This window comes from Rutilus rutilus, assembly GCF_951802725.1.
Source record: "Rutilus rutilus genome assembly, chromosome: 13".
Lineage (NCBI taxonomy): Eukaryota > Metazoa > Chordata > Actinopteri > Cypriniformes > Leuciscidae > Rutilus > Rutilus rutilus.
Window position 1 is genome coordinate 12,572,826 of NC_140218.1, and position 262,973 is coordinate 12,835,798.

A 262,973-nucleotide genomic window follows, 5' to 3' on the forward strand; every position below is an offset into this window, starting at 1 on the left:
TGTTCCCAGCTTTGCTGACCACTGTGTGGTGTTGCGTTAAACGGTGTGGTAAACTTGTCCGTCTTGTCCTGCCTGATCAGAACCCGATCTCCAACAGCTACATTTGAGAAATCTGCTTTGCGATGTTCATCTGCATACAGTTTATATTTTCCTTTTTTCTCAGCGTCATGGTCGTGAACTTCGAGATCTTTGTCTACTGATGTGAGTTCAGGTAACTTGCCTCTCATTTTTCTTTTAAACAGAAGTTCAGCGGGGCTTTTGCCTGTGGTGTTATGTACAATTCCTCTGTACACTGTAACATACTTCCTGAGTTCCTTTTGCCAGTCAAGTCCTTCCGACTGTGCAATGCGGATTCGTTTCATGATGGAGGCATTCTGGCGCTCGACTTCACCATTCGCTTGAGCCCATTTAGGCGTTGTTTTCAGGTGTCTGATCCCGTTTTCTTCACAGAAACTCCTGAATTCATCTGATTTGAATTGAGGTCCATTATCTGATTTTAGTGTGGCAGGAAGTCCATGTCGGCTGAATATGTCCTCAAGGCTGTCAATCACTTTTGTTGCTGTGGTTGAGGTCAGTATGTCATACTCATAATACCTACTGTAGTAATCCACCACAACTAGGATTGAGTGTTTTGATGGCAGAGGACCCAATAAATCTACTGCTAGATCTTGCCATGGTCCATCTGGCAACGGTAAGGGTCGCAATGGTTCTGGCGCATCGGGACGAGAGACAATTTGACAGCCATGGCATGATTTGCAATATCTCTCGGCAGCTCTGTCCATGCCAGGCCACCATACTTTGCTCCTCAGGTGCTGTTTGGTCCCAACAATACCTATGTGTCCCTCGTGGGCAAGTGCTATTGCTCGTGGTTGTAATGTTTTTGGAAGAACAATGCGTGTTCCACGTAGTATTAAAAAACCTACCACGCATAGCTCCCTAGCAACAGCTGCATATGTCATACACTTTTCAAAGTGTCCACTTTCAATAGCTTTTCTCACCTCTATTAGTTCGGGATCTTTTTCTGACGCCTCCTCCACTTCCCTTGTGGTTAGGGCTCTCGGGGTGGCATTAATGGCTACAAATCTCACATACTCATCCGAATCATGTAAGTGCTTCTCTCTCATTGCTGTGCTTCCTAGAAGTCTTGACAAGGGATCTGCAATGTTCTCTTTTCCAGAAACATAGACAACCTTAAAGTCGTATGGTTGAAGACGCAAAACCCACCGCTCAATACGGGCACAGGGCTTAGAACGTGGACTGTAGATTGTCTCTAATGGCTTATGGTCCGTGACCAGATCAAATTGTCTTCCATAGACATATGGGTGAAGCTTCTCACAGGCCCATACAAGGGCAAGGGCCTCCTTCTCAGTCTGGGAGTACCGTCTCTCACAATCTGATAGACTTCTACTGATGTAGCACACTGGCACCATTTGTCCTTTTTGACACTGTGTCAATACAGCCCCCAACCCTACAGGGCTGGCATCGGCTATAACTTGGGTTGGTGCATCTTTGTCAAAGTATGCTAAGGTCCCTGATTTTGCAAGTTCTCCTTTCAGAGCCTTAAATGCACTTTTTTGTTCAGGACCAAAGATGAATTTGGAGTCTTTTCTGGTAAGACGTCTCAAGGGCTCTGCCAAGGTTGCAAATTGTGGAATAAATCTGCTGCTGTAATTGACAAGTCCAAGAAAACTCCGAACCTCTGAGGCGTTCTGTGGCTCTCGAGCCTCCACCACAGCCCTGACTCTCTCATCAGTGGGCCCGATACCTTTTTGTGTGAGTAGAATCCCCATAAAATTTAAGCGATCCATACTGAACTGACATTTTGCAGGATTCAGAGTTAGCCCGCATTCTCTCAGACGTTTCATGACAGCATGTAGACGGTGATTGTGTGTTTTATGGTCAGGCGCATGCACAATGACGTCATCAGAGATGTTTTCAACTCCCTCTATTCCAGCAAGGGCAGACGCGATCTCATGTTGGTATTGTTCACTTGCGGAAGATACTCCAAAAATGAGCCGCTTGTATCTGTACACTCCATTGTGAACTGCAAACGTAGTGATCTGGCGGGACTCTGGCGTTAACTCTAACTGGTGATATCCCCATTTAAGATCTAATTTGCTGAAGACCATAGACCCATTCATACTTTGTAGCAGCTCATCTACAGTGGGAATGGGGTATCTTTCCCTAATGATTGCTCGATTGGCTTGTCGCATGTCAAGACAAAGCCTAATTTCAGCATTTGCTTTTGGAACAATCACAACCGGATTAACCCACGGAGTAGGCCCGTTCACTTCTTCAATAATGTCCATTTCTAAGAGTTCTTTTATCTTTTCTTCAACAGGAACCCTTAAATTAAATGGAATCCGCCTTAAAGGCTGGGCAACTGGCTGAATCTTCGGGTCTATGTATAAACTAATTTGCTTGGTTTTCAGCTTACCAACTCCTTGAAACACTTCTGGGTATTGTGAATGGAGCGACTGTTTGAGGTCTGTTACAGCTGCAACGTTTGTGCCGATCTTCAGTACTCCGAGTTTCATGGCAGTGTCTCTCCCCAACAGTGGCTCTCCTATCCCTTTAATTACAATGAATTCAGCATATACCGACCGGCTGCCTATTCTTGCTTCACACTTGAAAGCTCCCTTTAGTGGTAATGGCTGATTAGACGAATAAGAGAACAATTTCCTCTCTGTTTCCGGAATGTACGAATGGCATCTAATATTCTTTGCCTTCAGTTCCTCCCATGTTCTTTCATCAATGATATTGCTGGTCGCACCAGAGTCTACAAGCATTTTCAAATTGACATTTCCCAAGCAGATATTCATTCTATCAGCCATGTAGTCGTCTTGAATGACAAATGCATATTCAGCTTGCCCTTCTACATGGTTAACTGTTTGCTGCTTCACATTTTTAGTTTTGCACATTTTTGAGAAATGATCTCTTCCTTTACATTTGTGGCATGTCTGGCCTCTCGCAGGACATTTTAAATCTCGTCCCAAATGATCTGTATTTCCACATCTGTAGCATTGTTTGTTCAACTTACTGCATTCAGCTTGCTGTTTTCCCTTGAATTGTCCTTTCATCTTTCCCCCTTTTTTCCAGACGCGATTCACAGACTCAGTGTCAGGCTTTGATATGTCACTCACCGATGATGCAGCCATCTGTTCCTCTATCCGTTCACAGAGGGCAGCAACCTCCAACGCACGATCGAGCGTGAGATTAGGTCCTTCCTCCAAAAGTTTACGACGCACGTACATTGATAAACATTTGCCTACGATGGCATCCCGGATTTGATTAGTCATGTCATCCGCAAATGCACAGTCCTTTGCTGCCTGTCTGAGACCTGTTGTGAACTGTTGAATCGTCTCACTTGGGTTTTGGGAAAGTTTATAAAAAGACTGCCTTGCATACGCAGTATTCACTCGTGGCACAAAGTATGCATTCAAAGCTGCAACGGCCACGTCGTAATCGGCAGCACCTCCCGTATCCGCCAGAGTGGAGAATATATCTTGAACATCAGGTCCAGCGTGATGCAAAAGAAGTGCTCTGCGCCGCTGACGAACTGCAGCAGCGACATCTTCTTCAATTATAAGTCCTTTACCGTCCGCATAAAGTTCAAACGATGTCAGCCACCTCGTCCATCTCGAACCAAGAGTCGCAGGATCTTTGTAGCACTCAAACGTAGGAATACCAGACTTTTCCATCGCGTGCAATCAGTGCTCACACCCACTTAGCTGCATCCTCGTCGCCAATGTTATATATCTGCTTTCTTGTGTAATCAGATATCTCTTACACACTCTGCCGAATTAAATCAGTCACACGCTTGATAACTTTTCCAAATGGCGTCTTTACTTTTCTGCCTCTTAACGTGAACTTCCTTCTACATCCGGTCTTGCATACATATTAGTACACTCACATCTTAAAGATACAGACCATCATTCTAATACATGACAGTCATAATTGCATTTTTACTAGTAACATTCATTTTTAATTACGGAGCTCTACAATTGAATTGTTACTAGTAAGAATTACACTTAGAGAGCTCTCTAATTCAATTATTATTAGTAACAATTCCAATTACAGAGCTCTCTAATTGAATTTTTACTAGTAAAAAAACTAATTAAAGATATGTATAATTGCAGAGCTCTGTAATTGAATTAAAGAGCTCTGCAAGTGTATTCTTACTAGTAACAATTCAATTGTAGAGCTCAGTAACTAAAAATGAATTGAAGTCAATGGAGACATATGACTAGTAAAAATTCATTTGTAGTTAAATTGTAATTCTTACTAGTAACAATTCAATTGTAGAGCTCTCTAATTGTAATTTTTACTAGTAAGAATTGAATTGTAGAGCTCTCAAATTTAATTCTTACTATTAAAAATGCAATTACGACGAGTAACGCTGGGTAGCCTACAATTTAAGATAAAACGGCTTGCCATAGAAAGGTGTCGAGTCTACCTCACCAGCTCTGTCTTGAGTTAATCCATGCTTGGTGAGACAGGACTGGTGATTATCAGCGTGAAAGTTTCTCGCTGCTTTGTCTGGGGCTATTCCCTCTACTCTGTTTCAGCCATGGAAAGCGTTTCCCATTCATTCAAATCACCTTTAGTCAAGAGAGCTCTGCAGTGCCTGGATTCCGCCGCTAGAGGCGCCAAAGAGAGATTGTTCATTTCACCTCAATGGATTTGTCTTCCTGGCTCTTATTCGGTTTTTTTACTCACTTTTTAGTTTCTTACTGAAATATTTTATGTCCCTATGTAAACCTGGATATACTATTTTGGACATATTGCTTACAAAATGATGAATGACTTTCTGTGGATGTTGGAATCAAGGTTCGGTGTATGTTTATAAATTCATCTGCACTCTTGTCTGAATACTTGTGAATATTTGGCTCCACCTGCTGGTCATCATCAGAATCAGAATGAGCTTTATTTGCCAGGTGTGTTTACAAGGAATTGGTCTTTGTGACAAATTACACTTTGTGCTCCTTTGTGACAGGAGCTTCCATTGCAGAAGAAACTATAGACATAGTGCAGACATACATAGGAATTACACAGTAGAAATTAAATATAACAATAATATAAGAAACAAAAATTTTAATAATTTAATATGTACAGTAGTAGAAATATAGAGACATAGCTGTTTTAATGAATGTATATGTTATTTACAGGTCAACAGTTTATGATGTAATTTACAGATGTACAATTTTAGATGTTATGTACAAATTATACAGTAATGGTAGACCATGTAGAGTTATGAGAGTTCAGTTGGTCAGGCTGAATATAGCAAGGGGGAAAGAAATGTTCTTGTGGCTGGCTGGTCTGAATGTAGCTTTCTTAGCCCTTTTCCTCACTCTGGAGGTGTAAAGATCTTGGAGAGTGGGGAGCCGATATCCATATATACATATCCAATAATCTCCTCCGCCGTCCTGTCTGTCTGTTGTAGTCTCCTGATGTCTGATTTGGTGGCTGAACCAAAAGCACAGGACAGACTCGATGATGGCCGAGTAGAATTGTTTCAGTATAGGTCCTGTGGCAGGTTGAACTTCTTCAGCTGGACTCACCATTTTGGATGAGGTGATGACTGTTGAGTCATCTGCATATTTCAGGAGCTTGACAGAAGGGTCTTTTGAAGTGCAGTCATTTGTTTCACAGGAGAAGATCAGTGGAGAGAGGACACAACCCTGAGGAGCGCCAGTGATGATCGTGAGAGTCCTGGATGTGAGTTTTCAGTCTCAAAGACCCTGTCTGTCAGGAAGCTGATGATCCACTGAGAGATTGGGATTGGCACGGAGAGCTGGGTCAGTTTGTCTGAGAAGATCAGGCATGATGGTATTGAAGGCTGAACTGAAGTCCACAAATAAGATTCTTTCGTAAGTCCCAGGTCTACTGAGATGTTGTAGGATATAATGCAGTCAGACCTGTTTGCTCTGTATGAAACTGCAGGGGTCCAGTTAGTGTCCAGTAAGGGTCCAGTTAGTGTCCAGTAAGGGTCCTGTAAGGGTCCAGCGATGTCCTTCAGGTAGCCCAGCCCAAACGACTTCATGACCACAGACGAGATAGCGACAGGTCTGTAGTCATTAAGTCCAGTGATTTGGTTTTAAGATATTTTTATTTTTATCATGAGCTGTTTAAATATGTTTTAAACCTATTGTTTTATAAATATTTTTTAAATATCCTATTTGTTTTCATACAGAGAAACACAAGTTTCATATGTTCAAGGCTTTGTATTTATTAATGAAAGTTTTTTTTTTTTTTTTTTTTTACATTAAATACGCCATGCACATACACTGAGTCTTAGTATTATTTGTAACAAAATGAACATTAAAGGGATACTCCACTTTAAAAAGAAAATTCTGTCATCATACTCACCCTCATGTTGTTTCAAACCTGTATGAATTTCTTTCTTCTGCTGAACAGAAAGGAAGATATTTAGAATAATGTCATAACCAGACAGTTTCTGGTCTCATTGACTTCCATAGTAGGAAAAATATATACTATGGAAGTCAATGAGACCAGAAACTGTCTGGTTACTGATATTATTCTAAATATCTTCCTTTCTGTTCAGCAGAAGAAAGAAATTCATACAGGTTTGAAACAACATGAGGGTGAGTATATGATGACAGAATTCTCATTTTAAAGTGGAGTATCCCTTTAAGGAAATAATACGATAAAATATACAGTCAAATGAAAAACACTTTACAACATGTTACACATTTATTAATATTTAAAACAAATAATAAAACAGATGTAGTTTTAGTATAGTTGAAGTAACAAACTACAGTGTTTGTATCCATTAACATTAATCTTTTCATACTCTGTGTCATTAAGTATTATTTGTAAGTAACAACATGTAGCCTACGTGAAAAAAAAAAAAATACTATCAGTCAGTGAAATGGGAAACACTTTACAACATTACACATTTTTAAATATTTTTTTTTTAAATAAAAACGGTGTAGTTGTACTAGCCTATATCCTTTGTATCCATTTATTACCATTAAGCTTGATCAATAGGCGATGTTTTAAAATGTTCCTCATTGTAGGCTACATCATGACATCTTAGGATATGCATATTGTAGGAACAGAAACGTGACTTAAAAAAAAAAAAATATATATATATATATATATTAGTTAAATATTTTAGACTTAGATCCGTGATGTGAAAACAGCTTATATTTAACAAAATAAAATTACGTGTTATGGGTAGCGCAACTCTGACTGTTTAAGCCCCGCCCCTCACTTCCGGTTCTGTGGCAGCGGTCCTGAAACTGCTGGTGCTGCGGGCCTGCAGCTGGATATATGAGATATAGCGCAGCTTTTGACCGAGTGCTCCACTGCGCCATCTGGTGGTCAATAACAATTCTAAAACCAACTGTGTCAATGAAATCCATCCATTTTCCAAAGTGCTTGTCCTATGTAGGGTCGCGGGGAGGCTGGAGTCTTTCCCAGCGTCTCGGGTCGAAAACACACTGGACAGATTGACGGGCCATGACAGGGATGACACACACACAGCAGTTTTCACAACCCATATCGTTTCAAAACAGCTTTTCAGAAAATACATGTCAACATTACAAATTACAACATGCATCAATTGCATGTAATGAATGCATCATGCGTGTAGTTACATTACAACATGAATGAAAAAAGTGTTCATGGATTTTGAAAAATGTGGTCATTGAATGCATTTTGTGTGAAAAATTGTTTCACTGAATGTGTGAAGAGTTTTGAACATGTTGCTTCAGTATTGACCGATGCTTGTTACCAATAATTTTTTTTTTTAAACCTGTAACACATTATTACCTAACTGCGTGATTTTTATATGTACATTTCTGAAATTCATTACAGTCACCTCTGATAACAGAGCACTCTAAATTGTAATCTAGACACATGCATTTTCTGTAAAGCTGCTTTGAAATATGTATTGTTTTAACAGGACGCCGAATGTTTGCTGAAGGAGTAGCCTATACAGTTTCACTTTTCGTCAGTTCCCCTCCGAGTTCATTTACAAAAATGAAACCAAGACTGAAAGACGCCTGAGTGATTCGCTTCCACAATGTTAGCGCAAAATCTTTTAATCGTTTTATTTTTGTTGTCTAATATAACATTAGCGTCAGGTTTCCTGGATGTGTTTGCGGCTGTCGGCTCTTACCTGGTTAACGTGTATTTGAAACGGGACGGTTTGCTGCCTTTTGACACTAAACGTGAGTAGGCTATTCCCGGAAAAGAATGTATGTAGGCCTATAGAAGAGTTAAGTTTACGCTTCAGATGTTTTGTTGTTTATTTCCAAAATATAGGCTACGGTGATTTCGAATGTCATAAACTTAATTTCGCAAACTTTAATAACTTTCCAGCAATGTGTAGGCTAAAGGGCATGTGTTAGGCTTTTTGGGGGTCTTGAAAGAGTAGTGAATATTTATTTTTTTATCCCGCGTAATAGCCTACATGTGGTCTTTTTTTTTTTTTCTTTTTTTTTTGTGCATGGTTAAAATGTTAGGCTATAGTCCAGTCATTTTATGAAAAAGGTTGAACAAATTGCAACAGAAGCAAACTCAACTGATTTTGTATCCTCAATATGTCCTGAGTAAGGAAAAAAAGCCCCGAAGAATCCCATTCCCAAGTTTCGAAAAAGACCCAAATAGCCAAGCCTATTCTTTTTCTCACGTGAATAGAGTAAAACATTTTAACCTTTAGATATCGCCATGGAAATTACTGAGTTGGTTACTTACATCAAGACAAACAAAAAATGTATTACAAGTTTTTTGAAATTGTTTGTTAACATGGACAAACGGAGCATAATCTAATTATGTATGTGTTAATTTGCATAAATACCACAACAGATCTAAACATTGGGTATAGCCAGGCGAAAATGTCTTGTTGAATCTTGTTGACACATAACAGTAAAATACTTAATGTTAAGGTCTGAATGGAACCCATTTAGGCTACCCATGAGCATGAATACATTGGCAGGAAGAAGTAGGCCTTTAGAAACCAGCCTTTATTAATTTTTAAGAGATTGGGTTTGGGGCTGGGTCCGTGGGACTGTTTCTGGGGGACGAGTCTGAGGGAAGAACAGGAGACAATGGTAAAGCGAATGCAGAAGACAAAAGGTAGGTAAAATAAAAAGTGAATCCCCAGAAACAGTCCCACAGACCCAGCCCCAAACCCCATCTCTGCAATAATAATTAATAAAGGCTGGTTTAAAGCACTTCTTCCTGCCTATTAAAGTTCATATAATTTTTACCCTATTCACGTAAGAAAAAGATTGAATAGGTGCATGAATAGGCTATATTTGGGGCTTTTTCTAAACTTTCCCCTAATGGGATTCCTCAGGGCTTTTTTTTTTTTTTTTGCTTCTGTTGCAATTTGTTCAAGGTTGACCCCCATTTTGGCTTAAAATGACTGGACTATTAGTAGAATGTTACCACGTCACCCTTGCCACATTTTAGGGACCTTATACGTTTACCTGGTAGCCTACGTCTTAAATTTGTATGATGTTTCAGTGCTTTTTGAACGAAAGGGAGAGATATGTAAATTAGTCTATTTGAGACTCAAGTGTTGTTTTTATATTTCTTAAGAATTCACTTTCTGAAATTCAGCATTTTTTATTCTAAATGTTATAATAACGTTACTCTCATTTACTAGTTTAGTTTTTCCATGAGAAATTTGCAACATTATTGCAGGTAATGCAATAATAATTGCATTAATTGCAGGTAATTGTTACTGTGTAACAAAATGCAACCTTGTTAAAATGTTTTGTGCTTGCTCGGTTATTTATAGTTGTAGGCCTATAAAAGCTAAATTATACACTTTTAGTATATAAATTATCATTGCAAACTACAAACAATATTTTTGACCACTTATCTTTACATCTTTCAGGTTTGAAGGCAGATTTAAATAAATCTCTCTTTGGGCAGCACATTGTGTCTGATGTTGTATTAAAAGCTGTATCGTCATTTATGACTGACAGCAAACCAAACAAACCGCTGGTTCTGTCTTTCCATGGGACTTCAGGAGTTGGGAAAAATCATGTTGCTAATATCATCGCAAGAAACATTTACAAAAAAGGGGAAAACAGCAAACATGTTCACACATTTACATCTGAGCTCGATTTCCCACACAGAGAACATTCACACATCTACAGTGTAAGTACAAAATACATATTTCATGTTACATAATCCATAGTTAGTTAGCGAATAGGTAGCATATAGCTGTTGCAAGTGTTTTGTCAATAGATTTCTGCCAGAGCAGGTCAATTTGGTGAGCAAGGCCACAATACTTCCCTGCGGAGTCACGCATAACCACACTAAAAAAAATTGGATTTGTCTACATTTGATCCAAACATGGGTGCATGGTTAGATCAAGCTAAAGTTGAAGCTGCGTGCACATCATGTCAATAACATCAAAGCTCAATAACATACCATAACTTTCACTGCAAAACATTGTTTTATTAATCAGTATTTTTGTCTTAAGTTCTAGCAAGATACATTAATGAGATTGTTCTTAGAAATTATATCTTGAATTAGGTTTATTTGTCCAATCCCAAATTGCTTTACCTTGTTTTAAACACAAATCTAATGTTTTACAGAACAAAGTACAACTTATGGGTGAACTATTCCTTTAAGCAGTTTTGTATCTAAATAAAACAAAAGACAAAAAATGTACTTTAACATATTTAGTTCTGTCCAGCCATGTTTGACATTTTGTCATTATGCCAAATTCATTTAGAAGAGTGAGCTCCTTTTACTGATCCTTTAATTATCCTCCTGGGACCCTATATGAAATAGTATATATTATTATTAAAATGTTGCTATAATTATATGTTTATATGAGATTATAGCTGAAATACGCGTTGCCTGAATTATAGTTGGCTATAATGTTTAAGATTTCTTTAAATGAAAACAAAAAGAGGCAGTAAGTGTTACTATACTAAAAACATAGTAAATCATATTCTTAAAAAATATACAAAAATTGCATGTTCTAAAGCATTTGCATTTGTATATTCTGTACTCTTATAACCCTCATCTGTATATTCAGGAAAAACTAAAGAAATTGATTCTTCATGAAGTATATTGGTTTCCTCGCTCCATGTTCATATTTGATGAAATGGACAAGATGGATCCTCGGCTGATCGACACCTTAAAACCTTTTCTGGACTACAATGCCCGTGTAGACGGAGTGTCATTCCGCAATGCAATCTTCATCTTTCTCAGGTAAAAAATGTAATTGTTTGATTCAAGCTGAGTTAAATACCTCTACTCTCCCAAAAGATCGACCCGACTAATGAGAAGCTGTGTTTGTAGTAATGCAGGTGGGAATGTGATTGTCGAGACGGCACTGGATTTCTGGAGAGAAGGCAAAACACGGGAAGAGATCAGGATGAACAGCAAAGAACTGGAGACTAAAATCTCTCTAAACATCTTAAATGATAAGAACAGTGTGTATTGAAAGAATATTGAAATATATTTTCCAATGTACATTTTAAAAAAATGGCAAAAGTATATTTTAAAGTATATTTATATAAATGTTTTTTATAAGTTTTATATGGAAATGGTAAATAAAAAAAGTTCATTAAATTCATTTTTTTTATTTTTTATTATTACATTTAATTTCCCTTAAACCTGCACATATATTGTTACATTTTTGTATTACATATATGAAATTTGTTTTACAGGTGAATTTCACTCCAGTCTCGTATATCATCATCTGGTTGATCACTATATTCCTTTCCTACCTCTGGAGCTGAAGCATGTGCGTCAGTGTGTCATGGCTGAGATGGTCGATCTGAACATGACTGAAGACTTTGATCTGGCAGATAAAGTGGCCAGAGACATGCCCTTCTTCCCTGAAAAAGAAAAAATCTTTTCAGTTAAAGGCTGCAAGTCTGTCAGACAGAAACTGTTTCTCTATTCTGATGAATAGATAAAAGACTTACTTGTTGTTCACTTTTTTTTAATTACTTTTGCAATTTCTTTAATGCACATAGTTGAACATCAAGGTTCATCAAGGTGAACATCGAGGTACTGACTTTAGGTTTTTCTCATTAATATCCCAGTGTTGGTGATGATGTGCCTTGCATAGTGTAAGAAAAAATTATGTGGACGCTGAAGATCTCAAAAATAAAGTTTATTACAGCATAGCAGTGGCAAAGTACACAAAGCACCTTGGGTTCACCGGCGTCAGAATGAACCCAGAACATCCAAATCTTAAACCTTTTATCCTGTTACAGTTTATCACTCCTAATGTAAATGAAGTTGCTCTTGTTGTAACAGCTGTGGTCTGTATGTTAATGAAGTTGAGAAACCCCATTGTCTGAGATGGTTCTCTGTGTCCCACACCAATTCCCATTCTACAATTGTTGATGACCATATGCTCAGGATGTGATCAACCCAAATGGTGAATAAACAATATAACTTCACTTCCTTCATCTCTGATAATTAAAGGGCACCTATTATGCAAAATTCATTTTTACATGGTGTTTGAACATAAATCTGTGTTGGCAGTGTGTGTACACAATCACCCTATAATGATAAAAATCTACCCAGTGCTTTTTTTTAAATCTCCATAAATCATAAGCACTGTCTCAGAACCAGCTGTTCTCAGATTCCGGGCAATGTGACATCACTTTGCACAGGCCCCTCCCACAACAGTTGATTGACACTGCAGTTTGAGCATAGACCCGCCCTGAGTGAGCTGGACACAGTCCATTATTGTTTGCCTTTACTTTATTAATAAAACATTTATTTTCCTTTGGTGGTACAGCCTGAGACATGCACAATAATAAAAATAGCCTTTTAAATTTTTGTTTTGCTTTTCCCTCCATTGTACCGAACTCGTACCGAACCGTGATGTCTGAACCCAGGTATGAACCGAACCGTGACCATTCCACCCCTAGTTGTGACATGTGACATGTATGGTGTCAGAGAAATTCACTAAAATATAATGTCCACTACAGTGGACAAAAGTCTATTCCTGGGTCCCAGGAGGATAATTAAAATATACTCATCAGTATATTTTGGTGATCATTCGGAGGGGGTCTGCTACAGCAGGCTTGTATTAATAGTGGATAAAAGCAGATGACAACCGTAATTAAACTAAACTATACCTGTTCTATCTCCATACAGCATATATTATCTGGCTCTGTGGGCATTATTGTCCGACTCCGAGTCGAAATGAACACCGCTATTCTGTTTTGATATTATCAGATGAGATTGTCCTGGCTCTGATCGTGAGCTCGTGAGGCTCCGCCCTTTGGGCCGACAGCAGCATCTCATTTGCATTTAAAGGGATACACACTAAAATGGTGCGTTTTTCTGAGCCCCAAATAAATGACAATTTAAACATGCTGTAAAAAATGATCTGTTTGGTATTTTGAGCTAAAACTTCACATACACACTCTGGGGACATCAGAGACTTATTTTGCATCTTGTGAAAAGGGGCATAATAGGTGCCCTTTAAGCCATTTTGGGGATGAGCTCATTCTAAAATATATTTTGGAGTGGAATCTGGGTTGAGGCAGACTACAGTAGTATTTACAGTTTTTTATATACAGTGGGTACGGAAAGTATTCATACCCCCGGTAAATATGATAAAAAATGGCTGTAAAAAATAAATCTTTCATTCAAAAAATGTGATCTTTCGTTCAAAAAATTGGCAAAAATCGAACCTTTCATTGAAGTAAAGAATTCAAATTGGGGGGGGGGAAATCACATTATGAAATAAATGTTTTTCTCCAAAACACGTTGGCACAATTATTCATACCCCTAGAATGTTTTATGAATTAAATATCTCTTAAGTATATTCCCATTCATATTTAACTTTTTTTAGCACACCAGGGGGACTAGGAACATGAAATTGTCCAGCCATGACTTCTTGTTTCACAGGATTTTAAATATGAGGAAACACAAAGGCCAAATTCCCTTAATCATCCATCACAATGTGTAAAACCAAATAATACAGTTCTGATTTGCAGCAAAAGATTGTTGAGCGTCACAAAATAGAAAGTGGCTGCAAGAAATAGCTAAATAATTGAAAATACCCATTTTGACCATCAGGGCAATAATTAAGAAGTTATAATCAAGTAAAAATGTTACAAATCTGCCAGGAAGAGGACGTGTGTCTATATTATCTTAATTTATGGTGAGGAGGAAAGTTTGAGTGGCCAAAGACTCTTCAAGGATCACAGATGGAGAATTGCAGAGATTACTTGAGTCTTGGGGGTCAGAAAGCCTATAAAAAAAAAAATCAAACAACTCCTCCATCACCACATGTTGTTTGGGGGGGTTTCAAGAAAAATGCTCCTCGCTCCTCCAAGAACAAACTCCAGCATATTCAGTGGTCAGACACGACTGGAACTTCAAACGACACAGGGTTCTGTGGTCAGATGAAACTAAAAAAAGAGCTTTTTGGCAGCAAACACGCTAGATGGGTTTGGTGCACAAAAGGATAAAAAGTACCCCATGTGTACAATTTAATATACCACTGGATCCTTAATGTTATCTAAAATAAACAAAAGATTTTTATCACCCTCAAATGAAAACCATTTTAATGGGCCTATTTTTCTGCTGGAGGTCCTGGACTTCTTACTCAGATACATGGCATCGTGGATTCTATCAAATATCAAAGGATAAAAAAATCCAAACCGGGCGGCCTCTGCTAGAAATCTTATAATGGGCCGTGGTTGGATCTTCCATCAGGACAACGATCCAAAACAAACATCAAAATCAACACAAAAATGTGTTTCGGAGCACAAAAAGCATCTGCCATGAACGTTCCAGTTCCCTGACCTGATGAGTGGGCTGAACTGAAGAGAAGAAGCACAAACATGGATCTGGGAATCTGAAGGATCTGGAGAGATTCTGTATGAAGGAATGATCGCTGATCTCTTGTCAGGTGTTCTCCAAACTCATCAGGCATTATAGGAGAAGACTCAGAGCTGTTATCTTGGCAAAAGGAGATTGCAAAAAGGTATTTACTAAAATGAATAATTGTGGCCAACGTGTTTTGGAGAAAAACATTTATTTCATAATGTGATTTCCCCCCCAATTTGAATTCTTTTACTTCAATGAAAGGTTAGAATTTTGCCAATTTTTAGAATGAAAGATAAATTTTTTACAGCCATTTTTGATCATATTTACCGGGGGTATGAATACTTTCCGTACCCACTGTATATATATATATATATATATATATATATATATATATATATACACATATATATACACATTTATATACACATATATATATTTGTCATGAAAATCTGAATTTTCTGGTGTTTAAGTGCTATAATAGGGTCCCCAGTGCATCTACCAACCCAGAAAACATGAAAAGTGACAACCCAGTAACTTTTGGTAAGCCTGTCTCTGCAATCATGTCAAAAAATAAGCTGATCAGATTTCGCTCCCCTTCTGACATAGGAAGGGGATCTTATTATAATATTACCGCCCCTTAAACTGCACGTTTCCACCCACAGCGCTGCTGTGGCATTTGGTTTTCACAAGCGACAACAGAGTAACCAGTTCTAATGGCAAAAGTTCGAGCAAAGCATGCAAACTGTTCTGTAGTTGGCTGCACAGACAAGAACACTATTTGACCAAAACATTTGAAACATGTTAAAAGTATGAAAAGTTAAATATGACGGTACATGCAAGTCGATTAAAATTAGATGGATCAATGTAACTCCACACAACTACATAAACGTATCAACTAACCATTCAGAAACGTCCAGCATGTGTTTCCCAAAAGCATCGTTAGCCAACTATGTTCGCAAGTTCCGTCGTAATCAGCATAGTTCAATGAGTTGGTGTTTCCCGAAACCATCGTTCCAACGAACATTCACAAACAGCATCGCAAAGTTGTGTGGTTGGCTCGACCTGTGGTCAGAAGCATAGTTTCTGGTTTGCATGGCATGTGGACGTAATAAATCCTTATCTTGAGCTAAATAAGCAAGCTGACATTCAGTACAACCTGTGTCTTTTATTTAGAATACATATAAATGTCATTTATGTCTTTTAGTTTGTCAACAGATTTAAAGCACCGCTTTTGAAGAGTGCGCATGTGCGAAAGTGCTCTACTATGTAAGAACGAGCCTAAGATTGAATCTGGAAATAAAGCAAAATAACAGAAAAATGTGAAATAGTCCTCAGATGCCATGTCTGTAATTTATATCAAAACATCTAGCGTTAGTTCGTTTTAGTTTCATTAAAAGAAGTTATGCACACAAAAACGGCGCGTTTTTGCTCACACCCAAAAAGGGGCAAATTTGACAAGCTATAATAAATTATCTGGGGGGGATTTTGAGCTGAAATTTCACAGACATATTCTGGGGACACCATAGATTTATATTACACCTTGTGAAAAGGGACATAATATGTCACCTTTAAACAGTGTTGCGACATCCAGTGAGAAACGTTTCAATTCGACACACCTCTCTGTTACAAACCACAAATCACTCAATGATTTAAAGGAGAACTCGGCAACGGTCAACGGAAATATACTCGGGTATATTTCACAACACGGTCGTAAAAAACTCACTTGCGGCGGCCTCCTCCCCTTCTCTACCGCTGCTCATGTGCGTTTGTTTTGATCGGAGCAAGCCAACTGTATCGTGTGGAGCTATGTCTACCGAGGTGGGTAATCTGGTAATACATCATACATGCGTGTGTGTTTATGTCGAATTGCCGTAAAGCAATTTGTGTTTCGCGCTCGTTCTCATTCTCGTTCTCGCTTCTCACGAGACTTCCAATTTCTATCTTGCCGGGACGGTAGTCCCCAAGTTGCAAGGTTGGTTTTCCGCCTGGGAACGCTGGGGGGAGCGGGGAAAGTCACCAATATCACCAGAACAGGTTGTTTAACCATCCAAATGATTTCTAGACAGTTTTTTTACGTTAAAAAAGTTACCAAGTTCTCCTTTAACTAGTTTTAAACAGGTTTTAAATCGGATGAAACAGCCTCAACATTCCCAACATGACTGATGAGGAAAACAGACGAAACATTGTGCCATGAACAGAAGTTAGAAGACTTTAAATCCCCTAATCGCCACCTTTACAAACATTTACCACACTGTAAAAAATTTGTAACACTCCCAAATCAAAAATTTCAATTGACCGATAACATCTAAATTTTTCAATTGGCCCAAGTGAAATTCTGTAAATTCTAAAATTAAATGTACAGATTTTCACTTGGGCCAATTGAAAAATGTAGATGTTATCGGTCAATTGAAATTTTTGATTTGGGAGTGTTACAAATTTTTTACAGTGCATGTGTACTGTAGTAATTTACCATGGTTTGGGCAGAAATGTGGAATATTTATATTTAATATGTTACAGTCATTTATATTGCATTAGATTTATTAGGTGGGTAGAGGAATATATAATTCATTTTGTTATGAAATTATGGCAGTTTCTATGTGAAGGTGTGTATAGTTTTTACCTGTGTTTAGGCATTTTTTATACAGTGGTAGTGAGTGAGTAGCCAAGGTTTTACCTGTGGTTACCAAGTCTCACTGTCAGAATATTTTCATTTAAGCCTGTAATAATTATAAATAAAATTCTTACCATAGCTATGAGCTTGTATAAATCATATATTTGTTCCAAAGAAAATTGTACACAACTGTAAATAAGTTATTTATTGTGGTCTTATAAATCTGCATACTGTAGGCCTACCACATGTCCAAGTAAAGTTGGAGCAATTTAGGTTTACTTTAGGTTATTTATTGATACTGTTATGTTTCAATAAACAATGTTTCAATAAATAAGCTTCACCCACCGGCCCCCCTCAACTTTTCGATTTAATCATCCAGCCCTCGAATGAAGCTAATTGAATAGCCCTGATTTATAGAATGTACAGTAGAGAAAAATATCATGTATATGTGTATGTATGTAACTAGTGTATGCTGACACTGTCAGTAAGCTGGAGGAACGATTGAGAGCAGTGTTTGAAAGATTCAAAGAAAGAAGACTTAAACTGAACAGAGATAAGTGCTCCTCTGGACTAAAACAAGTAGAGGTTCTGGGTCATTTAGTAACTTCTGAAGAAATTAAACCTGATCTCAGGAAAGTGGAAGCTGTGTGTGGAGCACCCAGGCCATAAAATAAGTCAATTGAGATCTTTTCTGGGTACATGTGGATATCCCCAAAAAAATGTGTTCCTAACTTTGCCGACATCTAAGAACCACTCAGACGACTAATTGTTGCCACTGCCAGTGGTGGAACGAGCTTATTTTGAGACGTAAAAGTGTTGTTTTTTTTGGTCTTAGTGAGTTTTGGAGGTGAGATTAACTGTTTGGCCAAGATTCATGTTGGTAATGCAGACTGTATGAAGAGTTTTAAAAATATGGCTTGAGTATTGAACAATGCTTGTTTGCAATTGAAAAAAAAAACTGTAATTTTATTGTAAATATTCTGCTAAGATTTTATATTTCAATATAATTCCTGCAGAAATGCACAGAGTTTACAATCGTTCTGATTTGAATGTGCTTTTATCAGTTTTGAAAGCAGTGTGTTAGCATTCAAAAGATGTGCTGCATATATAGTGTTTTGCAGATGATGTATGAATTCAGTTCAATTCAATTATTATTTATTTGTATATGCACCCTTTGAGTTACATAGCTCTTAAAAGTTTTTTCTTTATTTCTTCTGTAATTGTGATTGTTAAAAGTTCATGTCGTTATCGTTGTGTTCCTTTAATGTTAGGGGTATTTGAGATTTAACTAAACGAAAAGCTGTTTTTTGTATTGCAAGAGATTTAATGTAGATTTTTATTTCTTACAAGAGACTCATGCTTGTTCTTCAGATGTGAATCTTTGGAAGTCTCAATGGGGCAGCGAAATTGGGCATTCTTTTGGAAGTAATCACTCAGCAGGAGTTGCCATTTTAAAGGGTTCATTTAAAAGTAAAATTGTTAATAGCAAAGTTCACAGTGGGGGTAGGTGGATAATTCTAACGATATCCATTGATGGGAAAATGTTTTTGTTAGGTACTGTATATGCTTCAAATATTAAAAATTATAATGTTGATTTGTTCTCTGATATTGAAAATGAGATTAACAAAGTAAGAAATAGATTCCATGATTATTATTCAGTAATTATTATTATTACTCAGGACCCTATTATTATTTCAAAATACGTCTCAAATTTTTATGGTAAATTGTATTCCAGCAATGCATGCTCTGTAAACAAAATAGATGATTTTTTAAAGCCCCTAAAACATCAATCGATGGAGAATTTAAAGATCATTGTGATAAGGAAGCATCAATTTTAGAGATAAAAACAGCTATAAAAAAAACTTCCCCCAGTAATGATGGCTTAACTGCTGAATTTTTTTAAAACATTTCAAGACGATCTAGCTGAATTTCTATTTGTGGTCTTTAAAGAATCTATTGAGCAGGGGTTTTTTGCCACCCTCCATGACACAAGGTCTAATATCCTTAATGCCAAAGCCCGATAAAGACCTATTATCGCTAGATAATGTGGTACAGCTTTTTAAAGTGAACATCGAAGATATTTGTGCTTTTTGTAAAATAGTTTTGAGACTATTAGCCATCTATTTGGGGATTGTCCCAAGACCCAAATGTTTTGGAAAGAACTCAGTAATTACTTGCAAAGAAAAGTTATGACTCTTGTTAACTTTGAAGAAATTGATGTTATGTTAAAATGTTTTTCATTTGAGGGTGATACAAATCTTTTGTTTATTTTAGATGTAATTGTTATAATTGCCCATTACTATATTCATAAAGTCAAATGGAATGGAAAAATACCCAATTTTGAACATTTTAAAATTGATGTTAAAATATATCTAGAAACAATATCCAAAAGTAAAAACCTAAAAGCTAGGAAAAGTACACAGGTGTTTTCTGTAAAATGCCTTTCTTTTTCTTATTATTATTATTATGTTTATTTTTTTCTTCTTTACCCCTGACATGTATGGCTATATGTGCTCTTGTATGTAAATTATGTTTTGTTCTTGTTAAAATGCAATAAAAAAATAAAAAAAGCTTACATTTCCGCAGGTGTTATGTAAGCTCTGACCAGTAAGTGTGTTTCGGTCTTTATAAAGAGGACACTGAATGTTTGCTGGAGAGTAGGCTACTTGCAGTTTCATTATCTCAATTCGTCGTTTTTTTTTGTTTTTTGTTTTTTTTCAAAAACTAAACCAAGGCTGAGTGATTCGCTTCCACAATGAAAGTGCAGACATTTTTAACAATTTTAATTCTGGTGTCTAATATAACATTAGTGTCAGGTTTTCTGCATGTGTTGGTGCCGGTGGCTGTTGGTGTCGGGTCTTGCCTGTATTACGTGCTTTCTAATGACGACTCTTTGCTGCCTTTTGACCAGAAACGTGAGTAAACCGGAAAATAATTTATCATATGTATGCCTATAGAGAAGTTAAGTTAACGATTCAGATGTTTTGCTGTTTGTTTCCAAAAGACACGGTGACTTCGAATGTCACAAACTTCATTTCGCAAACTTTAATAACATTCCAAAAATGTGTAAAGTTTTTTTTTTTTTTTTTTATCTTGAAAGAGTAGCTATACATTTTATTCTGAGTAGGCTACTACAAGGTTTTTTTGTTTTTTTTTTGCATGGTTAACATTTTTTACAAAACGTTACCACGTCACCTTACCAAGTTTTAGGGACTTTGTACCCATACGTCGTAAATTTGTATTATGTTTCAATGCATTTTAAACGAGAGATATGGAAATTATTTGAGACTCATTTCTTAAGAATTCGCTTTCTGAAATTCAGCATTTTTTTTATTTTAAATGTTGTTATAATACTACTCTAATATAGCCTACTTGTCTAGTTTTCCGTGAGAAATCTGCAACATTATTGCAGGTGTGGTTTTAGGTGTGGTAGGCTACTGTGTTTGTAACAAAGTGCATGCACGTTGTTAAAATGTTTCACGAGTTCACATCTACATATAATTAGTACACTAGCGTATTTGGCGTGCTGTCCGGGGAGAGGGCTCCGAGCTCGGAGTTAGGCCTTGAGTACTCCCCCCAGTTGGTAAGTGTAGATGGAACTGGAAGTGAGGAGATGGGGTGGAGGAGGGATGCTGACAAACTTTCAATGAACAGAGATAGGTCTGCTGTGAATTTATACTCTGTCCTTGAGTTGATTACTGATTAATCTCCAGCTGTGCATAATTTGGTTAATTATCTGAACCTGCTCCTCCCGAACTTTGTTAATAAAACATCATTTTGTGCTTGCTCGGTTATTTATAGTATGCCTATAAATTATAAATTATAGTATTTTTTGTATAAATTATCATTGCAAACTACAAACAATATTTGACCACATATCTTTACATATTTCAGGTTTGGAGGCAGATTTAAATAAATTGGCTCAGGCAGATACGCTGCATTGCCATAGGTTCATGCAGTTCCCACTGTTTAGCCAATATGTGTGTGTTATTGCACTGCCTTATTGAATAAAAGGCTTCAGTAATCGGAGGAAAAGGAGTTTTCCCCATAGCATAATACAATAGGAGTAAACGTTTCGAAAGGGAACCTGCATGAGCTGGTTTGACTTTTCTTCATCCAGCTACAGTCTGCTTATTTTGCTATAGTACCCCCACCCCCCTTTCTTTTGAAATGCTTTTTGCTTTCTGTGTTATTTGTAGTTATTTGTTTATAGCACAAATGATCATTGCAAGCTACAAACAATATTTGACTTCACATATCTTCACATCTTTCAGGTTTGGAGAAAGATTTAAGAGACTCTCTCTTTGGGCAGCACATTGTGTCTGATGTTGCACTAAAATCTGTATCGTCATTTATGACTGACAGCAAACCAAACAAACCGCTGGTTCTGTCTTTCCATGGGACTTCAGGAGTTGGGAAAAATCATGTTGCTAAAATCATCGCAAGAAACATTTACAAAAAAGGGGAAAACAGCAAACATGTTCACACATTTGTATCTGAGCTCGATTTCCCACACAGAGAACATTCACACATCTACAGTGTAAGTACAAAATACATATTTCATGTTACATAATCCATAGTTAGTTAGCGAATAGGTAGCCTATAGCTGTTGCAAGTGTTTTGTCAATAGATTTCTGTGCCAGAGCAGGTCTATTTGGTGAGCAAGGCCACAATACTTCCCTGTGGAGTCACGCATAACCACACTCTAAAAAAAAAAAAATGCTGGGTGGTTTCAACTCATATTTGGGTCAAATATGGACAAACCTAACTGTTGGTTTTCAAATTTTATTAAAAAATCTCAACCACCGATTGGATTTGTCCACATTTGATCAAACATGGGTGCATATAGATCAAGCTATAGTTGAAGCTGCGTGCACATCATGTTATTACCATTAAAGCTCAATAACATACCATAACTTCCACTGCAAAACATTATTTTATTAATCAGTATTTTTGTCTTTAGTTCTAGCAAGATACAGAGATTGTTTTTAGAAATTATATCTTGAATTAGGTTTATTTGTCTAATCCCAAATTGCTTTACCTTGTTTTAAGCACAAATCTAATGTGTTACAGTTTTACAGAACAAAGTACAACTTATGGGTGAACTATTCCTTTAAGCAGTTTTGTATCTAAAATAAACAAAAGACAAAAAAATTTTACTTTTAACATATTTAATTCTGTCCAGACATGTTTCACATTTTGTCATTATGCCAAATTCATTTAGAAGAGTGAGCTCCTTTTACTGATCCTTTAATTATCCTCCTGGGACCCAGGAATAGACTTTTGTCCACTGTAGTGGACATTAGGCCTATATTTTAGTGAATTTCTCTGACACCATACATGTCACATGTCACAACCTGGGTGTCCTGTAAAGAGCACATTCAGGACTTTTCAGAGATACCAAATGTTTATAGATACCAACTTATCCTTGGTCTTTAAAAATGCCTGACATTAATTTTGTGATCAAATGTAGCACTCTTATGGAAATATGATCATATATTGTAATTATAATTTAAATCAGACTACTTTTCAAATTGTATTTCATAAACCAACATCTCAGGAAAACGTTATGGGGTTTCAAATAAAAAAATGAGTTTCTGTTACAGAACAGGGCATTGATTTCATACATGTCCACTGTAGAGGACATCAGGACTTAAATCATGTTTATCAGGCATTTTGGGAGACACAACAAGTGAATATGGAAATAAATTACACATCAATATTCCTATGAAATAGTATATTCTATTATTAAAATGTTGCTATAATTATATGTTTATATGAGATTATAGCTGAAATACACGTTGCCTGAATTATAGTTGGCTATAATGTTTAAGATTTCTTTAAATGAAAACAAAAAGAGGCAGTAAGTGTTACTATACTAAAAACATAGTAAATCATATTCTTAAAAAATATACAAAAATTGTATGTTCTAAAGCATTTGCATTTTCTGTATATTCAGGCAAAACTAAAGAAATTGTTTCTTCATGAAGTATATTGGTTTCCTCACTCCATGTTCATATTTGATGAAATGGACAAGATGAATCCTCGGCTGATTGACACCTTAAAACCTTTTCTGGACTACAATGCCCGTGTAGACGGAGTGTCATTCCGCAATGCAATCTTCATCTTTCTCAGGTAAAAAATTTAATTGTTTGATTCAAGCTGAGTGCTAATTAAAGGGACACTCCACCCATTTGCATTAAGCTTTGCATTGTTAGAAACCCAGTCATACTATTGAATGGTCGTGCAACACTCTCTCATTTTCCCCTGAGACGGGAGAAATACGTTATTTACCTTTTACACTTCCTCCTACAATGACGCAAAAATCATCATTTTGCGTCATTGTAGGAGGAAGTGTAAGAGGGGGGGATTTCTGTTGAGACTACAAGCACTAGTTCCTCATCTTTCCCAGGGGGCGGGACCCGCTCACGCTACAGACCTATTACAGATCAGTGGGTGGGACTTTACTCTCTGAAACTGAAAGCAATATCCTCCATCTTGTTTGAAGCTAAGCTAACAGGCGCTGTGGAGACAGATGTAAAGTTATGACAATAGCGGAGGAGAGAACTCAATATGATATAGAAGAAGAGGATTTCGGAAGTCTGATGCTTGAATCAGGTGTTTGTGGCTACCTTTACAAGCCGCATTATAGCGAAGAGCAGCCGAGGCAGAAGACCTGCCTGCCGCGAACGAGGAGCCCGGACTGGCTCGGGTTAGGGCGGACTGGTGGCGCCGGTGATCTCACTATGCAACTCATAGACTGTAAGATGCAACTACGAACACAGAGATAGAGTCCGTCTGCGGCAAAGAATTTCAACGATGACAATTTCTCCTGGACGAAATCTCTGAATCAGACGAGGACACGGACGTTTGTGTTGAGAACTATCCTAGTTTCGCACCGCATATGTTCTGACTGAACATCCAGGTACCATGCAATAATTCACCTTTTCGAAAGAAATACAAACGAGGAGTAATGAGTTCGCCAACTAACTAGACATTCTGTGTGAATGTGAAATGAATTTCAAGCTCTGGTGGTAGCTAGCCTTGTAGACGGAAGATTGATTTCTCTTATAGGCAGATATGCGCTTTCTGGATTAGTGGGAGTGGCTTGCGGAGCTGTGCAATGTGGTGCATTGTGGGAGTTGTTGTCTTTCCTACAAATGCGTCCTGAAGTTATTTTTTGTCTTTCCTCGGTCACGAAGGCACCAAATTCAAAATTTATTTTACATTTCGACTACATATATGACCCACTTTAAATAAAAAACAATGTTCAAATGGGTGAAATGCCCCTTTAAATACCTCTACTCTCCCAAAAGATCAACCCAACTAATGTGAAGCTGTGTTTGTAGTAATGCAGGTGGGAATGTGATTGTCGAGACGGCACTGGATTTCTGGAGAGAAGGCAAAACACGGGAAGAGATCAGGATGAACAGCAAAGAACTGGAGACTAAAATCTCTCTAAACATCTTAAATGATAAGAACAGTGTGTATTGAAAGAATATTTAAATATATTTTCCAATATATATATTTTTTTTAAATGGCAAAAGTATATTTTAAAGTATATTTACATCAATGTTGTTGATAAGTTTTATATGGAAATGGTAAATAAAAAAAAAGGGTAACACTTTATATTACGACCTGCAAACAACTGCGTAAGTAAACCGAAATTACGGTGTACGTTTCTGTAATTATAGTGTACTTCCGTGTAGGTATAAGGGAACAATATGTTAAGTTTTGGGTAATAAAGGGGTAACAAGCAAATATACAACCTGCAAAGAACTTCGTAAGTAAACCGAAATTACGGTGTATGTTTCTGTAATTATAGTGTACCTCCGTGTAGGTGTAAGGGAACAATATGTTAAGTTTTGGGTAATAAAGGGGTACAACTAGATATACAAGCAAATTATTTATAATGTAATTATTTTAAAACTAACACGTACCTATTCTGTTAATATATTCCAGGCAAAAATTGTATGTCTGTTGTATATAAAAGTTATCATCACATTTCTGGCAAAATATGTTCTTATGCAATATAGTTACAGGGTAATTTTGACATCTGTGGGTTGTAAATTAAACTTTTATATATATATATATATATATATATACTGTATATATATGGATGTATGTAAGCACAGTATGATAAAAATTGAATCTAAAACAATTTTATAAACAGCTGATTTCGAAAAACATTGGCAATGCTATTTATTGGCTTTTTTTAACTAAACTACTTAACGTTAAGCCAAGTAAGTATTGCAATGACACTTAAATGTCAGGGCAAATATACTAATTAAAAGGTTTTTTTTGTTTTTGTTTTTTTAATAAGAGTACCTTTCTCTGTAATTACTGTGCAAATAGTGTTGTTTCGTATTGTTACATAGTAAGTAGTGTTTGTTACCCGTTTCAACTGTGTATTTACAGGATAAGTGTAACTCCTGGGGGCTGTAAATTAAAGTGGAGCTTGTTACCCCCTTGTTCTGTGTAGTTACAGGGTAAGTGTAACTCCTGGGGGCTGTAAATTAAAGTGGTGCTTGTTACCCCCTTGTTCTGTGTAGTTACAGGGTAAGTGCAGTATATATACAGTAAAGGATCCCATTTAATTTCTGACTTTTATTTTACAAAAAAAAATTCAAAACACTTTTTCATCTTAATAAAGCTTTTTATATATAATAAAAACTTTTATATACAACAGACGTACAATTTTTTGCCTGGATTGGAATATATTAACAGAATATAGGTACCATTTTTTAAATAATTATATTATAAATAATTTTCTTGTATATCTGGTTGTACCCCTTTATCACCCAAAACTTAACATATTGTTCCCTTGTACCTACACGGAAGTACACAATAATTACAGAAACGTACACCGTAATTTCGGTTTACTTACGAAGTTGTTTGCGGGTCGTAATATAAAGTGTTACCAAAAAAAGCATTATTCATTATATTTTTTCAATTATTACATATATTGTTACATTCTTGTATTACATAAATTAAATTTGTTTCTCTACATTTTACAGGTGGATTTCACTCCAGTCTCATAGATCATCATCTGGTTGATCACTATATTCCTTTCCTACCTCTGGAGCTGAAGCATGTGCGTCAGTGCGTCCTGGCTGAGATGGTCGATCTGAAAAAAAAAAAAAACATTGATCTGGCAGATAAAGTGGCCAGAGACATGCCCTTCTTTCCTGAAAAAGAGAAAATCTTTTCAGTTAAAGGCTGCAAGTCTGTCAGACAGAAACTGTTTCTCTATTCTGATGAATAGATAAAAGACTTTAGCAGTACTTGTTGTTCACTTTTCTTAATTACATTTGCAATTTCTTTAATGCACATAGTTGACCATCAATGAGGTATTGACTTTAGGTTTTGCTCATTAATATCCCAGTGTTGGTGATGATGTACCTTGTAAGAAAAAATGATGTGCACCGTAAAAAATAATACACTATATCTATACTCAAAATTGTGGCAACACATTACAAGCAATACTATTAATTAAATTCAACAAGACTAAAGAATTGAGTTAGAATTAATCAAATGAGATCCTTACAAATTAACCATTCAAAATGAGTAACTGCAAATAGCACACAAAACAAATTTAAGTAAAATTTAAACAAAAATATTGGTGTCCTTGGACAAAACCCCCCACTATGCTAATAAATACTACTTAATAGAATTGTTTTGATTCAACACAAAAATGGTGTGGATTATATAGAATGGATTAATTAAAATAATTTAATTAAATCGGGTTAAAATTTCAAGTATGAATAACAGACGAATTGACGAAGATGAATTACAAACTCTTTTATTATTGCCAACAACAGTCACAGAAATGGCATCTGTTAGTACTCTGAGTCTGAGTGAATATTCACTACTCTAACTGCATAGGCATATTAATTCACACAGGTTGAAAACAGTTTCAAAACAGCTTGTGAAAAGTTGCACAAATTGTTCAAAATACACAATGGAGTGGTGTTGTTTAAAATAAAATAGATATAAAAAAAAACAAGGTTTCCACATTTTCTGAAAACAAAAGAAACTGATGTCTTAACAGATTACAGTATGTCTCATATTAAAACAGCAGTGTAAACTCTGTGCGACTGGAGACTGTGTTCACTCTGAATTCAGTGCATACGGTTGATCAAACCAAAGAGGACGAAGCAAGCCCTGGGAAGAACGGCAAGGCCTGTAAAAACTCTTAGGGCAAGGTGTCAATTCACACAGGATGTGTGAACAGTTCAACTTTTTTGGTGTTTCTGTTTTTCTAGGCACAAAATGTTCAAAATAATTGCTCAAAGGTAAGGTCTTTGTTAGGCAACATGGAACCACAGAACAGATTATACTAAAGACAATCTTATTTTAAGACACACAGCAAAATCCCCAGTGTTAAATTAACACTGCTCAGTGTTTATATGAGTCCACACTTAGTGTTATAAGTAACACTGAAGCAGTGTTAAAGTTAATGAGATAATTAAGTGATTAATTGAGTGATGATTGAGCATTATTGAAGACACCTGATGTTAACAAGCAGAATCACTGCTGTCCCCTTATCAGAGTGGATTCCGTAAGGGACGGAATACAATGGATTCTATATTATGTCTAGAATCAGACATTAGAAAAGCACAGACAAACAAAGAAGTAGTGGTAGCTATCTTTTTTGATGTGGAAAAGGCATATGATATGCTCTGGAAAGAAGGATTATTAATTAAGTTAAAGTCTTTAGGAATTGGTGGTAGAGCATATAACTGGGTTCAGAACTTTTTATTTGACCGAAAAATACAAGTTAAAGTAGGTGAAGAATATTCTAGAATGTATACAGTAGAGAATGGAACACCACAAGGTAGTGTATGCAGTCCGTTATTATTCAACATAATGATTAATGGCATCTTTTCACAAGTTGAACATAACATTGGAAAATCTTTATATGCAGATGATGGGGCTTTGTGGATTAGAGGTCGCAATATAACATATGTTCATAAACAAATGCAAAATGCGATAGAGGAAGTTGAAAAGTGGGCTAATAAATGGGGGTTTAAATTATCTGTATCAAAAACGCAGGTCATTTGTTTTTCAAGGCGGCTCAGAAGCATACCCCTCTCTTTGAAATTATATGGGAATCCTCTGGAGCAAGTCAAATTTATAAGGTTTCTTGGAGTTTGGTTCGATGAAAAACTTACATGGAAAATTCATCTGGATAAAATTAAGAATAAGTGCAAAAATATTATTAATATTCTTTGGTGTTTATCAGGACGGGAGTGGGGAGCTAGTAGGGCATCCCTACAAAGTATATACTGGGCACTCATGAGATCTGTGTTTGATTATGGATGCATTGCCTATATGTCAGCAGCAGAAACAAACCTCAAACAATTAGATGTATTGCAAGCACAAGCCCTAAGAATCTGTAGTGGATCATTTAAATCATCACCGGTATCAGCTATGCAGGTGGAGATGGGAGAAATACCGTTAGGTATAAGACGAATGAAGTTAATGTTGGCATATTGGGTCAATATCCAGGGACAAAGTGTTTCACATCCTGTAAAAAGTGTACTGACAGATTGTTGGGAACATAATGAAACCAATTTTATGAGTTTTGGGTGGATAGGTGATGCAAAGGCGAGGAATATAGGATTAAATCAATTACAGTATAGCAACACAGTTTCAATATCCTCCATCCCTCCTTAGTTATTCCCCTTGCCAACTGTTGACCTCAGTATACAACAGGAAATAAAGGATCAATCCAAACAACTTCCAGTGTGGTATATAGTGCGGAATTATTTTGAGAGGCATTTCCAAGATTCAGTGTTTTTGTTTACGGATGGATCAAAAGACCCGAAGACAGGATATGCAGGTGCAGCCGTGTATATTCCAATGAATGATTCTCATATTAAGAAAAGAGTTTCTGACCATTTATCAGTTTATGCTACAGAACTATTGGCAATTTTAATGGCCCTGCAGTGGACAGAAGAAAAGCAAATGAATAACATAGTTATTGCATCTGATAGCTACTCGGCACTGGAAAGCATAAAATCTGGCAGATCATCTTTTAGGATGGATATAATTAATGAAATATTCCATAAATTGTATAACATAAAGCTTATGGGTATATCAATTCAATTTATTTGGGTTCCTGCTCATGTTGGTGTAGTGGGTAATGAGAAGGTAGATATTTTGGCTAAACAATCTTTAAAGTTAAAGCAGATAGATTTACAAGTTCCATTAAGTAGAGCAGAAGCTAAAGTGTTCATTAGGAAATATGTACAATCAATATGGCAGGTACACTGGGATGGTATTGAAACAGGAAGACACTTATATAATATTCAACAACAAGTTTGTGCTGGGAGGAGAGAGAGCAGGAACAGAAGTGAAGAGAATATTATTACCCGTCTGAGAATAGGTCACACAGGATTGAATAGTACATTGTTTAAAATTGGCAAGCACCCAACAGGGGAATGTAATCACTGTAGTCAGCAAGAGACAGTTGAACATGTAATACTTTACTGCAGGAAATACAACAATGAAAGACGTAATTTCATTCAGTTACTAATTAAAGCTGAGCATAAAGATTTTTCTATAATAGGTATACTAAAGGAAAAAGCTATATATGATAGTATTATTAAGTTTATTAAAGAAACGAAATTAAGTAAAAGAATTTAGGCTGTTTTTTTTTTTTTTTTTTTTTTTTACGTTTTGTTTTGTTGTTGTTTCCTCATGAATTTTCATTCATATGTCGCATTATGTCAATCCTATAAGCATGTATCCTGTCCACACTCCAGTCCAGTCGGTGGCGGTAATGCACCTACAAGTTGGTTTGCCAACCGCCAATAAACTCCAAAGAAGAAGAAGAAGAAGCAGAATCACTGAAGGAGAAAATTTATGTAAAATGGTCACCATTATGGTGATCGGTGTTTAGTTTAGTTGGACTCTTGACCCCTACTTTTTTAACTTTAGATTTTGTTTGGCTGCTGTAATTCAGTTATAACAGCCAGATGAACAAAGAGAAAAGGTGATATGATGGTGTTGATTGAGTTTTAACAATCATTAGTTGGCCTGAATCACTGAACTCATTGACAGCATAATTTCTGAGTTACGTTTACCTTACGGATTATAGCAGCACTGTCCTTGTAGAGCATCAATTACAAAAAAGTATTTCAGGTAGGCACACACAGTCATCAAGAATTAGCGTATGAATCTCAACAATGGTGACAAACAGATCAACTCTGTCTTTAGATGTGAACATCTTTTACGAAATTATTTGCATTACATTGTAAAAGTGAAAAATATCATGCTTTTCAAGGACAGTGCTGCTATAATTAATAAAGTAAATCTAACTCAGAAATTAGGCTCTATATGAGTTCAGTGATTCAGGTAAACTGATTGTGAAATAATGATTATTTTAAAACACAACCAACACCATCAGATCACCTTTTTAATTTGTTCATCTGGCTGTTATATCTCAGGTACAGCAACCAAACATAATCTAAAGTTAATGACTTAAGGGTCAACAGCCCAACTAAAGCAAACACTGATCGCCATAATGGTAAAAAAACAATTATGGTTTTCTCCTTCAGTGATTCTGCTTGTTAATATCAGGTGTCTTCAATAATGCGCAATCATCACTCAATTAATCACTTAATTATCTCATTAACTTTAACACTGCTTCAGTGTTACTTATAACACTCCGAGTGTGGACTCATATAAACACTGAGAGTGTTAATTTAACACTGGGGATTTTGCTGTAGACCTGAGTGACTGGACTCTGTTTGACAGCGTTGAAGCATCCAGCTCCAAGAGAAGTTTCTGAAAAACCTCAAAGGTATACATCAGATGCCTGGGATAATGGAGATTCAGTGCATAGGTCAAACCAAGGAGGACATAGCAAGCCCTGGGAACACCTTCAAAGCCTGTAAGAACTTTCATGCCCTCGATAACGATTCCAGTGTCCTTTGGACTGTCACTTGAAGCTCCTGTCCTGGTCACAATTACTGCCATCACAAGCCGTTCAAGTCCTGTCTGTTCTTTATTGTCTTGCAATATTAAACAGCAGTGAGACTTAAATATTTAGATAAATTCGTTTGATCAGTGTTGTAAGATACAGATAAAATCCAATCAATGATATTATGGCCTCTTGGAGAAGTAACAAACAATAATTTTGATTTAAATTCACTCATTATATTGAAATTAAGATTGCATACGTTGAATTCTTTGAGATCTCTTGCATGTTCCCCAAGGAATTCCATCATGCAGCGGATGACCACCTCTCTCGTCATATCAACTGAACACTGCTCATCCTAAAATGAATGAATGGCAATAGGTGAGCAACATGACTAAGCCTGGTTTCTCCCAAGGTTTCTTTTTTTTGTCTCCTCAATGTTTTGTTCCTCACTACTGTCACCCTTTGGCTTGATCAGATGGGCTTAAAACCAGTTAATATTTAGCTAATTTTACCAACTAACCTGTGCTTGAAACTACCAACAGAGGTTGCTGAATAAAAACTTAATGGCACTGTATTATCTTCTTTACAGCTTACAGTTACAAGTTGTTACTATCATTTAAAACTGATTCATTGTTGGTTTATTACTGTAACTGTTTTGTATACAGTGCTATACAAATAAACATGACTTGACTTATTAAATGTTTTCTGTGAAAGTCTATGAAATTAATTCAAGGCAACACAACTCAGTTGTTCTCACACATATTGGTATTTGTCAGCTTTAGTGTTCAAGTACCTAAATGCCATCACATTTACAATTTAAAGGGGTCCTATTATGCTTTTCCACTTTAGTTAGTGTGTAATGTTGCTGTCAAGCATGAAAGCATATTCTAGTACACCCTAAAAACTAAATAAAGACTTAAAAAGAGCATAATAGGACCCGTTTAATTTACTGAAGAAGGGGAAGTGCTACCTGCTGATCATTTAACAAAAAATCAAACAAGAAAAACTGATTCCTCTCACCCTTACATAAAATAACTTGTAACCAAATGGATTGCATGCTTTACCTTCAGTAGTTCCATCTCAGTCCTCCTTTGGCACGAAACAGTGTCAGCAGCTTGGGAGTGTGAAGATTCAATGAGGACATAAATTTAGGTTCCAGCTGCACGGTGGTTATTCTCTGAAATTTTGCAGTCACCTGAAATATGGAATGACAGAAAAATGTATTTAAGAAAATGTTTACAGAAGGGACTTTAGATATATTATGTCCCTATGATTGGCAACTCACTTGAGATGGTTGAAAAAGGGCTGGCCATCGTTCTTTTATTTCTTGCACACTTGGAGATTGATTAATGATTTCATTTCGTCTATGTGCAAATGTTTTGTTCATCATTTCCTTTATCATCTTTTCATTGTTCTTTTTCTTTAATTCTGAGACCAGCTCTTCTCGTTCTTTTTCCAAAGTCGTCTCATCTTCACCCACTGGGTAAGATGGGAGGATTACTTCTGGCTTCCTAACTTCATCTTGTGTATGATACCTTGACAGATGTGTGTGGAGAGCAGTCCACGTTTTAAAAGAGCATGGACAATCCAAATGAAGACGCCACTGAGGTTCCAGATGTCCAATGTTGTAATCTGTGATGTTGTAAGAGATCACCCTCGTTGTTGCGTTATATCTGCAAACTTTACAGCTCCATTTCATTGCACCTATTAAATAAGAGACACATGAGTACATTTCACATTTTAACTGAAATGAAAAAAAAAAAATGATATATATATATATATACAGTATATATATATATATATATATATATATATATATATATATATATATATATATATATATTCAAAACTGATTCACATTCATTTAAACCGGAAGTGATAAGCATTAAAGTATTGAATCATTTTTAAAGTTATAAAACAAAATGCATTTATGTTCAGGAATTATTATTCGTATTACGTCAACGTAGGGATTGAAATGGAGAAGTACGTTACATGCGATTGCTGGACACGGCGTGCACACGGTTCAACGGCAGCACTAAATATTTTTACAGCTTTACAGTTATCAACTTCAGCCATTAATCGGTGAAAAACGCAATTTCCCATTCTTTATGAGCAACACTCAAGTTCAAAATGTGACACAATGGCCATCATTAAATATAATGTTGCTCGTTCCTCTAGCCTGGTTAAAACCAGACCATTCTCAGTAGTAACTGAGTTATGGTCTGGCAAAGCTTCATTAATAACTCATTTCCAAAGGGGCGTCACCAACGGACGTAGCTCAAATGCCTCTGGGCGCAATTGGATAGACCTAAAACCAATCAGAGTGATGTAGTAGCACGTTCATCTGCCAGTGGGTCTTTCATGGAGACTGTCCTCATGTGTTTGCAATTTGAATATAATAATGCATTCAAAAGTTGGTGCGCTTCACCAATGGACGTCGCTCAAATGCCAATTGGATAGACCTAAAACCAATCAGAGCGATCACTCATTGTGTAAAGCCCGCCTCAACGTTTCTGATTGGTGCCTCGATTTGGACGGATTAGAAATCGGCTTGAGTGGGCTCTTTGCCAGACTACTTGCAGAGCAAATCTAATGCTGCGTTCCAGGCAGGTTTTTGAGCACGTAAATCACGACTTCAAACCACGACTCACAACTTTGTAGCGTTCCAGGCCAGTCACGCCAAACTACCTGAGCGCAAGGAATTGTGGTAGCTAGATGTAAACAAACCAGCATGGCGGACCTTACGGGGCTTATGCGCATTTGTAATCATTTCTGTCGCCAAAGGTGCTTACTCCTTGTTTATTTATTATTATTATATTATTATTAATTTGACTGCAACGTTATATTGTCCTAAAGTGTATTCTCACCGTGTACCGCCTGCAGAAACACTGCATCCGTAGGGGCTGCCATTGTTGTTTTGTTATGGTTTCGTGGGCTATGTGACGTCAGAGCTCGTAACTGGGAGTACATCGATCTAGTACGAGTTCACGGGTGGGAAGTCACGGGTTTGACTGCCGTTCCAGTGCACTTTCACGGGTATAAGGTTGGAAAAACACGGGTTACAGGTTGCCTGGAACGCACCATAAATTTGCCGGAAGTTTGTCTGGGTTTTCCCAGGCTATCGTTCCCCATTACAATTAAAATAGTAACTTTAAACATATTGGTATGTTTAACTTTAAACATGTACTCCCCTTCTGGTTATTTCTGAATTTTTGAATGAGAGAGATTATTTGGGAGTTTTGTTATTGTATTCAAAGCTCGGCCCTCTTCTGAACCAAGACGGGAGCAACAGTTCATTTGCATTTAAAGGGACACACACAAAAACGGCGCGTTTTTGCTCACACCCAAAAGGGGCAAATTTGACAAGCTATAATTAATTATCTGGGGGGTATTTTGAGCTGAAATTTCACAGACATATTCTGGGGACACCATAGATTTATATTACACCTTGTGAAAAGGGGCATAATATGTCACCTTTAAACAGTATTGCGACATCCAGTGAGAAACGTTTCAATTCAACACACCTCTCTGTTACAAACCACAAATCACTCAATGATTTAACTAGTTTTAAATCGGATGAAACAGCCTCAACATTCCCAACACGACTGATGAGGAAAACAGAAGAAACATTGTGCCATGAACGAAGTTAGAAGACTTTAAATCCCCTAATCACCACTCTACAAACATTTACCATGAATGTACTGTAGTAATTTAACATGATTTGGGCAGAAATGCGGAATATTTATATTTAATACATATGTTATAGTCATTTATATTGCATCAGATTTATTAGGTGGGTAGAGGAATATATAATTAATATTATGAAATTATGGCAGTTTCTATGTGAAGGTGTGTATAGTTTTTACCTGTGTTTAGGCATTTTTTTATACAGTGGTAGTGAGTGAGTAGCCAAGGTTTTACCTGTGGTTACCATGTCTCACTGTCAGAATATTTTCATTTAAGCCTGTAATAATTATAAATAAAATTCTTACCATAGCTATGAGCTTGTATAAATCATATATTTGTTCCAAGGAAAATTGTACACAACTGTAAATAAGTTATTTATTGAGGTCTTATAAATCTGCATACTGTAGGCCTACCACATTGTATAATTCATTTTTTTGTAGCTTTCTTAGCCCTTTTTCTCACTCTGGAGGTGTAAAGATCTTGGAGAGTGGGGAGCCAATATCCATATATAGAACCAATAATCTCAGCCGTCCTGTCTGTCTGTTGTAATCTCCTGATGTCTGATTTAGTGGCTGAACTAAAACATACAGTTATAGATGAGCACAGGACAGACTCGATGATGGCCGAATAGAATTGTTTCAGTATAGGTCCTGTGGCAGGTTGAACTTCTTCAGCTGGACTCGCCATTTTGGATGAGGTGATGACTGTTGTGTCATCTGCATATTTCAGGAGCTTGACAGAGGGGTCTTTTGAAGTGCAGTCATTTGTTTCACAGGAGAAGAGCAGTGGGGAGAGGACACAACCCTGAGGAGCGCCAGTGATGATCGTGAGAGTCCTGGATGTGAGTTTTCAGTCTCAAAGACCCTGTCTGTCAGGAAGCTGATGATCCACTGAGAGATTGGGATTGGCACGGAGAGCTGGTCAGTTTGTCTGAGAAGATCAGGCATGATGGTATTGAAGGCCGAACTGAAGTCCACAAATAAGATTCTTTCCTAAGTCCCATGTCTTCTGAGATGTTGTAGGATATAATGCAGTCCCATGTTAACCGCATCATCCACAGACCTGTTTGCTCTGTATGAAACAGCAGGGATGCAGTTATGGTCCAGTGATGTCCTTCAGGTAGCCCAGTCTTTCAGATGACTTCATGACCACAGACGAGAGAGCGACAGGTCTGTAGTCATTAAGTCCAGTGATTATTTATTTTTTTGTGCGTTGTGTTTTAAGATGTTTTTATTTTTATTATGAGCTGTTTAAATATGTTTTAAACCTATTGTTTTATACATATTTTTATAAATATCCTATTTGTTTTCATACAGAGAAACACAAGTTTAATTTGTTCAAGGCTTTGTATTTATTAATGAAATGTTTTTTATTGACATTAAATACGCCACATACTAAGTGTCTTTGCATTATTTGTAACAACATGAACATTAAGGAAATAATACGATCAAATATACAGTCAAATGGGAAACACTTTACAACATGTTACACATTTATTAATATATTTTTAAAATAAAAAGTTGTAGTTGTAGTATCATTGAAGTAACAAACAGTGTCTGTATCCATTAACATTAATCTTTTCATACTGTGTCATTAAGTCATATTAGCCTATTTGTAAGTAACAACATGTACGTGAAAAAAAAGTTCTATCAGTCAGTCAAATGGGAAACACTTAATTACAACATTACACATTTTTAAATTTATTTTTTATTTTTTAAATAAAAACGGTGTAGTTGTACAAGCCTATATCCTTTGTATCCATTCATTACCATTTAGCTTGATCAATAGGCTTTTTTAAAATGTTGCTCATTGTAGGCTACATCATGACATCTTAGGATATGCATATTGTATGAACAGAAGTGTGACTTTAAAAAAAGTATTTTAGTTAAATATTTTTGACTTAGATCCGATCAAAATCCATGTGAAAACAGCTTATATTTTACTAAATAAAATTACGTGTTATGGGTAGCGCAACTCTGACTGTTTAAGCCCCGCCCCTCACTTCCGGTTCTGTGGCTGCGGTCCTGAAACTGCTGGTGCTGCGGGCCATAGATATCATATATAAACGCTAGATGTCTTATGGCGCAGTCACTTCCGGCATCATCGTTCGGCCATCTTGTGACAGTGCTCTGTGCATTAAGGTGAATGATCAGCACGCACACAAATCCTCTTATCTCGCTGAAATCTTGACGGATTTACAAACGGTTTGGTTTCTTACAAACGTTATTAACGTGGCTATAATTCTGAATGCTTGGAAATGTATGTTATAATTTTTCATATGTATGCAGTGTATGTATGCAGTGTCATAACTACATCTCTGACGTTTATAACAAACCAAACCGTTTGAAAATCGGTAGAAAAATGAGCAAGTTATGGTTATTTAAAAGTACATGCACCATTGAAGTAGTGAGCGAGTACACTGTCGCAAGATGGCCGCCACGTGCGGACGTCGACCTCCATTGGCCAGCAGTGCGCACGAGACATCTAGCCTTTATATATGATATCTATGCTGCGGGCCTGCAACTGGATATATCCATAGACAGTATATAAACTGGACACAGCGACCCCATTGGATTCAACGGAGGAAAGTGAAGTCAATTAGAAGCATTAAAGGGTTAGTTCACCCAAAAATGAAAATTCTGTCAGTAATTACTCACCCTCATGTTGTTCCAACCCCGTAAGACCTTCGTTCATCTTCGGAACACAAATTAAGATATTTTTGATGAAATCTGAGCCATGTCTCACTCCTCCGTAGGCTGCTATGTGACCGAAACTTGCTGGCCCAGAAAAGTTATTAAAGAGATCGTTAATATAGTCCAAGTAACTCCAGTGGCCCAATCTTAAGTATATCAAGTGACGAGAATACTTTTTGTGCGCAAAAACAAACAAAAATAACGACTTTATTCCACTTTTCATTTCCTTCTCTCTGGGCCTCGTAGTGTTTTTGCGCTGCGCGTCTGTGTTGCACGTCATCACGCATCACACACATGACCAGCGTCGGCCAATAGTGAGCCTACGTGGTGACGTGTAACACAGACGCGCAGCGCAAAAACACTACGCAAACCAACTAGAGGTCCAGAGAGAAGGAAATGAATAGTGGAAGTCGTTATTTTTGTTTGTTTTTGCGCACAAAAAGTATTCTCGTCGCTTGATAAACTTAAGATTGAGCCACTGGAGTCACTTGGACTATATTAACGATCTCTTTAATAACTTTTCTGGGCCAGCAAGTTTCGGTCACATAGCAGCCTACGGAGGAGTGAGACATGGCTCAGATTTCATCAAAAATATCTTAATTTGTGTTCCGAAGATGAACGAAGGTCTTACGCGGTTGGAACAACATGAGGGTGAGTAATTACTGACAGAATTTTCATTTTTGGGTGAACTAACCCTTTAACTTCCTGATGGTCGAGCGTACTGCACAGACTCAAGGCTTGTTCGACTTGAACCGGCGCTGCACAGACCGATCAGTTTATGACATCAAAGTACCGCGAGAGCAATTCAAAAGCATAAGTAGCCATCTACTTTCTATTCGCTCTCGCGGTACTTTGATGTCATTTACCGATCGGTCTGTGCAGCGCCGGTTCAAGTCGAACAAGCCTTCAAACTGAGCTTGACGACGTAGATGTGACGTGAGCAACCCGTCTGTCTTCTAGTAGCAGTGCCAAGCGAAATCTGAATCATTCCCTTCCGAATCTTGCAGAGACGGAGAGTGTGAGTAGGAGCTGTCCATGAGCTAGGAGCAGGAGAAACTTTTGCTAAGTATTCTGATTAATTATTTTGTCATTTTGCCTCCACGCCCCCCCCGATTGCCCGCGAGCTTCTCCTCCTGTCCATATGGTAATTCTCTACTGTGCGACAGAGAGTCGCGTGGTTATGACGCAATCGTTAGCCTATTTTTACACAAACTGCTTCTACGGGGCCATAATGTAAGATAGGTAATGGAGCCTTTTATACATTTTCGTGTTTCTTTAGAAATAAATAATGGACAAATGGAGTCTTTAAACGCCTCAGATGTAAAGTTATTCGCTGTCAAAGTGACGCCAAAATGAATGGGAGTCAATGGGATGCTAACAGCAGGTGAGGGTCTGCTAGCCACGCTGCCCCCCTGGATATATCGCAGCTTTTGACCGAGTGCTCCACTTCGCCATCTGGTGGTCAATAAAAATTCTTACACCAACTGTGTCAATGAATTCCATCCATTTTCCAAAGTGCTTGTCCTATGTAGGGTTGTGGGGAGGCTGGAGTCTTTCCCAGCGTCTCGGGTTGAAAACACACTGGACAGATGGACTGGCCATGACAGGGATGACACACACACACATTTACACTCACACCTACGGGCAAACTTCCATTCTCTAATTCACCTGTCCTGCTGTGTGTCTTTGGATTGTGAGGTAAACTGGAGCACAGAGTAAACCAACACTGAGAAAACATACAAACTGCACAGAAAGGCCTCCTGACACAGCTGGCACTTTCGTTGCCTTGTACCTGTACTTGTGTAATGACAATAAAGTTGAATCTAATCTAATCTAATCTAATACTACACACACTGGATTATACATGTTCTGATGTTTGTTTGTTTGTTTGCGTTATTATTGCTTCAGGAATGTGTTTTGTGTTTTTATTTAAAACTTTTATTTTTGCAGATAAATTACTATATAAAGATTTAGAAAAACAAAAAAAACAGATGCATTTCTTATTCATTCTTTGCGCTGTAATACAATCCGTAAAATGAAAATATGTTATTCTTCTCCTTATCCAATAATAAAATACTGATTTATGTTGAAAATCATTCAAACTTCAAAGATCAAAGTTCATCATTTATGAAATGCTCCCGGTTGTAGCCTATGTTTTTTTTTTTAGGTCAGTGTATTATGAATGACACGTGTTTTCTGAATGAGAATTGTTGCAATATACAATCTGAATAACAGTGTTATGGTGAAACAAGCTTGTTTTGAGGTATAAAGTGTTTTGTTGGTCTTAGTGAGTTTTGGAGGTGAGATGAACTGTTTGGCCAAGATTTACGTTGGTAATGCAGACTGAAGAGTTTTGAAAATGTGGCTTGAATAATGAACACTGATTGTTAGCAATAAAAAAAAAAACTGTAATTTCATTGTAAACATTCTGCTAAGATTTTATATTTCAATATAATTCCTCCAGAAATGCACAGAGTTTGCAATCGTTCTGATTTGAATGTGCTTTTATCAATTTTGAAAGCTGCAAATATAGTGAGGTATTAATTCAGTTCAATTTTCAGTTATTTGTATAGCGCTTTTCACAACACATATCGTTTCAAAACAGCTTTACAGAAAATACATGTCAACATTACAATTACAAAATGCATCAATTGCATGTAATGAATGAATGTAATTACATTACAACATGAATGACAAAACTAAAGTGTTCATGGATTTTGAAAAATGTGGTCATTGAATGCATTTTGTGTGAAAAATTGTTCAGACTTTTGTTTCACTGAATGTGTGAAGAGTTTGGAACACGTGGCTTCAGTATTGACCGATGCTTGTTACCAATTGAAGAAAAAAAAAGAAGAAAAAAAACTGTAACACATTATTAGCTAACTGCGTGATTTTTATGTAAATTTCTGATATTCATTACCACCTCTGATAACAGAGCACTCTAAATTCTACACACATGCATTTTCTGTAAAGCTGCTTTGAAATAGCCTATGTATTGTTTTAACAGGAAGTCGAATGTTTGCTGAAGGAGTAGCCTATACAGTTTCACTCTTCTTAATTCGTCAGTTCCCCTCCGAGTTCATTTACAAAAATGAAACCAAGACTGAAAGACGCCTGAGTGATTCGCTTCCACAATGTTAGCGCAAAATCTTTTAATCGTTTTATTTTTGTTGTCTAATATAACATTAGCGTCAGGTTTCCTGGATGTGCTTGCGGCTGTCGGCTCTTACCTGGTTAACTTGTTTGTGGAACGGGACGGTTTGCTGCCTTTTGACAATAAACGTGAGTATAGGCTACCCGGAAAATAATGTATCGTATGTAGTCCTATTAAAAGTTAAGTTTACGCTTCAGATGTTTTGTTGTTTATTTCGAATGTCACAAATAGCCTACCTGTGGTAAGTTTTTTTTTTTTTTTTTTTTTGCGCATGGTTAAAATGTTAGCACGTCCCCCTTGCCACATTTTAGGGACCTGCTACGTTTACCTGGGAAGCCTACGTCTTAAATTTGTATGATGTTTCAGTGCTTTTTGAACGAAAGGGAGAGATGTGTAAATTAGTCTATTTGAGACTCAAGTGTTGTGTTTTTATATTTCTTTAGAATTCACTTTCTGAAATTCAGCATTTATTATTCTAAATGTTATAATAACATTACTTTCATTTACTAGTCTAGTTTTTCCATGAGAAATTTGCAACATTATTGCAGATGTGGTACTGTGTAACAAAATGCAACCTTGTTAAAATGTTTTGTGCTTGCTCTGTTATTTATAGTTATATTTAGTATAAATTATCATTGCAAACTACAAACAATATTTTTGACCACATATCTTCACATCTTTCAGGTTTGGAGGCAGATTTAAATAAATCTCTCTTTGGGCAGCACATCGTGTCTGATGTTGTATTAAAAGCTGTATCGTCATTTATGGCTGACAGAAACCCAAACAAACCGCTGGTTCTGTCTTTCCATGGGACTACAGGAGTTGGAAAAAATCATGTTGCTAATATCATCGCAAGAAATGTGTATGAAAAAGGAGAAAACAGTAAACATGTTCACACATATATATCTGAGCATCATTTCCCACACAAAGAAAAGTCAGACTTGTACAGCGTAAGTAAAAATGGTGGTACTTTTAGCCTTGGCCTCTAGCAATCTAGATTGGCCTCTAGCTTTAAGATGTAAGATGGCCCACAAGACTCTTAGAAGACTTGGGTCATTTACAGAGCAATTATTTCGTTCAAGTAATGAAGTTGCATTTCATTTCTATTAAAGGAATAATCACCCAAAAATTTAAATTTGCTAAAAACGTACTCTCCCCCAGGCCATCCCAGATGTAGATGAGTTTGTTTTTTCATCAGAACAGATTTTGAGAAATTTATAATTACATCACTTGCTCACCAATGGATCCTCTGCAGTGAACGGGTGCTGTCAGAATGAGAGTTCAAACAGCTGATATAAACATTACAATAATCCACAAGTAATCAACATGATTACAGTCCATCAATTGACGCCTTGTGAAGCGAAAAGCTGCATGTTTGTAATAAACAAATCCATAATTAAGACGTTTTAACTTTAAACTGTTGCTTCTGACCAAAATACAAGTCCATTATCCATTATACTGCTTCCTGCAGTGACATAAGTACATCCCCTGTTGTCCTCACGGTACTTGGTCTGTGCATATTTTCTGATTCAGATGAGATTTCTTTTCACTTTTTCCCAGAAAGCTATATTATGGATAGAGGACTCAAAAAGTTTAGCTAGAAGCAATGGTTTGAAGTTAAAAACATCTTAATGATTAATTTGTTTATTATAAACACATAGATTTTAGCTTTATAAGACATTAATTGATGGACTGGAGTCGTGTGGGTTATTGTGATGTTTTTATCAGCTGTTAACTTTCATCTCTGCCATTCACTGCAGAGGATCCATTGGTAAAAAGTGATGTAATGTTAAATTTCTCCAAATCTGTTACGATGAAGAAACAAACTCATTGAATGGCCTAAAGGTACAGTATAGTCAATTGTAAGCTCAATTTCATTTTTGGGTGAACTATTCCTTTAAACTGACAGCATTTTAGCCCATTTTTTAAACATAGTGAAAACTATGAAATAATTAAAACTAGGCCTATAATATGAAAGTAAAAATAATGCACATTTTGTGTGAGTGTTACGCGTGTCAAAAGTAATTTCTCTAACTGGGATTTGCATGTTCTGTTTATTCAGGCACAGCTAAAGGAGTGGATTTCTAAAAGTGTATAAAGTTTTCCCTGCTCCATGTTCATATTTGATGAAATGGACAAAATGCAGCCAAAGCTGATTGACGTCATAAAACCTTTTCTGAACTCCAATGTCCGTGTAGACGGAGTTTCATTCCACAATGCAATCTTCATTTTCCTTAGGTAAAGCCCTCAAATCAGTGGGCTGTTTTTTAGGTTTCTACAAATGCAGTTGTAGGCAACATATTAGCTATATAAAATTCAAACAGAGTGGTAATTAAATACCCCTACCTTCTCAAAAGATTGACATAACTAATGAGAACGTCTCAGGTTACGACTGTAACCTATGTTCCCTGAGAACAGGGAACGAGACACTACGTCAGAATGACGCTATGGGGAACGCCTCAGGCGTGACAGGTGTCTGAAATAAATATCAACTCACGTCAATCATGTTGACCGGCGACAGCCTGTGCATCATCAGCTTGAATGATGAGCGCGCGACCTGGATGTATAAAGGGGAGCCTTGCACACATGACAACATCCTATCGTCTGAAGGGACTGTTGCAGGCAGGCCCCGAGGCATGGCAGGAAGACGTAGTGTCTCGTTCCCTGTTCTCAGGGAACATAGGTTACAGTCGTAACCTGAGACGTTCCCTTTCGAAAGGGAACTCTACACTACGTCAGAATGACGCTATGGGGAACGATATACCAACGCCACCATGCTGAGGGGAGTGCGTGCCCAAAGGCAGTGACAACTGTCCGAACCAGTAAATCAGAAACACTGGAACCACTCACCCTAAGGTCACATCGGGCTGTCAGTGACAGCACTCCCTACCGGTCATAGCCCAAGCTAATGAACCAAGAAACCGCCAGAACATAGTTAATGGGGGGTATATCTGGGCCAGCTCAAAGGCTTAGGACCACAACTTCCAATAGAAGGGGTCCCTTCTAGGGAGTGTGGCTAGGGGACCCAAGGGACTCCCAGCCAGTCACTATTCAGGGGAGCATGCCTCCTGAAATGCCACCAGGCTGGCCTGGTGATCTATACTAAGACTCACAGTCTGGCCATTGCCTGTCTGTCCAAGACAGAGCCTCTGGAAGTTGCCTTGGATAAGGCATCCAGAAACTGAAGGCCTGTAAAGCTGGCAGAAACCATTCAGTTCCGGATCACAGAGACGGGATCTCCCAGAGAGTGTGACTTAACCTCAAGAAACGACGGAAGTCGTCCACTCAATCCACGGGTCTACCCAGTGCTCGATCCGAACACTGGGGAAGTAAGAGAGGGTTCAAACCCAGGAAGGTCTACTGAGACCTAAGACCTGATGACCCCCTCATGTGGGGAGCTCCAGTACATGAGGGCTCATATCAGGAAGGCCGCTGAGGCCTGTAACCTGACAGCCACACAATGTGGGGCTACCTTCAGAAAGGCCTAATGAGGCCTGTAACCACAGAATGTGGGAGATAGCCTGAAAGGGAAGCGCCTGTCGTAAAACATTGCGACAGAGGACGCATCTAGAGTGGGACCCAAGGTGAAGAACCGGAGTCTGAGCCACGTAAAAAAGGGAATGAAGCGGACAGCGCATAACCCTTACCATAAATCTGGATTTTAGAAGGTACACGAAACGACAGTGCGTGTACTTAGCCATTCTGAATCCAGGAAGGCCTGGTGAGGCCTCTAACCTGGCGACCACAGTATGTGGGAGCTCATACTCAGGAAGGCCTGTGAGGCCTGAGACCTGGCGACCACAGTAAGTGGGAGCTCGTATTCAGAAAGGCCGGAGAGGCCTGTAACCTGACAGCCACACAATGTGGGGCTACCTTCAGAAAGGCCTAATGAGGCCTGTAACCACAGAATGTGGGAGATAGCCTGAAAGGGAAGCGCCTGTCGTAAAACATTGCGACAGAGACGCATCTAGAGTGGGACCCAAGGTGAAGAACCGGAGTCTGAGCCACGTAAAAAAGGGAATGAAGCGGACAGCGCATAACCCTTACCATAAATCTGGATTTTAGAAAGTACACGAAACGAAAGTGCGTGTACTTAGCCAGTCCAAATCCAGGAAGGCCTGGTAAGGCCTCTAACCTGGCGACCACAGTATGTGGGAGCTCATACTCAGGAAGGCCTGTGAGGCCTGAAACCTGGCGACCACAGTAAGTGGGAGCTCGTATTCAGGAAGGCCGGAGAGGCCTGTAACCTGACAGCCACACAATGTGGGGCTACCTTCAGAAAGGCCTAATGAGGCCTGTAACCACAGAATGTGGGAGATAGCCTGAAAGGGAAGCGCCTGTCGTAAAACATTGCGACAGAGGACGCATCTAGAGTGGGACCCAAGGTGAAGAACCGGAGTCTGAGCCACGTAAAAAAGGGAATGAAGCGGACAGCGCATAACCCTTACCATAAATCTGGATTTTAGAAAGTACACGAAACGAAAGTGCGTGTACTTAGCCATTCTGAATCCAGGAAGGCCTGGTGAGGCCTCTAACCTGGCGACCACAGTATGTGGGAGCTCATACTCAGGAAGGCCTGTGAGGCCTGAGACCTGGCGACCACAGTAAGTGGGAGCTCGTATTCAGGAAGGCCGGAGAGGCCTGTAACCTGACAGCCACACAATGTGGGGCTACCTTCAGAAAGGCCTAATGAGGCCTGAAACCACAGAATGTGGGAGATAGCCTGAAAGGAAAGCGCCTGTCGTAAAACATTGCGACAGAGGACGCATCTAGAGTGGGACCCAAGGTGAAGAACCGGAGTCTGAGCCACGTAAAAAAGGGAATGAAGCGGACAGCGCATAACCCTTACCATAAATATGGATTTTAGAAGGTACACGAAACGACAGTGCGTGTACTTAGCCATTCTGAATCCAGGAAGGCCTGGTGAGGCCTCTAACCTGGCGACCACAGTATGTGGGAGCTCATACTCAGGAAGGCCTGTGAGGCCTGAGACCTGGCGACCACAGTAAGTGGGAGCTCGTATTCAGGAAGGCCGGAGAGGCCTGTAACCTGACAGCCACACAATGTGGGGCTACCTTCAGAAAGGCCTAATGAGGCCTGTAACCACAGAATGTGGGAGATAGCTTGAAAGGGAAGCGCCTGTCGTAAAACATTGCGACAGAAGACGCATCTAGAGTGGGACCCAAGGTGAAAAACCGGAGTCTGAACCACACATAAAAAAGGGAACGAAGCGTACAGCGCATAACCCCTACCATAAATATGGATTTTAGAAAGTGCATGAAACGAAAGTGCATGCACTTATCCATTCTGAATCCAGGAAGGCCTGGTGAGGCCTCTAACCTGGCGACCACAGCATGTGGGAGCTCATACTCAGGAAGGCCTAGTAAGGCCTATAACCTGACGACCACAGTAAGTGGGAGCTCATCCTCAGGAAGGCCGCTGAGGCCTGTGACCTGACGACCACAGAATGTGGGAGCTTGTATCCAGGAGGCCGGTGAGGCCTGTAACCTGGGAACCACAGCATGTGGGAACCAATGATCAGGAGGCCAGACGAGGCCTGTAACCTGATAGTCACAATGCGTGGGAGCTCACATTCAGGAAGGCCTGATGAGGCCTGCATCCTGACATGTGGACGCTCACAACCAGTGAGGCCTATACCCTAGCGACCACAGTGCGTGGGAGTTCACATCCAGGAAGGCCTGGTGAGGCCTGTAACCTGACATGTGAAAACTCATAACCAGGAAGGCCTAGGAGGCCTGAAGCCTGGTGACCACTGAATGTGGGAGCTTAACACTCAGGAAGGCTGAGAGGCCTGAAACCTGGCGACCACAGCATGTGGGAGCTCATACTCAGGAAGGCCTATGAGGCCTGAAACCTGGTGACCACAGTATGTGGGAACTCACATTCAGGAAAGCCGGATGAGGCCTATAACCTGACATGAGGAAGCTCATAACTAGGAAGACCTGCGACCACGGTGTGTGGGAGCTCATACTCAGGAAGGCCGGGTGAGGCCTGTAACCTGGCGGCCACAGAATGTGGGAGCTCACATTCAGGAAGGCCGGATGGGCCTGTAACCTGACATGTAGAAGCCCATCACCAGGAAGGCCGGTGAGGCCTGTAATCTGGTGACCACAGTATGTGGGAGCTCATATTCAGGAAGGCCTAGTAAGGCCTGTAACCTGGCGACCACAGTATGTGGGAGCTCATAACCAGGAAGGCCGGATGAGGCCTGTAACCTGATTACCACAGTATGTGGGAGCTCACATTCAGGAAGGCCGGTGAGGCCTGTAACCTGACATGTGGAAGCTCATAACCAGGAAGGCCTGGTGAAGCCTATAACCTGGCGACTACAGTATGTGGGAGCTCATATTCAACCACAGTATGTGGGAGCTCATACTCAGGAAGGCCTAGTGAGGCCTATGACCTGATAACCACAGTATGTGGGAGCCCATATTCAAGAAGGCCTGGTGAGGCCTATAACTTGATAACCACAGAATGTGGGAGCTCATATTCAACCACAGTATGTGGGAGCTTATTTTCAGGAAGGCCTAGTGAGGCCTATGACCTGATAACCACATTACTCCTTGACAGTCAAATCCTGGGAGCTCACCTCAGGGAGGCCCAAGCGCTGTCCGGTTGCAAAATGGGGACTGTATGGTCAAGGAGGCCTGTTAAGACCTACTACCTGACCATCGAAAAAGTAAATCAAGATTTTCTTACCCAAAACATTTTGCCCCAGACTCTAAAACAGGAGACGTGGTCTGAAAAGAAACAGAAATATGTTAATTTCACATTTTACAAAAAGACCAGAATTACACCTGCTCTTTTTGTTCGCTGCTCATCATTTTAATTCCTCAATTAAAATGCAGCCAAAAACACTGGATAACGCGATCTGGATGATAGGCTGAATTACTAAATATCTAACTTCTTAAAAGTCAGATAATATTCCATCATTTTAATTCATAGAATTAAATGCAGCCATAATCACCAGACAATACTGTTTTAATATTTAATATACGTTCTCGTAATCTACACACTGCCTCGGCAAGCGCGAGAACGAGTCGTTAAAATATATTTGGCTTTCATCCCTCGAGAAGAAAGTCAACAGGCGCGAGGTTGAAACATCCGACAGCGCACGGACTTTTTCTTTCTCACGCGCGCCGAGATATTTCTTAATGAACACTGTCAGCACCCTCAGGAACTGCTGTGAACGGCTCGTACCCAAACAGTATTGTTTCACAAATCGCGTGCACCACGGGGCTCAGATGCTGAACCCTCCTCCCTCGAGAAAAGGGTCCGACGAGAGCGGAGCATCTTTAAATGAAAAACGCTCACAGTTTGCACAAGAGGCTCTCTCGAGAGCCTCCCGCGCGCTTCAGCGATATTCTCAAAACAGACAAACAGTCCCTGAAGACGAAAAGAATGTTGTCATGTGTGCAAGGCTCCCCTTTATACATCCAGGTCGCGCGCTCATCATTCAAGCTGATGATGCACAGGCTGTCGCCGGTCAACATGATTGACGTGAGTTGATATTTATTTCAGACACCTGTCACGCCTGAGGCGTTCCCCATAGCGTCATTCTGACGTAGTGTAGAGTTCCCTTTCGAAAGGGAAACTGTGTTTATTCTTAGTAATGCAGGTGGGAATGAGATTGCTGAAGTGGCTCTGGATTCCTGGAGAGAAGGCATATGTCGGGAAGAGCTATGGATGAACAGCAAGGAGATGGAGACTAAAATCTTTAGAAACATTTTCAATGATAAAAACTGTATGTATTGAAGGTTCATTGAAATATTCAATCAAAATATATATTTTTCCAATATATTTCAAAAGCTTATGTAGATTTTAAAATATATTCACATTTTCAATAAGTTTTAGTTACTTATATTTCCTAATATGTTATTTGGCGATGATATGTTATGCTAATATGTTTCCATGATTACATTTGCTTTTACCCAAACCTGAATATGTGGTTGCATTTACTCCCCACAATTAACTTTTTTACATTTTCAATGTCTACAGGTGGATTTCAGCACTCTATCATAAATAAGAATCTGGTTGATCACTATATTCCTTTCCTACCTCTAATGTTGAAGCATGTGCGTCAGTGTGTCCTGGCTGAGATGGCCCATCTGAACATGGCCCAAGACTTTGATCTGGCAGATAAAGTGGCCAGAGACATGCCCTTCTTCCCTGAAAGAGAGAAAATCTTTTCAGTTAAAGGCTGCAAGTCTATCAGACAGAAGTTGGTGCTGTATACATGAACAATTTTAGCAGCACTGGTTGTCCAATTTATTGTCTTAACTTTTAAACACCCAGTTGAACAGCAATGAAGTATGATCTCTCCTTTGTTTTAGTCTTGGTGAGTTACATTGCTAGAGTATTCAAATGTTTAATCTAGACCTTTGTGTCCAGTCTATTTATCTTTTGGGTACACATTCTTTAGTCCTACAAGATTTTGGAAGTAACTTGGACCTTTGCATGTGATATCATTGTACCATGTTTTTTTTACTGGCAAAAAGCCATGGTAATACCATAATTACTGTATTATAATGAAACACCATAGCTCAGAAAATGAGAGAGAGAGGATGTGTTTGTGAATCTCTGTAAATAATGTGTATGAATGCATCACTCAGATGGATGGATTAACTTCTGTCATCATCAGGGATTTTTTTCGGATAATTCCTTATGTGTCAATGTGATTGACGTATGCCGACCTGAAAATAATTTTTCCTGATAATATTTTTGCCAATCAAGTTATGTGTGTTTTCAAGACATTGCATCAAGACATAGCATCTTGTTCCTCATCTAAGGGAACCAGCTGCATACGAGACGTTGGCTTTCGAAGTGGAACAACACTGTGGAAATGAAGCTCTAGCATAAGTTCTGCCGGGAAGACTCAATTGTTACGTCACTTATTACCTTCTCATCTGTCCAATCATATTCCTATACTTGTGGTATAAAAGATTGGTACTTACACACGTCTGAGTTCGCAGATACTCCCGCTTCAATTCACCTCCATCCTCCCCACCACCACCAAGATGGGTCTTTCCCTCCATCCTCCCCACCACCCTTCCTATACCTCGCAGGGGGTCGGCTGCGCCCCTGCCTTCGTCTTCAGGCAGGATATGCAGATCCGGACCCTCAGATTGCAAGCTACGGACGGGGCCTATGCCAAAGAACTTGATTGCTTGTTGGGCTGTTAATAAATGTTTAATTTTTACAGTATTTGTTCTCCCGAGTCTTTCTGGTAGAACTACAGGAACCACAGCTCTCGACCTGTTGTTAGAAGCATAGTTACTTGTGAAATGACATGTGGACTTACGTAGATCATGCTCTTGAGCACAATAAGCGAGTTAACTTTCAGTACATTCTATATCTTTCATTGTATTCATATATATATATATATATATATAAATTGTATATTTTAGTGTCTCAACAATCAGCATTGTTTTTGAAGAGTGCGCATGTGCATAGAGTGCGCAAAGGGAACAAGGGTATGATGTAGGCCTATGAGAGATCCCGCAATGAATCAAACGTCAAATGAAGCAAAATAATAAAATAGCAAAAGCAAAGAAACAGTGAAGTAGTAATTAGGTGCCATGTTTGTTACAGCAGCATCTTGGAGATGTTGAATAGATTAATCAGCATCAGTTATTACTGTTCCACCTGCATATGACATCTTTTAAGAGCAGCTTTCTGAACCGATATGAAAGCAACAGAGCTAGCAGGAGAAGCCCAAAAGGTAAAAAACTCCCGTAAGACTCCTATACACGATTGATCCTGCCTTGCCGCCTCAGCAGCCGCAGGACCCTAACCGGTGAGGTGCAGACACTCGACTCTCATCTCTCTGCCCATATCCAGTTAAATACGTTTAGAAGAATGTAATATACAGTTCATGTCAAAAAATCTATTTAGATGACTTCTTTCACAAGTTTATGCTATTTATTTTGATTGAAGGAGTTTTCTCATTGATCTCCAGAACATCAAAATGTTCTTTCTTGCCACAAAAGTTAAAATACTGAAAAGTCTCTTATTACACAGTAGAAATGAAATATAACAATATTATAAGAAACAAAAATTTTAATAATTTAATATGTACAGTAGTAGAAATATAGAGACATATATATAGTTGCTTTAATGAACGTATATGTTATTTACAGGTAAAACAGTTTATGATGTAATTTACAGATGTACAATTTTAGATGTTATGTACAAATTATACAGTAATGATAGACCATGTAAAGTTATGAGAGTTTAATTGGTCAGGCTGAATATAGCAAGGGGGAAAGAAATGTTCTTGTGGCTGGCTGGTCGGAATGTAGCTTTCTTAGCCCTTTTTCTCACTCTGGAGGTGTAAAGATCTTGGAGGGTGGGGAGCCGATATCCATATATAGAACCAATAATCTTCTCAGCCGTCCTGTCTGTCTGTTGTAGTCTCCTGATGTCTGATTTAGTGGCTGAACCAAAAGCACAGGACAGACTCGATGATGGCCGAGTAGAATTGCTTCAGCAGCTTCAGTTCCTGAGAGATGGTGGTGCCCAGGAACCTGAATGACTCCACTGCTGCCACAGTGTGTCTGTGATGCTGAGTGGGAATAATGCTGGGTTTAGTCCACTATCATCTCCACTGTTTTGAGTGTGTTCAGCCCCAGGTTGTTATTACCACACTAGACAGTCAGCTTTTCAACCTCCAGTCTGTAGACTCACCATTTTGGATGAGGTGATGACTGTTGTGTCATCTGCATATTTCAGGAGCTTGACAGAAGGGTCTTTTGAAGTGCAGTCATTTGTTTCACAGGAGAAGATCAGTGGGGAGAGGACACAACCCTGAGGAGCGCCAGTGATGACTCTGAGAGTCCTGGATGTGAGTTTTCAGTCTCAAAGACCCTGTCTGTCAGGAAGCTGATGATCCACTGAGAGATTGGGATTGGCACGGAGAGCTGGGTCAGTTTGTCTGAGAAGATCAGGCATGATGGTATTGAAGGCCGAACTGAAGTCCACAAATAAGATTCTTTCGTAAGTCCCAGGTCTACTGAGATGTTGTAGGATATAATACAACATGAATGATGTCAAGTCATTCATAAAAGAGGTTCGTACAACGACGTGCTCGGAGCTTGCCTTTATTCAACCACTCAGTACAGCCCTCATCAGCCATTGAGCCTGAACATAATATCCGCTAAAACACCCCCCCCATCATACGTCATCTCTCTCTTACTTCAAAATAAAAGCATTCCTCACACTATTATTCCATAATACCACATCTCCCTTTCTTTGAGAACAAAGGGTGGACTACCTTTGTCTCAGCAGGTCTTAAGGGGTTTATTCTGCCCTTTTGCTGGAAGACCTGTCCCTGATCTGTCCCTGTTTCAAACATGCAAAACAGGAATAAATAACTTACACATTACCATACTCTGAACTATTACATTACTTAAACTCTCAGGTTTCAGGTAAATGTAAACAGTAAAGCAGAACAATTTCACAATCACATTCAACTCTTTTTTTTTTTTGAAACACCAATAAATCAATAAATCACAAATCAAGTCTCTGCGGCTTTCTAACCTCTCTCCCACACCTGGTCCGCACAGTCTCTGTAGTGGGGCCCTCTCTACTGAGTGATGTTGTCACTGGTGGAGCTGGCTCTGGTGATGTTATCACCGGTGCGTCTTCCCCCATCGGTGGCTCATCAGCGTCGACTACCCCACTATTGGTCTGCAGTGGCACCAAGTGATGTCGGTTCCTCCTCAGTGTGCCCTGAGGCACCTGGATGATATAAGAGCGAGGGGTATTGTGTGTAGATAGCACTGTGCCCTGGACTCGTGCATCGGTGATCCACACATCCTCCCCAGGTACGAGTGGCTCCAGATTTCTCGCGCCGTGTCTCTTGTTGAAGGATTTTGCGTCGTACCCCCTCTTCTCCCTTTCTTTAGCCTCTAGTGCGTAGTAGTCAGGCAAAACTGGACTCAGCAGGGTTGGAAGGGCAGGAACTGTAGTGCGGAGGCGGCGCCCCATCAACAGCTCTGCTGGGCTATAGCCGTTCTGTAGAGGGGATGCTCTGTAGGCCAGTAATGCAAGATATGGATCTGACGCCTTTGTTAGTAGGTTTTTCACAGTTTGTACAGCGCGTTCCGCCTCCCCATTGCTCTGGGGAAACTTGGGACTGCTCGTGATGTGCACAAAGCCATACTCTGCTGCAAAGGCTTTAAAGTGGCTACCAGAAAACTGGGGCCCATTGTCACTTTTAAGAACTTCACAAATTCCATGACGAGAAAACATGGATTTCAGGTGCACCACCACATCTGCGGACCTTGTGGGTAACAGCAGCGCAATTTCCACATACCGTGAGAAATAATCTACTACTAGTAGATAGGTCTTGCCTTTCAGCATAAATAGGTCAGCTCCCAACGTTTGCCAAGGCCTATCTGGCATCTCCGTTGGCATCAGCGGCTCTTTGACGTTCTTTCTCTCTTGAATGCAGGTTCTACATTTCAATATCATGTCATTCAACTGGCTGCTGAGCCCTGGCCACCACACCGTCTGTTTGGCCCGGCTCCTGCACTTTGTCACCCCCAGGTGTCCCTCATGTAGTCTCTGCAGCACATCACCTTGTAAGACGAATGGGATGACAAGCCTTGTGCCCCGCAGCAGCAGTCCATCATACACAGTCAACACTGCTCTATCAGGCCAGTAATGTCTCAACTCCCCCTGCAGTTGGCTTTTGTCAGGCCAGCCGCCTGTGCAGTACTCCATCAGTGCAGAGCATGTGCTGTCTGCCTTCAGATACTCGCGTAGGCTGCTCAGATAATCTCCACTGACAGGGATATTGCTAATGACAGAGTCTACATAGATGTTGGTGTCCTCTATTAGGCTTGTATCGGTGTATGCTCTTACGGTTCTTAGGGGGGCACGAGATAAGGTGTCGGCTGTCCACAGGCTTTTGCCAGGGACATGATTGACTGTATAGTTGTACCTCATGAGTCGCATCCTAAAACTTTGAATTCTTGGTGGGAGGTCATCCAGAGCCTTCCCGCCCAGCAGACTCACCAATGGCTTATGGTCAGTTTCCAGTTCGATTGGTCTTCCCAAGATGAAACAGCTGAACCTTTCACAAGCCCACGTTGCAGCTAATGCCTCCTTCTCTACTTGAGCATAGCGCTGCTCTGTTGGTGTCATTGACCTGGACGCATATGCCACCGGTAACCACCTGGCATCACTCTTCTGCAGCAGGACTGCCCCCAGGCCAAAGGAAGAAGCATCAGCAGAGATTTTTAGTGCACTGTTTGGGTTGTATAGTACGAGCACTGGTGTGGATGACAGCTCTGTTTTTAACTGATCAAAGGCGGCCTGCTGCTCTGTCCCCCAGTACCAGTGGTTCTTCTTGGACAGCAGGTCTCTTAGCACTTTATCTTTTTCAGCCAGGTTAGGCAAAAAGCGGCCCAGCTGATTGACCATGCCCAGAAAACTCCTGAGTTCGCTGACATTTTTAGGTGCTCTTGCACCTCATTTTTAGGTGCTCTTGCACCGCTCTCGTCTTCTCCGGATCCGGCTTCACTCCATCCGCCGAAATCACATGACCCAGGAATCTGACTGTATGGCATGTGAGCTCACATTTGTCCATGTTGAGCGTAATGCCGGCCTTTTGTGCCTTCTCTAGCACCGCATGTAGCCGTATATCATGCTCGTCCTGTGTCTGTCCCCAGACCAGGATGTCATCCATGTGACAAAGTACCCCCTCCAGGCCATCGGTCACTTCTGTCATCATCATCCTTTGAAAGTGCTCGGGGGCTGAAGCTATGCCAAAAGGTAGCCGGTTAAAATAATAGCGCCCAAAAGGCGTGATGAAGGTGGTGTATTTGGCAGACTCTTTTGTCAATGGTACTTGCCAGAAGCCCATATTGGCATCTAATTTGCTGAATACTGTTGCGCCAGCTAGCATGCCCAGAGTGTGCTCCACTGAAGGCAGGATAAACTTTTCTCTGCATACTGATTCATTCATCCTTGTGAAATCCACACAAATACGAACAGTACCTGCTTTTTTCGGCACCACCACCATCCCGGCGCACCAATCAGTCGGCTCCTCAATCTTGGTGATTACGCCCATCTTCTCCATACGGTCTATCTCCTCCTTCACTTTTCCCATAAGCGGCAGAGGGACTCTGCGCGGTGCGTGGAGAGAGAAGGGCACAGCTTCTGGCTTTAATTTAATTGAGTATGGCCTCCGAACAAGACCCAAGCCGCTACACAGCTTCGGATACTGTTGTTTCACAGATTCCATGGTGATGCTGTCAACCCTGCACACAAGCTGAAGCTGTTCTATGGCAGGCCTTCCCAGCAGTGCAGTGTGCAGGTCTTTTACAACATAAATGTCCTCTGTGGCTGTCTTTTTGCCTTTGCGCAGTGTTTCTCTGGCTACACCTAGGACAGAAAGTACATTGCCACCTGGCCCAAACAATGGGCGTGTCGACACCGCCAGGCGCTTCACATCAAGTCCTCCAGTAATGTCATAGTACACCTCAGCTGGCAGGGCAGTGACATCAGCACCAGTGTCAATTTTAAAGCACACTTTTTTCTGTCTCACCTGTAGCTGCACTGTCCACGGGTCTTTTCCAGCATCCACAGCTCCCAGGAATAAGCTCCCTTCTTCTTCTGTAGTGACAGCATTCAGAGATTTTGCACTATTTCTGCACACTTTGCCATAATGTCCCGTTTTGCCACAGTTGTAACACACAGTATCTGTAGCAGGGCATTCTGATTTTCCATGTGAGGGCATTTTCCCACATCTATAACAGGCCTTTGAACCTTGCTGTGGCCATGCATTAGGCTTATATTTGCCTGGTATTTGTACTTGTGGCTGAGGCTTTGAGGGAAATTTGGGCTTTCTATAACTTTTAACATGCACAGCATCAACATTGGAGCACTTGCTAGCACCGCCATTTTCTCCTCTTAAATCACACTGCTGTCGTCTAACTTCTTCAGACTGCCTTATCCTTATTATAGCAGTTTCAAGGGTTAGGTCTCTGTCTAGCTGTAGCTTTTCTGACAATGAGACGTTTCTCAGCCCAACCACTAACCTGTCGCGTATCAGCTCATTCTGTAATTGTCCATAGTTGCAATGTTCAGCTAATCCGTATAGAGCAGTGATAAAGGGATCCACCATTTCTCCCGGCAGTTGCACACGCTGATTGAACTTGGCTCTTTCGTATATGACATTCTTTTTAGGCACAAAAAATGCATCAAAGCCCGCCTTAACATCCGTGTACTTCTTTTTCTCATCTACAGTTAGGGTTAGCCCCTTAAGCACATCTTCGGCTTCATCGCCCATACAATACACTAATGTGTTTACCTGGTTTTCTTCTGACGTTGCGTTTAAATTGCTCGCAAGCCGAAAGCGGTCAAATCTCCTAATCCAACGCTCCCATTCTTGAGGCTTGGAAAAATCGAATGGCTCTGGAGGTTGTATTGTGAACGTAGCAGTTGGTGTAGGTTGCGCCATATCTGCCAGCTCGTCTCCTGTTCTCCGCCAAACGTTACGCTTTGTTTTTCTTTTCCCTTTTCCGCTTAAAAGTCAATCCGCTTCTGACACCATGTCAAGTCATTCATAAAAGAGGTTCGTACAACGACGTGCTCGGAGCTTGCCTTTATTCAACCACTCAGTACAGCCCTCATCAGCCATTGAGCCTGAACATAATATCCGCTAAAACACCCCCCCCATCATACGTCATCTCTCTCTTACTTCAAAATAAAAGCATTCCTCACACTATTATTCCATAATACCACAAATGACAAAAGTGTTCATGGATTTTGAAAAATTTGGTTATTGAATGCATTTTGTGTGAAAAATTGTTTCACTGAATGTGTGAAGAGTTTTGAACATGTGGCTTCAGTATTGACCGATGCTTGTTACCAATTCAAAAAAGAAAAGAAAACTGTAATAGGCTACATTGTTACCTAACTGCGTGATTTTTATATGTTAATTTCTGAAATTCATTACAGTCACCTCTGATAACAGAGCACTCTAAATTGTAATCTAGACACATGCATTTTCTGTAAAGCTGCTTTGAAATATGTATTGTTTTAACAGGAAGCCGAATGTCTGCTGGGGAGTAGCCTATACAGTTTCACTCTTCTTAATTCGTCAGTTCCCCTCCGAGTTCATTTACAAAAATGAAACCAAGACTGAAAGACGCCTGAGTGATTCGCTTCCACGATGTTAGCGCAAAATCTTTTAATCGTTTTATTTTTGCTGTCTAATATAACATTAGCGTCAGGTTTCCTGGATGTGCTTGCGTCTCTCGGCTCTTACTTGGTTAACGTGTTTGTGGAACGGGACAGTTTGTTGCCGTTTGACACTAAACGTGAGTATACCTGGAAAATAATGTGTCGACCAGAAGAGTTAAGTTCACGCTTCAGATGTTTTGTTGTTTATTTCCAAAAATACAGGGATCCAGGATGAGCTTGCGGCTCTGCTCTTACCTGGTTAACGTGTATTTGAAACGGGACGGTTTGCTGCCTTTTTTTCAGTAAACGTGAGTAGGCTATACCCGGAAAATAATGTGTCGACCTATAGAAGAGATAAGTTCACGCTTCAGATGTTTTGTCGTTTATTTTAAAAAATACACAGCGAACTTTAATTTCGCAAACTTTAATAACTTTCCAGCAATGTGTAAAGTTTTTTGGGTGAGTGATACAGGGAGATCGGGTACAGTTGCACCACTTTTTGCATTTCTCTCAGTTAGGGGAGAGTAAATCTGTAACATCTGTAAGGGAGTTTGTGTAAATCTACTTATGGTTCAGAGTATTTTTTTTCCCCCACATTAATTTCCCACATGTCTACTACAATTATGTGTTTTTGTTTTATTAATACAGTATATACTTTTTTCTTGACATACCTCGAAAGAATGGAAGTGAAATGTGACAACATGCCCCATAGGTGGGGTACATTGTAACGTGAGGGGCACATTGTAACATGACATATGACAGCTTAAAATGTTATCTGATCTAATAAAAAAAATATACAAAACAAACTAAAATATTTTCTAAATCAAATACAATTAAAAAACTTTTTCATATAAAATAATGGCAATTTTTAATAATTAAATATAAACTCATTTTTGAGTTTTGACTACGAACACAGGAAAACACAGCTATACAACATAGTTCAAAACAAATAAATAATTAGTAATTTCTGAACATTGACTCTCAGTCTTTATTCACCCTTTTCCTCAATAAAATTAATGAAAGTATAGCATATAATAGCATATTTCTAATAGGGGCACATTGTAACGCAGTGTTACAACATGCCCGCCTGCACAACTGGGCTAGTGTCTTCTGCTAGTTAGCGAAGCATTAAAGAACCATATCAACTGTTAAATAACATCTTGGAGATTAAAATAATATCAGATTTGTCTTATTTTAAATGAACACAAAAAATAGAGATGAAAAATTAACTTAAGTAAGAAATTTACTTTTGCTATGGTTTAATAAATGTCTATGGATATCTTCCAAAATAAAATAATATTTTTGCCGGATTTTTTTTTTTCTATATAGTGTTGATATGGCAACTAGTAAATACACAAAGTTTCGTCATCCAAGTATGTGCGGAAGTATTTAAAACAAGCGTGTTACAACTAGCCCCGCGTTAGGTTGTGCCCCGCGCTCCCCTACTCAGAGACTATTTGGACTAGACCAGCCAAATTTGTATATATTAAACTTGCATCCGTCTGCTAATTACCCCATTTTAAGATGATTACATATGACATATCATTCACAGTATTTATTTGAATGGAAGAAGCCAGATGTTGCAACTGACCCCAACCCAGGGGACAGTTGCAACACAACGCAGGGACGGTTGCAACCTGTTAAAAATACCTTAAATTTCACTAATTAACTTTAGCTTTTTGTCTCAATGAGCATAGAATTCTGAAAATATGAACTGTTTTAGGCCTACTATAATATTATAGTATTATTTATTTATACAATAATACTATTGTACCTATTATTTATTATTTATTTAGTGTGCAGGTGTTACAGATGCTATTCAATCTCTCCACATTTCAGTGTCAGACAGAAATAATTTAACAATTTGCAATGCAACAAACTTTTTGGGTATATTCAAACGATTTATTACTCGTCCCCAACCCTATCAGCCATGACAGAACATCATACACCTGCTGGACACACTGACTTTGACACATGCTAACCATGTCACTTAGAAGTCAACAAAACAATAATTCAAACTAAGTAAGGTTTGATTAATTCATACAAAATGTCAGGACAGTATGACAAAAATACATCTCATGAAAAAAATTACTTTCATACCTCCAAAACAAGTTTTGTTCAATAAATGCAGCAGCAGATGTTGAATGTGTCTACTGTCTTCTTGGTGGGGGGAGGGTCTAACTGCATGTGCAGTATGAGTGTCATCACTCTAGCTTGTTTCTGATTGGAGAAAAATGACATGTTGCAACCATCCCCTGTTGCAATTGTATCCGGTCTCCCCTAGTGATACATTTTTATCCCGTGTAAACCTACATGTGGGAAGTTTTTTTTTTTTTTGTGCATGGTTAAAATGTTAGTAGAATGTTACCACGTCACCCTTGCCACATTTTAGGGAGCTCATACGTTTATCTGGTAGCCTACGTCTTAAATTTGTATGATGTTTCAGTGCTTTTTGAACGAAAGGGAGAGATATGGAAATTAGTCTATTTGAGACTCAAGTGTTGTGTTTTTATATTTCTTAAGAATTGACTTTCTGATAATAATAACGTTACTCTCATTTACTAGTCTAGTTTTTCTGTGAGAAATGTTCAACATTATTGCAGGTGTGGTACTATGTTTGTAACAAAATGCAACCTTGTTCAAATGTTTTATGCTTGCTTGGTTATTTATAGTTATAGTAGGCCTATAAAAAAGTTACAGTGTACATTTTTAGTATAAATTATCATTGCAAACTACAAACAATATTTTTGACCACATATCTTTACATCTTTCAGGTTTGGAGGCAGATTTAAATAAATCTCTCTTTGGGCAGCACATTGTGTCTGATGTTGTATTAAAAGCTGTATCGTCATTTATGACTGACAAGAACCCAAACAAACCGCTGGTTCTGTCTTTCCATGGGACTTCAGAAGTTGGGAAAAATCATGTTGCTAAAATCATCGCAAGAAACATTTACAAAAAAGGGGAAAACAGCAAACATGTTCACACATTTGCATCTGAGCTCAATTTCCCGCACAGAGAACATTCACACATCTACAGTGTAAGTAAAAAATACATATTTCATGTTACATAATCCATAGTTAGTTAGCGAATAGGTAGCAAAGTGTTTTGTCAATAGATTTCTGTGCCAGAGCAGGTCTATTTGGTGAGCAAGGCCACAATACTTCCCTGCGGACTCAAAAAAAAAAAATGCTGGGTGGTTTCAACTCATATTTGGGTCAAATATGAACTGTTGGGTTTCAAATTTAATTTAATTTTAAAAATTTTAAATAAAAATTTCAACCAACGATTGGATTTGTCTACATTTGATCCAAACATGGGTGTGTTAGATCAAGCTGAAGCTGAAGCTGCGTGCACATCATGTCAATAACATTAAAGCTCAATAACATACCGCAGCATAATGAGCACTTTGATCAGTTGATTTAAAAAACAACACATTTCAGCGCTAGATCGCCTCTTATTAAAAAAAAACGAATGAAATGAATGCTCTGCTAGTTAACTGGAGATGTTTTGTTTATTTGTATTGGTAGGCTACATTCGTGCCGTGAGATTCAAAAGTGGTGGGGACAATATCGACCTTAGCAAAAAGTGGTGGGGACATGTCCCACCCACAAATTACGCCTATGGTTACTATACTAAAAACATAGTAAATCATCTGTATATTCAGGCATATCTAAAGAAATTGATTCTTCATGAAGTATATTGGTTTCCTAGCTCCATGTTCATATTTGATGAAATGGACAAGATGCATCCTCAGCTGATTGACACCTTAAAACCTTTTCTGGACTACAAAGACTGTGTAGACGGAGTGTCATTCCGCAATGCAATCTTCATCTTTCTCAGGTAAAAAATTTAATTGTTTGATTCAAGCTGAGTGCTAATTAAATACCTCTACTCTCCCAAAAGATCGACCCAACTAATGTGAAGCTGTGTTTGTAGTAATGCAGGTGGGAATGTGATTGTCGAGACGGCACTGGATTTCTGGAGAGAAGGAAAAAAACGGGAAGAGATCAGGATGAACAGCAAAGAACTGGAGACTAAAATCTCTCAAAACATCTTAAATGATAAAAACAGTGTGTATTGAAAGAATATTGAAATATATTTTCCAATATACTTTTTTTTTTTTAATGGCAAAAGTATATTTTAAAGTATATTTATATAAATGTTGTTGAAAAGTTTTATATGGAAATGGTAAATAAAAAAAGCATTATTCATTATATTTTTTTAAATTATTACATTTAATTTCCCTTAAACCTGCACATATATTGTTACATTCTTGTATAACACAAATTAAATTTGTTTCTCTACATTTTACAGGTGGATTTCAGCACTCCAGTCTCATAGATCATCATCTGGTTGATCACTATATTCCTTTCCTACCTCTGGAGCTGAAGCATGTGCGTCCTGGCTGAGATGGTCAATCTGAACATGACTGAAGACATTGATCTGGCAGAGAAAGTGGCCAGAGACATGCCCTTCTTCCCTGAAAAAGAGAAAATCTTTTCAGTTAAAGGCTGCAAGTCTGTCAGACAGAAACTGTTTCTCTATTCTGATGATAGATAAAATACTTTTTTTTTTTTATTACTTTTGCAATTTCTTTAATGCACATAGTTGAACATCAATGAGGTCTTGACTTTAGGTTTTGCTCATTAATATCCCAGTGTTGGTGATGATGTGCCTTGCATAGTGTAAGAAAAAATTATGTGGACGCCGAAGATCTCAAAAATGAAGTTTATTACAGCATAGCAGTGGCAAAGTACACAAAGCACCTTGGGTTCACCGGCGTCAGAATGAACCCAGAACATCCAAATCTTAAACCTTTTATCCTGTTACAGTTTATCACTCTTAATGTAAATGAAGTTGCTCTTGTTGTAACAGCTGTGGTCTATATGTTAATGAAGTTGAGACACCCCATTGTCTGAACCCCATTCCCATTCTACAATTGTTGATGACCATTTGCTCAGGATGTGATCAACCCAAATGGTGAATAAACAATATAACTTCACTTCCTTCATCTCTATGATAATTAAAGGGCACCTATTATGCAAAATTCATTTTTACATGGTGTTTGAACATAAATCTGTGTTGGCAGTGTGTGTACACAACCACCCTATAATGATAAAAATCTACCCAGTGCTTTTGTTTAATTCTCCATAAATCATAAGCACTATCTCAGAACCAGCTGTTCTCAGATTCGGGGCAATGTGACATCACTTTGCACAGGCCCCTCCCACAACAGTTGATTGACACTGCAGTTTGAGCATAGACCCGCCCTGAGTGAGCTGGACACAGTCCGCTATTGTTTCCACGCTGGAGCAGCTGTGGACAAGAATGTCTTCTAAAGCGTGTGAGGTGTTTTGTTGTTGGATGTAAGAATTAACATATCAGTCTTCATTTACTCTCGTTGTTACTCGAGGATGGATCTGTACCAACTGTTCGTGACCCCGCTTACAGTCTCCGGAGCGATAGGCCTAACATTACTGATCACAGCAGAAATTAAAGTGAGCGCGCAGTTTATGACAGCTCATTGAGTCCTTTTACAGATATACAGTTTACCAGTTTATTAAGCACCCACTGAAAAGGTGTGTTTATATTTGTTTACTGTTAGTTGTAACGACGGTTTTGTGTAGGCTACTGTGTATGTTGATGATAATGAAAAGGGAGAGAGAGAGAGAGTTTATGGATAAGACTTTGATGCGCACTTCTTATACTGTGTTTATTCAGCTCTTACAGTGATTTTCTGGAGTAAAACTAACGCTTCATCTTTTGTGTGATGTAGCCTACAAGGATGTACACAGGACACCCAGGTTGTGACATGTGACATGTATGGTGTCAGAGAAATTCACTAAAATATAATGTCAATAATGTAAAAAAAATATTTTGTCAAAAAATAATGACAAAAGTCTATTCCTGGGTCCCAGGAGGATAATTAAAATATACTCATCAGTATATTTTGGTGATCATTCGGACGGGGTCTGCTACAGCAGGCTTGTATTAATAGTGGATAAAAGCAGCTGAGCACAGACACGTCCAAGACACGTCATTCTAACGTCTTTGTCGAACGTTCAGAAGACGTCCACTGAGGAGCCAGAATGAAAGTTTTTGCAACGTCTTTTTTAGACGTCTTTTTAACGTTAAGTATTGACGTCCAAATGACATAAAAAGTGAACGTTCAGAAGACGTCCACTGAGGAGCCAGAATGAAAGTTTTTGCGACGTCTTTTTAGCGTTCACTATTGACGTACATAGTGAACGTTCATTAGACGTCTTTCTTAAACGTCTTTTAAATGTTCATTATTGACGTCCAGTTTTTCATGAAAAATTTGTCCAGTTAAGACCAACATATAGTCTTAACTGGACTATAAGTTAGTCCAGTTTTAGTCCCCCATTATAAGTTATAGTATACGTTATAGTATACATTTTTAGTAGGCCATAAATTATCATTGCAAACTACAAAAATATTTTTGACTTCACATATCTTCACATCTTTTAGGTTTGAAGGCAGATTTAAATAAATCTCTCTTTGGGCAGCACATCGTGTCTGATGTTGTATTAAAAGCTGTATCGTCATTTATGGCTGACAGGAACCCAAACAAACCGCTGGTTCTGTCTTTCCATGGGACTTCAGGAGTTGGGAAAAATCATGTTGCTAAAATCATTGGAAGAAACGTGTATGAAAAAGGGGAAAACAGCAAACATGTTCACACATTTATATCTGTTACAGAGGCGGTTCCCGTACCGCCTCCTCCGCACCACCAGAGGGATCCGTCTCCGGAATATTAACCACTCTCTCACGAACTCAAATTCCCATCATGCCTCTTACCTGGGACTGATTGCGCAACACACCTGTACCTCATTCACACACACACATATAAACCACTTCCACACACAGCAGCTGTGTCCCAATGTGAAGGCTGCATCCTCCGAAGGCCGTATTTGAAGGACGATTGGCCGCATTTGAAGGCCGATTGCGTCACAGCGGCGCGACGAAGGACGTCCCAATTCAAAGGCTGCATCCTTGGAAGGTCGCATTTGAAGGCCGATTGCGTCACGCGGCTCGATGAAGGCTGTCCCAATTCAGTTCTGCATCCTCCGAAGTCCGTATTTGAAGGCCGGTTGCGTCATTGCGACGCGACGAAGGCTACCCTGATTCAAAAGCGACGTCAAATGCGTCCTTCGTTTCCCCGTGAAAGGAAGGATACATAAATGAACACTTAGCGGCCTATCTTACCCTATTCTACCCCATAAGTCATTGCGCGCCGTTGACGACAGCATTTATTTATTTATTTTTAAAGGCGGTCGAGACTAGAGATCGGTGGTGGACAGCAAATTCACATTTAAATGTAAGTATTATGTTTTCATTTATTTAAATGGCTAGCGAAACCGAGTTAAAGTTTATTATAAACGTCATCTTAACTCCTTCGTCACTATTGCGTGGCTTCATTTGTCAGGTAGTTTGAGGCAAAACTTGTGCTAATATTAGTTTAACGACCTATTTGTAATATTTGCACTAGTCTATCTCACTTGTGTATTAGGCTAAAAGAAATATGCTAAAGAAGTAAGCCCACAACAATAAGAAAAGCAGTTGATAAGGCAATGGGGTTTCACTTTTATGTGTTTTTGTAGTGCTGTCATGCAAGCTATGTGGTTTTAACCAAATTTGAGTATATAGAAATATGATTTCTTAAGTATTTTGTATGCATGTCTTGATGTGTCATATTTTGCAGTGTTAACAATGCACTTAAGATTGCACCCCTGTGTTAAGCTTTTTTAGAGCAATTCAGGAGAAAAAAAAAACACGTCTTTGCTGAAATGTATTGTGCTGTTGTTGTTAACAAGCCATGGTTAATTTGCTCTGCCCTTAGGATTGCAAGTGTCCCGGGACAGGTGAGGGTGTGAGTGGGAAACCCACTGCTGAAACTCTGCCCTGGTTTGTCCTCATGGCCCAGTTCAGCAGTGGGAGCCAGCACCAGCAGCACCAGCACCAGCACCAGCACCAAGGCAGAGGCGAAGAGAGCAGGGAGAGGATGGACAGGCTGTTTTCTCTTCTTGAGAAAATGATTGAATTTTTTTTTTTTCTACATATTCTTTAACTTTTTTCATAATTTTTTAAAAGGAAAGAAAATCTGTACATTTTTTTATGCAACTTTAAATGTGTAAATAAAAGAGAATGAATTGTTCTGGACATAATTTCTACTTGAAACAAACTCTTGTAGGCCTATACCTTTTTTTTTTTCAAATAAAATTGGTAAATGAAAATCATTTGTTCCATGGGCTACATTAAAGTACTTTTTCCAACTATTAACAACATACGTTAAACATATCAAAATCAACAAACATTTACAGTACATAAAATAAGAAAAAAATGATGTCGACTTTTATTAGAATTTATTAGAATAATAATTAGACTTTCAAAGAGTAATTTCTGAAAAAAGTACTTTTAATAACAAGTTTTTAGTATCAAGAGTAAAACTAGAGGTATGTATTCTGCAGGGGAAAAAACTCCTTGTCAGGGTTTTTATTATAGTTTGTATTTATATTATGACATGCATTTTACTTCTGAATATTTTCAAGGTTGTTACATTATATACTTTTGTGTAGTTTAATGTAAAATCATATGTGAGGGGAAAAAAGGTACTTCAGTAGGTTACTTCACATTTGTACGTGAATATTTAATGAAATATGCAGTTCCGAAAATTAAAGTCCCATATCAGTTTGAAAATTAAAGTCTCATATAAGTTTGATATGTCCCATATCAAAGGGCTCATCTGAAGCGCTCGGACCGGTCTAGCCTACGGAGGATTGTTCTTGTCGCCTGGCAACCGTGACAGCTGCCGATCACGAGCGCGAGAAATACTGGACTTTTTTTTATATTCAATTGGGTTTTATTTTCAAACAGGGCTAAACCGAAAATACATGACCTGGCAGCGCCAGGGCTGAAACATCCTCACCATGTCCTCCAGTAAAATATAAAACATAAAAATGACAGTAGCCAATTCTGGCTCCATAGCTGTTTACTCAATTAGGCTATATCAAATGAATGATCAGGATCGCAGCTGTCCTCTCGCACCGTTGAGGAGCGGTGATCAGAAACACCTGGTTGCGCAATTAGGAAATCCTATGAAGGCTACATGGTGCGTCCTTCGAGGACGCATAGGCTGCATCCTTGAAGTCTTCAGTCCTTCGAAGGATGCAGCCTTCACATTGGGACACAGCTCCAATCTCTGCGAAGTCTTGATTTGCCTCGGCCATCACTACTGAGTGTTATTCCCCGTGTGTTGTTTTCTGGATTCTGACTTTGGACTGTTTACCCGTTTCCTGATTGTATCTCTGCCTGGCCTGACTCGGATTGTGTTTTGGACTCTGATTATTGCTGCCTGCCCTGACCTCTGCCTGTTTCCTGGATATTCTCTGTTTTCTCTCCATTGCTCTGTTTGCTGTTATTGACCCTGCCTGTACGACTATTCTTAATAAAAGCTGAAAATGGATCCCACTGAGTCCGGTGCTTCGTTACAGAAGACTTCACCAGAACCGATCCAGCAGCGGTCATGCAATTGTCTATGGAGCTGTCAGCCCAAGCCTCACAAATCGCGTTGCATCATCACCAGCTGAACCATCTGACAACGCTTACTGAGGAACTTGTCAAAGGACTACAAGATCTTCGGGCATTAGCAGCTAACGTCCCTCCTGTGCAATCTCAAGATGCTTCTCCACCTACCGTGAGTAACCCAGTTAACCCTCGACTAGCATTTCCTGAGAAATTTGATGGCACACCCACAAAAAGCAAAGGTTTTTTGCTTCAATGCACCCTTTTCATCAATCAATAGCCTTCTCTCTACCCCGATGATTCCAGCCGAATTGCATTTGTTTGTTCATTTCTCATGGAAAGAGCGCTAGAGTGGGCTACTGATGTCTGGAGATCAGACGGGTCTCCATTTACATCATTCAATGATTTCCTCCAACAGTTTCGTAATGTTTTTGAACACTCCACTGAGAAGGGAAGTGCTGGTGAACAATTGTTACATCTCTCCCAGGGAAGTAAAACAGCGGCTGAATATGCACTAACCTTCTGCACACTCGCCGCTCAAACTAACTGGGTGGAAGATACATTAAAAACCCTCTTCAGAAAGGGATTAACGGTGGAACTTCAATCTGAGTTAGCCTGCCGAGATGAAGGTAAAAGTCTGAACGAATATATCGATCTTGCCATTCAGGTTGACAATCTCATCCACTCTCGACGATTCACTCGCACTCAACCTCGCTACTTTCAAGAAACCACTGCTCATGAACCGATGCAAATAGGATTTACTCACCTCACGCCTAAAGAACGCGAACGCTGGATACAAAACCATCTATTTTTTTTACTGTGGTCAATCTGGACACATGAAGTCTTCCTGCCCAATTCGACCTTCATCCAGTTCTCAATCGGTGAGTCCAGATACCAGGTCTCACATAAGAATTTCCAGTTTCACTTTGCCTGTTTGTCTGCATGTTCAGGGTAATGATATCTCTATCACTGCCTTAATAGACTCTGGAGCTGCTGGAAATTTTATATCTCACAAATTTGCCGTACAGCATAAACTGAAACTGATTCCCTGTAATTCCTCCCTAACAGTGAGGATATGTCGACAAGCTAGACGGGCGACCCCTTGGAGAAGGAAGAATTCACTGGATCACTGAAGAAGTTAAAAATGTACATTGGATCCCTGTACTCTGAGTCTATCAAATTCTATGTCATCCATTCTTCTCATCACTCCATCATTCTCGGTTTTCCCTGGTTATCTACTCACAATCCTCACATCTCCTGGAGAGAAGGTCAGATTATTCAATGGGATACCAATTGTCAAAACCGCTGTCTGTCCAAAGTCACTCGTGTTCCCTGTCAAGTTACAGATGTCTCCACACCCGATCCATACATAGTAGATTTGCCACCTGAGTATGCCGATCTCTCCGAAGCCTTCAGCAAGAAAAAAGCATCTCAACTTCCTGAACATTGACCAACTGACTGTGCCATAGACCTCCTCCCCGGTACCACACCTCCAAAGGGTAGGATATTTCCTCTATCCCAACCTGAATCCGAAGCTATGAAACGCTATATTGAAGAAGAGCTAGCGAAGGGTTTCATCAGACCCTCCACATCACCAGCAGCCGCTGGTTTCTTCTTCGTGAAAAAGGACGGGGGATTACGACCCTGTATTGACTACCGGGGATTAAATGAAAACACCATCAAGTTCAGATATCCACTACCTCTTGTTCCAGCCGCACTAGAACAACTCCGTCAAGCCAAGTATTACACCAAACTGGATCTACGCAAAGCTTACAATTTGATTCGTATCCGCGAGGGTGACGAGTGGAAAACTGCATTTTCAACCGCTAGTGGGCACTACGAATACTTGGTTATGCCCTTCGGCCTAGCTAACAGTCCTTCAGTCTTCCAGTCATTCATGAACGACATCTTCCGGGACATGCTGGATAAATGGGTAATCGTGTACATTGACGACATTCTGATTTACTCAAACTCTATGGAGGAGCACATCCGTCAGGTCAGGTTGGTCTTACAACGCCTCTTGCAGTATCAACTGTACGCCAAAGTGGAAAAATGTGAGTTCCATCAAACAAGCATATCCTTCCTGGGATACATCATTAGTCAAGAGAGGGTAGCCATGGATGAAAAGAAGGTAAAGGGAGTTCTGGAGTGGCCACTACCCCAAACCATCAAAGAACTCCAACGGTTCCTAGGGTTTGCAAACTTCTACAGGCGATTCATAAGAAACTTCAGCCTCATAGGTAAGAGGCATGATGGGAATCATAATAACCCTTTAACTGCCATGACCAAACGACACACTACTCGGTTGAACTGGTCCACAGAAGCACATCAAGCATTCCATGAACTGAAAACCCGATTCACAACAGCTCCCATTCTACGTCACCCAGATCCCGATCATCAATTCATTGTTGAGGTGAATGCTTCCAACACAGGAGTTGGAGCCATACTATCACAACGACAAGGTAATCCAGCCAAGATGTTCCCCTGTGCATACTTTTCCCACAATCTCTGCTCTCCGACACTTCCTTCCGTCACTGAATGGTTACAGAAGAGCGAAGAGGTTTGGGATCAAGCTCATACCCACTTACTACATGCAGTCCGGCGACAAGCTCAACAGGCCAACCGTCTTCGCCGTCCAGCTCCAGAATACCACACTGGCCAATGGGTTTGGCTCTCCACCAGAGATCTGAGACTCCGACTTCCATGCCGCAAACTCAGTCCCAGGTATGTTGGTCCGTTCCAAATTATTAAACAAATATCTCCTGTATCATTTCGATTAGGTCTGCCCGCTAATTATCGCATTTCTCCCACTTTTCATGTTTCTCTACTGAAACCTGCTCGTGGTCCGAGAGGAGAGCCGGAGGAGGGAGCCGCCTCTCAGACTCCCCCACCTATCTTGGTCGACGGCGAGGAGGCGTATCGTGTGCACAAGTTGCTTGACTCCAGACGTCGGGGTAATATTCTCCAGTATCTGGTGGACTGGGAGGGGTTTGGTCCGGAGGAGCAATCCTGGGTCAATTCAGGGGATATCCTGGACCCCACACTCACTGAGGAGTTTCACCGGATGCACCCGGAGAAACCGGCCCCTCGACCTCGTGGAAGACCCCGGCGTCATTTGCCTCCTCGCGTCAGGAGCCGCTCGCAGGGGGAGGGCTCTGTTACAGAGGCAGTTCCCGTACCGCCTCCTCCGCACCACCAGAGGGATCCGCCTCCGGAATATTAACCACTCTCTCACGAACTCAAATTCCCATCATGCCTCTTACCTGGGACTGATTGCGCAACACACCTGCACCTCATTCACACACACACACACACACACACACACACACACACACACACATATAAACCACTTCCACACACAGCATCTCTGCGAAGTCTTGATTTGCCTCGGCCATCACTACTGAGCGTTATTCCCCGTGTGTTTTCTGGATTCTGACTTTGGACTGTTTACCCGTTTCCTGATTGTATCTCTGCCTGGCCTGACTCGGATTGTGTTTTGGACTCTGATTATTGCTGCCTGCCCTGACCTCTGCCTGTTTCCTGGATATTCTCTGTTTTCTCTCCATTGCTCTGTTTGCTGTTATTGACCCTGCCTGTATACTATTCTTAATAAAAGCTGCAAATGGATCCCACTGAGTCCGGTGCTTCGTTACAATATCTCAGCATCATTTCCCACACAAAGTAAAGTCAGACCTGTTACAGCGTAAGTAAATAATGTATATTCCAATAAGATCAGTTTAATTCAACAGGTACGCCTTGTGACTAAGATTAATCTTAACTGTGGTAGGACTATTTGTAGCCTTTAACTAATCATCTTAACTGGGATTTGTATGTTTTGTATATTCAGTCACAGCTAAAGCAGTGGATTAATGGAAATGTATCAAGTTTTCCCCACTCCATGTTCATATTTGATGAAATGGACAAGATGAATCCTCAGTTGATTAAAACCTTAAAACCTTTTCTGGACTACAATGCCTGTGTAGACGGAGTGTCATTTCACAATGCAATCTAAAAATTTAATTGTTTGATTCAAGGAGAGTAAAATACCTCTACTTTCCCAAAACTCTCCCAACTAATGAGAAACTGTGTTTATTTGTAGTAATGCAGGTGGGAGTTTGATTGCCGAAGTGGCGCTGGATTTCTGGAATGAAGGCAAAAAACAGGAAGAGATCAGGATGAACAGAAATGAACTGGAGATTAAAATCTCTCAAAGCATCTTCAATGAAGAGGGTATTGAAAGAGCATTGAAATATATTTTCTGATCTATATATTTATGTATAAATATAATTTATATATAAAGGATATATAGATATATATATGGGTTAGGGTTAGGCTGAGATTTCCCATCTAAAAATATGCAGATTTCATGATGGTGAGAGAAATGCCCTTCTTCCCCAAAGAAGAGAGAATCTTTGTTGTTAAAGGCTGCAAGTCTGTCAGACAGAAACTGGCCGTTTATACTGATGAATAGATGAAAGCAGCACTTTTTTTCCACAATTGTAGGGCTGAGCAAATATGGACAGAACTCTTTACTGCCCTAGTATACTACTTCAAAAAGCCTTTTAAATGTATACATGTGAATTAAATGTTGCACAATGGCCTTCATCATCACAGTATTCTAATGCCTATCTAGTGCAAGGGATTTCATCAATATGCTGATTGAAGACTGTTGGGACACTCCAGGCACAGGATGGTTCTGTCGGGAGTCATTTTTACCTCAATGACACGTCTGTACCATTTGCTTCACAGGACATATGCTTTCAACTACATACTGTTTATTTACTAGTGTGTTCTAATATGTAACTATATCATGTTTGGTCTCATCTGACAGCTTATAAACTGAAATTAATGGTGGTGAACTTAATAGAGATATTAAAGTATCCTAATGTACTATTGGTTAAACATGCATTGAGGAGAATATGTTCTTCTCCCCCTCTTGATCACTACCCTTTCGGTATTGGTGTTTCACTCATGTTTAACAATGCTTTGCTCAGGGTATAAGAAGGAAAGGTAACTGTTGATCTGGGAGAAAGGCTTTTACCCTGCCACTCTTGCACACCGGTGCGTAACCTCATACTATGAGAAAGGCTTTTACGGCCTTGTTTGCACAACAGTGCATTATTCGTTACAACTAAGTTTTCTATTCAGTTCCATCCTACTGTCTGTATATTTAAACATGTAACTTAATAAATAACTTTGCCTGCTTTAAAGGCTTTGTGTTGCCATTAAGGCAAAATGTTAGGGACTTTTAATTTGATAGAGACTTTTATTTTGAATTGATGTAGACCTGGAGTTTGGGGTTAGAGGTTATTTCCTGTACAGAAGTAAGCAAGGTGACAGAATGTGAGCACATGTAATCCATTTGTTGTTAGCACTAGAGGCAATGTCGTAAGTACAAAATTCATTTTTATGTTAATAAGTTAATGTTACAATACTGTTTAAAAAGAAAAGACTACACATAGTTACAATATTTATTTACATGTATATACAGGTATATTTCATTAGACAACATTTATGTTAAAACAGTCGAACTTTATTTCTTTGTTACAGTTTTCACTCTGTCATGTAAGATGATGTTGAAGCCACAGTAAACAGCAAGAAATCGCTCACTACGACTTGTTGTCATTTTGCATCAGAGTTAGCTGGTTGTATAGCTACAGTTGCTACACTGCAGTGAGGACAACACAGTGAAAAGACAGAGAAAAGTTAGTGTTGAACATCGTGGCAAGATGGATGGGAAACGTTCTAAGTCTTCCGTAGCAAGTGGAAGTTCTCATTCATCTGCATCATCAAGGAGTGCAGTAATCTGTGCACGGGCTAAAGCTGCAGCTGCTAAAGTACGTGCTGAATATGCAGAAAAAGAGGCTAAAGCTAAAATAGAAAAGGCAACTAAAGAAGCTGAATCACAGTTGGAGAAGGTAAAAAGAGAGACTGAGCTGGAAACACTCGCCATGTGTCGTGAAGCAGCGGCTGCTGAAGCTGAAGCAGCCGTTTGGGAATCGGCTGACTCAATTGCGAAGTGTATTGTTTTGGATGAAACAGGCTCATCAGGTGAAGATAAAATGGAGCGGACGAGCGAATACGTCCAAACTCATTTTGGCCCAACTAGCTCCCCAAAGCGAGAAGCTACAAACGTTTGCTCTCAGGCTTTTCAGCCTGCTACAGATGGCACTCTCATTTTCAGTCCGAACAATCCCTTCTCTTCATACCAGCAGGTTCCTGTTTCTTCACATGAGCCACGACAGGCTAATAACATAGGAAATGGGAATTTATCAGAGGATGGTCTAGGCGATGCTTATGTTCCACCGGCAGCCAAACTGTCATATGGCCAGACTTTATATGACAGAGAGGATGCACAAGTCGATTCAAAGAAGTTTCATACTGACTTGAATATTTCTGCTCCGTGCTATTACCCCCAGCTAAAAACTGATCAGAGCATGTCTGCAACTGAACATCTTGCGCAATATTTAGCGCGACGTGACCTGGTGAGTGCAAGCTTGTATGAGTTTGATGATAAACCAGAAAATTATCGTGCTTGGCAGTCCTCATATAAAAATGCTACACAAGGGCTGGGTCTCACTGCTACTGAGGAGCTAGACTTAATGACTCGATGGCTTGGCAAAGAATCCAGCAACCAAGTGAAACGCCTGCGTTCAGTGCATGTAGTAAGTCCAGACATAGCACTCAGAAAAGCCTGGGAACGTCTTCAGGAATGTTACGCAGCGCCAGAGGTAGTTGAAAAGGCCCTCTTCACTCGACTTGACAAGTTCCCCAAGGTTTTGGTGAAAGAAAATCTGAAGCTAAGGGAGTTAGCAGATCTGCTGATGGAAGTGCAGTGTGCTAAGGAAGACGGCTACTTACCAGGTTTGTCCTACCTGGATACTGCACGAGGCATTGAACCTATAGTAGCCAAGCTGCCTTATGGACTTCAGGAAAAATGGATTTCTGCGGGTTCAAAGTATAAAGAAGAAAATGGAGGACGGTTTCCACCATTTGAATTCTTTACCAGATTCATGTGCTATGAGGCAAAGAAAAGGAATGATCCCAGTTTTGCCCTTTTAAATGCTAGCGGATCTGCTGTAAAGGCTGAAAGTCTCCAATTTAAAAGCACCAAGAACCCCATTGCAGTTCATAAGACCAATGTCTCCCCAGCAGAGTCGAGCACTTCCAGTGATCCAAATAAGAGCTGCCCAATACATGCAAAGCCACATCCACTGAAGAAGTGCAAAGCCTTTAGAGCCAAAGATCTTCAAGACAGGAAATCCTTTCTGAAGGAGAGAGGATTCTGCTTTAAATGCTGTGGCTCAAATAGTCATGTGGCGAAGGACTGCACTGCAGTAGTGAAATGTTCTGAGTGTGACAGCACCAAGCATGTCTCAGCCATGCATCCGGGCCCTCCACCAAAGATCACTGCTCCTGTTATCTTGCCACAAAATGGCGGGGAGGAAGAAGAGGGTAACGACAGCAGGGAAGTCGTCAGCTCAAGCTGCACTGAAGTATGTGGTGCAGGACAAGTTGGGAGGTCATGTTCCAAGATATGCCTAGCAAAGGTGTATCACAAGGGCTGTCCAGATAAAGCCATCAAGGCATATATCGTTTTAGATGACCAAAGCAACCGGTCACTGGCGAGGTCCAGTTTCTTTGACCTTTTCAACATTCAGAGTAAGCCATATCCTTACTTACTGAGAACGTGCTCCGGCACAGAGGAAACATTTGGCAGAAGGGCTGAAGATTTTATGGTCAAAGCACTTGATGGGAAAGTGACAATCCCTCTTCCCCCGCTTATTGAATGTAACGACTTACCTGACAACCGGGCTGAAATTCCCACGCCGAACGCCGCTCTTCATCAACCTCACCTCGTCAAGGTAGCAGAATACATTCCTGAGTTGGACCCTACTGCGGAGATCCTCCTGCTGCTTGGTAGAGATATAATTAGAGTGCACAAGGTAAGGGAACAAGTAAATGGCCCTCCCAACGCCCCTTTTGCTCAACGTCTTGACCTGGGTTGGGTGGTGGTTGGAGAGGTCTGCCTAGGGAATGCGCACAAGCCAAATGTTAGCACTTACAGGACAACAGTGCTTGATTGTCAACGGCCCTCGCTCCTCCAACCGTGCACAAGTGTTATGCATGTCAGGGATAAGCTTCATGGCAAAGAGCCCAGGAAGAGCGTCTTAGGGCCCAGCAGGGCTAAAGAAGACAGGCTGGGTAAAAATGTATTTGATCGCACCGAACAGGACAATAAGCTGGCACCATCAATTGAGGATGAGACTTTCTTGAACATAATGGACAAAGAAGTCTACAGAAATGATTCACACAGTTGGGTCGCTCCACTACCGTTCAGACAGCCTAGAGAACGTTTGCCTAACAACCGCAGCCAAGCACTCAAACGTTTTGAATCACTTCGACGCAACTTGAGGAGAAAGCCGGAGATGGAACAGCAATATGTGGCATTCATGGGCAAACTGCTGGAAAATGATCATGCTGAGGTGGCACCAGAACTAAGGGAAGATGAAGAGTGTTGGTACTTACCAAGCTTTGCAGTGTTTCACCCACAAAAACCAGGTCAAATCAGGGTGGTGTTTGATTCGAGCGCCCAACACTCCGGAATCTCCTTAATTTGATTTGATTTGATTTGATTAACTTTATTAATCCCCAGAGGGAAATTTAGGTGTCGCAGCAGCACAACCATACAATGAATAGATTAAAACAACTTTAAAACAACATTCCCAAACAACACAGACTCATTCTCCAGTATCAAGTCGCAAAGCATTGTGATTATACAAAAACATAAATCATAAAAAGTATGTCATCTTGAATAACACTGATTATACAACTTAATTGCAGTAGGAAAAAAAGACTTCCTATAACGCTCCCTGTAACAGCGTGGATGGATTAATCTTAAACTGTGAGTACTCATAAAATCACGAACTATTTCATTTAGGGGATGGCAATCATACTTCATCATAGAAGAGAGTTTCCCGATCATTCTATCCTGTATTATCACCTCTAAGTTGGGTAACACACTCCCTACAACAGAACCTGCCTTCTTTATCAGTTTATTTAACTTATTCTTCTCCTTTTCTAGCAGTCCCCCTCCCCAACTTGTGACAGAGTACAAGATCACAGATGAGACCACAGAGTCATAGAAGGTCTTAAGTAGTACATGACTTACACCAAAGGACCTCAGTCGCCTTAACAAATGAATACGACTTTGACCTTTCTTATAGACTTGCATTGTGTTGTCAGACCAATTGAGCTTATTATTCAAATACACACCCAAATACTTGTAAGTTTTTACAATCTCAACTTCTGACTCTCTTATTTTTACTGGTACCACTTGCTGAGGAAATCTACTAAAATCAACTACAACTTCCTTTGTCTTACTAGCATTTAGCCTGAGACAATTTTTCTCACACCAGTCCACAAAACTCTTTAATAACTCCCTATATTCACTCTCATCATGGTCCGTTATACAGCCAACAATTGCGGAGTCGTCAGAAAATTTCTGAAGGTGACAGGATTTAGAATTATACTGGAAATCTGACGTATAAAAAGTGAACAAAAATGGAGCTAAAACCGTTCCCTGAGGGACTCCAGTGCTGCACTTCACTACTTGAGAGACACAGTCCTGCATCCTCACATACTGTGGTCTATTGGAAAGATAGTCAATTATCCAATTTACCATACCATGATGTACTCCGACATTTTCCATCTTACTTTGCAGTAGTGAGGGCTGAATAGTATTAAACGCACTAGAGAAGTCAAAGAAAGTGATTCTGACAGTACTGCCCGAGGTCTCTAAATGACTTAAAGATTTATGCAAGAGGTATATAAGTGCATCGTCAACCCCAACACCGGTTTTATAAGCAAACTGAAGTTTATCCACAGCACTACACAATACTGACTTTAAATAATCTAGTACTAGTCTCTCAAACACCTTCATTAACTGTGACGTTAAAGCTATTGGTCTATAATGTGAGAACTCCTTGGGATTTGTTAACTTGGGTATGGGTACTATGCATGATGTCTTCCATAAAACAGGTAATTTCTCCAAGCGCAGACTCAAATTAAAAATATAGTGAACCACCCTACAAATCTGATCAGCACAGGCCTTAAGGACTCTAGGATTAATGCCATCCGGACCTTGAGATTTATTTATCTTAATTCTCCTTAACCCATTTCTTACTTGTTCAACTGACATAGAAAAGCCAGGAATATATTCACAAATGGGAGAAATGGGAGAAAAGGATGAGCTAATAGCTGGGGGTAGATATAGTGGAGAGCTCTGTGGTAAACTACTTAGCGGGAGATGTTCAAGATCATCATTAGACCCAGCATCAAATCTATTAAAAAATAAATTTAATCCATCTACCCATGTCTGACCACCAGGGGCAATATACCTCCTTACTTTATTTTCATGTCCAGACATCATATTTAGATCTTTCCAAACACCTCTCACATTCTTTTGTTGTAGTTTCTGTTCCGTTTTTAACTTATAACTCTCTTTCCCCTCTCTAACTTTAACTTTTAGTAACCTCTGTACTCTCTTTTGCTCATCCTTATCACCCACTAGAAAGGCCCTCTTTTTCTTGTTTAATAGTACTTTTAACTCAGAGGTGACCCAAGGCTTGTTGTTTGAATAACATTTGATCTTTTTGGTAGGTACTGTGTTTTCAACACAGAAGTTAATATAATCTGTAATACATTCAGTTAAACTATCAATGTCCTCTTCATGTGATTTGCACAGAACCTCCCAATCGGTTGTTTCAAAACAGTCCATTAATGCTTCATATGCTGAATCAGACCATATCTGAACTGTTCTCTTTACTGGCGGTTGCTTCCTCACAACCGGCACATAAACAGACCTAATGTAAACAAGGTTATGATCCGATCGTCCCAATGGAGGAAGCGGTGAGGATCTATAGGCTTCTTTCACATTTGCATAAAACAAGTCTAATATTTTATTGTCTCTCGTATCACAGTCCACATACTGAGTAAACGTGGGGAGAGTATTTTGTAGAGATGCTTGGTTAAAATCACCAGAGATAATAATCAGTGATTGAGGATATTTTAGCTGCATCCTGGCTGTAACAGTATTAATATGTTCACAAGCATTAGTCGCATTGGCCGAAGGAGGGATGTACACCGTTATTGCTATCACGTAAGAAAATTCTCTTGGCAAGTAATACGGCCTCAGACCCACCACAAGTAATTCAATATCCTTATTGCACAGTTTTTCTTTAACCGTGATATGACCCGGATTGCACCAGCGTTCATTAACAAACAGTGCCAGCCCTCCTCCTTTCCTCTTACCCGTCTCCGAAGCACACCTGTCCGCTCGCACTAGATGAAAACAATCCAGTTTTGCAACAGAATCTGGCGTTCTCTCGTTCAACCAAGTCTCCGTAAAACACATAAAACTGCACTCACGATACTCCCGTTGCATCTTTGTTAGTGCCGTAAGCTCCTCCATTTTGTTCCCGAGCGACCGGACATTTCCCATAATAATCACAGGTAAAGATGGTTTATGTCTCCTTTTCTTCATTCGGTGCTTTACTCCAGCTCTACACCCTCTTCTCCTTCTTCTTAGTTCCGTAGGAATCTCCATTCTAGGTACAGATGACATCGTTGTATATTGAAGTGCCAATAGTTGTTCTTTAGAATAAATGATGGAGCTAAAGTTTGGTGCTCCTGAAACTGTCCCCAGAGTTCCAATTAAGAATGCCAAAATATAAATAATCACAATCCAATGCTTCTTGATACTCTCAAGCTTGGGTCCACACTTAAACACATTCCTCAGACATCGATAAAAAAAATTAAGAAGATAAAAAAAATAAAATAGGTTAAAAACATTCAGAGCTGCTGCAACAGGCTGCCACATGCACGGCGCCATCTTGGTAATGGATAATAATGTGCTATTGACTGGCCCTGATCTTAACAACTCTCTTCTGGGAGTACTCATGCGGTTCCGAAAGGAAAAGGTGGCTGTTATGGCAGACATACAGCAGATGTTTTACTGCTTCCTCGTAGAAGAAAAACATAGGAACTATTTGAGATTCCTATGGTTCAAGAACAATGATGTGGCAAGTGAAGTCGTAGACTACATGATGAAGGTCCATGTGTTTGGGAATAGCCCGTCTCCAGCAGTGGCAATATATGGGCTTAGAAGAGCTGTCAGAAAGGGTGCGCAAAGATATGGACAAGACACCGTCAACTTTGTCGAGCGCCACTTTTATGTTGATGACGGTCTTTGTTCTGTCCCTACTGATGCTGAAGCCATTGACTTGCTGCATAGGACTCAGGCTTCATTGGCTGAGTCCAACCTTAGGCTCCACAAGTTTGCATCGAACAGTCCGGCTGTCTTGGCAGCTTTCCCAAGTGAGGACTGTGTGGCAGCTGGAAAAGAGGTAGACCTCTGTGGGAAGGAGTCGCCCACCCAACGCAGCTTAGGCCTCTTGTGGGAGGTAGCTAGGGACACATTCACCTTCTCTGTGTCAACTGACGTAAAACCGTTTACCCGCCGTGGAGTTCTCTCCCTGGTGAACAGTGTTTTTGATCCCTTGGGTTTTTTGGCTCCGGTCGTAATCCAAGGAAGAGCCCTTCTCAGAGAGCTGAATTCTGAGGCTTCAGAGTGGGACACTCCATTACCTGACGATAAACTAGGCAAGTGGGAGGCTTGGCGAAACTCACTTCAAGAGTTGAAGCACTTCCATATATCAAGGACGTACACAGGCATCTCTCTAACCAAGGCCGAACAGATGGAACTCTGTGTGTTCTGTGATGCTTCTACAATGGCCATTGGGGCTGTAGCCTATTTGAAGACCATCCAAGAAGGCATTGTTGACATTGGATTTGTCATGGGGAAGTCTAAACTTGCTCCTCAATCTGAGCCAACCATACCGAGACTTGAGCTGTGTGCTGCGGTTTTGGCTGTGGAAATGGCCGAACTGATTCAGGAAGAACTGGACTTGAAGTTTAATTCCATTAAATTCTACACGGATAGCAGAGTGGTCCTTGGATACATTCATAACCAATCCAGGCGGTTTTATGTATATGTCCACAATCGAGTCCAGCGTATTCGCCAGACCACAAATCCTGAACAGTGGCACTACGTACGCACAGAGGACAATCCGGCTGATATTGCGTCAAGGTCTGTTCCAGCATCACGTCTCACACAAACAATGTGGTTCAGCGGACCTACCTTTTTGCGTAAGCCTTCCATTCAACCAGAGCCTATTCAGTCATTCAGCTTAGTCTCACCAGAATTGGATGCAGAGATTCGTCCAGATGTGAAGAGTTATGCCACCCAGCTTCACGAGAAAGGTCTCAGCATAGAGCGTTTTGAGAGGTTCTCCACCTTTGACACCCTCCAGTGAGCTGTGGCACTCTTAATTCACATTGCAAGATCTTTCAAGTCCCCTAACATCATGGACAAGTGCAGGGGATGGCATACATGTGAGCTGCCTCGCTCTCCGGATGAGCTTTCCCAAGCCAGAGAAGTCATCATTAGAGCCGTTCAGAGGAAAGCATTTGGAAAGGAATTTGAAGCTCTAGAAAGAGACCAGCCAATTCCTCTAAACAGCTGTCTACGTCGTCTCAACCCTATCTTGCAGAATGACCTCATCTGCATTGGTGGCCGTCTGAAAAACGCAGACGTAGAGATTGAGCAAAAGAACCCTGTGATTCTCCCAAAAGACAACCATGTTTCCTTACTGTTCATCAGACACCATCATACCCAAGTAAAACATCAGGGCCGCCATTTAACAGAAGGCGCTGTGAGAGCTGCAGGACTCTGGATCTTGGGAGGTAAAAGGCTCATTAACTCAACTCTTCACAAATGCGTGACCTGTCGTAGACTCAGAGGTCGGATGCAGGAGCAACTAATGGCGGATTTGCCACCTGAGCGTCTCAAGGCCTGCCCTCCCTTCACGTATGTAGGGCTAGATGTCTTCGGACCATGGCACATCACTACCAGACGTACAAGAGGAGTTCAGCCTGAGAGCAAACGGTGGGCCATATTATTCTGTTGTATGAGCTCCAGGGCGGTTCACATTGAGGTGATTGCCTCAATGGACACTTCAAGCTGTGTCAATGCCTTAAGGCGTTTCTTTGCCATAAGAGGACCAGCCAAACAACTGAGGTCAGATTGTGGCACGAATTTCATTGGGGCCTGCAGAGAACTTGGGATGAGCGCAGAACAACCAGACACCACTGTGCAGAGGTACCTACACCAACAAGGATGCTCCTGGGTGTTTAACCCACCTCATGCTTCGCACATGGGTGGTTCATGGGAACGCCTCATTGGAGTGGCTCGAAGGATCCTGGAGTCAATGCTTCTTGAACATGGCACTCGCCTGACTCATGAAGTCTTGTGCACTCTAATGGCAGAGGTGGCAGCAATTATGAATGCAAGGCCTTTGGTTCCAGTTTCAAATGATCCAGAGGATCCATTCATTCTCACACCATCTATGCTGTTAATTCAGAAAGTCGGCACCCCACCTCCTCCAGGAGACTTTACGGACAGAGACCTCCTAACCAAGCAGTGGAGACAAGTACAAGCCTTGTCCAACATGTTCTGGCGCCGTTGGAGACAAGTGTACTTGTCAACCTTACAAGGCCGGAAGAAATGGACCAAATCTCACCAAAATCTGCAAGAAGGAGATGTCGTCCTCCTCAAGGACAACCAAGTTGTCCGCAACAGCTGGCCTATGGCGATAGTCACAAAGGCTATTCCTGGAAAAGACGGGAAAGTCCGTAAGGTGGAATTGAAGACCACAGATCAAGGACATTCAAAAAAGTACCTTAGACCAGTGACAGAACTTGTTTTGCTTCTGAGTAGAGAGTGATGTTCGTCTGTTTAGTTAATTCATAACTTGTTTGTGTAGTGACCTCACAGATGTCAGGCGGGGAGTGTGTTGCCATTAAGGCAAAATGTTAGGGACTTTTAATTTGATAGAGACTTTTATTTTGAATTGATGTAGACCTGGAGTTTGGGGTTAGAGGTTATTTCCTGTACAGAAGTAAGCAAGGTGACAGAATGTGAGCACATGTAATCCATTTGTTGTTAGCACTAGAGGCAATGTCGTAAGTACAAAATTCATTTTTATGTTAATAAGTTAATGTTACAATACTGTTTAAAAAGAAAAGACTACACATAGTTACAATATTTATTTACATGTATATACAGGTATATTTCATTAGACAACATTTATGTTAAAACAGTCGAACTTTATTTCTTTGTTACAGTTTTCACTCTGTCATGTAAGATGATGTTGAAGCCACAGTAAACAGCAAGAAATCGCTCACTACGACTTGTTGTCATTTTGCATCAGAGTTAGCTGGTTGTATAGCTACAGTTGCTACACTGCAGTGAGGACAACACAGGCTTTGAGAATCTTTCCTTTTATCACTGATGATATTTAAAGCTAACGTGATTATTACTTTCATAAACGTTCAGGTTAAATCCTATGTTTTCCTATCAGTTCTAAGAAAGACCTTTAAAGAATAAGAGGTTAAAGAATAACAACAACTTTAATGGAGTCAGATTAATTATAGTGGAGTCAGACAAATATCTGAATTACACACGTCATCCTTCAACTGCCTTTTGTTTTCCGATTATTGGTTCAAAATAGCAGCCTTACACAATCATCAGCTTTGTAGAGACAAGAATAAAAGTCAACAGCATTACGACGCATTTCTATAATGTCATCTGTAATCTTCCCATCTGGAAGAATTAAACACGTCATCTGCTTATATTGTGCCACTGAACGTCTCGGTTACGTATGTAACCCTCATTCCCTGAGTAGGGAAGGGAAGTAGGGTTTTCGCTTAGAAAGCCTCTCACCTTCGAGTATACAAAACGAGGTAATGACAAGAAAATGCCATGGGTATGCGGAATTTGCATAGCGTAACACCGCCCCACCGCGTGGGTATATAAGGAAGTACGCTGGCAACATGCAGTTATGTTTTCTCGCTGAGGAGCCGAGACTGAACTCAGGTGTTCCAGTGTTCCAGCAGAAGTGGCAGGGAGACGTAACGTCTCCGTTCCATACTCAGGGAACGAGGGTTACATACGTAACTGAGACGTTCCCTTTCGTGGTCACTACGAGTTACGTTGTGACGACGAATGTGGTTCCCAGTCTAATCACGCCACCTCTGCTGTCTTCCAGTGCCCTGCGTAAGTCTGAGCTCCCTGTCGTGAGACTAGCATGGACAAAGGACTCCTACTTAACACAGGAATACCAAGGTACACTGGGAAGCATATCTCAGTGGAAATATGCAACACAATGCCTGCCCAAAGGGAGGACTTATAGAATACACAATTGACCCGCGAGCAGGCTGCATATGGAAGAACACTTGGGGTGTCCAGCCCGTAGGGTGGAATCTTTCAACCCCAGGGGTGGCAAGGTGGCTTGCCAAGGGAAAGACACACGCTCGAGAGAGGCTTACAGTGGAAATACACATGTGGGGGTCGCCCAAGGGGAGAACCATGCACATGGAGGCACCTGGTCAATGCGAAAGCTGCCGTAGGCATAACTTTGGCGTTGATGTCAACAGTGCTGGAGGAACTCAGGGCTTCTCGGGGAAGCTCACCTGAGGAGAATATCGCACGTATCCAGTCCAAAGAGTAGAATGGCGAGCAAGCAAAGACACCTGAGCAGATCCTAGTACCGGCTCCACTCAGAGATTGTAGAATCTCGCGAATGTGTTAGGTGTTGCCCAGCCTGCAGCTCTGCAAATGTCTGTTAGCGAGGCGCTATGTGCTAAAGCCCAAGAGGAAGCGACACTCCGGGTGGAGTGTGCCTTCACACCAAGGTCGACATGGTCGACCTTGCTACTGGTATGCCAAAGCAATGGCGTCCACTATCCAGTGAGAAAACATTAGCTTGGATGCCAGTCCTGAATGCCACAATGCACCTTTCTATCAGAAATGCAAAAAAATATCATAAAATGCATAAAAATATCGTCATTTACGAATTTTATAAAGAAGAGGCCACTTAACTTGTCTGATTCGCAGCCAATTAAATTAAAATAAAAATTCCATAATATGCAAATTATCTAAAATGACAATTATAATAAACTCAACTGGTAATTTAAATTATGTAAACAGATAAGGGATTTGCTGTAACTCATTTTTATAATTCCACCAGACGAATACATCATACACAAACATACGGGACCAATTGTAACACATGGGTAAGCATCTAATTGTCAATATGACGACCAGATTTGTGAAGTGAAGTTGAAATACCCCTGGCAGTATTTATCTCTTTAATCAAACTAGGTTAACCTGAAGATATATACAATACAATGAATGTTAATGAATACTTTGTATGGAAATTAACAACAGTTTGCAGTTCATGCTGTTGCATCTGGTCGCACAGCAAAGTAAAATATAAATATATATATATACTGTATACAAATATAAATATATAATGCTATTTTGGTTCTCATTGGATATATTCAATTATTCAGAAAGACATTAAATATATGAGCATACAATATTTTTTTGTCTGGTTTAAAGTTTAAAATGTTAACATGGTGTGACTGTCCAGAAATTGCAAAGAAGAAGAAAAAAAGTCAACAATTAAAAAAGGCTGAAATACTGACAAACACAAATGTTGTTTTATATTAAGTAAAGATTAAGTTGTCAATCATATTTTAAAAGGTGTTAAAAAGTAAGAGTACTTTTAACAACACTTTTAACACAAGTGTTACAACACTTGACATTTCAGTCATTAAATCTTTTGTAGAAAATTTTATAAAATAGTTTTAAAATGTTTGAAATTCACATTTACATTTAATTGAAACCAATAAATTATATTTCTAAAAACTTGAAAAATGTAAAAAAGTAGTTAAAAAGTAGTTTCTCTTTTACATAAATCCTTGAGACTGGTCCACAATATTTTTGCACCGCATGCACATAATAAATGCAGACCCAGGTTTGCATAACAGGCCAGATTTGGCTGCATCTCCTTTGATCTCCAGTATTATGTTGCATTGTAATTTCAATGGCTCGGTAAGCGTGCATGCTGTTTACTTATGCATCTCAGCGATTAATACATGGACTACAACATGACCAATTCACCAATAACATACAGTGATCGCATTCGATTCAGTGGATTATTGACTCACTCCTCACTAACCTGTTGCATTGTAAAGCTTCATGATCGACCCTCAGAGAGAAAATAAGCTCGTCTATTCAGCAGCAGCAGGACTTCAAATTCACTCTAATGTTGCTTTCTATGGCAAGCCGTTTTAGCTTAAATTGTACCCAGCGTTACTCGTCATAATTGCATTTTTACTAGTAACATTCATTTTTAATTACGGAGCTCTACAATTGAATTTTTACTAGTATGAATTACACTTAGCTAGTATTATTACAGAGCTCTCTAATTCAATTATTATTAGTAACAATTCCAATTACAGAGCTCTCTAATTGAATTTTTACTAGTAAAAAAACGAATTAAAGATATGTATAATTGCAGAGCTCTGTAATTGAATTAAAGAGCTCTGCAAGTGTATTCTTACTAGTAACAATTCAATTGTAGAGCTCAGTAACTAAAAATGAATGGAAGTCAATGGAGACATATGACTAGTAAAAATTCATTTGTAGTTTAATTGTAATTCTTACTAGTAAAAATTCAATTGTAGAGCTCTCTAATTGTAATTTTTACTAGTAAGAATTAAATTGTAGAGCTCTCAAATTTAAATCTTACTATTAAAAATGCAATTACGACGAGTAACGCTGGGTACAATTTAAGCGAAAACGGCTTGCCATAGAAAGGTGTTGAGTCTACCCTCACCAGCTCTGTCTTGAGTTAATCCATGCTTGGTGAGACAGGGCTGGTGATTATCAGCGTGAAAGTTTCTCGCTGCTTTGTCTGGGGCTGTTCCCTCTACTCTGTTTCAGCCATGGAAAGCGTTTCCCATTCATTCAAATCACCTTTAGTCAAGAGAGCTCTGCAGTGCCTGGATTCCGCCGCTAGAGGCGCCAAAGAGAGATTGTTCATTTCACCTCAATGGATTTGTCTTCCTGGCTCTTAATCGTTTTTTTTACTCACTTTTTAGTTTCTTACTGAAATATTGTATGTCCCTATGTGAACCTGGATATACTATTTTGACATATTGTTTACAAAATGATGACTTTTTATTTTGTGGATGTTGGAATCAAGGTTCGGTGTATGTTTATAAATTCATCTGCACTCTTGTCTGAATACTTGTGAATATTTGGCTCCACCTGCTGGGCATCATCAGAATCAGAATGATGTTCTTGTGGCTGGCTGGTCAGATTTTTTTGTAGCTTTCTTAGCCCTTTTTCTCACTCTGGAGGTAAAGATCTTGGAGGGTGGGGAGCCAATATCCATATATAGAACCAATAATATTCTCAGCCGTCCTGTCTGTCCGTTGTAGTCTCCTGATGTCTGATTTGGTGGCTGAACTAAAACATACAGTTATAGATGAGCACAGGACAGACTCGATGATGGCCGAGTAGAATTGTTTCAGTATAGGTCCTGTGGCAGGTTGAACTTCTTCAGCTGGACTCGCCATTTTGGATGAGGTGATGACTGTTGAGTCATCTGCATATTTCAGGAGCTTGACAGAAGGGTCTTTTGAAGTGCAGTCATTTGTTTCACAGGAGAAGATCAGTGGGGAGAGGACACAACCCTGAGGAGCGCCAGTGATGATCGTGAGAGTCCTGGATGTGAGTTTTCAGTCTCAAAGACCCTGTCTGTCAGGAAGCTGATGATCCACTGAGAGATTGGGATTGGCACGGAGAGCTGGGTCAGTTTGTCTGAGAAGATCAGGCATGATGGTATTGAAGGCCGAACTGAAGTCCACAAATAAGATTCTTTCCTAAGACCCATGTCTTCTGAGATGTTGTAGGATATAATGCAGTCCCATGTTGACCGCATCATCCACAGACCCGTTTGCTCTGCATGAAACAGCAGGGATGCAGTTATGGTCCAGTGATGTCCTTCAGGTAGCCCAGTCTTTCAGATGACTTCATGACTACAGACGAGAGAGCGACAGGTCTGTAGTCATTAAGTCCAGTGATTATTTATTTTTTTGTGCGTTGTGTTTTAAGATGTTTTTATTTTTATTATGAGCTGTTTAAATATGTTTTAAACCTATTGTTTTATACATATTTTTATAAATATCCTATTTGTTTTCATACAGAGAAACACAAGTTTAATTTGTTCAAGGCTTTGTATTTATTAATGAAATGTTTTTTTATTGACATTAAATACGCCACATACTAAGTGTCTTTGCATTATTTGTAACAACATGAACATTAAGGAAATAATACGATCAAATATACAGTCAAATGGGAAACACTTTACAACATGTAACACATTTATTAATATATTTTTAAAATAAAAAGTTGTAGTTGTAGTATCATTGAAGTAACAAACAGTGTTTGTATCCATTAACATTAATCTTTTCATACTGTGTCATTAAGTCATATTAGCCTATTTGTAAGTAACAACATGTACGTGAAAAAAAAGTTCTATCAGTCAGTCAAATGGGAAACACTTAATTACAACATTACACATTTTTAAATTTATTTTTTATTTTTTAAATAAAAACGGTGTAGTTGTACTAGCCTATATCCTTTGTATCCATTCATTACCATTTAGCTTGATCAATAGGCTTTTTTAAAATGTTGCTCATTGTAGGTAAGGTTGCCAACTGTCCCGAATTACGCGGGACGTCCCGTATTTTGGGCCTAATTTATTTGTCCCGTGCGTGACCTCCCGTGTCCCGTTTTTTGACAAGCTGATAAACCACTGACTGATACAACAGCAACAGCAGCAGTGCTGACCACGACACTTGAGAATGATCACTGACTGTTTTAAAGCTTTTAGAAAGTAGCCTACATAGAAAGCTTTTGTAACATTATCTTAACTGTCACTTTTGATTAATGTAATGCATCCTCGCTGAATAAAAGTAGGCAATTGGGTCATTCTTCAATTGGGGTGGCAAATGAGAGGCAGAAATTGTAAAAATGCTTGTTTGTTTTCTTTTAATAAAATGTATTGCTATGCATTTAAAAGTAGTTTAATATTCTATATTCATTCAAATTGAAGCTTAATAACATTTAGATTTTTAAATAATTTGAATCAAAAACTGGTGAAACAACCACTTATGTCTATGGTGTTACCAATATTTGAAGTAAAATTTTGTTCTAAAATGAGCAGGGATATGCAACTTTTGGTAATAATTATTAAATACATAAATTACTTTAAGGACTCAGTTTCATTGATCATTTAAATTTCATTTTTCAAAAAAAGTTTAATTGTTCATCTTGGCCCCAATTTTTGCCAAAGAAGAATTGTTTCTTTTGTTTTTTAAATGTGTACATACATAAAAAGGCATGAACATGGTCTGCGCTACCTTTATAGTCTTTATTCTAAAATATTGAAACCACTTTACAGTCTAAAAACATTAAATTATAAGATTAAATGGCTCTGAAGGAAAGAAATTTCAGATACGTTTTGAAGTAACACCACAGACGTAATATTGCATAATAGGTTTAACAATTAAGTTTATTGAGCAGAATAATGAAAATCATCATGAGTAGGATTACAAGAGAGATACAATTAGCCTATATGATTATGGATGTCCTATGTGTTTTATTAAAAATACAACATTGCTGGTTGTATATTGTCTGTGGAGTTACTATAGAGTCTGTGGTGTTACCCATAGGGTGTTACCAGGAAAGACAGTAACACCACAGACAGTAACAACACAGACAAATTAGCCTAAATCCAGACTTTTCTAAAATGGAGGCTGACATCATGATGATTTAAAGATCAGGGGACATTTTGGAAATATGAATAAGTATGTATGTATCAAAATTTTTATTAAAATATGTAAAATCTGCAAGTTATCAACATAACACCACAGACACTAATAAAGTGCGACACATGAAATTGTCAGGAATTTAGCTAATTTTAAGAAAATTAATAAGAAAGAATATACTTACCATGCACCCCTCAGATTAACCAGCACTTGCAATCACCTTTACATTCAGGAAGTAGTCCAAATAGATTTCTCCCTTTTCTTAAAGGGCCGACGTCCATTGATGTAACACCACAGACATGAATATGGGGGACACTACTTTTTTCTTAAATATTACAAAAAATGTATTTTTTAAAACAATTTAATAAAATTGTACATGTTAAATAAAATCTATATTCACAATATAACCACTTTATTTGTGTTAAAAATTTTATATTGTTGCAATTACATTCCATGATACCTCTCTGAGGTATGGCGGGAACATGCATATTTTGTTATACATGCAATCTCTCAAACTGAATTAAATATGTATTTTAAAACAAAAATGTAACTATTAATAGTGCACAAATTGTGTTTATCCTACAAAATACAAAAATGCTAACATTTTAAAATGTATTGGTATTTAAAGTTTATTTCAACTGTTGTAAAGTAGAGGGACACCACTTGCCACCACAAATGAAGAATGACCCAATTACTTTATTTTTTTTTCCCCAAAAATAATCTTACTAACCCCAAACTTTTGAACTGTAAGCCAGTGTATAATGTTAAAAAAGCTTTCTATTTTAGATGCTGTTATTTTGAATTATGGTTTGTTTGTAATGTGACTTTTTTCATGTATGACATTAAAATTATTTTTAGAATTAAATACATAAATTAAGCAATACAAATGTGTTTATGTCTGATAACCTTTTAAACACAAACTTCTGCAGACACTGAAATGACGTACAACTGTGTGATACAGTACAAATATTTTGAGTGTCCCTCATTTTCCTATAAATAACCACGATTGTACCGCATTTTCCTTTTCTGAAGTTGGCAACCCTAATTGTAGGCTACATCATGACATCTTAGGCATATTGTATGAACAGAAACGTGACTTTAAAAAGTATTTTAGTTAAATATTTTTGACTTCGATCCGATCAAAATCCATGTGAAAACAGCTTATATTTAACTAAATAAAATTACGTGTTATGGGTAGCGCAACTCTGACTGTTTAAGCCCCGCCCCTCACTTCCGGTTCTGTGGCAGCGGTCCTGAAACCGCTGGTGCTGCGGGCCTGCAACTGGATATATCCATAGACAGTATATAAACGGATATATCGCAGCTTTTGACAGAGTGCTCCACTTCGCCATCTGGTGGTCAATACAAATTCTTACACCAACTGTGTCAATGAATTCCATCCATTTTCCAAAGTGCTTGTCCTATGTAGGGTTGTGGGGAGGCTGGAGTCTTTCCCAGCGTCTCGGGTTGAAAACACACTGGACAGATGGACTGGCCATGACAGGGATGACACACACACACATTTACACTCACACCTACGGGCAAACTTCCATTCTCTAATTCACCTGTCCTGTGTGTCTTTGGATTGTGAGGTAAACTGGAGCACAGAGTAAACCAACACTGAGAAAACATACAAACTGCACACAGAAAGGCCTCCTGACACAGCTGACACTCCAATACTACACACACTGGATTATACATGTTATGATGTTTGTTTGTTTGTTTGTTTGTTTGTTTGTTTGTTTGTTTGTTTGTTTGCGTTATTATTGCTTCAGGAATGTGTTTTGTTTTTTATTTAAAACTTTTATTTTTGCAAATAAATTACTATATAAAGATTTAGAAAAAAAAAAAACAGATGCATTTCTTATTCTTTCTTTGCGCTGTAATACAGTCCGTAAAATGAAAATATGTTATTCTTCTCCTTCCAATAATAAAATACTGATTTATGTTGAAAATCATTCAAACTTCAAAGATCAAAGTTCATCATTTATGAAATGCTCCCGGTTGTAGCCTATGTTTTTTTTTTAGGTCAGTGTATTATGAATGACACGTGTTTTCTGAATGAGAGTTGTTGCCAGTGTTATGGTGAAACAAGCTTGTTTTGAGGTATAAAGTGTTTTGTTGGTCTTAGTGAGTTTTGGAGGTGAGATGAACTGTTTGGCCAAGATTTACGTTGGTAATGCAGACTGAAGAGTTTTGAAAATGTGGCTTGAATAACGAACACTGATTGTTAGCAATAAAAAATAAATAAAAAAAAAAAACTGTAATTTCATTGTAAACATTCTGCTAAGATTTTATATTTCAATATAATTCCTCCAGAAATGCACAGAGTTTGCAATCGTTCTGATTTGAATGTGCTTTTATCAATTTTGAAAGCTGCAAATATAGTGAGGTATGAATTCAGTTCAATTATCAGTTATTTGTATAGCGCTTTTCACAACACATATCGTTTCAAAACAGCTTTACAGAAAATACATGTCAACATTACAATTACAACATGCATCAATTGCATATAATGAATGAATGTAATTACAGTACATTACAACATGAATGACAAAAGTGTTCATGGATTTTGAAAAATGTGGTCATTGAATGCATTTTGTGTGAAAAATTGTTCAGACTTCTGTTTCACTGAATGTGTGAAGAGTTTTGAACACGTGGCTTCAGTATTGACCGATGCTTGTTACCAATTGAAGAAGAAAAAAAGAAGAAAAAAACCGGTAACACATTATTAGCTAACTGCGTGATTTTTATATGTAAATTTCTGATATTCATTACCACCTCTGATAACAGAGCACTCTAAATTGTAATCTACACACATGCATTTTCTGTAAAACTGCTTTGAAATATGTATTGTTTTAACAGGAAGCCGAATGTTTGCTGAAGGAGTAGCCTACAGTTTCACTCTTCTTAATTCGTCAGTTCCCCTCCGGGTTCCTTTTCAAAAATGAAACCAAGACTGAAAGACGCCTGAGTGATTCGCTTCCACGATGTTAGCGCAAAATCTTTTAATCGTTTTATTTTTGTTGTCTAATATAACATTAGCGTCAGGTTTCCTGGAAGTGCTTGCGGCTCTCGGCTCTTACCTGGTTAACTTGTTTTTGGAACGGGACGGTTTGCTGCCTTTTGACACTAAACGTGAGTATACCCGGAAAATAATGTATCGTATGTAGGCCTATTAAAAGTTAAGTTTACGCTTCAGATGGTTTGTTGTTTATTTCGAATGTCACAAACTTAATTTCGCAAACTTTAATAACTTTCAAGCAATGTGTAGGCTTAAGTTTTGTGGGGGTCTTTTTTTATCTTTTATCCCGCATAATAGCCTACATGTGGTAAGGGTTTTTTTTTTTGTTTGTTTTTTTTTGCGCATGGTTAAAATGTTAGTAGCTACGTCCCCCTTGCCACATTTTAGGGACCTGATACGTTTATAGCCTACGTCTTAAATTTGTATTATGTTTCAGTGCTTTTTGAACGAAAGGGAGAGATGTGTAAATTAGTCTATTTGAGACTCAAGTGTTGTGTTTTTATATTTCTTTAGAATTCACTTTCTGAAATTTAGCATTTATTATTCTAAATGTTATAATAACATTACTTTCATTTACTAGTCTAGTTTTTCCATGAGAAATTTGCAACATTATTGCAGATGTGGTACTGTGTAACAAAATGCAACCTTGTTAAAATGTTTTGTGCTCTCTCTGTTATTTATAGTTATATTTAGTATAGATTATCATTGCAAACTACAAACAATATTTTTGACCACATATCTTTACATCTTTCAGGTTTGGAGGCAGATTTAAATAAATCTCTCTTTGGGCAGCACATTGTGTCTGATGTTGTATTAAAAGCTGTATCGTCATTTATGACTGAAAAGAACCCAAACAAACCGCTGGTTCTGTCTTTCCATGGGACGTCAGGAGTTGGGAAAAATCATGTTGCTAAAATCATCGCAAGAAACATTTACAAAAAAGGGGAAAACAGCAAACATGTTCATGTGTTTGTATCTGAGCTCCATTTCCCACACAAAGAACATTCACACATCTACAGTGTAAGTACAAAATACATATTTCATGTTGCATAATCCATAGTTAGTTAGCGAATAGGTAGCCTATAGCTGTTGCAAGTGTTTTGACAACAGATTTCTGTGCCAGAGCAGGTCAATTTGGTGAGCAAGGCCACAATACTTCCCTGTGAAGTCACGCATAACCGGTCACCGTGATTTTGCCAAGTAAGACATAGCACATATTTTGTTGATCCTGGAATAACATTCCTGTCCTAAAATTTAGTCCTTACCCTATCCCTTACCCCTAAACCTAACCCTACCCATAACTTTTCCCTAAAATCAGAGGGAAATGATAGGTGAATAACACTGACTACGTTTACATGCAGCCAATATCCGGGTTATGGTCGGGTTAGGGTCACTATTTGGGTTTCTGAAACATTCGGAATAACCCGTTTACATGCGTGAGCAGAGAGAGTTACTCCTGTATACATGGAATTTGTAATCAGTTGGGAATATCCCGATGTAAACGGCGACGCACGGTTAGCGTCAGGACGTACGGACAACCTTAAGACGCAATATGCGTCATTTCCAATTCTTCTTCCTGTATCCAAAGACAACAACAGCAGCAGCACCCGGATAATGAATAGTTCGGGGCAGATAGCGATCGCCTTTGTTTGCGCTTTCCTTCTCGCTCCAAAAGTGTGTTGCTGTGCTGCGTCTCGCCATGTTAACCTCTACTTCTTGTTTACTTCCGGTATACTGCACGCGGGTTTCTGTATGCGCCGTCTCTACTCAAAAGACCAAGATTCCTTGCGAATAGAACATGCGCAGAACACAAATCAATGTTCCTTTTGATGGGGATATGCCGATACGCGTTTACATGACCAAATATTCGGGTTAGAAAAGGGGTACCCCAGGGGTAATATCCGGGTTTTTAAAAACCGGGATATGAGCATATCCGGGTTTTTGCCGGTGTTTACATGGCCGTGCGCGACCGGGTTATTGCTAATATCCCGGTTTTGAACGGGTTATTGGCTGCATGTAAACGTAGTCAGTGATGTTGAAGCACCTCACCCTGTTTCTAAGCCTAAACTTGACATAAACTGCAAACTTGTCCCTCAAATATGATTGGTTGATTGGAAAGTTGCCAAAGTTGCAAAAGTTGCAAAGAAAATTGGAAAGTTGCAAAGTCATGTGGTACTTGGTGAAATCACGTTCACCGCGCATAACCACACTCTAAAAAAATGCTGGGTGGTTTCAACTCATATATTTGGGTCAAATATGGACAAACCTAACTGTTGGGTTTCAAATTTAATTAAAAAATTTCCAATGATTGGATTAGTCCATATTTGATTCAAACATGGGTGCATGGTTAGATCAAGCTAAAGCTGAAGCTGAGTGCACATCATGTCATTAACATTAAAGCTCAATAACATACCATAACTTCCACTGCAAAACATTATTTTATTAATCAGTATTTTTGGCTTAAGTTCTAGCAAGATACATTAATGAGATTGATTTTAGAAATTATATCTTGAATTAGGTTTATTTGTCTTGTTTTATGGGTGGATTATTCCTTTAAGCAGTTTTGTATCTAAAATAAACAAAAGACAAATATTTAATATTTACATTTTGTCATTATGAGCACGGCCAAATTCATTTAGGAAAGTGAACTCCTTTTACTGACCCTTTAATTATATTTAATTAAATTTAATTAAACCAACAACAGTTTCACCCAAACCATAGCTAGCTACTGTACTACAGTAAGTGTTACTATACTAAAAACATAGTAAATCATATTCTTAAAAAATATACAAAAATCGCATGTTCTTAAAAGCATTTGCATTTGTATATTCTGTATATCCTTATAACCCTTATCTGTATATTCAGGCAAAACTAAAGAAATTGATTCCTGATGAAGTAGATTTGTTTCCTCGCTCCATGTTCATATTTGATGAAATGGACAAGATGCATCCTCAGCTGATTGACACTTTAAAACCTTTTCTGGACTACAATGACCGTGTAGACGGAGTGTCATTCCGCAATGCAATCTTCATCTTTCTCAGGTAAAAAATGTAATTGTTTGATTCAAGCTGAGTGTTAATAAAATACCTCTACTCTCCCAAAAGATCAACCCGACTAATGAGAAGCTGTGTTTGTAGTAATGCAGGTGGGAATGTGATTGTCGAGACGGCACTGGATTTCTGGAGAGAAGGCAAAACACGGGAAGAGATCAGGATGAACAGCAATGAACTGGAGACTAAAATCTCTCTAAACATCTTAAACGATAAAAACAGTGTGTATTGAAAGAATATTGAAACATATTTTCCAATGTACATTTAAAAAAAAATGGCTCAAGTATATTTTAAAGTATATTTATATAAATGTTTTTGATAAGTTTTATATGGAAATGGTTAATAAAAAAAGGTCATTAAATTCATTATTTTTTTATTACATTTAATTTCCCTTAAACCTGCACATATATTGTTACATTTTTGCATTACATATATGAAATTTGTTTCTCTACATTTTACAGGTGGATTTCAGCACTCCAGTCTCATAAATCATCATCTGGTTGATCACTTCATTCCTTTCCTACCTCTGGAGCTGAAGCATGTGCGTCAGTGCATCATGGCTGAGATGGTCAATCTGAAAAAAAAAACAGACTTTGATCTGGCAGATAAAGTGGCCAGAGATATGCCCTTCTTTCCTGAAAAAGAGAAAATCTTTTCAGATAAAGGTTGCAAGTCTGTCAGACAGAAACTGTTTCTCTATACATGAAAAGTGACAACCCAGTACCTTTGTTTTGGTAAGCCTTTCTCTGCAATAATTCTCTGACATAGGAAGGGGATCTTATTATAATATTACCGCCCCTTAAAGGAACACTCCACCGTTTTTTGAAATAGGGCTTATTCACATTCTTTCCTACATTTAGATAGGTGGGCAAATGCATTTTTGTGTCAGTGCATGCATTGTTTTAGTTTGACAGGGTCGGCGTTAGCTTAGCTTAGCACAATGAATGGAATCCTTTGTTGCCAGCTAGCATGTCCTGAGTAAAAGTGATCAAAAAAAAAAAAAAAAACACCTAATTACTTCTTGTGGCCTGCGTATTCACAACGAGTACAAATAGCGATCCAGATTAACACTAGGCGATTTCCTAGGCAGATATTGACTTGGGGCTATATTAGGTGGAAGCACAGGCAAAGCACAGCTGCTTAGGCGAAGCACTGCTACTTCGGCGCAGAGATATCACGCAACACATGAAATCAACACATGACTTCCGTCAACATACCAGCGTGAATAGTAGCTGCCTGGCTATTTTCCTTACAGTACACGAATGGCGATGAACATGGCTGATTTTGAGAGAGACTTCTCAGACAGTCAAGAACCAGAACCATACCTATTTGAACCAGAGTTTACAAAAGACGAGCTGCGTGCTTTGGAAATAGAACGACAGGAGGAGGAGGTTGCGATCGCTCAACAGCCTGAGGACGTGAGGATGAGAGCCAACATGAACTGGTGGTGTGAATGTGGGGGAATATGCCAACCTATGCCGAGTCTGCCGACTGAAATAGAGTGTCTGTGCTGTAGAGAGTGGGACATGTTTTTGCCATCGATGACCAGGCTCAACACGTCAGATCAAGATGAGCGTGCCCGAAGTTGTGTCACATCTACAGAGGATTTCACGGCGCTGATCCATTCTGCAGTACTCGATTTTTTTTTTTCCGGTGTGACAAAGTGAACTGGAAAAAACGCCCCACGCCGAATGGACCAAATGGACAGCTGTCCACAGAGTAAGTGATTATTTTAATCATGACGCATGTATAGATCGACCCATATTATACCTGTATTCACATAGAGTTGATGTTTTCACAGGCAATATACTGCTAGGTTGGTGGCTTATCGTGTTGTGCTGGAGTGGGCCTTGAAGGGAGAGACATTGGGCAGAGGAAATCGAACACCATTGCCATCATGTGTGGTCGTTGCTATTCGTAAAAAATATCCATCAGAGTCTGGTATATATATTGGCTTTCAAGAGGCACAGGAGGCAATAAATATGTTGTAACTGATTTCATGAATAAAGTCTTTGCAAATCCTGTCATCTCTGTTTACTTGATTTAATAAACTCTGGTAATGTATTACCAACATGTGATAAAACAGCTTTTACTATAGAAGTATTACATGTGCATGCTGATTCGCCATAACGAGAAAACAGAGAGAAAACTGAGAAATACTGTTATTATTATGAATAAACGTATGACAATAAAATTACACATATGATTTGGAGAAGGCACTGAAGGTCTAAAACTAAGTTTTGAATCTTGATGTGTGGCCTTCGATGACGTCCTCCTTGCTGGGTTTTGGATGGAGGCCAATATTTGCTGTCAGGCACGGGACTTGAATGCGAGATGATGAGTCTTTATATTTGATGGATGGGTCTAGTCTTCTTTTAACAACATCCTCCATAAGGTCATCTCTGAAATTTTGGGTTGTCTTTGTGTAAATAGGTCTTGCAATCCACTGTTTTGACTGTTTTTGTTACACAATGTTGTGTCTTGGGAGGCCTAAAATTAAAACGGTCAGGGATGAGTTATAATAATTTGGTAAGTCGGATATCCATTACCAGAACAAGTATTGTTACATTCTAAAACATTAATTTGGTCAGATATAAGTCAAGGCCAGATATTAGGCTATTTTAAAATCAATAGACATTTCTATTGCTGAAATGTAAAACGTGGTTCAGGTTCTAGTTTATCAGAGTGTGAACATAATTTATCCATTTTATATATGAAAAGTAACAATCTTCAACTGGTCATAGGAGAATTTATAATTGGTATATTTTTGGTACTTACCACTTGTTTCTTCCGGTTTACGTGGTGAGTCATGATTTTCATTGTGGTCCATAATGGCCAACATTGTGCGTGCCTGCATGGATTGGTACTCAAAATGCAGGCGCTTCGGGCAGTACTTCAACAGGGTGTTGTGGAAAACCTCGAGTTGTCCTGTTAAAACATAAATCAAAATTGACAGTAGAGATTAGAAAATGTATACAAGTTACTGAAACTTGTGTGCTTGATCTGTACAATAGTGGAAATAGTCAAGTTTTGACTAGTGTAAAATGTAGGCACTGGTAAAATTTCAGGGCATGGCCCCTCACTTGTTTAGACATACCTGTGTGCTTGAACAGCGCCATTTGCTCCAGATCTTTCAGTAGACGCGTGTTCAACACAACTTCATAGAGAGCTTTGTAGGCAGGTGAGTCCTGAGGCAACCATTTCTTCTTCCGTTGTTCATCTGATGAGAGGTCAGCGTGGTAGCACTTGTATTCAATTCCGTTTTCCTCCCATCGATGGACACCACATATGTGATGGAGGATGGACGTCCATCGTCTAAGCAACTCCTGATAATTACATTAGAGCACAAACAGAATTTTTTTAGACATTCCATTACATTCCTTTCAAAATTAATCTGAAAAAAATGCATGCTATAATGTTGTTTGTGTCAACTGTCTGTGATAATAGCAGTTGTACTGTGCATTTTACATCTATTCAATAAGCTTGTACCTTTTCATCTCCTTTAGAGGAGCTGCAGCTCCACCACATATGGTTGCTCACGCTTCTTACCCATGGAGCAAGGTCCTTGCAATGTTTACGGTTAGAGGCCATAACCAATTTCTTTTTTATTCCTGAATTATAACAGAAAAATGTTAGAATGAAAGTGGACCTCAGACAATGCACATATAAAAAAAAAATGTCTCCAATGGTACCTGTCAAACACAGAGTATCACAGAGAACAAAGGAGAATAAGTATTAGGGGTTGTGCATGTAATTAGACTAATAGACTTACCTTTTGCTACATGCCATGGGTCAAACTGGTGTGCGATGTCCGGATAGTCCTCTCGCATCATCTTCCTGATGGAGGGATGTCTGTCAGTGGTCACCACTTTCACATTAATCCCTTCATCTAAAAGCTTATCCAGACCTTTTTTGAAACCGATTGGTTCCATGGCGACAGAATTTTTGGCTTGGGTCACCAAGGTTACACATGATGACATTTTAGACCATATTTAATGAAGGTTTGTGTCCATTATTGACTGTTTTTGTTTGTTTGTTTACCTGAATCAAATCAAAAACAACAATTTGGTTGGTAGAGTCATCCATTAATGAATATGTGGTGTATTTGCACGAATGGCCTGGGCTTTCGCTCCTCCCATCCCCACAGACATGCACACCCTCACCATCCAGAGTCTGGCAGATGAGTCTGGCTTTGATGATGCTTTCCTGCTTCTTGTAGGCTTCGCTGATGACAGGAATGCGGTAGCTTGACTGTATGGTGTAAAATGCGGATTTTTGTGGTAGCTGAAGATTCAATAGCCCAGCCCAGTCAGCAATGTCTGTGTATGTTGCACCTGTGAAAAGTGTGGCTGCTGCTGAAACTAGGTTATTTTCAGCCATTCCCCGAGTATTGGGACATGACTCCCATTCCCCAGTGTGTCCATTGTTGAATTTCCATGTGATTTGTATTCTGCTGGCAAATGTTTTTATGTTCTGGTTGAGGTTGCACATTACTACTCCGCAAATTGTACATTTTCGAAAGAGTTCCATTAGTTTGGACTCGTTTACCATCCACTTCCTTTCCTTCCATCCTCGGTGTGGTCCAGACAGGCTTGCTGAGCTTCCTGTGGTAGAGGTGGAGGGGCTTGACAGAGGAACAAAACTGATGTCCGCTGGGTCAGTAGCCGGCTCGGAGGTCATGCTGACATCAAAGGCAGATGTTGAGCTGATGTCCATTTCACCAGAAACAATATGGTGTGTTTCCTGTTGTTGACAAATCCACATTGAATTATTTTATTACTCACATTTGCATTCTAGTGTTTGAGTACAATGTGTTTGTCACATCACATAAAATGACTTAGAGTAAACTGGCAATCATTTGACTGCTCTATGCCTGCATTTGAACGCGTTTCACGTAAATGCCAGCAGAATGAATAAACAATAACTGTAACCTTTTCATAACTTCCATCATGAATCAAAGATAACACGCAACTTGGCCACTCACATCAAAGGTTAGACTCATTCTTGGACCGCACACAGCCATCATGGTGGACAAAGACGCAATGTCCTGCAAAAGAAATATATTTCATGTTATTCATTAGTTTTTGCATTCATACAGTATATGTAACTATAACATGAAAAAGGGTTCATCAGCCTACCGATTGTTGTGTCCATGTGGGTGCAAGGGCAATCCATGGCTTAGTACATGTTGCTATCTGTGCAGAAGTCGTCAGCTGCAAAGGCAATGGAACCTTGAACATGGCAGTTTGTGATTTCTGGGGGGTTGATTGTGGTAAACCCGCAAATTGGTGAAAGGATTCCTCAGGTTCTGATAGCTCTTGCAGTACATCACTCAGCTCACCCTGATGGATGATTGTCACAATAAATGAAAAGTGTTACTCCACAAATTCAAAACATACAGGAACATGATTCAAAATCACATGAATGCAATGTCATATTGGATATTCATTGCCATTCATTAGAGCAAGGTGAAGGTAGTATCAGAGGACTGGACACTATCAGTGTTTCATGTAGGAAGAAAAGTGCTCCAGCCTACATTCTCTACAGATACTACCAGTGCTTATGTACTACTCAGTCAACTGACTCATCTTCTCTGACAGTACAGGATCTATAATAATAAAAATATAAAAAATAATATATATATATATGTGTGTGTGTGTGTTACATAAACAATGAAGACCGTTCTGCTACCTCCTTTGGTCAAAATGCTAGTACCCTTCTCCTCTCTAGTAGTTATACTAAAACTCCTGAGTCTAACTCGGTGAGAGAAATATAGCTAACTTAGCCCTCAGTCATTTCATTTTACAGGTAACGATAACAGCGATTTTTATTTTTGTTTGTTTGTTCATGCTAAACAGGTTGAATTCAACATGAGGTTCGTAGTCTAGATAGTAGTCTAGTCTATCCGTAGTCTAGTGCAGCATCTATTTTACATCCGAATAAAGACACAGATTAACATAAGGAAGAGAAATAAAAGACAACTTACATGTGCACTTTGTTCTTCCTGTGCTTTGAAAATAGATGGGACGGCCGTATCTTTCAGACGTAGTACCGTCTTTCTGGACCCATATTCCATTTTTTCAAAGTAGTCCTCTGGTGCAAAATGTTCTTCGCAAACACGATACTGCTTTATTTTGTTGAGAGGCGTTGAACTACAGATCTCCAGAGCTGCTAGCCATTTATTTCTCAGTTCCACATTAGATGGAATTCTGTGAAACATTACATTCGTGTATGTCCTTTGCTTGTTCTCACAACCTTTTGCTATGCAGGTAATAACCATGTTTGCTGTAACTTCTCAAAATAAATCATCCAAAAGCGAAGACACTCGGTGCAGGTCACGCCGGTATGTTCTTCTTCTTCTGTTTTTTTTTGACGCGTTGCACGCTGGTATGTTGACGGAAGTCGTGGGATTTCATGTGTTGCGTGATATCTCTGCGCCGAAGTAGCAGTGCTTCGCCTAAGCAGCTGTGCTTCGCCTGTGCTTCCACCTAATATAGTCCCAAGTCAATATCTGCCTAAGAAAATCGCCTAGTGTTAATCTGGATCGCTATTTGTACTCGTTGTGAATACGCAGGCCACAAGAAGTAATTAGGTGGGTTTTTTTTTTTTTTTTGATCACTTTTACTCAGGACATGCTAGCTGGCAACAAAGGATCCCATTCATTGTGCTAAGCTAAGCTAACGCCGACCCTGTCAAACTTAAACAATGCATGCACTGACACAAAAATGCATTTGCCCACCTATCTAAATGTAGGAAAGAATGTGAATAAGCCCTATTTCAAAAAACGGTGGAGTGTTCCTTTAAACTGCACGTTTCCACCCACATCGCCGCCATTTGGTTTTCGCAAGCGACAACAGTGTAACCAGTTCTAGAACTTCTAATGGCAAAAATTCGAGCATAAGCATGAAAACTGTTCTGTCAGACAAGCACAGAACACTATTTGACCAAAACATTTTAAACATGTTAAAAGTATGAAAAGCTAAATATGACGGTACATGCAAGTCGATTATAATTAGATGGATCAATGTAACTCAACACAACTACATAAATGTATCAACTAACCATTCAGAAACGTCCAGGGTGTGTTTCCCAAAAGCATCGTTAGCCAACTATGTTCGCAAGTTCCGTCATTATCAGCATAGTTCAATGAATCGGTGTTTCCCGAAACCATCGTTCCAACGAACAGTCGCAAACGGCATTACAAAGTTGTGTGGTTGAAACGACAGCTCTCGACCTGTGGTCAGAAGCATAGTTTCTAGTTTGCATGGCACGTGGACTTAATAAATCCTTATCTCGAGCAAAATAGGCAAGCTGACATTCAGTACAACCTGTGTTATTTATTTAGAATACATACAAATGTAAATTACGTCTTTTAGTTTGTCAAGAGATTTAAAGCACCGTTTTTGAAGAGTGCGCATGTGTGAACGTGCTCTAAGTAAGAACGAGCCAAATATTGAGTCTGGTAATAAAGCAAAATAACTGAGAAAAATTAGAAATGGTCTTCGGATGCCATGTCTGTAAGTTATATGACAAAATCTAGCGTTAATTCGATCTCAAACAGATTAATTAAAATAAGTAACTAGTCCACCACGTGCGAGACGTCATAAACCAACTTGGTTGAACGATACTTTGCGACATACGGTTTCGGGAAACAGTCGTGACTAGTTGATTTCTCCAACGATGCATCGTACTATGGTAGTTAAGCAGCGAGCTATATAGTTGTACGGGAAACGCACCTCAGAGTGTTTTCCCACCAGCGGAGCTAGTTGATAGATTAAACTTTTGCCGTATCCGGTCGGCAAAACTCCGAACACATCTTCCTTTTTAAGAATGACTTCAGTGCCGTTCTTTTCTCACCGAAAAGTGTAACTTCAAGTCTTCCAGAGTCGCGGCCAAAGCCGATTCAAAAGACCACTGTTCGCCAGCAGCAGCTCTTCTTTGTTTTCAAGTAGCAGGGAATTCACAACTTATGCCGTCATTATGTTAAGCCCGCTCACCGACTCTAGTATACACGATGTGATTGGCCTGACTAGAGTTTGTTTTTTCCAGCTCGCAAGCCTACTCCATGTATGTATCGCTGCAGCCCGGAGACCTGCAGGTGGGAGGAGCTTATGCCGCAAGTGGGAGGAGCTTATACCGCAAGTAGGAGGGATTTTCACAAATGTGCAAGTGGGAGGAGTTTACGCCGCAAGTGGGAGGAGCTTATGCGGAAATCCCCAAGCCGAGGAGCAGCCAAAAAAAAGACAAATATGGTTCAAAACCCGGCTAAACGAGCCCCCATTTATATGTTACGAACCCATCAAATTATTTATGGATCGGCATAACATATAAAAGACCACAGAGATTCGATGACAGTGTAAATAAATAATTTTAATTAAGTGATACGCCTTAGCGTACGCAGAGCATGGTGGCAAAAATAAACATAACAAAAACAAAAGAAAACCCTGACCCACACTATTCTTCAAAGCGGATGAAACTTGCCTGCCTCCCGTTCAAAACAAAAGACAGAGTTTGTGTGAGTCTTCCGGGTCCTCTTTCTCCTGCTCTCCACTAATCTATACTAAATAATATGCAAAAACCCATCACCAATTACCACCAGCTGTAAAATAAATACAATAAACTAACAAACAATAATCCCATATCGGGATCGTGCTTGTGAAACCAACATTGAACCAAGCTCTAAACAAGTACAAAGGAAGCAGCAGGCCGAGCACGCGTCGGAGCTTGTGCTCCGCCTGCTACCAGGAGCAGATGGGAAGTGAGAGAGAGCCCACGGTCTCCAGACTGGGCGTCTTTAAAGCAGTTGCCCCGCCCACAATCACAGCCGGCGGGACCTCACGTGATCTGTATAGGAAATTAAAAACAGATAGAAATAAACCGCACTCAGCAGCAGGTAACCGTGGCCATTTAGCAACGTAACACCCTGTTGTGTGCACACTGTACAGTGTGTGAGAAAAATTGGCACATTTCCATTCTCCAGTGAAACATCAGTCCTAATAAACATCATTAACAGAGGATGGTTGTCTAACTGCAATATTCTGTGGTATAACATTTTAAGGCTGTGAGTTTTCTGAATGTCCCCCAAACAAAGGCTGAGACAGTCACTTTCCTTTTGTTCTATTAAACAAAAATAAGTCTTTCATCTTTGTTGTAAGTTACGGGGGAGATTAAGCAATCACAGCCCAAATTGTTAACACCTCAAAAAGCTTACCCACGAGTCCAATGACGAGGGGAGGGGTTGCTTCAAAGTAGCAAACAAATGTAGTAAGAGCTGCATAACATTGTTAACTTGCCTTAAGTTATTTTTGTTTTTTCTACATTCTTTTCCAAAATGTCCGTGCTTGCCACAGTAAGAACAACTGGCTTCTCTAGGACTTTTGCGTTTCTTTGGCTTCTCTGAGTTGACCTTAATGGATGCTGCTGCAATTCTTACTCTCTCTTTGACATCAGAATTTCTTTCCCAAATAGCTAAACTTTCTAAGTTACTTCTGAGAGTTCTTTTAGCCCACGTAATATCTAGGAATGGCAAGGCTGTTCTGTACTCAGCTACAAGACCATCTGCCCAAATTCGGATTAGAGCTCCTTTGTCAGCTAACACACTTTCGGAATCATCCACTATTCCACTGTACGTTACAGCTACCTGACAGAACCTCTCAGTATATTCACTCACAGTTTCTTCTTTCTCTTGTACACAATTGGTAATTTTCGACCAGTCCACTTTCGGTCCAACAATGTCCTTTAACACTTTCAGAACTTCCTCTCTCAATTCATCTTTACTGGCTTGTTGCAGTTCAGAATTATTTACAGCACTTTCAAAATCATTGAATTCTGACTCAGTCAAGATCTGTGATATTAGCTGGGTGACTTCAGCTAGAGTCATATCATAGAGCCGCATTTTGCTGATCAATGCTCTTCTAAACTCAGAAAAATTTCTTTGCACTGATGGCAAACTTTCAGCAATTCTCTCAATCTCTTTAGGACCTAAAGATGTTTTGATTGCTTGTGGCTGCAATATGGGGGTTGCAAATGGAACTGTATCAACACCTTTTCCCTGAGGCTTTTGTCTAGCTACGCACACTTCAACTGCATTTACATCTGTATTGACATTGTCCTCTATACTATCAAAAGACTGTAAATCAGGATAGCTTTCATCTGACTGTTGGTCTTCTAAATCACATTTGGTTGAGGCTTTGTTATGGCCCACCTTTGTCTTGAGACAGGACATGTGAGTCTGCAATTGTTTGTTCTGATCGTTTAAAGTAGCAATACAACGAGCTTGTTCTTGTGCAATGGATAAGCTAAATTCTCGGTGACAACAGACGATGCCTTTCAGGTTTTTCTTCCTGATACATGCACTCAACACTTTCTTGCAATCTTCAATTGACCACACTTTCTCTGGATCAATGCCAAATTTCTTTGTTAAATTCAATCTGACTGGCTCAGTCACGATGGAGTCCATGTGCTCTGATAACAAAGACTTGAATTCACTATCTGTCCAAAAAGGTGTAATCTGTCTAGAACTTTTCCTAAACATTTTGTGAATTTCTGTTACCACAAACAAACACTAAAAAAACTTCTCTCTACTGTCTTGCAAAACAGAGGGTACAATCTTATTAGCACATGAGGCTAAATCTTCTCTAGCTTACAAAGGTACAAACAATATTAACATGTAACTGTTAATCTTCCCTGCCAACAACAGAGGATCAATTTCATCTCTAAAAGAAAGCTTTTTAGAGGCTTATCTTTAGTTAACCAAACTCTACAGCTGTTTGTTAACTACTTCTCTGAACGGTGCAGAGGAAAACATTTGTACTGGTCTGCATTGGTTCTTTGAATGGAGTGAAAACTCACCGAGTCTTTGGTTGTACAGAAAACATTCGTCTGGAACTCAGTCAGCTTTGTTGAGATCTTTGAGCTTGAAGTTTTCAATCTGGAGGAAGCTTGAAGTTTTAAGATTCAGTTCTTTGAGTTTCCTTCTTCTCCATCCGGGTCACGGCACCATCTGTTGAAAACTTTTTCTTCGTCGAAGCAAGAGACCAGGAGACGTTGGGGATCACGTTCAAACAAAGTTATTCTTTATTGAGGACTTTGCGTTGACGCGGCTGCAGTTCTTCCCAAATCAGTCTAACTAAAACATTATACATTGTAGCTATATACATTCCAAGGGGGAGGGATTACATAGAGGCGGGAACTCTGAATAAAGCATGCAAATGAAGTGGGAACACACCCTACTCTGAGTCCAATTGAATCAGCATAACTATTCACATGCTGATACTGGCCAGGAACTCCAATTCCAAAAGCCATCCCAGAGCCATTAAAGACAATAGGTGAAAGTCAATCAACCTAACGACTCAACGTCTGGGCTCCGAAAGGTGAGAATCAAGTGATCTGACTCATTTAAAACACAATAGAGAAAACAGGTCTGGCAGGAAAGGAGACTCTTTGCTGGAGACTCAATAATCATCTGAAATCAGTCTACTAAACTTTATCAGGTTATATACTATTGCAGTGGAAAAACTAAATTAAACCTTTAATAAAAATGTAATCCAACACTTCCCCCTTTGAGAGTTCTAATAACTCTCACAAAAATACAAATTTCTACACTTAAAAGTTAATTCTTGTAACTTGTGTAAGTTACAGGTACGTATAACTTATTCTGTGTTGTGTCCTTGATTTACATGAGTGTCATAGTTCTTCTCAAAACCATAACTGTTGACACCTGCGACGCAGGGTGTAAAATGTCATATAAACTACATGATTACACAGAAAACCATGTAGCATAACAGTGGAATTCTTGAAAGTCCATGGCGCCTGAATAGCTGTGAAGTCTGTTTCCTGTAGCGTCCATTTCCCACGTAGAGTCGCTCTGATGACTCGTCCCTCATGAGGCTTGTTCATGGAAATCTGAGGTGATGCTTTACACCAGGTTTCTGCTTGTGAAGACATCAACACATACGAGTAACACAAGAAAACAAAGAAACAGCAGAACAGCAATATTCATGCATAGACTTCATCCTTCCATAAGTCATTTGATCGTATAGTGGTTTTAAGTCTAACTTTTATCAAAGTACACTTAAAAGTTAATTCTTGTAACTTGAAAAAGTTACAGGCACAAGCATGATCTGTGTTGTTCATCTGTAATTGCATGCTGACACAGAAACATAACATGCAACTAGGGTCCGTGAATTTTCTGCGTTGTGTATTTTTTCATTTTCTTTGGTGATAGTTCGTTCAGCAGTAGGTCTGGTTGTCTTCTTGAAGTTGGGGCTTCATACGCAGATGAGACGGTCGTTGCATATGGATCTTGAAAAAGCCATCAAGTTTTATCTGCACACTGTAAGACAGAAAACAGAAAAACAGAGAGCAGTATTTCTAAGATCAATCACCCCTGGCATTTGCATTGGGCGTCCAGTAATAATCTCATGAGGACTCAGTCCTACTGTTCTGTTAGGTGACGCTCTAATACTACACAGTACTGCTGGCAGCGCTTCAACCCATGACACTCCTTCCTGATGCATTTTGCTTAGCCTGGTTTTGATCGTTCTGTTCGCCCGTTCAACCTGTCCTGATGCTTGTGGCCTGTAGGGGCAGTGAAGATTCCACTTAATCTTCAACATTTTAGACACTTCCTTAACTACCTGTCCTGTAAAGTGCGTACCTTGATCTGAGTCAATGCAATCTGGTAATCCCCATCTGGAAATGAAATCAGTGACAAGACATTTAGCGGTATGTGCAGCTGTAGCACGCCCTGTTGGATAAGCTTCTATCCATCTTGAGAATTTGTCTATTACTACCAAACGTCAGTTTTTCCCTTACAACGAGGCAATGATATGTAATCAACTTGTAAGTGACGAAATGGTCCTGGTGGAGCTGGGGTATGTGCTGCTGGTGTAATGGCTGCTGGTACATCATTATTTTTCTGACATGTAACACACCTCTTGGCTGTTTCTGTGGCTACATTTCTGAATTTTGGATTCCACCATTGATTTGAGAACCTGTGATTCATCGTTGCTGGACCACTGTGACCCAAATTGTGTATTTGTTGAGCCAAATATGGCAGCAGTGATTCGGGAGCAACATATTTCCCCCCTTTGGTCCAGCAGCCAGATGAATCAACGGTGGCTCCTTTGTCTAACCATGTCCATGCTTCATATAGAGGAACATCTTTGTACAAATCAATGATAGATTCAGGAGGCAGAATTGTCTTCTGTGCTGTACTACCTGAACACACTTGTACAGTTAAATAGAAACAAGCCTGTTTAGCTGCTACATCTGCAAGAGCATTACCTTTAGCTTCTGTAGTGTTAGTTGTGAGATGTGCTTTCACTTTGATCACCGCTAATTTCTTTGGAAGTTTCATGGCAAACATAAGATCTTTCACTAATTCAGCATGCTTAATGGGGGATCCAGCAGAAGTTAGAAACTGTCTGCTTTGCCAAATGACACCAAAATCATGAATAACCCCAAAAGCATATCTGGAATCTGTGTAGATATTTGCAACTGATCCTGAAGCTAGTGTGCATGCTCTAGTTAAAGCTACCAGTTCTGCAGCCTGAGCTGAAAAATGATCTGGAAGACGACCTGAAGCTACCACCTCAGTGGTGGACGTTACTGCATAACCTGCTCGTCTGTTTCCTTCAATTACTTGAGCTGAACCATCAACAAACAACTCAAATTCTGAATTTTCTATGGGAGTTTCTGCTATTTCACTTGTCGCTGCGTATGTAAGCGTAACACAATCATGAGTCATTTCACCTTCATCCTCTAACACAACTTCAGTCATTGCAGACATCATACATGATGAGGGGTTCGTGACTGGTGCACGCTGTAAAACAATGTTCGGGGCTGTGAGAGTAGTTAACCAATTTCCCCAACGAGAGGAAGTGACAGAAGTGACTTTTGCTTGATTCATTAGTGCGGACACTGCGTGAGGGCATTTTACATTTACCATCTGACCTAACACCATTACTGATGAAGCCTGAAGCGCTAGATGAACTGCCTGTACTGCTCTGAGGCATGGTCCCATACCTTGAGCTACTATGTCAAGTTTACCAGAATAGTAATGAATTGGACGTAAACTGCCCCCATGATCTTGCATTAGACATGCAGTCATAAAGCCCAAGTGTTCATGGACATAAAGCACAAAGGGTCTATCAGATTGGGCAATTCCTAATGCTGGTGTAAGGGGCACTTATTATAATGTAGAGTGATGTGCTGCCTTTCTAAGGAACTTTTCACAAGAGGAGTAGACAAATGAAAGTACCAAAATAGTTTACTCAGAACATATAGCCGGCATTTATTGAACATCAAATATCAACCAGTATGACCTTGTTTATCTTTTCTTTGTAATGTCCTTTTAGTTGAGAAAATCAGTATTTCTCTTAGTTTGCAACTTTTTTCACACAAGTTGAAAAAAATATGAAATAAAATGACCTCAGAGCTCTGATAAAATAACCCCAAAATATTAAACCAAAGTCCATCTACCCGGGTAGTATGTTTTTTTTTTTTAAGTGTGGTGAGATCTCGCGCTTATCTGTAATGATACGATGCAATGAAGAAATGGTGAGTAGAAGCAGTTCGTGTTGCAGGCAAGATGATCGTTCGCGCCCTCTGCTCTTCCGCCTCGCGTGTCCGATGGTGAATTTGTCCAATGGAACTCCCTCTCAAATCATGCATACAAAAAAACCAACCTGCATAGCAGGGCAAAATTCAATTACTCACTCGATAAATTTGACCAGATCTGGAAATATAACTCATATTTATGAACTGTAGTAGCTTAAATTCTTATTTTGAATCTATTCATTCACTACATACATGAAACTCAAACACTAGCACATCACGTAATAACGTGGCTTCAACATAGCATGAAATAGCACTTCAAATAGTTAAACTCATGTTCAACTCCGATTGGTTTTTAGATTATGCAGTACGAATCTCATCAATACATTTTACACAATGCATTAAACAACTGAGTTACAGCAGAAAAACTGAAAAGTAAAGATAACTTTTACATACTTAACTCAATCATATCTTTCACGCCATGTCTGCTAGTAACACACGTGTAAAACACTCACCGGAGACAAATCATACAAGTAGATAAACTCCTTGTAGTAATTTCGACACTCTGCTCTGGTATTCTTGCCTTAGAAGTAGGTTTGGTGAGAAAACACTTCTTAACTAGCTCTTAAATGTTATCTGTATCTTTATTCCGTATGAGAAATCTAAATAAAGCTTCAGCTCACTATCGTTCTGCTGTTCGCAATCTTTTTCTTCTTCAAGAATCAGTGCAACAGTTTCCCCTCTGTGAAGCGCCACTACTGCCACCTACTGGACAAATATGGCGTGCAGGAAAAAAAACTAAAAGTAATCAAGAAATCAGATATTAAACTAGAATAATGTAATCCTGTTAGTAGCTATTTTCGAGTGGGTTACATCGGTGCTTGACATAGTGCTCTCTTCAAATCATTGAATGCTTTGAGGTGAAGTTCTTCCATACAAACAATATCTGAATCTTTACCATGGCCTTTCAACAAGTCATAGAGAGGCTGAGCAATCGAGGCATATTCTTCAATCCACGGTCTACAGTAACCTGCTGTTCCTAAAAATGAGCGTAGTGTTTTAATGGTAGTAGGCGGAGGTATGGCTTTGACTGAAGCCGCTCGATCCTGTGTAATGGATCTATTTCCTGCACCAATTGTTTGACCCAGAAATGTGACTTGCTTTTTAGCAATTTGAGCTTTGTGAAAGCTGCATTTGTGTCCTTTTTTATGCAAATAGTCCAACAATGCTGCCAATTCAGTTTGATGTACCTCGTGATCTGTTGAGGCAATCAAAATATCATCGACATATTGGATCATAGTGGACTGTTTTACTGGACATTCTGGGTCACACAAATCACGTCTGACAGCCTGATGGTATATGGTCGGGGAGTTTTGAAATCCCTGGGCCAATCGGGTCCACTGATATTGTTCATGGTCAACTGTGAAAGCTAACCATGGCTGGCTGTCAGAGTGCAATGGTACAGAAAAGAATCCATTAGACATATCAATTACTGAAAAAATCTTACAATCTAATGGTAAGCCATTACAAATTGTAGATGGATCTGCCACTAGCGGGGTGATTTTATCAATGTTTTTATTGGCTACTCTGTAGTCTATGGTGAGTCTCCATGTCCCATTGGATTTCTTGATTGGCCATATGGGTGAGTTACAGGGACTGTTGTTTTTAACTAGCACTCCTTGCGTCAGCAACTTTTCTACAATAGGTTTGATTCCCTGTATGGCTTCCTTACTGATCGGATACTGTTTGGTAACCGGGGGTGGAGTTCCTGTCAATTTGACTGGTTCTACACCTGTCAATAAACCACAATCATCCTTGTCATTAGCCCAAATTGGATGATTCAGTAAGAAAGCATACTCTGGAGGGATTGCATTATTGGTAGAAATGTGTGCTGAGGAAATTTTAATGCTAGCAGATTCTGAGGACATGTCTAAAGTTAGATGTACTTGTCTCAGAAGATCCATGCCTAAAATTGCACCTGTATTCAATGGAGCACATAGCAATTTTGTAGTCAGAGTTTTCGGGCCAAATTGTACCTCTATGGGCGGGGTTTCATACAAAACAGAATCTTCACCTATTACGCCAGTTAAAGAAAGTTTTTTTTTTTTTGTACGGGATGTCTAAACCTTTAGCCAATTTTGTAGGAATTATTGTAATTTCTGCACCTGTATCAAGCAAAAAATCAATCTCTCTTTCTTGTATGCTACCTTTCACAAAAGTTCTTTTGTCATTGTGATGGATTACAGGGGAAAGGTGGCTACTCACAGCCCCAACAATTAGTTTTTTTCCTGGTCTTGTTGTGCTTTTAGAAGAACCTGAACAAGCTGTCCTAAAGTTTCAGTGGACACTTGCGGAACTGCATCAGGGTTGTAAGCCGGCTGAGAAGGAGCAGAATTATGCATTCTATTTCTTTTATTATCTTGCAACTTCTTCCTACATTCTTTCTCCCAATGCCCTAATTTTCCACAGTAGTGGCATGTGCTTTCTTTTTTAGTCCATCTATTGTCTTGTTTTGTTGGGTTAAACGTAGCTGCTGCTATTCTCACTTGGGTTTTAACATCAGCATCTCTTTCCCATGCAGCTAACCTGTCTAGGTTACTTCTGAGAGTTCCGTTAGCCCACGTAACATGTAGGAATGGCAAGGCTGATCTGTACTCAGCTATAAGACCATCTGCCCAAATACGGATTAGAGCTCCTCTATCATATAGTACACTTTCAGAATCCTCCACTATTCCACTGTATGTGGCAGCTGCCTGACAAAATCTTTCAGTGTATTCACTTATAGTCTCTCCTTTATTTTGTGCACATCTAGTAACTTTCGACCAATCTATTTTGGGTCCTAAGAGATTCTTTAGGATTTTCAAAACACCTTCTCTCAAATCGCCTTTACTGGCATGTTGCAGTTCGGAAGTAACAGCAGACTCAAAATTGTTGAATTCAGATTCAGTTAGAATTTGTGACATCAGCTGTGTAACTTCTGGCAACGACAGGTCGTAAAGACGCATTTTACTGATCAATGCCCTTCTAAATTCAGAAAATTCTGTGCGTGCTGAGGGTAAACTCTGGGATAGTCTCTCAATATCTTTGGGTCCTAGCGCTTTGGCAACAGCTTGTATTTGGACAACAGAAGAATTGGGAGGAACACTTTCAGTTACCTCAATTCCCTGAGACCTTCTCCTTGCCCCACACACCTTCACTGAATCTACTGGCTTATCAGTTACTGATTGGATGGCTAAATCTGTTTCAAAGAAAGCTTTTAAGTCAGGATAAATGTTATTCGGCTGACTAAATTCTCCCTCATAAATTTTTTCTGCATCTTTGTTGCGGTGTAATTTCTTAGTCAAAGAAGATTTTCTGGCACGGAGCTCATTGTTCTGTTTCTCTAGCTCTGAGTTGCGTTTAGACTGTTCTGTAGCTATTGCTAAAACATATTCTTGGTGGCAACAAATGATGGCTTTTACTTTGTTCTTACGAACACTTGCTCCTAGTACCTTTTTACAATCTTCCATTGACCATGCTTTGTCTGGATGAATCTCATATTTCTTTGTCAAATCCAATCTGACGGACTTCGTCACTATAGAGTCCATTTGCTCTCCCAACAATGTTTTAAATTCACTTTCTGACCACAATGGTGTCGCACGACCACCTTTTTCAGTAGTGGGGATCAGTCTGGCATTTTTCCTAAACATTTTTGTTAGTTTTCTTTGTTACCACACAATCAAAAAAAACTAAAACTTCTCTCTAGTGTCTACACAGAGGGTACACTTGTTAACACATCAGCTATTGTTAACTTTCCAAATTACCAACACTTCACACTTAACTTCCCTGCCGACAAGCACAGAGGATCAACAGAAAAATAACTAGCACGTAAAGCTAATTCTTCTCTGCCTAAAGCAAAGGATACCAAATATTAGCACTTGATGCTAAAACTTCTCTAACTTTATAAAGGATAAAACTTTCTCTAGCAAGAGGATGAAACACTTCCCTGGCAAAGCAGAGGATAAACAATATTAACCTGTAATGTTAATCTTCCCTGCCTGAAAACAGAGGATAAACTTCATCTCTAAAAGACAACTTTAGAGGATAACTTTAGTTAACCAAACTCTACAGCTGTTTGTTAACTACTTCTCTGAACGGCGCAGAGGATATCAAACTTGTACTGGTCTTTAAAGGTTCTTTTGAATAGAGTAGCACTCACCAACCCTTGGTTGTAAAGGAAGATTCAGTCTGGAAATCTTTGTTCAGCTGGAAGTTTCGCTCTGGATTCCAAAAGATGCAGTCTGGAAAGCAGATCTTTTGTTGAGCTTGCTGTTTCAATCTGGATTCAGGTGAAGAAGCTGGAACTCTATCCGGGTCACGGCACCAAATTGTTGTAAAGTTTTTCTTTCTTCAAAGCAGACCAGGAGACGTTGGGATCACGTTCAAACAGAAGAGTTTCTTTATTTGAGCGCGGCTGCGGTTTCGTCCAACATAATCAGTCTAAAGTATATAAATTTACATGGTGTCTTATAGGCATTTTAAGAGGAGGGGCTTTTGAAGGTGGAGACAAATCAAGACAAAGCATAGGTGTTTGATTCAATCAAGTCAAAACCAGTTTGGCAGGTTATCCGACTTGCTCAAGAGAGACAGAACCAATCAGCATAACACTATCATTCAAATGATCCACTCAGCCAGCATAAGGCTCCAAGAGCCATTTGGGTACGAAAGCCCTTTGCAGAACAAAAGGTGAGATTCTCAGTGAATCATTCGTGTGCTAATCCCATCAGTCTGACGGTATCACCCATACCTTCACATGATCACAGAGATAAAACCACAGCTGTACATTGAGCTTACTGATATTATATTATGATATTATAAAGCATGTAGGATCAGCAGATCTTAAACATATTCTTAAATTTGGATCCTTCAGAAGCCATGGTTTTACCTGTAGTTACCAAGTCTCACTGTCAGAATATTTTCATTTAAGCCTATTATATATATGTATATAAAATTATTATTACCTATGAGCTTGTATAATTCATATATTTGTTCCAAGGAAAATTGTACACAGCTGTAAATAAGTTATTTATTGTGGTCTTATAAATCTGCATACTGTAGGCCAGGAATAGGCAACTCTGGTCCTGGAGGGCCACTATCCTGCAGAGTTTAGCTCCAACCCTAATTAAACACACCTGAACAAGGCAATCAATGTTTTCAGGATTACTAGATAGATACAGGCAGGTGAGTTTTTATCAGGGCTGAAGCTAAGTTACCTATCCCTGCTGTAGGCCTACCACATTTCAAAGTAAAGTTGGAGCAACACTTTTTCAGGTTTACTTTAGGTTATTTATTGATACTGTTATGTTTCAATAAATAATGTTTTTTCAAAATCAATAAATAAGAATTTTCTATTTGCTTCTCAGTTTTATCTTGGGATGGCCATCCTGAGGTAACTAGAGAGTATGTTAGCTCCAGTTTGGATCCAGCCTATTACTTCAATGAGCTCATCGTTTCTGCATTAAATTATTACATTGTTAAAATAAAAAAATCCACTGAATGCATTACATTACAAGGTGAATGACAAAAGTGTTCATGGATTTAGAAAAATGTGCTCATTGACTACATTTTGTGCGAAAGCAATGAAAAATGATTCAGTTTGGTCTGCATAGACTTTCACTTTCACGGAATGTCTGTGTGAAGACTTTTGAACATGTGGCTTCAGTATTGACCGATGCTTGTAAAGCTGTAAATGCTTTGAAATAATATGTAAACTATTGTGAAAAGTGCTATACAAATAAATGTAAATTGAATTGAAGTAAAGAACAGCTTACATTTCTGCAGTTGTCATGTAAACTCTGACCAATAAGTGTTTTGTTCTTGTAAAGAAACCTATAGATGCTTTTTAACAGGAAGCTGAATGTTTGCTTCCTGTTAAAGGAGTACGTGCAGTTTCATCATCTCAATTCGTCATTTCCCCTTCCTTAACAAAAACTAAACCAAGACTGAAAGAAGCCTGAGTGATTCGCTTCCACAATGAAAGCACAGAAATGTTTAACAATTTTAATTTTGGTGTCTCATATAAAATTAGTGTCAGGTTTTCTGCCTGTGTGGGCCACCTGGACTTTTGGTATCAGTATCAGTGGTATTGGTATTGGTATTGGTTACAAGTACATGTTTCCTAATGACGACTATTTGCTGCCTTTTGACCAGAAACGTGAGTAAACCGGAAAATAATTTATCATATGTATGCCTATAAAGAAGTTAAGTTTACGATTCAGATGTTTTGCTGTTTGTTTCCAAAAGACACGGTGATTTCGAATGTCACAAACTTCATTTTGCAAACTTTAATAACTTTCCAAAAATGTGTAAAGTTTTTTGGGGGTCTTGAAAGAGTAGTGATACATTTTATTCTGAGTACTACGCCTACACAAGTTTTTTGGGGTTTTTTTGCGTACGTTACCACGTCGCCTTGCCACGTTTTAGGGACTTTGTACCCTACGTCGTAAATTTGTATTATGTTTCAATGCTTTTTAAACAAAAGGGAGATATATGGAAATTTGAGACTCATTTCTTAAGAATTCACTTTCTGAAATTCAGCATTTTTTATTTTAAATGTTATTATAATATCACTCTAATATAGCCTACTAGTCTAGTTTTTCGTGAGAAATCTGCAACATTATTGCAGGTGTGGTTTTAGTAGGCTACTGTGTTTGTAACAAAGTGCCTGCACATTGTTAAAATGTTGCTTGCTCGGTTAATTATAGTATGCCTATAAATTATAAGTTATAGTATACATTTTTAGTATAAATTATCATTGCAAACTACAAACAATATTTTTGACCACATATCTTTACATATTTCAGGTTTGGAGGAAAATTTAAATAAATTGGCTTGCGCAGATGCGCTGCATCGCCATAGGTTCATGCAGTTCCCACTGTTAAGCCAATATGAGTGTGTTATGGCTGTGCAGTAGCACTGCCTTATTGAATAAAAGGCTTCAGTAATCGGAGAAAAAGGAGTTTTCCCCATAGCATAATACAAGTAAACGTTTCGAAAGGGAACCTGCATGAGCTGGTTTGACTTTTCTTCATCCAGCTACAGTCTGCTTATTTTGCTATAGTACCCCTACCCCCCTTTCTTTTGAAATGCTTTTTTGCTTTCTGTGTTATTTGTAGTTATTTGTTTATAGCACAAATGATCATTGCAAGATACAAACAATATTTGACTTCACATTTCTTCACATCTTTCAGGTTTGGAGAAAGATTTAAGAAACTCTGTCTTTGGGCAGCACATTGCATCTGATGTTGTACTAAAAGCTGTATCGTCATTTATGGCTGACAGCAAACCAAACAAACCGCTGGTTCTGTCTTTCCATGGGACTACAGGAGTTGGGAAAAATCATGTTGCTAAAATCATTGCAAAAAACATTTACAAAAAAGGGGAAAACAGCAAATATGTTAATGTGTTTGTATCTGAGCATGATTTCCCACACAGAGAACAGTCACACATCTACAGTGTAAGTAAAAAATACATATTTCATGTTACATAATCCATAGTTAGTTAGCGAATAGGTAGCCTATAGCTGTTGCAAGTGTTTTGTCAATAGATTTCTGTGCCAGAGCAGGTCAATTTGGTGAGCAAGGCCACAATACTTCCCTGTGGAGTCGCGAATAACTACACACAAAAAAAAAAAAAAAAAAAAAATCCTAGGTGGTTTCACCTCATATTTGGGTCAAATATGGACAGACCTAACTGTTGGGTTACAAATTTAATAAAAAAAAAATTCAACCAACGATTGGATTTGTCTACATTTGATTCAAACATGGGTGCATGGTTAGATCAAGCTATAGTTGAAGTTGAAGCTGTGTGCACACCATGTCATTAACATTAAAGCTCAATAACATACCATAACTTTCACTGCAAAACATTATTTTATTAATCAGTATTTTTGTCTTAAGTTCTAGCAAGATACTTTAATGAGATTGATTTTAGAAATTATATCTTTAATTAGGTTTATTTGTCTAATCCCAAATTGCTTTACCTTGTTTTAAACACAAATCTAATGTTTTACAGAGCAAAGACTTATGGGTGAACTATTCCTTTAAGCAGTTTTGTATCTAAAATAAACAAAACAAAAAAGACAAAAAAAATTACTTTTAACATATTTAGTTCTGTCCAGCCATGTTTGACATTTTGTCATTATGAGTGTGGCCAAATTAATTTAGAAGAGTGAGCTCCTTTTACTGATCCTTTAATTATCCTCCTGGGACCCAGGAATAGACTTTTGTCCACTGTAGTGGACATTAGGCCTATATTTTAGTGAATTTCTCTGACGCCATACATGTCACATGTCACAACCTGGGTGTCCTGTAAAGAGCACATTCAGGACTTTTCAGAGATACCAAACGTTTATAGATACCAACTTATTCTTGGTCTTTAAAAATGCCTGACATTAATTTAGTGATCAAATGTAGCACTCTTATGGAAATATGATAATATATTGTAATTATAATTTAAATCGGACCACTTTTCAAATTGTATTTCATAAACCAACATCTCAGGAAAACGTTATGGGGTTTCAAATCAAAAAATGACTTTCTGTTACAGAACAGGGCATTGATTTGATACATGTCCACTGTAGAGGACATCAGGACTTAAATCATGTTTATCAGGCATTTTGGGAGACACAACAAGTGAATATGGAAATAAATTATACATCAATATTCCTATGAAATATTAGATATTATTATTAAAATGTTGCTAATTATATGTTTATATGAGATTATAGCTGAAATACACGTTGCCTGAATTATAGTTGGCTATAATGTTTAAGATTTCTTTAAATGAAAACAAAAAGAGGCAGTAAGTGTTACTATACTAAAAACATAGTAAAAAATATACAAAAATTGTATGTTCTAAAGCATTTGCATTTTCTGTATATTCAGGAAAAACTAAAGAAATTGATTCTTGATGAAGTATATCGGTTTCCTCGCTCCATGTTCATATTTGATGAAATGGACAAGATGCATCCTCAGCTGATTGACACTTTAAAACCTTTTCTGGACTACAATGACCGTGTAGACGGAGTGTCATTTCACAATGCAACCTTCATTTTTCTCAGGTAAAAAAATCATTGTTTGATTCAAGCTGAGTGCTAATTAAATAACTCTACTCTCCCAAAAGATCGACCCAACTAATGTGAAGCTGTGTTTGTAGTAATGCAGGTGGGAATGTGATTGTCGAGACGGCACTGGATTTCTGGAGAGAAGGCAAAACACGGGAAGAGATCAGGATGAACAGCAAAGAACTGGAGACTAAAATCTCTCTAAACATCTTAAATGATAAAAACAGTGTGTATTGAAAGAATATTGAAATATATTTTCCAATGTACATTTAAAAAAAAAAAAAGGCAAAAGTATATTTTAAAGTATATTTATATCAATGTTGTTGAAAAGTTTTATATGGAAATGGTAAAAAAAAAAAGAAAGCATTATTCATTATATTTTTTCAGTTATTACATATATTGTTACATTCTTGTATTACATAAATGAAATTTGTTTCTCTACATTTTACAGGTGGATTTCACTCCAGTCTCATAGATCATCATCTGGTTGATCACTTCATTCCTTTCCTACCTCTGGAGCTGAAGCATGTGCGTCAGTGTGTCATGACTGAGATGGTCCATCTGAAAAAAAAAACAGACTTTGATCTGGCAGATAAAGTGGCCAGAGACATGCCCTTCTTTCCTGAAAAAGAGAAAATCTTTTCAGTTAAAGGCTGCAAGTCTGTCAGACAGAAACTGTTTCTCTATTCTGATGAATAGGTAAAAGACTTTAGCAGTACTTGTTGTTCACTTTTCTTAATTACTTTTGCAATTTCTTTAATGCACATAGTTGAACATCAATGAGGTCTTGACTTTAGGTTTTGCTCAATAATATCCCAGTGTTGGTGATGATGTGCCTTGCAAGGTGTAAGAAAAAATTATGTGCACTGTAAAAAATAATACACTATATCTATACTCAAAATTGTGGCAACAGATTACAAGCAATACTATTAATTAAATACAACAAGACTAAAGAATTGAGTTAGAATTAATCAAATGAGATCCTCACAAATTAACCATTCAAAATGAGTAACTGCAATTAACACACAAAACAAATTTAAGTAAAATTTAAACAAAAATATTGGTTTCCTTGGACAAAAACCCCCACTATGCTAATAAATACTACTTAATAGAATTGTTTTGATTCAACACAAAAATAAGTTGGTTTTATTATTTTTAATGACTGGATTAATTAAAATAATTTAATTAAATCGGGTTAAAATTTCAAGTATGAATAACAGACAAATTGACTGACATGATTGAGATGAATTACAAACTCTTTTATTATTGCCAACAACAGTCACAGAAATGGCATCTGTTAGTAGCCTACTCTGAGTGAATATTCACTACTCTTTATCAACAGAACTAACTGCATTTTTTTTTCCAATGACCTTTTAAGGCATATTAATTCACACAGGTTGAAAACAGTTTCAAAACAGCTTGTGAAAAGCTTTTTTTTAATGTTTCTCTTTTTCTAGGCTGTCAGAGAGCCTGATAACAGGCCTTATCAGAATGGCATTTCCTACGCAACGGTTGTTTCTGGAACAAAACAACAGAACAGGATGTCACCTACTTTCAGCGAGATGTCATGTCAGAAACGGAAATGTTGGAGCTTGTGCGTAAGCTGAGTATCAAAGACTGTTAGAGCTATGCCGTTAGAAAATTATGTTAGAGCTATGCTGTAATATGTGTGTGTGGAAAACGAATTTCAAAGCAGAACCTGAATTCGGCTGAATTCAAGACTATATAAGACGCAAACAAAGGAAGATTTATTGCTCTTCCTTGCAAACGACAATCTAGTACGCCAGCTTTACTAGACGCAAGAAGCCTGCTAGCTTTAGCTATTTTTACATCTGTTAGTTAGTACTCATTTATAATCTGTAACAAGTATTCTTTTCATTTGATTATTTTAATAAAGTTTGTTATAACATTTACTATAATCATCTGACTGGACCTTGGATCATTTGAGTACAGTTTCTTCTGCCTGGATCAGGAAATCTTTTCTGGAGGACGCACGAGGGGTGAGCATTCTTTTTGTAAAAAGAATTATTACCATGTGTTCTGATTTGATCATATAGCCTAGCCAAAGAGGCAGCATGTAACGAGGTTGTTGTTATAGTGCAAAAAGGTTTAAGAAGTACTCACACTTTGTTGTGAGTCACGCAAGTTGTTCTCACACATTGGTATTTGTCAGCTTTAGTGTTCGAGTACCTAAATGCCATCACGTTTACAATTTAAAGGGGTCCTATTATGCTTTAGTTAGTGTGTAATGTTGCTGTCAAGCATGAACGCATATTCTAGTACACCCTAAAAACAAAATAAATACTTAAAACGAGCATAATAAGACCCCTTTAATTTACTGAAGTAGGGGAAGTGCTAACAAAAAAACAAACAAGAAAAACTGATTCCTCTCACCCTTACATAAAATAACTTGTAACCAAATGGATTGCATGCTTTACCTTCAGTGGTTCCATCTCAGTTTTCAGTCTTTCTCCAAGTTCTCCTCCTTTGGCACGAAACAGTGTCAGCAGCTTGGGAGTGTGAAGATTCAATGAGGACATAAATTTAGGTTCCAGCTGCACGGTGGTTATTCTCTGAAATTCTGCTGTCACCTGGAATATGGAATGACAGAAAAATGAATTTAAGAAAATGTTTACAGAAGGGACTTTAGATACATTATGTCCCTAAACATGATTGGCAACTCACTTGAGATGGTTGAAAAAGGGCAGGCCATCGTTCTTTTATGTCTTGCACACTTGGAGATTGATTAATGATTTAATTTCATCTATGTGCAAATGTTTTGTTCATCATTTCCTTTATCATCTTTTCATTGTTCTTTTTCTTTAATTCTGAGACCAGCTCTTCTCGTTCTTTTTCCAAAGTCGTCTCATCTTCACCCACTGGGTGTCACGGGTCAGGGTGTGTCACCAGTCCCTCTCTGTTGTTTGTTTTGGTCCTGTCATTTCTGCAGCTCGTGAGGGTGGCAATTAGCACAATCACGAGCTGATCTTCCCCACCTGTCACTCATTTCCTCTACCCTTTATTTCCCCAGTTGTGTCTACCAGTGTTTGTCAGTGGATTGTTTTATGTTGTGTGTGTGTGTGTGTGTGTGTGTGTGTGTGTGTGTGTGTGTGTGTGTGTGTGTGTGTGTGTGTGTGTGTGTGTGTGTGTGTGTGTGTGTGTGTGTGTGTGTGCGCGCGCGCGCGCGCGCGCGCACGCACGCTTCTGGTCTGTTGGTGTTAGCTGTGCTACTTACCAGTGATCTGTGTTCAGGATTCCTAGACGTCACGTGAAGATCGGTGAAGGACAGTTCACCTGCTGGTTCCTGTCCTCGTCTATTGCTGGACATTCCTGGGTTCTCTCTGTCTGACGTTGGTCTCTGCTTCTCTTCACGTCCGCAGGATTGTGGCCTGTTCTCTCTGGAACCGCTAATCGGAGAGGCTTCACGATTACTCACTGTGTCACGGAATTTATTATATTGTTCACAAAGCTTTCTAATAAACTTCTCCTCACTGCATTTGAGTCCTCCTCATATTTTACTCCAGGCCTTACGACACTGGGTAAGATGGGAGGATTACTTCTGGCTTCCTAACTTCATTTTGTGTATGATACCTTGACAGATGTGTGCGGAGAGCAGTCCATGTTTTAAAAGAGCATGGACAATCCAAATGAAGACACGCCACTGAGGTTCCAGATGTCCAATGTTGTAAGAGATCACCCCTCGTTGTTGCGTTATATCTGCAAACTTTACAGCTCCATTTCATTGCACCTATTAAATAAAAGAGACACATGAGTACATTTCACATTTTAACTGAAATGGAGGAAAAAATATATAATATAGCCTATATATTCAAAACTGATTCACATTCATTTAAACTGGAAGTGATAAGCATTAAAGTATTGAATCATTTTTAAAGTTATAAAAACTAAATGCATTTATGTTCAGGAATTATTATTTGTATTACGTCAACGTAGGGATTTAAATGGAGAAGTACGTTACATGCGATTGCTGGACACGGCGTGCACACGGTTCAACGGCAGTACTAAATATTTTTTACAGCTTTACAGATATCAACTTCAGCCATTAATTGGTGAAAAACGCAATTTCCCATTCTTTATGAGCAACACCCAAGTTCAAAATAAAATTAAAATAGTAACTTTAAACATATTGGCTACGTGATTGGATTAGGCCTATATAGTTAACTTTTGCCTTATATTTCTAGAGCACTATTAACGTTGCACTACCATCAATAATTTTTTTTCTTTTTTTTAAATGACGTGCATATTACATCAAATAGACAACACAAACTTTTTTTTGTTCATAAAAATAAAATAATTGTTCTTACCTTTGTCAGGAATTAATTGGAATGTATAACAATAGAAATCAATAATGGAAAGAAAAAAAACATCATAAGTTGTGTTTATAGATCACCTGGGTCAAGTATTGATACTTTTAATGGAGAGATGGAGAATCTGTTTTCAGCAGTTAATAAGCCCTTATTCATTTGTGGGGACTTTAACATTGATCTCTTAAATCCAAACAAACATAAACTGACCGATGAATTCATTGAAAGAATGTACTCCATGTCCTTATTCCCAACAATAACTAAACCCAGTATATAACATCACACAGTGCAACCCTAATTGATAATATCTTTACAAATAACTTGACAAATAACATAATTAATGGTTTGCTTATTTGTGATATTACGGACCATTTACCCGTTTTTGTCGTGTATGACTGTAATGTTTCTAAAACAAAAGAAATCTGTAATGTAAGCTGCAAAAGATTACAAACTCAAGAAGCAATTAATGCATTTAATGATGACCTGAGAGTACAAGACTGGAGTTCTGTTTATGGAGAGACCGACACAGACAGAGCCTATAATAACTTTTTAGAAATATTCACATATTCATATAAGTATTGCCCTGTTTCAGTTTACAGTAAACACAATAAATATTTCAAATGTCCCTGGATGACTAAAGGTTTACAAAATGCATGCAAAAAGAAAACAATCTCTATAAATCATTCATTAAACTGAAAACAAAAGAAGCAGAGAATAGATATAAGTTGTATAAAATAAGTTAACGGATGTATAAAGAATAGGCAAGAAATTTTGTTATAAGAAATTATTGATTGATAATAAAACTAATATAAAAGGAACTTGGGATGTATTAAATAGCATTCTCAAAAAAGGCTTCAAAAAAATGACTTACCCAGAATATTTTGTTGATGCACATGGCAAATATTGTACTAAGAACCGGGTAGTTAATAGGTTTAATAATTTTTTTGTAAACATCGGCCGTGACTTCAAGAATACCAGATGAACAAATAGTGCACAATATTGATAAAATTGAGAACAATTCAAACATCATCTTCCTTTCAGCAGTTAGTGAGAAAGAAGTAATGGATATTGTCCAAAAGTCCAAAAATAACTACTCTATGGACTGTTATTCCATCAATATGGCAATACTAAAAAAGTTATAAATAACATCAAAACACCTCTAACGCACATCTGTAATCAGTCACTTCTAAATGATTGTGTTCCCAAGAAAATGAAAATTGCAAAAGTTATTCCACTATTCAAAACTGGAAATAAACATAATTTTACCAATTATAGACCAATTTCATTGTTTCCTCAATTTTCAAAAATTCTAGAAAAAATATTTAATACTCGATTAGAAAAATTTGTTGAAAAACATAAACTGATTAATGAAAGTCAATATGGATTTAGAAGCAAAAGATCTACATCTATGGCTATAATTGATGCTACAGAAGAATTATCAAATGCATTGGACAATAAAAAATTTACCATTGGAATATTTATTGATTTGAAAAAAGCCTTCGACACTATCAATCATGCAATATTACTCAAGAAACTAGAAAGGTATGGGATACGAGGGGTGGCTGGAAATTGGGTAAAAAGCTATTTAAGTGACAGAATGCAATATGTGCAGATGGGTGAGTCCTCTTCTGATTGTCGTGTAATTTTGTTTGCAGATAATACCAACATTTTCTATTGTGATGACAATTATGATAAGGTTATTAATGTTGTAAATAGGGAACTAAGGAATATAAAAAAAATGAATGGATAGTAATAAATTATCTTTAAACTTAGATAAAACTAAAGCTATATTATTTGGTAATTATAAGAAAAAAATGGATAAGATGATTGAGATAGATGGGATACAAATTGAAAATGTCTCTGAAATAAAAAAAAAATTAGGAGTTAGAATAGACAGTAAACTAACTTGGAAAACTCACATCAGACACATAAAAACCAAAGTCTCCAAAAGCCTTGCGATAATAAATAAAGCCAAACAGGTACTTGATGAGAATACTCCGTATCTTGTATTGTTCCCTAATTCTACCGTACTTAACTTACTGTGTTTAAGTATGGGGAAATAATTATAATAACTTAATACAATCACTATTTATTTTACAAAAAAGGGCTATACGTACCATACACAAGGCTGAATATCTTGAAATCCACTTTTTCTTAAATCAAAATTATTAAAAATACTGGACCTAGTTAAATTTAATACAGCACAATTTTTATTTAAAGCATTTCACAACCTATTACCTGCTAACATACAAAAGTTATTCACACAGAGAGAGCAGTTGTACAGTTTGAGGAGTTATGGGAACTTTTTAATACCAACGATCAGAACTACTATAGGACGAGTTTATGTGTGTCTGTATGCAGGGTTAAACTATGGAATAGTCTGGGGCTTGAACTCAAAGCATTCATCAATTTAAAGCATTTTTTACCATTACGATTGTTGGTATTATTATAATTGTTACCTGCGGTAATATATGTTGTGTATTTAAGATATGTTTTTTTTTTTTTTTTTTTTGGTGGGGGAGAAGGGGTTCCCCTTCTTTCCTTTCTCATGTTTTTTCTCATATGTATTTATATATAAAATTGTAATTGAGTGTTATGATAATGTTTAAGGAAGCAGCTACCTTTGTTTTTGTTTTTTCTGTTAATTGTAAAGGGGGTTGGTTTAAATAAGTTTGACTTCTACCCACTCCGTTTCGAGCAATAGATGGAATTATTTGTTAAAGTATGATGAATTTAACTTGTTGTGTAGATTAATCAAAATGCTTCTTTATTGCCTTTGTTATGTGTTATTATATTGCTCGAAATAAATAAATAAATTCAATTCAATTGAAAAAAAGAGCGCAGAATAGCTTTGCCTCCATGTTGTCAGCGGGAAACTCCAGGACAGGCCTCGTGAGCGTTAAATTCAACTTCAGAGGTGAATAGTTTTACAGCTACCCTTTTGACGTTAAAGGTACAATATGCAAGATTTTTTGCCGCTAGAGGGCGCTACATTCCACAACAACAACGGCGTAGCTTGATGACGATGTGAAGGAGCGTGGAATGATGGGAACTGTCGTTTTAAATTCCACCGTGGATGTAAATCAGTCAGACGGGAATCGAAAAATCATGTTCATGGATGAGGTAAAGTTCTGTTTTTATAAATGTTGAGTTTAATGACATGCTTTTTGTGGCCAGAGGGGCGTGGTTCAGCGCGGTCTGTAACGGGAAAGAGAAGAGACGAGCGGGACGTAGGTAGGTCAAGTGCAAATGATGAACACCTGTGTCTTATTGCAGTGATCGACGTGGAGAGACGGCGTATAAGCCGCGCTGGAACGAGAGGGAGACTGGAGAAAAAATCTGAAAAATACATTCGAACATACCCACATCATTTGCCAAAATACTGATTAATCTTTATGTATAACACATGCTATATTTATTTACATTGCCATAAACACCAGATAAACAATGTCAATAAACTAACGTTAAACACAAATCAAAAGCAATAATACTTTCCTTACATAAATAAAACTATTAGCCTACCGAATGTTATGTGGAAAATATAAAATTAAGCATGCTTTGTCGACAGAACCAGCTGCAATCGGTAAGAATAATTGTGTTCCATAACGACTGCACGAAACAAGCTAACGTTTGTTGCTTGATAGCAGGGGGGCAGCGTTTCATATTATTTTGAAGGTACCCCCGGGAGCCGCCATTGGCTAACAAGCCTTCACCTGCTGTTAGCATCCCATTGACTCCCATTCATTTTGGCGTCACTTTGACAGCGAATAACTTTACATCTGAGGCGTTTAAAGACTCCATTTGCCCATTATTTATTTCTAAAGAAACACGACAATGTATAAAAGGCTCCATTACCTTGTATCTTCCGTTATGGCCCCGTAGAAGCAGTTTTTGTAAAAGTAGGCTAACGATTGCGTCATAACCACGCGACTCTCTGGAAATTACCGTAGAGACAGGAAGAGAAGCTCGCAGTCAATCGGGGGGAAGTGGAGGCATAAAGTCCGATAAAGTCAAGGGAGAAGCCCATAGAGAGTCATGACGTTGCTCCTGCTCCTAGCTCATGGACAGATCCTACTCACGCTTTCCGTCTCTGCAAGATTCGGAAGGGAATGGTTCAGATTTCGTTTGGCACAGCTACTAGAAAACTTACAACTGTCAGGCAGGCTGCTCACGTCACATCCACGTCGTCAAGCTCAGTTTGAGTCTGCGCAGTACGCTCGGCAATCAGGAAATGAGGGCTTCTAATCTGCTTCACTTCTCTCCGTTGAAACCTATGGGGTCGCTGTGTCCAGTTTATATACTGTCTATGCTTGATAGACGCTACAACTACAACTTCCGCATTTGTCCAGGACTCTACCAGAGCCCGTCTACGGAGAGCCTGCCCACTCCCTATTAAGTCCTATTGTACCGAATTTTGGTCGTAGTTCCACCAGAGTTCCACTGGGGGCGCTCGCCATGAGTGCAGAATGAATGGGAGTCAATGGGGCTAGACGGCTAAATTTGTCTCTTTCACCCGATTGCCGTTTAGAAATCTCAGATTCGATAGTAGGTTTTGCAAGTTCAACATGGGTTATAGGTCGAAAGTTGAATGAACGAGTACTTATGTCCTTTCGATTTCTTACAGGTTTAGTTGTTGTTGCCCATAACACGCTAGCATTCTGCTAATGAATGCTGATTGGTCAGTGAAGGACTGATTACGACCAGAGATACCGCTTGATGGCATCGTGGCATCCGAAGCGGGACCAGAAACAAACAAAACAAAAACTCTTCTAGCATGTGTATTTACCTGTGTCAGCTGTGTTGTCGATGCCATGAGAGAAAAGAAAGTGCAGAGCGCGAAAGCACCGGAGTGACTGAAGGATTGCCGTAAAGCAGTATCTCTGGTCGTACGATGTGTATGACGTCATTGACACTTTAAAAGACTTTTTAAAGCAAATAAGTGACTCTAAAAAATCTAACACCCAGCAATGTGTAATTTCTTTGCATCTCCTTTCGAATACAATATTCAAATTACTAGACAAAAAATTATATCCTGAGAAAAGTGGATTTTGATGGGTATACTGCCATAGACCTCCATTCATTCTGCACTCGTCCTGTGAGCGCCCTCATATGGAACCAGAGTGGAACTGCAACCATTTCAGAAGCCGGAAGTGTACTGAGAGTGAAACTTCTCGCCTTATTAGACATTCTCTGACTCTACGCAGTACGAGCGGAAACCAAGGGTAACGCGGATATGACGCAATTGACTGGCGACTCCCAGCTCCCCCCTGCTCTAACGCCCCGTTTCCTTGGTTAAAATCGCAATTTTCTCACGATTTAAAAATAGTTGGAAACATTTGAGATATTGTAAGTAATCAACTTAACAAAATATATAACACTGGCCTTGAGATTTTGGGATATTTTAATGCAAAATTCTTATATATTGTACCTTTAATCAGTGTCCTTTATTGATATTACGAAGATAGAACTAAGCAAATATAAAAAAAAAAATGTGCGCAAAATATGACTTGTCTACAGCGAGGAAACTCCGGTGCATGATGGGTGTCTCGTGCTCGAGCTGTTTCAAGCGCGCGTTTGAAAAGGAAATGCTTGTAAATTGAAAACAGCTTATTTGCATCACGTTGGATTAATTCAGTATTCTCTCTATTTGGAATTATTCAAAAAGAATAGCTAAATCCTAAACAACAAAATTTTGTAGATTTTATTACAGTCATTTTAAAATAAATATAATGCAAACTGTCGAAAAAGCAAGAAATTAATTTTGTTAAATACAGTTTAACATATTAAATTTCATGAAATCTACAAGCCCACAGAATGACTTTTTACATGGACACCGAAGATCTCAAAAATTAAGTTTATTACAGCATAGCAGTGGCAAAGTAGGCTTCACAAAGCACCTTGGGTTCACCAGTGTCAGAATGAATCCAGAACATTCAAATCTTAATGTAAATGAAGTTGCTCTTGTTTTAACAGCTGTGGTCTATATGTTAATGAAGTTGAGACACCCCATTGTCTGAGATGGTTCTCTGTGTCCCACACCCAGTCCCATTCTACAATTGTTGATGACCATATGCTCAGGATGTGATAAACCCAAATGGTGAATAAACAATATTGTTGTAAAGGCTCCTTTAAGAGAGGACTTTTATTCTGACACCAAAAATCATTCTCGGACTGAGCGCTCTCGTGAGTGAAGTAACGTTAGCAAGCTGTTGCCTGCTGAACAGTTATGTTGCGCCGATCGCTGAGGGGACATTGTTACCTGTGATATTTGCTGCTTAAGTTACCTTGAGGTGTTAGTCATTGACCTACAAGTAAGCATGTTTGTCTTATGTTTAAGTTTATAGAGTATATAGAGATCGAAATGTTTAGTTATGTATAACTGCCTCACGCACGCATGTCCAGACATGCCCTCAGTTATTGTTTCTCTTAGTTTAGATTAGTGACGCTGTTCTATATGTGATTATTCTTCTTTATTGATATGTATATCACGTTTTTTTGGTTTTGATGGAAATGTATCATTCCTTTGGAATGATAATTCAAGATTTGGAGCTGTTTATACCAGATGAGTGATGTAAATCTGACGTGCTCTCTTATTCATATACTGTATGGAGTGATGTTTATCATCTTAAATGGTTGCTTATGGTTTATAATTCACAATGTGATGCCTTATTTTCCTTTATTGAATTGTATATTCTATGGATAAATGTCACTAATGAGGATTTAGTATGCTTTGGCTGCCTTTGGATGTTTAATATTGTATATGCCCAGCTTAACCTTGTTATTCACTATCCTTTTATGGTGTTTTTGTTTTCCAGACTAATTCCTCTACTGCTTGTAATACCTACCTGTGACATACCTGTACCTCTGTGGATTGATCTTATATTAATACATCATCTAAACCTGCTCAACTGTCTCCTCATCCTTATATTAAACTGTGCTCTGACAGGCACCCAGAGGGGTTCACTCATCTAATTAAAACCTGATCCAAACAGTCAAAGTCTCCTAAACAAATATAACTTCACTTCCTTCATCTCTAATTAAGCCATTTTGGGGATGAGCTCATTCTAAAATATATTTTGGAGTGGAATCTGGGTTGAGGCAGACTACAGTAGTCTGGGGTATTTACAGTTTATATATATATATATATATATATATATATATATATATATATATATATATATATATATATACATCATGAAAATCCGACTTTATCCCGTGTTTAAGTGCTATAATCAGGTCCCTGGTGCACCAAACCCAGAAAACATGAAAAGTGACAATCCAGTAACTTTTGGTAAGCCTTTCTCTGCAATCATGTAAAAAAATAAGCTGATCAGATTTCACTCCCCTTCTGATAGGAAGGGGATCTTATTATAATATTACCACCCCTTAAACTGCACGTTTCCACCCACAGTGCCGCCATTTGGTTTTCGCAAGCAACAACAGTGTAACCAGTTCTAATGGCAAAAGTTCGAGCAAAGCATGCAAACTGTTCTGTAGTTGGCTGCACAGACAAGCACAGAACAATATTTGACCAAAACATTTTAAACATGTTAAAAGTATGAAAAGTTAAACATGACGGTATGCAAGTCGATTAAAATTAGATGGATCAATGTACCTCAACTACATAAATGTATCAACTAACCATTCAGAAACGTCCAGGGTGCGTTTCCCAAAAGCATCGTTAGCCAACTATGTTCGCAAGTTCCGTCATTATCAGCATAGTTCAATGAGTTGTTTCCCGAAACTAACGAACATTCGCAAACAGCATCGCAAAGTTGTGTGGTTGGAACGACAGCTCTCGAGCTGTGGTTAGAAGAATAGTTTCTAGTTTGCATGGCATGTGGACTTAATAAATCCTTATCTTGAGCTAAATAAGCAAGCTGACATTTAGTACAACCTGTGTCTTTTATTTAGAATACAAATGTCATTTATGTCTTTTAGTTTGTCAACAGATTTAAAGCACGTTTTTGAAGAGTGTGCATGTGCGAACGTGCTCTACTAAGAACGAGCCATTGAATCTGGAAATAAAGCAAAATAACTGAGAAAAATTTGAAATGGTTCTCAGATGCCATGTCTGTAATTTATATCAAAACATCTCTGGTTAATTCGATCTCAAACAGTTTCATTAAAAGAAGTTATTACTCCACCATGTGCGTGACGTCAAAACGTTGTTGAACGTCCACTTTGCCACAATATGTTTTGAAGCAGCGAGTTACATCTTTGGCCCTGTCCCAAATGGCACACTCCGGACTTGTGGACTTCCTCAGAGTCCAAACTTTGGTAACGTCATGTAGTGCAAACCTATAGGGCCCTTGGCGCGAGTCCGAGGGCACATTGAGAGGTATTTTTGGGACAGACTCAATCGGCATGCCGGAAATAACGGCCTGGTTGTTGTTGGACAGGAGAAATCACATTTTTGCGCTCCGACTTCTTATCTCCGTGTCAACTACACAGCCTAATTTTACAGTTCTATATTCTGATATTGTACATATCACCTGGGCATTAGACAATAGATATATCATGCTTATTTAAATGATGTACAGTTGTACATAATAATACATAATGTTTCATCTGAACTAAGATTACAATTTTAAAACATAATTTAAACATAATTTTTTCAATTTACAGGTTTCAATATTCATTCTATGTTTACATATGACTCAGTAAAGCCCTGCCATTCGGTTCTATTTATTTAATGAATAATAATGCGATCGTATTATTAAACGCGCTATTATGTTTGAGACATCAACCACTGGTCGATGACCATAATGTTTGTATAAACTGTAGGTAACAACCATAGACTGTAAAAAAAGATGGACGACGCCCCTTCGCTCTCTTCCATTGGTGAGAAGTGAAGCCGCCAGTCTCCCGATATGGCGCTGACATATTGGAACTTGAGTCTGCGCAGTAGCGATCTCGGGACCAGACCTGCGCAGTAGTGAGCAGGAAGTAAAGCCCTGAAATCAACGCTCCGCCCTCACACTCTTTTTTAAAAATTGATTGCAGTACGACAAGAGGCTTGTTAAAATAAAGTAAAAACAATCTCCTCAGTCCTCCGAAGATCCCGAAAAAAATGTCCGTTGGTGCTTCAGTGACTACTTCGCTCAGAGAACCTGTCAATCACAGCTGTCCATCATGACGTTACACCACCGCATCACGTAACTAACTAAAAACCAACTTATTTTTTAAACAGACACTTGAACTTACATCAGCGTGATAAAAACAACAGCAAATGAAAGAAACCGCCTTTGGAAAAAAGATATTTGAAGTGTAATTTAATTGTTTAGTTGGTCTCACGTCCCGTTGAATAATACGGGGAGGCGGGGCTTATGACCTATACTAGGACCAGTCACCGGGGGGCGATCGAGACGTTTTGGCTTCACTTTTCAGGGCTTGTGCGGCACGCTTGGTAACAACTGGTAAAATGTACATTTAGGTCATAAAAACCGTAATATTTTCTTCTCAGCCATGTCAACAATTATCCGTGAGTGAAATCTCATCCCATCTGTTGTCTGATTGGCCTTTCGCAAGGATTCCTGGGTAGTTAAAGTGCGTGGAGCCTGCTTCTATGCGGGCTTTGTGGAAGACCGCTTCAAGGGTACAAAGGGGGCGCTGCTGAGCACACTTCAGAGCGGTAAAATGCTGAATGGGACAGCCTACAGACTCGTAGACTCAGCGAGCACGCGCAATTCAAGTCCACGAGACCGAAAGTCCGCATAAAGTACGCCATTTGGGACAGGGCCGATGCAGTCTTTGAATTGGGACGTCCTTCATCGCGCCGCTGTGACGCAATCGGCCTTCAAACGCGGCCAATCGGCCTTCAAATACGGCCTTCGGAGGATGCAGCCTTCACATTGGGACACAGCTCGCATCAGCGCGGGCTTGGCAAAAGTGCGCATTAAGGGCGCAAATCGACCACATGGGGGCGCTCGCGAGCACCCTTCTGAGATCCAAAAATGAGAAATGGGACACACTGCGGTCTGGCGGACTTAACGGACACGCGCACGTGGCAGCCATTGTAAGTCCACAAGACCAAAATGGACATGAAGTGTGCCATTTGGGACAGGGCCTTTTAGTCAGGGGGCCAATTCTGAAAAGGGCTTCCGTTAAGACTTTTGCGGACATTTTTTGGTACAAGCTGTCACCCTATTTTTTTAGTAAGAAGACACCCATAGGAAAGATATTAGGGTGGTTGTCAAGCTGAATTTTTTTTTTTTTTTTGTGACTTGTACGCAATTTCAGGCCAATTTTTTGGTTTCCTGCTCAACACGACATGCCAACAGTAAATGTTGAATATCTCCACAACCACAAGGACCATATTCATAATCATCAACATTATGTATCAAATGATATCATAACATAATATCAAATGAAAGCCAACACTCATGAGATGTCTGCTGAAATGTCAGAATGAACATTTATTGTATAGGGTAAGAGACAACAGAACTAGAACATGAAAAAAACTATCTCCGCCTAAAGATAACCAGTTTTCAAAGTGAATATCAGCTTGAAAACATAACCTAGTATCCCAAAACCTCTATCAATCAGTACCCATATCTATGGGAATGAGTCAAGCCAAGTTTAAAGCTTTTAGGGAGAGACAGTGCAATGCTGCACAAGTTATAATACTTCAATGTCAAGGCGGAAATTTAGAACTGTAGATGATGGTCTATGGTGCTATTTGACTTAATTAGTGTACCAGGTTGTAACACAAATTATAATTAATTCACATATCACTATAGTTATTAATTCCATCCTAACAAAACTGCTCTCTTACTTCTTTAGGGTTAGGGGTTAGTAACTAGTTAGTAGTAATAACTATGTAATAGTCGTATGGCAAAGGTATGTTTTTCCCCATCAAAGCAGTGGCTCTCAGGTTGGCAGAGGTTGGCTCTCAGGTTGTCAGTCTCATCGCTTTGAGACTGAATGGATTGAATAAGCAAGGTCAAGCTAAGCGCAATGCAAATAATGGTGTGTGTCTATTATATTGCAAAAATATTGCACAATATTATACTACAATAATCTCCAGAAAGAGCACAAAGACACCACTTCCTGAAAAATCACTTCAATCAAAGGGCTTTATCTTGGCTGTATTTTCCATATTTGTCTTGACAAATGAAACATTTTTCCCAATCAATATCTCTTCCTATTTGTTTTTCTTTGGATGCTAGGGATCCATGTTATCTCATCTGAAGGCAAAGACATTTTTCACTACACTTGTCTGATTGGTTTCTGAGTGGATCACTACAATGTCCTCTGACATAAGCTGAAGGCTTTGCTATCTAACAAACTTATTAACACGTTTAGCTATAGCAGACTGTAAAGGGCTGTAGTGCAGCAAATAAATTAAAAACATAATATTTACATTACACATCTGCACAAAACTTAATTTACCTATTAGTAAGTAAGCTAGTAATTATGAAAGTAAATTAGCCTAGCTATACACTCACCTAAAGGATTATTAGGAACACCTGTTCAATTTCTCATTAATGCAATTATCCAATCAACCAATCACATGGCAGTTGCTTCAATGCATTTAGGGGTGTGGTCCTGGTCAAGACAATCTCCTGAACTCCAAACTGAATGTCAGAATGGGAAAGAATTTTGAGTGTGGCATGGTTGTTGGTGCCAGACGGGCCGGTCTGAGTATTTCACAATCTGCTCAGTTACTGGGATTTTCACGCACAACCATTTCTAGGGTTTACAAAGAAGGGTGTGAAAAGGGAAAAACATCCAGTATGCGGCAGTCCTGTGGGCGAAAATGCCTTGTTGATGCTAGAGGTCAGAGGAGAATGGGCCGACTGATTCAAGCTGATAGAAGAGCAACTTTGACTGAAATAACCACTCGTTACAACCGAGGTATGCAGCAATGCATTTGTGAAGCCACAACATGCACAGCCTTGAGGCGGATGGGCTACAACAGCAGAAGACCCCACCGGTTACCACTCATCTCCACTACAAATAGGAAAAAGAGGCTACAATTTGCACAAGCTCAACAAAATTGGACAGTTGAAGACTGGAAAAAATGTTGCCTGGTCTGATGAGTCTCGATTTCTGTTGAGACATTCAGATGGTAGAGTCAGAATTTGGCGTAAACAGAATGAGAACATGGATCCATCATGCCTTGTTACCACTGTGCAGGCTGGTGGTGGTGGTGTAATGGTGTGGGGGATGTTTTCTTGGCACACTTTAGGTCCGCGTAGAATTAAGGCAGTTCTGAAGGCGAAAGGGGGTCAAACACAGTATCAGTATGGTGTTCCTAATAATCCTTTAGGTGAGTGTATGTCTGGTAAGTATATAGCTAGTTGGAAAACAGTTTAGCTTACCCGTTTCTGGCAACATTTGATGGTAGAATGGTAGAATCTTGAGGTAAATGTTTGTGTAGTAGACAAATAGATCAAGTTAATCTGTTGTGTGATTGTGTGATTCACTCCTTTATAAAGTTTTGTTCAGACTGTACTGTTGACACCTGCTGTGATCATCTTCTCTGGATCTGCTGCCTCAATCTGCTGCCAAATCACAGCTGTGCTGACACAACAGTGCCCCTTGTGGTGTGATACTCTAGTGGTATTTATTGATTATTATTTTTTAATGATCATGCTTGCGCATAAGTTGGATTATATTGCACATTTGCCCAAAATTGCAATAGGTAACATGGAAGAAAATGGAAGCACTTTGGGGAAAAAATCCGCTTTTACCACTTTTAAGAATATAGTGTTAAAATGGACCAAAAAACATTTTCTAAGCTGACAACCTGCCTAGAACACATGTTGAGGGGTTAAATATTATTACTGGATAGGTTGTATACTTGTACCAAAAAGTGTCCAACAAAGTTTTAATATCGGTTTTGGCCCCCTGACTATTTGTATGGGAAACAGTCAAAACCTCTTCCTGAGTCTCTCCGTAAGGCTGCACTCCGCTACTGGTTATTTCTGAATTTTTGGATGAGTGAGATTATTCGGGTGTTTTGTTATTGTATCCGAAGCTCAGCCCTCTTCTGAAAGGAGATGGGAGCAGCAGCTCATTTGCATTTAAAGGGACAAACAAAAACGGCACATTTTTGCTCACACCCAAAAAGGGGCAAATTTGACAAGCTATAATTAATTATCTGGGGGGTATTTTGAGCTGAAATTTCACAGACATTCTGGGGACACCATAGATTTATATTACACCTTGTGAAAAGGGGCATAATATGTCACCTTTAAACAGTGTTGCGACATCCAGTGAGAAGTGTTTCAATTTCAACACACCTCTCTGTTACAAACCGCAAATCACTCAATGATTTAACTAGTTTTAAATCAGATGAAACAGCCTCAACATTCCCAACACGACTGATGAGGAAAACAGAAGAAACATTGTGCCATGAACACTATTTGTAGTGAAGTGAGAAGACTATTTGTAACAATATGAACGTGAAAAATAATAATACTATTGTAAGAATTGATAAATTAGGACTGGTACCAATGTCTCATTTCAGAATAAGTAAAACACAAGAGTTTTATGGATAGTTGACTTACAAAGGAAGGTGGTCTCTCAAGACAAATGGTCACTCACCCCCAAGAGGTGCTACCTCTAAATGCAAATTTCTTTTGTTAGCACATGTTTCCATGTGAAAGAGGTCTGACTATTTAATGAAATGCAGCAGGGAGATCGGGGCCTTTTCTGTACTTCAGATTGGCCCGTGAGGCTGAGAGAGCGATCTCTTAGCCTCACGTATTTCTTAAAGTTGGGTTTGCATCTTCTCTCTATTCCAGAGCATTTGATGTTTTGTCAAATCGATTATCTTTGAATTGATTATGAAATTGGCATTGTAAGACTGAAAATACTGGTCTATGGGACAAAATGTCCCTGCTGGCTAATTAACATTCGACCTCCCCATATACAGCCTTTGATTGTGGAATTGATCTCTGATATCTGAAATATTAAATTGTTACATGTGATTATTCTAACTGATTTTGACATTGTTCATTTAATGGTTAAAAGGAATAGTCAAACATTCGCTCACTTTTAGTGAGGCACAGATATCATTAAAACCTTTAATTTATGGAGTCAGATGAATTAACGAGTAAATACATATGATCAATGTATTACAAATTTAACCAACCAATACTCTGCATGAGTGAGGACAGAACACGTGATACCTTCCCCGTGTATTGGCAAACCGGCAGATTGGACCAATATAGCGGGCCTTACACTATCACTCAAATGGGAAACACTTAATTACAACATTACATATTTTTAAATATTTTTTTTAAAGTAAAAACGGTGTAGTTGTACTTGCCTATATTCTTTGTATCCATTCATTATCCATTGTGTCAGTTGAGTTATGCTTTGTATCCATTCTCATTCAGAAAACACTTGTCATTCATAACACAGTGAGTTGCTCGAATGGGGGAAGCCATGATGCGCCTCCATCTTGAAAATACATTAGCCAAAGAGGGACATACCTGGAAATTCAAGCTTCGCCTTTCGCATTTTTACACTCAGTGGACACCGTGACGAATGCGAGGGGGAGATTACTCGTGACTGACGGCAGATTTGAAATAATACGGCCACCGTTGGACTTAAAACGCCCTTGGAATGGGAGGGGCTAGAAAGTAATATTCAGTTGGTAGTCATAAACAATTTCACCGCTAAATGGGAGAAAATCCTACAGTGTAGCTTTAAAGAAAAAGAAAAAAAACTTACAAAAATTGCATGTTCTTAAAAGCATTTGTTTTTTCTGTTTATTCAGGCATTTCTAAAGAAATTGATTCCTGGTGAAGTATATTGGTTTCCTTGCTCCATGTTCATATTTGATGAAATTGACAAGATGAATCCTCAGCTGATTGACACCTTAAAACCTTTTCTGGACTACAATGCCCGTGTAGACAGAGTGTAATTTCACAATGCAATCTTCATCTTTCTCAGGTAAAAAATTCATTGTTGGATTCAAGCAGAGTTAAATACCTCTACTCTCCAAATGATCAACCCATGAATGAAGCTGTGTTTATTTGTAGTAATTTAGGTGGGAATGTGATTGTCGAGACGGCACTGGATTTCTGGAGAGAAGGCAAAAACGGGAAGAGATCAGGATGAACAGCAATGAACTGGAGACTAAAATCTCTCAAAACATCTTAAATGATAAGAACAGTGTGTATTGAAAGAATATTGAAATATATTTTCCAATAAACATTTTAAAAAAATGTCAAAAGTATATTTAAACTATATTTATATAAATGTTTTAAAATGTTTTAATATAAAAGTTTTATATGGAAATGGTGAATAAAAAATATTCATTTTTTTATTTTTATTATTACATTTAATTTCCATTAAACCTGCACATATATTGTTACATTCTTGTATTACATAAATAAAATTTGTTTCTCTACATTTTACAGGTGGATTTCAGCACTCCAGTCTCATAGATCATCATCTGGTTGATCACTTCATTCATTTATTTATTTATTTATGAACATTTATTAGAGGATAAACCCCATGAGATGAAACATCTCGTTTTCATGGGGGTCCTCAGGATCATATCCAAACAACATAAAACAGCAGAACAACAGAGTAGATACAATCAAATCATAATAATAATAAAATAATAATACAACAACAATAAAAGAAAACCAAAAACCTTAGCGCACGCACTCGCACACATCCACACGCACACCTGCACACACACACACACACACACACACACACACACACACACACACACACACACACACACAAGCTCTCACTAACCCCACCCATCACAGATTGACTTTATACTGTATAAAAACATACATGACACATATCGATGCCAAATCCGAGATGCTAGAAACACAGACAAGTATTCTGAAGATATGTCAACAAAGCAGTTCGGAACAGAGGAAAAGACGTAAGCGAGCGAATGGATGCAGGAAGGCTGTTCCAGTCACGAGGGGCTCTAACACAGAAATCATATTTCCCAATTTCTCTCTTAACTCTAGGGACAGTAAAGAAGACCTGTTCATTGTGACGAAGGCTATATTGTGACCTGTAAGGCACTAAATATTGTGATAAATAATATGGATATTGAAAGTAAATACATTTAAAAATGAGCAGAAGCCAATGATATTGTCTTCTGTCTGAGGGTGCAAGCCAGGACAACTGTTCATACATCACACAATGATGTGTCATATAGGGGCAGCGAAGGACGAATCGGCACAGGCTGTTGTATACCACATCGAGAGAATGTAGACAAATAGCAGTAGTGTTGGCATATATAATATCTGCATAGTCCAGAATAGGTAGCAACAACTGAGAGACTATCCTTTTTCTAACCTGAAAGGTAAAGCAGTCTATTAATTGATATAATGTTTTAAGACGAAAGCTAAGTTTGTTGTTAAGTGCGTGTACATGAGCTTTGAATGAAAGATCAGTTTCTAAACAAACACCGAGATATTACATTTTTCTGTTGGCTCTAAAGGAGAAAAATCAAGAAAATGCAGATTAAGATTATTTCTATCTTTCTTCTTCTGGAAAAGCATACAATATGATTTTGATTTATTCAGCAGGAGTTTATTAAATGACAGCCACTGCTGTACAGAATCAAAGTCATGTTGTAAAGAATAATTTATTTCGGGAATATTTGGTTTGGAGCAATAAATAATTGTATCATCTGCATAAAGATGAATGTCACATTCTGAACAGCATAGTGGTAAGTCATTAATAAAAATGGAAAATAACAAAGGCCCAAGCGAAGAACCCTGAGGTATGCCTTTATCTACACCTGTAAAATTCGACTGACTGCCCCTGAAGGACACACACTGGCGGCGATGATGGAAATATGAGTTAAACCACAGAAGAGATGAACGGGAAAGGCCAATTGAATATAATTTATCCAGGAGCAGATAGTGATCAACTAAATCAAATGCTTTTGTAAGATCTAAGAAGATAGCACCAGTACACATATTGTTATTAAAACTAGAAAAAATATGTAAATTTCAAAAGAGCAGTGGTAGTAGAGAAGTGTTTCCTGAAACCTGACTGGCATTGAGATAGTAAATTGTTATGAGAGAGATAGCTAGATAATTGATTAAAGATAATTTTTGAGAAAATATTCACAATACTATTAATTATTGAGATAGGTCTATAATTGTTCATATTTTGGGTGTCCCCTCCTTTATGCAATGGAATGACTTTGGTACACTTCCATGCCAAAGGCACTACATGGGTTAGAAATGACAGATTGAAAAGCTCAGCCAATGGAGAGGATAGGACATGTGAAGAAAGTTTGATAAACTTACCCTCAATGCCGTCAGGGCCAGGTCCACTGCTAGAGGATAGCTTGCTAATGGCCAACTGGACATCAGCTGAGCTAACCTGTCGGAATGTGAAAGAACTATCGTAGAGCTGAGAATTAACAGTCGGCTCTGGGTGAAAGAGCGATGACTGTACCTGCGGTGTTTGGGAGAAATGTGAACTAAATGCATTGGAGATCACTGCTGGATCATTAACAATTTCATTATTGATTGTCATATTACTCGTGGTACTGTTAGACTTACCAAGTAAGGTATTCATTTTTTTCCAAAAATGTTTAGGATTACTGAAGTCACTTGACAAACTATTTCTATAGTAATTGGCTTTGGCATTTCTTGTTTGGGTGGTGCACGTGTTTCGTAGCCGTTTGTATTCCTCCCAATCCCTAAGAAGTTTTGAATTTTTGTGTTTATTCCATGCCCCATCCCTCTGCTTAAACAGACTGATAAGATCCCCATTTACCCAAGGCAAATGATGAAATTTGACCTTAATAGTTGTCCATGGGGCATGCTTATCAATAACTTGCACAAATTCTGTATAAAAGAAATTCCAAGCAGCTTCCGCATCAGGAATTAGGCTGTCTATTCCAATTTATCCCTCTCACATCATTTATAAATAAATCACTGTTAAATAATTTCATGTCACGGATCCTAATATATTTCGGCGAAAGATGGGGAGATGAAATTTTCCAAATGCAATATATGATAGAGTGGTCGCTGAAACAATCCGAGAGAACACCAGATTTTATTATTCTGTTGGGGTGTGTGACTAATATCCAGTCAAGAAGAGATTTACAACTTGGACTGATTCTTGTTGGCTCTTTAATAATTTGTGTAAAATTTGATCCATTGAACATGTTACGTTCCGTGAGAGTACAAGGATAAGTCCAGTTTAAATTGAAGTCCCCCAACAGAATAATTTCTGATGAGTCACCAAACGATGAAACAGTGGCTAGGATGTTTTGAACAGATTCTAGCTTTGGAGATGTTGGTGGGCGATATATATTGCCAATTATTAATTGTTTATTTACATGCAGGGTAACCTTAACAAAGATTCCTTCAAAAAGCTCAGGTTTCACTTTAGGAGTAATTACTTGTGATTTCAAATTTAATGAAATGTCAGTGGCGACCCCACCTCCCCTAGATCCTCTATCTAACCTATATATAATGTAGTTGTCCAATTTAACATTGGAGTCTGCTGTATTTTCATTTAGCCAGGTTTCAGACAATGTTATAATATTGGGATTATTATAAACAAGCCATGCCCTTAATTGATCAATTTTAGGAACTAAACTGCGAATGTTTAAATGAATTACATGAAGACCTTTACCCATTGATTACAGTTTGAAAAGCAAATACTAAAATAAAGCAAACTGGACATGTCTGATTTACAATAATGATAGTGATTGGGGTAAGGTGGATATGAGAGCAAACCAACATACAAACCACACACAAAAAAAAAAAAAGAATCTTGCATTGAAACAAAGCAAAAATGTCAACAAATCAAAAACTGTTCTTTGCTCGCTCCCCTAAACACTACTGAGCTTAATCAATCATATTACTTTATTATATTTTCCTTGAGAAAAAAACATAAACAAATAAATAAATCCACAACAAAATTTTTACGAGTTAAATCTCAGTATGAAAGAACAACAAAACAGCGTGCTATTACCAACTAAAATTAGCAAGCCTCCAATCCATAAAAAGACAGATAATTAATCAGAAAATCAAAATCAGGTCACACCTGTAAATGTCTCTTAACCTTGAATGGAATGACATCAAGCACTAAACAGCACGTCATACCGTACATACGGAAGTAAACAATACTAGCATGGCAACAGTCATGGCAAACGTGAAGTCTAATCTTCCAAATTGAGTGAGTCAAAGGAGTCAATAAACCTAGACGCCTCACTTGGCTCGGTAAACAAATTTTGGTTGAATCTTCTTGTCAACTTGATGGTGGCTGGATATAACAGGAAAGCTTGAAATCCCAAGGTCCGAGCCCTGTTCATTATAGGGAAGCACGGACGTCTGCGCCGAGCGGTGACATCGCTATAATCTGTAGTAAAGCGAATTGCTTGGCCGTCTACTGTCACCGGTGATTTCCTTGCAAATCCTAAAATCCGATCTCTGTCAGTGAAGCGAAGACAGTTCAGGATCATGGTCCGCGGAGGAGCAGGAGCCTTGCGCGGGGGACCAACACGATGTGCTCGCGTGAGCTTCGGCGGGCTGCTTTCCAATTCAGGGAACCATTTGAGAAAATTACGCACCAGGTAAGCCAAGGCCTGATCTTCTTCAACTCCTTCTTTCAAGTTTATAATTCGGAGATTGTTCCTCCTACTCCGGTCTTCCATCGAAGCAAGTTTCTGTTGAAGTTTCACAATGGTGTCATTATGTTCAGTAGAAGCTTCCTCTACTCGCTTCATTCGTGTTTGTAGAGAAGTTGTAATCTTGCGCTGAGAATCCAAGTCTTTAGAATGTTGATCAAGTGTTATTTTGATAGAATCCAGCTGATTTTCCAAATGTTCAAAACGATCACTGGCCTTTTTATCAGCTTCAGCAAAAAACTTTTGCAGAGTTTCTTCCAGAGACGCAATAGACAGTCCGCCGCACGAGGTAGTCTCAGTGTTTTCAGCCTGTAAATTCGCCAACTCTTTTGGGTTTACCCTTTTCCCAGGCATGATCAAAATCATAAAATCATAAAATCATAAAGCAGATTCTGCGATTGGAAATGTTGATTTGCTGTTTTAGCAACTTAGGCAAGGAGAGCTATGAGCAACTGTGCCTCTACTCCGCCATCTTGGATATTTTTGTTAAAAAAAGGAGGAAACATACCTTTCCTTCCTCTGGAGCTGAAGCATGTGTGTCAGTGTGTCATGTCTGAGATGGTCCATCTGAACATGACTGAAGACATTAATCTGGCAGATAAAGTGGCCAGAGTCATGCCCTTCTTCCCTGAAAAAGAGAAAATCTTTTCAGTTAAAGGCTGCAAGTTTGTCAGACAGAAGTTGGTCCTACAAATGGATGAATAGATGAAAGACTTAGCAGCACTTGTTGTCCAATTAACCTTTAAACATACAGTTGAACTGCAATGTAGTAATACTACATCTCTGTTTAATTTAACTAATTAATATTTCAGTTTGTGCACAATGTACATATCTTACATGAATACTGCTATTTCCTGTTGAATACATAATTATTTTAGAATCTGGAAAAAAATTTCTGACCATAATATTTTAACGAAATAGTTTTTCAGTGCATTGTGTCATTAGTTGTGTCACTGGATATACAAATATTGTTTCTGAAGTTGATTTGCATAAAAAAAAGATGTAGGGGAGAGTGGGGGCGGTTTTCAAGAACATGTACTGTGCTGGACTAACTGGGACTGGTCACAGCACTTGTATATTGTTGCCCTACTGTTGGTTTGAATCATGGTTTGAATGCTTCTATTGCTCTCCTCATTTGTAAGTCAATTTGGATAAAAGTGTCTACTAAATGTAATAAATGTAAATGTAGCCTAATGTAAATGTAAGAGCTCATAAAATAAAATAGGCCTATTATTATCACCCAGTTCATTGTAAGAAGCATGTAGGCTAAAGAATTTCTGCAGTGGCCATGGTTACAGCAAGTTGATGTCAACATACTGAAAACTGGAAAAACAAGAAAAGCACGTTTTCTTCCTTTTGTAGTCTGTAAATTACGTCTCTTAATCCGTCAGTTCTCCCTCGCGTTACTTTCAAAAAACAAAACCTTTAACAAAGAGATCTGGATGATTCGCTTTAACAATGAAAGCGCAGCATTTGTTAGTTTTATTGCTGGTATCTAATATTACATTATCTTCAGGTTTTCTGGATGTGTTCGCGGCTGCTGCATCTTATGTCGTTTACACATTTATTGAACGGGACGGTTTGCTGCCTTTTGACCCTAAAGGTGAGTAAAACTGCAAAATAATGAATAGACAATATATGGTTCAAACAGCAGAATGGAATAACTTCCATTCTCAACAAGCACAACATTGTCATTTGTTTTTCGTGTAAGGGTTGTGGTAGGTGTTTTTCTTACATACTTTGTCTGGTTTAATTATTATTTGTTTTATTCCTAAACTGTGGATATGACGTTGATAACATGTTCCCACATCATTACGTTCAACCTGGTGCCACATAACGTTATCAAAATAGTATTTACCACAGACATTTTCTTTCAAAATAAAGCGTTTACCAGTAAAAATAGCATTAATGAAAGAAAGAGGGATATAAATTAAATGAGACTCCAGTGTTGTTTCTTCATAATAATTCCCTTTCTGAATTACAATATTTTTTTATTCTAAATATTATTTTAAAATTCATTTCATATGCAATTTTTATACCATTTAGATGTCAAATATAATTTGTCATGTGGTAAAAGTGTCAAAAAAACTGGGGAGGGAACGAGGGAAGGAACAACAGCACAACCAAGTTTATTCTCTTGCAAGTAAACCTTTACCCGCATGGACCATCACATGTGAGCGCAGCAATCCACAAATGCACGCGAGAGATCCACATGTGCGTGCAGCAATCCACAAATGCACGCGAGAGATCCACATGTGCGCGCAGCAATCCACAAATGCACGCGAGAGATCCACACAGGCAAAGCAATCCACAAATGCACGTGAGAGATCCACACGCAAAGAAATCCACAAATGCATACCAGAGATCCACACGCAAAGCAATCCACAAATGCACGCGAGAGATCCACACACGCAAAGCAATCCACAAATGCACGCGAGAGATCCACACACGCAAAGCAATCCACAAATGCACGCCAGAGATCCACAAGCAAAGCAATCCACAAATGCACGTGAGAGATCCACACAAATCAATCCACAAATAGGCTACACGCGAGAGATTCTCTCACACACACACACACACACAGCGATCCACGAATGCACGCAAGAGATCCACACACACACACACAGTGATCCACGCCACGGGCGTGGCCACAAGGGTGGCACGGGGTGGCAGCTGCCACCCTAAAAATGAGCTTTGCCACCCCATTTGCCACCCCAGATGACAGCTCGGATACTGATGTAATGTACAAACAGTTTTCGGAATTTGTTTATGGGTGGGCGTCGACTTACCTTCCCCCCCATCGGCTTTTATTTAAAAAAAATCAGTCGATCAACTGCGTCACGAAAAGCACTTATCAAATATGATCTATATAAGGCAGATCGGAGTGAATCAATAGCACGAAGCGCCGGTGCAGTAGCCTAAAGCCTGTTTTATACTTCTGCGTCGAACTGCCGCCGTAGCTACGTCGTAGGCTGTGTGTAGCGCGCGTACCCTACGGCGTACCCTGACGTGCACCTCTCCAAAAATGTAACAACGCGTCAATTCTACGCGGACACAAGCGCTGTGATTGGTCTGCCAGAACCCCTCCCTCGGGGTTTCATGCTCCCCAGGTGCGCGTCAACGTGGACAACGACACAGAAGTATAAATTAAAACCAACACGTTGCCTACGGCGTATAGGCTCCGCCGTATGTCCGACGCAGAAGTATAATGAGGCCTTAACTGTGTCGGACTCGGAAGAAGAATGCGCTTTGTCTTGTCCAGAGACGAGTATAGTTGTGAGAATCTCCACGCACACGAAAGCAGACTTTTCATTTGAATCGCACATTCTGACAGATGTAATGGTATTGAATACATTGATTTTCATTCAAATCGCAGTGATTTCAGGAGACAGCCAAATCAGCACAATATATTGGAGATCTTAATTATATAAATGTTTTTAATTATTATGGTAAAAGTTTTTTTAAGATAAAGATCTGAGGCACTCAGGAGGATGAAGATTAAAAAGCCTTTATTAATCCATGGCTAGTCTCATAAAAATAAAAACATGCCTATGCGTTTCAGCCAACAAGGCTTTCGTCAGGTAAAAGTTTTTTATTTAATTTTTAAATGATTGACATTTTAGTTGTAACATCTCCGAGATTATCTTGACAACAGACTTGCGGATTAATTACCAATTGATATTAAACTGTAGCCTAAATGTATCAAAGCAAATATAGTAGCCAAAGCAAATATTAAAATGGCAGAGCTAAATATTTTTTTGGGACAGTGTTCGTCATATAGTGATGTCACTGGCTTATCTTCACCTCTTCCCCACTCCTTAACTTTTTCGCCAAAAATATCACAAGTGGCAGGCCCGTGAGTGACCAAGCTTCAGCTAGTTTAGTATGATTTCTCATTTTGATGCAAAGAAGCAGGTAAAGTCAGTCATGTGTCTATCTTGTTAATCTAAAAAAGTTACCTGAGTGGTGGCTATGTTACAATGAGTTATGTATATGTTCAATCAATGCACCAACGTTAGCTCATTACAATACTAAGGCCTGTCCGTGACACAAATGTTTTTTTGAAGGGGCAAGTGAAAGAAATTGACTTGCCTGACGAACAAGTAGACTGATTAAAACTTCAGTGACAAAAAATAACTAGGAGAAACGCAAGAATGGTTCTGATTTTATTACATTCAGCGTAAACAGCGATTAATAAGCCTAATGGATAAATTATTTCTGGTAAATCTGAGCCAGAGCTGAGAGAATTTAGTGGAGAAATCAAAACAAATGGGCAGCACCCACAAGAAACCCACAGAAGAAACAAATTCAAAATGTTGAGTTTATTATTAATAACATATGATATACATTTAAGTCATAAAATGACTATGTTTTGCCGAATATTATCACGATTGCAAATATAATATTGATTAAAGTTAAATGTTCAAGTAGTTAATATTAAGTTAATTACATTTTAGACACATTATTGACTGTTTTTTGTTAGCATTTGCTCATCTGTATTATAGCTGTTTTTTATTTGTTGAACATCAATTAAATTTTTAACCTTTGATGGGTTTAAACGTTTTTTGGATTTCCCAAATTCGGGGAACAGACACAGTCTCTATATGATGATATCTAGGTGAAAGAGGCTCTATGTGATGGGATTTATCTGACCTTGGTGACGCGAGGCCGCTAGCAGACGGTCGGTTTAGCCAGTCTGTCTGCTTCCTGACCTGAGGCCCAGATTGTCATGTTTGAGCTCTAAGACTATGAGCCATATTACTAGAGAGAAGAGCAGCACCATCCCAGGAGGGATGAATACCATCTCTTTTCAACAGGTTAGGTTTGCCCCAAAAACTTTTCCAATTGTCTATGAATTCTATATTATTAAGCGGACACGACTTAGACAGCCAACCGTTAAGTGAACACAATCTACTAACTATCTCATCACTCCTGCGAACAGGAAGGGGGCCAGAGCAAATTACAGTGCTTGACATCGTACTTGCGTGTTCACACACCTCTTTAATATTAATTTTGGTGAACTCCGACTGGCGGAGTCGAACATCATTAGTGCCGACGTGAATAATGATCTTAGAGAATTTACGATTAACATTAGCCAGCACTTTTAAATTTGCTTTGATGTCAGGCGCTCTGGCTCCCGGCAAACATGTGACTATGGTGGCTGGTGTCTCTATTTTCACGTTCCGTGTAATAGAATCGCCAATAACTAGGGCACATTCAACAGAATTCTCAGTGGGTGTTTCACTCAGCGGGGCAAATCGATTTGTTATGGTAATCTGAACGGAAGAGTGGTTTTTTGATCCGCGACTAGAGCGATCCCTCACTGTCACCCATTTGCCTGGCTGCGCAGGCACTAATTCAGCTGGAACCGAATCATGTAAAGAGTTCACTATGCTAGGCACATCCAAAATATTATCTAAAGCTCTAGCACTCTTACTATCCTCAATTAAAGTTTGGGTGCGTGTCTCTAGTTCTGAAATCTTCTCCGTCAGCCTAACTGACTCCTTGCATTTATCACATATAAATCCTATATTGCCGACAGAGAAGGCTATGCTAAACATGTGACATGAAGTGCAGGTGACAATAACAGGACAAGACATTACTCACCGTGTTTGTTGACTGATTCTTACTCACCTGAGCTTTTTATGAACTCAAAGGCGCGGGCACGCGAAAGAAAAATAAATAAAAAATAGCTGAGCGCACGGCTGGTGCGTTAACAGGCTAGCGAATTACTAGCGCGTTGTGCTAGTAGTAACGGAAGCTAGCGATGTCAGGTTAGTCTGAGATGTTGAGTAAGTTGTATTTAGTAGTAGTATAAACAACTAGAAATTGTCCAGTTCAGTATTCGCATACCCTGATTTCTTAGGGGAACGAGAGCCGCATCCATGCACTTCGTAAATGTACGGGGTGCTAAAGACAGGCCGAACGGGAGGACGGTGTATTGATATACCCGACCGTCGAAGGCGAATCTCAAGAATGGCCTGTGACGGGGTATTATCTGAATCTGAAAATATGCGTCTTTCAGATCGAGAGATATAAACCAGTCCCTCGGGTGAATTTGCGTGAGGATTTGTCTGGTCGTAAGCATTTTGAACGGGAGCTTTGTTCAAATATCTCAGATCTAAGATAGGTCTGAGAACTCCATCCTTCTTGGGCACGAGGAAATAACGGCTGTAAAAGCCTGAATCGCTCAGGGAAGATGGTACTGGTTCTATGGCCCTTTTGAATAGCAGCTTTGCTATTTCTGCGCGAAGTAGGTGTGCTACTTCTTGATTCACTTTTGTCCCGGTCCGTGCTAGGACGCGTGGTGGACGGCGAGCGAATTGCAGCGAATAGCCCAGCTTCACTGTATTCAGCACCCGTCCTGACACTCCCGGAATAGCATGCATAGCTAGGGGTAGAATGGCCTCTCGGTTCCAGTCGCCACACGGCGCGGTGAGCACGCTCTTGATGCTTGAACACAGCGGCGACACTGAAAGCGGCGGCTGGCCGGTTTACATGTAACGTCCCGGTCACCTTGAGCGGGGAACATTTCATGGGGAAAAGCCCAGAACGCGCGAGTAGCGCGGGGCGTGTTGTGTTTATCAGTAAGGGCGCTCACGGGCGGACACAAGACGGTGTGTGTCGACTTTATAGGTTTTGTCCCTTGGGATAAAAGTGTAGCAGAAAGGGCAGTGAGTAGGTGTGGGCACTGTTTTGTGGGCACATTTCCTACATTTAACACTCGAGCGGCATATGCCAGCTCTAGAGTGGGCTCTGCATGAATGAATGACACAGGGGGAACCGTGCTTGTGTGTAGGGGTGAACACTGGGAAGCGGGCACATTTTCTACACTCAAGACACCATCGGCGTGAGCCGGATAACCAGAATTGTACTCTTATGAGATTTCTCTGGGTTGCCGTAAAAACGGTGTTTGGGTGCAGGCGAGCGGGTTGTACAACGCGCTCGTTGGCTGCAAAATACACACGACACGAGCGAAATGCTTTGAAGGCTCATATGTTTAGACGCTCATAAAATACTCGAGCACCATCCTGAGAGCGGGAGGGTGCGAGAGGTGGGTTCACTTTCTGTATGTAAGAAAGCTGGCCGCGAGCTCGGAGAAGCAAACAGCATAATTTTTATCTGCCACCAGAGCCAGGATTCGAACACGGGTCTCTGGCGCAAAAGCCTAAGATTTAGCCACTGAGCCACAGGGGGAAACCACATAAGCTTTCAGTTAGCGTGAGCATATAAGAGAGCGGCGTTTGTTTGCAGGCGTGCATGTATTATAACAGGCTTGTTTACTGCAATATTGATATTTCCATTCGCCTGAACTTAAGAGGGGACTGAGAAATGTGTGAGAAATGGAGGTCGGTCCGGCCTCGGCGGGACTAAAAACACTCTCTTTCCTCCTTTCGCCGGTGAGTGACGCGCGAACGGGGTGCGAGGGCGGGGTAGCTTTCTTGTAACGTAAAGAAAGCTAGCCCCGTGACCGTCCGCTTCTGACATCCCTTGTGAACGGCGCAGTTTGCGCTGCACAAGCAAAGGGAGAGAGAGCGGGAAGAGGGGTCGTAATAGGTGAGTAGCCAGAGAGCGTCATCATGTTTTGTGTCGGCGTTTGTTTGCAGGCGTGCATGTATTATAACAGGCTTGTTTACTGCAATATTGATATTTCCAGTCGCCTGAACTTAAGAGGGGACTGAGAAATGTGTGAGAAATGGAGGTTGGTCCGGCCTCGGCGGGACTAAAACACTCTCTTTTCTCCTTTCGCCGGTGAGTGACGCGTGAACGGGGTAGCTTTCTTGTAACGTAAAGAAAGCTAGCCCTGTGACCGTCCGCTTCTGACATCCCTTGTGAACGGCGCAGTTTGCGCGGCTCAAACAAAGGGAGAGAGAGCGAGAAAGCTAGCCCCGTGACCGTCCGCTTCTGACATCCCTTGTGAATGGCGCAGTTTGCATGGCTCAAACAAAGTGAGAGAGAGCGGGAAGTGAGTGGTGCGAGGCATTTGAAACAACGCCTCGTTGGAAATTTCTCTTTTAGAAGAAGAGAGAGTGTGTGTCGCAGCGGTGAACACATACAGCAGAAAAAGGATATGACGCCGGATAGTGTACCAGGCACGGATGGCTGAAGGCGGCGAAGAATCGTCCGGCTTCCTCAGGCGCTGTCCTCTGCTTGCACTGTCGCTTGCTTCGACGGCGGCGGCTTCTCTCAAAGATCCAGCGATGTGGAGAGTTTCGCTGAAGAGATGAAAATCAGGTAAGCAGCACCCGAGCCCGTCCTTTTATATGCTAAGCTACCCCCATTCTGGTGGGCTGTGACGCGTCATTGGGCGTGACGTCACGCAGGGCTCAGTGGTAGGCTGCTGCAGTTGCCGCAGGGCAGCCAATGAGCGCGCTAGATAGCTTGCTCTATGTCTGCTAGCTGCTGCACTGCGTTGACAATAAATACAAAATTAAGGATAATTTTTGGCTTCATATCTCGAGAAAAGATGACTTTACCTGTAGCGTAAGCAACTTACGCAATACGAGAGAACCTCTCATAAGAGAACTCTGATAGCATGTTTTATGTGTGTACGTTCTATCTGACAGTGTGAATGCGATCTTTATGGGTAATGCAATGTAATTTCTATTTAAAAAAACAAACAAAAAACACATATATCTGTATTAAAGAAAAAATTATTGATAAACATGTAATTGGAATGGAATTAAATAAGTACTTTGGGTGTCTTGTTCATTATATTTATTTTCATATAAAAGCAACTTTAATTACATCCATTTTGATCAGTTTGATCCAGTAATTGATCTCGCAGGTGTCAGATCCACTGCGAGAAGAGAGAACTGTCCGGATTGCTTGCACTTTTTTCACTCCTCCTCTCACTGCAGCCGCCTATCTCGCTTACATTTCAGGCGAGGCAAGGCGCATCTCAAACAAGCCTATTGACTTAACATGGAAATCACTCGCGCCAGACGCTATATTCGCCTTTGGTGTGAACACGGTCCACAAGACTGAAAGTGCACATGAAGTGTGCCAATTTCAGGGCCTTAGATGCTTTTAACAGGAAGCTGAAGGATGTGCAGTTTCACTCTTCTCAATTGTAATTTCCCCTCCGAAACAGAGATTGAAAGAGACCTGAGTGAGCACCTTTCTGGTGTTTATTATAACATTCAGGGCCCTATTTTAACGATCTGAAACACAAGTATCAAACGCGAAACGCAAGTAACTTTGTGGGCGGATCTCGGCACAAATCTAAAATGGGTGGGTCAAAGTAGCTTCATTATTCATAGGTGTGGTTTGGGCGTAACGTGAAATAAACCAATCAGAGCGTCATCTCACATTCCCTTTAAGAGCAGCACGCTTGTTCCATGGCGGATGGCTATTATAACGGCAGATTTGCCAGGCGCGCGCCAGGAGTGCTTCACAGCCCAAATTAGCTTCGGTTAAACAGGCGTATGATAATTTGGGTAAATGTGTAAGCTAGATTTCACCACAATGATTTCCATCTTGTGTTAATATTTAGGGGCCAAGCACCGAAGGTGCGGAGGCACCTATTGTTTTTGTTCCCGTTCTTATTATTATTATTATTAGGGGTTCAAGCATGAAATGCTGAAACCCTATTGTAATTGTAAGGATTCGTAAAACGCATCGTGCAGGACAAACCGTAAGGCCTAGAGACTTGAAACCTGGCCAGATGGTAGGCCTCAATTTGGGGACAACCTATCAGAGTATGACCCCGATTGGCCCATAGGTGGCGCTACAGCAACCAAAAGTTCAAAATCGCTCATAACTCTTAGACCGTTTGTCCCAGGATCAAGTGTCTTATATCGTTGGAATCCTTGGCTCAAGGCGGACAAAATGGCCATCTCCGATTTGGATGTAGGCAGGGAAAACTTTCTGCTATGTCGAATTTTGTCCAAAACCTACTTTTGCGAACTAGTCCCTGGTTTTTCGCCCGATCGGAACCAAACCAGTCTAGGACAATTCTCTGGACTCTCTAGATCAATAATTATCGAAAAAAAGTTGAACTTTGGCATTTGGGTGGCTGTAACAGGGTCATTTAGAAAAGGGGCGTGGCAAAATACACTAAAAAGCCTATAAATCCCAAATGAAAACTCAGAACTTCACCAAAATTGATGAGCATATGTGTCCGAACATGGTGAGGAAGCATGCAGAGTTTCATGGAGATCGGACCATAGGTGGCGCTATAACTGGCAAAAAGCCTTCATTCTTATTAGGGGTTCAAGCATGAAATGCTGAAACCCTATTGTAATTGTAAGGATTCGTAAAACGCATCGTGCAGGACAAACCGTAAGGCCTAGAGACTTGAAACCTGGCCAGATGGTAGGCCTCAATTTGGGGACAACCTATCAGAGTATGACCCCGATTGGCCCATAGGTGGCGCTACAGCAACCAAAAGTTCAAAATCGCTCATAACTCTTAGACCGTTTGTCCCAGGATCAAGTGTCTTATATCGTTGGAATCCTTGGCTCAAGGCGGACAAAATGGCCATCTCCGATTTGGATGTAGGCAGGGAAAATTTTCTGCTATGTCGAATTTTGTCCAAAACCTACTTTTGCGAACTAGTCCCTGGTTTTTCGCCCGATCGGAACCAAACCAGTCTAGGACAATTCTCTGGACTCTCTAGATCAATAATTATCGGAAAAAAGTTGAACTTTGGCATTTGGGTGGCTGTAACAGGGTCATTTAGAAAAGGGGCGTGGCAAAATACACTAAAAAGCCTATAAATCCCAAATGAAAACTCAGAACTTCACCAAAATTGATGAGCATATGTGTCCGAACATGGTGAGGAAGCATGCAGAGTTTCATGGATATCGGACCATAGGTGGCGCTATAACTGGCAAAAAGCCTTCATTCTTATTAGGGGTTCAAGCATGAAATGCTGAAACCCTATTGTAATTGTAAGGATTCGTAAAACGCATCGTGCAGGACAAACCGTAAGGCCTAGAGACTTGAAACCTGGCCAGATGGTAGGCCTCAATTTGGGGACAACCTATCAGAGTATGACCCCGATTGGCCCATAGGTGGCGCTACAGCAACCAAAAGTTCAAAATCGCTCATAACTCTTAGACCGTTTGTCCCAGGATCAAGTGTCTTATATCGTTGGAATCCTTGGCTCAAGGCGGACAAAATGGCCATCTCCGATTTGGATGTAGGCAGGGAAAATTTTCTGCTATGTCGAATTTTGTCCAAAACCTACTTTTGCGAACTAGTCCCTGGTTTTTCGCCCGATCGGAACCAAACCAGTCTAGGACAATTCTCTGGACTCTCTAGATCAATAATTATCGAAAAAAAGTTGAACTTTGGCATTTGGGTGGCTGTAACAGGGTCATTTAGAAAAGGGGCGTGGCAAAATACACTAAAAAGCCTATAAATCCCAAATGAAAACTCAGAACTTCACCAAAATTGATGAGCATATGTGTCCGAACATGGTGAGGAAGCATGCAGAGTTTCATGGAGATCGGACCATAGGTGGCGCTATAACTGGCAAAAAGCCTTCATTCTTATTAGGGGTTCAAGCATGAAATGCTGAAACCCTATTGTAATTGTAAGGATTCGTAAAACGCATCGTGCAGGACAAACCGTAAGGCCTAGAGACTTGAAACCTGGCCAGATGGTAGGCCTCAATTTGGGGACAACCTATCAGAGTATGACCCCGATTGGCCCATAGGTGGCGCTACAGCAACCAAAAGTTCAAAATCGCTCATAACTCTTAGACCGTTTGTCCCAGGATCAAGTGTCTTATATCGTTGGAATCCTTGGCTCAAGGCGGACAAAATGGCCATCTCCGATTTGGATGTAGGCAGGGGAAATTTTCTGCTATGTCGAATTTTGTCCAAAACCTACTTTTGCGAACTAGTCCCTGGTTTTTCGCCCGATCGGAACCAAACCAGTCTAGGACAATTCTCTGGACTCTCTAGATCAATAATTATCGAAAAAAAGTTGAACTTTGGCATTTGGGTGGCTGTAACAGGGTCATTTAGAAAAGGGGCGTGGCAAAATACACTAAAAAGCCTATAAATCCCAAATGAAAACTCAGAACTTCACCAAAATTGATGAGCATATGTGTCCGAACATGGTGAGGAAGCATGCAGAGTTTCATGGAGATCGGACCATAGGTGGCGCTATAACTGGCAAAAAGCCTTCATTCTTATTAGGGGTTCAAGCATGAAATGCTGAAACCCTATTGTAATTGTAAGGATTCGTAAAACGCATCGTGCAGGACAAACCGTAAGGCCTAGAGACTTGAAACCTGGCCAGATGGTAGGCCTCAATTTGGGGACAACCTATCAGAGTATGACCCCGATTGGCCCATAGGTGGCGCTACAGCAACCAAAAGTTCAAAATCGCTCATAACTCTTAGACCGTTTGTCCCAGGATCAAGTGTCTTATATCGTTGGAATCCTTGGCTCAAGGCGGACAAAATGGCCATCTCCGATTTGGATGTAGGCAGGGGAAATTTTCTGCTATGTCGAATTTTGTCCAAAACCTACTTTTGCGAACTAGTCCCTGGTTTTTCGCCCGATCGGAACCAAACCAGTCTAGGACAATTCTCTGGACTCTCTAGATCAATAATTATCGAAAAAAAGTTGAACTTTGGCATTTGGGTGGCTGTAACAGGGTCATTTAGAAAAGGGGCGTGGCAAAATACACTAAAAAGCCTATAAATCCCAAATGAAAACTCAGAACTTCACCAAAATTGATGAGCATATGTGTCCGAACATGGTGAGGAAGCATGCAGAGTTTCATGGAGATCGGACCATAGGTGGCGCTATAACTGGCAAAAAGCCTTCATTCTTATTAGGGGTTCAAGCATGAAATGCTGAAACCCTATTGTAATTGTAAGGATTCGTAAAACGCATCGTGCAGCCCAAACCGTAAGTGCTAGAGACTTGAAACTTGGCCAGAAGGTAGTACAAAAATCGAGGAGAGGTTCAGAGAGTATGACCCCGATTGGCCCATAGGTGGCGCTACAGCGCAAAAAACAAAAAAAATTCATGTTTTTGCTTAAATCTCCTTAACCATTTGTCACAGACTCAAGTGTCTTATATCACTGTAATCCTTGGCTCAGGGCGGACAAAATGTATATCTCCAATTTCATTTCCGGTATGCAAATTTTTCCGCCATTTTGGATTTTGTCCAAAACCTACTTTTGTGAACTAGTAGAGGGTTTTTTTGGCCAATCGGAACCAAATCAGTGCAGAAATGTTCTCTGGAGTCTGAATATCAATAATTATAGAAAAAAAGTTGAAATTTCGATTCACGGTTGCTAAGGGGAGCCAAAACGTCCGAAGTAGGCGGAGCCAGTTTACTAAAATGGTTATAACTCGTGAACGAAATTAGATATTTTCACCAAACTCGGTACACATGTGTATGAGTTCAATCTGGGGTCACAGTAAAAAAATCGCGACGATTGAACACTAGGTGGCGCTATAATATGAAAAAAACATGGAAAGGGCTATAACCACCTGACTGTTAGACCGATTGACTTGAAAATTGGTATGCAGTGTCTTGGTCCAAGGTGCCATGTATATTTATGAGGACATTGGCGTATCTCGAAAAACATGGCCGCCATCGGCCAATGAAGTTGAGCACCTATTAGACAAGGTTAACAGAGGCCGATCGGAACGAAACCTGATGGGCATGTTCAAGTCATGGCCCTAGAGGTCTGTAAGAATTTTGAAAGAAATCGGACACTAGTTGGCGCTATCGAGTTTTATGGCTCTGTAATCACGTGGTGTTACATTCATCCACACAATATGCATATCATTTGATAGATCTCCTCATGGTGAACAACTTTGCCTCTAGAACCATTGCTGTCAATCAAACCGTTTATTAAATATTCATGAATATGTTAAAAACCTACTTTTGCGAACTAGTCCCTGGTTTTTCGCCCGATCCGAACCAGACCAGTCTAAGACAATTCTCTGGACTCTCTAGATCAATAATTATCGAAAAAAAGTTGAACTTTTGCATTTGGGTCTCTGTAATAGGGTCATTTAGAAAAGGGGCGTGGCAAAATACACTAAAAAGCCTATAAATCCTAAATAAAAACTCAGAACTTCACAAAAATTGGTGAGCATATCTGACATAAAATCCTTAACAAGCATGCAACATTTCATGGAGATCGGACAATAGGTGGCGCTATAACTGTTAAAACACTTTAAAACCATATATTATATGTTAAATTGCCTGTATTGGCTGTAAATGGTCATTTCCATCTATAATCATATAATGTTCATATAATAATGTTCAAAACCAGTGCAGTGCAATTCTCTGGACTCTCTAGATCAATAATTATCAGAAAAAGTATAACTTCTTCATTTGGATGGCTATAATAGTGTCACTTCAATATGTAGCCTTGACCAAGTGTCTCCAAAAGCCTATATCTCTTTAATAAAAACAAGTCAGAACATGTGACTCTTAAGAAGCATGAAAAATTTCAGACAGATCGGACAAAATTTGCCTCTATAACAGTTAAAAAGGTAAAAAAATATATAACATGGCATATTAAGCCAATAAGTGGTATTTTACTGCCCCCTGCTGTCATTTCCTCATACTACTCCCTAATATTGTTATAAAATTCATATTTAGACTATAAAATCATTATTTTAACATTTACAATCACATTTTGTCAAAACTCATCTATTGAGTATTACTATTGACAATTGTGTTACACTGAGATATGGAAATGGACGAAAGTAAATGAATGAAATGAAACGAAAGTATAACGGCATTTAAGCCACGCCCCCAAATACAAATTCATTCATAACTCGAAAACGGAAAGTCGTTGCGCGCTCAAATTTTGATGGTGAGGACCTCTCGGGGCTCTTGATCGAAACGTGTCGTCGCGGGCCTCGGGAGCGCGCCCCCCGCGCATCGCCAGCCCGCGGGACCCCCGATTTTGAACGGCCATTACTCCCGACCCAGACCACCCCGAACATTGTGTGAGAGCTCGTTGGAAAGGGCGCGTCCTTGGCTAGCTTCGATTCAAATGTGGTGTTATTTGCCCTGGGCATTCCAGAGATAATAGCCCGAACAGATATGCCTTATAACAGTCATAACTCCCAGCCCCAATCGCCCAAAAACACCTTGATGGTCTCATTCAACAGGGCTCCTCAAGCACTATCTATGCTCTGAGTTTCAGAATTTTTCGCCTTTTGGTTCCTGAGATATAAGTAAAAAAACAAATTCCCATTCATTCATTCAAACACTTCAACTGTGAAAAAAGCTATAATACCACTGTTGTCCACTAGAGGGAGCAGCAGGATTACGCATGATCTTTTAATTCGCTTTCAGTATTGGGAAATAAACAAATGCTTTAAGAAGCAATCTTTTTTATTATGATGTTTTTTGTTTTATTATGATATTTGTATATATTTTATTTTTTTATTATGATTATGAACGGTTTGATTGACATTAGTGATTCTTGAGGCAAAGTTATTCAAGATGAGGAGATGAAGATATTTTCACAATATCACATCATAAAAACATTGAAAACATATTTGTCTTTGTGTGTGTGTGTGTGTGTGTGTGTGTGGATGGATGTGTTTGTGTTTGTGTGTGTGTCTGTGTGTGTAAGCATGCTTAATGGAAAGAACATGGAGAAACTGCTTTGTTTTACTGGTGGATAAAAAAGTCTTTCAAATGAAAGTGAGTCAATTAGTGGTCTTCTACTGCCCTCTGCAGGACATTCTACTTAATAAAATATTTTCATCTGTGCTTTTGCATTAGTTTTTGGACTATATAAAATTACTTGCATGAAAATCCCCTATTATAACACAGTCATGTTTTGTCAAAGTTTATCACTTCATTTGTACTGAGCTCTCAGTTTGAACAATTCTGCCTCTCAGTGATTAATTTGAAATCTGAAAATGGTGTTATACAGAGGAGATTTGCAATTATCATTTTGTTACCTATCTTTTATTTTAAATATCTCCATCTACAACAAAATGTGTGTGCATGTGTGTGTTCAAGCATGGTTAGTGTATTAAGTATTATTGTTTAAGTATTATTGTTTTCATTTACATTTTAACCACCAGATGAAGAACACTCATTGGTTCATTCTGCTCACTAAAATATTATATTTCATTTTTTTTCCATTTGAAATATTATTTAAACTTAATAAAATCATTAAAATAACATTTCAAATCATATTTTGTCTGTTTATAAATCCCACAGACTCACATTGGCTGCAATACTAATGTTTTTGTAAAACACAGACCTGATAGTCTAATCTGTGTGTATTGTGCATATATTATTGATATTATTACTATTGCAAATCATGTTATTGTAACTCATATCTTAATAGAATATTATTTGTAATTTTAATTCTTTATTTCTTAATTGTTTTTTTATGATTACTACAGATATTATCACCAAAGATATCAACTACACCTTCACTTTTAGTATTGACACGCTGCACACACAGCACAATCACACACTCACTAATGCATTCAAATAAATGTAATCTTACTGTGCTACTTTATTTGTACATGATTAGAATGAACAGAAATCTAAGAATATTTTTCTTCTTTTGTTAAAGCCATTTCAGACTCCAAGTAAGCATTATATTACTAATCATCTATTTTAAAGGTGCCATACAATTGAAAACTGTATTTATCTTGGCATAGTTGAATGATAAGAGTTCTGGACATGGAACTGACATACCGTGAGCCTCAAACACCATTGTTTCCTCCTTCTTGTGTAAATCTCCTGTTTGCAAAAGACCGCTGAAAAATGAGTGAATCCCACCATAACACCGACTGTGACGTTGGAGTCAGGATCATTAATATTTATACCCCCCAAATTTGCATTTTCCAGTCCATGTTCTAGGCCAGGCAGTGTTAATGTGGACCTGCACAGCCAAATCATCAGAAGATCTGCAGGTATTGTGAAGAAGCAAGCAAGTACAATAGTGAAAATGGCAGATCATGGATATAAATGTTATGTCTGAGGCTGTGCTGCGGATTTGAGAACTTTTCATTCCCTTCCCACAAAAGAGAACTGTCAACAGGCATGGTTGATGTTTACAACAGGATACCTCACCATTTTAATTCAAAGCTGTTAGTTTGCTCTTAACGGAGGCCGATCAGAACGAAACTCGGTGGGCATGTTCGACTTCGTGGCCCTAGAGGTCTGTAAGAATTTTGAAAAATCAGCCACTAGTTGACGCTAACAGGTTTTACGGCTATGTAATCACGTGATGCATATCATTTGATAGATCTCCTCATACTGAACAACTTTGCCTCAAGAACTACTGCTGTCAATCAATTTGTTCATTAAATACTTGCGATTATGTTAAAAACCTACTTTTGCGAACTAGTCCTAGGTTTTTCGCCCGATCGGAAATATACCAGTGCAGTACAATTCTCTGGAAGCTCTAGATTATTAATTATATAAAAAACTTTAACTTTACCCATTGGGTAGCCATAACAGGATCATTTAGAAAATGGGTATGGCAAAAAACACTCAAAAGCCTGTAAATCCTAAACAAAAACTCAGACAACTCACTAAACTGCCTTATGTGCTTAAAGACCCTAAATGCTTGAACCCCGCTAAATGCTGCTTGCAGCTTTAATTAGGGGCCAAGCACAGAATGTGCGTAGGCACCTATTGTATCTGTTGGCGTACCAAAAATAATTCTTCTTTTTCTTCCGCTCTGGGAGTCTATGGCAGCCCATAGAACCGCTTGCGGGAAAGTTATGAAATTTGGCACACTGATAGAGGGCAGACTGAACAGTCACCATAGCAAATTTGGAGTCTCCAACTCATTCCCTCTAGCGCCACCAGCTGTCCAAATTTGCACTCATGTTTATGCTAATAACTTTTGAACCACAAGGGCTAGAAACAAAATTCCCATTTCTTCTGATTCCCTAGCTCAAGACGATTCGATCGCACCCTATGATGTCATTTTCCGTCATGGAAATTTGTCCGCCATTTTGAATTTTTCGAAAAATCTACTTTTTCGAACTCCTCCTAGGCCGTTGCTCCGATTTTCACGAAAATTGACCCAGATCATCTACAGACCATGCCGACAAAAAGTTATGGAATTCAAGTTGATTCGCTTAGCAATTTTTGAAAAAACCCACAAACAAATTTTACGTAGCGCTTGCGAAACCAGACGTAAGGCTGTATCTCCGCAACGGTTTATCGGATTCAGACCAAACTTGGCACATGTCATCACAAGCATGACCTGAGGCTACATGCTGCGTTTCGGCGCAGCGCCACCTACTGGTCCGGAGATATGAAAAATGGCTATTTTTGCTTATAACTTCTGAATAGTTTGCCCAAAAATCATCAAATTGGTCTCGTTAGATTCAGGCCAACATGCTGAGTCGACTGATATCCAATTTTACCATATCGGCCATTTTGGCTGTCGGCCATTTTGAATTTTGTGCTAAAATGCTGTATTTTAAGAACGCATGAATGGATTGTTACGAAACATGGTGTGGCTCATCAGCACGGTGCCCTGAAGGAGCGTGAGAAGTTTCAAAACAGCGCCACCTTGTGGTCAAAAGTTATAACAACATTTCCAAAAAGGCTAATAACCTTTGAATACATCTGCCTATTGAAATGCCACTGGTCTTAATAGATTCCCTGGGTCACGCTGAGAACATAGATACCAAGTTTGCCATATTTGGCCGAACTTCCTGTCCGCCATCTTGATTTTCAACCAAAACCTACTTTTTCGAACTCCTCCTAGACCGTTTGTCCGATTTTCACCAAAATCGAATCGTATCATCTCCACACTGTACCGACAAAAAGTTATGGAATTCGTGTTGATTCGTCAAACCGTTCTCGAATACCGCGCAAACAAATTTTACGTTGTGCCACAGCTACAGATTTAGTGCAAAAGTACTAAATCGCCCATAACTCCCAGACCATTTGCCCCTAGACTCAAGTGTCTTACACCACTGTGATCCCTGGCTCAAGGCGGACAAAATGGCTATCTCCAATTTCAATGTCGGCCAGAAAAAATGTCTGCTATGTCGAATTTTGTCCGAAACCTACTTTTGCGAACTAGTCCTAGGTTTTTCGCCAGATCGGAACCAAACCAGTCTAGGACATTTCTCTGGACTCTCTAGATCAATAATTATCGAAAAAAAGTTGAACTTTTGCATTTGGGTGGCTGTAACAGGGTCATTTAGAAAAGGGGCGTGGCAAAATACACTAAAAAGCCTATAAATCCCAATTGAAAACTCAGAACTTCACCAAAATTGATGAGCATATGTGTCAGAACATGGTGAGGAAGCATGCAGAGTTTCATGGAGATCGGACCATAGGTGGCGCTATAACTGGCTAAAGCCTTCATTCTTATTAGGGGTTCAAGCATGAAATGCTGAAACCCTATTGTAATTGTAAGGATTCGTAAAACGCATCGTGCAGGCCAAACCGTAAGGCCTAGAGACGTGAAACCTGGCCAGATGGTAGGCCTCAATTTGGGGACAACCTATCAGAGTATGACCCCGAATGGCCCATAGGTGGCGCTACAGCAACCAAAAGTTCAAAATTGCTCATAACTCTTAGACCGTTTGTCCCAGGATCAAGTGTCTTATATCGTTGGAATCCTTGGCTCAAGGCGGACAAAATGGCTATCTCCGATTTTGATTTAGGCAGGGGAAATTTTTTGCTATGTCGAATTTTGTCCAAAACCTACCTTTGCGAACTAGTCCCTGGTTTTTCGCCCGATTGGAACCAAACCAGTCTAGGACAATTCTCTGGACTCTCTAGATCAATAATTGTCGAAAAAAAGTTGAACTTTTGCATTTGGGTGGCTGTAACAGGGTCATTTAGAAAAGGGGCGTGGCAAAATACACTAAAAAGCCTATAAATCCCAAATGAAAACTCAGAACATCACGAAAATCGCTGAGCATATGTGTCATGACATGGTGAACAAGCGTGCCGAGTTTCATGCAGATCGGACCATAGGTGGCGCTATAAATGGCAAAAAGGTTCCCTTATTATTAGGGGCCAAGCACAGAATGTGCGTAGGCACCTATTGTATCTGTTGGCGTACCAAAAATAATTCTTCTTTTTCTTCCGCTCTGGGAGTCTATGGCAGCCCATAGAACCGCTTGCGGGAAAGTTATGAAATTTGGCACACTGATAGAGGGCAGACTGAACAGTCACCATAGCAAATTTGGAGTCTCCAACTCATTCCCTCTAGCGCCACCAGCTGTCCAAATTTGCACTCATGTTTATGCTAATAACTTTTGAACCACAAGGGCTAGAAACAAAATTCCCATTTCTTCTGATTCCCTAGCTCAAGACGATTCGATCGCACCCTATGATGTCATTTTCCGTCATGGAAATTTGTCCGCCATTTTGAATTTTTCGAAAAATCTACTTTTTCGAACTCCTCCTAGGCCGTTGCTCCGATTTTCACGAAAATTGACCCAGATCATCTACAGACCATGCCGACAAAAAGTTATGGAATTCAAGTTGATTCGCTTAGCAATTTTTGAAAAAACCCACAAACAAATTTTACGTAGCGCTTGCGAAACCAGACGTAAGGCTGTATCTCCGCAACGCTTTATCGGATTCAGACCAAACTTGGCACATGTCATCACAAGCATGACCTGAGGCTACATGCTGCGTTTCGGCGCAGCGCCACCTACTGGTCCGGAGATATGAAAAATGGCTATTTTTGCTTATAACTTCTGAATAGTTTGCCCAAAAATCATCAAATTGGTCTCGTTAGATTCAGGCCAACATGCTGAGTCGACTGATATCCAATTTTACCATATCGGCCATTTTGGCTGTCGGCCATTTTGAATTTTGTGCTAAAATGCTGTATTTTAAGAACGCATGAATGGATTGTTACGAAACATGGTGTGGCTCATCAGCACGGTGCCCTGAAGGAGCGTGAGAAGTTTCAAAACAGCGCCACCTTGTGGTCAAAAGTTATAACAACATTTCCAAAAAGGCTAATAACCTTTGAATACATCTGCCTATTGAAATGCCACTGGTCTTAATAGATTCCCTGGGTCACGCTGAGAACATAGATACCAAGTTTGCCATATTTGGCCGAACTTCCTGTCCGCCATCTTGATTTTCAACCAAAACCTACTTTTTCGAACTCCTCCTAGACCGTTTGTCCGATTTTCACCAAAATCGAATCGTATCATCTCCACACTGTACCGACAAAAAGTTATGGAATTCGTGTTGATTCGTCAAACCGTTCTCGAATACCGCGCAAACAAATTTTACGTTGTGCCACAGCTACAGATTTAGTGCAAAAGTACTAAATCGCCCATAACTCCCAGACCATTTGCCCCTAGACTCAAGTGTCTTACACCACTGTGATCCCTGGCTCAAGGCGGACAAAATGGCTATCTCCAATTTCAATGTCGGCCAGAAAAAATGTCTGCTATGTCGAATTTTGTCCGAAACCTACTTTTGCGAACTAGTCCTAGGTTTTTCGCCAGATCGGAACCAAACCAGTCTAGGACATTTCTCTGGACTCTCTAGATCAATAATTATCGAAAAAAAGTTGAACTTTTGCATTTGGGTGGCTGTAACAGGGTCATTTAGAAAAGGGGCGTGGCAAAATACACTAAAAAGCCTATAAATCCCAATTGAAAACTCAGAACTTCACCAAAATTGATGAGCATATGTGTCAGAACATGGTGAGGAAGCATGCAGAGTTTCATGGAGATCGGACCATAGGTGGCGCTATAACTGGCTAAAGCCTTCATTCTTATTAGGGGTTCAAGCATGAAATGCTGAAACCCTATTGTAATTGTAAGGATTCGTAAAACGCATCGTGCAGGCCAAACCGTAAGGCCTAGAGACGTGAAACCTGGCCAGATGGTAGGCCTCAATTTGGGGACAACCTATCAGAGTATGACCCCGAATGGCCCATAGGTGGCGCTACAGCAACCAAAAGTTCAAAATTGCTCATAACTCTTAGACCGTTTGTCCCAGGATCAAGTGTCTTATATCGTTGGAATCCTTGGCTCAAGGCGGACAAAATGGCTATCTCCGATTTTGATTTAGGCAGGGGAAATTTTTTGCTATGTCGAATTTTGTCCAAAACCTACCTTTGCGAACTAGTCCCTGGTTTTTCGCCCGATTGGAACCAAACCAGTCTAGGACAATTCTCTGGACTCTCTAGATCAATAATTGTCGAAAAAAAGTTGAACTTTTGCATTTGGGTGGCTGTAACAGGGTCATTTAGAAAAGGGGCGTGGCAAAATACACTAAAAAGCCTATAAATCCCAAATGAAAACTCAGAACATCACGAAAATCGCTGAGCATATGTGTCATGACATGGTGAACAAGCGTGCCGAGTTTCATGCAGATCGGACCATAGGTGGCGCTATAAATGGCAAAAAGGTTCCCTTATTATTAGGGGCCAAGCACAGAATGTGCGTAGGCACCTATTGTATCTGTTGGCGTACCAAAAATAATTCTTCTTTTTCTTCCGCTCTGGGAGTCTATGGCAGCCCATAGAACCGCTTGCGGGAAAGTTATGAAATTTGGCACACTGATAGAGGGCAGACTGAACAGTCACCATAGCAAATTTGGAGTCTCCAACTCATTCCCTCTAGCGCCACCAGCTGTCCAAATTTGCACTCATGTTTATGCTAATAACTTTTGAACCACAAGGGCTAGAAACAAAATTCCCATTTCTTCTGATTCCCTAGCTCAAGACGATTCGATCGCACCCTATGATGTCATTTTCCGTCATGGAAATTTGTCCGCCATTTTGAATTTTTCGAAAAATCTACTTTTTCGAACTCCTCCTAGGCCGTTGCTCCGATTTTCACGAAAATTGACCCAGATCATCTACAGACCATGCCGACAAAAAGTTATGGAATTCAAGTTGATTCGCTTAGCAATTTTTGAAAAAACCCACAAACAAATTTTACGTAGCGCTTGCGAAACCAGACGTAAGGCTGTATCTCCGCAACGCTTTATCGGATTCAGACCAAACTTGGCACATGTCATCACAAGCATGACCTGAGGCTACATGCTGCGTTTCGGCGCAGCGCCACCTACTGGTCCGGAGATATGAAAAATGGCTATTTTTGCTTATAACTTCTGAATAGTTTGCCCAAAAATCATCAAATTGGTCTCGTTAGATTCAGGCCAACATGCTGAGTCGACTGATATCCAATTTTACCATATCGGCCATTTTGGCTGTCGGCCATTTTGAATTTTGTGCTAAAATGCTGTATTTTAAGAACGCATGAATGGATTGTTACGAAACATGGTGTGGCTCATCAGCACGGTGCCCTGAAGGAGCGTGAGAAGTTTCAAAACAGCGCCACCTTGTGGTCAAAAGTTATAACAACATTTCCAAAAAGGCTAATAACCTTTGAATACATCTGCCTATTGAAATGCCACTGGTCTTAATAGATTCCCTGGGTCACGCTGAGAACATAGATACCAAGTTTGCCATATTTGGCCGAACTTCCTGTCCGCCATCTTGATTTTCAACCAAAACCTACTTTTTCGAACTCCTCCTAGACCGTTTGTCCGATTTTCACCAAAATCGAATCGTATCATCTCCACACTGTACCGACAAAAAGTTATGGAATTCGTGTTGATTCGTCAAACCGTTCTCGAATACCGCGCAAACAAATTTTACGTTGTGCCACAGCTACAGATTTAGTGCAAAAGTACTAAATCGCCCATAACTCCCAGACCATTTGCCCCTAGACTCAAGTGTCTTACACCACTGTGATCCCTGGCTCAAGGCGGACAAAATGGCTATCTCCAATTTCAATGTCGGCCAGAAAAAATGTCTGCTATGTCGAATTTTGTCCGAAACCTACTTTTGCGAACTAGTCCTAGGTTTTTCGCCAGATCGGAACCAAACCAGTCTAGGACATTTCTCTGGACTCTCTAGATCAATAATTATCGAAAAAAAGTTGAACTTTTGCATTTGGGTGGCTGTAACAGGGTCATTTAGAAAAGGGGCGTGGCAAAATACACTAAAAAGCCTATAAATCCCAATTGAAAACTCAGAACTTCACCAAAATTGATGAGCATATGTGTCAGAACATGGTGAGGAAGCATGCAGAGTTTCATGGAGATCGGACCATAGGTGGCGCTATAACTGGCTAAAGCCTTCATTCTTATTAGGGGTTCAAGCATGAAATGCTGAAACCCTATTGTAATTGTAAGGATTCGTAAAACGCATCGTGCAGGCCAAACCGTAAGGCCTAGAGACGTGAAACCTGGCCAGATGGTAGGCCTCAATTTGGGGACAACCTATCAGAGTATGACCCCGAATGGCCCATAGGTGGCGCTACAGCAACCAAAAGTTCAAAATTGCTCATAACTCTTAGACCGTTTGTCCCAGGATCAAGTGTCTTATATCGTTGGAATCCTTGGCTCAAGGCGGACAAAATGGCTATCTCCGATTTGCTCGCCCTTCAGGCACCAATTTTGAGTAAATTGCTTTTTTTTGAAAAACCTATTTTTGCGAACTTCTCCTTGGTTTTTCGCCCGATCGGAACCAAACCACTGCAAGAATATTCTCTGGAGTCTGACAATCAATAATCATCCAAAAAATTCAAAATTTCAATTAACGGTTGATAAGGGGAACCAAAATCTTTGATGGCACCAGAGCCACTTTTACTAAAATGGTTATAAATTGTGAACGGAAAGAGATTTTTTTGCTAAACTTGGGACACATCTTCCTGAGCTCAATCTGAGATCACTTGAAAAAAATCGTAACAATTGGCCACTAGGTGGCACTATAAAACGGTTATAACTTGTGAACGGAAAGAGATATTTTCGCAAAACTTGGGACACATGTTCATGAGCTCATTCTGAGGTCACGTGAAAAAAAAATCATGTCAATTGGCCACTTGATGGCGCTGTAAAATAGTTATAACTTGTGAACGGAATGAGATATTTTCACTAAACTTGGGACACATGTTCATAAGCTCAATTTGAGTTGACATGAAAAAAATCATGACAATTGGCCACTTGGTGGTGCTATAACAGTGAAAAAAGGCACACAGTGTCTTTGTCCAAGGTGCCATGATAGTCTATGAGAACATTGGTGTATCTCAAAAAACTCGTATACGTATACGTCATTGGCACAAAGCCTTGAAGGAGCCTTAGAAATTTCAAGGAAGCCCGTGTTTTTTTCACAGGAGTGACCTCCTAAGAATCCTTGCCGAGTCCAACAATACCAAACATGCCAGGTTTCGCCTTATGGTTTTTGTAAGTGTCATTTAGAGCTTTAAAAAAGTGTGGTTATCTTCAAAGCCGTTAGTCTGATCTAGACAACAACAACAAAACAAAGGAAATTTGAAACCATAGGTAAATAGCTAAACAATAATGCCAAAATGTTAAAATTATGATAGGAACTGACAAAAAAATTTATTAAATCCAATCAATTTCACCCATGGATCATTTTGATGCTCTCACATGTTTGAAACGAACAATGATGGATTGTGATGAAATTTGTTTTGAATTGGGACTGGCGAATCCCCGTCCATACTGTCAATGACCGGTCGCAAAGACCCTCCCACTTTAGTTACTGTTGCTATGTCTGACAAGCGACGCCACTCTCACACCACACCAAGTTCTCACGCAGTGAAAAATACATTGCGGATCAGAAAAAAAACTGTGCGCTGACAGACAAGTACTTTTGATATGAAACAAGTCTCACCTTTCAAATGTAGTCATTTTTTAGAGACATTTAAACAATAAATACCATTTTGTGACTCTTTAAATTGTCTGACAGATAGCTGTAGACTCGAGGCTCAGTTAAAGCTGCTTGTGAACCGATCATCTCTTCCTTCTAGTTAATTTATAGCATTAAAATAAACAAGAATGAACATAAAAGGAATGTTGTTTTAAAGTGCTAAGACGTCAGTACACTTTGTTTTTCAAATTTAAATCCTCCTATGTTAATCTACTAACTCTCCTGACTGCTTTGTTGGACAAAATGGCAGATTATGATTAGTCAGATCGCCTGTCAATCAAACTCCCTGAGAGGGGTCAATTGAGAATGCCTGTGCGCACAATCCTGATCTAATCAACAACTTTGCAGTTGCACATTAGCCTGGCTAACGTCAGACCTCTTTCTCTTTGAGACGTGGTCTGGGAACCACATGTTCATTTTCTCGTATTTGAGGCGTGGTTTACGAATGCCCAGAGCCGTTTATTGGGCGCTACAAATGTTTATCAAATGCGCCTGTACGTAGCTCATAGCCAATCGTTTCAATTATACCAGATGATGTATGTAGAGCGACAGATATTCAACGAAGAAGACGACGATGGGTCAGAGATTTATGTGTACACCAGAGTCCTGCACGGGTCCGATTTTGTAAATCCGCACCCGCCCGTACCCGCAGTCCGACCCGTTTCCCAACAGCAGCTCTAATTAAAATTTGCACCCGACCCGCTTAAAATAGAACTGACACCCGACCCGCACCCGAAATAAAATCAGTTTAGACTATCACATTATAGACACACTTACAAAAATGTTTATTGCCAGGTCATACAGAAGTTATTACACGACAATTAACACAAAGACAACTTCAGCCGAAGCTGTCAAAAGGCCGATACATGAAGAACAAGGCTAACGTTACCACAAAACTGAGTAGCCTTATAACATTTTACCAATCGAACAGATGCGGCTACAACACTATATGCCACGCAATTTCGTCTAGCCTACATCTGACCATTTTGGCCTCAAACACGCCCTGCACACCACACATACTTAACAGTGTTAAATATGAAAAATACCGTTCGATAGAACTGCTTTGTTACCACAGTTTCTGCGTGCTTCCTCAGGGATGAAGTTCCACATTTGCGGCTATCCAACACGAAAATGTTTGCAGCAAAGCCTTTCACAATATTTTCTTCATATAACTCCAAATTTCTCCCACACACTGGACTTGATTTTTGATGACGTATTGTCGACAACTTTACAATCTCCACTAGCTATTATTTTCTTCAACTCCACAGCATCCATCTCGACGACTGCAAGCAGATCGCGCGTGCGGTTATGTCGTCATCGTCTTGCTGCTCCCTCCCCGTTCTGTGATTGGTTCCCTAGCTGAGGCGAAAATCTGGTCCATGGTATCCAGGCTGCCTAGCAGCGTGAATAAAATCACGCTGCGCTCAAGGCAGCATGGGGAAACCCAGGCTAGTTGCACATAGGAAAGCCCGGAAAATCCCGCTATAATGTAAGAAAGCATCTTTTTCATGTATTTGGACTTAAGCCTAGCAATGTTTTATGGTGCGCTGTCCCCATTGTTTTTTTGTTTTGTTTTTGGTGAGCGTAGGCTACTCCTGATTTTGTTAGTCATCTCATCTCTTATATGCTGTGTATGATCATATCCTGCCCTATTCATGGTAGCCTACTCGCGGACATTGCGTCATCAATGTTATCAATTGCGTCATCAAGGGGCCCGCCTTGATAATCCTACTTAAGGGCCCGGTGTTGGCTCGTTACGCCACTGGATATAATTGTCTAAACTCCTTATCAAAATTAAATATTTACAACAAATCTGACACATATATATGGGCACACTTTGAGTACTACCAATAAAAGTGGTGGAGATCAGGCAAGACTATAAGAAGACTAGGCAAAAGGTGCTATAACTGTAAAAACGCTTTAAAACCATATATTTCCTATGGTAAACTGCCTGTATTGGCTGTAAATTGACTTTTTCATCTATGATGGCAGTTGTTAAATGCTTGCTAAATAAAACTTAATGTCTTTTGATGCTTGTGTGCTTAAAGGCCTTAACTGCTTGAACCCCGATAAATGCAGCTTGCAGCTTTAATTGCTCATTGTTGCAGTTGGTCTGACACGTCTTGTCGTCTTATTCTGCTTGGCCCCGGTAATTGCTGCTTGCAGCTATATTTAGGGGCCAAGCACCGAAGGTGCGGAGGCACCTATTGTGTTTGTTCCGGTTCTTATTATTATTATTAGGGGCCAAGCCCCGAAGGGGCAAGGCACCTATTGTATCTGTTAGTTTTCTTATTATTATTATTATTATTATTCTTCTTCTTCCCGAATGGGAGTCAATGGCAGCCCTATCAACGGAACATAGGAAAATGATGAAATTTGGTACACGTCTAGTGATGCTAATGAATAGTTATTGGACCAATTTTTGAGTCTCTAGGATCAACTCCATAGCGCCACCACCAGTTAAAAAATTCAATATTGAAATTGTTATAACTTTTGAACCCTTTGATTTAGAGAAATAAAACTTAGTACACCTGATTCCGCTCATCATCCTGATCAAAATCAATAGCTTACATTAAGACTCCGCCCATTACAGTAGTAGCCATTTTGTAAAGTACAGTATTCCGTTTTTTCGCTACTCCTCCTTCAAAATTTGTCCAATTTTGTCCAAAATTTGCTCAAATGATCTTTGGACTGAGCCGCATAGAAATGACTGAACAGATTTTTTTATTCATCTTTGTTCAAAAGTTATGATGTCGCAAACTTAACGAAGTTGACCCAAAATTGGTGTAGAGGCTGTATCTCGGCCAAAGTTTGATCAATCGAAACGAAAATTGGTACACTTGTTTGGAAGCAAGGTCTGAGGGTCCATGCCAAAGTTGGGAACAGCGCCACCTATGGGTCATGAGATATGGAAAATAGCTATTTTGGTCAATAACTTTTGAACAGTTTGTCAGAAAATCATAAATGTGGTATCTATGGATTCCTTGGGTTATGCCGAATCCGTGGATACCAATTTTGCAAGGATTGGATGTACCACGTGTCCACCATTTTGAATTTTGTCATAATTTGCAATAACTTTTAAACTATTTGACATATCTTCACAAAATTTAGTATGGATCATCGACACAATGTCCTGAAGGTACATGAGAAGATTGAACGCAGCGCCACCTAGTGTTCCAGAGATATAGGGTCTTTTGCAAAAACGCTTATAACTTTTGAAAACATTGTTCAAATTTTGATTTCTTTACGTCATTATGTTCCTTGGCTTATGCCGAGTCCGTTGATATCTCATTTGTCATTTTCCAACAATGTGACTATCCGCCATATTGGAACAAATGAAAAACAGTTTTTTCGCTACTCCTCCTTCAAATCTTGCTCAATTTTGTCCAAAATTTGATCAGATGTTCTTTGGACCGAGCCGCACAGAAATGACTGAACAGATTTTTGATATTTGCTACCGTTCCCGAGATATTCATCTCCGAAGTTGACCTAGCCTGTGTTTGTTGCCTTATGCTAGTTACCTTAGCATAATAATTGGTTAGCATGCTAACCAGATGCCATTCTTTCTAATGTGGCTCTTCAGCTATCAGGATAACCATAAGCTACATTAGCATTAAGCTATCTTAGCATGCTAATCTCGTTAACATGTTTTTGTGTGCTTATTCTTACACTGAAGCCTCTCCTCTACAGCTTTGAAATTTACGTCCTCTGAGTGGCGCAAGTTGTTAAACCATGTGTCATGAATCCCGAACCATTACGGTCGTGGGTTCGATTCCTGTGTGGCACATGTCCAGACTGAAGAGGTACTGTGGCCTTAAGTGGTGGAAAAGTTGTTTTAGTTCCACACATGATGTGTATCTGAGAAAGGATCTCCATAAATATAACATGCAGCAAATTCATATAAAACATCTTCATATTGAGTTCATTTTCACTTGTACTACTAAAACAGCTGTTTTTTTTTTTTTTCAAATTTAGCACACTTGTAGTGATTGTAATGAATAGTAATTGGACCAATTTTAGAGTCTCTAGGACCACCTCTATAGCGCCACCACCAGTTCAAAAATTCAAGGAAGGGCAGGAGAGGGGCAGAGGGGGCAGGAGAGGGGCAGGGGTCAGGAGAGGGGCAGGGAGGGCAGGGGAGGGGAGGGATGGGGAGGGATGGGGAGAGTTGCTGCTGCTTCAGGGCTTGGCCCCTGTATTGCTGCTTGCAGCTATATTTAGGGGCCAAGCCCCGAAGGGGCAAGGCACCTATTGTATCTGTTAGTTTTCTTATTATTATTCTTCTTCTTCTTCTTCTTCTTCTTCTTCTTCCGCCAATGGAAGTCTATGGTAGCCCTATGAACCGTACATAGGAAAATGATGAAATTTGGCACACTTGTAGAGATGGCCATGAATAGTAATTGGACCAAATTTGGTGTCTCTAGGACCAACTCTATAGCGCCACCACCAGTTCAAAAATTCAACATTGAAATGGTTATAACTTTTGAACCCTTTGATCTAGAGAAATAAAACTTAGTACACTTGATTCCGCTCATCATGCTGATCAAAATCAATAGCTTATATTAAGACTCCGCCCATTACAGTAGTAGCCATTTTGTAAAGTACAGTATTCCGTTTTTTCGCTACTCCTCCTTCAAAATTTGTCCAATTTTGTCCAAAATTTGCTCAAATGATCTTTGGACTGAGCCGCATAGAAATGACTGAACAGATTTTTTTTATTCATCTTTGTTCAAAAGTTATGATGTCGCAAACTTAATGAGGTTGACCCAAAATTGGTGTAGAGGCTGTATCTCGGCCAAAGTTTGATCAATCGAAACAAAAATTGGTACACTTGATTGGAAGCATTGTTTGAGGGTCCGTGCCAAAGTTGGGAACAGCGCCACCTACGGGTCATGAGATATGGAAAATAGCTATTTTGGTCAATAACTTTTGAACAGTTTGTCAGAAAATCATAAATGTGGTATCTATGGATTCCTTGGGTCATGCCGAATCCATGCATACCGATTTTGCCAGGATGGGATGTACCACGTGTCCGCCATTTTGAATTTTGTCATAATTTGCAATAACTTTTAAACTATTTGACATATCTTCACAAAATTTAGTATGGATCATCGACACCATGTCCTGAAGGTACATGAGAAGATTGAGCACAGCGCCACCTAGTGTTCCAGAGATATAAGGTCTTTTGTAAAAACGCTTATAACTTTTGTAAATATTGTTCAAATTTTGATTTCTTTATGTCATTACATTCTTTGGCTTATGCTGATTCCGTCGATATCTCATTTGTCATTTTCCAACAATGTGACTATCCGCCATATTGGAACAAATGAAAAACAGTTTTTTCGCTACTCCTCCTTCAAATCTTGCTCAATTTTGTCCAAAATTTGATCAGATGTTCTTTGGACTGAGCTGCACAGAAATGACTGAACAGATTTTTGATATTCGCTACCGTTCCCGAGATATTCATCTCCGAATTTGACCTAGCCTGTGTATGTTGCCTTATGCCAGTTACCTTAGCATAATAATTGGTTAGCATGCTAACCAGATGCCATTCTTTCTAATGTGGCTCTAGAGCTATCAGGATAACCATAAGCTACATTAGCATTAAGCTAGCTTAGCATGCTAATCTCGTTAACATGTTTTTGTGTGCTTATTCTTACACTGAAGCCTCTCCTCTGCAGCTTTGAAATTTACGTCCTCTGAGTGGCGCAAGTTGTTAAACCATGTGTCATGAATCCCGAACCATTACGGTCGTGGGTTCGATTCCTGTGTGGCACATGTCCAGACTGAAGAGATACTGTGGCCTTAAGTGGTGGAAAAGTTGTTTTAGTTCCACACATGATGTGTATCTGAGAAAGGATCTCCATAAATATAACATGCAGCAAATTTATATAAAACATCTTCATATTGAGTTCATTTTCACTTGTACTACTAAAACAGCTGTTTTTTTTTTTCAAATTTAGCACACTTGTAGTGATTGTAATGAATAGCAATTGGACCAATTTTAGAGTCTCTAGGACCACCTCTATAGCGCCACCACCAGTTCAAAAATTCAAGGAAGGGCAGGAGAGGGGCAGAGGGGGCAGGAGAGGGGCAGGAGAGGGGCAGGGGTCAGGAGAGGGGCAGGGAGGGGAGGGATGGGGAGAGTTGCTGCTGCTTCAGGGCTTGGCCCCTGTATTGCTGCTTGCAGCTATATTAGCAATTGTTATTGTCAGAATAACAATTCTTCTTCTTCCGCCAATGGATGTCTATGGCAGCCCTATGAACCGTAAGTAGGAAAATGATGAAATTTGGCGCACTTGTAGTGATGGCCATGAATAGTAAAAGTAGCAATTTTTGAGTCTCTAGGACCAACTCTATAGCGCCACCAGCAGTTCAAAAATTCAACATTGAAATGGTTATTACTTTTGAACCCTTTGATCTAGAAAAATGAAACTTAGTACACCTGATTCATCTCATCATGCTGATCAGAACCAATATCTTACATTAAGACTCCGCCCATTACAGTAGTGGCCATTTTGAAAAGTACAGTATGCAGTTTTTTTGCTACTCCTCCTTCAAAATTGGTCTAATTTTGTCCAAACATGTGCTCAAATGATCTTTGGACTGAGCCGCACAGAAATGACTGAACAGATTTTTTTAATTCATCTTTGTTCAAAAGCTATGATGTCACAAACTTGACGAGGTCCACCCAAAATTGGCTAAGAGGCTGTATCTCGGCCAAAGTTTGATCAATCGAAACAAAAATTGGTACTCTTCATCAGAAGCTTGATCTGAGGTTCCATGCCAAAGTTGGGAACAGCGCCACCTACGGGTCATGAGATATGGAAAATGGCTATTTTGGCCAATAACTTTTAAACAGTTTGTCATAAAATCATAAATGTGGTATCTATGGATTCCTTGCGTCAAGCCAAATCCGGGGATACCGATTTTGCCAGGATGGGATGTACCACGTGTCCGCCATTTTGAATTTTGTCATAATTTGCAATAACTTTTAAACTATTTGACATATCTTCACAAAATTTAGTATGCATGATCGACACAATGCCTTGAAGGTACATGAGAAGACTAAACACAGCGCCACCTAGTGTTCCAGACATATAAGGTCTTTTGCAAAAACACTTATAACTTTTGACAACATTGTTCAAATTTTGATTTCTTTACGTCATTATGTTCCTTGGATGCTGCCGATTTCGTCGATATCTCATTTGTCATTTTCCAACAATGTGACTTTCCGCCATATTGGAACAAATGAAAAACAGTTTTTTCGCTACTCCTCCTTCAAATCTTGATCAATTTTGTCCAAAATTTGATCACATGATCTTTGGACTGAGCCGCACAGAAATGACTGAACAGATTTCTGATATTTGCTACCGTTCCCGAGATATTCATCTTCAAAGTTGACCTAGCCTGGTGTTTTTTTGCCTTATGCTAGTTAACTTAGCATAATAATTGGTTAGCATGCTAACCAGATACCATTCTTTCTAAGGTGGCTCTTCAGCTATCAGGATAACCATAAGCTACATTAGCATTAAGCTAGCTCAGCATGCTAATCTCGTTAACATGATTTTGTGTGCTTATTTTTACACTGAAGCCTCTCCTCTGCAGCTTTGAAATTTACGTCCTCTGAGTGGCGCAAGTTGTTAAACCATGTGTCATGAATCCCGAACCATTACGGTCGTGGGTTTGATTCCTGTGTGGCACATGTCCAGACTGAAGAAGTACGGTGGCCTTAAGTGGTGGAAAAGTTGTTTTAGTTCCACACATGATGTGTATCTGAGAAAGGATCTCCATAAATATAACATGCAGCAAATTTATATAAAACATCTTCATATTGAGTTCATTTTCACTTGTACTACTAAAACAGCTGTTTTTTTTTTTCAAATTTAGCACACTTGTAGTGATTGTAATGAATAGTAATTGAACCAATTTTAGAGTCTCTAGGACCACCTCTATAGCGCCACCACCAGTTCAAAAATTCAAGGAAGGGCAGGAGAGGGGCAGAGGGGGCAGAGGGGGCAGGAGAGGGGCAGGGGTCAGGAGAGGGGCAGGGATCAGGAGAGGGGCAGGGATCAGGAGAGGGGCAGGGAGGGGAGGGATGGGGAGAGTTGCTGCTGCTTCAGGGCTTGGCCCCTGTATTGCTGCTTGCAGCTATATTTAGGGGCCAAGCCCCGAAGGGGCAAGGCACCTATTGTATCTGTTAGTTTTCTTATTATTATTATTATTCTTCTTCTTCTTCTTCTTCTTCCGCCAATGGAAGTCTATGGCAGCCCTATGAACCGTACATAGGAAAATGATGAAATTTGGCACAGTTGTAGAGATAGCCATGAATAGTAATTGGACCAAATTTGGTGTCTCTAGGACCAACTCTATAGCGCCACCACCAGTTCAAAAATTCAACATTGAAATGGTTATAACTTTTGAACCCTTTGATCTAGAGAAATAAAACTTAGTACACTTAATTCATCTCATCATGGTGATCAAAATCAATAGCTTACATTAAGACTCCGCCCATTACAGTAGTAGCCATTTTGTAAAGTACAGTATTCCGTTTTTTCACTACTCCTCCTTCAAAATTTGTCCAATTTTGTCCAAAATTTGCTCAAATAATCTTTGGACTGAGCCGCATAGAAATGACTGAACAGATTTTTTTATTCATCTTTGTTCAAAAGTTATGATGTCGCAAACTTAATGAGGTTGACCCAAAATTGGTGTAGAGGCTGTATCTCGGCCAAAGTTTGATCAATCGAAACAAAAATTGGTACACTTGATTGGAAGCATGGTTTGAGGGACCTTGCCAAAGTTGGGAACAGCGCCACCTACAGGTCATGAGATATGGAAAATAGCTATTTTGGTCAATAACTTTTGAACAGTTTGTCAGAAAATCATAAATGTGGTATCTATGAATTCCTTGGGTCATGCCGAATCCATGGATACCGATTTTGCCAGGATGGAATGTACCACGTGTCCGCCATTTTGAATTTTGTCATAATTTGCAATAACTTTTAAACTATTTGACATATCTTTAAAAAATTTAGTATGGATCATCAACACAATGTCCTGCAGGTACATGAGAAGATTGAACACAGCGCCACCTAGTGTTCCAAAGATATAAGGTATTTTGCAAAAACGCTTATAACTTTTGAAAACATTGTTCAAATTTTGATTTCTTTACGTCATTATGTTCCTTGGCTTATGCCGAGTCCGTCGATATCTCATTTGTCATTTTCCAACAATGTGACTATCCGCCATATTGGAACAAATGAAAAACAGTTTTTTTGCTACTCCTCCTTCAAATCTTGCTCAATTTTGTTCAAAATTTGATCAGATGATCTTTGGACTGAGCCGCACAGAAATGACTGAACAGATTTTTTTATTCATCTTTGTTCAAAAGTTATGATGTCGCAAACTTAATGAGGTTGACCCAAAATTGGTGTAGAGGCTGTATCTCGGCCAAAGTTTGATCAATCGAAACAAAAATTGGTACACTTGATTGGAAGCATGGTTTGAGGGACCTTGCCAAAGTTGGGAACAGCGCCACCTACAGGTCATGAGATATGGAAAATAGCTATTTTGGTCAATAACTTTTGAACAGTTTGTCAGAAAATCATAAATGTGGTATCTATGAATTCCTTGGGTCATGCCGAATCCATGGATACCGATTTTGCCAGGATGGAATGTACCACGTGTCCGCCATTTTGAATTTTGTCATAATTTGCAATAACTTTTAAACTATTTGACATATCTTTAAAAAATTTAGTATGGATCATCAACACAATGTCCTGCAGGTACATGAGAAGATTGAACACAGCGCCACCTAGTGTTCCAAAGATATAAGGTATTTTGCAAAAACGCTTATAACTTTTGAAAACATTGTTCAAATTTTGATTTCTTTACGTCATTATGTTCCTTGGCTTATGCCGAGTCCGTCGATATCTCATTTGTCATTTTCCAACAATGTGACTATCCGCCATATTGGAACAAATGAAAAACAGTTTTTTTGCTACTCCTCCTTCAAATCTTGCTCAATTTTGTTCAAAATTTGATCAGATGATCTTTGGACTGAGCCGCACAGAAATGACTGAACAGATTTTTTTATTCATCTTTGTTCAAAAGTTATGATGTCGCAAACTTAATGAGGTTGACCCAAAATTGGTGTAGAGGCTGTATCTCGGCCAAAGTTTGATCAATCGAAACAAAAATTGGTACACTTGATTGGAAGCATGGTTTGAGGGACCTTGCCAAAGTTGGGAACAGCGCCACCTACAGGTCATGAGATATGGAAAATAGCTATTTTGGTCAATAACTTTTGAACAGTTTGTCAGAAAATCATAAATGTGGTATCTATGGATTCCTTGGGTCATGCCGAATCCATGGATACCGATTTTGCCAGGATGGGATGTACCACGTGTCCGCCATTTTGAATTTTGTCATAATTTGCAATAACTTTTAAACTATTTGACATATCTTCACAAAATTTAGTATGGATCATCGACACAATGTCCTGAAGGTACATGAGAAGATTGAACGCAGCGCCACCTAGTGTTCCAGAGATATAGGGTCTTTTTCAAAAACGCTTATAACTTTTGAAAACATTGTTCAAATTTTGATTTCTTTACGTCATTATGTTTCTTGGCTTATGCCGAGTCCGTCGATATCTCATTTGTCATTTTCCAACAATGTGACTATCCGCCATATTGGAACAAATGAAAAACAGTTTTTTCGCTACTCCTCCTTCAAATCTTGCTCAATTTTGTCCAAAATTTGATCAGATGTTCTTTGGACCGAGCCGCACAGAAATGACTGAACAGATTTTTGATATTTGCTACCGTTCCCGAGATATTCATCTCCGAAGTTGACCTAGCCTGTGTTTGTTGCCTTATGCTAGTTACCTTAGCATAATAATTGGTTAGCATGCTAACCAGATGCCATTCTTTCTAATGTGGCTCTTCAGCTATCAGGATAACCATAAACTACATTAGCATTAAGCTAGCTTAGCATGCTAATCTCGTTAACATGTTTTTGTGTGCTTATTCTTACACTGAAGCCTCTCCTCTGCAGCTTTGAAATTTACGTCCTCTGAGTGGCGCAAGTTGTTAAACCATGCGTCATGAATCCCGAACCATTACGGTCGTGGGTTCGATTCCTGTGTGGCACATGTCCAGACTGAAGAAGTACGGTGGCCTTAAGTGGTGGAAAAGTTGTTTTAGTTCCACACATGATGTGTATCTGAGAAAGGATCTCCATAAATATAACATGCAGCAAATTTATATAAAACATCTTCATATTGAGTTCATTTTCACTTGTACTATTAAAACAGCTGTTTTTTTTCAAATTTAGCACACTTGTAGTGATTGTAATGAATAGTAATTGGACCAATTTTAGAGTCTCTAGGACCACCTCTATAGCGCCACCACCAGTTCAAAAATTCAAGGAAGGGCAGGAGAGGGGCAGAGGGGGCAGGAGAGGGGCAGGGGTCAGGAGAGGGGCAGGGATCAGGAGAGGGGCAGGGAGGGCAGGGGAGGGCAGGGATGGGGAGAGTTGCTGCTGCTTCAGGGCTTGGCCCCTGTATTGCTGCTTGCAGCTATATTAGCAATTGTTATTGTCAGAATAACAATTCTTCTTCCGCAAATGGGAGTCTATGGCAGCCCTATGAACCGTACATAGGAAAATGATGAAATTTGGCACACTTGTAGTGATGGCCATGAATAGTAAATGTAGAAATTTTTGAGTCTCTAGGACCAACTCTATAGCGCCACCAGCAGTTAAAAAAATCAACATTGAAATGGTTATAACTTTTGAACCCTTTGATCTAGAAAAATGAAACTAAGTACACCTGATTCATCTCATCATGTTGATCAGAACCAATATCTTACATTAAGACTCCGCCCATTACAGTAGTGGCCATTTTGAAAAGTACAGTATTCAGTTTTTTCGCTACTCCTCCTTCAAAATTTCTCCAATTTTGTCCAAAATTTGCCCAAATGATCTTTGGACTGAGCCGCACAGAAATGACTGAACAGATTTTTTTAATTCATCCTTGTTCAAAAGCTATGATGTCACAAACTTGACGAGGTCCACCCAAAATTGGCTAAGAGGCTGTATCTCGGCCAAAGTTTGATCAATCGAAACAAAAATTGGTACACTTCATCAGAAGCTTGATCTGAGGTTCCATGCCAAAGTTGGGAACAGCGCCACCTACGGGTCATGAGATATGGAAAATGGCTATTTTGGCCAATAACTTTTAAACAGTTTGTCATAAAATCATAAATGTGGTATCTATGGATTCCTTGCGTCAAGCCAAATCCGGGGATACCGATTTTGCCAGGATGGGATGTACCACGTGTGCGCCATTTGGAATTTTGTCATAATTTGCAATAACTTTTAAACTATTTGACATATCTTCACAAAATTTAGTATGGATGATCGACACAATGCCTTGAAGGTACACGAGAAGACTAAACACAGCGCCACCTAGTGTTCCAGAGATATAAGGTATTTTGCAAAAACACTTATAACTTTTGACAACATTGTTCAAATTTTTATTTCTTTACGTCATTATGTTCCTTGGATGCTGCCGATTTCGTCGATATCTCATTTGTCATTTTCCAACAATGTGACTATCCGCCATATTGGAACAAATGAAAAACAGTTTTTTCGCTACTCCTCCTTCAAATCTTGATCAATTTTGTCCAAAATTTGATCACATGATCTTTGGACTGAGCCGCACAGAAATGACTGAACAGATTTCTGATATTTGCTACCGTTCCCGAGATATTCATCTTCAAAGTTGACCTAGCCTGGTGTTTTTTTGCCTTATGCTAGTTAACTTAGCATAATAATTGGTTAGCATGCTAACCAGATACCATTCTTTCTAAGGTGGCTCTTCAGCTATCAGGATAACCATAAGCTACATTAGCATTAAGCTAGCTTAGCATGCTAATCTCGTTAACATGATTTTGTGTGCTTATTTTTACACTGAAGCCTCTGCTCTGAAGCTTTGTAAAACAAGTCCTCTGGGTGGCGCAATCTGTACAACCATGCGTCATGAATCCCAAACCGTTCTGGTCGTGGGTTTGAGACCAGTGTGGGGTGACTTTGAAATTGTGTGTAAAATTGTCATTAGAACTCTTTTATCATCTGGGTAAGAGCTGTACTAATGTTTCTAACACTGGGATTAGAAATAAGTGTTTTTTTCTACATTCTGTGTTCGTTCTCATCAGAACTTTTGTTCATTTTGATTTCATCCTATCTGTACCTCTGAACCCATCTGTTCTTCATGTACATTCTATTTCTGCTGTTTTTGCTCTTCTGGCTCCGCATTGCGCTACAGCCCTACTGTGCTACAGCGGCTTGGCCCCTGTATTGCTGCTTGCAGCTATATTTAGGGGCCAAGCCCAAGGGGCTAGGCACCTATTGTATCTGTTAGTTTTCTTATTATTATTATTATTATTATTCTTCTTCTTCCCGAATGGGAGTCAATGGCAGCCCTATCAACGGAACATAGGAAAATGATGAAATTTGGTACACTTCTAGTGATGCTAATGAATAGTAATTGGACCAATTTTTGAGTCTCTAGGACCAACTCCATAGCGCCACCACCAGTTCAAAAATTCAACATTGAAATGGTTATAACTTTTGAACCCTTTGATCTAGAGAAATGAAACTTAGTACACCTGATTCCTCTCATCATTCTGATCACAACCAATACATTACATTAAGACTCCGCCCATTACAGTAGTGGCCATTTTGAAAAGTACAGTATTCAGTTTTTTTGCTACTCCTCCTTCAAAATTTCTCCAATTTTGTCCAAAATTTGCTCAAATGATCTTTGGACTGAGCCGCACAGAAATGACTGAACAGATTTTTTTATTCATCTTTGTTCAAAACCTATGATGTCACAAACTTGACGAGGTCCACCCAAAATTGGCTAAGAGGCTGTATCTCGGCCAAAGTTTGATCAATTGAAACATAAATTGGTACACTTCATCAGAAGCTTGATATGAGGTTCCATGCCAAAGTTGGGAACAGCGCCACCTACGGGTCATGAGATATGGAAAATAGCTATTTTGGTCAATAACTTTTGAACAGTTTGTCAGAAAATCATAAATGTGGTATCTATGGATTCCTTGGGTCATGCTGAATCCGTGGATACCGATTTTGCCAGGATGGGATGTACCACGTGTCCGCCATTTTGAATTGTGTCATAATTTGCAATAACTTTTAAACTATTTGACATATCTTTACAAAATGTAGTATGGTTCATCGACACAATGTCCTGAAGGTACATGAGAAGATTGAGCACAGCGCCACCTAGTGTTCCAGAGATATAAGGTCTTTTGCAAAAACGCTTATAACTTTTGAAAACATTGTTCAAAATGTGATTTCTTTACATCATTATGTTCCTTGGCTTATGCCGATTCCGACGACATCTCATTTGTCATTTTCCAACAATGTGACTGTCCACCATATTGGAGCAAATTAAAAACAGTTTTTTCGCTACTCCTCCTTCAAATTTTGCTCAATTTTGTCCAAAATTTTATCAGATGATCTTTGGACCGAGCCGCACAGAAATGACTGAACAGATTTTTGATATTTGCTACCGTTCCTGAGATATTCATCTTCGAAGTTGACCTAGCCTGTGTATTTTGCCTTATGCTAGTTAACTTAGCATAATAATTGGTTAACATGCTAACCAGATGCCATTCTTTCTAATGTGGCTCTTCAGCTATCAGGATAACCATAATCTGTATTAGCATTAAGCTAGCTTAGCATGCTAATCTCGTTAACATGTATTTTGTCTGCTTATTCTTACACTGAAACCTCTCGTCTGCAGCTTTGTAAAACATGTCCTCTGGGTGGCGCAATCTGTTCAACCATGCGTCATGAATCCCGAACCATTCCGGTCGTGGGTTCGAGACCAGTGTGGGGCGACTTTGAAATTGTGTATAAAATTGTCATTTGAACTCCTTTATTATCTGGGTAAGAGCTGTACTAATGTTTCTTACACTGGGATTAGAAATAAGTGTGTGTTTTTTTCTACGTTCTGTGTTCGTTCTCATCAGAACTTCTGTTCATTTTGATTTTATCCTATCTGTACCTCTGAACCCATCTGTTCTTCATGTACATTCTATTTCTGCTGTTTTTGCTCTTCTGGCTCCGCATTGTGCTACAGCGATTCTACCTTCAACATCTTAAGTCTCTGTAAAATTATTAAGCAAACCACAGTGTATGAGTGTAAACCAAATACTAAGTAAAGCAAAAGGCTTTAACTTTGAAGATTGTTAAATCATTTCCAATGTGTAGCAAATGTTAAACCATGTGAATTGTGCAATGTTCAAAAGATTCCTAGTAAAAATTAATGTATCCAAACAAGCCAAACAACCAGAAGGGCTTGGCCCCGGAAAGGCTGCTTGCAGCTTTATTAGGGGCCAAGCCCCGAAGGGGCAAGGCACCTATTGTATCTGTTAGTTTTCTTATTAGGGGCCAAGCCCCGAAGGGGCAAGGCACCTATTGTATCTGTTAGTTTTCTTATTATTAGGGGCCAAGCCCCGAAGGGGCAAGGCACCTATTGTATCTGTTAGTTTTCTTATTCTTCTTCTTCTTCTTCTTCTTCTTCTTCTTCCGCCAATGGAAGTCTATGGCAGCCCTATGAACCGTACATAGGAAAATGATGAAATTTGGCACACTTGTAGAGATGGCCATGAATAGTAATTGGACCAAATTTGGTGTCTCTAGGACCAACTCTATAGCGCCACCACCAGTTCAAAAATTCAACATTGAAATGGTTATAACTTTTGAACCCTTTGGTCTAGAGAAATAAAACGTAGTACACTTGATTCCGCTCATCATGCTGATCAAAATCAATAGCTTATATTAAGACTCCGCCCATTACAGTAGTAGCCATTTTGTAAAGTACAGTATTCCGTTTTTTCGCTACTCCTCCTTCAAAATTTGTCCAATTTTGTCCAAAATTTGCTCAAATGATCTTTGGACTGAGCCGCATAGAAATGACTGAACAGATTTTTTTTTATTCATCTTTGTTCAAAAGTTATGATGTCGCAAACTTAATGAGGTTGACCCAAAATTGGTGTAGAGGCTGTATCTCGGCCAAAGTTTGATCAATCGAAACAAAAATTGGTACACTTGATTGGAAGCATTGTTTGAGGGTCCTTGCCAAAGTTGGGAACAGTGCCACCTACGGGTCATGAGATATGGAAAATAGCTATTTTGGTCAATAACTTTTGAACAGTTTGTCAGAAAATCATAAATGTGGTATCTATGGATTCCTTGGGTCATGCCGAATCCATGCATACCGATTTTGCCAGGATGGGATGTACCACGTGTCCGCCATTTTGAATTTTGTCATAATTTGCAATAACTTTTAAACTATTTGACATATCTTCACAAAATTTAGTATGGATCATCGACACAATGTCCTGAAGGTACATGAGAAGATTGAGCACAGCGCCACCTAGTGTTCCAGAGATATAAGGTCTTTTGTAAAAACGCTTATAACTTTTGTAAATATTGTTCAAATTTTGATTTCTTTATGTCATTACATTCTTTGGCTTATGCCGATTCCGTCGATATCTCATTTGTCATTTTCCAACAATGTGACTATCCGCCATATTGGGACAAATGAAAAACAGTTTTTTCGCTACTCCTCCTTCAAATCTTGCTCAATTTTGTCCAAAATTTGATTAGATGTTCTTTGGACTGAGCTGCACAGAAATGACTGAACAGATTTTTGATATTCGCTACCGTTCCCGAGACATTCATCTCCGAAGTTGACCTAGCCTGTGTTTGTTGCCTTATGCTAGTTACCTTAGCATAATAATTGGTTAGCATGCTAACCAGATGCCATTCTTTCTAATGTGGCTCTTCAGCTATCAGGATAACCATAAGCTACATTAGCATTCTCGTTAACATGTTTTTGTGTGCTTATTCTTACACTGAAGCCTCTCCTCTACAGCTTTGAAATTTACGTCCTCTGAGTGGCGCAAGTTGTTAAACCATGTGTTATGAATCCCGAACCATTACGGTCGTGGGTTCGATTCCTGTGTGGCACATGTCCAGACTGAAGAGGTACTGTGGCCTTAAGTGGTGGAAAAGTTGTTTTAGTTCCACACATGATGTGTATCTGAGAAAGGATCTCCATAAATATAACATGCAGCAAATTTATATAAAACATCTTCATATTGAGTTCATTTTCACTTGTACTACTAAAACAGCTGTGTTTTTTTTTTCAAATTTAGCACACTTGTAGTGATTGTAATGAATAGTAATTGGACCAATTTTAGAGTCTCTAGGACCACCTCTATAGCGCCACCACCAGTTCAAAAATTCAAGGAAGGGCAGGAGAGGGGCAGAGGGGGCAGGAGAGGGAAAGGGGTCAGGAGAGGGGCAGGGATCAGGAGAGGGGCAGGGAGGGCAGAGAGGGCAGGGAGGGCAGGGGAGGGGAGGGATGGGGAGAGTTGCTGCTGCTTCAGGGCTTGGCCCCTGTATTGCTGCTTGCAGCTATATTAGCAATTGTTATTGTCAGAATAACAATTCTTCTTCTTCCGCAAATGGGAGTCTATGGCAGCCCTATGAACCGTAAGTAGGAAAATGATGAAATTTGGCACACTTGTAGTGATGGCCATTAATAGTAAAAGTAGCAATTTTTGAGTCTCTAGGACCAACTCTATAGCGCCACCAGCAGTTCAAAAATTCAACATTGAAATGGTTATTACTTTTGAACCCTTTGATCTAAAAAAATGAAACTTAGTACACCTGATTCATCTCATCATGCTGATCAGAACCAATATCTTACATTAAGACTCCGCCCATTACAGTAGTGTCCATTTTGAAAAGTACAGTATGCAGTTTTTTTGCTACTCCTCCTTCAAAATTGGTCTAATTTTGTCCAAACATGTGCTCAAATGATCTTCGGACTGAGCCGCATAAAAGTACTGTCCCCGATTTTTTTGCTATACTGGAAAAAAAAAAGTTATGATGTCGCAAACTTAACGAGGTCGACCCAAAATTGGTTCAGAAGCTATAGCTCGGCCAAACTTTGATCAATCGAAACGAAAATTGGTACACTTTATCGGAAGCATGATCTGAGGTTCCATGCCAAAGTTGGGAACAGCGCCACCTACGGGTCATGAGATATGGAAAATGCATATTTTGGCCAATAACTTATGAACAGTTTGTCAGAAAATTATAAACTTGGTGTCTATCGATTCCTTGGGTCATGACAAATCCGTGGATATCGATTTTGCCATGATGGGATGTACCACGTGTCCGCCATTTTGAATGATGTCAAAATTTGCAATATCTTTTAAACTATTTGAAATTTCTTCACCAAATTTGGTATGGATCATCATTACCATGGCCCGAAGGTACCTGATAAGTTTGATCACAGCGCCACCTAGTGTTCCAGAGATATCATTGTTTTTTGAAAAAACGCTTATAACTTTTGCTAACATTGCTTGAAATTTGATTTCTTTAGGTCAATATATTCCTTGGCTTATGCCGATTTCAACGATATCTCATATGTTATTTATCAACAATGGGACTGGCCGCCATATTGGAGCGAATGTAAAACAGTTTTTTCGCTACTCCTCCTTCAAAATTGGTCTAATGTTGTCCAAACATGTACTCAAATGATCTTCGGACTGAGCCGCATAAAAGTACTGTCCCCGTTTTTTTTTTTGCTATACTGAAAAAAAAAAGTTATGATGTCGCAAACTTAATGAGGTCGACCCATAATTGGTTCAGAGGCGGTAACTTGTGAACAGTTTGTCACAAAATCATAAAATTGGTGTCTATCGATTCCTTGCATAATGTCGAATCTGAGGATATCTATTTTGCCAGGATTGGATGTACCACATCATAAGCTACATTAGCATTAAGTTAGCTTAGCATGCTAATCTGGTTTACTTGCTTTTGTGTGCTCATTCTTACACTGAAGCCTCTCCTCTGCAGTCTGTGATTATACATCCTCTGAGTGGCGCAATGTGCTAAACCATGTGTCATGAATCCTTAACCAATATGGTTATGGGTTCGAGTCCTGTGTAGGGCAACTTTAAAATTTTGTATAAAGTTGTCATTTCAATTCCTTCTGGCTCTGCACTGCTGTTGGTGCTTAAATGCTTCCTGCACTGCTGTGCTTGGTGTACATTTACATGTATATTCAATTTCTGCTCTTTTTGTTCTTCTGGCTCCGCACTGCTGTTGTTGCTTAAATGCTTGCTGCGCTGCTGTGCTTACAGTACTTGTAGATTGCTGTATTTTGTCTGCTTGCTGTGCCTTGCAGGGCTTGGCCCCGTATTGCTGCTTGCAGCTATATTAGCAATTGTTATTGTCAGAATAACAATTCTTCTTCCGCAAATGGGAGTCTATGGCAGCCCTATGAACCGTACATAGGAAAATGATGAAATTTGGCACACTTGTAGTGATGGCCATGAATAGTAAATGTAGCAATTTTTGAGTCTCTAGGACCAACTCTATAGCGCCACCAGCAGTTAAAAAAATCAACATTGAAATGGTTATAACTTTTGAACCCTTTGATCTAGAAAAATGAAACTAAGTACACCTGATTCATCTCATCATGTTGATCAGAACCAATATCTTACATTAAGACTCCGCCCATTACAGTAGTGGCCATTTTGAAAAGTACAGTATTCAGTTTTTTCGCTACTCCTCCTTCAAAATTTCTCCAATTTTGTCCAAAATTTGCCCAAATGATCTTTGGACTGAGCCGCACAGAAATGACTGAACAGATTTTTTTAATTCATCCTTGTTCAAAAGCTATGATGTCACAAACTTGACGAGGTCCACCCAAAATTGGCTAAGAGGCTGTATCTCGGCCAAAGTTTGATCAATCGAAACAAAAATTGGTACACTTCATCAGAAGCTTGATCTGAGGTTCCATGCCAAAGTTGGGAACAGCGCCACCTACGGGTCATGAGATATGGAAAATGGCTATTTTGGCCAATAACTTTTAAACAGTTTGTCATAAAATCATAAATGTGGTATCTATGGATTCCTTGCGTCAAGCCAAATCCGGGGATACCGATTTTGCCAGGATGGGATGTACCACGTGTCCGCCATTTTGAATTTTGTCATAATTTGCAATAACTTTTAAACTATTTGACATATCTTTAAAAAATTTAGTATGGATCATCAACACAATGTCCTGCAGGTACATGAGAAGATTGAACACAGCGCCACCTAGTGTTCCAAAGATATAAGGTATTTTGCAAAAACGCTTATAACTTTTGAAAACATTGTTCAAATTTTGATTTCTTTACGTCATTATGTTCCTTGGCTTATGCCGATTCCGTCGATATCTCATTTGTCATTTTCCAACAATGTGACTATCCGCCATATTGGAACAAATGAAAAACAGTTTTTTCGCTACTCCTCCTTCAAATCTTGCCCAATTTTGTCCAAAATTTGATCAGCTGTTCTTTGGACCGAGCCGCACAGAAATGACTGAACAGATTTTTGATATTCGCTACCGTTCCCGAGATATTCATCTCCGAAGTTGACCTAGCCTGTGTTTGTTGCCTTATGCTAGTTACCTTAGCATAATAATTGGTTAGCATGCTAACCAGATGCCATTCTTTCTAATGTGGCTCTTCAGCTATCAGGATAACCATAAACTACATTAGCATTAAGCTAGCTTAGCATGCTAATCTCGTTAACATGTTTTTGTGTGCTTATTCTTACACTGAAGCCTCTCCTCTGCAGCTTTGAAATTTACGTCCTCTGAGTGGCGCAAGTTGTTAAACCATTCGTCATGAATCCTGAACCATTACGGTCGTGGGTTCGATTCCTGTGTGGCACATGTCCAGACTGAAGAAGTACGGTGGCCTTAAGTGGTGGAAAAGTTGTTTTAGTTCCACACATGATGTGTATCTGAGAAAGGATCTCCATAAATATAACATGCAGCAAATTTATATAAAACATCTTCCTATTGAGTTCATTTTCACTTGTACTATTAAAACAGCTGTTTTTTTTTCAAATTTAGCACACTTGTAGTGATTGTAATGAATAGTAATTGGACCAATTTTAGAGTCTCTAGGACCACCTCTATAGCGCCACCACCAGTTCAAAAATTCAAGGAAGGGCAGGAGAGGGGCAGAGGGGGCAGGAGAGGGGCAGGGGTCAGGAGAGGGGCAGGGATCAGGAGAGGGGCAGGGAGGGCAGGGAGGGCAGGGGAGGGGAGGGATGGGGAGAGTTGCTGCTGCTTCAGGGCTTGGCCCCTGTATTGCTGCTTGCAGCTATATTAGCAATTGTTATTGTCAGAATAACAATTCTTCTTCTTCCGCCAATGGATGTCTATGGCAGCCCTATGAACCGTAAGTAGGAAAATGATGAAATTTGGCGCACTTGTAGTGATGGCCATGAATAGTAAAAGTAGCAATTTTTGAGTCTCTAGGACCAACTCTATAGCGCCACCAGCAGTTCAAAAATTCAACATTGAAATGGTTATTACTTTTGAACCCTTTGATCTAGAAAAATGAAACTTAGTACACCTGATTCATCTCATCATGCTGATCAGAACCAATATCTTACATTAAGACTCCGCCCATTACAGTAGTGGCCATTTTGAAAAGTACAGTATGCAGTTTTTTTGCTACTCCTCCTTCAAAATTGGTCTAATTTTGTCCAAACATGTGCTCAAATGATCTTTGGACTGAGCCGCACAGAAATGACTGAACAGATTTTTTTAATTCATCTTTGTTCAAAAGCTATGATGTCACAAACTTGACGAGGTCCACCCAAAATTGGCTAAGAGGCTGTATCTCGGCCAAAGTTTGATCAATCGAAACAAAAATTGGTACACTTCATCAGAAGCTTGATCTGAGGTTCCATGCCAAAGTTGGGAACAGCGCCACCTACGGGTCATGAGATATGGAAAATGGCTATTTTGGCCAATAACTTTTAAACAGTTTGTCATAAAATCATAAATGTGGTATCTATGGATTCCTTGCGTCAAGCCAAATCCGGGGATACCGATTTTGCCAGGATGGGATGTACCACGTGTCCGCCATTTTGAATTTTGTCATAATTTGCAATAACTTTTAAACTATTTGACATATCTTCACAAAATTTAGTATGCATGATCGACACAATGCCTTGAAGGTACATGAGAAGACTAAACACAGCGCCACCTAGTGTTCCAGACATATAAGGTCTTTTGCAAAAACACTTATAACTTTTGACAACATTGTTCAAATTTTGATTTCTTTACGTCATTATGTTCCTTGGATGCTGCCGATTTCGTCGATATCTCATTTGTCATTTTCCAACAATGTGACTTTCCGCCATATTGGAACAAATGAAAAACAGTTTTTTCCATACTCCTCCTTCAAATCTTGATCAATTTTGTCCAAAATTTGATCACATGATCTTTGGACTGAGCCGCACAGAAATGACTGAACAGATTTCTGATATTTGCTACCGTTCCCGAGATATTCATCTTCAAAGTTGACCTAGCCTGGTGTTTTTTTTGCCTTATGCTAGTTAACTTAGCATAATAATTGGTTAGCATGCTAACCAGATACCATTCTTTCTAAGGTGGCTCTTCAGCTATCAGGATAACCATAAGCTACATTAGCATTAAGCTAGCTTAGCATGCTAATCTCGTTAACATGATTTTGTGTGCTTATTTTTACACTGAAGCCTCTCCTCTGCAGCTTTGAAATTTACGTCCTCTGAGTGGCGCAAGTTGTTAAACCACGTGTCATGAATCCCGAACCATTACGGTCGTGGGTTTGATTCCTGTGTGGCACATGTCCAGACTGAAGAAGTACGGTGGCCTTAAGTGGTGGAAAAGTTGTTTTAGTTCCACACATGATGTGTATCTGAGAAAGGATCTCCATAAATATAACATGCAGCAAATTTATATAAAACATCTTCATATTGAGTTCATTTTCACTTGTACTACTAAAACAGCTGTTTTTTCAAATTTAGCACACTTGTAGTGATTGTAATGAATAGTAATTGAACCAATTTTAGAGTCTCTAGGACCACCTCTATAGCGCCACCACCAGTTCAAAAATTCAAGGAAGGGCAGGAGAGGGGCAGAGGGGGCAGGAGAGGGGCAGGGGTCAGGAGAGGGGCAGGGATCAGGAGAGGGGCAGGGATCAGGGGAGGGCAGGGAGGGCAGGGAGGGCAGGGAGGGCAGGGGAGGGGAGGGATGGGGAGAGTTGCTGCTGCTTCAGGGCTTGGCCCCTGTATTGCTGCTTGCAGCTATATTAGCAATTGTTATTGTCAGAATAACAATTCTTCTTCTTCCGCCAATGGATGTCTATGGCAGCCCTATGAACAGTAAGTAGGAAAATGATGAAATTTGGCGCACTTGTAGTGATGGCCATGAATAGTAAAAGTAGCAATTTTTGAGTCTCTAGGACCAACTCTATAGCGCCACCAGCAGTTCAAAAATTCAACATTGAAATGGTTATTACTTTTGAACCCTTTGATCTAGAAAAATGAAACTTAGTACACCTGATTCATCTCATCATGCTGATCAGAACCAATATCTTACATTAAGACTCCGCCCATTACAGTAGTGGCCATTTTGAAAAGTACAGTATGCAGTTTTTTTGCTACTCCTCCTTCAAAATTGGTCTAATTTTGTCCAAACATGTGCTCAAATGATCTTTGGACTGAGCCGCACAGAAATGACTGAACAGATTTTTTTAATTCATCTTTGTTCAAAAGCTATGATGTCACAAACTTGACGAGGTCCACCCAAAATTGGCTAAGAGGCTGTATCTCGGCCAAAGTTTGATCAATCGAAACAAAAATTGGTACACTTCATCAGAAGCTTGATCTGAGGTTCCATGCCAAAGTTGGGAACAGCGCCACCTACGGGTCATGAGATATGGAAAATGGCTATTTTGGCCAATAACTTTTAAACAGTTTGTCATAAAATCATAAATGTGGTATCTATGGATTCCTTGCGTCAAGCCAAATCCGGGGATACCGATTTTGCCAGGATGGGATGTACCACGTGTCCGCCATTTTGAATTTTGTCATAATTTGCAATAACTTTTAAACTATTTGACATATCTTCACAAAATTTAGTATGCATGATCGACACAATGCCTTGAAGGTACATGAGAAGACTAAACACAGCGCCACCTAGTGTTCCAGACATATAAGGTCTTTTGCAAAAACACTTATAACTTTTGACAACATTGTTCAAATTTTGATTTCTTTACGTCATTATGTTCCTTGGATGCTGCCGATTTCGTCGATATCTCATTTGTCATTTTCCAACAATGTGACTTTCCGCCATATTGGAACAAATGAAAAACAGTTTTTTCCATACTCCTCCTTCAAATCTTGATCAATTTTGTCCAAAATTTGATCACATGATCTTTGGACTGAGCCGCACAGAAATGACTGAACAGATTTCTGATATTTGCTACCGTTCCCGAGATATTCATCTTCAAAGTTGACCTAGCCTGGTGTTTTTTTTGCCTTATGCTAGTTAACTTAGCATAATAATTGGTTAGCATGCTAACCAGATACCATTCTTTCTAAGGTGGCTCTTCAGCTATCAGGATAACCATAAGCTACATTAGCATTAAGCTAGCTTAGCATGCTAATCTCGTTAACATGATTTTGTGTGCTTATTTTTACACTGAAGCCTCTCCTCTGCAGCTTTGAAATTTACGTCCTCTGAGTGGCGCAAGTTGTTAAACCACGTGTCATGAATCCCGAACCATTACGGTCGTGGGTTTGATTCCTGTGTGGCACATGTCCAGACTGAAGAAGTACGGTGGCCTTAAGTGGTGGAAAAGTTGTTTTAGTTCCACACATGATGTGTATCTGAGAAAGGATCTCCATAAATATAACATGCAGCAAATTTATATAAAACATCTTCATATTGAGTTCATTTTCACTTGTACTACTAAAACAGCTGTTTTTTCAAATTTAGCACACTTGTAGTGATTGTAATGAATAGTAATTGAACCAATTTTAGAGTCTCTAGGACCACCTCTATAGCGCCACCACCAGTTCAAAAATTCAAGGAAGGGCAGGAGAGGGGCAGAGGGGGCAGGAGAGGGGCAGGGGTCAGGAGAGGGGCAGGGATCAGGAGAGGGGCAGGGATCAGGGGAGGGCAGGGAGGGCAGGGAGGGCAGGGGAGGGGAGGGATGGGGAGAGTTGCTGCTGCTTCAGGGCTTGGCCCCTGTATTGCTGCTTGCAGCTATATTAGCAATTGTTATTGTCAGAATAACAATTCTTCTTCTTCCGCCAATGGATGTCTATGGCAGCCCTATGAACAGTAAGTAGGAAAATGATGAAATTTGGCGCACTTGTAGTGATGGCCATGAATAGTAAAAGTAGCAATTTTTGAGTCTCTAGGACCAACTCTATAGCGCCAACAGCAGTTCAAAAATTCAACATTGAAATGGTTATTACTTTTGAACCCTTTGATCTAGAAAAATGAAACTTAGTACACCTGATTCATCTCATCATGCTGATCAGAACCAATATCTTACATTAAGACTCCGCCCATTACAGTAGTGGCCATTTTGAAAAGTACAGTATGCAGTTTTTTTGCTACTCCTCCTTCAAAATTGGTCTAATTTTGTCCAAACATGTGCTCAAATGATCTTTGGACTGAGCCGCACAGAAATGACTGAACAGATTTTTTTAATTCATCTTTGTTCAAAAGCTATGATGTCACAAACTTGACGAGGTCCACCCAAAATTGGCTAAGAGGCTGTATCTCGGCCAAAGTTTGATCAATCGAAACAAAAATTGGTACACTTCATCAGAAGCTTGATCTGAGGTTCCATGCCAAAGTTGGGAACAGCGCCACCTACGGGTCATGAGATATGGAAAATGGCTATTTTGGCCAATAACTTTTAAACAGTTTGTCATAAAATCATAAATGTGGTATCTATGGATTCCTTGCGTCAAGCCAAATCCGGGGATACCGATTTTGCCAGGATGGGATGTACCACGTGTCCGCCATTTTGAATTTTGTCATAATTTGCAATAACTTTTAAACTATTTGACATATCTTCACAAAATTTAGTATGCATGATCGACACAATGCCTTGAAGGTACATGAGAAGACTAAACACAGCGCCACCTAGTGTTCCAGACATATAAGGTCTTTTGCAAAAACACTTATAACTTTTGACAACATTGTTCAAATTTTGATTTCTTTACGTCATTATGTTCCTTGGATGCTGCCGATTTCGTCGATATCTCATTTGTCATTTTCCAACAATGTGACTTTCCGCCATATTGGAACAAATGAAAAACAGTTTTTTCCATACTCCTCCTTCAAATCTTGATCAATTTTGTCCAAAATTTGATCACATGATCTTTGGACTGAGCCGCACAGAAATGACTGAACAGATTTCTGATATTTGCTACCGTTCCCGAGATATTCATCTTCAAAGTTGACCTAGCCTGGTGTTTTTTTTGCCTTATGCTAGTTAACTTAGCATAATAATTGGTTAGCATGCTAACCAGATACCATTCTTTCTAAGGTGGCTCTTCAGCTATCAGGATAACCATAAGCTACATTAGCATTAAGCTAGCTTAGCATGCTAATCTCGTTAACATGATTTTGTGTGCTTATTTTTACACTGAAGCCTCTCCTCTGCAGCTTTGAAATTTACGTCCTCTGAGTGGCGCAAGTTGTTAAACCACGTGTCATGAATCCCGAACCATTACGGTCGTGGGTTTGATTCCTGTGTGGCACATGTCCAGACTGAAGAAGTACGGTGGCCTTAAGTGGTGGAAAAGTTGTTTTAGTTCCACACATGATGTGTATCTGAGAAAGGATCTCCATAAATATAACATGCAGCAAATTTATATAAAACATCTTCATATTGAGTTCATTTTCACTTGTACTACTAAAACAGCTGTTTTTTCAAATTTAGCACACTTGTAGTGATTGTAATGAATAGTAATTGAACCAATTTTAGAGTCTCTAGGACCACCTCTATAGCGCCACCACCAGTTCAAAAATTCAAGGAAGGGCAGGAGAGGGGCAGAGGGGGCAGGAGAGGGGCAGGGGTCAGGAGAGGGGCAGGGATCAGGAGAGGGGCAGGGATCAGGGGAGGGCAGGGAGGGCAGGGAGGGCAGGGGAGGGGAGGGATGGGGAGAGTTGCTGCTGCTTCAGGGCTTGGCCCCTGTATTGCTGCTTGCAGCTATATTTATTAGGGGCCAAGCACCGAAGGTGCGGAGGCACCTATTGTGTTTGTTCCGGTTCTTATTATTATTAGGGGCCAAGCACCGAAGGTGCGGAGGCACCTATTGTATCTGTTCCCGTTCTTATTATTATTATTCTTCCTTCTTCCAACTGGGAGTCTATGGCAGCCCATAGAACCGAATGCGGGAAAGTTGTTTTGGTTTGACATTCTGATAGAGGACAGTCCCAACATTAAATACACCAATTTTGGTGTGTCTAAGTCATTCCCTCTAGCGCCACCACCTGTCCAAAGTTTCACTTTTATTTTGCTAATAACTTTTGAACCGTAAGGCCAATCAACAAAATTCTTTTTCTCTCTGATTTCTGAGCTCATGCCAATTCGATTGCACCCTATGACGTCATTTCCGTCATAACAATATGGCCGCCATTATGAATTTATCTAAAAAGCTACTTTTTCGAACTCGTCCTAGACGGTTTGTCCGATTTGCACGAAAATTGAACCAGATCATCTACAGACCATGCTGACAAAAAGTTATGGAATTCAAGTTGATTCGCTTAACAGTTTTCGATAAACCCACGAATAAATTTTACGTAGCGCTTGCGAAAACAGATGTAAAGCCGTATCTCCGCAACGCTTTATCAGATTCAGACCAAAGTTGGTACATGTCATCACAAGCATGACCTGAGGCTACATGCTGTGTTTCGGCGCAGCGCCACCTACTGGTCCGGAGATATGAAAAATGGCTATTTTTGCTTATAACTTCTGAACAGTTTGTCCAAAAATCATAAAATTGGTCTCGTTAGATTCAGGGTAACATGCCGAGTCCACTGATATCCAATATTACCATATCGGCCATTTTGGCTGTCGGCCATTTTGAATTTTGTGCTAAAATGCTGTATTTTAAGAACGCATGAACGGATTGTTACGGAACTTGGTATGGGTCATCAGCCCGATGTCCTGAAGGAGCGTGAGAAGTTTCGAAACAGCGCCACCTAGTGGTGAATTTTTTTTTTCAAATGCTTATAACTTTGGGTGTGGTCAACTTATTTTCACGAAACTCATCTTTTTAGACTCCTGAATCATTGCCGAGTCCTATGATACCAAACATGCTAGGTTTTGCCTTACGGTTTGTGTAGCGTTGTGATTTAGCGCTTAAAAAACATTTGGCTATATCTTCGAAACCGCTAGTCCGATCGAGACGAAACCACCGTCAGAAGTTTGGAAACATAGGTCGATAGCTATACGCCAATGCCCAAATGCGAAAATATTGATGTTTAGGGGTAGTAAATTCCAAACAAAGTCATGTGTCAGTCATTTTTTACGTGTTTTTTCATATAAATGCCTATAACTCTGAAGCGAATTGAGATATTTTCACCAAAACTGACACACATATGTATGGGCTCACTCTGAGGACACGTAAAAAAAATTGTGGGACTGAGCCTCTTGGTGGCGCTATAATAGAACAAAACATGAAATTCCCATTGACTTCAATAGAGTTTTGTGAAATAAAATGCTATTTTCATTCAAAACCTACTTTTTCGAACTCCTCCTAGAGTGTTTGTCCGATTTTCACCAAAATCGAATCGTATCATCTCCAGAGTGTGCTGACTAAAAGTTATGGATTTCGTGTCAATAGACGAAACCGTTTTCGTATAGCGTAGCAGCAAAGTTGAGGCATGATGCTAAAAGCACTATTCAGGCTTTATCTCTGCAACGCCTTGACATATTGACACCAAACTTTGTATGTGTCATTGTCACTTCACTCTGACCACATCACATCAGTTTTGTAACTGCGCCACCTATTGGTCGAAAGTGATAATCCATTAAATCATATTTTAAATGATTTTTTATATGATTTTTCAGCCATTTCATCTAAAATCCTCTTTAAATGTATTTAATTGCTCATTGTTCCAGTTGGTCTGACACCTTCAGCCATGTAGGCATATCCTGTCATCTGCTTGCGCTTGGCCCCGATAATTGCTGCTTGCAGCTATATTTATTATTATTATTCTTCTTCCGACTGGGCGTCTATGGCAGCCCATAGAACCGATTGCGGGAAAGTTGTTTTGGTTTGACATTCTGATAGAGGACAGTCCCAACATTAAATACACCAATTTTTGTGTTTCTAAGTCATTCCCTCTAGCGCCACCACCTGTCCAAAGTTTCACTTTTATTTTGCTAATAACTTTTGAACCGTAAGGCCAATCAACAAAATTCTTTTTTCCTCTTATTTCTGAGCTCATGCCGATTCGATTGCACCCTATGACGTCATTTTCCGTCATATAAATATGGCCGCCATTTTTAATTTTCTGAAAAAGCTACTTTTTCGAACTCGTCCTAGACGGTTTGTCCGATTTGCACGAAAATTGAACCAGATCATCTTCAGGCAGTGTTGACCAAAAGTTATGGAATTCAAATTGATTCGTCAAACCGTTTTCGATAAACGCACGAATACATTTTACGTAGCGCTAGCAAAAACAGTCGTAAGGCTGTATCTCCGCAAAGGTTTATCGTATTCAGACCAAACTTGGTACATGTACTCACAAGCATGACCTGAGGCTACATGCTGCGTTTCGGCGCAGCGCCACCTACTGGTCCGGAGATATGAAAAATGGCTATTTTTGCTTATAACTTCTGAACAGTTTGTCCAAAAATCATAAAATTGGTCTCGTTAGATTCAGGGCAACATGCCGAGTCGACTGATGTCCAATTTGACCATATTGGTCATTTTGGCTGTCGGCCATTTTGAATTTTGTGCTAAAATTCTGTATTTTATGACCGCATGAACGGATTGTTACGAAACGTGGTATGGGTCATCAGCACAATGCCCTGAATGAGCCTGAGAAGTTTCGAAACAGCGCCACCTAGTGGTGAATTTTTTTTTTCAAATGCTTATAACTTTGGGTGTGGTCAACTTATTTTCACGAAACTCATCTTTTTAGACTCCTGAATCGTTGCCGAGTCCTACGATACCAAACATGCTAGGTTTCGCCTTACGGTTTGTGTAGCGTTGTGATTTAGCGCTTAAAAAACATTTGGCTATATCTTTGAAACCGCTAGTCCGATCGAGACGAAACCACCGTCAGAAGTTTGGAAACATAGGTCGATAGCTATATGCCAATGCCCAAATGCGAAAATATTGATGTTTAGGGGTACTAATTTCCAATCAAAGTCATGTGTCAGTCATTTTTTTCGTGTTTTTTCATATAAATGTCTATAACTCCGAAGTGAATTGAGATATTTTCACCAAAATTGACACACATATGTATGGGCTCACTCTGAGGACACGTAAAAAAAATTGTGGGACTGAGCCTCTTGGTGGCGCTATAATTGAACAAAATATGAAATTCCCATTGACTTCAATACAGTTTTGTGAAATAAAATGCTATACTAAACAAATGCATTGGTGTAATATTACGAAACTCAGATTGTGTCATCAGCACCATCCCCTGAAGGCAACCAAAATATTTCAAGACAGCGCCACCTAGTGGTCAAAAGTTATAACAAAATTTCCAAAAAGGCTAATAACTTTTGAATAAATCTGGCTATTGAAATGCCACTGGTCTTAATAGATTCCTTGGGTCAAGCCGAGAACATAGATACCAAGTTTTCCTTATTTGGCCAAACTTCCTGTCCGCCATCTTGATTTTCAGTCAAAAACTACTTTTTCGAACTCCTCCTAGACCGTTTGTCCGATTTTCACCAAAATCGAATCGTATCATCTCCAGACCGTGCCGACTAAAAGTTATGGATTTCGTGTCGATAGACGAAACAGTTTTCGTATAGCGCAGCAGCAAAGTTGAGGCATGATGCTAATAGCAATAATTAAGGCTTTATCTCTGCAATGCCTTGATATATTGACACCAATCTTTGTATGTGTCATTGTCACTTCACTCTGACCACATCACATCAGTTTTGTAACTGCGCCACCTATTGGTCGAAAGTGATAATCCATCAAATCATATTTTTAATTATTGTTTCTATGATTTTTCAGGCATTTTGCCTAAAATCCTCTTTAAATGTCTTTAATTGCTCATTGTTGCAGTTGGTCTGACACTTTCAGACATGTTGGCATGTCTTGTCGTCTTATTTTGCTTGGCCCCGGTAATGGCTGCTTGCAGCTATATTTAGGGGCCAAGCACCGAAGGTGCGGAGGCACCTATTGTATCCGTTCGCGTTCTTATTAGGGGCCAAGCACCGAAGGTGCGGAGGCACCTATTGTATCTGTTCCCGTTCTTATTATTATTCTTCCTTCTTCCGACTGGGAGTCTATGGCAGCCCATAGAACCGATTGCGGGAAAGTTGTTTTGGTTTGACATTCTGATAGAGGACAGTCCCAACATTAAATACACCAATTTTGGTGTTTCTAAGTCATTCCCTCTAGCGCCACCACCTGTCCAAAGTTTCACTATTACTTTGCTAATAACTTTTGAACCGTAAGGCCAATCAACAAAATTATTTTTTCCTCTGATTCCTGAGCTCATGGCGATTCGATTGCACCCTATGACGTCATTTTCCGTCATAAAAATATGGCCGCCATTTTGAATTTTCAAAAAAAGCTACTTTTTCGAACTCGTCCTAGACGGTTTGTCCGATTTGCACGAAAATTGAACCAGATCATCTTCAGGTAGTGCTGACAAAAAGTTATGGAATTCAAATTGATTCGTCAAACCGTTTTCGATAAACGCACGAATACATTTTACGTAGCGCTAGCAAAAACAGTCGTAAGGCCGTATCTCCGCAACGGTTTATCGTATTCAGACCAAACTTGGTACTTGTACTTACAAGCATGACCTGAGGCTACATGCTGTGTTTCGGCGCAGCGCCACCTACTGGTCCGGAGATATGAAAAATGGTTATTTTTGCTTATAACTTCTGAACAGTTTGTCCAAAAATCATAAAATTGGTCTCGTTAGATTCAGGGCAACATGCCGAGTCGAATGATATCCAATTTGACCATATCGGTCATTTTGGCTGTCGGCCATTTTGAATTTTGTGCTAAAATTCTGTATTTTATGAACGCATGAACGGATTGTTACGAAACGTGGTATGGGTCATCAGCACAATGCCCTGAATGAGCCTGAGAAGTTTCGAAACAGCGCCACCTAGTGGTGAATTTTTTTTTTCAAATGCTTATAACTTTGGGTGTGGTCGACTTATTTTCACGAAACTCATCTTTTTAGACTCCTGAATCGTTGCCGAGTCCTACGATACCAAACATGCTAGGTTTCGCCTTACGGTTTGTGTAGCGTTGTGATTTAGCGCTTAAAAAACATTTGGCTATATCTTTGAAACCGCTAGTCCGATCGAGACGAAACCACCTTCAGAAGTTTGGAAACATAGGTCGATAGCTATACGCCAATGCCCAAATGCGAAAATATTGATGTTTAGGGGTACTAATTTCCAATCAAAGTCATGTGTCAGTCATTTTTTTCGTGTTTTTTCATATAAATGTCTATAACTCCGAAGCGAATTGAGATATTTTCACCAAAATTGACACACATATGTATGGGCTCACTCTGAGTACACGTAAAAAAAATTGTGGGACTTAGCCTCTTGGTGGCGCTATAATTGAACAAAATATGAAATTCCCATTGACTTCAATACAGTTTTGTGAAATAAAATGCTATACTAAACAAATGCATTGGTGTAATATTACGAAACTCAGATTGTGTCATCAGCACCATCCCCTGAAGGCAACCAAAATATTTCAAGACAGCGCCACCTAGTGGTCAAAAGTTATAACAAAATATCCAAAAAGGCTAATAACTTTTGAATAAATCTGGCTATTGAAATGCCACGGGTCTTAATAGATTCCTTGGGTCAAGCCGAGAACATAGATACCAAGGTTTCCTTATTTGGCCTAGCTTCCTGTCCGCCATCTTGATTTTCAGACAAAACCTACTTTTTCGAACTCCTCCTAGACCGTTTGTCCGATTTTCACCAAAATCGAATCGTATCATCTCCAGACTGTGCTGACTAAAAGTTATGGATTTCGTGTCTATAGACGAAACCGTTTTCGTATAGCGTAGCAGCAAATATGAGGCATGATGCTAAAAGCACTATTCAGGCTTTATCTCTGCAATGCCTTGACATATTGACACCAAACTTTGTATGTGTCATTGTCACTTCACTCTGACCACATCACATCAGTTTTGTAACTGCGCCACCTATTGGTGAAAGTGATAATCCATTAAATCATATTTTGAATGACTGTTTATATGATTTTTCAGCCATTTCGCCTAAAATCCTCTTTGAATGTCTTTAATTGCTCATTGTTGCAGTTGGTCTGACACCTTCAGCCATGTTGGCATATCCTGTCATCTGCTTGCGCTTGGCCCCGATAATTGCTGCTTGCAGCTATATTTATTATTATTCTTCTTCTTCTTCTTCTTCCGCTCTTGGAGTCTATGGCAGCCCATAGAACCGATTGCGGGAAAGTTGTTTTGGTTTGACATTCTGATAGAGCACAGTCCCAACATTAAATACACCAATTTTGGTGTTTCTAAGTCATTCCCTCTAGCGCCACCACCTGTCCAAAGTTTCACTTTTATTTTGCTAATAACTTTTGAACTGTAAGGCCAATCAACAAAATTATTTTTTCCTCTGATTCCTGAGCTCATGCCGATTCGATTGCATCCTATGACTTCATTTTCTGTAATAAAAATATGGCCGCCATTTTGATTCATTCGAAAAACCTACTTTTTCGAACTCGTCCTAGACGGTTTGTCCGATTTGCACGAAAATTGAACCAGATCATCTTCAGGCAGTGCTGACCAAAAGTTATGGAATTCAAATTGATTCGTCAAACCGTTTTCAATAAACGCACGAACAAATTTTACGTAGCGCCTGCAAAAACAGTCGTAAGGCTGTATCTCTGCAACGGTTTATCGTATTCAGACCAAACTTGGTACATGTCATCACAAGCATGACCTGAGGCTACATGCTGCGTTTCGGCGCAGCGCCACCTACTGGTCCGGAGATATGAAAAATGGCTATTTTTGCTTATAACTTCTGAACAGTTTGTCCAAAAATCATAAAATTGGTCTCGTTAGATTCAGGGCGACATGCCGAGTCGACTGATATCCAATTTTACCATATCGGCCATTTTGACTGTCGGCCATTTTGAATTATGTGCTAAAATGCTGTATTTTATGAACGCATGAACGGATTGTTACGAAACTTGGCATGGGTCATCAGCACGATGTCCTGAAGGAGTGTGAGAAGTTTCGAAACAGCGCCACCTAGTGGGGAATTTTTTTTTTCAAATGCTTATAACTTTGGGTGCGGTCGACTTATTTTCACGAGACTCATCTAATTAGACTCCTGAAACCTTGCCGAGTCCTACGATACCAAACATGCTAGGTTTCGCCTTACGGTTTGTGTAGCGTTGTGATTTAGCGCTTAAAAAACATTAGGCTATATCTTCGAAACCGCTTGTCCGATCGAGACGAAACCACCGTCAGAAGTTTGGAAACATAGGTCGATAGCTATACGCCAATGCCCAAATGCGAAAATATTGATGTTTAGGGGTAGTAAAATTCAAACAAAGTCATGTGTCAGTCATTTTTTACGTGTTTTTTCATATAAATGTTTATAACTCTAAAGCAAATTGAGATATTTTCACCAAAACTGACACACATATGTATGGGCTCACTCTGAGGACACGTAAAAAAAATTGTGGGACTGAGCCTCTTGGTGGCGCTATAATAGAACAAAACATGAAATTCCCATTGACTTCAATACAGTTTTGTGAGATAAAATGCTATTTTCATTCAAAACCTACTTTTTCGAACTCCTCCCACACCGTTTGTCCGATTTTCACCAAAATCGAATCGTATCATCCCCAGACTGTGCCGACTAAAAGTTATGGATTTCGTGTCAATTGACGAAACCGTTTTCGTATAGCGCAGCAGCAAATTTGAGGCATGATGCTAATAGCACTATTCAGGCTTTATCTCTGCAATGCCTTGACATATTGACACCAAACTTTGTATGTGTCATTGTCTCCTCACTCTGACCACATCACATCAGTTTTGTAACTGCGCCACCTATTTGTCGAAAGTGATAATCCATTAAATCATATTTTTAATTACTGTTTCTATGATTTTTCAGCCATTTCTTCTAAAATCCTCTTTAAATGTCTTTAATTGCTCATTGTTGCAGTTGGTCTGACACTTTCAGACATGTCGGCATGTCTTGTCGTCTTATTCTGCTTGGCCCCGGTAATTGCTGCTTGCAGCTATATTTATTATTATTATTCTTCCTTCTTCCGACTGGGAGTCTATGGCAGCCCATAGAACCGATCGCGGGAAAGTTGTAATGGTTTGACATTCTGATAGAGGACAGTCCCAACATTAAATACACCAATTTTGGTGTGTCTAAGTCATTCCCTCTAGCGCCACCAACTGTCCAAAGTTTCACTCATGTTTATGCTAATAACTTTTGAACCACAAGGGCTAGAAACAAAATTCTTTTTTCCTCTGATTCGTGAGCTCATGGCGATTCGATTGCACCCTATGACGTCATTTTTCGTCATAATAATTTTTCCGCCATTTTGAATTTTCCGAAAAACCTACTTTTTCAAACTCCTCCTAGGCCGTTGCTCCAATTTCCACGAAAATTGAATCAGATCATCTTCAGACCATGCCGACAAAAAGTTATGGAATTCGTGTTGATTCATCAAACCGTTCTCGAATACCGCGCAAACAAATTTTACGTAGCGCTTGCGAAAACAGACACAAGCCAGTATCTCCTCAACACTTTATCATATTAAGACCAAACTTGGTACATCTCATCACAAGCATGACCTGAGGCAACATGCTGCGTTTCGGCACAGTGCCACCTACTGGTCCGGAGATATGAAAAATGGCTATTTTTGCTTATAACTTCTGAATGGTTTGTCCAAAAATCATAAAAGTGGTCTCGTTAGATTCAGGGCATCATGCTGAGTCGACTGATATCCAATTTTCCCCGATCAGCCATTTTGGCTGTCGGCCATTTTGAATTATGTGCTAAAATGCTGTATTTTATGAACGCGTGAACGTATCGTTACAAAACTCGGAATGGATCATCAGCACGATGCCCTGAAGGAGCCTGAGAAGTTTCGAAACAGTGCCACCTAGTGGTGAATTTTTTTTCCCAAATGCTTCCAAATGCTTATAACTTTGGGTGTGGTCGACTTATTTTCACGAGACTCATCTCATTAGAGTCCTGAATCGTTGCCGAGTCCCACGATACCAAACATGCTAGGTTTTGCCTTACGGTTTGTGTAGCGTTGTGATTTAGCGCTTAAAAAACATTTGGCTATATCTTCGAAACCGCTAGTCCGATCGAGACGAAACCACCTTCAGAAGTTTGGAAACATAGGTCGATAGCTATACGCCAATGCCCAAATGCGAAAATATTGATGTTTAGGGGTAGTAAATTCCAATCAAAGTCATGTGTCAGTCATTTTTTACGTGTTTTTTCATATAAATGTCTATAACTCCGAAGCGAATTGATATATTTTCACCAAAATCGACACACATATGTACGAGCTCACTCTGAGGACATGTAAAAAAAATGGTGGGACTCAGCCTCTTGGTAGCGCTATAATAGAACAAAACATGAAATTCCCATTGACTTCAATACAGTTTTGTGAAATAAAATGCTATACTAAACAAATGCATTGGTGTAATATTACAAAACTCAAAATGTGCCATCAGCACCATTCCCTGAAGGTACCCAAAATATTTCAAGACAGTGCCACCTAGTGGTCAAAAGTTATAACAACATTTCCAAAAAGGCTAATAACTTTTGAATAAATCTGGCTACTGAAATGCCACTGGTCTTAATAGATTCCTTGGGTCAAGCCGAGAACATAGATACCAAGTTTTCTTTATTTGGCCAAACTTCCTGTCCGCCATCTTGATTTTCAGTCAAAACCTACTTTTTCAAACTCCTCCTAGACCGTTTGTCCGATTTTCACCAAAATCGAATCGTATCATCTCCAGACTGTGCTGACTAAAAGTTATGGATTTCGTGTCTATAGACGAAACCGTTTTCGTATAGCGTAGCAGCAAACTTGAGGCATGATGCTAAAAGCACTATTCAGGCTTTATCTCTGCAATGCCTTGACATATTGACACCAAACTTTGTATGTGTCATTGTCACTTCACTCTGACCACATCACATCACATTTGTAACTGTGCCACCTATTGGTCGAAAGTGATAATCCATCAAATCATATTTTGAATGACTTTTTATATGATTTTTCAGCCATTTCGCCTAAAATCCTCTTTAAATGTATTTAATTGCTCATTGTTGCAGATGGTCTGACACCTTCAGCCATGTTGGCATATCCTGTCATCTGCTTGCGCTTGGCCCCGATAATTGCTGCTTGCAGCTATATTTATTATTATTATTCTTCCGCCATGGGAGTCTATGGCAGCCCATAGAACCGATTGCGGGAAAGTTGTTTTGGTTTGACATTCTGATAGAGGACCGTCTCAACATTAAATACACCAATTTTGGTGTTTCTAAGTCATTCCCTCTAGCGCCACCACCTGTCCAAAGTTTCACTTTTATTTTGCTAATAACTTTTGAACCGTAAGGCCAATCAGCGAAATTCTTTTTTCCTCTGATTCCTGAGCTCATGGCGATTCGATTGCACCCTATGACGTCATTTGACGTCATAAAAATATGGCCGCCATCTTGAATTTTCAAAAAAAGCTACTTTTTCGAACTCGTCCTAGACGGTTTGTCCGATTTGCACGAAAATTGAACCAGATCATCTTCAGGTAGTGCTGACAAAAAGTTATGGAATTCAAATGGATTCGTCAAACCGTTTTCAATAAACGCACAAATACATTTTACGTAGCGCTAGCAAAAACAGTCGTAAGGCCGTATCTCCGCAACGGTTTATCGTATTCAGACCAAACTTGGTACTTGTACTCACAAGCATGACCTGAGGCTACATGCTGTGTTTCGGCGCAGCGCCACCTACTGGTCCGGAGTTATGAAAAATGGCTATTTTTGCTTATAACTTCTGAACAGTTTGTCCAAAAATCATACAATTGGTCTCGTTAGATTCAGGGCAACATGCCGAGTCGACTGATATCCAATTTGACCATATCGGTCATTTTGGCTGTCGGCCATTTTGAATTTTGTGCTAAAATTCTGTATTTTATGAACGCATGAACAGATTGTTACGAAACGTGGTATGGGTCATCAGCACAATGCCCTGAATGAGCCTGAGAAGTTTCGAAACAGCGCCACCTAGTGGTGAATTTTTTTTTTCAAACGCTTATAACTTTGGGTGTGGTCGACTTATTTTCACGAGACTCATCTAATTAGTATCCTGAAACCTTGCCGAGTCCTACGATACCAAACATGCTAGGTTTCGCCTTACGGTTTGTGTAGCGTTGTGATTTAGCGCTTAAAAAACATTTGGCTATATCTTCGAAACCGATTGTCCGATCGAGACGAAACCTCCGTCAGAAGTTTGGAAACATAGGTCGATAGCTATACGCCAATGCCCAAATGCGAAAATATTGATGTTTAGGGGTAGTAAAATTCAAACAAAGTCTTGTGTCAGTCATTTTTTACGTGTTTTTTCATATAAATGTCTATAACTCTAAAGCAAATTGAGATATTTTCACCAAAACTGACACACATATGTATGGGCTCACTCTGAGGACACGTAAAAAAAATTGTGGGACTGAGCCTCTTGGTGGCGCTATAATAGAACAAAACATGAAATTCCCATTGACTTCAATACAGTTTTGTGATATAAAATGCTATTTTCATTCAAAATCTACTTTTTCGAACTCCTCCCACACCGTTTGTCCGATTTTCACCAAAATCGAATTGTATCATCTCCAGACTGTGCCGACTAAAAGTTATGGATTTCGTGTCAATTGACGAAACCGTTTTCATATAGCGCAGCAGCAAATTTGAGGCATGATGCTAAAAGCATTATTCAGGCTTTATGTCTGCAATGCCTTGACATATTGACACCAAACTTTGCATGTGTCATTGTCACTTCACTCTGACCACATCACATCAGTTTTGAAACTGCACCACCTATTGGTTGAAAGTGATAATCCATTACAAATTATTTTTAATTATTGTTTCTATGATTTTTCAGCCATTTTGCCTAAAATCCTCTTTAAATGTCTTTAATTGCTCATTGTTGCAGTTGGTCTGACACTTTCAAACATGTCGAAATGTCTTGTCGTCTTATTCTGCTTGGCCCCGGTAATTGCTGCTTGCAGCTATATTTAGGGGCCAAGCACCGAAGGTGCGTAGGCACCTATTGTATCTGTTCCCGTTCCTATTATTATTATTATTCTTCCGTTTCTTCCGACTGGGAGTCTATGGCAGCCCATAGAACCGATTGCGGGAAAGTTGTAATGGTTTGACATTCTGATAGAGGACAGTCCCAACATTAAATACACCAATTTTGGTGTGTCTAAGTCATTCCCTCTAGCGCCACCACCTGTCCAAAGTTTCACTTTTATTTTGCTAATAACTTTTGAACCGTTAGTCCAATCAACAAAATTATTTTTTTCTCTTGTTCCTGAGCTCATGCCAATTCGATTGCACCCTATGACGTCATTTTCTTCATAACAATATGGCCGCCATTTTGAATTGTCCTTAAAAGCTACTTTTTCGAACTCGTCCTAGATGGTTTGTCCGATTTGCACGAAAATTGAACCAGATCATCTTCAGGCAGTGCTGACCAAAAGTTATGGAATTCAAATTGATTCGTTAAACCGTTTTCGAAAAACGCTCGAACTAATTTTAAGTAGCGCCTGCAAAAACAGTCGTAGGGCTCTATCTCCGCAACGGTTTATCGTATTCAGACCAAACTTGGTACATGTCATCACAGGCATGACTTGAGGCTACATGCTGTGTTTCGGCGCAGCGCCACCTACTGGTCCGGAGATATGGAAAATGGCTATTTTTGCTTATAGCTTTTGAACAGTTTGTCCAAAAATCATAAAATTGGTCTCGTTAGATTCAGGGCAACATGCTGATTCGACTGATATCCAATTTGACCATATCGGCCATTTTGACTGTCAGCCATTTTGAATTTTGTGCTAAAATGCTGTATTTTATGAACGCATGAACGAATTGTTACGAAACTTGGTATTGGTCATCATCACGATGTCCTGAAGGAACCTGAGAAGTTTCGAAACAGCGCCACCTAGTGGTGAATTTTTTTCCCCAAATGCTTATAACTTTGGGTGTGGTCGTCTTATTTTCACGAGACTCATCTCATTAGAGTCCTGAATCGTTGCCGAGTCCCACGATACCAAACATGCTAGGTTTCGCCTTACGGTTTGTGTAGCGTTGTGATTTAGCGCTTAAAAAACATTTGGCTATATCTTCGAAACCGCTAGTCCGATCGAGACGAAACCACCGTCAGAAGTTTGGAAACATAGGTCGATAGCTATACGCCAATGCCCAAATGCGAAAATATTGATGTTTAGGGGTAGTAAATTCCAATCAAAGTCATGTGTCAGTCATTTTTACGTGTTTTTTTCATATAAATGTCTATAACTCCGAAGCGAATTGAGATATCTTCACCAAAATCGACACACATATGTATGGGCTCACTCTGAGGACATATAAAAAAAATGGTGGGACTGAGCCTCTTGGTGGCGCTATAATAGAACAAAACATGAAATTCCCATTGACTTCAATGCAGTTTTGTGAAATAAAATGCTATACTAAACAAATGCATTGGTGTAATATTACGAAACTCAGAATGTGCCATCAGCACCATCCCCTGAAGGTACCCAAAATATTTTGAGACAACGACACCTAGTGGTCAAAAGTTATAACAAAATTTCCAAAACTGCTAATAACTTTTGAATACAGTTGCCTATTGTAATGCAACTGATCTTAATAGATTCCTTGGGTCAAGCTGAGAACATAGATACCAAGTTTTCCTTATTTGGCCAAACTTCCTGTCCGCCATCTTGATTTTCATTCAAAACCTACTTTTTCGAACTCCTCCTAGACCATTTGTCCGATTTTCACCAAAATCGAATCGTATCATTTCCAGACCATGCCGACTCAAAGTTATGGATTTCGTGTCGATTGACAAAACCGTTTTCGTATACCGCAGCAGCAAAGTTTAGGCATGATGCCAAAAGGACTATTCAGGCTTTATCTCTGCAATGGCTTGACATATTAACACCAAACTTTGTTTGTCTCATTGTCACTTCACTCTGACCACATCACATCAGTTTTGTGACTGCGCCACCTATTGGTCAAAAGTGATAATCCATTAAATCATATTTTTAATTACTGTTTATATGATTTTTCAGCCATTTCGTCTAAAATCCTCTTTAAATGTCTTTAATTGCTCATTGTTGCAGTTGGTCTGACACTTTCAGACATGTTGGCATGTCTTGTCGTCTGATTGTGCTTGGCCCCGGTAATGGCTGCTTGCAGCTATATTTATTATTATTATTCTTCCTTCTTCCGACTGGGAGTCTATGGCAGCCCATAGAACCGATCGTGGGAAAGTTGTAATGGTTTGACATTCTGATAGAGGACAGTCCCAACATTAAATACACCAATTTTGGTGTGTCTAAGTCATTCCCTCTAGCGCCACCAACTGTCCAAAGTTTCACTCATGTTTATGCTAATAACTTTTGAACCACAAGGGCTAGAAACAAAATTCTTTTTTCCTCTGATTTCTGAGCTCAGGGCGATTCGATTGCACCCTATGACGTCATTTTTCGTCATAATAATTTTTCCGCCATTTTGAATTTTCCGAAAAACCTACTTTTTCAAACTCCTCCTAGGCCGTTGCTCCAATTTCCACGAAAATTTAATCAGATCATCTTCAGACCATGCCGACAAAAAGTTATGGAATTCGTGTTGATTCATCAAACCGTTCTCGAATACCGCGCAAACAAATTTTACGTAGCGCTTGCGAAAACAGACACAAGCCAGTATCTCCTCAACACTTTATCATATTAAGACCAAACTTGGTATATCTCATCACAAGCATGACCTGAGGCAACATGCTGCGTTTCGGCACAGTGCCACCTACTGGTCCGGAGATATGAAAAATGGCTATTTTTGCTTATAACTTCTGAATGGTTTGTCCAAAAATCATAAAAGTGGTCTCGTTAGATTCAGGGCATCATGCTGAGTCGACTGATATCCAATTTTCCCCGATCAGCCATTTTGGCTGTCGGCCATTTTGAATTATGTGCTAAAATGCTGTATTTTATGAACGCGTGAACGTATCGTTACAAAACTCGGAATGGATCATCAGCACGATGCCCTGAAGGAGCCTGAGAAGTTTCGAAACAGTGCCACCTAGTGGTGAATTTTTTTTCCCAAATGCTTCCAAATGCTTATAACTTTGGGTGTGGTTGACTTATTTTCACGAGACTCATCTCATTAGAGTCCTGAATCGTTGCCGAGTCCCACGATACCAAACATGCTAGGTTTTGCCTTACGGTTTGTGTAGCGTTGTGATTTAGCGCTTAAAAAACATTTGGCTATATCTTCGAAACTGCTAGTCCGATCGAGACGAAACCACCTTCAGAAGTTTGGAAACATAGGTCGATAGCTATACGCCAATGCCCAAATGCGAAAATATTGATGTTTAGGGGTAGTAAATTCCAATCAAAGTCATGTGTCAGTCATTTTTTACGTGTTTTTTCATATAAATGTCTATAACTCCGAAGCGAATTGATATATTTTCACCAAAATCGACACACATATGTACGAGCTCACTCTGAGGACATGTAAAAAAAAATGGTGGGACTCAGCCTCTTGGTAGCGCTATAATAGAACAAAACATGAAATTCCCATTGACTTCAATACAGTGTTGTGAAATAAAATGCTATACTAAACAAATGCATTGGTGTAATATTACAAAACTCAAAATGTGCCATCAGCACCATTCCCTGAAGGTACCCAAAATATTTCAAGACAGTGCCACCTAGTGGTCAAAAGTTATAACAACATTTCCAAAAAGGCTAATAACTTTTGAATAAATCTGGCTACTGAAATGCCACTGGTCTTAATAGATTTCTTGGGTCAAGCCGAGAACATAGATACCAAGTTTTCCTTATTTGGCCAAACTTCCTGTCCGCCATCTTGATTTTCATTCAAAACCTACTTTTTCGAACTCCTCCTAGACCGTTTGTCACCAAAATCGAATCGTATCATCTCCAGACTGTGCTGACTAAAAGTTATGGATTTCGTGTCTATAGACGAAACCGTTTTCGTATAGCGTAGCAGCAAACTTGAGGCATGATGCTAAAAGCACTATTGAGGCTTTATCTCTGCAATGCCTTGACATATTGACACCAAACTTTGTATGTGTCATTGTCACTTCACTCTGACCACATCACATCACATTTGTAACTGCGCCACCTATTGGTCGAAAGTGATAATCCATTAAATCATATTTTGAATGACTTTTTATATGATTTTTCAGCCATTTCGCCTAAAATCCTCTTTAAATGTATTTAATTGCTCATTGTTGCAGATGGTCTGACACCTTCAGCCATGTTGGCATATCCTGTCATCTGCTTGCGCTTGGCCCCGATAATTGCTGCTTGCAGCTATATTTAGGGGCCAAGCACCGAAGGTGCGGAGGCACCTATTGTATCCGTTCCGTTTCTTATTATTAGGGGCCAAGCACCGAAGGTGCGGAGGCACCTATTGTATCTGTTCCCGTTCTTATTATTCTTCTTCTTCCGCCATGGGAGTCTATGGCAGCCCATAGAACCGATTGCGGGAAAGTTGTTTTGGTTTGACATTCTGATAGAGGACAGTCCCAACATTAAGTACACCAATTTTTGTGTTTCTAAGTCATTCCCTCTAGCGCCACCACCTGTCCAAAGTTTCACTTTTACTTTGCTAATAACTTTTGAACCGTAAGGCCAATCAGCAAAATCCTTTTTTCCTCTGATTCCTGAGCTCATGACGATTCGATTGCACCCTATATCGTCATTTTCCGTCATAAAAACATGGCCGCCATTTTGAATTTTCCTAAAAAGGTACTTTTTCGAACTCGTCCTAGACGGTTTGTCCGATTTGCACGAAAATTGAATCGGATCATCTTCAGGCAGGGGTGACAAAAAGTTATTAAAATCTTGTTGATTCGTCAAACCGTTTTCGATAAACGCTCGAACAAATTTTACGTAGCGCTTGCAAAAACAGTCGTAAGGCCGTATCTCCGCAACGGTTTATCGTATTCAGACCAAACTTGGTACATGTACTCACAAGCATGACCTGAGGCTACATGCTGCGTTTCGGCACAGCGCCACCTACAGGTCCGGAGATATGAAAAATGGCTATTTTTGCTTATAACTTCTGAACAGTTTGTCCAAAAATCATAAAATTGGTCTTGATAGATTCAGGGCGTCATGCCGAGTCGACTGATATCCAATTTTGCCATATCGGCCAATTTGACTGTCGGCCATTTTGAAATTTGTGCTAAAATGCTGTATTTTAACAACGCATGAACTGATTGTTACGAAACTTGGTATGGGTCATCAGCACGATGTCCTGAAGGAGTGTGAGAAGTTTCGAAACAGCGCCACCTAGTGGTGAATTTTTTTTTTCAAATGCTTATAACTTTGGGTGTGATCGACTTATTTTCACGAAACTCATCTTTTTAGACTCCTGAATCGTTGCCGAGTCCTACGATACCAAACATGCTAGGTTTCGCCTTACGGTTTGTGTAGCGTTGTGATTTAGCGCTTAAAAAACATTTGGCTATATCTTTGAAACCGCTAGTCCGATCGAGACGAAACCACCGTCAGAAGTTTGGAAACATAGGTCGATAGCTATACGCCAATGCCCAAATGCGAAAATATTGATGTTTAGGGGTACTAATTTCCAATCAAAGTCATGTGTCAGTCATTTTTTTCGTGTTTTTTCATATAAATGTCTATAACTCCGAAGTGAATTGAGATATTTTCACCAAAATTGAGACACATATGTATGGGCTCACTCTGAGGACACGTAAAAAAAATTGTGGGACTGAGCCTCTTGGTGGCGCTATAATTGAACAAAACATGAAATTCCCATTGACTTCAATACAGTTTTGTGAAATAAAATGCTATACTAAACAAATGCATTGGTGTAATATTACGAAACTCAGATTGTGTCATCAGCACCATCCCCTGAAGGCAACCAAAATATTTCAAGACAGCGCCACCTAGTGGTCAAAAGTTATAACAAAATTTCCAAAAAGGCTAATAACTTTTGAATAAATCTGGCTATTGAAATGCCACGGGTCTTAATAGATTCCTTGGGTCAAGCCGAGAACATAGATACCAAGTTTTCCTTATTTGGCCAAACTTCCTGTCCGCCATCTTGATTTTCAGTCAAAACCTACTTTTTCGAACTCCTCCTAGACCGTTAGTCCGATTTTCACCAAAATCGAATAGTACCATCTCCAGACCGTGCCGACTAAAAGTTATGGATTTCGTGTCGATAGACGAAACCGTTTTCGTATAGCGCAGCAGCAAAGTTGAGGCATGATGCTAATAGCAATAATTAAGGCTTTATATCTGCAATGCCTTGATATATTGACACCAATCTTTGTATGTGTCATTGTCACTTCACTCTGACCACATCACATCAGTTTTGTAACTGCGCCACCTATTGGTCGAAAGTGATAATCCATCAAATCATATTTTTAATTATTGTTTCTATGATTTTTCAGGCATTTTGCCTAAAATCCTCTTTAAATGTCTTTAATTGCTCATTGTTGCAGTTGGTCTGACACTTTCAGACATGTTGGCATGTCTTGTCGTCTTATTCTGCTTGGCCCCGGTAATGGCTGCTTGCAGCTATATTTATTATTATTATTATTATTATTATTCTTCCGCTCTGGGAGTCTATGGCAGCCCATAGAACCGATTGCGGGAAAGTTGTTTTGGTTTGACATTCTGATAGAGGACAGTCCCAACATTAAATTCACCAATTTTGGTGTGTCTAAGTCATTCCCTCTAGCGCCACCAACTGTCCAAAGTTTCACTTTTATTTTGCTAATAACTTTTGAACCGTAAGGCCAATCAACAAAATTCTTTTTTCTTCTGATTCCTGAGCTCATGGCGATTCGATTGCACCCTATGGCGTCATTTTGCGTCATAAAAATATGTCCGCCATTTTGAATTTTTTGTAAAACCTACTTTTTCGAACTCGTCCTAGACGGTTTGTCCGATTTGCATGAAAATTGAACCAGATCATCTTCAGGTAGTGCTGACCAAAAGTTATGGAATTCAAATTGATTCGTCAAACCGTTTTCGATAAACGCTCAAACTAATTTTACGTAGCGCCTGCAAAAACAGTCATAAGGCTGTATCTCCGCAACGGTTTATCGTATTCAGACCAAACTTGGTACATGTACTCACAAGCATGACCTGAGGCTACATGCTGCGTTTCGGCGCAGCGCCACCTACTGGTCCGGAGATATGAAAAATGGCTATTTTTGCTTATAACTTCTGAACAGTTTGTCCAAAAATCATCAAATTGGTCTTGATAGATTCAGGACGACATGCCGAGTCGACTGATATCCAATTTTGCCATATCGGCCATTTTGACTGTCGGCCATTTTGAATTTTGTGCTAAAATGCTGTATTTTAACAACGCATGAACGGATTGTTACGAAACTTGGTATGGGTCATCAACACGATGTCCTGAAGGAGTGTGAGAAGTTTCGTAACAGCGCCACCTAGTGGTGAATTTTTTTTTCCAAATGCTTATAACTTTGGGTGTGATCGACTTATTTTCACGAAACTCATCTCATTGGACTCCTGAATCGTTGCCGAGTCCAACGATACCAAACATGCTAGGTTTCGCCTTACGGTTTGTGTAGCGTTGTGATTTAGCGCTTAAAAAACATTTGGCTATATCTTTGAAACCGCTAGTCCGATCGAGACGAAACCACCGTCAGAAGTTTGGAAACATAGGTCGATAGCTATACGCCAATGCCCAAATGCGAAAATATTGATGTTTAGGGGTACTAATTTCCAATCAAAGTCATGTGTCAGTCATTTTTTTCGTGTTTTTTCATATAAATGTCTATAACTCCGAAGTGAATTGAGATATTTTCACCAAAATTGACACACATATGTATGGGCTCACTCTGAGGACACGTAAAAAAAATTGTGGGACTGAGCCTCTTGGTGGCGCTATAATTGAACAAAATATGAAATTCCCATTGACTTCAATACAGTTTTGTGAAATAAAATGCTATACTAAACAAATGCATTGGTGTAATATTACGAAACTCAGATTGTGTCATCAGCACCATCCCCTGAAGGCAACCAAAATATTTCAAGACAGCGCCACCTAGTGGTCAAAAGTTATAACAAAATTTCCAAAAAGGCTAATAACTTTTGAATAAATCTGGCTATTGAAATGCCACGGGTCTTAATAGATTCCTTGGGTCAAGCCGAGAACATAGATACCAAGTTTTCCTTATTTGGCCAAACTTCCTGTCCGCCATCTTGATTTTCAGTCAAAACCTACTTTTTCGAACTCCTCCTAGACCGTTTGTCCGATTTTCACCAAAATCGAATCGTATCATCTCCAGACCGTGCCGACTAAAAGTTATGGATTTCGTGTCGATAGACGAAACCGTTTTCGTATAGCGCAGCAGCAAAGTTGAGGCATGATGCTAATAGCAATAATTAAGGCTTTATCTCTGCAATGCCTTGATATATTGACACCAATCTTTGTATGTGTCATTGTCACTTCACTCTGACCACATCACATCAGTTTTGTAACTGCGCCACCTATTTGTCGAAAGTGATAATCCATTAAATCATATTTTTAATTACTGTTTCTATGATTTTTCAGCCATTTCGTCTAAAATCCTCTTTAAATGTCTTTAATTGCTCATTGTTGCAGTTGGTCTGACACTTTCAGACATGTCGGCATGTCTTGTCGTCTTATTCTGCTTGGCCCCGGTAATTGCTGCTTGCAGCTATATTTATTAGGGGCCAAGCACCGAAGGTGCGGAGGCACCTATTGTGTTTGTTCCGGTTCTTATTATTATTATTCTTCTTCCGACTGGGCGTCTATGGCAGCCCATAGAACCGATTGCGGGAAAGTTGTTTTGGTTTGACATTCTGATAGAGGACAGTCCCAACATTAAATACACCAATTTTTGTGTTTCTAAGTCATTCCCTCTAGCGCCACCACCTGTCCAAAGTTTCACTTTTATTTTGCTAATAACTTTTGAACCGTAAGGCCAATCAACAAAATTCTTTTTTCCTCTTATTTCTGAGCTCATGCCGATTCGATTGCACCCTATGACGTCATTTTCCGTCATATAAATATGGCCGCCATTTTTAATTTTCCGAAAAAGCTACTTTTTCGAACTCGTCCTAGACGGTTTGTCCGATTTGCACGAAAATTGAACCAGATCATCTTCAGGCAGTGTTGACCAAAAGTTATGGAATTCAAATTGATTCGTCAAACCGTTTTCGATAAACGCACGAATACATTTTACGTAGCGCTAGCAAAAACAGTCGTAAGGCTGTATCTCCGCAAAGGTTTATCGTATTCAGACCAAACTTGGTACATGTACTCACAAGCATGACCTGAGGCTACATGCTGCGTTTCGGCGCAGCGCCACCTACTGGTCCGGAGATATGAAAAATGGCTATTTTTGCTTATAACTTCTGAACAGTTTGTCCAAAAATCATAAAATTGGTCTCGTTAGATTCAGGGCAACATGCCGAGTCGACTGATGTCCAATTTGACCATATCGGTCATTTTGGCTGTCGGCCATTTTGAATTTTGTGCTAAAATTCTGTATTTTATGACCGCATGAACGGATTGTTACGAAACGTGGTATGGGTCATCAGCACAATGCCCTGAATGAGCCTGAGAAGTTTCGAAACAGCGCCACCTAGTGGTGAATTTTTTTTTTCAAATGCTTATAACTTTGGGTGTGGTCAACTTATTTTCACGAAACTCATCTTTTTAGACTCCTGAATCGTTGCCGAGTCCTACGATACCAAACATGCTAGGTTTCGCCTTACGGTTTGTGTAGCGTTGTGATTTAGCGCTTAAAAAACATTTGGCTATATCTTTGAAACCGCTAGTCCGATCGAGACGAAACCACCGTCAGAAGTTTGGAAACATAGGTCGATAGCTATACGCCAATGCCCAAATGCGAAAATATTGATGTTTAGGGGTACTAATTTCCAATCAAAGTCATGTGTCAGTCATTTTTTTCGTGTTTTTTCATATAAATGTCTATAACTCCGAAGTGAATTGAGATATTTTCACCAAAATTGACACACATATGTATGGGCTCACTCTGAGGACACGTAAAAAAAATTGTGGGACTGAGCCTCTTGGTGGCGCTATAATTGAACAAAATATGAAATTCCCATTGACTTCAATACAGTTTTGTGAAATAAAATGCTATACTAAACAAATGCATTGGTGTAATATTACGAAACTCAGATTGTGTCATCAGCACCATCCCCTGAAGGCAACCAAAATATTTCAAGACAGCGCCACCTAGTGGTCAAAAGTTATAACAAAATTTCCAAAAAGGCTAATAACTTTTGAATAAATCTGGCTATTGAAATGCCACGGGTCTTAATAGATTCCTTCGGTCAAGCCGAGAACATAGACACCAAGTTTTCCTTATTTGGCCAAACTTCCTGTCCGCCATCTTGATTTTCAGTCAAAACCTACTTTTTCGAACTCCTCCTAGACCGTTTGTCCGATTTTCACCAAAATCGAATCGTATCATCTCCAGACCGTGCCGACTAAAAGTTATGGATTTCGTGTCGATAGACGAAACCGTTTTCGTATAGCGCAGCAGCAAAGTTGAGGCATGATGCTAATAGCAATAATTAAGGCTTTATCTCTGCAATGCCTTGATATATTGACACCAATCTTTGTATGTGTCATTGTCACTTCACTCTGACCACATCACATCAGTTTTGTAACTGCGCCACCTATTGGTCGAAAGTGATAATCCATCAAATCATATTTTTAATTATTGTTTCTATGATTTTTCAGGCATTTTGCCTAAAATCCTCTTTAAATGTCTTTAATTGCTCATTGTTGCAGTTGGTCTGACACTTTCAGACATGTTGGCATGTCTTGTCGTCTTATTCTGCTTGGCCCCGGTAATGGCTGCTTGTTAGGGGCCAAGCACCGAAGGTGCGGAGGCACCTATTGTGTTTGTTCCGGTTCTTATTATTATTATTAGGGGCCAAGCACCGAAGGTGCGGAGGCACCTATTGTGTTTGTTCCGGTTCTTATTATTATTAGGGGCCAAGCACCGAAGGTGCGGAGGCACCTATTGTATCCGTTCGCGTTCTTATTATTAGGGGCCAAGCACCGAAGGTGCGGAGGCACCTATTGTATCTGTTCCCGTTCTTATTATTATTATTCTTCCTTCTTCCAACTGGGAGTCTATGGCAGCCCATAGAACCGAATGCGGGAAAGTTGTTTTGGTTTGACATTCTGATAGAGGACAGTCCCAACATTAAATACCCCAATTTTGGTGTGTCTAACTCATTCCCTCTAGCGCCACCACCTGTCCAAAGTTTCACGTTTATTTTGCTAATAACTTTTGAACCGTAAGGCCAATCAACAAAATTCTTTTTCTCTCTGATTCCTGAGCTCATGCCAATTCGATTGCACCATATGACGTCATTTCCGTCATAACAATATGGCCGCCATTTTGAATTTATCTAAAAAGCTACTTTTTCGAACTCGTCCTAGACGGTTTGTCCGATTTGCACGAAAATTGAACCAGATCATCTACAGACCATGCTGACAAAAAGTTATGGAATTCAAGTTGATTCGCTTAACTGTTTTCGATAAACCCACGAATAAATTTTACGTAGCGCTTGCTAAAACAGATGTAAAGCCGTATCTCCGCAACGCTTTATCAGATTCAGACCAAAGTTGGTACATGTCATCACAAGCATGACCTGAGGCTACATGCTGTGTTTCGGCGCAGCGCCACCTACTGGTCCGGAGATATGAAAAATGGCTATTTTTGCTTATAACTTCTGAACAGTTTGTCCAAAAATCATAAAATTGGTCTCGTTAGATTCAGGGTAACATGCCGAGTCCACTGATATCCAATATTACCATATCGGCCATTTTGGCTGTCGGCCATTTTGAATTTTGTGCTAAAATGCTGTATTTTAAGAACGCATGAATGGATTGTTACGGAACTTGGTATGGGTCATCAGCCCGATGTCCTGAAGGAGCGTGAGAAGTTTCGAAACAGCGCCACCTAGTGGTGAATTTTTTTTTTCAAATGCTTATAACTTTGGGTGTGGTCAACTTATTTTCACGAAACTCATCTTTTTAGACTCCTGAATCATTGCCGAGTCCTATGATACCAAACATGCTAGGTTTCGCCTTACGGTTTGTGTAGCGTTGTGATTTAGCGCTTAAAAAACATTTGGCTATATCTTCGAAACCGCTAGTCCGATCGAGACGAAACCACCGTCAGAAGTTTGGAAACATAGGTCGATAGCTATACGCCAATGCCCAAATGCGAAAATATTGATGTTTAGGGGTACTAATTTCCAATCAAAGTCATGTGTCAGTCATTTTTTTCGTGTTTTTTCATATAAATGTCTATAACTCCGAAGTGAATTGAGATATTTTCACCAAAATTGACACACATATGTATGGGCTCACTCTGAGGACACGTAAAAAAAATTGTGGGACTGAGCCTCTTGGTGGCGCTATAATTGAACAAAATATGAAATTCCCATTGACTTCAATACAGTTTTGTGAAATAAAATGCTATACTAAACAAATGCATTGGTGTAATATTACGAAACTCAGATTGTGTCATCAGCACCATCCCCTGAAGGCAACCAAAATATTTCAAGACAGCGCCACCTAGTGGTCAAAAGTTATAACAAAATTTCCAAAAAGGCTAATAACTTTTGAATAAATCTGGCTATTGAAATGCCACGGGTCTTAATAGATTCCTTCGGTCAAGCCGAGAACATAGACACCAAGTTTTCCTTATTTGGCCAAACTTCCTGTCCGCCATCTTGATTTTCAGTCAAAACCTACTTTTTCGAACTCCTCCTAGACCGTTTGTCCGATTTTCACCAAAATCGAATCGTATCATCTCCAGACCGTGCCGACTAAAAGTTATGGATTTCGTGTCGATAGACGAAACCGTTTTCGTATAGCGCAGCAGCAAAGTTGAGGCATGATGCTAATAGCAATAATTAAGGCTTTATCTCTGCAATGCCTTGATATATTGACACCAATCTTTGTATGTGTCATTGTCACTTCACTCTGACCACATCACATCAGTTTTGTAACTGCGCCACCTATTGGTCGAAAGTGATAATCCATCAAATCATATTTTTAATTATTGTTTCTATGATTTTTCAGGCATTTTGCCTAAAATCCTCTTTAAATGTCTTTAATTGCTCATTGTTGCAGTTGGTCTGACACTTTCAGACATGTTGGCATGTCTTGTCGTCTTATTCTGCTTGGCCCCGGTAATGGCTGCTTGTTAGGGGCCAAGCACCGAAGGTGCGGAGGCACCTATTGTGTTTGTTCCGGTTCTTATTATTATTATTAGGGGCCAAGCACCGAAGGTGCGGAGGCACCTATTGTGTTTGTTCCGGTTCTTATTATTATTAGGGGCCAAGCACCGAAGGTGCGGAGGCACCTATTGTATCCGTTCGCGTTCTTATTATTAGGGGCCAAGCACCGAAGGTGCGGAGGCACCTATTGTATCTGTTCCCGTTCTTATTATTATTATTCTTCCTTCTTCCAACTGGGAGTCTATGGCAGCCCATAGAACCGAATGCGGGAAAGTTGTTTTGGTTTGACATTCTGATAGAGGACAGTCCCAACATTAAATACCCCAATTTTGGTGTGTCTAACTCATTCCCTCTAGCGCCACCACCTGTCCAAAGTTTCACGTTTATTTTGCTAATAACTTTTGAACCGTAAGGCCAATCAACAAAATTCTTTTTCTCTCTGATTCCTGAGCTCATGCCAATTCGATTGCACCATATGACGTCATTTCCGTCATAACAATATGGCCGCCATTTTGAATTTATCTAAAAAGCTACTTTTTCGAACTCGTCCTAGACGGTTTGTCCGATTTGCACGAAAATTGAACCAGATCATCTACAGACCATGCTGACAAAAAGTTATGGAATTCAAGTTGATTCGCTTAACTGTTTTCGATAAACCCACGAATAAATTTTACGTAGCGCTTGCTAAAACAGATGTAAAGCCGTATCTCCGCAACGCTTTATCAGATTCAGACCAAAGTTGGTACATGTCATCACAAGCATGACCTGAGGCTACATGCTGTGTTTCGGCGCAGCGCCACCTACTGGTCCGGAGATATGAAAAATGGCTATTTTTGCTTATAACTTCTGAACAGTTTGTCCAAAAATCATAAAATTGGTCTCGTTAGATTCAGGGTAACATGCCGAGTCCACTGATATCCAATATTACCATATCGGCCATTTTGGCTGTCGGCCATTTTGAATTTTGTGCTAAAATGCTGTATTTTAAGAACGCATGAATGGATTGTTACGGAACTTGGTATGGGTCATCAGCCCGATGTCCTGAAGGAGCGTGAGAAGTTTCGAAACAGCGCCACCTAGTGGTGAATTTTTTTTTTCAAATGCTTATAACTTTGGGTGTGGTCAACTTATTTTCACGAAACTCATCTTTTTAGACTCCTGAATCATTGCCGAGTCCTATGATACCAAACATGCTAGGTTTCGCCTTACGGTTTGTGTAGCGTTGTGATTTAGCGCTTAAAAAACATTTGGCTATATCTTCGAAACCGCTAGTCCGATCGAGACGAAACCACCGTCAGAAGTTTGGAAACATAGGTCGATAGCTATACGCCAATGCCCAAATGCGAAAATATTGATGTTTAGGGGTAGTAAATTCCAAACAAAGTCATGTGTCAGTCATTTTTTATGTGTTTTTTCATATAAATGTCTATAACTCCGAAGCGAATTGAGATATTTTCACCAAAATCGACACACATATGTATGGACTCACTCTGAGGACACATACAAAAAATGGTGGGACTGAGCCTCTTGGTGGCGCTATAATAGAACAAAACATGAAATTCCCATTGACTTCAATACAGTTTTGTGAAATAAAATGCTATACTAAACAAATGCATTGGTGTAATATTACAAAACTCAGAATGTGCCATCAGCACCATCCCCTAAAGGCATTCAAAATATTTCGAAACAGCGCCACCTAGTGGTCAAAACTTATAACAAAATTTCCAAAAAGGCTAATAACTTTTGAATAAATCTGCCTATTGAAATGCCACTGGTCTTAATAGATTCCCTGGGTCAAGCCGAGAACATAGATACCAAGTTTTCCTTATTTGGCCAAACTTCCTGTCCGCCATCTTGATTTTCATTCAAAACCTACTTTTTCGAACTCCTCCTAGACTGTTTGTCCGATTTTCACCAAAATCGAATCGTATCATCTCCAGACTGTGCCGACTAAAAGTTATGGATTTCGTGTCGATAGACGAAACCGTTTTCGTATAGCGCAGCAGCAAAGTTGAGGCATGATGCCAAAAGCACTATTCAGGCTTTATCTCTGCAATCCCTTGAAATATTGACACCAAAATTTGTATGTGTCATTGTCACTTCACTCTGACCACATCACATCAGTTTTGTAATTGCTCCACCAATTGGTCGAAAGTGATAATCCATTAAATCATATTCTGAATTACTTTTTATATGATTTTTCAGCCATTTCGCCAAAAATCCTCTCTAAATGTCTTTAATTGCTCATTGTTGCAGTTGGTCTGACACCTTCAGCCATGTTGGCATATCCTGTCATCTGCTTGCGCTTGGCCCCGATAATTGCTGCTTGCAGCTATATTTATTATTATTATTATTATTATTCTTCATTGTTCCGACTGGGAGTCTATGGCAGCCCATAGAACCGATTGCGGGAAAGTTGTAATGGTTTGACATTCTGATAGAGGACAGTCCCAACATTAAATACACCAATTTTGGTGTGTCTAAGTCATTCCCTCTAGCGCCACCAACTGTCCAAAGTTTCACTCATGTTTATGCTAATAACTTTTGAACCACAAGGGCTAGAAACAAAATTCTTTTTTCCTCTGATTTCTGAGCTTAGGGCGATTCGATTGCACCCTATGACGTCATTTTTCGTCATAATAATTTTTCCGCCATTTTGAATTTTCCGAAAAACCTACTTTTTCAAACTCCTCCTAGGCCGTTGCTCCAATTTCCACGAAAATTGAATCAGATCATCTTCAGACCATGCCGACAAAAAGTTATGGAATTCGTGTTGATTCATCAAACCGTTCTCGAATACCGCGCAAACAAATTTTACGTAGCGCTTGCGAAAACAGACACAAGCCAGTATCTCCTCAACACTTTATCATATTAAGACCAAACTTGGTACATCTCATCACAAGCATGACCTGAGGCAACATGCTGCGTTTCGGCACAGTGCCACCTACTGGTCCGGAGATATGAAAAATGGCTATTTTTGCTTATAACTTCTGAATGGTTTGTCCAAAAATCATAAAAGTGGTCTCGTTAGATTCAGGGCATCATGCTGAGTCGACTGATATCCAATTTTCCCCGATCAGCCATTTTGGCTGTCGGCCATTTTGAATTATGTGCTAAAATGCTGTATTTTATGAACGCGTGAACATATCGTTACAAAACTCGGAAAGGATCATCAGCACGATGCCCTGAAGGAGCCTGAGAAGTTTCGAAACAGTGCCACCTAGTGGTGAATTTTTTTTCCCAAATGCTTCCAAATGCTTATAACTTTGGGTGTGGTCGACTTATTTTCAAGAGACTCATCTCATTAGAGTCCTGAATCGTTGCCGAGTCCCACGATACAAAACATGCTAGGTTTTGCCTTACGGTTTGTGTAGCGTTGTGATTTAGCGCTTAAAAAACATTTGGCTATATCTTCGAAACCGCTAGTCCGATCGAGACGAAACCACCTTCAGAAGTTTGGAAACATAGGTCGATAGCTATACGCCAATGCCCAAATGCGAAAATATTGATGTTTAGGGGTAGTAAATTCCAATCAAAGTCATGTGTCAGTCATTTTTTACGTGTTTTTTCATATAAATGTCTATAACTCCGAAGCGAATTGATATATTTTCACCAAAATCGACACACATATGTACGAGCTCACTCTGAGGACATGTAAAAAAAATGGTGGGACTCAGCCTCTTGGTAGCGCTATAATAGAACAAAACATGAAATTCCCATTGACTTCAATACAGTTTTGTGAAATAAAATGCTATACTAAACAAATGCATTGGTGTAATATTACAAAACTCAAAATGTGCCATCAGCACCATTCCCTGAAGGTACCCAAAATATTTCAAGACAGTGCCACCTAGTGGTCAAAAGTTATAACAACATTTCCAAAAAGGCTAATAACTTTTGAATAAATCTGGCTACGGAAATGCCACTGGTCTTAATAGATTCCTTGGGTCAAGCCGAGAACATATATACCAAGTTTTCCTTATTTGGCCAAACTTCCTGTCCGCCATCTTGATTTTCATTCAAAACCTACTTTTTCGAACTCCTCCTAGACCGTTTGTCCGATTTTCACCAAAATCGAATCGTATCATCTCCAGACTGTGCTGACTAAAAGTTATGGATTTCGTGTCTATAGACGAAACCGTTTTCGTATAGCGTAGCAGCAAACTTGAGGCATGATGCTAAAAGCACTATTCAGGCTTTATCTCTGCAATGCCTTGACATATTGACACCAAACTTTGTATGTGTCATTGTCACTTCACTCTGACCACATCACATCACATTTGTAACTGCGCCACCTATTGGTCGAAAGTGATAATCCATTAAATCATATTTTGAATGACTTTTTATATGATTTTTCAGCCATTTCGCCTAAAATCCTCTTTAAATGTATTTAATTGCTCATTGTTGCAGATGGTCTGACACCTTCAGCCATGTTGGCATATCCTGTCATCTGCTTGCGCTTGGCCCCGATAATTGCTGCTTGCAGCTATATTTATTATTATTCTTCTTCCGACTGGGCGTCTATGGCAGCCCATAGAACCGATTGCGGGAAAGTTGTTTTGGTTTGACATTCTGATAGAGGACAGTCCCAACATTAAATACACCAATTTTTGTGTTTCTAAGTCATCCCCTCTAGCGCCACCACCTGTCCAAAGTTTCACTTTTATTTTGCTAATAACTTTTGAACCGTAAGGCCAATCAACAAAATTCTTTTTTCCTCTTATTTCTGAGCTCATGCCGATTCGATTGCACCCTATGATGTCATTTTCCGTCATATAAATATGGCCGCCATTTTTAATTTTCTGAAAAAGCTACTTTTTCGAACTCGTCCTAGACGGTTTGTCCGATTTGCACGAAAATTGAACCAGATCATCTTCAGGCAGTGTTGACCAAAAGTTATGGAATTCAAATTGATTCGTCAAACTGTTTTCGATAAACGCACGAATACATTTTACGTAGCTCTAGCAAAAACAGTCGTAAGGCTGTATCTCCGCAACGGTTTATCGTATTCAGACCAAACTTGGTACATGTACTCACAAGCATGACCTGAGGCTACATGCTGCGTTTCGGCGCAGCGCCACCTACTGGTCCGGAGATATGAAAAATGGCTATTTTTGCTTATAACTTCTGAACAGTTTGTCCAAAAATCATAAAATTGGTCTCGTTAGATTCAGGGCAACATGCCGAGTCGACTGATGTCCAATTTGACCATATCGGTCATTTTGGCTGTCGGCCATTTTGAATTTTGTGCTAAAATTCTGTATTTTATGACCGCATGAACGGATTGTTACGAAACGTGGTATGGGTCATCAGCACAATGCCCTGAATGAGCCTGAGAAGTTTCGAAACAGCGCCACCCAGTGGTGAATTTTTTTTTCAAATGCTTATAACTTTGGGTGTGGTCAACTTATTTTCACGAAACTCATCTTTTTAGACTCCTGAATCGTTGCCGAGTCCTACGATACCAAACATGCTAGGTTTCGCCTTACGGTTTGTGTAGCGTTGTGATTTAGCGCTTAAAAAACATTTGGCTATATCTTCGAAACCGCTAGTCCGATCGAGACGAAACCACCGTCAGAAGTTTGGAAACATAGGTCGATAGCTATACGCCAATGCCCAAATGCGAAAATATTGATGTTTAGGGGTACTAATTTCCAATCAAAGTCATGTGTCAGTCATTTTTTTCGTGTTTTTTTCATATAAATGTCTATAACTCCGAAGCGAATTGAGATATTTTCACCAAAATTGACACACATATGTATGGGCTCACTCTGAGGACACGTAAAAAAAATTGTGGGACTGAGCCTCTTGGTGGCGCTATAATTGAACAAAATATGAAATTCCCATTGACTTCAATACAGTTTTGTGAAATAAAATGCTATTTTCATTAAAAACCTACTTTTTCGAACTCCTCCTACACCGTTTGTCCGATTTTCACCAAAATCGAATCATATCATCTCCAGACCGTGCCGACTGAAAGTTATGGATTTCGTGTCGATTGACGAAACCGTTTTCGTATAGCGCAGCAGCAAATTTGAGGCATGATGCTAAAAGCATTATTCAGGCTTTATGTCTGCAATGCCTTGACATATTGACACCAAACTTTGCATGTGTCATTGTCACTTCACTCTGACCACATCACATCAGTTTTGTAACTGCACCACCTATTGGTCGAAAGTGATAATCCATTACATCATATTTTTAATTATTGTTTCTATGATTTTTCAGCCATTTTGCCTAAAATCCTCTTTAAATGTCTTTAATTGCTCATTGTTGCAGTTGGTCTGACACTTTCAAACATGTCGAAATGTCTTGTCGTCTTATTCTGCTTGGCCCCGGTAATTGCTGCTTGCAGCTATATTTAGGGGCCAAGCACCGAAGGTGCGGAGGCACCTATTGTGTTTGTTCCGGTTCTTTAGGGGCCAAGCACCGAAGGTGCGGAGGCACCTATTGTTTTCGTTCCCGTTCTTATTATTATTATTATTATTATTATTCTTCCTTCTTCCGACTGGGAGTCTATGGCAGCCCATAGAACCAATCGCGGGAAAGTTGTAATGATTTGACATTCTAATAGAGGACAGTCCCAACATTAAATACACCAATTTTGGTGTGTCAAAGTCTTTCCCTCTAGCGCCACCAACTGTCCAAAGTTGCACTCATGTTTATGCTAATAACTTTTGAACCACAAGGGCTAGAAACAAAATTCTTTTTTCCTCTGATTCCTGAGCTCATGACGATTCGAATGCACCATATGACGTCATTTTTCGTCATAAAAATTTTTACGCCATTTTGAATTTTCCGAAAAACCTACTTTTTCTAACTCCTCCTAGGCCGTTGGTCCAATTTCCACGAAAATTGAATCAGATCATCTTCAGACCATGCCGACAAAAAGTTATGGAATTCGTGTTGATTCATCAAACCGTTCTCGAATACCGCGCAAACAAATTTTACGTATCGCTTGTGAAAACAGTCGTAGGGCTGTATCTCCGCAACGGTTTATCGTATTCAGACCAAACTTGGTACATCTCATCACAGGCATGACCTGAGCCTACATGCTGCCTTTCGGCGCAGTGCCACCTACTGGTCCAGAGATATGAAAAATGGCTGTTTTTGCTTATAACTTCTGAATGGTTTGTCCAAAAATCATAAAAGTGGTCTTGTTAGATTCAGGGCATCATGCTGAGTCGACTGATATCCAATTTTCCCAGATCAGCCATTTTGGCTGTCGGCCATTTTGAATTATGTGCTAAAATGCTGTATTTTAGGAATGCATGAACCTATTGTTACGAAACTCGGTATGGGTCATCAGCACGATGTCCTGAAGGAGCCTGAGAAGTTTCGAAACAGTGCCATCTAGTGGTGAATTTTTTTCCCCAAATGCTTCCAAATGCTTCTAACTTTGGGTGTGGTCAACTTATTTTCACAGGACTCATCTCATTAGACTCCTGAATCGTTGCCGAGTCCAACGATACCAAACATGTTAGGTTTCGCCTTATGGTTTGTGTAGCGTTGTGATTTAGCGCTTAAAAAACATTTGGCTATATCTTTGAAACCGCTTGTCCGATCGAGACGAAACCACCTTCAGAAGTTTGGAAACATAGGTCGATAGCTATACGCCAATGCCCAAATGCGAAAATATTGATGTTTAGGGGTAGTAAATTCCAAACAAAGTCATGTGTCAGTCATTTTTTACGTGTTTTTTCATATAAATGTCTATAACTCCGAAGCGAATTGAGATATTTTCACCAAAATTGACACAAATATGCATGGGCTCACTCTGAGGACACATTAAAAAAATGGTGTGACTGAGCCTCTTGGTGGCGCTATAACAGAACAAAACATGAAATTCCCATTGACTTCAATACAGTTTTGTGAAATAAAATGCTATACTAAACAAATGCATTGGTGTAATATTACGAAACTCAGAATGTGCCATCAGCTCCATCCCCTAAAGGTACCCAAAATATTTCGAGACAGCGCCACCTAGTGGTCAAAAGTTATAACAAAATTTCCAAAAAGGCTAATAACTTTTGAATAAATCTGGCTATTGAAATGCCACTGGTCTTAATAGATTCCCTGGGTCAAGCCGAGAACATAGATACCAAGTTTTCCTTATTTGGCCAAACTTCCTGTCCGCCATCTTGATTTTCATTCAAAACCTACTTTTTCGAACTCCTCCTAGACCGTTTGTCCGATTTTCACCAAAATCAAATCGTATCATCTCCAGACTGTGCCGACTAAAACTTATGGATTTCGTGTCGATAGACGAAACCGTTGTCGTATAGCGCAGCAGCAAAGTTGAGGCATGATGCCAAAAGCACTATTCAGGCTTTATCTCTGCAATCCCTTGAAATATTGACACCAAACTTTGTATGTGTCATTGTCACTTCACTCTGACCACATCACATCAGTTTTGTAACTGTTCCACCTATTGGTCGAAAGTGATAATCCATTAAATCATATTCTGAATGACTTTTTATATGATTTTTCAGCCATTTCGCCTAAAATCCTCTCTAAATGTCTTTAATTGCTCATTGTTGCAGTTGGTCTGACACCTTCAGCCATGTTGGCATATCCTGTCATCTGCTTGCGCTTGGCCCCGATAATTGCTGCTTGCAGCTATATTTATTATTATTATTATTATTCTTCTTCCGACTGGGCGTCTATGGCAGCCCATAGAACCGATTGCGGGAAAGTTGTTTTGGTTTGACATTCTGATAGAGGACAGTCCCAACATTAAATACACCAATTTTTGTGTTTCTAAGTCATTCCCTCTAGCGCCACCACCTGTCCAAAGTTTCACTTTTATTTTGCTAATAACTTTTGAACCGTAAGGCCAATCAACAAAATTCTTTTTTCCTCTTATTTCTGAGCTCATGCCGATTCGATTGCACCCTATGACGTCATTTTCCGTCATATAAATATGGCCGCCATTTTTAATTTTCTGAAAAAGCTACTTTTTCGAACTCGTCCTAGACGGTTTGTCCGATTTGCACGAAAATTGAACCAGATCATCTTCAGGCAGTGTTGACCAAAAGTTATGGAATTCAAATTGATTCGTCAAACCGTTTTCGATAAACGCACGAATACATTTTACGTAGCGCTAGCAAAAACAGTCGTAAGGCTGTATCTCCGCAAAGGTTTATCGTATTCAGACCAAACTTGGTACATGTACTCACAAGCATGACCTGAGGCTACATGCTGCGTTTCGGCGCAGCGCCACCTACTGGTCCGGAGATATGAAAAATGGCTATTTTTGCTTATAACTTCTGAACAGTTTGTCCAAAAATCATAAAATTGGTCTCGTTAGATTCAGGGCAACATGCCGAGTCGACTGATGTCCAATTTGACCATATCGGTCATTTTGGCTGTCGGCCATTTTGAATTTTGTGCTAAAATTCTGTATTTTATGACCGCATGAACGGATTGTTACGAAACGTGGTATGGGTCATCAGCACAATGCCCTGAATGAGCCTGAGAAGTTTCGAAACAGCGCCACCTAGTGGTGAATTTTTTTTTTCAAATGCTTATAACTTTGGGTGTGGTCAACTTATTTTCACGAAACTCATCTTTTTAGACTCCTGAATCGTTGCCGAGTCCTACGATACCAAACATGCTAGGTTTCGCCTTACGGTTTGTGTAGCGTTGTGATTTAGCGCTTAAAAAACATTTGGCTATATCTTTGAAACCGCTAGTCCGATCGAGACGAAACCACCGTCAGAAGTTTGGAAACATAGGTCGATAGCTATATGCCAATGCCCAAATGCGAAAATATTGATGTTTAGGGGTACTAATTTCCAATCAAAGTCATGTGTCAGTCATTTTTTTCGTGTTTTTTCATATAAATGTCTATAACTCCGAAGTGAATTGAGATATTTTCACCAAAATTGACACACATATGTATGGGCTCACTCTGAGGACACGTAAAAAAAATTGTGGGACTGAGCCTCTTGGTGGCGCTATAATTGAACAAAATATGAAATTCCCATTGACTTCAATACAGTTTTGTGAAATAAAATGCTATACTAAACAAATGCATTGGTGTAATATTACGAAACTCAGATTGTGTCATCAGCACCATCCCCTGAAGGCAACCAAAATATTTCAAGACAGCGCCACCTAGTGGTCAAAAGTTATAACAAAATTTACAAAAAGGCTAATAACTTTTGAATAAATCTGGCTATTGAAATGCCACTGGTCTTAATAGATTCCTTGGGTCAAGCCGAGAACATAGACACCAAGTTTTCCTTATTTGGCCAAACTTCCTGTCCGCCATCTTGATTTTCAGTCAAAACCTACTTTTTCGAACTCCTCCTAGACCGTTTGTCCGATTTTCACCAAAATCGAATCGTATCATCTCCAGACCGTGCCGACTAAAAGTTATGGATTTCGTGTCGATAGACGAAACCGTTTTCGTATAGCGCAGCAGCAAAGTTGAGGCATGATGCTAATAGCAATAATTAAGGCTTTATCTCTGCAATGCCTTGATATATTGACACCAATCTTTGTATGTGTCATTGTCACTTCACTCTGACCACATCACATCAGTTTTGTAACTGCGCCACCTATTGGTCGAAAGTGATAATCCATCAAATCATATTTTTAATTATTGTTTCTATGATTTTTCAGGCATTTTGCCTAAAATCCTCTTTAAATGTCTTTAATTGCTCATTGTTGCAGTTGGTCTGACACTTTCAGCCATGTTGGCATGTCTTGTCGTCTTATTCTGCTTGGCCCCGGTAATGGCTGCTTGCAGCTATATTTATTATTATTCTTCTTCCGCCATGGGAGTCTATGGCAGCCCATAGAACCGATTGCGGGAAAGTTATGAAATTTGGCACAATGATAGAGGACAGTCCAAAAAGTCACCATACCAAATTTGGTGTCTTAAAACCAATCCCTCTAGCGCCACCACCTGTCCAAAATTTCACTTTTATTTTGCTAATAACTTTTGAACCGTTTGGCCAATCAACAAAATTCTTTTTTCCTCTGATTCCCGAGCTCATGCCGATTCGATTGCACCCTATGACGTCATTTTCCGGCTTATAAATATGGCCGCCATTTTTAATGGGCTGAAAAAGCTACTTTTTCGAACTCGTCCTAGACGGTTTGTCCGATTTGCACGAAAATTGAACCAGATCATCTTCAGGCAGTGCTGACAAAAAGTTATGGAATTCAAATTGATTCGTCAAACCGTTTTCGAATAACGCTCGAACACATTTTACGTAGCGCTTGCGAAAACAGTCGTAGGGCTGTATCTCCGCAACGCTTTATCGGATTCAGACCAAACTTGGTACATGTCATCACAAGCATGACCTGAGGCAACATGCTGCGTTTCGGCGCAGCGCCACCTACTGGTCCGGAGATATGAAAAATGGCTATTTTTGCTTATAACTTCTGAACAGTTTGTCCAAAAATCATAAAATTGGTCTCGTTAGATTCAGGGCAACATGCCGAGTCGACTGATATCAAATTTTACCATATCGGCCATTTTGACTGTCGGCCATTTTGAATTTTGTGCTAAAATACTGTATTTTAAGAACGCATGAACGGATTGTTACGAAACTTGGTATGGGTCATCAGCACGATGTTCTGAAGGAGCGTGAGAAGTTTCGAAACAGCGCCACCTAGTGGTGATTTTTTTTTTTCAAATGCTTATAACTTTGGGTGTGGTCGACTTATTTTCACCAAACTCGTCTCATTAGACTCCTGAATCCTTGCCGAGTCCAACGATACCAAACATGCTAGGTTTCGCCTTATGGTTTGTGTAGCGTTGTGATTTAGCGCTTAAAAAACATTTGGCTATATCTTCGAAACCGTTTGTCCGATCGAGACGAAACCACCGTCAGAAGTTTGGAAACATAGGTCGATAGCTATACGCCAATGCCCAAATGCGAAAATATTGATGTTTAGGGGTAGTAATTTCCAATCAAAGTCATGTGTCAGTCATTTTTTACGTGTTTTTTCATATAAATGTCTATAACTCTGAAGCGAATTGAGATATTTTCACCAAAATCGACACACATATGTATGGGCTCACTCTGAGGACACATAAAAAAAATGGTGGGACTGAGCCTCTTGGTGGCGCTATAATAGAACAAAACATGAAATTCCCATTGACTTCAATACAGTTTTGTGAAATAAAATGCTATACTAAACAAATGCATTGGTGTAATATTACAAAACTCAGAATGTGCCATCAGCACCATCCCCTAAAGGTATTCAAAATATTTCGAAACAGCGCCACCTAGTGGTCAAAACTTATAATACATTTCCAAAAAGGCTAATAACTTTTGAATACATCTGGCTACTGAAATGCCACTGGTCTTAATAGATTCCTTGGGTCAAGCCGAGAACATAGATACCAAGTTTACCTTATTTGGCCAAACTTCCTGTCCGCCATCTTGATTTTCATTCAAAACCTACTTTTTCGAACTCCTCCTAGACCGTTTGTCCGATTTTCACCAAAATCGAATCGTATCATCTCCAGACCGTGCCGACTAAAAGTTATGGATTTCGTGTGGATAGACCAAACCGTTTTCGTATAGCGCAGCAGCAAAGTTGAGGCATGATGCTAATAGCACTATTCAGGCTTTATCTCTGCAATGCCTTGACATATTGACACCAAACTTTGTATGTGTCATTGTCACTTCACTCTGACCACATCACATCAGTTTTGTAACTGCGCCACCTATTGGTCGAAAGTGATAATGCATTAAATCATATTTTTATTGACTGTTTCTATGATTTTTCAGCCATTTCGTCTAAAATCCTCTTTAAATGTCTTTAATTGCTCATTGTTGCAGTTGGTCTGACACTTTCAGACATGTTGGCATGTCTTGTCGTCTGATTGTGCTTGGCCCCGATAATTGCTGCTTGCAGCTATATTTATTATTATTCTTCTTCCGACTGGGCGTCTATGGCAGCCCATAGAACCGATTGCGGGAAAGTTGTTTTGGTTTGACATTCTGATAGAGGACAGTCCCAACATTAAATACACCAATTTTTGTGTTTCTAAGTCATTCCCTCTAGCGCCACCACCTGTCCAAAGTTTCACTTTTATTTTGCTAATAACTTTTGAACCGTAAGGCCAATCAACAAAATTCTTTTTTCCTCTTATTTCTGAGCTCATGCCGATTCGATTGCACCCTATGACGTCATTTTTCGTCATATAAATATGGCCGCCATTTTTAATTTTCTGAAAAAGCTACTTTTTCGAACTCGTCCTAGACGGTTTGTCCGATTTGCACGAAAATTGAACCAGATCATCTTCAGGCAGTGTTGACCAAAAGTTATGGAATTCAAATTGATTCATCAAACCGTTTTCGATAAACGCACGAATACATTTTACGTAGCGCTAGCAAAAACAGTCGTAAGGCTGTATCTCCGCAAAGGTTTATCGTATTCAGACCAAACTTGGTACATGTACTCACAAGCATGACCTGAGGCTACATGCTGTGTTTCGGCGCAGCGCCACCTACTGGTCCGGAGATATGAAAAATGGCTATTTTTGCTTATAACTTCTGAACATTTTGTCCAAAAATCATAAAATTGGTCTCGTTAGATTCAGGGCAACATGCCGAGTCGACTGATATAAAATTTTACCATATCGGCCATTTTGACTGTCGGCCATTTTTAATTTTGTGCTAAAATGCTGTATTTTAAGAACGCATGAACGGATTGTTACGAAACTCGGTATGGGTCATCAGCACGATGTTCTGAAGGAGCGTGAGAAGTTTCGAAACAGCGCCACCTAGTGGTGAATTTTATTTTTCAAATGCTTATAACTTTGGGTGTGGTCGACTTATTTTCACCAAACTCATCTCATTAGACTCCTGAATCCTTGCCGAGTCCAACGATACCAAATATGCTAGGTTTCGCCTTACGGTTTGTGTAGCATTGTGATTTAGCGCTTAAAAAACATTTGGCTATATCTTTGAAACCGCTAGTCCGATCGAGACGAAACCACCGTCAGAAGTTTGGAAACATAGGTCGATAGCTATATGCAAATGACCAAATGCGAAAATATTGATGTTTAGGGGTAGTAAATTCCAAACAAAGTCATGTGTCAGTCATTTTTTACGTGTTTTTTCATATAAATGCCTATAACTCTGAAGCGAATTGAGATATTTTCACCAAAACTGACACACATATGTATGGGCTCACTCTGAGGACACGTAAAAAAAATTGTGGGACTGAGCCTCTTGGTGGCGCTATAATAGAACAAAACATGAAATTCCCATTGACTTCAATAGAGTTTTGTGAAATAAAATGCTATTTTCATTCAAAACCTACTTTTTCGAACTCCTCCTACACCGATTGTCCGATTTTCACCAAAATCGAATCATATCATCTCCAGACTGTGCCGACTGAAAGTTATGGATTTCGTGTCGATTGCCGAAACCGTTTTCGTATAGCGCAGCAGCAAATTTGAGGCATGATGCTAAAAGCATTATTCAGGCTTTATCTCTGCAATGCCTTGACATATTGACACCAAACTTTGTATGTGTCATTGTCACTTCACTCTGACCACATCACATCAGTTTTGTAACTGCGCCACCTATTGGTCGAAAGTGATAATCCATTAAATCATATTTTTTAATTACTGTTTATATGATTTTTCAGGCATTTCGCCTAAAATCTTCTTTAAATGTCTTTAATTGCTGATTGTTGCAGTTGATCTGACACTTTCAGCAATGTTGGCATGTCTTGTCGTCTTATTCTGCTTGGCCCCGGTAATTGCTGCTTGCAGCTATATTTATTATTATTCTTCTTCCGACTGGGCGTCTATGGCAGCCCATAGAACCGATTGCGGGAAAGTTGTTTTGGTTTGACATTCTGATAGAGGACAGTCCCAACATTAAATACACCAATTTTTGTGTTTCTAAGTCATTCCCTCTAGCGCCACCACCTGTCCAAAGTTTCACTTTTATTTTGCTAATAACTTTTGAACCGTAAGGCCAATCAACAAAATTATTTTTTCCTCTTATTTCTGAGCTCATGCCGATTCGATTGCACCCTATGATGTCATTTTCCGTCATATAAATATGGCCGCCATTTTTAATTTTCTGAAAAAGCTACTTTTTCGAACTCGTCCTAGACGGTTTGTCCGATTTGCACGAAAATTGAACCAGATCATCTTCAGGCAGTGTTGACCAAAAGTTATGGAATTCAAATTGATTCGTCAAACCGTTTTCGATAAACGCACGAATACATTTTACGTAGCTCTAGCAAAAACAGTCGTAAGGCTGTATCTCCGCAACGGTTTATCGTATTCAGACCAAACTTGGTACATGTACTCACAAGCATGACCTGAGGCTACATGCTGCGTTTCGGCGCAGCGCCACCTACTGGTCCGGAGATATGAAAAATGGCTATTTTTGCTTATAACTTCTGAACAGTTTGTCCAAAAATCATAAAATTGGTATCGTTACATTCAGGGCAATATGCCGATTCGTATGATATCCAGTTTTACCATATCGGCCCTTTTGACTGTCGGCCATTTTGAATTTTGTGCTAAAATACTGTATTTTAAGAATGCATGAACGAATTGTTACGAAACTTGGTATGGGTCATCAGCACGTTGTCCTGAAGGAGCGTGAGAAGTTTCGAAACAGCGCCACCTAGTGGTGAATATTTTTTTTCAAATGCTTATAACTTTGGGTGTGGTCAACTTATTTTCACGAGACTCTTCTAATTAGACTCCTGAAACCTTGCCGAGTCCTACGATACCAAACATGCTAGGTTTTGCCTTACGGTTTGTGTAGCGTTGTGATTTAGCGCTTAAAAAACATTTGGCTATATCTTCGAAACCGCTAGTCCGATCGAGACGAAACCACCGTCAGAAGTTTGGAAACATAGGTCGATAGCTAAACGCCAATGCCCAAATGCGAAAATATTGATGTTTAGGGGTAGTAAATTCCAAACAAAGTCATGTGTCAGTCATTTTTTACGTGTTTTTTCATATAAATGCCTATAACTCTGAAGCAAATTGAGATTTTTTCACCAAAACTGACACACATATGTATGGGCTCACTCTGAGGACACGTAAAAAAAATTGTGAGACTGAGCCTCTTGGTGGCGCTATAATAGAACAAAACATAAAATTCCCATTGACTTCAATACAGTTTTGTGAAATAAAATGCTATTTTCATTAAAAACCTACTTTTTCGAACTCCTCCTAGACCGTTTGTCCGATTTTCACCAAAATCGAATCATATCATCTCCAGACCGTGCCGACTGAAAGTTATGGATTTCGTGTCGATTGACGAAACCGTTTTCGTATAGCGCAGCAGCAAATTTGAGGCATGATGCTAAAAGCATTATTCAGGCTTTATGTCTGCAATGCCTTGACATATTGACACCAAACTTTGCATGTGTCATTGTCACTTCACTCTGACCACATCACATCAGTTTTGTAACTGCACCACCTATTGGTCGAAAGTGATAATCCATTACATCATATTTTTAATTATTGTTTCTATGATTTTTCAGCCATTTTGCCTAAAATCCTCTTTAAATGTCTTTAATTGCTCATTGTTGCAGTTGGTCTGACACTTTCAAACATGTCGAAATGTCTTGTCGTCTTATTCTGCTTGGCCCCGGTAATTGCTGCTTGCAGCTATATTTATTATTATTATTCTTCCTTCTTCCGACTGGGAGTCTATGGCAGCCCATAGAACCGATCGCGGGAAAGTTGTAATGGTTTGACATTCTGATAGAGGATAGTCCCAACATTAAATACACCAATTTTGGTGTGTCTAAGTCATTCCCTCTAGCGCCACCACCTGTCCAAAGTTGCAGTCATGTTTATGCTAATAACTTTTGAACCACAAGGGCTAGAAACAAAATTCTTTTTTCCTCTAATTCCTGAGCTCATGACGATTCGATTGCACCATATGACGTCATTTTCCGTCATTATAATTTTTCCGCCATTTTGAATTTTTCAAAAAACCTACTTTTTCGAACTCCTCCTAGGCCGTTGCTCCAATTTCCACGAAAATTGAATCAGATCATCTTCAGACCATGCCGACAAAAAGTTATGCAATTCGTGTTGATTTGTCAAACCGTTCTCGAATACCGCGCAAACAAATTTTATGTAGCGCTTCCGAAAACAGACACAAGCCTGTATCTCCGCAACACTTTATCGTATTCAGACCAAACTAAACACATATCATCACAAGCATGACCTGAGCCTACATGCTGCGTTTCGGCGCAGTGCCACCTACTGGTCCGGAGATATGAAAAATGGCTGTTTTTGCTTATAACTTCTGAATGGTTTGTCCAAAAATCATAAAAGTGGTCTTGTTAGATTCAGGGCATCATGCTGAGTCGACTGATATCCAATTTTCCCAGATCAGCCATTTTGGCTGTCGGCCATTTTGAATTATGTGCTAAAATGCTGTATTTTAGGAATGCATGAACCTATCGTTACGAAACTCGGTATGGGTCATCAGCATGATGTCCTGAAGGAGCCTGAGAAGTTGCGAAACAGTGCCATCTAGTGGTGAATTTTTTTCCCCAAATGCTTCCAAATGCTTATAACTTTGGGTGTGGTCAACTTATTTTCACGAGACTCATCTCATTAGAGTCCTGAATCGTTGCCGAGTCCCACGATACCAAACATGCTAGGTTTCGCCTTACGGTTTGTGTAGCGTTGTGATTTAGCGCTTAAAAAACATTTGGCTATATCTTCGAAACCGCTAGTCCGATCGAGACGAAACCACCGTCAGAAGTTTGGAAACATAGGTCGATAGCTATACGCCAATGCCCAAATGCAAAAATATTGATGTTTAGGGGTAGTAAATTCCAATCAAAGTCATGTGTCAGTCATTTTTTACGTGTTTTTTCATATAAATGTCTATAACTCCGAAGCGAATTGAGATATCTTCACCAAAATTGACACACATATGTATGGGCTCACTCTGAGGACACATAAAAAAAATGGTGTGACTGAGCCTCTTGGTGGCGCTATAACAGAACAAAACATGAAATTCCCATTGACTTCAATACAGTTTTGTGAAATAAAATGCTATACTAAACAAATACATTGGTGTAAAATTACGAAACTCAGAATGTGCCATCAGCTCCATCCCCTGAAGGTACCCAAAATATTTCGAGACAGCGCCACCTAGTGGTCAAAAGTTATAACAAAATTTACAAAAAGGCTAATAACTTTTGAATACATTAGGCTATTGAAATGCCACTGGTCTTAATAGATTCCCTGGGTCAAGCCGAGAACATAGATACCAAGTTTTCCTTATTTGGCCAAACTTCCTGTCCGCCATCTTGATTTTCATTCAAAACCTACTTTTTCAAACTCCTCCTAGACCGTTTGTCCGATTTTCACCAAAATCAAATCGTATCATCTCCAGACGGTGCCAACTAAAAGTTATGGATTTCGTGTCGATTGACGAAACCGTTTTCGTATAGCGCAGCAGCAAAGTTGAGGCATGATGCCAAAAGCACTATTCAGGCGTTATCTCTGCAATCCGTTGAAATATTGACACCAAAATTTGAATGTGTCATTGTCACTTCACTCTGACCACATCACATCAGTTTTGTAACTGCTCCACCTATTGGTCGAAAGTGATAATCCATTAAATCATATTCTGAATTACTTTTTATATGATTTTTCAGCCATTTCGCCTAAAATCCTCTCTAAATGTCTTTAATTGCTCATTGTTGCAGTTGGTCTGACACCTTCAGCCATGTTGGCATATCCTGTCATCTGCTTGCGCTTGGCCCCGATAATTGCTGCTTGCAGCTATATTTTTACTTGGAATTATGTAGCCTATGATTAGCAAAAATAAAAACTGCTGCTTCTGCGTTGCACATGCTACATTATGGCTAAGCATGCGCCCTCAAAATAGCATTTGAATAACATGCGCATGCGCCACTTTTTCTGCGCCAGAATTATTTTCTAAACCTGCAAAATAGCATCAGGGAACGTTTACGCCAGAACACGCCTCCTCTTTTCGCTGAACCACCCCCCGGGAACGCAAGTTCATTCCCTAATTTACTGACGTGTGTCTGTGGAGGGAAAAGTTTGCTGTGCGCGGGTGCAAAATATGAATGATACATGCGTCGGTGTACAAAGTCACTTGCGCTCTGGGTGCAAGATAGGGCCCTCTGTGTATTATACTGTATAGTCAATTGCGCTGGGGGGGCTGGAAAGAGTAGGATACATTTTTATCCTGCATTCTACATGTGGCAAGTGTTGTATTTTTTTATACAGTATGTCCAGAGCCCGTCTACGGAGAGCCTGCCCACTCCCTATTAAGCCCTATTGTACCGAATTTTGGCTGTAGTACCACCAGAGTTCCACTGGGGGCGATCGCCATGAGTGCAAAATGAATGGGAGTCAATGGGGCTAGACAGCTAAATTTGTCTCTTTCACCCGATTGCCGTTGAGAAATATCAGGTCTGATTGTAGATTTTGCAAGTTCAACATGGGTTATAGGTCGAAAGTTGAATGAACAAGTACTTATGTCCTTTTGATTTCTTACAGGTTGAGTTGTTGTTGCCCATAACACGCTAGCATTCTGCTAATGACGTCAGCATTCTGACGTCATTGACATTTTGAAAGACTTTTTAAAGCAAATAAGTGACTCTAAAAAATCTAACACCCAGCAATGTGTAATTTCTTTGCATCTCCTTTCGAATACAACATTCAAATTACTAGACAAAAAATTATATCCTGAGAAAAGTGGATTTTGAGGGGTATACCGCCATTGACCTCCATTCATTCTGCACTCGTCCTGTGAGCGCCCTCAAATGGAATCAGAGTGGAACTGCAACCAGTTCAGAAGCCGGAAGTGTAGTGAGAGTGAAACTTCTCGCCATATTAGACATTCTCTGGTATGTCTTAAGAATTCACTTGCTGAAATTCAGCATTTTCTATTTTAAATATTAACATTACTCATATATTACTAAGTTTATTTTTTCATGAGAAATTTATCCAGTTAAGACCAGCATAGTCTCTCCCCCCATATAAGTTATAAGGCTTATAAATTATAAGTTATAGTATTGGTTAAGTTGTAGTATTAGTAGGCTATAAATTATCATTGCAAACTACAAACAATATTTTTGACCACATATCTTTGCATCTTTCAGGTTTGGAGGCAGATTTAAATAAATCTCTCTTTGGGCAGCACATCGTGTCTGATGTTGTATTAAAAGCTGTATCGTCATTTATGGCTGACAGAAACCCAAACAAACCGCTGGTTCTGTCTTTCCATGGGATTGCAGGAGTTGGAAAAAATCATGTCACTAAAATCATCGCAAGAAATGTGTACGAAAAAGGGGAAAACAGCAAACATGTTCACACATTTATATCTCAGCATCATTTCCCACACAAAGAGAAGATAGACCTCTACAGCGTAAGTAAATAATGCATATTCCAATAAGATCAGTTTAATTCAACAGGTAGGACTAACTGTGACTAAGATTAGTCAAAACTGTGGTATTTGTAGCCTTTAACAAATCCTCTTAACTGGGATTTGTATGTTTTGTATATTCAGTCACAGCTAAAGCAGTGGATTCATGGAAATGTATCAAGTTTTCCCCACTCCATGTTGATATTTGATGAAATGGACAAGATGAATCCTCAGTTGATTGAAACCTTAAAACCTTTTCTAGACTACAATGCCCGTGTAGACGGAGTGTCATTCCGCAATGCAATCTTCATTTTTCTCAGGTAAAAAATTTAATTGTTAGATTCAAGCTGCCCTCTGTTAGAAACCTCTGCCCTCCCAAAGATTGACCCAACTAATGAGAAACTGTGTTTATTTGTAGTAATGCAGGTGGGAATGTGATTGTCGAAGTGGCGCTGGATTTCTGGAGAGAAGGCAAAACACGGGAAGAGATCAGGATGAACAGCAAAGAACTGGAGACTAAAATCTCTCTAAAAAGCTTCAATGATGAGGGTATTGAAAGAGCATTGAAATATATTTTCTGATCTATATATTTTTTTTAATTGTTAAAAAGTTTTGATAAGTTTTATATGTGAAAGGTAAATTACATATAAAGGTTAAATACTAAATATATATATATATATATATATATACAGTTGTGGTCAGAATTAATGGCACCCCTGGTAAATATGATCAAAAATTCAATTATTTTACTTCAATGAAAGGTTAGATTTTTGCAAATTTTTTTAATGAAAGATCAAAAGGATAAACAATGCAGATTTATTTTTTTACAGCCATTTTTTACCATATTTACCAGGGGTGCCATTAATTATATATATATATATATATATATATATATATATATACAGTATGTAACCCCTGTCACCAGGTCCTTCACACCCCCCTCCGTGCGGGTCTCGAACCCGGGTCTCCGGCATGAGAGTCAGGCGCTCTAGCAAGGAGGCTAAAGGCTGCAGCCTCTAGCGTCTGTCGCTAGAGCGCCAATTGAGATCAGAGGAGTGAGGTTTACTCGCACAGCAACTACTAGCTGGCCTCCGTTACACTTATATATATATATTTAATATATTATATATATATATATATATATATTATTTTATATATATATAATTCAAATTTGATCCTCTATTTTACAGGTGGATTTCAGCACTCCAGTCTCATAAATCATCATCTGGTTGATCACTTCATTCCTTTCCTACCTCTGGAGCTGAAGCATGTGCGTCAGTGCATCATGGCTGAGATGGTCCATCTGAACATGACTGAAGACATTAATCTGGCATATAAAGTGGCCAGAGACATGCCCTTCTTCCCTGAAAAAGAGAAAATATTTTCTTTTAAAGGCTGCAGGTCTGTCAGACAGAAACTGGTCCTCTATATTGATATATAATAGATGAAAGCAGCACTTTTTTTCTACTGCTGCATATATACGCTTTAATGCACATATGAACAGCAGTGAAGTATTACTTGACTTTTCATATTTGTTTTGGATTATTACTAGTGTGAGATTTTATTTTATGATTATTTTGTATGTAAATTGGATAATTTGTTTTGCTGTTCATGGGTGAGGGTGATGCAATGGTGACATTATGAATACATATGGGGAATTGGCGCGCTGACATGCGTAGTTATTGTTATGTGTAAAGAAAAGGGACATGCGCAGAAAAAGTGGGTGTGCAGGTGAAGCTAGAATGACGGCAGTGTGTGTCTCACTATATGAGCTCTGATAAATAAATGAAGTCAGTAAAGTCCCATATTTCTGTGTATGCCTGCATCAATACGTTGAACCCATTTACAAGAGACTGAAGCTTCCTCTTATGTTCCACAGCCCCTCTTAGACTAGTGTTACAGTGGTGGTGATGTTGTGCCTTGCTTAGTCTGCTGTAGAGCGATGTTAAAGGGATAGTTCACCCAAAAATGATATTTAAGCCATGATTTACTCACCCTCAAGCCGTTCGAGATGTATATGTCAATCTTTTTTCAGACGAACACATTTTCAGTTATTTTAGAAAATGTCTTAAATCTTTCAGTGGTTAGAATGTGAAGCAATGGGGTCCAGCTCGTTGAAGTCCGCAAATGAGCATGCATCCTTCACAAAAGTAATCCATCCGGCTCCAGGGGGATAAACGAAGGCCTTCTGAGGGTAATCCGTGCGGTTTTGTCGTAAAAATATACATATTTAAAACTTTATAAACGAAAATAACTGGCTTCCGGTCGCGGTCGACGCGCGTTCACGGAGATGGATGCTGGCATATGACGTAGGACGTAGCGTAGGAAGCGTCGTGCCGTAGAACGAACGTAGAGTTTTGTTTTGCTCTGCTCTCTGGCTGCGCTGTCACGTTCGTTCTACGTCACGACGCTTCCATCTCCATGAACGCGCGCCGACCGCTACCGGAAGCCAGTTATTTTCGTTTATAAAGTTTTAAATATGAATATTTTTACGACAAAACCGCACGGATTACCCTCAGAAGGCCTTCGTTTATCCCCCTGGAGCCGGATGGATTACTTTTGTGAAGGATGCATGCTCATTTGCGGACTTCAACGAGCTGGACCCCATTGCTTCACATTCTAACCACTGAAAGATCTAAGACATTTTCTAAAATAACTGAAAATGTGTTCGTCTGAAAAAAGATTGACATATGCATCTCGAACGGCTTGAGGGTGAGTAAATCATGGGTTAAATATCATTTTTGGCCGAACTATCCCTTTAAGGGGACCATGTGTCAAATCTGATTGATTTATAACACTAAAAACTTATTCACAAACTGTTTGCTCAAGCGTAGCATTTTTTCGGAGTTCATTGTGTAGCCTGCTCCCTCAATCGTCGAGTTCACTGTGTAGCCTGCTCCCTGAATCGTCGCGCTTATTCATTTGTGGATGTTAACTGAATCTGTAAGTCACCTGTTTACTTCTGTATATTATATCTATCTATAAATTAGATAGATATTAGTCTTTCTGTGTGTGTGTGTGTGTGTGTGTGTGTGTGTGTGTGTGTGTGTGTGTGTGTGTTTGTGTGTGTTAGGTTTGCCAACTGTCCCGAATTAGGCGGGACGTCCCGTATTTTGGGCCTAATTTATTTGTCCCGTGCGTGACCTCCCGTGTCCCGTTTTTTGACAAGCTGATCTAACCACTGACTGATACAACAGCAGCAGTGTTGACCACGACACTTGAGAATGATCACCGACACCTGTCATCATCCAGTCACAGCTTTTTTTTAATCATTGTTTTGAGACAAATCATTGTTTGATTTGCGAACATCCTCTGCCGTCTGGTCGCTTCCGCTTCAAGCCGGACTTGTCTCGCGCTACCTTTCACTGTCCACGTTTTGATTTCGGCAAATCAATTTTGGCGAATGCAAACAACGTGATTATTGTTCATGAGTAACATCCAGCCACGCAAGAAAACATGTAATCTACCTGAGGGAATAATATTCTCAAAAAACATTTCTGATTATTATTAATGTTTAAAAAAAAGCTTTTAGAAAGTAAATAGAAAGCTTTTGTAACATTATAAATGTCTTTACTGTCACTTTTGATTAATGTAATGCTGAATAAAAGTAGGCAATTACTTTCTTTATTTTTTTTCCCAAAAAATAATCTTACTAACCCCAAACTTTTGAACTGTAAGCCTAATGTATAATGTTAAAAAAGCTTTCTATTTTAGAGAAATGCTGTTATTTTGAACGATGGTTTGTTTGTAATGTGACTTTTTTTTTATGTATGACATTACAATTATTTTTAGAATTAAATACATAAATAGGTTAAGCAATACAAATGTGTTTATGTCTGATAACCAGTTAAACACATACTTAACTGCAGACACTGAAATGACGTACACTGTGTGATACAGTACAAATATTTTGAGTGTCCCTCATTTTCCTATAAATAACCACAATTGTCCCGCATTTTCCTTTTCTGAAGTTGGCAACCCTAGTGTGTGTGTGTGTGTGTGTGTGTGTGTGTGTGTGTGTGTGTGTGTGTGTGTGTGTGTGTTATAAGTGCAGTGCCAAGTTTGATGTTGTTTGGATTAGAAATGCAAAAGATATTGTTAAATATATCTATCTATAAATTACAGAAACGTCTGTCTGTCTGTATGTCCGTCTGTCTGTCTGTCTGTCTGTGTGTGTGTGTGTGTGTGTTAACCACATATCTCTCGAACCGTTGGTCCGATGGATTTCAAACTCGACAGGTGTCTTGCCACGGGCACGAGTAAGTGCAGTGCCAAGTTTGACTTTGTTTGGATGAGAAATGCAAAAGATATCGTTAAAAATAACAGTAAAATAAGCACTTAGAAGGTTGTGGTTTAAAAATAAACATTCTGACATAAACACTCTGTCAGCTACACTGTTTACTTTTGAATATTATAGTTTGGTTCCAAAACGTGATAAATCCATGATAAATCCATTTTGATTCATTTGAGTAAAAATGTGTTTTCTTTACCAAGAAAGTGACAAGATGAAAACCACTATTTTCTGTTTCAAACTTTCACATAGCATCTTTAGGTTATAATAATAGATTATTATAATCTATAATCCAGATTTAGATTTTCAAAGATTTATTATAAAAACGGATTATTTTCCCCAAAAATGCAATAAATTCATGACACTTTTTTTTCCCAAAATGCAATTAATCCATTGAATCAATATAAAAGTTATTTTTTATCATATTGAAACTGTTGAAATCAGCCATCGCTAAGAAATATCTCTTTTTTGGCCAACTTTTTTTATGGCGATCAGCTCACAAAAACTGATTTTGCACTGGCACTTTGCACGGGCATCAGCCTATTCACAAACTGTTTGCTCAAGCATAGCGTTTTCTCAGAGTTCGCTTTCTACCATGCACATATAAAAATGTCACTGAACTTTTGCTGTGTAATTGTAACAATGAGCACTCAAACACATCAAACCAACAATTAGGCTACTAAAAACACACTCAAAAACTGATTTTGCACGGGCATTTTGCACTAGTATTGGTAAAAGAAGCATACACTAGCTTTTGCCGCTCTAGGCAAGGCAAGGCAAGTTTATTTATATAGCACATTTCATACACAATGGCAATTCAAAGTGCTTTACATAGAATAAATTAAAATAATAAAAAGAGATAAGAATAATTAAAACAGTTTAGAAAAATAAAATAAAATACAGTACAAACAGTCGGACGAACAGTGGCACAGTGCTCATTCAGTAAATGCATAGCTAAACAGAAGTGTTTTGAGTCTGGATTTGAATGTGACTACAGTAGGAGCACATCTGATCTCCTCTGGAAGCTGGTTCCAGCTGCGGCTGGCATAATAGCTAAAAGCAGATTCGCCATGCTTAGAGTGAACCCTTGGTATTTCTAGCTGATATGATCCTAATGATCTGAGTGATCTGTTGGGTTTATATTCAGTGAGCATATCTGCAATGTATTGAGGTCCTAGGCCATTGAATGATTTATATACCAGTAATAATACTTTAAAATCTATCCTAAATCTAACTAGGAGCCAGTGTAAAGACCTGAGGACTGGTGTGATATGTTCATATTTTCTGGTTCTGCTCAGCGTTCTGTATGAGCTGCAACTGTCTTATGGTCTTTTTGGGAAGGCCAGTGAGGAGTCCATTACAATAATTCACCCTGCTGGTGATGAAAGCATGCACAAGTTTCTCTAAGTCTTGTCTGGAAACAAAGCATCTAATTCTTGCAATATTTTTCAGATGATAGTATGCTGATTTAGTTATTGCTTTGACATGACTACTGAAACTAAGGTCTGACTCTAGTGTCACACCAAGATTCCTGACTTGATGTTTAGTTGTTTGACCCCTAGAGTGAAGGTATGCGTTCACCTTGAGAACTTCATCTTTGTTTCCAAATGCAATGACTTCAGTTTTGTCTTTGTTTAACTGAAGAAAGTTTACACATCCAACTGTTGACTTCATCAATGCATTGGCACAGGGAGTCAATGGGGCTGTAATCGTTGGGCGATAGGGCTAAGTAGAGCTGTGTGTCGTCTGCATAGCTGTGGTAAGCAATTTGGTTCTCTCATTATTTGGCTCAGTGGGAGCATGCCACTCCTGTTCAACCTGTGTTGAACAGGAGTGGCGGAAGAATTGTACCTTGAGGGACTCCGCATGTCATGGATGTCCACTCAGACTTATGGTCTCCTATACTCACATAATAACCTCTCCCATCTAAGTATGACCTGAACCATTTTAGGACTATCCCAGAAAGCCCCACCCAGTTTTCCAGCCTGTCCAGAAGTATGTTATGATCGACAGTGTCAAATGCAGCACTGAGGTCAAGTAGTACCAGCACTGATAATTTGCCTGAATCAGTAAGCGAATATCGTTTATTATCTTTATGAGCGCTGTCTCTGTGCTGTGGTGCGGTCGGAAACCAAATTGAAAATTGTCAAAGTATCCATTCGAGCATAAGAATTTGTTCAGCTGGTTGAAGACAACTTTTTCATTGATCTTGCTCTAGCCAGTGGCCACTCCCCCTCTCACACTGCAGTGCACACTGAGTGAGCACAGCCCAGGACCAGAGACAGAGAGGGTTGAAGAAAGCAGCGGAGCTTAAGTAGCGTTTTCTCACAGTTCTACCAGAAAGACTCGGGAGAATTAATACTGTGACAATGAACATTTATTTAAGAGCTCAGCAAACAATCAAATTCTTTGGCGTAGGCCCCGTCCGTAACTCGCATTCCGAGGGTACGGAATCTGCATATCCTGCCTGAAGACGAAGGCAGGGGCGCAGCCCATCCCCTGCGAAGTAAGGAAGGGGGCCATCTGGTGGTGGTGGGGTGGAAGGAGGAAGAGGACATCCTGGCGTCTTCAGGATGGAGGGGAGAGCCCGTCTGGTGGTGTTGGGGGAGATGGAGGAAAGGTCCCGTCTTAGTGGTGGTTGGGGAGGATGGTGGTTGGGGAGGATGGAGGTGGTTGAAGCAACAGCATCTGCGAACTCAGACATGAGTAAGTACCACCCTTTTATACTGGGCTATTAAGATATGATTGGATAGATGAGAAGGTAATAAGTGACGAGAACGATTGAGTCTTTCTGGCAGAACTTGCGCTATAGGCTTCATTTCACTGTGTTGCCTGCTCCCTGAATCGTGTAGTTCAATTTTCCACATGTATTCTATGTCCTTATGTCAGTATCAGTATTTGCTTTCTACCATGCACAAATAAAAATGTCACTAAACTTTTGCTGTGTAATTGTAACAATGAGCACTCAAACACACCAAACCAACAATTACTAAAAACAAACTGATTTTGCACAGGCACTTTGCACTGCTCCCTGAATCGACACACTTATTCTGTTATAAGATGTTAACTGAATCTGTAAGTCAGCTATGCTGTTTACTTCTGAATATGATATTTCATTCTGGTGCACTTAACGTTATCGCTACTGTGTAATAGTAGCCTAGCTATGCTATTCACCAACTAAACATATCCTATTCAATGCGTTCACAGTCTCTTTCACGGGCATCATTTGCTGTAGCCTATTCACAAACTGTTTGCTCAAGCATAGCGTTTTCTCTGAGTTCACTGTGTGCTTTCTACCATGCACAAATAAAAATGTCACTGAACTTTTGCTGTGTAATTGTAATAATGAGCACTCAAACACACCAAACCAATTACTAAAAACACACACAAAAACTAATTTTGCACGGGCATTTTGCACTAGTAAGCCTAACTAAAAATATATTTGGTGTCTTCGCAGTGATTGGATGGGCTGGCAAATTGACGCTTGCAGCTCATATTATAAGCCCAAAGTATACTTAAATTTGGCCGGAAATAGCATATGAGTACATCCAAATACATATAGCCTTTTAAAATATAATCCATATAAATGTATAAAACAATATAACTGTGGCTCCCTTACTGGACCTTCAAGGACACTAGTGGTGTCAACAATAATCGATTCGGCGATGCATCGCAATTCGGGGCATGCACGATTCATGCGGAAACCAGGAAGAAAAATTGTGACATGAATGATATCTGGTGTCCACAGATCTGCAATATTCACCATGGATTTACTGTAGTAACAGTAACTGCAACCATGGAAGTTTGGCAGGAATAGTAGGCTATAATGCTTTCAAGTAACGTTATGTCGGATTTATTTCGACATTATGAATAACATTGCTGCCCTCAAATGTTAATCTGAACTAAAATAAACATTTGTTTATAAGCACAAAATATTACATTTAATTTTTTCCAAGGAGCTGTTTTGTTTTATATGCTCCTAAGAAGAGTTAATTATAGCTCCATCATTGCTCAAAGAAAAAAAATTTCATACTTAAAATTCAAAAGTATCAAAGTCATACTTTATGATGTTAGTTTTAATAAAAAAAGAATAATAAAAAAAAAAAAATCAAGGAAATTTCTCTGGCATTTCTTTCTTTTTGCTGTATCGAAAACGTACCGAACCGTGACACAAGTGTATCGTATTGAACCGAAACGTGAATTTTGTGAACCGTTACACCCCTTACACTGTTTATTTTCTGGCCTTGAGTTGGACAATAAAGTTGAAATTTAATTTCAAATGGTTCTCAAGCAGAGAGAAGAGAAACATTTCTCATTCAAAGCACTGAAAGCAGTGATTTATGTTTTCTTTTTCAGGTTTGAAAATGCCATATCCAATACCCTGTACCATTCAATTTTATTTTATTTAATGACATTTATGTCAAAGATACAGGAGAGTGATAATACACACATAGCAGCCAATAAAATCTGTTGTTCAATATCTGACTGCTTGTATTGCCTCATGACTGATGAAAAATTTGCCTTGTTGTGTGCAGTAGAATTCTGATGCATCGCAATGCATCGTAGAATCGAATTGAATCGAATCGTTACCTGGTGAATCGTAATCGAATCGAATTGTGAGGGCAGTGCCAATGCACACCCCTAAAGGACACCTTTACTGATCAGCAAGTTCAATATGGTTAGGGTTAAGGATGGGATGGGCTTAAGGACATGGACAACTAAGGTTCCAATAAGGCCAGTATCCATTTATGATTTTAATAAATATAATCATATACGCTGAAATAGGGATGCACCAATACCACTTTTTCCAGAAAGAGTCTGATACCAATACTTCATTTTTAGTAGGGTACAATGGGGCTAAAGGTGCACCGGGGTAAAAGGTGCATTTGATTTGATTTTCCTCTAAACCACTATGTGGCACAAAAACTTGCTGCAGCACTTTCCAAAACATCTGCTTTTCAAGATCAACGTGGAAATTTGGCTGATCCTTGATGCAATCGCGGACAGCATGCAGCGCAAAGTGGATTCAATGCTAATTTGATATAATATTTGATGTGTTTTTTAAATGTTGTAGATTTAAATAGCAAATGAGAATCACTAAATTTTTTATATATTTTGAGACAAAGGTCTTTTTATTGGTTTTCAGTTTTATTCAAGCTAATTAAAGCAACAGTTTTTCAATAATGGAAGATTATGTAAAAGTATGGTAATGGGGGTATAAGGCACAATACGAGTTTTCCCATATCCGACCAAGCTACAAAATTTTAAGCGATGTCTGTGAAAAAGGGATGTGATCGACAAGCCCTGTGCCGCACAAACAAGACACACGCTGGCCGATACTGAATATTTGGTTGCATTTAGACATCAAATAACTCCTTTCATTTTTAATGTGTATGTCTACAGGTGGATTTCTGCAATCCAGTCTCATAGCTCATCATCTGGTTGATCACTATATTCCTTTCCTACCTCTGGAGCTGAAGCATGTGCGTCAGTGCGTCATGGCTGAGATGGTCCATCTGAACATGACTGAAGACATTAATCTGGCAGATAAAGTGGCCAGAGACATGCCCCCCTTCCCTGAAAATATTTTCAGTTAAAGGCTGCAAATCTGTCAGACAAAAGTTGGTCCAAGTGGATGAATAGACGAAAGACTGTAGCAGCACTTGGTGTCCAATTAACTTTTAAACAGTTGAACTGCAATGAAGGATGACCACCATACATCTCTCTGTTTGAGAGAGAGAGAGAGAGAGAGAGAGAGAGAGAGAGAGAGAAGGGCCTTCTATGCCATTAAAAAATCTATCTAATTTGAAATATCAATTAGAATCTGGCTCAAAGTATTTCAATCAGTCATAGAACCTATTGCACTATATGGCAGTGAAGTTTGGGGTCCTCTCCTAAATCACGATTTGAAAAATGGGACAAAAATCTGATTGAAACCCTGCATGCCGAGTTCTGTATCCTGAGAATACAGATGAACACACCGAACAATGCATGCAGGGCAGAATTAGGCCCTCTACTAATCCACATTGACAAAGAAGCCATCAAATTTTGGAAACATTTAAAATTGAGTGACCCCAACTCTTATCATTTTAAAGCCCTTAAAAACCATAAAGTGAACACTGAGAAGAGCCCCCTCATTCAGCTGGTCCTGAGGCTCCACAAACAGACTAACACGACTAACAATAATCAGCCTTACACCCTCATCCACAGAATCCGGCCCAACCAAATTATTAAAGCACAACAAGAAAATTACCTCACTTAGGCTATTGGACTGAAACAACAGAAAAACAAAGTAAACTTGAATGTTATTTGGCCCTAAATAGAGATTACACACAGGGATGGGCAGTATTTCATACATGTATTTAAAATACGTATATACGTATATTTTGTATTTTAAAGCCTTTGGAAAAAATCAAATGTAATTTGTATTTAAAAACATTTAAGATGAGTATTTTTGTATTTTCAAAATACATAAAATACTTTTTGCCAGTCAACCTCTTTATCAGGGTATTGATTTTTTGCATCAAGTAGTTCAGACATTCACTAGCTCAGCATTGGAACAGCTATTTTTTTCGGAATAAGGTGAGAATGTCATGATCAATTCTACTTGTTGATTAAAGTTAAAATAGTGCATTATTCAGTTAACATGAAAGAATAAAATAACACAGACAAGTGGGAAAATAGCGTTAGCCAATCAGTCTTGACTGTTTATTTTTATCAACTAGCTTGTCAAATGTGTTTAAAGCATTACTGCATGTTAGGGCTAGGTGATATGACACTATCATAGCGATGATATAAAGTGTGAATTGATGGAATTTTTTTTAATCATTTACATAGATGGGCCTATTTGTGGGGTAAGCAAATTTATCTGTGCAGCTTTTAGTGGGCAGGAATTTTGGAACGTTGGAGTGGAAAAACAAACACTGATGAATGACACACCACAAAAATCTTCAGCTTTTAGTTTTATTGTACAAAAAAAATAATAATAATAAAGGGGTAAATAGTGTCAAATGAATCTAAATTAATTCTAATTTTAAAGATTGAATTTCAGTTTATGCTGTGGAATCAAAACTGATATTGAGAATTGTGAAACCATGATATTGTTACTGTGAAGTAAAATTGAGATTTTGGTCATATCGCCCATCCATATTCTTTGCTAGATAGCAGAAAAGGTTCCCACAGTTTTACATACAGTATGGATTTTTTAATAGTGTTCACCACAAGTAATAGACTACATTGTAACCAGAAATAAGTATATAAATGGCTTCTATTTTGCATAAGTTTATTTGTAATTGCCAGAAAGAAAGAATGACAGAGAGGGCAGAGATGAGGTTAGGAATGAAAAGTCAGTAGGCCTAGTAGTTTCGTCATTCACTGTGACCTATACCTGCACTAGATGGCCAATTTCACATGTATTTTGTGTATTTTCAAAATACAAAATACTGTATTTGTATTTAAATACATTTTTCCACACAGTATTTTGTATTTGTATTTTAAATACTTTTCCATGTATTTATAAGTTTTTAATAGTCTCTTATGATATTTATTCAAAATACTACCAGCGGGCAGGCCTAGAATAAATGAACAAGGATCGACATCTACTGTATATTCATCCCAGAATATTGCCAACGTGGTCTGCAATTTACTTCCAAAACAACTGAATTCTGTGACAAGACCAGATACAATAAATATTATTACCAACTGATGTTTTGCATTTTGAGGGAAGACTCAATCCCACTGGAGATATTTACTGAAAAATCATTTTCCCACATCTGTCGAAGATTTTCTGTCTCCTCGGAAGGTCAAATTTAATGTAACATAAATATGAGATTTTTTTTTTGTCTTGTGTCTTTTAACAATATTTCAGTATTTTTACCCGTGTTGAAAATTTCAATCATAGAATTATCCATTTACAAAGTGGTATTTTTGCCAATAAAGTTCCTTAGCTGTAAATACCTGAAGAAATTATGTTTTGACAGATCAATTTTTGCAGACAACTGTTCGAAAAACAGAAGCGAGGGACACTCAAATATATCTTTCAGCCTTACACTTCCTAAATAATTCAAGAGGTTAAACCCAGAGTAATCAGTTCCAGTATACTTTATTTTATTATTACATTTATTTATTTCCAGGCAGCAGAACACATGATCATGATGAGTAAGGTTTGGTATCACTCTCTGTGATGATGGTGTACCTGATTAGATCCAACTAGTATACAGTAAACTTACGAAGAGTTGAATCACACAATGAATACAGAAGTGAATACACAACATGAAAAACAAAGCGATGTTTCATACACATGTATTTCATATATAATATATAATATATGAGAGGCTCAACCCGAGCTGCTGAGTCTAGCCATTTTCAAGAAACTGCTGAATGTGCATCTGTTTAGGCAACACTTGACCCATTAATAGTAACACTTACTATTCTGTATCTATTTTTTTTTTTTAAGTTAGTCTGTGCTGGACTATAGGGACTGGTCACAGCGCTTGTTGGTTTGAATGCTTCTTGCTCTTCTCATTTGTAAGTCGATTTGGATAAAAGCAAGAATTTCTGTAGTGGTCATGGTTACAACGAGTCCAAGACAAAACATAGCCTACTGAAAACTGGAAAAACAAGAATAGCACGTTTTCTTCCTCGTAGTCTGTAAATTGGATTTGTAAGGCGTATGCCATTGCAGCGTGTTTGTAAAAGGCTATAAAAAGGTTCGAATGAAATAGATGTTTGTTGAAGCCGTGCAATTTACGTCTCTTAATCCGTCAGTTCTCCCTCCGAGTTACTTTCTAAAAACAAAACCGTGAACGCGATTGGATGATTCGCTTTCACAATGAAAGCATGCCTTTTGTTAGTTTTATTGCTGGTGTCTAATATTACATTATCTACAGGTTTTCCGGATGTGTTCGCGGCTGCATCTAATGCATTTAACTATTTTTTTGAACGGGACGGCTTGCTGCCTTTTGACCCCAAAGGTGAGTAAAACTGCAAAATAATGTATAGGCTAGATATCGTTTTTTTTTTTTTTTTTTACTATATATGGTTCAAACAGCGTTAAATGTTTCCTTTGTTGAATGTCGGATAACTTCCATTCCCTAAAAGCACAAAAATGTTGCGTTGTAGGCCTAATTTGTTTTATGTGGTAAAGTTATATTTTGACAAGGTTATTATGTGACACCAGGTTGAACACGATATAGTAGCCTATGCTACTTTCTTTTGAAATGTTTTTTTTTTTTTTTTTTTTTTTTGCTTTCTGTGTGTTTTTGTAGATATTTGTTTATAGCACAAATTATCATTGCAAGATAAACAATCTTTGACTTCACATTTCTCCACATCTTTCAGGTTTAGAGAAAGATTTAAAAGACTCTGTCTTTGGACAGCACATTGCATCTGATGTTGTACTAAAATCTGTAACATCATTTATGACTGACAGCAAACCAAACAAACCACTGGCCCTCTCTTTCCATGGGTCTACAGGAGTTGGAAAAAGCCATGTTGCTAAAATCATCGCAAGAAACATTTATGAAAAAGGAGAAAACAGCAAACATGTTCACATGTATATATCTCTGCATCATTTTCCACACAAAGTAAATTCAGACTTGTACAGCGTAAGTAAATAAATGGCAGTACTTTAAGCCTGGGCCTCTAGCAATCACATTTAGCCCACAACAAATGATTGCTTCTTTATGGTCAGGCTCTGTCTACCTTTAAGATGTAAGATGGCCCACAAGACTCTCAGACTCAGAGTTGGCCAGATAGTTGTGGATTTGGGTCATTTACAGTTTCAGTATTTTCATTTTATACAGTAATGAAGTTGTGTTTCTGTTAAACGGATTTCTGTCTCTTTTACACCATTTTTCGCCCAGTATTCATTACACTGAAAATGTAGTAAACTGTATATTTAAAATGATAATATTAAAGTAAAAATAATGTACATATTTGTAAAATGACCGTGGGAATATTGCACATATCAGAAGTAATTTCTCTACTAGGATTTACATGTTCTGTTTAGGCACAGCTAAAGCAGTGGATTTCTGAAAGTGTATCAAGTTTTCCCCGCTCCATGTTCATATTTGATGAAATGGACAAGATGCATCCAAAGCTGATTGACACCATAAAGGTTTTTCTGGACTACAATGACCGTGTTGACGGAGTTTCATACCACAATGCACTCTTCATTTTTCTCAGGTAAAGCTCTCAAATCATGGGTTTGTTTTTCAGATTTCCACAAATGCAGTTGTAGGCAACATATTAGCTATATAAAATTCAAACGAAGTGGTAATTAAATACCTCTACTCTTCCAAAACATTGGCCTAATAAGCTGTGTTTATTCTTAGTAATGCAGGTGGGAATGTGATTGCTGAAGTGGCTCTGGATTTCTGGAGAGAAGGCAAAGATCGGGAAGAGCTACGGATGAACAGCAAGGAGATGGAGACTAAAATCTTTCAAAACATTTTTAATGATGAAACAAGTAGGCTATGTATTAAAAGATCATTGAAGTATTCAAGTATTTTTTTTCTATGTATTTCAAATGAACAAAATATTTGAAAAGTGAAAATAAAGTGACGCGGATTTAATAGGCCCATATTTAAAACTTGATTTGGTGTCTTCACAGTGATCAGATCAGGCTGGCATATTGACGATTGCAGCTCATATGTAAGACCAAAGCATACTTAAATTTGGCCGGAATAGCATATGCGTACATCCAAATACGTATAGCTTTTTAAAATAAAATCCATATATAAACGTATAAAACAATATTTAACTGTGGCTCCCTTCCTGGACCTTCGAGGAAACCTTTACTGATCAGCAGGTTCAATATGGTTAGAGTTAAGGATGGGATGGGCTTAGGGACATGGACAAGAAAGGTAACAATAAGGCAGTATCCATGTAGGCTATAATATTTATCCAAATATAATCATATACACTGAATTAGGGATGCTGATGATACCAATACTTCATTTTTAGTAGGGTACAACGGAGCTAAAGGCACACCAGGGTAACCGGCGCATTTTATTTTATTTTCCTCTAAACCACTAGGTGGCACAAGAAAATTGCCAGAGCACTTTCCAAAACATCTGCTTTTCCGGATGCATGAGGAAATTTGGCAAAGGTCTTCAGTGTTGTTCAAGCTAATTAAAGCAACAGTTTTTCAATAATAGAAGATTATGTAAAAGTATGATAATGGGGGTAAAAGGCACAATACGACTTTGGTAGTGCCATATTGACCAAGCTGCAAAGTTTTAAGTGATGTCTGCGAAAAAGGGATGTGATAGACAAGCCCACGCGTTTGTGCCGCTGCACGCTTAATCTTGTCTCTTATCAGCTCACGCACAACAGCTATAGCGTGAATATTTAATTTGTTAAATATTCTGTTTATTAGCTAAATTTACTTCATAGACAGCCTTCTCTGATATCTCCACTGTGATCTATTTGCTCTCTTGTCTGTGTTTCATTGTTTGGACACAATGACACACGCTGGTGCTGATTGGTATTGGGTTTTGGTATCAGAGCATTTTGAGAACGAGTACGAGAACACAAGCTCAGTATTGGGCCCCATGCTGAATATTTGGTTGCATTTTGATTTTAAAAACTCCTTTAATTTTAAATGTGTATGTCTACAGGTGGATTTCTGCAATCCAGTCTCATAGCTCATCATCTGGTTGATCACTATATTCCTTTCCTACCTCTGGAGCTGAAGCATGTGCGTCAGTGCGTCATGGCTGAGATGGTCCATCTGAACGTGACTGAAGACTTTGATCTGGCACATAAAGTGGTCAGAGACATGCCCACCTTCCCTGAAAAAGAGAAAATCTTTTATGTTAAAGGCTGCAAGTCTGTCAGACAGAAGTTGGTCCTACAAATGGATGAATAGATTAAAGACTTTAGCAGCACTTGTTGTCCAATTAACTTTTAAACATACAGTTGAACTGCAACGAAATATGACCTTACATCTCTGTTTAATTTGACTAATTAATATTTTAGTCTTGACGAGTGACATTGATATTTGGAGTCTGGATTGGAGTCTCTGTATTAAAATTTTAATCTAGACCTATGTCCAGTCTGTTTAGTCGGGTTTGAAAGAAACATGTATACCTTTGCATCTGATACCATCAGTGTGTTTTGATAATGGCATGGTAATACCACGTTAAATGTCTGAGAGAGAGAGAGAGAGAGAGAGAGAGAGAGAGTGGTGTATTCATAATCCTGCCCTGCTGTTGGTTTGAATGCTTCTATTGCTCTTCTCATCTGTAAGTCGATTTGGATAAATGTAATAAATGTAAATGTAGCCTAATGTAAATTCAAGACCTCATAAAGTGAAATAGGCCTATTATTATTATCATCACCCAGTTCAAAGTAAGAAGCACGTAAAGAATTACTATGGCAAGCTGTTTTAGCTTAAATTGTACCCAGCGTTACTCGTCGTAATTGCATTTTTAATAGTAAGAATTAAATTTGAGAGCTCTACAATTCAATTCTTACCAGTAGCAATTACAATTAGAGAGCTCTACAAATGAATTTTTACTAGTCATATGTCTCCATTGACTTCCATTCATTTTTAATTACGGAGCTCTACAATTGAATTGTTACTAAGAAGAATTACAATTAGAGAGCTCTCTTATTATTATATAACAACTTGAGGGAGAGTAAATGATGACAGAATTTTCATTTTTGGGTGAACTATCCCTATAATTGCAGAGCTCTGTAATTGAATTAAAGAGCTCTGCAATTGCATTCTTAGTAGTAACAATTGAAATAGAGAGCTCTCTACTTGGAATTCTTATTAGTAACAATTCAATTGTAGAGCTCCGTAATTAAAAATGAATGGCAGTCAATGGAGACATATGACTAGTAAAAATGTATTTGTAGAGCTCTCTAATTGGAATTGTTACTAGTAAGAATTGAATTAGAGAGCTTTGTAATTGTAATTCTTACTAGTAAGAATTGAATAAGAGAGCTCTCTAATTGTAATTGATACTAGTAAGAATTGAATTGTAGATCTCTCTAATTGAATTCTTAATAGTAAAAATGCAATTACGATGAGTAACGCTGGGTACAATTTAAGCTAAAACAGCTTGCCATAAATTTCTGTAGTGGTCATGGTTGCGAGTCGATGTCAACATACTGTAAACTGGAAAAAACAAGAATAGTCTCGTAATCCTCGTAGTCTGTAAATTAGATTTGTAAGGCGTATACCATTGCAGCGTGTTTGTAAAAGGCTATAAAAAGGTTCAAATGAAATAGATGTTTGGTGAAGGCGTGCAATTTACATCTCTTAATCCGTCAGTTCTCCCTCCGAGTTACTTTCTAAAAAACGAAACCGTAAACCTAGACTGAAAGAGATCTGGGTGATTCAATCCGTGTATCATTCGTTCAGTCGTTTTTTTATTTAATATTGAAAGTAGAAAAATGAGAAAACAGTTCCTTTTTCGATTTTCATTTTTTCCAAAACAACGAAAAACAAGAATTCAGCTTGAGTTTTCGTTTTTCGTTCTGATGTAGAAAAATGTATAAACAGCTGGAATATTCGAATTTTACACGTGGGTGGGAATGAAACGCCCCTTTCATTTGATTTGTCAGCCGAAGATCAAACTGTCCCGTCATCAGTTCTTCCTCAGTTTTGCACTGCAGAATAAGAGTCCTCGCGTTGTGATTCTTAACGCGTTTATTGCAACTACATTTCATCTTTTTTTTTTCATCAAATAACCAGACTAACATGGCTCGACACAACCCGTACTGGGAAAAACACTAGACAGGGCTTTCTTCTGTGTAGACCAGGAGTTGTGCCAGGGGTTTGCTATTTTCCTATTTCCGAACTGTAAAGTCACGTTTTTTTTTTTTTTATCATGAACCACGCTGTGTTTTATTCTCAAGTGATTATATAATGCATTTTACTTAAAATAATCTAAATGTTGACTTTGAAAAGTAGGTGCGAGAAGGCTATTCACTCTATTTTGGTTCATTTTTGGTGTGCGCCAGAAAGATGTTCAAGGAGACTGAGACGCGCTAAAGCAGCGCATCATATTGTTTTCTTTATTTTCCAAAGGCATGACATTTTGTAGTCATTTTGAATGTACACAAATAAAAATATAAATGTTACTGTTTCGAATGACAGAGTATTAAACGACAGAATATTATTATTTCCCCTGCTGAGCAACAAATCCAAGTGATGTCGCCGGCGCATCGCTCGCTCACACAGCATCTCTAGGCTATTATCAGTCACTTCTGGCATGGCTAACATTGCAGCCTGTTCATTATTAAAATAAAACACAGTCAACCAAACATATAAAAAGTTATTCTGCTTAATTTAATTGGTCTGTTGTACAATATAAAGGCTGTGCCGCACAGTAGGCTACTTGCTGTTATTCCAAACTAATTTCCCTTGCTTTGAAGATGCTGATTTAGCCTATACGTGTATTGGGACTCGACTTAAGTATAAAGCCTTCTTTACATTACTAGTTAGCATCCAAATGTTACATTGCAAATATGGAAACTTTGGACCGAATGAGAGATGCGCGAAACCAACGTCGGTACAGTTTCAGTTTCGATTCAAATAAATTCGTTTAGGCTTGGCGTTTAAAATTGGCTAAATGTTGTTTATAATAAAGGACAAAATAGGCTATTTTTATAAGCTATTAGGCTATATTTTTATTATACGTGGCTACTTATTTTTCATTCTTGTTGTTTTCTGAATAGGCCTACCATTCATTTAAGGATTTGACATAGGCTACAGTAAGGGGAAGTAAAATACGCATAGACATAGCCTATATGTTATTAATAGTGTTTATAATGTTAATGTTGCATTTTATTTACCGATCTTTTACACTATTTCTGAATAGGCTAATAATAAAATGCGTTTGTTTCCCTCTCAACATGACCCGGTGCGCTGCGTACAAGCGCACATCTTTGAGATATAAATTAATACATTTTAATAAAACACAAGGCCTACATCATAAAACTCAGAAGAGTGTGTATTTTAATATCTCTGTTGTTCTTTGTTCTCCGGTTGTTAGATAGTCAGTCTGAATGTCATGCGTTTACGTTAATATAGAAATATTATATTGTCAATGCATTATTCTTTTCTTTTTGTATTAGTGTTAAAAATATTAAATTTACAACTAATTATATTGATTTATATCTTCATTTATTATTTAAAAAAAAAAATTACTGGGCGAGGGCGACCATTTAGGCTAACAGCCGTCATTTAGGCATACCCAGCTGATAAAGCGTAGGTGAATTTATATCTACACAGAAGAAAGCCCTGTCTAGTGTTTTCCCAGTACGGGTTGTGTCGAGCCATGTTAGTCTGGTTATTTGATGAAAAAAAAGAGATGAAATGTAGTTGCAATAAACGCGTTAAGAATCACAACGCGAGGACTCTTATTCTGCAGTGCAGAACTGAGGAAGAACTGATGACGGGACAGTTTGATCTTCGGCTGACAAATCACAGGAAAGGGGCGTTTCATTCCCACCCATGTGTAAAATTCGAATATTCCAGCTGTTTATACATTTTTCTACCTCAGAACGAAAAACGAAAACTCAAGCTGAATTCTTGTTTTTCGTTTTTTTGGAAAAAATGAAAATCGAAAAAGGAACTGTTTTCTCATTTTTCTACTTTCAATATTAAATAAAAAAACGACTGAACGAATGATACACGGATTTGATTCGCTTTCACAATGAAAGCGCACCTTTTGTTAGTTTTATTGCTGGTGTCTAATATTACATTGTCTTCAGGTTTTCTGGATGTGATCGCGGCTGCTGCATCTTATGTCGTTTAGGGTAGAGTGGGGGAAAACGCCCCCCTGGGGTAAAACGCCCCCCACCTGTTTTTCCCAAAATAATCACTAAAAGTAGTCAAGATACATTTTTACTGTTGCTATGCACTACGTTGATAACGGGGATATACAAATCTCTATGGAGAAGCTGACACCAGCGACACATTTGAAGAGAAGAGGATTACATGGTAAATGCTATAATTTTCAGATATTAGTAAATAAGTGTTTAAGAGAATATTGTTCTGCAGGATATCGCAGTGATGTATGATAAATGAATAGTGAAGTCTGTAGTTTGAGATCGTATATTATTTATAAGGAATATAATTATATTTTAAAAATTAAACATTTTTTAAAAAACTCATAGCTTGTGGGGTAAAATGCCCCCTACGCTGAGGGGTAAAACGCCCCCCCTGGGGGCATAGTTTCTCTATCATAATTACTATAATAAAATATTTCTGTCTATCAAATCCTTTGTTTTACACTTAATGCAGTATAACTAGGTGGTAAAATCTAAATATTTGAACAAAACATGAAAAAATTACCTCAAGTGAGCATTAACTAGCTAGCTTGCTAGCACAGTTAGCTCACTGATGGAAGGTAGTTAAATTTGGCTATTTTGGACATTGCTGAAATAAATATTAATATATATACATGTTGATACATTACTTGCCTTTTACCGTTAGAGATTAAAAACTATTGTCTGTTAATTTTGCTGTTGATCTATGAAGCAAACTGGTTGGTAAGAAAGGGGGCATTTTACCCCACCTTGGAGGGCGTTTTACCCCACCGCTGGGGCAAAACGCCCCCTTTGTACAAAAATATTTTCAGTGAAAATACTAATTAATTATGAAGGCTGAGCAATTTTAATTTGGTGAATAACTCCTGCCATAGTCACTCAAAACCGGGATGGCAATTCTAGTCACATTTATGTTTTGTTTCACTGTAATGTCACATTTTCCTTAAGGGGGGCGTTTTCCCCCACTCTACCCTACAAATTTTTTGAACGGGACGGCTTGCTGCCTTTTGACCCCAAAGGTGAGTAAAACTGCGAAATAATGTAGATATCGTATTTTTTGACGATATATGGTTCAAACAGCATTAAATATTTCCTTTGTTGAATGTGTCGGATAACTTCCATTCCCTAAAAGCACAAAAACCCATTGTAGGCTCATTGTAGGCCTAATTTGTTTTTGTGGTAAAGTTCTATTTTGACAAGGTTATGTGGCACCAGGTTGAACGTTGATGTGGGAACGATATAGTAGCCTATATGCTACTTTCTTTTGAAATGTTTTTTTTTTTTTTTTTTTTTTGCTTTCTGTTTTATTTGTAGTTATTTGTTTATAGCACAAATGATCATTGCAAGATACAAACAATATTTGACTTCACATTTCTCCACATCTTTCAGGTTTGGAGAAAGATTTAAGAGACTCTCTCTTTGGGCAGCACATTGTGTCTGATGTTGTACTAAAATCTGTAACATCATTTATGACTGACAGCAAACCAAACAAACCACTGGTTCTGTCTTTCCATGGGACTACAGGAGTTGGGAAAAATCATGTTGCTAAAATCATCGCAAGAAACATTTATGAAAAAGGAGAAAACAGCAAACATGTTCACCTGTATATATCTGAGCATCATTTCCCACACAAAGTAAAGTCAGACTTGTACAGCGTAAGTAAATAAATGGCAGTACTTTAGGCCTGGGCCTCTAGCAATCACATTTACAACAAATGATTGTTTTTATGGTCAGGCTCTGTCTACCTTTAAGATGTAAGATGGCCCACAAGACTCTCAGACTCAGAGATGGCCAGATAGTTGTGGATTTGGGTCATTTACAATTTCATATCTTAATTTTATACAGTAATGAAGCTGTGTTTCTGTTAAACAGACACCATTTTTCGCCCAGTATTCATTACTACATTGACAATGTAGTAAATTGTATATTTAAAATTATAATATGAAAGTAAAAATAATGTACATATTTGTAAAATGGTTGTGGGAATATTGCACATATCAGAAATAA

The 262,973-nt window shown here is 39.2% G+C and overlaps 7 protein-coding genes, 1 long non-coding RNA gene and 2 pseudogenes across 15 annotated transcripts; 8 read left to right on the forward strand and 2 right to left on the reverse strand.

The window, feature by feature from the left end:
* The first annotated feature begins 7,453 nt into the window (after nt 1-7,453).
* On the forward strand, nt 7,454-14,936 carry LOC311301818 (torsin-1A-like). The gene is made up of 5 exons (XM_084427169.1): nt 7,454-8,198; nt 9,875-10,140; nt 11,033-11,208; nt 11,299-11,432; nt 11,670-14,936. Exons 1-5 carry the CDS (start codon nt 8,051-8,053, stop codon nt 11,915-11,917), a joined length of 972 nt encoding a protein of 323 aa, XP_084283295.1. The 5' UTR covers nt 7,454-8,050; the 3' UTR covers nt 11,918-14,936.
* A 5,108-nt stretch (nt 14,937-20,044) lies between these two features.
* Nucleotides 20,045-27,394, forward strand: LOC311301817 (torsin-1A-like). Its single transcript, XM_084427168.1, has 5 exons — nt 20,045-20,331; nt 21,691-21,956; nt 23,376-23,551; nt 24,766-24,899; nt 26,434-27,394. The coding sequence occupies exons 1-5, from the start codon at nt 20,172-20,174 to the stop codon at nt 26,679-26,681; spliced, it is 984 nt and encodes a 327-aa protein (XP_084283294.1). The 5' UTR covers nt 20,045-20,171; the 3' UTR covers nt 26,682-27,394.
* A 4,182-nt stretch (nt 27,395-31,576) lies between these two features.
* LOC311303057 lies at nt 31,577-33,000 on the reverse strand. Its single transcript, XR_014629700.1, has 3 exons — nt 32,632-33,000; nt 32,411-32,541; nt 31,577-31,701 (listed from the first exon to the last, which is right to left on the reverse strand). It is a non-coding gene; the product is annotated as an uncharacterized lncRNA (long non-coding RNA).
* A 7,794-nt stretch (nt 33,001-40,794) lies between these two features.
* On the forward strand, nt 40,795-50,105 carry LOC311301823 (torsin-1A-like; annotated as a pseudogene). The gene is made up of 5 exons (XR_014630322.1): nt 40,795-41,008; nt 41,565-41,830; nt 42,943-43,118; nt 48,512-48,645; nt 48,900-50,105. The product of XR_014630322.1 is annotated as a torsin-1A-like (transcript).
* Nucleotides 50,106-57,065: 6,960 nt separating this feature from the next.
* On the forward strand, nt 57,066-62,100 carry LOC311301819 (torsin-1A-like; annotated as a pseudogene). Its single transcript, XR_014630323.1, has 5 exons — nt 57,066-57,232; nt 59,870-60,135; nt 60,763-60,938; nt 61,035-61,168; nt 61,413-62,100. The product of XR_014630323.1 is annotated as a torsin-1A-like (transcript).
* A 29,213-nt stretch (nt 62,101-91,313) lies between these two features.
* LOC311301820 (torsin-1A-like) lies at nt 91,314-96,545 on the forward strand. 2 transcript variants are annotated; one of them, XM_084427171.1, is made up of 7 exons: nt 91,386-91,586; nt 92,228-92,493; nt 94,339-94,514; nt 94,611-94,744; nt 94,985-95,257; nt 95,779-96,242; nt 96,325-96,545. In XM_084427171.1, exons 1-5 carry the CDS (start codon nt 91,439-91,441, stop codon nt 95,227-95,229), a joined length of 969 nt encoding a protein of 322 aa, XP_084283297.1. In that variant the 5' UTR covers nt 91,386-91,438; the 3' UTR covers nt 95,230-95,257; nt 95,779-96,242; nt 96,325-96,545. The 2 variants fall into 2 exon arrangements, with proteins under 2 accessions (XP_084283296.1, XP_084283297.1); XM_084427170.1 differs by having other exon boundaries at nt 91,314-91,586; nt 94,985-96,242.
* A 6-nt stretch (nt 96,546-96,551) lies between these two features.
* On the reverse strand, nt 96,552-102,566 carry LOC311301813 (uncharacterized protein). 5 transcript variants are annotated; one of them, XM_084427159.1, is made up of 9 exons: nt 100,510-102,566; nt 99,662-99,865; nt 99,508-99,570; nt 98,687-99,266; nt 98,296-98,564; nt 98,013-98,134; nt 97,621-97,849; nt 97,302-97,451; nt 96,560-97,013 (listed from the first exon to the last, which is right to left on the reverse strand). In XM_084427159.1, exons 5-9 carry the CDS (start codon nt 98,501-98,503, stop codon nt 96,988-96,990), a joined length of 735 nt encoding a protein of 244 aa, XP_084283285.1. In that variant the 5' UTR covers nt 98,504-98,564; nt 98,687-99,266; nt 99,508-99,570; nt 99,662-99,865; nt 100,510-102,566; the 3' UTR covers nt 96,560-96,987. The 5 variants fall into 5 exon arrangements, with proteins under 5 accessions (XP_084283284.1, XP_084283285.1, XP_084283282.1 ...); XM_084427158.1 differs by having other exon boundaries at nt 96,552-97,013; nt 98,296-99,266; XM_084427156.1 differs by lacking the exons at nt 96,560-97,013; nt 97,302-97,451; nt 97,621-97,849; nt 98,013-98,134 and having other exon boundaries at nt 98,295-98,564.
* A 12,463-nt stretch (nt 102,567-115,029) lies between these two features.
* On the forward strand, nt 115,030-142,809 carry LOC311302386 (torsin-1A-like; the record flags this gene model as incomplete). The annotated part of the gene is made up of 8 exons (XM_084428202.1): nt 115,030-115,275; nt 116,312-116,577; nt 118,007-118,182; nt 118,278-118,411; nt 118,637-118,881; nt 119,643-119,754; nt 137,891-137,940; nt 142,609-142,809. The coding sequence occupies exons 1-8, from the start codon at nt 115,095-115,097 to the stop codon at nt 142,807-142,809; spliced, it is 1,365 nt and encodes a 454-aa protein (XP_084284328.1). The 5' UTR covers nt 115,030-115,094.
* A 649-nt stretch (nt 142,810-143,458) lies between these two features.
* On the forward strand, nt 143,459-242,692 carry LOC311301822 (torsin-1A-like). The gene is made up of 5 exons (XM_084427173.1): nt 143,459-143,707; nt 240,624-240,889; nt 241,031-241,206; nt 241,305-241,435; nt 242,077-242,692. Exons 1-5 carry the CDS (start codon nt 143,563-143,565, stop codon nt 242,325-242,327), a joined length of 969 nt encoding a protein of 322 aa, XP_084283299.1. The 5' UTR covers nt 143,459-143,562; the 3' UTR covers nt 242,328-242,692.
* Nucleotides 242,693-253,816: 11,124 nt separating this feature from the next.
* On the forward strand, nt 253,817-257,494 carry LOC311301821 (torsin-1A-like). The gene is made up of 5 exons (XM_084427172.1): nt 253,817-254,149; nt 254,517-254,782; nt 255,187-255,362; nt 255,512-255,645; nt 256,799-257,494. The coding sequence occupies exons 1-5, from the start codon at nt 254,008-254,010 to the stop codon at nt 257,047-257,049; spliced, it is 969 nt and encodes a 322-aa protein (XP_084283298.1). The 5' UTR covers nt 253,817-254,007; the 3' UTR covers nt 257,050-257,494.
* The last annotated feature ends 5,479 nt before the right edge of the window (nt 257,495-262,973 follow it).

What these genes read in the sequence shown, in the direction of transcription:
- LOC311301822 (XM_084427173.1), top strand. Translation starts at nt 143,563, where the DNA reads ATGAAAGCGCAGCATTTGTTAGTTTTATTGCTGGTATCTAATATTACA. An exon ending in AGAAGATAGACCTCTACAGC is followed by an intron (nt 240,890 to 241,030) that starts GTAAGTAAATAA and finishes TTGTATATTCAG; the next exon opens with TCACAGCTAAAGCAGTGGAT. An exon ending in AAAAAGCTTCAATGATGAGG is followed by an intron (nt 241,436 to 242,076) that starts GTATTGAAAGAG and finishes TCTATTTTACAG; the next exon opens with GTGGATTTCAGCACTCCAGT.
- LOC311301813 (XM_084427155.1), bottom strand. Translation starts at nt 100,803, where the DNA reads ATGGTTATTACCTGCATAGCAAAAGGTTGTGAGAACAAGCAAAGGACA. An exon ending in AGGAAGAACAAAGTGCACAT is followed by an intron (nt 99,866 to 100,509) that starts GTAAGTTGTCTT and finishes ATCATCCATCAG; the next exon opens with GGTGAGCTGAGTGATGTACT. An exon ending in CCACATGGACACAACAATCG is followed by an intron (nt 99,571 to 99,661) that starts GTAGGCTGATGA and finishes TTTCTTTTGCAG; the next exon opens with GACATTGCGTCTTTGTCCAC.
- LOC311301821 (XM_084427172.1), top strand. Translation starts at nt 254,008, where the DNA reads ATGAAAGCATGCCTTTTGTTAGTTTTATTGCTGGTGTCTAATATTACA. An exon ending in GCTGCCTTTTGACCCCAAAG is followed by an intron (nt 254,150 to 254,516) that starts GTGAGTAAAACT and finishes CACATCTTTCAG; the next exon opens with GTTTAGAGAAAGATTTAAAA. An exon ending in CATTTTTAATGATGAAACAA is followed by an intron (nt 255,646 to 256,798) that starts GTAGGCTATGTA and finishes GTATGTCTACAG; the next exon opens with GTGGATTTCTGCAATCCAGT.
- LOC311301818 (XM_084427169.1), top strand. Translation starts at nt 8,051, where the DNA reads ATGTTAGCGCAAAATCTTTTAATCGTTTTATTTTTGTTGTCTAATATA. An exon ending in GCAATCTTCATCTTTCTCAG is followed by an intron (nt 11,209 to 11,298) that starts GTAAAAAATGTA and finishes CTGTGTTTGTAG; the next exon opens with TAATGCAGGTGGGAATGTGA. An exon ending in CATCTTAAATGATAAGAACA is followed by an intron (nt 11,433 to 11,669) that starts GTGTGTATTGAA and finishes TTTGTTTTACAG; the next exon opens with GTGAATTTCACTCCAGTCTC.
- LOC311301820 (XM_084427170.1), top strand. Translation starts at nt 91,439, where the DNA reads ATGTTAGCGCAAAATCTTTTAATCGTTTTATTTTTGTTGTCTAATATA. An exon ending in GCTGCCTTTTGACACTAAAC is followed by an intron (nt 91,587 to 92,227) that starts GTGAGTATACCC and finishes TACATCTTTCAG; the next exon opens with GTTTGGAGGCAGATTTAAAT. An exon ending in AACATTCACACATCTACAGT is followed by an intron (nt 92,494 to 94,338) that starts GTAAGTACAAAA and finishes CTGTATATTCAG; the next exon opens with GCAAAACTAAAGAAATTGAT.
- LOC311301817 (XM_084427168.1), top strand. Translation starts at nt 20,172, where the DNA reads ATGAAAGTGCAGACATTTTTAACAATTTTAATTCTGGTGTCTAATATA. An exon ending in AACATTCACACATCTACAGT is followed by an intron (nt 21,957 to 23,375) that starts GTAAGTACAAAA and finishes CTGTATATTCAG; the next exon opens with GCAAAACTAAAGAAATTGTT. An exon ending in CATCTTAAATGATAAGAACA is followed by an intron (nt 24,900 to 26,433) that starts GTGTGTATTGAA and finishes TACATTTTACAG; the next exon opens with GTGGATTTCACTCCAGTCTC.